The sequence below is a fragment of the Amphiura filiformis genome, chromosome 15 (genome assembly GCF_039555335.1).
Source record: "Amphiura filiformis chromosome 15, Afil_fr2py, whole genome shotgun sequence".
Classification (NCBI taxonomy): domain Eukaryota; kingdom Metazoa; phylum Echinodermata; class Ophiuroidea; order Amphilepidida; family Amphiuridae; genus Amphiura; species Amphiura filiformis.
In genome coordinates, this window is record NC_092642.1 from 29,335,574 (window position 1) to 29,550,217 (window position 214,644).

Below are 214,644 nucleotides of genomic sequence, written 5' to 3' on the forward strand. Positions count from 1 at the left end.
GCCTGGGGCCGATGACTGAGCCCTGGGGGACCATAAATGAGGTTTTTATCGTCAGAAAAAACGCCATCTATATGAACTCTCCCACCCCTACCCTCAAGGTAGGTCTTGAACCAGTTTTGCACCTTACCCTTGATACTGAAATCACCAGCGAGCCGTTCCAGAAGGATACTGTGATCCACGGTATCAAAAGCTGCTGAAAGATCAAGCATCAGAAGTAGAACGGCACGCTGGTTGTCAATAGCCCTAAGAATGTCATTCTGGACACAGGTAAGCGCAGTCTCGGTACTGTGAGAAACTTTGTAGGCTGACTGGTACGGATCCGACAACTCATAGACATTGATGTAATTGGAGACCTGAGTAGAAACCACTTTCTCAATAAGTTTGCCCACAAACGGCAAATTTGAGACCGGCGATAATTGCTTAACAGGTTCCTATCAAGAGAGGGCTTCTTCAGGACTGGTGTTATTACTGCTTTACTAAGCTCTGCAGGAAAAACACCTGAAGAGAGGGAAACATTGACAATGGCAGTCAGAATGGGAGCAAGGGTCTCAAGATGTTGTTTGACCAACCATGTGGGCATGGGATCCAGAGGACAACTCTTGGTTGGACACTTCGCAATGATTTTACACAGATCGTCTTCAGTAATAAGTTGGAAATCAAATAGGTTACATGAAACAACAGATTGGTTTTCAATACATGATACAACAGATTGATTCTCATGAGATGTGGTAGAGTTACTGCTACATGGATCATACATATCAAGTTCACACCTTATCTTATTTACCTTACCAACAAAATATTCACAAAAATTATTAGCAAGTTCAGCAGATGTGTCACTATCGGGGAGAACATTGCCACTAACATTAAGCGGTTCATTAACTGTTTTGTAAATGTCCTTATAGCTACATGTACAGTCTGCAAATTTATTTTTATAGAAATTTGATTTTTCCCTAACAATAACATCGGCAGCAGTACTCTTTGCGTCGATGTAGATTTGGTAATCGGCATCCAAGCCGGTCTTTCTCCAACGTCTTTCGTAACGTCTCCTCTCACGACGGGCTTTTATCACATTGTCGTTGTACCATTTGGGTTTGTACCGAACAGAACGAGGCTTAGACTTTACAGGAGCATGAGTATCCAAAACATTTAGACACGCATTATTATAACCCTTCACAAGATCATTAACGTTTATATGACCTTGCTCAAGAACAGAGTTTATCTTCTCTGCAAGATCAGTAGCAAAAATTTGGTGGTCAATAGCTTTGAAATTACGTGAGACTCTAAATGTTTTGGAAATCATAACTCTAGTTACATCAAGAACACAATTTATTATGAGATGGTCAGAGTAGTAGGTAGGGTTTATATCCCATTCGCTAACCAAAGTCTCATTGTCCTTAACAATAAGCAGATCTAAGGTGCGGAGAAGTCTATGCATTGGAACATCAACGAGCTGACGATACCCCATGGAAGAGAGAATGGTGCAGAACTGTTTCACTTCAGGCTTTGAGGGCAGGTCACAATGGATGTTAAAGTCCCCGAGGACCAGAGTTCTACCAGACAGAAGATCCACGTTACTAAAGAACTCTTCGAATTCACTAAGGAAAGGTGATGTATTAACTCCAGAGGGATCTGGTCGATAGACAACCACAAAATTTAAAGTGCAGGAGGAGTTGGATATAAGGGCATACTCAAAAGTCTCTTGAAATGTTCTATTTTCCAGCTTGAGGTGAGATTTGTGAAGGATACCGATTCCACCACCGCGGGTACCACGAGGAAAATTCATAAATGGATATTCAGGTGGAGTGAGTTCACCTATGATAACATCATTACTGTGGAATAACCAAGTTTCAAAATTATTACAATACAAGTTGACACTCGTTGAATTTTTTATTCGTATTTCTCCTGAAAAAAGAGAAATTGTGTTGGTAAAATGCTGCCTCGTACGGTCCTCCCCCCGTTCGAAGCGAAATTGATTTCCAATGCATAGCATACAGCAAATGAAGAGTAGTCTCCTCCGCAGCAAGTTTGGTTACGCGTAACCAAACTGGCTGTGTAGGACACTATTATGTTCACGAGCAGGAGAGTACTTTTGATATTCAGTGATGTGTGTAATGCGCGACATTGTACCACGAGAAATGAGAAGGGACAACAAAGGTTAGATCCCGTGCCGTAGAAATTGGTTATTTGCATAATAAATACAAAGATGCTTAAAATTCTAAGCTCGTACTGTGAAATTGATCTAAATTATTTTTTTATTTTTTAGTCCAGGTATTTTCATCATGTTGATATACATATGAATTGTAATATCACACTTTAATAATAAATAATATTGTGTGTAATGCGCGACCTTGTACCACGAGAAATGAGAAAGGACAACAAAGGTTAGATCCCGTGCCGTAGAAATTGGTTATTTACATAATAAATACAAAGATGCTTAAAATTCTAAGCTCGTACTGTGAAATTGATCTAAATTATTTTTTTATTTTTTAGTCCAGGTATTTTCATCATGTTGATACATATGAATTGTAATATCACACTTTACTAATAAATAATAAAGAAGCGGCCTGATTTTATCAGCATGTGTAAAAACCATTAAATCTGTAATACTTGATTCAGAGTTTTTTTCTGATAACAAACACAGTATACAGTTCTGTGCATTGAGAGTGTTACTGTTGACAGTCCATTCTCTCAAGTCATTTCATGACATCACTCTATTTTCTAGGTCAAATCTGTCTCGTTCGAAGGAACTCACAGCTTACAGTTGGTTTTGCGGAATATCAATTTTAAACGACTATGTTCTCAAAAAAGGAGTCATTTTCGTTGTCCTCATAATATTAGCTTGCCATTGATATGATGTTGTCCGAGCAAAACGTACATACCGAGGTATATGATATTTTTGTTTGTTCAATAGCCCCTCTCAAGAAGCATCGACTATTATACAACTGAATATTGTACCCGTACCCAAAAATTAAAACAAATGGAAATGGAAGGTTTTGCTACAGGCTTAAATATTGCCTAAAATGAGGTTAAATTGCGTGCTCTAATAGACTTTACATGTAGTCATTTTGTAATAAAATTTGCACACAAGACCTAAAACTACTCAAAATATGTATAATGTACAAATTGGGCCATACAAATAATTGTTTATATAGTGTATTAATTTTTGTACTGATGTATGGACCTTTCGAAAATTAAAAGGTGAGCTAGTATTCTAAACTCTAGGCATATGCCTACGTTTGTTTATGTTTATGCGGGGCAAAGTCCATTCAATACTTGCATTTGATGTTGACATGACATACTCCTGAACAATAAATGATTTTAATGACTGATTGACGAAACCCGGTGATGAACTGCACAACTCAGAGATCTTAACTTATTTATACGTAATGGATGGTCATTATATTTGCCCTTTTAGATACTGACCAAGTACGACCTTTGTATCTAAATTTTCATGTGGCAAGATCATAGATAATAGCCAATAATATATTCCAATTGGCATACGATGCGGCGAGATTTGTGTCTTTTATTCTTCCATGGTGCGACCATGCTAGAAGTGGGTTTATATTACTGGCGATGCGTATAGCAAGACGTTTATACTGATCTTGTTGTGTCTTGTAAAGCACGAATCATATGTCAAGCGGGGAACGTATTTCTCTCCCGATTTCTCTCAACGTTTATTAAACCTTCAAACTGAATAAATTTCACGTCACACATAATTTTTGCACCATTCATGGGAGTAATATAGTCCAAGATCAATTTATGCGGCGTGGATCTTTATTAAGTCCCGAATATTCATCCGTACGATGGTAAGTTATAGTCTGATGTTTTTACACAAGTGTTGGGGTGCCTCATACGAGAGGGCCCTTTTTTTGTCTTGGAATTGGATTTTGCTTCAATTTTTGTTTTGTTTTCTAATTTTTTTGTTGCATCTGGTTTGCTTAAAGTACGTGTTTAGAATAAACGCAATTGACTTGGTATCGATTTTATTACTGTTTGCTAATTAAGCACTGGATGCAAATAAAGTAGTTCTATATACAGCAGGAATTTTTGCACGGGAGCTCACGCTCCTTCGGAAAATCGGAAAATTACCTCGGCCCAAACCAAACTCCTTCGATTTCACGCAGTGACCATTGCATTGGGTCTATAAGACACCGTGTTGGTTACTCACGTTACCCTGCCTTTGTCCCAAAACCGTGGAATGGCCCGGAGGAAAATTTTAATTAATGACTCAAAAGTATGCATTCTCCGTTTAGTACTAAGCAATGAGTTCAACCCAGTCTCTCTCTACTAAAGTGCTAATTATTAAGCACTGTAGGCCTACAACATTCTTAAACTAAAGAGCTAATATTGAGCATAATATCATGTTGTTTTCAGATTATTCCGTATAGCGCCATCTGGGTTTTTTTCAGAATATTTAAGGATCCGCAAGGTATTTTAAATAAAAAAAATATGTATATTTCTTGTTATGTTATGTAAGGTTCTTCCCAGCAAACACAAAACGTTTTCGACATCATTCGCAAAAGGTTATAAAAGGTTGTCAGAAAACGTTTAAATGTCGGGTTATATAAAGGGTATATTAAGAGTATAAAACGTTTTCATAACCTTAAAAACATTTTTGATAATCTACTGCTCAGCAAACAAAAATGTTTTACAGAAAACGTTTAAATGTTGGGTTATGTAAATGGTATAAAAACGTTTTAATAACATTCCAAAAACATTCTTGAAAACTTGATACAAAACTTTCTAAACAGAATGTTATTTTTGGGTTGTTGAAAGCCTAAAATATTTTCAATAACGTTTTAAAAACGTTTTCATGACCTTTTATAACCCGACATTTAAATGTTATTAAAAGGTTTTGAATAGAACATATTAAGAACATTTCTGTGTTTGCTGGGTTCAAATATTTCAACATAATATTATTTAAGTATTGACACAATATTTGGCAAAAATGTTTGCAAAAATAGTTTACAATAATATTTTCTGAAAACATTTCAAAATATTGTTGTAGTGTGTTTTCATACAAAACGTTTTAAAACGTTATCATGACCTTTATATAACCCGACATTTTAATGTTATTAAAACGTGTTTACCTAAACCAAAAGCCAAAATATAACTTATTTAAAACGTTTTAAAAACGTCTTTGTGTTTGCTGGGTTCCAGCGTCCCCTGGGTGCTTTAACTTAACAATGTAGTTATTTATTAATTTTATTGTGTGAAAATATAGCTTCAAAACGTTTTATATACGGAATAAACTGAAATAACAGATGGCGCTATCACTGCACTAATGTGCACAATATTAACACTCTAAGAATGTTGTACAGTGCTCAATATTACCACTTTAGTAGAGAGACTGGGTTGATGGGTTGTATAACAGCTGATAAGAAGATGAAAACGATAATTTTTACATGATATTTACGAAACACGAACAAGATCTTCCGAAGCAAAAATGAAAGTTACTGACATGTAGATATCAAGAGAATACATTTTATTTTATATAATATTTATACCGTTTAAACCTAAGAAATTCCTTAAACTATGGCGAACAATTATTACTGTTGAAAATGCGGCCAAAGTGAGAAAAATTGCGACTTTTGTTCAACTTGAGTACCGTTACCGTTTTTTTAAGTTAATGGACCAAAATGACCAATGAATGATATTGAAAAGATACATTTTATGTAAAAATGTTATTTTCAGAAACCTTTTACCTCTAAACAAAATGTAATTCATGCAGCCGTGTGGTCACAATATACAGTATATTTAGTAAAAGTCTGTAGTCAATTATCCAACCACAAATTTATCACCGTAATATTAATACTGATATAATTTACTTTTCTACCACAGATATAAATTAGAAGCTAAAATTAAAAATTACAAAATGGCAAGCGTAAAGGCCGACTCACAACCAACTGAAGCGCCACCAGCCTACGAAGCACAACAAGTTGGCATTCACCCCACTACGACGCAACCGGTCGGAACCATTCAGTACGACCCAGCCTACCCTCCAGGGCCGTATACTCCATACACTCAACCGGTCGGAACCGCTCAGCACCACCCAGCCTACCCTCCAGGGCCGTATACTCCATCTCCAAACACTCAACCTGGTTACCAGCCACAACCGCCGCCGCCATCCAACCAACAGCCAATATACATTATCCAATCTTCCCAACCGCAACCGGTGAAAAGTGGAACCGACACAAGACGTCGGCAAGAAGACTCTACCGACAGTTCCGACAATTGTTTATTTCTCGTGTGTGCATTGTGTTTGTGTACATGTATGATGGAAATATGCTGTGAATGTGATTGAGTTGCTATAAGATGGCATCAAGTTGAGACAATACGAAGCTTAGTTATCAATCAACACATTATTTGTGAAGGACATTGTATAACGTGTTATATGGGTGATAGAATTAATTGCATTCATAGTAACTCTGAAACTTTGGATTGGAATCAAAATATTACATAAATAAAACGAGCTTTGTAAGGTTTTGCATAATCGTATTAATTTTAATATTTTCGAACAAAAAGGTTTTTGTTATAGATCTTTTTTATCACTGGAAACTCCAATGAATATCAAATGATATTCTTACAAAACGCCATTGCGAGCTTTTTTTTTCAAAGTCCAAGCTCTTCCTAACTCCATATGAATATAATAATATATACAAACATTTTCTCCATTTGATGTTCCAGCTAATAGAGTAATCTGACTATTACTTTTAACATAGGCCTGGACCTTAAAACAACTGGATTTGATGCAAATTTAATATTCTACCGGTTCAAAAATCACGAGGAACAGTTAGAACACGCTCGAAAACCCATCCATATCACAAGAACACCTAGTTTCCGATAACCGAGTATTTCCAACTCATTGCAGAAACGTAGCCTTGTAGCCTACTCTCTTGAATGAATTCGAGAAATACGGATTAGTACGATCCAAATTTCGGAGTTTTGTGGAGTTCGCCCGGGGAGTTCGAAGACACCAGCGGAAATCGGATACTGAATTCCTTGCTGGTTAGACTAAACTGCCTGCCTTACACTTAGGAGCTGTGCAATGATTATGGAGACCTTGGGGTAGCGAATTCTCAAAATGGTGTGCCAAAAATATTTTCTACAACCACAATGGGCCGCAATATGCTAACCCTAACCCGAAGGGTTTACAAAACATGCGCGTATTTGTGGGGCTTTGGGGCGCCAGCCCCCCGGGGTAAAAGCAGGGGACGGCGTAAAGGAAGGGGCAGCAGAAAAAGAAGGGCGGCAAAACGAGTTGTTAAAGAAAAAAGGCGGAAAAGTTGTCCAAAATTGTTTAAAAACTTTGGTTGCTAGTGCTTATTATCCCCCTTTTTTTCTCTCTTCACTTTTTGACACCATCAAAAAAAAATTGCGTCCAACTTTTCGGGATGTTGAAGGGGTGGGCAAAATTGAACCTTTTCTCCAGCCCCAGGGTAGAAACGGCCACGGAACGCCACTGGGCTAGGTGTAATTCCGGCCCATTATGGTTACAGAAAGAAGTTAAGTGTGCCAGAAAGACTTTGGAGTGATTGCCGAATACTTTGTATAAAGTTTTTGATTTAAAACAATACCGAATTACCGATTTCACTGCATTTTATTTCAAATGGTAATGTGAACGTGACCTTCAGCGATATTGTTCACGTCAAAAATCTTATCTCTTTGTTACAATATTTATATATGATTTCATTAACCGTGCCATTATGTTACAGTATACGTGATCACGCAATCATAATTATTGTAATCATGGTTACGATCATGATAGCATCTGTAAACAATGCATGTTACACCCGGGGGAGGCTCCTCAGTTCAGTCGGGATTCCGTGCTTGTACATTAAATGCAGAACGTGGGTAAAGAATGGACTATAGCACAAAAGGTATTATCTTTTCATCCACAAAAGACAAACCTCTAAAACAAAGTGACAATATGACAGAATGGCTTGTAAGAGTGTGAAAAGACATACCCGTTCGTATTTTTTTTTATCTGAATTTATCTTTCCAAGGTCTCGAAGATAATTTTTAAAAGCAAGTAAAAATAATCGACCTTTTGAATCCCATAAGCTATGTGTTATGTACGCGCTCCCCCTGTGAACTTGGTTGTTGAATTTCAACCATTTTAAATTTTGTGGTTTGCAAATGTGTCGTACGTTTCTTTCTGGTCAAGAAATACATGTTTATTGGTGACGATGGCTGTAGCAAAGATTGAAACGTTCATTTTTCTTGATATTGAGGCTAGTGGTTTTGCTGCCAACAATGAAATTGCAGAAATGGCTTTTCTGGCTGTACACAGAGAGGCTATGGACCAGGCAGCAGGCTCCATTAACCACCAACTCCCTCGAGTTGTTGATAAACTTGTCTTGTGCGTAGATCCAGGAGAAGAGGTAAAGAATACACATTATTACAAGTTGTATAACTATGCATGACGTTAGAGTTCAGTGGTTAGATTTTTCATTATTGTTATATCTTCTATATTTCGGCTCCCGGCAGACTTGTAGTACCCGTACTCGTACCCGTACCCGTACTCGAGTCCCAATTTCCGTACCCGTACCCGTGGCTCCGTACCCGTACCCGTACTCATGCCTTCTTTTGACTTCGGACCCGTACCCGTACCCGTACCCGTACCCATGGCCTGGGACCCGTACCCATACCCGTACTCATGGCTTCGGACGTACCCGTACCCGTACCCGTACTCATGGACTGGGACCCGTACCCGTACCCGTACTCATGGCCCGGGACCCGTACCCGTACCCATGGGTACGGGTACCATACAGTACATGGCTAAATGCCATGCAGGAAAGTGAGAGTCAGAGTAGATCTACTCTCATTTCCCACTCATGAGTCCCACTGCACTGTACACTGTGAGTCCTATGATCATAGTCAAAGCAAATCTAGGTTACATGGGATGGGGATGGGTGGGGAGTAACACATTGAGCCAGATAGCAAGTGCCCTAAATTTTATACTGGCCCAGCCCAGGGCCATGAAAAAATATGGCCCTGGCTACACAAAATGTGTATGCTACAGTGTAGATACCTACATTAGTTTACATTGTGACAGCCTCCAGCCTGATGTGGATACTTTATGCCACCCATACACATGTATAATACTACATGTCACATTCACACTCTGACTGATAGAGAAAATGAGCAGCAAACTGGAAAAATATCAAGAAAATTCGGACCCGTACCCGTACTCATGGCTTGGGACCCGTACCCGTACCCATGGCCTGGGACCCGTACCCGTACCCGTACCCATGGCCTGGGACCCGGACCCGTACCCGTACTCATGGCTTGGGACCCGTACCCGTACCCGTACTCATGACGGGTCCCAATACTACAAGTCTGGCTCCCGGTAACCTGCTATTCATCCATGCTGAGATTGCTCTAAATCCTATCCTTAAACCTTAAACCCTGAAACAAGTGGAACATAAGATTTTCAACAGTACCAATAACACTTAATACCACAATGCAACGTTAATGTGCACAAATAGGACGGTTAGGAATCCACCAAAATGAGCCTGTTTTCGTTTAACAGTGTTTAACGCATTTATTGTATACCCCATAATCCTCATACAAATCCTATATTTTGCAGATAGCCTACAAGGAAAACCAACTCAGCCAAGCTCTGTTGCAAGAATCTGGGAAAGCGGTATTTGACGAGAAAATCGGGAAGCTGATTGCTCAATTCTTTGAACGGCAAGCTCAACCTGCATGTCTTATCGCCCACAACGGCTCGGGATATGACTTCATATTGTTGGCAAAGAAGATTGCATCAATTGGAGTAACCATACCAGATATAAGATGCGGTGATAGTCTACAGGCTTTCCGGAACACTGAGCGTGGAAAACCAAGAGGAGGTTACAGGTTACCAAATCTGTACAGGAGCGCTTTTGGAAGATCTCAAGACAACTCTCATAACGCTGAGTCTGATGTAGTAGCGTTGATGAAACTTGTTGTAAAAGCTGGTCCGAAGATAAGGATGTGGTTTGATAAAAATTCAAATGAAAAGCTGCTGGCTTATAAATTCAAGCCTTTTCCACAGTTAGGCTAGACTTCTCCGTAGTCCACTTGCCAATTGTGCACTACTCTGGCTATTACATTTAAGCTTTTAAAACTCTGATTTAATTAATGAGTGCACAATTGATAGATTTTCACAACTGATCTTTTCAGTCACCGTACGCCCTCTGTTTGTTAGCTTCCCAATCGGATAATAAACTGGCAGATTCTAAAATTAGAATTGTTCAGTATTGAAGTGTCATTATAATTATGGCATTATGATATGTTGCATTCAATAATATAAGCCTACGTAGGGCCTATACTTTACTTTTACTATCACAAATATAATTATATAGCCTAAACTTTTTCATAACCATTTTATACTAGTATTTTGATGTACTAAATATCAGTATAATTTCGAGTTCAACTGAATGCGTTCATCATGATTAATAACATTTTTATTTATCAAAAATCGACTATGGCATAGTCTACAGTTAGGCCCACATCATTAAGCATCACTGTATTTGTTGGAATTTACTTGGAATGAACAATCCATTCCTGATGAATTATAATTTGTTGGAATTTACTTGAACATGTTCAAATTGACAATCCATGCCTGATGGGATGATATGACATTGTTTTGTATTGTAAGGTAGAACTATAAAAGATAAACAAAACTGATTATTTTGTACCTCATCAGCATGATCAGAGTGGACCTTTACATTTAGTTGGCGTCGTAATTATGTAATATCGTTTTGCACAATAATTTATATTAATAATACAACTACGAAAACAAGCAATACTGGGGTTTTTTTTACTACAGATATAGTTTACGAAATTAATTATCCGAATTGTTCAAATGATCGATTCCGTACGACAACTATAACTATTTAGGAGAGGTAAAATAATTTAGGAATCTTGTAATGGACAAGGAATATTTTCAAGGTCGAAAGGGAAGCAAACGATTTTGGCACACATTTATGGGACACATTTTCAATATTACGCTCTAAAAAGATGTACAACAGTTCCTGCCCCTGTACTCGCATGACAATAGTATACCATTTAAGTTTGAAATTTGAGCTCCCCAAAATTTGGCACTAAATGGCGCAAAATATTTTCGCACGTTAGGAGTTGCAAGGATTTTTGACAAACCAAATTCTGCTCATATTATTATAACCAACCTAGAATACAAAGTAAATTAATTATAAATTGCAACTTACAAAATTACTAAATTACTTAAAGGTATGGAAGTGTGTTTGTGATAGGGTGTGTGAATTTTGTGAGGACATCCAGAGACAGGGAAGTCTACATTGACGCCGTGCTTGCTTACCATGCTTACAGCAGAGTACAATAGGGATAAACACTATATTGATTTACTTGTCTGTATGTAGGTGTGTGATAAATGATTTGAATGAAGGAAGTGGTAATTAATATGATAATTTATTGTGTGTATGTAATTTTGAATTACAGAAAATAAAATGTCAATTCATACTATACTGAAAGACAGAGATAAAAAGACTAGTTTGCGTCTGACGTCACTGTCAATCAAATTCCCTACGATCATTGATTGGTTATATAGCGCGTAAAAGGAAGGTCGATTTATCTGGTGCTGATAGGAGGAAAGGAATAGCAGAACATGGCGAAAAATAATGTACTTTTACAAGGCAAAAAGCAACTTTTCTAGGCATTGTTGACATGGTACCTTCGCGAATGAAAGTTTCCTAAATGCCTAACTTTTAAGGCGGTTTGTATGTTTGAAGGTGCAAAATTAACAATAAGGCGCCCAGTTTTACCGCCGCGTTCAGCAACTCATATCATCACGACATTTGAAAACAAACCGTGCTCGAGTTTGACGAGATGACGTCAGACGCAAACTAGTCTTTTTGTGGCGCCCTCTACGGAGGGGCCACATATAGGCATGTACTTTGTGAAAAGCTTCTAATTTCACTCTTGCTAGATTTACTCCTTAATTGTTTTGCTAAAATTATGCCCAGCTCAGAAATAAAACCACAATATGCTAGGATTTTATTTTATTATTGTTTTCTGATATGCACGGGATAAAATGATGTGTGTATATTCTTTGTTTAAAATACAAAATTAATGGACTTATAAAAACACCAAATAACCCGTGACCTTTGTATGGTTTAAACCAGTTTACCGCCTCTTAGAATCCGATAGACGGTGACATTTGACCATTCTAATTATGTATGTTTTGAACATGTTTGCACATGAACTAGTTGTTTACAGTGTGAAGAATCTACAACATGCTCATCTATCAGGGCACAGTTCTTTAACCCCAATACATGTGTGCATTCATTGAATGACCTTTGAAAATGTGAGTACAAAAACTCATACTTTGCAACTTAAGGTCAAATTTTGCACTATGATTGTTTAATTGAGGTTATTGATAATATGCCACTGGAATGAGGCCATTCATAGTTATTGCACACAGTGCACCTAATCCTTAAACCAACACCAATTAATTATAGTTGACCAACACAACCACTGACCAAACATGAAATCACTAATTGGTTTATGTGCTTGAATACAGCTCAGTATCTTTGTGGTGACTATCTCTGATAAAAACATTAATTAACGAAAATCAATCCTGGTCAGCAGAGAAAGGAATAAATTCGGAAGACATGACTGTGTTGAAGGTCAGAAGTTTATTTGCAAAAATAATATTTATTGTAATATGCCTAACTGCTGGGAAGGGTTCCTAGCAAGGTAAAGTGAAAGAAACCCCAATGGCTATTTTGTCTGTTTAAAATAGAGTTCTATGGCCGACATAAAGTCATAATTATGACGTAATTTTGTTATTTATTAATTCATTTTTAGCAGAATTAATAACATAAAAATGGGCTGTGCCCGTTTCATGAAGAATAACGATCGATCTTACCCTTGATTTAACAGGCCTGTCAATTTCTTGGTATTGTTTGATATGAAAGGAGGGTATGATTGTTTTGTATTAGTTTAAGTATTTCCTAGCCTCTCTTAGCCACATGGTTGGCTACAAAAGACACAGAGTAGCCTATACCTTAGGATAAACTGGCATGAGTGCGCCGACCCCAAGTTTTCAACATTTCAGGATTGTTTCTGGACGGAGGTCGGGTGAAAAACAAAATTACGTTTACATGACTTTGTCGAAATTCGTCGTGTGACAAGAATGAGTGTTTAGATGACTAGGGGGAAGCTTACTTATTTGTGTCTTCTAGTTATCCATCATATACCCTAGGCCCTGCATAACGAAATTCAACAATATTCAATATCCAAAGCAATATCCTCACTACAATAGGCCCCCAAAACAGAACTCCCACCCCACATAATCGCAAATTGACACGAAAGCTTCATTCCATGAAGCATTTCTCTCGTATTTGATCATCTTCTACTCTTCCCTAAAAAATCATTATAATACCAAATCTAATCACCATGGAATTCACCATATCCCGTCCAGCTCACATTGGGCGCCACATTCCTTTTTTAAAGGAATTTTTATTTTATCTATGTCTTCCAGTATATCTGTATATGGATGATATCAAACCTGACAAAAACTGACTGCATGGGACGGAAAGCGTTTATTTCCAAAGACCACACCTGGTTGTTTACGAAATGTGATAACAGTGTAAGCAAAAAAGGCTTCGTGTTATAAGCCATAAGCCGTGTTCAGAGGTAATTTCGTGTTAAGCTAACACGAAGTTACCTCTGAGGTAGCTTAGTGTTAGCGCCCGTCTGAACAAGTCTCCATGTTATGACCTTGCGCTACCCCCGTATTACGGTAACACGGAGATAAGCTCACGTGTGATCATGCCTTTACAAAAATTGAGTAAAATGGTCACATGAACTTGAAGTACACTGTATTTTTTTATATTTCTCTCTACTTTACTATACGTAAATACAGTGAGTATTATTCTCTGATGTACCGGACTATGAAAAATCGGGTAGCTCACCTAACCAAAACTGCTCTTTTTAAGATGGAAAGTATTATTATTATTGCTGGAGTAGGGGCTGGCCTATATTAGTGTAGGTTACTTGCACAGTAAGTATTTTGGTAGTCTTGCTCAATGAAACAGTCATGGATAGATTTGTTTTCCAGTCTGGGATGTCAGATGTGTGATACCTGGGCAAACCCCATGGTTCAGCTATGGTACGAGAACTGCCATAGTTAAAGAAATAATTATAGTAATATTAAAAATACCAGGGATAATATGCGATTCCTTCTGTCAACACATAAAACACGGGCATAAAACAACATTGGAAGCGCAGTTTATGGCGTGATCCTTTTAAATGATGTTCAAATGAATATAGACATAAGGGCAATCAGTGATCGGAAGGAGACACAGATCGGGACACAGATGAAATTGTTGCATGATCATGATGATGCCAGACCAATGGTTGCGTGATACCAAACCTCGGCGACATTTTCCTTTGCAACTGATTACATGAACATGGTTAGTTTAGATTTGTATGTTTGCTAAGATAAGCAATAATCATAATATTGTGATGGTTCGTTAGGTATCAATACCTATTGGCAAATATCAATATCAAACGATTTAAAATAGCACTGGTAAAATACCCAAATAATGAAATAATGTTTATCTATAAAAACCAGCTGTCAGTTCACAACTAATGTAAAAGCAGCTTGGCAATTGTAGTTTGACATCCGGGCAATTATACTTGCAAACATTAATAATGGAGCAGATCAAAGCATTCATTTTTCTCGACATTGAAGGAACTGGAATCGATGGTGGCAATGAGATCATTGAAATTGCATTGGTGTCTATCCATCGTTCAGCTATTAGAGATGGCAATACCGACCCACGAGTTGTGGATAAACTTGTCATCTGTGTCGATCCTGGCAGGGAGGTAAGACCCCAATTACACCTTTACCTTTAATGTCTTGCTGGCTTTTAAAATAGGCTCCACCATTCTAGTTTATAATTGATTATGTCAAGATCCACGCAATTGTTCTAAACCGAGTGGGTGGGACTCGCAAGCACAACCATGTTAACATTTGGGGTCACTAAAACGTACGGACGGATAATGAATCCACTGTACCTGGAAGTAAACACAACGTTCAGTTAATTACAGGTCCTAAATCAGATCTTAGATGTGTTAGTTAATTCAGCTTGCATTTTTTTCCTTCGGGAAGTACATGCTTACATTACATACTGGTCATTCTGGGGGATTTGAATCTCATATGCTCGTGAATGTTTGGAGCAAAGATCTCTAAAGTAACACGATTTAAAGGTGGCCAAAGTAACACAATTTTGACATTGTGTCGGGAATTGTGTGACCTTGAAGAAATGCAGTCACCTTCCATAAAGAAATGTGTTGAGAACGTAAGTCTGAATCTTCGGCTGATAAATGGTGTTGTTTAAGAAATCCATTTTCATTATAATTTTTTTTATATTTTGATAGGTAGAATACAAGGAATCAGGCCTTACTCAATCGATGCTAAGTGAGCACGGAAAACGTATATTTGATAACAACGTAGGAAACCAGATCGCCCTTTTCCTGGAGCGCCAAGATCAACCTGCGTCCCTCATTGGTCATAATGGATACGAGTTTGATTTTCTGGTATTATCCAAGAAACTCAGGTCAGTTGGGGCTACCATTCCATCAGTCCGTTGTGGTGATAGCTTGGTGGCATTTCGCAAGCTTCAACCAGGCAAGCCAAAGGGTACTCCAGGTCGTCGTCTTAGTCCGTACTCCATGGATAGCCTCTACAGGGAAGCTTTCCGAAGTAACCGGACCAATTCTCACAATGCAGAAGCAGATGCCATTGCCCTTATGAAGGTTGTCATCAATGCTGGTATGAACATGTGCCAATGGTTCGATAGGAACGCTATTGAGAAGCTCCCACGCTTCGTTGGCAGATCATGCGAAAGACTTAATATCCCTTGAGAAGCCCCCAGACTTGTTGGCAGAACATAAAGACTGAATACATGTATTATAAAATGATTTCCGGATCGACCTTGCAATTACAATATGAGTCTGATTTAGCATTAATTCTTGAAACAACGTTTCTGTCTGTTTAACAGTTACCCTTCAATAGCCGAAATCAGGCCTGACCAAAATTGTGAATTGTTCACCCCGATATAGGACGCTCAAGAATTAAAAAAGTAGGTTGGTTGAGAATGTTATCGCGTAATTATTTTGTTATTTTATAATCAAGTGATCAAAGGTGATACTTTTCTTGATCTCGCTTTCGTACGTGATCGATGTTCACCCCGTCAAAGGCAGGATGATGCCAATTATAGGAATGGTCTATGGGCTATCCAAAGAAATTATGGTAGGTCCTTATATCACTCGAGTTCAAAAATTATGTCCGATGACCTAAATCGTGTAGGAAACGAGTTGGGCCATTGTTCTCTTTTTCAGGCAAATCAAGTTTGTACCGAGTAAAATTAACTTTTATGCTGTGCACTACAAATCTGTGATCACAAAAGAAAAAAAAGTGTCTTCCTGTGCTTTTAAATTTTTGTACCGGGGCCAGCAAAGCTGGCCTCGGTACTTATTAGTTGGATATAAAAAATTGTTGTTTCTAGGCTATGTATGAAACAGAAATTCATAAAGAAAGCACGTACCTGAATCAAGTTGTTTTGATGATGATTTATGCTTGTAATGTGTAAACATATAACTTGTGGTTGAACGGATATCACAAATATTGTGTTGATTTTGCATGGTAAGGTAAAATAGGTATATGTTTTAGGAAAATAATTTTTCTGAATGTAGACTAGGAAGTTTTGCTGGTTCTCTTCAGTAGAACACTTATCTTGGCAGGCTATGGGATCATGTGGGCAGACACACCGGGTACCATACATGCTTTGTGTGATTTCAGTATCTCAGTGTGTTGTATGGTGATCCAATATCTCTGGTGAGAGCTACCTGCTGAGTTATGATGACATATTTAATTTACACATCTTACTCTATTCATGTTCCTAGTGGTCTGTCTGTGGTGGTCTGTTATCTTAATAGCCTATGTGTTGGATAATTTTCAACTACATGTAACATGTTTGACCATGCAACATGCAGCTGCAGTAAACATGGTAAAAGTTGAATCCCTCACATCGAAGACCTGTAGGCCTATTAATAAATAAGCAAGATCACTGAATATTGGAAATATGTACATTTCCTGGTAACACGATGATGACCAAAAGCTATTGATGCACACATCACCTTCAAATATTTGGGTCTATTTTTATGATGACAAATATGTCACAACTAGAATGAAGCTTTAGGGCATAGGTCCTAAGTAATGATTGAATTTTTGTTACTAAGAATATTATCAGTAAACATTCAATTCTTGGCTTTCGGGTGCTATTTTTGGGTTCAGTTTTCGAAAAATAATATTTCTCGAAATTTTGCTTGTTACTTTGTATGCTTAAATTCTCAAAAAACAAAAAGAGCTATGAATGAATTAATATAAGGTGCGAACGTCGGTTGTTTTTAGGCCACAAGACCATTTAGCAATCCATGTATGTGGGGTATATGTGTAGGGGTGTTTGTACCCTAACAGTGTCTGCTTCCTACTCATGCCATCCAAACCTGGTGATAATAATATTTGAGTAGGAGGACATGTGAATTAGCGTCAACTAGGAATAATCCTTTTCACCATGATTACCACCAATCAACCAGTACTTCCCACCATCCAAAATCTCCCTATTTTGCCAGCCAACAATATCACATAATTATCAGAGATTACCCCATATGTTAAATTGCAAGCATCCAACCAAAGCCAATCAATTAGATGTACATCCTTGAATCACAATTGTCATTTTAAAACCATGTCTCGCCTGTCAAATATTACACATTACAAGCATCTTTCAGAAGGATTATTTAATCTTCACATGAAATCATTCCTGTCCCGGTACATCCCTTTTTAAAGGGTTTTTTATTATTTCTTTTCACATATTTAAAATAATGATAAATTTTAATATACTATTTCTTAGAGTTTAGAAATAAATAAATACAATCAGATTGCATGTAAACGATTGAATTCCATTCAGCCACTTTGGCATTGACCCAGCAAACACAAAACGTTTTCGACATCATTCGCAAAAGGTTATAAAATGTTGTCAGAAAACGTTTAAATGTCGGGTTATATAAAGGGTATATTAAGGGTATAAAACGTTTTCATAACATTAAAAACATTTTTGATAATCAACTGCTCAGCAAACACAAGATGTTTTACAGAAAACGTTTAAATGTCTGGTTATATAAAGAGTATAAAAATGTTTTTATAACATTCCAAAAACATTTTTGAAAACTTGATACAAAACATTCTAAACAGAATGTTATTTTGGGGTTGAAGAAATTATTTTGCTAAAAATGTTTGCCCAAAATATTTGCAATAACGTTTTAAAAACGTTTGCATGACCTTTATATAACCCGACATTTAAATGTTATTAAAACGTTTTGAAAAATACATTTTAAGAACATTTGGAAAAAACGTTTGCAAAAATAGTTTACATTAACATTTTGAAAACATTTTAAAAATATTGTTGTAGTGTGTTTTCATACCAAACGTTTTAAAACGTTTTGATGACCTTTATATAACCCGACATTTTAATGTTATTAAAACGTTTCTAAACCAAAAGCCAAAATATAACCAAAGTGGTTTTACGACTAGTTTACACAATTGACCATATTGTTGCTCGATCAATTTGTTTTATGCTATCAGAACAACAAAACACGATCGTAAGTGCCATGCATTATAAATTATCATGTATATTTTAAATATTTTTCCAAATAATTGTAAAATGATTTTGTTACAGCCTGTACAAACGTTGCCTTGTCCATTATTACAATAATTTATTTGAATAAACACTTTACTCTTCAATAGAAATACAAATAGAGTTGTTATTATAATTCAGTGCTTACAATGCCAAATGATAACTTCAAAAATAATTTTTGGCAGAAACAGTTTGGGCAGACACGTAAAAATATTCTTTTGAGAATGGTTATTCTAAAGAAATTATCGATATCTTTCTTTCTGAACCCCAACCAAGGCTCGTTTGATAACCATAATCAGGAGCATATTAAAGTAAAGTTTCTCAAATAATTAAGGAAGAATAAAAGATATTCTTTCCTACTTGCATGTTATAGTTAGAAGCGTTCGATGACACATTTGCATGAGAAAATAAAACAAAGAAAGGAACTGATATCCAAATAGTCATTTATCGTTATCATAATGCGGTGAGATAATAAAGAGTCTCTAAACCGAAACTATGCACTATTTACCGTATGTGAACTTTGGGTATTTTTGGTATTGCGCTATAACATAATCTTTGTCATACTTATTTCAATGTTTGCACATTATTGATTATACCAATTATATTATTGATAATACTTCGCAGTGATATAGTAATAAATAACTGTCAAACAGTAAACATTTACTTGAGTTAAAATGTGCACAAGTACCATACTGCAGTTACTGTCCGTTTTCCTATACACAATACACAGTGCTCTTACCATTGACGCGTGACCTCTACAAATAGTATATGTTAGAAGTATAGGCAATTGCCTAATTAACGTCACTGTGTGAAAAATAACCGGCCAATATTTAAAGTATTCTCTGAAATTCTAGAAAATATAGTTTTGTAACATGTCCTAAGTTTTTAGCTAATTTAGGTGTTTGGAAATATTCGCACTTTGGTGTTTTAGTGTATGTTATAGGTAATAGGACATTGCTTAGTTAACGTCACTGTGTGAAAAATAACCGGCCAATATGTAAAGTATTCTCTGAAATTCTAGAAAATATAGTTTTGTAACACGTCCTAAATTTTTAGCTAATTTAGGTGTTTGGAAATATTCGCACTTTTGTGTTTTAGGAAGGATATGTAAACGACAGATAACACCAAAAATGTCTGCAGCCATTAGGCCTATGCTTCTCATTTTCAAGAATGCTGGTTAACAATAAGCAGACTATTGTCTCATTTCGTAAACAAAAGCCGACACAGTATTGTTATCTTGCGTTTGCTTTATAATCGTTCACCCAACTGAAACTATAATACCAGCTCATTGCTCATTGCACAGGTAAAACAGAAACATGTGTAGTGTGGATTTAACCAGAGAAGATCTGATTTAACATAGTTGACCTGTTTTCAATGAGTGTTATCTTGGTTTAATAGCTTTTAATGGGATTTAAGTCCTGCAAAGGTCGTGGTGAATTTTACTGTAGACATGACTGCATCATGCTTGACCGAATAGAGAAATTGTGGTCCACTCTAAAAGAAAGCTTTTTTAAACTCCTTATTGCAAAATCATAACACAACTTCGAGATAGAGTCCAGAGTGCATGGTAAAGCCTAGACAAGAATAAGGAACTTCTTGTGTCATTAGTGGACGTTACCTGGGGCAAGCGTGTTTTGGAGGTGGTCATTGTGATTGACCACCAATAATACCATGCCTTCAAATAAATTGGTTTAATATCTCTACTAATGTACAAAATAACAATTAACAAATAGCCTAAATGCATTGTGTAAGTTTCATTTTCAACACATCATAAATGCTTGGGGGTGGAACAAACTTATTGCACACGGTAATAATCTATTGAGTATTATGTTTCTTGCAGCTTAAATTAACGAGTGTTTTGCATGGCAATGTAATATATTACACATGCGTATTTACGAAAACTGTGTCAAGAAAATATTGACATGTACAAGTTTACAACCAATTCCTGATGCCGAAGGTATGCTTCATTCTCTTTTCTGCCTAACATAACGTATGAGTTTATCGTCTACGTGACATGATGTGGACGTCAGCGCACGATAAACAATTATTGTCACGACAAAGCGTTTCCTCTTTGTTGCAATATTTATTATTTCATCGAATATGACTCATGTGGAAATTACCGGTGTCATACGCATGTTGCAGCATCTACTATGTCTACGTGATCACGCAATCATAATTTTCTGATAGTATCTGTAAGAAAAAAAAAAAAAAAAAAAACATTATCTGTTGATGAAGATGGCTGTAGCAAAGATTGAAACGTTCATTTTTCTTGATATTGAGGCTAGTGGTTTTGCTGCCAACAACGAAATTGCCGAAATGGCTTTTCTGGCTGTACACAGAGAGGCTATGGACCAGGCAGCAGGCTCCATTGCCCAACAACTCCCTCGAGTTGTTGATAAACTTGTGTTGTGCGTTGATCCTGGAGAAGAGGTAAAGAATTCATATTATTTCAGATTTTGTATAAATTATGCATAACGTTAGAGTACATCGGTTGGATTGTTTTTCACGATAATGAAACAGACGTAGTATTAGTTGCACTAAATTATCGGTGCTTCAAGACTTGCCAGTAACCTAATCTGCACCTTAACCTTAAATATTATCCTGAAACCCTGACAACGAGTGACGCAGAAGAAGCTGGAAGAGTTTTAGCTTACCAATAAAACCCGGGATAAAACATAACACCAAAGAACGTTCAGATTGTAATAATTAATAAGAATGTTTTAAACGAGCAAAAATCAGGCTATCCTCCAAATGGAGCCTGTTTTGGTTAATATCTTAAACATGATTATTGGACAGCCCATATTCCTCGTTTGAAACTTATTTTGCAGATAGCCTACAAAGAAAACCAACTGAGCCAAGCTCTATTGCAAGAATCTGGGAAAAGAGTATTTGACGACAAAATCGGGAAACTGATTGCTCAATTCTTTGAACGTCAGGCTCAACCTGCATGTCTTATCGCCCACAATGGATCGGTATATGACTTCGTGCTGTTGGCAAAGAAGCTTGCATCAATTGGAGTAGCCATACCAGATATAAGATGCGGTGATAGTCTACAAGCTTTCCGTAACACTGAGCGTGGAAAACCAAAAGGGGGCAACAGGTTGCCAAATCTGTACAGGAGCGCTTTTGGAAGATGTCAAGACAACTCTCATAACGCTGAGTCTGATGTAGTAGCGTTGATGAAAGTTGTTGTAAAAGCTGGTCCGAGGATAAGGATGTGGTTAGATAGGAATTCAATGGAAAAGCTACCAGCTTATAAATTCAAACCTCTGCCAAAACTAGGCCCGTATCAATAAACATCGTAACAGTATGCCCGTTTTACTGACCATTCATTCATTCATTCATTCATTCATTCATTCATTCATTCATTCATATTTATTTCCATAAAAATCATTAAATTACATAAAATATACAAACACGATACATATGGAGGAAAAGGCTGGAAGACCAAAAAGGCCTGAAAGTTAGCCTTTCCCAAAAATCAAATGAAATTAGCACAAAAAAACCACAAAAAAAACCACTTTACCATCTGACTGATATGATTGATTACTGATAAAAATAAGCAAAAACATTTCGTCTTATGTTATGCCATTTGATAAAACAATCCATGTCTGATGGATTGTCATTAAAAACAATTAATGGAATATGTTAAAATCCCGGGTTTAAATGAACATGATGAACAATCCATACCTGATGGCATGATGGCATGAACTGTATTGGCTAAAGAAACTTTTCCAGGGAAACTACCTAAGTATGTTGTACCACGTTGGAGTGAACCTTTACATTTAGTTGGTGTTGTAAATTCCGGTCGTAAATGTAAAATTGTTTTAAACAAAAAGTATAAGTAACTAATAATACTAACCCGTACACCGATACAAGATTGGGACAAGGAAAAAGTGAAGCAAGCGATATTTGGCATACACTTACACTGTAAAAAATATTTTACTCAACACTGAGTAAAAAGGTCACAGCTCAACAGTTGAGTAAAACATTGAGCTCCAATAGGTCACAACTCAACAAATGAGTAAAAATTACTCAATGTTGAGTAATTTTTTCAACAGTTGAGTTATGACCTGAATGAGCTTAATGTTGAGTAATTTGTTACTCAACTGTTCAGCTGTGACCTTTTTACTCAGTGTTGAGTATAACATTTTTTACAGTGTATGGGGCGCGTTTTCAATATTACGCTCTAAAACGATGTGATTCGAAAACGTCCAAATCTGCACAATTAAGTACCCAATTACATTGTATCATGTAAGGTTTGACATTTTGGGTAGGCCTACCCAAAATGCAGGCGCGTAGCAAGCGGGGGGACAGGGTGGACGAAGTCCATGGGCCCCGAGGGTTCAGGGGCCCCAAGCACAAAAGCGAAAATTAAATAAGGGCTGATAATGGAGAGCAGGGCCGGATTTTTATACCATTGGGCCAGATGGGCCCGGGTCCAGGCCAATTTTGGGCCCCCCAAATTACCCTATGCATCTTTCTTTTAACCCCAATAACAGCATGTTTTTGGTCAAAATAGGGCAAAATTGTACAATTTTCCGCGCTTCGCGCGCATTCAAATACCAGAATTTATGTTGATCTGGGGCCAAAGTAGTCTGAAATTGAAGTGAACAAAATAAGTTAAACCAAAACTTGGCCACTGACTTGAGTGCACATGCCTTCCTCGGCACGTGAGTTCGGGGCCTCCAAATTTTGGTAGGCTAAATCCCGCCCTGGTTAAAAGGGCCCGAACTGTTCCTTGTCCATGGGCCCCTGATGCTCTTGCTACGCCCCTGCCAAAATGTGGCATGTGATAAGGGCGTATATTGAATAAAGGGCACAAGGATTTTTGGCAAGTCAAATCCTGTTCATATATATATTAACCAACTTAGAATACAAATCAATAATTACAATTTACAAATTGCAACTTAACTGTTTGGCTACATAATAGAAAACATAAGTAAAATGAATTAAAATAAGGGAATTTTGTGGGGGTGGGTGAGTGTGTGTGTTCAAATTGATGTCTGGTTTATTTTGTGAGGACATCCAGAGACAGGAAAGTCTACCTTGCTTGTGCTTGCTTACAGTAGAATACAGGATGACTGGATGAGCACGATTTCCTTTCGGTTTGTCCTTGAATGTTGTTGCTTCGGGGTGTTCGTCTGTGGTGTGTAAAGTAGTGAGTTAGGACTTAGAAGTAGGAAGTTGTAATAAATGATGGTGTATTTTGTCTAAGTTATGTAACTTTGACAGAAAATAAAATGTCAATTCATATCTGACTGCACTGGGTAGGAAGTGTTTATTTACAAAGACGCACCTGTTGATCTAAATTAAATATAAGTGTAACTTTGCACTGTCGATAGCTTTCTCAACATTTATAACGCCCCACTTTTCAACTTTTCATACAAATAGTGCTCGATTGGCATTATGGCTATTCCACAAACACAATTTTTACTACATTGTATTAATTAAAGGAAGGAAACGCTTGTAAAACAATTCACGCCATTTCAAAAACATACTTGATAAACCATATACCAAAACCTAAAAATTAATTGGACTGATTAAAGTATAGATTTCCTACAATGTTATTATCAAAATTCAAAATTGTCAACCATAATTTACTGTGATCCAACAAAATGTTCATCTCCAACTTGGCTCTGTCCCTCTCTCTCCTCTCTCTCACTCAAATGCAAAGCACGGTAGAAATACTTTTGTAGTCAGTTCCACTTGGTTATACTGACAATCTCTATAATCTGCCATGATTGTTTTGTACATCAGCAGTAATTCACCTTTTCGGTAAATCCCATAAGCCTTTGCGAGTACATCTGAGAACTCGTCATTTGACGTCACGCCGATCTGCGCCGATGCGCACATCGTTTATCGAACATCGTTACTGCGCATTGCAAGTCGGCGTGACGTCAAATGACGAGTCCTCAGGTGTACTCGCAAAGGCTTATGGGATTTACCGAAAAGGTGAATTGTATGAAGTGATGTCATCGCCACCTGTCATTACATAAAAATGAACTGCATCGATAAAATACAAATTCTCGATTTTCTGTTTACCTTATGGGAAATCTATTCTAAACTTTCAATTAAGTTTTAGACATTAGGATAAGTTGGAATAAATGTTCTTGAAATGGCCTAAGTTCTTGATTTTCTGTTAAACTTATGGGAAATCTTAAAATAGTTTTCTTACCACTACTCCTATAATTAATATAATTAAAAATCATAAAGTGAAAGAAACGAGGTTGCAATGACTAATTTGCTAATAGTTGCATGATACCTTAAGCCAATGGTGCGTGATACCAATCATCGAAGACACAGCTGAACGAGTTTATTGTCAATGGTTGCATGAACTTAGTAGTAAGTTCCGTTTTGTGTGTGTACTCAGAACAAATGCGATGGTTCGTTGAGTATCATTTAAAAAGTGTCATATGTCAAATAATATACAATACGATTTAGAAATAGTGTTTGGAAACTACATCGGGAAAATACCCGAATAATGCAATACTGGTTGCATGTAAGTTCACAACTATTCAACAACGTCATATAACCAGCTGTCAGTTCACATCATCATAGTTTAACAGGCCTAACGAGTAGTTTGACACCCGACCATTACATGCAAACAAAATGGAGCAGATCAAATCATTTATTTTTCTCGACATTGAAGGAACTGGAATAGATGGTGGAAATGAGATCATTGAAATTGCATTGGTGTCTATCCATCGTTCAGCCATTAGAGATGGCAATACCGACCCACGAGTTGTGGATAAGCTTGTCATCTGTGTCGATCCTGACAGGGAGGTAAGACCCGTTGCACCTTTTTAAGCTAAATTTATACTCGATCGCCGAGCGATTGCGATTAAACGCTTTTGGAAAGCGATGGGCAATCGCCGACTTTTGCGATGCATCGCTCATCGCTTTTGCATTTATACTTTTCACGGCGATAGCGATTGCAGACGACAATTAAGAAAATTCTAAATGCCACGAAATACATTTTCAAAACATCAGTTGGTGTCAATAATTATTGCTTTGAATTAATTCATCACCAAAAGTTAATAATCGAGAAAGGTAAATTAATTAGCTAAATAATAGATCCAGTTGGCTGTACATGTATATGATTGGTTGACGCATTCACGTGTCAAGCAATATCGCGGGGAAGTTGAGATTTCTTCAACTTGCAAAAGCGACGTCGTTTTTGTCTCGGCGATTTGAATCGATTGATCGGCTCGACGCTCTGGAAATGTAAGTAAACAGTGAGCATGCGTGAGAATCGCTTTTCTGCAAAAGCGATCGAGTATAAATTCACCTTTACGTTTAATGTCTTGCTGACATTCAAAATAGGCTTCAGCATTCTAGTTCATAGCTGGTTGTTTGATGTGATCATATATTAATTTTTCGAACAAAAACATTATAATGTTCAATTATAGACCTGGACAATACCATCAGCTGCGTACTAATACACATATATTTTAAAGCTATTTTGAATATAAATTTTCTATATCAAATTATCTTTTTCTGCTTTTTTATGGTAATTTTTATTCTATAGACTGTACCTTTGTGTGCAAATTGAGGGCGCTATTCACATATATTTCAAATTAAATTAGCTAAATAATATGACTTATTCCTCACATTTCATGATAAAACTTGCTTAATTCGGTTCCATCACTGGGTAAATAATTAGAGCTAAAACCACTTTCTCCTTCACTCCAAATATTAATACCAACACACCACTAAAGCCCTAACTACCAGCAACAAAGTTATAGTGCTCCTGGAGCACTGTGTGTCGACGAAAACTCAATCAAACTACAGACCAACTTTATTTTTTTAATAATAACTCTCCTAATCCGAGACTGTTCCGCTTTGATAGTAAACTCTCTTCCAAATAATTATCAAGCTATGTAACGTGACTGTTGCGTCAATTATGATAGCCCCACCCCATTGTCAATTCAAATATGGTAGGCACATAACATGCATGAACCAGTTCTATTGTCATTTTGCGCGCCCGTTGGTTATGATCAATAGACTATCAATGAAAACCCATGTCAAATATCGCCTTGCTTGCTGAGATCTACATTGATTGGTCAGACTAAGTAGCCGCTTACACAAACGGCAAGACAGTGAGACCACGGACGTGATATATGGAAAACTCGTCTGACCCAGGATCGGTAAAAGTGAATTCCCACAAAATGCTGGGAACTGGAAGGCAACTTGCCTACAGATTGGAAAGGTCCATGTATCGAATTTATTTAATGTTATATAGTCTACATTACCAGTCGTTCTCCGTGGACCCGAGGGAGGGTCTAAATTTATTGTTGTTAAAGGGCAGGTCTATAGCGAAAACAACATCATATCATTGGCAAGCTAATATTATGAGGACAATGAAAATGACTCCTTTTTGAGAAAATAAGACGTTTAAAATTGATATTCCGCAAAAACCAACTTAAGCGGTGGGTTCCTTCGAACGAGACAGATTTGGCCTAGAAAACCGGTGACGTCATGAAATGAGATGTGCCCGCTGTAAGAAAAGGGACTATAAACGCTCTCAATGGACAGAACGTATACTGTTGCTGTTCACAGAAAAAAATTCCAAATTAAGTATTACAAATTTCATGGTTTTTAAACATATGTATAAAATCAGCCGCTTCTTTTGTACATATTAGACAATTGTGATATTACAATTCATATGTATATCAATATCATGAGAAATATTAGGCCTAAAAAATAAATACATAATTTGAGCTTAGAATGTTATCTGAGACTAGCATATAAACCGTGTTAGTCCACAAACTCATGTATCTGATTTCCCTGTATATTGCAATGCTATAGTTTCAGTTGGATGAAATATTACAAAGCAAACGCATAGTAACAATTACTGTGTGGGCTTTGTTCCCGAAAGAGAACAATAGCGTGCATATTGTTATGCAGCATGGTAAGTGATAATACAACTCATTGTTGCTAATGTCAAACTTGTCAAAGTGATTGTGATTGTATGATGAGAGCACGATAAAGTGTCCGCTTCATTTACCTACGTCATCAGTCAAACGGGGGAGAACACGTACGCTTCAAACGGGGGAAGAACACGTACGAGGCTGAACTTTACCCACACAATTTCTCCTTTTTCAGGAGAAATACGCAAAAAAAATTGCAACAAGTGTCAACTTGTAATGTAATAATTATTCTCTTCGAATAGAGATAAACTTGTTTTTGCTATAGACCTGCCCTTTAATGAGGTATGTACGTTTTACAAAAGTGTTGTTGTTTCAACCCTCTTTACAACATAACTCAAGAACCACAGGACCTAAAAAAGTATCATGTGATATTTGAATTTTTCTACACGCTCGCTGTGAATTGAGCAATGCAATTTTTGCAAAAGCTCACTACCATTCGCAAGATGCTGTGAACTACTTTTTTTCTGCTGCTTCGACCAACAATGCATCGTATACCCTTAAGGGGAATCGGAGGTTCATATTCCCGTGACATTTTTGGGGCAAAGGTAGCTATTACAATATACCTGGTGCTACCGGTTGATATTAAAAACGGCGTTGTTTAAGAAATTAATTTAGTTATTTTATTATTATTATTTTTATTGTTGACACTTTAATAGGTGGAATACAAGGAATCAGGTCTTACTCAACCGATGCTAAGTGAGAACGGAAAACGTATATTTGATGAAAATGTAGGAAGCCAGATCGCCCTTTTCCTGGAGCGCCAAGATCAACCCGCGTGTCTCATTGGTCACAATGGATACGAGTTTGATTTTCTGGTGTTATCCAAGAAACTGAAGTCAGTTGGGGCTACCATTCCTGAAGTCCGTTGTGGAGATAGTCTGAAGGCATTTCGCAATCTACAACCAGGCAAGCCGAAAGGTACTCCAGCTCGTCGTCTTAGTCCGTACTCCATGGATAGCCTCTACAGGGAAGCTTTCGGACGAAACCGGACCAATTCTCACAATGCAGAAGCAGATGCCATTGCCCTTATGAAGGTCGTCATCAATGCTGGTATGCAGATGTGCCAATGGTTCGATAGGAACGCTAGCATGAAACTCCCGAACTTCGTTGACAGATCATGCGGAAGACTAAATATCACATGAAAAGCTCCCATAACATAAAGACTAAATATTACATCTTGATTGCCGAATGACATTAATCCTGATACATTTATATATTCGCAAATAAAGTTCTTGTCTGTATACATAACAGCAAAAAAGAAGTGCAAGCAATGAAAATATGCACCTCGATTTCCCACAAACTGCATTTTTTTAATTGCGACTTTTTAATTTTTTTTTTGCAGAATTGCAGACTTTGGCTCTAGGTTAAGCGACTCTCCAAATCCGTGAGAAAAATCGCAATGTAACATTTTGTTCTCCATTTTTTCGGCAAAAACATATTTGAAGGTCTAACATGCGATTTGCGCAACAAATAACTCAATTACGCATTTCTGGCTCAAAATAGTGTAACACACGTACTAATGTAGTGAATTTACAGATAATAGTGTATTGCGCGATTGGACAACATAATGCATGACGACGTGTCACAATGGATTAAAAAAAGAACTTATAAAAAAAGAACACACAATTCGTGGCCCCCAGTATACTGCATTCATTTAAACCATAATGGATTAAATCGTTTAAACTATTACTGAATAAAACCTTTTGATGGTTAAAATTGCTCTGGTTTAAAGATTTATTATCCGTTTGGAGTCAACGTTTAAAGGAGATAAAGGGGTTATTTTTGCTTAATCCTTTAAACAGTGGCTAAGTTTCAATCTTTTAAACTTGTGTTAGAAGGGAGCTCTGTTTAAGTAACGCAGAGTTAAGAAAGTTTAAAATGTTTCAAGATTCTTTAATCGGCGAATTAGAGTGTAAGTATAAATGGGACAACGCATCCTGCACATGTACATATACACCACAACGGGGATCGATTGTTCGCTACAAAAGAAAACTGAATATAGTTAATAAAACAAAGAACACTTTACTTACCAAAAGTGTTACAATCAAACAAGACAACAAATAAATACGAATTCCTACCGACACTCAGCTCAACTTGAAAAACAACAACAACAATAACAACAACAACAACAACAACAAGGGAATGTGCCGGCGCGGGATGCAAATCACTACCTTCCGTTCACTAGACGGATGCCTTCACCATTCATTATACCACCAGCTCCCACTGATAAACGGTGGCTGAAACTGGATACTAATGTAGCCAGTGGAGGTATACAATACACGCAAACAAATAATACATAACGTAACTACACAAGTGCAGGAAATCAGTATTAATCGTTTTCCCAGCAACAAGTATAAAGTAGGTAATGGGGGTAGGTAAAATAGGGGTTCTTTGTGGAACCCTAAAGCTGTGAAGAACCTTATTTTTACTGCTTGAACCCCATTGAAGCCTTGAAGGTTCTTCAAGCGCACATGATTCGTGAACAAACCCTATGTCATTTTGAAGAACCCTTGAAGAACCTCTTTTTTCTAAGAGTGCACTTAGAATATGTTTGTTAGAGCAAAGATAACCCTAAGCCGGTAATGTCAAAAACAAATCGCTACAATGAGCAAAAATGTAGGATTTATTAGTCCAAGTCATTTGGGCGATTAATTGTGCATTTTATAGTACGCCAGGAAAAAATAGCGGGTGAAATGTATAAACGCTTAGTTCGCCTTTGAGCATTTAAAAAAAAATACTTAAAATAGGAATGTATTTTAGGGTGTAAGTTCAAGAAATACCCAGAAAAATATGTGCTAAAAATATGCTCCCCTCCCTCAAAAATCTTTGCATTCCCATTCATACCTTGGATACGCATAATTACGGTATTACACCACCCCTAAGACATTATGTCCCAATTGAGTTTGCAATGTGTCTTCTTGCGAGACATGTTTGTCTACATGCTACGTGTATTACCAGTTAGTGTACAAAAACCGTTGAACCAGAATCATCAGCAGTAGCACAATTATCAATTACATAAAACTTGGAATAGTATATAGTAATCAGTATGAACTCTACATTGTCGTTACATTCAGCAGGTCAAATTTTCTGGTTCATGGTGGATGACTCATTGAATTTTAACAATCCGCACAAGTTCACTTATATCTGGCTGGTAATAAAGTTGAAAAAATCTTTAACAAATTTATTTTGTTAAACATACCATTGTTACTTACTTTGGAGTTTGTATTATTGGTTTTCAATGTCGCTACTGACCCGTAGTGTGTACATGTATCTGTATAGTGATATATTCCGCTTTTAATTATTTTACATGTAAACGTATTATAAATGTGTCATTGAAATTGAAATTGAAAATGAATGCTTTTGCTCAACAAATAATAATAATAATATAATACTTTCCATGATTTAAGTCTGAAACGTAGAACTACTTATAAAACTTAGAACAGTCTATTTCTTTATAATGATCATATACACTGCAGTCCTCCACTTGCAATATTATATACAATGCTTTTGCTAAACACAGATCAAGTTTATAGTCTACATGCCTGCTGTTGCATTTTTCAGCTACCCCGCTACCCGCATCAAGCTTACCGCATCTAACGTACTCTCATGGACTTGCCAGAGATAACCCAGGATTTACTCATCATGCAGTTATTGTTAACTACATGTACATGTATGCACACAACACAGGGGCACTCACATAGGTAATTGACCCGTACTAGTAGCGCTGTGCTGTGGGTATAGGAGATGAACTAGTTATCGTCATATATCAAAAAGTATAAAAGCTCTGATTTTATTACTTGCTCTATGTTTTAATTACTTATTCGTTTCAAAATATCTGAATTTTTAACCCGGTACAAGCTTTAATAACGGGGGAGCGTGCATTTGTATGAGAAAGGAAATCTACCATCTTATCCAAACTCCCGTGTTAATCCAATGCACATTTTGCTTCACCGGGCCGCCCTGACTTGGTCGCGTTTGGAAGAGGAGTGCCACAATACCGTAATAGGTACAAATTTAGTACTTTCTGTCAATCAAGTATGGTTTATTTTCTACATGTCAATTTTTAAATTAGTAGCATAGTCCTTATAATAACGGTGGAGCGCCTTGATGAGTAAATGATAGCAAACCAGTGAAAATCCCCAAAACTCAGTCAGTGGAGCTCCACCCGTACATGTCAATAGCGTCATTATCGATTGGATTAGTCGACCGTAGCGGACAATTCGATCGCTCATTGGATTAATATTATCACGTGGTAAGAAATGTGCATTGGACAATCGATTGCTATAATGGTTTAGTACTGCATATTTCGGTTTAGTCTTCACTAAGCGGGTTTATGTCTGAAAAGGTCACGGTGAATTTGCCGTGGACAAAACTGCACTATGTCTCATAAATACGGGCCTACAGTTTACAATTACTCCGGTCTCACCATTGCGAGACTCGTTCAGCAGTTCCTTAGTTGCGGAGTAAAGTAATGGGAGGATCTAAACAGCTGAACAGAAATAAACAAACCAAAACCAAAACTTCTGTAGGTATGAGCGCTGAGTCCGGTAGAGCTGGATCCGTGGTGAGAGGTGAGATTAGATTTCAGTTCATGAACATGTCGTCGGCTGTATTCCATAGTGGCGTATAGTGATTTTTGGTCATTTTTTTTAAATTGGCACATATGTTTTTTAATGATGTTCTCTTTCATTTTTCTAAGTCTCATCAGTCATAATTAGCTAATTAATTAGTAATTAATTAATTAAATGTGGCGTATAGTTACAAAGTGACATTTTTTGTATTCCATAGTGGCGTATCGACCATACGCCACTTTTTATACACATTTTATAATTATGAAATATCGGCAAAAATGAAAAACATCGTATGTCATAGTGGCGTACACGTATCGGACCTATACGCCACTATGGAATACGAACGACGAAAAGTAACGCCATAGGGATTACACGGCGACCGAGGTGGCGTACGGTTAACGTTAGGTTAGGGTATTGCGTTTTGTTTGTTTTCCATAGTGACGTATAGTTTTATTTTCAGTTTGCCAGCAATAGTATGTATTTATTTCTTTTGAAAAATATATAACAATAAAATCTATTTAGTTTACTACAGAAATTTCACATCATTTACAAAATATAATGAATGTCTGATTTACACAACTCGATTTCTTCAGATCCTTATTTATTCGCGGCGCCCCACTATACGCCACTATGGAATACGGACGACGATGTACTTTTCATGAAATAACATAATGTCCCAGCTATTGACTGCTTTTACATCGGCTTCTAAATTTTCCGCATCGAGAACTATGAAATTGTATCACTATCGCTGTCCCATTGAACCGTCGTCACCGTAGTCTATAGTCCTGAAGGCGTCTTAATCCGGAATGTACGCTGTACTTGTATCAGGCCCATATCCGACACCTTCAAGGTCAAGCCCGGATCTTGATATCGCGGACTGGGTATTCATAGGAATTGCAGGACCTGTGATGGTCCGTGTTGTAGACTTCTTTCTTGGAGCAGGTAAATTGTTCTGAATGATACACGTAAGTCTTCTTTGCTGATGTTTCCGCCAGCAATAATAGAAGACCATCAAGATAAATACCACACCAAGTAGGATCGCCAGCAGGATTGGACCCACAACTTGCGCGAGACTCTTACCTGGTGTGGCTGGTGTAACCGTGACATTGTAAGTGCCTATACCGATACCGACTTCATTAAAAACTTCACACCGTAGGTACGCCCCACTATCTTCACTACTAAGATCAGGTATCACTAACGTAGCTCCGCTATTCTCTAATCTTACTCGAAACCGGTAGTGCTCCTCATAACCAACTTTATACTGATTATAGTACCACTCGTAGGTAAACACGTCTGGATTGCTTTCGGCAGAGCAATCATAGCGACCAGTTTTACCAGTTGATGTAGCACCTGAAGATTCGATCTTCACAATTGGTTTATATCTTACGCTCAAAGTCAAGGAACAATATGGAAGAGTTGAACCGACCGCCACACAGGTATATTCTTGCTCGTGGTCTGAAGGATGCGCAGTAACAGTTGACACAATGGCTTTGGACGCAAAATCTGACATGACATCACTACGGGTTAAATCCAAACCATCACGTCGCCATCTTAAATCCAAGCTCGGATCTTGCGATAAGCATAGCAATCTCCCTATATCACCTTCTATGAGTTCGATGCCATTTTCAGCCAAACAGCCTGGTGTGCCATCGCTTTTGATCTCGATGACATCGATGTAGGCAGGTTTGGATTCGAACTCAAGGTCAGAACCGTCCCAGATGAGAACGCAACGGTATTCGCCTTTATGTTCAATGGTGACCTACAATATAGAAACAAATAAGAATGGTGTCATTGGTGTACCCTGCTCTTTTTCTTTCCAATGGTAGTATGGTTACTTGCATGGTACAGTAGAAATTGTAACGATTCAAATACATAATGACAAACGTATTTAAGTTTCAAGTCTGCAATATATCATCTCTTGCGCCTAAATGTATGAAAGCCACAGTTATCTTACCTGCTTAATTTTAAGGTTATACTCTCTATGGAATGGTTCTCCTACTATATCAAAACTCTCTGTCTGGGACATAGGGACATCATAATCAGGTCCAATCAACATAGTTGTGGAAGGAACTCTCCAGTAGACTTTAGCACTATATGACCCAGCAAAAGAACACCTCAATATCAGCTCATCTCCCTGGATGACTTGAGCATCCGATGGTTCCTCAGCAAAATATTGTGCTGTGGTTAAAGATGGTAGCAAAGACACTAACAGAAGAAATATTTGTCGAGCAGCCATAATGGTCATGTTTACAAGCTAAACTATGCGGAATATTGTATGCCAGCGTTTTATTATTAAGTACCAGCAGCTCGAGATACTCTATCTGAAATCACAGTTTTACATTTACACTCTGACATTTCCTTAATCGTATCGTATCGAAGATATGTAACCGGTACACAGCGCTGTGGTATCGCTATATTCAGTAAATCGCACACAAATCGTCCTTGCAATCATTCCACTACATTCCGATATCCACGTTAATAGTAATTTTAGTGTCAAAATAAGCTAAAATATTTGGAACTTGTCGATAAAATGCTTCGCAGATTCATTCAGAATATGACAATAAAAAATAATAAATTACGAAGGCGGTGGTTGGTAGTATGTGTGGTAGCAGTAGTGTATTTTCAATAGGTGACGTCATCGACTTCGGGTTCATAGGCATTGGAGAGTGACCCTGACATAATTACCATAACAATATACCACACCACTTTACTGTGAATGTGGTAAAAGGCACTTCGATGAACATGAACAAGAACAACATATTGTTATCGAGTCGCAAATGACTCAAGGCCAAAAACGCCTTTTACCTAAGTTCACTTCAGAATACACAACAAAACACATGCACTGTTTGTTTGAGTTTACAAAATTAGAATCTTTAACCCCATGTGAACTACCTGTCCAGGGATGCAAATTGTGCGGGAGCGGGGAGCACCGCTCCTAGGAAATGACAGTCAAAATTGAGGAAATGATGCCTTGAGAAGAAAAAAGAAAGAGGGGAAAAGGAGGAAGGGGAAGAAAAATAAAAGAAGAGAGGAAGAAGAAAAGAGGAAAGAAGAAGAGGAGGAGGATGCAGCAGAGGAGTGAGGTATTAGATGACGAAGAGGGAACATATCTCAGCAAAAGAGGCCGTGAGGCAGTGAAGCCACTAAATGGAAGTGAGGAAATCTCAAGACACTTGTTGTGCAAAATTTTGAGGAATTCACATGATTGTTCAAGAAATAAGAGCCTTAGAAGAGGAAGGTATTGGTGTTAGAATATGGAAATTGGTAAATGCATATTTGAGGAAATTTACATTTCATTTCGGCATAACTACACAATACCCACCACACCATGGGCACAGCTCTGAGCTGCTTCAAAGGGAATAGCCCCCTCAATTTGATATTTTCTTGTATTTTGACAAATAATCCCCCTATAGTCACATCATAATTTCTTTTACATTTTGGTTCTTGGACAAATGTCTTCAACGAAGCGCCATCTATCTAGTAGTTGGACAAATATTCCCCCTACATTCACGACATGGCTTTTGGGATTTTGGTATTTGGACAAATAATTTCAGACAGAGAGGGTGTGTTGGTTGAAAACAGCCCGACGGTGTTGGTCGGCGTAGACGCAGTGTCTTCAACGAAGCGCCATCTATCTAGTAGTTGGACAAATAATCCCCCTACAGTCACGACATGGCTTTTTGGATTCTGGTATTTGGACAAATAATTTCAGACAGAGAGGGTGTGTTGGTTGAAAACAGCCCGACGGTGTTGGTCGGCGTAGACTCAGTTGAAAACTCATTATTTGAGTACGTCCAAGGTTCCACACCATGGGCCATTAACCAAGTGCGTCCATGTCCAAATAGGATATGCACGCAATTCTTGGTTTTATGTTGGCGCAGTCGGCGCAGACGTTGTTCTGAATTCGATAGAGGGCTTATAGGTCTTGGTTTTATGTTGGCGCAGTCGGCGTAGACGTAGTTCTGAATTCGATATGGGGCTTTGAAAACAGCATGCTTCTTAACAGGACATAGACACACTTGCGTGTAGGTCTTGGTTTTATGTTGGCGCAGTCGGCGCAGACGTAGTTCTCAATTCGATAGAGGGCTTATAGGTCTTGGTTTTATGTTGGCGCAGTCGGCGTAGACGTAGTTCTGAATTCGATATGGGGCTTTGAAAACAGCATGCTTCTTAACAGGACATAGACACACTTGCGTAAACACAATGCACGACTAAACATAATGTATGAGGGAATGCCTCGTTCTAACAAGAAAGCCCGACTGCGCGTTGGGACGAGAGACCTTATTTTTGTAGTATATTTAGAATCAATCGTATCAAATTTTTACTTGAGTTGTAAAAACCATAAAAAGAGTCTCAATCAGTCTCATTAATTTTTATGTATTTTGCTGTTTGTTGATATAAGAAAATATGTAATAGTAAGTGCAATGCATCGCAACAAGACCAAAGTCATATAATTTGGATTCTATTATTTTTTAGAATGTAGTTCAGCCATCAATTCGCGGGAGAATTTTCCCAATTTTAACGTGATAAAATGGACTTTACAATCCATACCCGATGACCCCCCTTTTTTTTTTTTTTTAGTTGCGGCTACCCAATGAACCCCTTTCTTTGGTTGCGGCTACCCATAACCCCTTTTTTCTATAATAGCATCATCTAAATGCAACTAAACAATGCAGAAACCTGTCCAATTTGGCTTCATTTTTTCACAATTATGCCGAAAGTTTCAAAATTTTGCTACATTTTGTCACAATTTTCTACCCGATGACCCTTTCTTTAAATCTTATACTCGATGACCCCCCTTTTTTATTTTGTTTGTACCCAATGACCCCCGTAGTTTTAAAAATAACGCTTTGTACCCGATATGCCCCTACTTCGCGACTCCCGTAGGCACATACCCGTCACTTCCAAAATTGAGTGCCCCCCCCTCCCCGAGGTTCAAGTTGGATATGGTATACAAATGTGACTCAAAGACAGAGATATACCATATACACAATTATTGTTTAATTCTTGATGGTTTATTGATAGTAATAACAAAATATACTTACAAAATTGGATGCAAATATAAGTGAGATGATTGTAGTCATACAGTTATAACAAGATTAGAATGTACACGAATTTGTTTGCCTTATTAAGAAATACAGAAAGGTGTACAATAGAGTTGATAATGGTAATCATGGCTATGTGTCATTCTTTTGAAAATATGCAAGCTTCATAAGCATGTAATTGAAGATTCCGCATGTTTTGAAGGTGATAATGATACTTTTTTGATAATTTTGGCTATGGAGCACGGGCCCAAAACGGGGAGGCTGTATATTGCACGTCCCACGGCTGGTACCAGAGGATGATTTAAGCACTTCCCAGCAAGTCTTGCGGTTAGCATAGCTGTGGGCGTGAACATGACACCACTGCCCGCCCACTGCATACACACGTACACGTGCATGGTTAAATTTGAATTTGGACAGATATATTTACAATAAAAACACCTTCAAAAAGTTGGCCGATTTCACATTTTATGTTATCTTATCTACAGAAGGTGTGATTTATCCTTCGTGCATACATCACTTTACATCTGAAATCGACCAAGTTAAATAATGACACACGGACAATTCTTAAACAACATCTTTTGCACAGAGTTCAATGTGATTTGAAAAATATAGTGGCAGTTGAAACTCAGAGGATGATTTTTAAAAGCACTTCCCAGCAAGTCTTGCGGTTAGCACAGCTGTGTGAGTGAACATGACACCACTGCCCGCCCACTGCATACACATGTGCATGGTTAAATTTGAATTTGGACAGATATATTTACAATAAAAACACCTTCAAAAGTTGGTCGATTTCACATTTTATGTTATCTACAGAAGGTGTGAATTATCCTTCATGCATACATCACTTTAGATCTGAAATCGACCAAGTAATAATGACACACGGGCAATTCTAAAACAACAACAGCAGAGTAAAATCTTTCCCTTACTCAACACCGGGTAATTTTACTCAATTCATGTGATGTTTGGTTTATAATGTGATTTTTGGTTTACATTGTGATATTTTGGTTTAAAATGTGATTTTGATCAAAAAATTAGTTTTTGGTCTAAAATGTGCTTTTTGATCAATAATTTGATTTTTTTGTTGGTCAAAAATCAAAAATGTGACTTTTGGTCAAAATTAATGTGATTTTTGGGTTGGAAGGTGTTTTTGGTCAAAAATGTGATTTTTTTTTGTATGTATGATTTGTTTTCCTTTTCTAAAACATCTTGTTTTAAAATTGGGAAACAAATGATAATGACGTAGATATTCATTTGTTTTATTCACATTATCAAAATAAAAAAAATGCGGACAGTCCTATATTGCATAATATGTATTTCGATTGAACATCTGCATTTTGTACCATTCAAAGAACAGTAGTTTTAGCTAGTAGTAACTATACAGTTAATATTGATGAGAATTTCAATAATATGATATTGGAATTAAATTCATAGTCCCTCTTTAAAAATAAAATGTTATCAATTTCAGACAATTGAGGCTCGATTTAGGGTATTACACCCCTGGCCAATTTTGTGCCTATTTTGCATTTTTCTCAAAAAATTATAGCGCATTGGTGAAAAGTAAGACATGTATATTATAGGGGCAAGGATTACAACTACTGCACTGAAAATTCAGCAACTCAAGCCAAGTAGTTATTGATTTATTGATCAAATATTGGGTTTCCCTCATTTTTGACTGTAACTCCACAACTGTTGTCTGTGCTGTAATAAAATTTCCAGTGCAGTAGTTGTAGTCCTTGCCCCTGTAATATACATATCTTACTTGTCACCAATGCGCTATAATTTGGAGAAAAATGCAAAAATAGGCACAAAATTGGCCAGGGGTGTAGTACCCTCTTAAGGAAAGTTAAAAATGAGAAAGAATCCTCACTTTGCAGTTTTTTATGTTTCTTATTATTTTGTGATGATAAAAGTAAGACTATTTTAACACTTTAGAAATTTCTCGTTTGTTATGTTTCTTATTACTTTGTGAGGAAAAGTAAGGAATTTTTGTATTACTTTGGAAATTTTTCACTTGTTATCATCATGTTTTGTGATGACAACAGTGAGAATTATTTTCATCATTTCGCCAACTTCTCATTTGTTATGTTTAACGTTTCTTATTATTTTGTGAGGAAAAAGTGAGGATTTTTTTATCACTTTGGAATGTTTTCATTTGTTATATTTCTTATTAAAAAAAAAAAAAAAAAGTTGTTCATTACGACGCCAATTTTTCATTCATTTTTAAAAATTATTTTGTGATGAGATACGTGAGGATTTCTATCACATTCGAAATATAATTAGATATGGCACGATTTGGGGGAGAAATTTTGGCACCTATTTTTGGACATCATAATAATTCATCACTTTTTTCATCACTTTGAAAACAATATTACAAAATGCAATCAAACAATATCAAGGCATGGAATAATAATATTAAATTTCTCAATCCATGGGCTTAAAGCAACATTGTACATTATACAGAAAATTTTAAAAAAATCCGAAGTAATTTCAAAATCTTTTTTTCCATACAAAATAATGTGAAACGTAACAAATGAAAAATTTGCGAAGTGATGAAAAAATCCTCACTTTTGTCATCACAAAATGATAGAAAACATTAAAAATCAAAAATATAAAAGTAGTAAAAAATCCTCACTTTTTTTCACCAGAAAAAATATAAGAAACATAATAAATGAAAAAAGTTTGCAAAGTTATGACAAAATTCTCACTTTTTTCCTCACAAAATATTAAAAGACATTAAAAAATTCAAAATGTGCAAAGTGATGAAAAACTATCACTTTTCCTCACAAACTATAAATAAGAAACATAACAAATGAAAAAATTACAAAGTGATGAAAAAATCCTCACTTTTGTCATCACAAAATAATAGAAAACATTAAAAATCAAAAATATAAAAGTAGTAAAAAAATCCTCACTTTTTTTTCACCAGAAAAAATATAACAAACATAATAAATAAAAAATTTGCAAAGTTATGACAAAATTCTCACTTTTTCCTCACAAAATATTAAAAGACATAAAAATTCAAAATGTGCAAAGTGATTAAAACTATCACTTTTCCTCACAAACTATAAATAAGAAACATAACAAATGAAAAAAATTACAAAGTGATAAAAATCCTCGCTTTTTTCCTCAAAAAATATTAATAAGAAACATACCAAATGAAAATATTTAATACAAAGTGATAAAAATTTCGGGTTGGTACAATTTGTGACCCTAACTTCTCATACCCGACTTTTCAACCTAAAAATTTCAGCCAATATGGTACATATTTTCTAATGATTTAAGCAAAATATTTTTTTTAATTCTCAAAACCCAACTTAACTAAATAACAAAAACTGATGCTAAACTTAAAATGTGTATCCATTATTTAAATTCAATCAATCCCGGAAGTTAAGCATGTTATTAAAACCCTAAGCCACGATGGGTAGATTTGTTTTTGATTACCCAGATCAGCTATAATGCGTATAATAAAGGCTACTGCATGGAGGTGAGGTTTATGACCAAGAAATGTAAATATTGACTTTCCCTCTGTGTGTGTCATCACATGAACAATTACGTAATCGTATTGACTTTTGTTGAACCATGGTTGAACTTGTTAAAAGGTCAGTGAACTCATCATCACTCCTGCCAGAGACCATTTTCTCGGGGGGTGCCCTGTGCAAGGCAACATGATTCAGCTTTGGCCCTTCAGATCTGTAACCTAACTTTTCCAAGCTGTCCCAAAAAATCTCTTTTCCCGTGAAAATTTGCTATCAATGCTAAAATGCGAAGGGGGATACCGGAGCCAGGGGCCAAAATTTCCACATCGCATCGTTCAACTAAAAAACATTAATTACCAGGACAAATGCGCGCGAAAAAATTGCAATGAACAAAATAATCATGTGCCATAAAATCGTGCCAAAGCCCACCCCTATAGCCAAAGTCATCCTTAAAGAACTAATATCACTTTCAAAACATACTGAATCTTCAATTATTAGGGGGGCTGAAAAATATGTAGGGGGGTCATAAAATTTTGGAGTTCTGAATATAGGGGGGATTCAAAAGTTTTGGGTGTATGAAGAGGGAGGTTAAAAAGTTTTGTGCACTTAGAGGGGGGGGCTGTAAAAACTTTAGCAACATTAGTCAGTCCTGAAGCAAAAAATTAAGAATAGCCTGCAATATTTTCGTAAATGTTCCAGTATTAAAAACCAAAACAAAAGTTCATTCCAGATAAGGGTATTTATTTGATACAGTTAACATAATTTAACTACGTCCACGCCTAAACGCAAAACCTGCTATTTTTGAACTACGTCTGCGCCGACTGCGCCGACATAAAAACCAAGACCTACGGTCCAAACACTGCATGTAGCAGCAAAACACTCAAACACTTCTGGTATCAAACACAAAACAACATACCATCCCAATTCAACTTCAACGGGGACAAATCCCCCTCCAACACTGCGTCCATGCCCCATTTTTAAAATCACCCATTTTAATTACGACCACACCCAAAGCCCAAACATGCTAAATTTCGACTACGTCTGCGCCGACATTAAACCAGGACCTATACTTTGTCCAATTTACATGTACCAACAACAAATTCAAACACTATCAAACACAAAACAACATCTTGTAGGCCTACTCCTTCAACGCCATTGTGGGACAAATCCCCGCAATACTGCGTCCACGCTCCATTTTAAAATCACCACTTTTAACTACGTCCACGCCCAAACGCAAAATCTGCCATTTTCAACTACGGCTGCGCCGACTGCGCCGACTTAAAAACCAAGACCTATGTCCAACATACTGGTCATGTACTGCCAGTCTGCCACCACATTCACACACAATTTAACATATTATACTAATTCAACATCATGGGCACAAATCCCCCAAACACTATGTCCCATTCATAAAATCACCAATTTTATCCACGTCCAAGCCCAAAGCCCAAACCTGTTAATTTTCAGCTACGTCTGCGCCGACTACGCCGACATAAAAACTAGACATAGAATTTGTCCTAGTAGGCCTATACATGTACCAACAACTAATTCAAATACAATCACACAAAAAAATACCACATCTTGAACTCCTTCAACGGTATAACGGGGACAAATCCCCCCGCAATACTACGTCCACGCTCCATTTTTAAAAACCTATCAATTTTCAACTACGTTTGCGCCGACTGCGCCTTGTTAAAAACCGACACCTAGGGCCTATAGGCCTACTCCCGAGTAGTACCAGCAAACATACTTCCTTTGTTTCATCTGCAACTTAAATAATGCATCTACGCTGCATTGATCAACCCGCCAATTTAAACTGCGTCCACGTCAAACGCCAACTCTGTCGGTTTTTCGACTACGTCTGCGCCAACTGCGCACACAAAAAAACCAAGACCTATACTTAGTCTCCAGAATAACACACTCACAACATTACCATACACAAATCATTAAAACAGAATACCCCACTCAAGCACAAAACACCCTATTCCAATACATACAAACATGTTACAACTTTATACAACTATACCCCCGAGAGGGGTATTCTGTAGTTACTCCTTCATTTCTAGAGGAGGTATACAGGGAAGTATAGAAGTTGGGTGAAGGCAGGTGGAAAGAGATCATGTCTAAAGAACAGAGGTGGCAATGAGGATGTTATGGAAAGAGTCACAAAGGAAATTCAGAGTATCAATTCTATGAAATCAGAAGTGCCAGTGAGAAAAGGACAACATGGACTGAAAGAGTGGTGACAAAACACAATACTACGATGAATTTGTCAACAAGTCTATCAAACTAATATCCAGGAGTGTGAGGGTTCAGATTAAAATCTTAATTCAGATTTTTTGATCTTGATTTTGATCTCTTTTTCTGCACTTCCTCTGTACAAAAGTATAGGAGCTTTCCATTTTTTCAGACTTTTTCTTTTATCTGTGGTCACTCACACCCCTAAATATCAGACAACAGATTTGGGAAGAAATTTGAAAAGGTGCTTGAGACAATGAAGCAATGCCCTGCAGGGCGTGGGCAGAGTGCCTCTAATTGGAGGGGCAAAGGAAAAGAAAGGGGAGGGGAGCCCGTGTCCCACCAAAATTCACCCCAATCATGTGGCCAAACTAGTGTAAAATACAAAATTTTGCGCACTACGCGCGAACATTTATTCCAATACAGCCCTTTGCAGAGACGGTTTTCGTTCTTTAAATGTAGAGTCTCTCTAAAAAAACATGCTATGTTACCATTCTCATCTTTCGAAGTGTAGAATAAAGCTATTTTATGCCTGGTATGATTGAGGAAATCTGGAGCCCAAAACCTTGCTCCCGAGGAAGAAATCACAATTTGCATCCCTGTACCTGTCTATTGGTCAAAAAGAAGTTTTAATTATCAATTGGTCCAATCAGCAACATTGTTTCATTCATTCATATTTTATTTTCATCAATCAAAATTAAAATCAAAGTTAAAATGATGTTGGAACAGGTTCATCAGGTTTGGTAATTAAACAATCTAAAAGTTTTTGATTTGTCAAAACCAGTTTGAAGAAACTTAATTTCTTGCTGACAGTTTCGTCTATGGCAAGCCAAAAGGCCCATTACGTATTGCGACAACGCGTTGCTTTCGCCAAAGCAACGCGTTGCTTGGGCGAAAGCAACGCGTTGCTAAGCCAGCCAATAGAAATAGAGCTTTTAGCAACGCGTTGCTTTCACAAGCAACGCGTTGCTTTCCCAAAGCAACGCGTTGCTTACATACTCAAAGGGGGCGCAACACTAAATCACTACGCATTTTATGTAAGAACGAAATTCGGCTAATATAGTCCATAGTGAATAGAAGATTGTAGCGACCATATTTACCGACATGTTCACTTTAAATCACTCAATATCAGCTCATATGAATTCGACAAGTGTCTTCAATGATAACATGCAGAAAAAACCGGACATTTTATCTCAAAAGCAATTCTCTGTGGCGGATGAAGACAACTTCCGATTTTGAAATGTGAGTGGTGAATTTAGTATATTTTTATGCCATATTTTTGCACCGCGAAATAGCGAAAAAGTCAACGGTCATCGATATATGCCGACAAAAGTTTTGGAATCTACAGAAACAGAGCTTTAATTTGATACCAAATTTATTTTGCCAAGTATTGCAGGGACGCCAGGAATGGCGCTCGAAGTAGGCCAAAATCACACGTTATCCTATATGGGACGCTTATTTAGTGTTGCGCCCCCTTGTAACGGCCGGCGTCATGAACGCGTTCTTTTTACATTCTTCGCGTAAAATAAGAAATGCGCGTCATGAAATGTGTTCTATTTCAATCATGATGATAAACAAGGATTACGAAAAGTCACCCTGATGAATTATTATTGGGAAAAATGCTTTATTGGCCGAGCAGGCGCCTGCAAAGTCTAGAAATTGTATCCAAAAATCTTCAAAAGGCTCAAAATGGGTTTTAAAGTTAATAGGCATTGTTAATCTGCATGAAGCCGTTTTGCTGCATATTCAGTAGGCCTATGCAAAAAGATCATAATTGTTACTACTGAAACGGGGGGGGGGGGTGTTTGTACTTAACACTCATTAACAAGTGCTTTCCAAAACAAAATGGCAAGACAGATAATCTAGAAAAGAAATTAAACTTGGTTCAAAGACGTGCTTAAATTGTTGTCTGTCACTACTTTTAGTGAGTTTTGTGCAAACTCTCGGATATTGGAGGAAAAGTCGAAATATGCGATTTTCCGCATTTCGGCACTGATCTTTAAAACAAGATTTCTCTTGAACGAAATGTCGCAGAGACATGAAATTTTCGCTGTTGAGCTACAAATTTTCTCTAATTTAATTAATAAGTGACAAATGTGGATTTTGAAAACTTTTAAATCCTTATAAGGGGGCGCAACACTAAATCACTACGCATTTTATGTAAGAACGAAATTCGGCTAATATAGTCCATAGTGAGTATGAGATTGTAGCGACCATATCTACCGACATGTTCACTTTAAATCACTCAATATCAGCTCATATGAATTCGACAAGTGTCGTCAATGATAACATGCAGAAAAAACCGGACATTTTATCTCAAAAGCAATTTTCTGTGGCGGATGAAGACAACTTCCGATTTTGAAATGTGAGTGGTGAATTTAGTATATTTTTAGGCCATATTTTTTGCACCGCGAAATAGCTAAAAAAGTCAACGGTCATCGATATATGCCGACAAAAGTTTTGAAATCTACAGAAACAGAGCTTTAATTTGATACCAAATTTATTTTGCCAAGTATTGCAGGGACGCCAGGAATGGCGCTCGAAGTAGGCCAAAATCACACGTTATCCTATGGGACGCTTATTTAGTGTTGCGCCCCCTCAATTCAGAGGCGCCCAAGCCGAGTTTTTGCATAGCCAATCATATCGTCGCTTTGAAGAGCTGTTGGTTATGTCCATCCTGCCTTAGAGGTACTAGCAACATTATAGTATAAGCTAATAAACTTAATAAATAACCAGCACAATGTGCAGGTCTATGTATCTAAGCAATCTGCTAAATGAAATTAGCAGTAGGATTTATTCAAAGGACACATACTTTATTAGGGAAGAAGTTAAGAATAACAAACACACAAAACACAAACTAATAAACAAACAATGAACACATGAGCTTCTATGCTAAATAATTGAGACTCAAGGAAATGAGGGGAATAATGATATCCTGTAAGAATCGTTGTGATTGGTTGTCACCACAAGACGTAAAGAATGACAACATGGGGTTGTTTGCGAAAGCAACGCGTTGCTTTCAGAAGGCAAAAGCAACGCGTTGCTTTGGGGAAAGCAACGCGTTGCTAAAAGCTCTATTTCTATTGGCTGGCTTAGCAACGCGTTGCTTTCGAAAGCAACGCGTTGTCGCAATACGTAATGGGCCTTTTAGCTTGCCATATTCGTCAGTGAACCACTGACTTTTTCGAAGCTTGAGTAAAAGTAAGTTTCTTCAAACTGGTTTTGACAAATCAAAAACTTTTAGATTGTTAAAATAATTTCACCACGCAAAACAATTAGGGTGAATTATTTGCAAAGCTCCATTCTGATTGGTGATTAAAATGACGATATCATGCAATTGACCAATCAGCAGCAATGTTAGATCTGCAGGTAGTGCTCAGGGGGTTAATGAAGATGGTGACGATGGCCCAACACATAAACATAAATGCATACAATGCATATAAATGCATACAATTAATGAATAACACTACATCATGCAGTTATTGTTGCCTACATGTATGTCCACAACACAGGGGCACTCACAATAGGCAATTGACCCCTACTGGTAGCGCTGTGTTGTAAGATATAGGAGATGAACTAGTTAGCGTCATATATCAAAAAGTATAAAAGCTATGATTTTAGTACTTGTTCTATCTTTCAATTACTTATTTTTTTCAAAATACCTGAATTTTCAACCCGGTACAAGCTATAATAACGGGGGACCATACATTTGTATGAGAAAGAAATCCTACAATCTATATCCAAACTCCCGTGTTATTCCAATGTACATTTTGCTTCAACGGGCCGTCCTGGCTTGGTCGCATTTGAAGAGGGGTGTCACGAAAACGTGATAGGTACAAATTGAGTACTTTCTGTCATTCAAGTATGGTTTATTCTCTACATGTCAATCTTTAAATCATTAGCATAGTCCTTATAATAACGGGGGACCGCCTTGATGAGTAAATAACAGCAAACCATTAAAAAATACCCCCCCCCCCCCAAACTCGCTCGTGGTAATAAATTTGCATTGGACAATCAATTGAGAAGTAATTCATTGGTAGAGCACCAGCGCAGTCACCTTCGGAGCCTTATTTCACCCTTATACAGATGAGCACTCCATTTTAATGCCTCTTTGTAGGTGTCTTGGGAAGTATTTCTTGAACTGCATATCTACTGGTCTTGGGTAGGCATCAATCAATTATCTGAGGTCTTTGGACTTAGGTGGTTTAATACTGCATATCTCGGTTTAATCTTCACTAAGCGGGTTTATGGCTGGAAAGGTCACGGTGAATTTGCCGTGGATATAACTGCACTATGAATAATTTTATTATTTACTTATCCGACACTATAATATAGTATAATAGTTTAATATGGTGCACTCAATGATCTGAACGACTGATGTATATCCTGATTCAACTTATCCTGCAACGACCACTGTTCAGCGAAGTCCACTGTAGACTTGCGTGCAAATCCTTGCACTTATGACGATTTTCAAAATGGTGCTGCTTTTAACAATCACTCACTTTCTTCAGGAAACATGCCACAAATAAAACGTTGCTCCACCTGTTTCCATTTACATTGACAGATGCGTTGCTTCATAAACCAGGCTTCTGTAAGTCGGCAGAAGAATTGGAATGAGAAGAGCACTTCGTTGCACTCGAAAGTTGTAAGTTCATGATGCAGTTATGTCTACAGTAGAATTCACCACGACCTTTGCAGGACTTAAACCCCATTAAAAGCTATTAAACCAAGATAACACTCATTGAAAACAGCTCAACTATGTTACATTAGATCTTCTCTGGTTAAATCCACACTACACATGTTTCTGTTTTACCTGTGCAATGAGCAATGAGCTGGTATTATTTTTCACACAGTGACGTTAAGTAGGAAATTGCCTATACTTCTAACATACACTATTTGTAGAGGTTACGCGTCAATGGTGAGAGCACTGTGTATTGTGTATAGGAAAACGGACGGACAGTAACTGCAGTATGTGCTGTATTAATACCACACTACTGGCTATGCAAATTAATTGGCTCACATGTACCTTTCTTTGAAGGTACACAGATTACGAACACATTAGAAAGTATGACACAGATCACCGACGTCATCCAGACTGTGAAACAAAAGAAGAGGTCTTGGGCTGGTCACCTAGCTAGAACATCAGATGGACGATGGACCATACTGGTTTACAGAATGGATACCTAGAAATGGTACTAGGCACCCAGGAAGACAGAAAGTTAGATGGAGAGATGAAATTACAAAATTTCCTGATGTAACCTGGATGAGAAAGACGTGGAATAAATCAGAGTGGCGTCACCTTGGAGAGGCCTTCACCCTGCAGTGGGTCGAAGATGGCTTAAGACAATCTCAGTCCAAAGTCCTGATGACTATAAGCTCCTCTCTCGGAGATCTCTTGAGCAAGCTTTCTGCCCCACTTGACAGATTACCGTAAGTTAGTCCAGCAAAATACCAGAGTTCGATGATGGAGATATTTCAGTTTGCCGCTTCTTTGAGTCGACAACACAATCGAGCACTATTGGCTCTACTACCGCCTTTGGCGTATTTTATTCTCTCCAATACAAGAACCGCGAACCGAAGTTGAAGACTTCAATTATGGTGACTTATACTGACTAACATAAAATGAGTTCCCTCTTAGAACTTTATACAGCTTCTCTAAATTATTTCCTATCCAGGCTCTATGTACCATTTCTTACGATTCTAGAATAATCTGAACTATTTGTATGGGATATTACAACATTTATTCATCCCATACATGGGACATTACATTATTTCTAAAAATAGCACATTAAAATGAACAGCATATCTCATCAAAACGAATAGTTCCGGGATCAAAAATGAGTAGGGATTCTATTCAAAAAAATGAATAGAACAAAATTAGAATGTATAATCTTTCCAAAAGAGGCTCAACATATTTGTTTTTCCCGAGTTGATTTTACTTTTTACAACCAGTTTGTCAAAAATTGCTTTATTGCGTTAATCGTATTATTTTAAGTTGATCTTAGCTTAATTCTAATATTATTTGGTATCAAAGCATAGTTATGGGTCTGCTCTATCCAGTAATAGTAAAAAAGTACCAACATGTTCCATATTGTAGCGCTATGGCATACCTCCAGGAACCCCGGATCTAGCATGGGTACCCAGAAAATCCTTCAGACACCCCACCCGGCCCTCCCTCCCTCTCTCCCTCCTCCTCCTCCTCTTAAATAATATATCTCTTAACTTTAAAGGTCATTAAACTCAAATATACAGCACCTATTCAGCTATTAAATACCTCCTTTAGGCCTACATTTTAAATTATCACTACAGCCTGTCTCAAAAAAAATTGTGCAAGTGAAAAGCGCCCTCTTTAGCAATTAGAAAATACTGCTGTGACATAATGCTTACATCAATGTCACAGGCGCAGTCTTAGCTCTCAAATGCCGTTTGTTCTGTTCAATTTGCGTGTTCCAATTTCGAGATATGTTTATTTAACAACGAAAGGGTAAAATCACAATTGTGCCACTTTTACTAGGGAAGAGAGCTGTACATGTAAATCAATGATAGCTGATGCTGAAGCGTCTAATGCACTCCCCCTTTCGGGGCGCACGCATTAGACGCATCAACATCAGCACGCGTGCATTAGTTTGTCTAATATCTCTCCCAACAAGTAATATGCGTTCATTAACCTATAACATGTATAAGTGCGCAATATTTGCTTGTCTTTTAACATGTCTTAAGTAACTAAGAGAACAGTATTTACCATGATAAAATCATTGACATGCACATGCAAAACAGCAGAATGTGAAATCCATTTTTACAACAGAATGTGAAATATTTATTTATCTTTTAATCTCTTTTAAGTGGAAAAAGAGAATCATCATTCCTGCATCATAATAAAACAGTAAAAACAGTCAAAAAGCTTTTGTATTGTGTATTCTTTTGATTTCATGAAGGAACTCTTGATAAACTTGATGCTATCACTGTTACATGTAAAGCCCTCTTCCATAGTAAAAGTGGCACAATTGTGATTTTACCCTTTCGTCTTTAACTAAACATATCTCGAGATTAAAACAAGCAAATTGAACAGAACAAACGGCATTTGAGAGCTAAGACTACACCATTGACGTTGATGTAAGCATTATTTCACAACGGTATTTTCTAATTGCCAGAGAGGGCGCTTTTTACTTGCACAATTTTTTTGAGACAGGCTGTACATCAGTGGTATGAATAAATTGACCAAACTTCTTGGAAATCGTTGTTCTATTGGAAGTCAAACAAAAATAGTGATGATAGAATTGATAGTAATTTAATGCACTCGAGCAAAAAGAAACAAATTAATCGCGTGTTTTTTAATGAAAAAACAACAACACAAATGTACGTAATTTGGCCGGTGAGCCACACGGTGTTATTTTTTAATAAAATTTAATTGAATTGAATTGAAAAATTGAATAAAGGTTAACATTTTACGGGTGTTTGGATTTTCATCATTTGTGGTAATTGGTTGGTTTTAAGCAAAAATCTACACACCATTGATAAACGCTGAATTGATTTTCACGCATTTACATCTCATCAAAAGTGTCTTTTATCTGCTAGCCTAGCCAATGTCGCAGATACGAAATCTGTGATTTTCATTCGTATCTCTAGGTTTTATTTCTTCAATCAATAGACTTTTCCTATTAAAACCATATAATAACATTTTCATACAAAATAGATTAATATGTCTTTGCCATAAAATGTTAGCTTTCACTGTCAGATATATCCCCTTTTAATTTTGAGCCGAACAACTAAGGCAAAGCAAAGAAAATGAGAATTTACTACCAGCGCCGATGTCGCCAATACGTATCACACATTCGGTTGTGTTACGGTACGATCCTTTGTCTGTGTAGATCACCGTCCTGCACACCATGTACGTACTCCATGTACGTACTGTGTTATGAATGATCGCGTATGCATTCGACTAATATTTCCATCGTAATAATAAAACGTCGGTTCCTGTGTTTTATTCAAAAGTTCGGATTTTGACAAAACTACAGCAGCTAGTGTCTTGATTTTTGCAGGGTATGATGGTTTAATAAAGTACAATATAATTGTGTCAAAAAATATTTTTGAAAAATATTGAGGGCGTCCTCCTCAGCCAATGTTATAATATGGCTTTAACGTATACATGTCCGATGCGTACATCTTATGCGCAGTTAATGCGCGTATTGGTACGACGCATTTAGGTTCAAAAGGTTATAATTGCGCCGAACAACTGGAAATACTTAAAGCGGATGTTGCATACTGCAGTTACTGTCCGTTTTCCTATACACAATACACAGTGCTCTCACAATTGACGCGTGACCTTACAAATAGTGTATGTTAGAAGTATAGGCAATTGCCTAGTTATCGTCACTGTGTAAAAAATAACCGGCCAATATTTAAAGTATTCTCTGAAATTCTAGAAAATATAGTTTTGTAACATGTCCTAAATTTTAGCTAATTTAGGTGTTTGGAAATATTCGCACTTTTGAGTTTTAGGAAGGATATGTAAACGACAGATAACACCAAAAAATTATTTTCAAACCGTGTTAAGTCTAGTCTGCAACCATATATGCTTCTCATTTTCAAGTATGCTGGTTAACAATAAGCAGACTATTGTCTCATTTCGTAAACAAAAGCCCACACATTATTGTATACCTTGCGTTTGCTTTATAATCGTTCACCCAACTGAAACTATAATACCAGCTCATTGCTCATTGCACAGGTAAAACAGAAACATGTGTTGTGTGGATTTAACCAGAGAAGATCTGATTTTATCAGTTGAGCTGTTTTCAATTAGTGTTATCTTGGTTTAATACCTTTTAATGGGGTTTAAGTCCTGCAAATGTCGTGGTGAATTCTACTGTAGACATGACTGCATCATGGCAGTGATATCCATTAACGAAACAGAAACTAATGACAAGAAGATAATAGCAGTTTTAACCGCTTTTAGAAGATTTACCCGGAATAAATTTCACGTACTTCAATCGTTTATCATAATTTATTATTGTCGAAAATCTCTTATTTCTTTTCCATGGTAAAATTGAGAAACACTGGTCTGACTGTAATTTAGTTAAGCGAAATAAAATGCACATCATCACAATAACTTTACTTTTAATACCGGTTTGTGATGCTAAATAAAGATCATACAAGTGTTTTGCGTTTCTGTAAAAGTGCAATAAAATGCATCACAATCGATGCGTGTAACAAAACGTCAGTTGCCATAACGACATAAAACTTAAAGCGGGATGTGATGCTAAATAAAGATTAGACAAAACTATGGTCTAAGAGCTGGTCGTATATCAATGCGATCTTGCGAATCGTTTAATTCCTAATTGACAACATAAGTGCCAGATTCTTTTTGCATTAAGAAATTGATCATGTTTTTTACATTTATTAAAAAAGGGAATGCTTTTAATAGTATACTAATATCCACTGTGTTCAATATTTGCGTACTTCGAGGGAAAAGCCAATGCAATGTTTTGTCACTTGAAATCTCTCTTTTTTTATTTAATTGCCATAAGTTGTGGAAAAGAAAGCCTTATCGTGCCGAATGAGATATCAAAATACACAGAACAAAATTCTCCATCTATCGATAACTTTATTTTGTTATATATTTCAAGTATTTCGTATCGGTGTGACGCATGGCGTTGTTCAAGCATGGTTACATCACAAAGGCTTTCGTGTTTTGGTTTTTTTTTTCGAAACGGTCAATTCAGGCAGCAAGTGGTTAAGGGGGTATAATACCCTGATTTTCATCAGTACCCCTCTTCTTAATTTATGAAGTATATAAATATGTTCATCACCTTCACAAAATGCAAAAAAATGCAATGGGTGTAGTACCCCCTTAAGGTTACTTTTAAGTAATAAAACGTTGTCGAGTTTGTAACAAGAAATTAACCCACAACGTTGACAAGTGCTTTATACTTAACATGATTAACATGTAATATCTCTTATTTACTACAATCACGCTACGACCCAGAAGTATTTAAATTTAATATAAAGACTTAATAACTATACCGTCGATATTGACAAAATTGAAGCCCCATTCAAATACATATAGCTAATTTCTCTTAACCACAAGAACATCTATGACACTAACACTAGGTGCCAGAATCTGAAATTTGATGATTTTTACAATCCGATGGATTGGCAAATCACTGAATAGGCCTTAGATATGTATTTATGGGGGGGGGGTGAAATCATATTTCAGTATCTTAAGTCCTGTAATGCTTTTCTGGGGCAAACTTTACCCAACGATAATCTTCCCGTACTTAAAAGTCCTTAGCTTATACAATATATATAGGCAATGGTTACAAAACGCTAATCTTACCGTTGCCCACTTTGATGTCGTCAACTTATACAATGTTACATGGAATACTACATGTATAGGCAAATTATAACAAAACGCTTGTCTTACCGTAGCCACTTTTAAGTCCTCAACTTATACAATGTTATATGGAATACTGTCTGGGCAAATTGTTATAAAACGCTAATCTTACTTATACAAATTATGTTATATTGAATACTATCTGTGCAAATTGTTTAAAAAAACGCTAATCTTACCGTTGCCCACTTTGAAGTCCTCAACTTATACAATGTTACATGAAATACTATCTGGGCAAATTGTTAAAAAACGCTAATCTTACCGTTGCCCACTTTGAAGTCCTCAACTTATACAATGTTACATGGAATACTAATGTATCTATGCAAATTGTTACAAAACGCTAATCTTACCGTTGCCCACTTTGAAGTCCTCAACTTATACAATGTTACATGAAATACTATCTGGGCAAATTGTTAAAAAACGCTAATCTTACCGTTGCCCACTTTAAAGTCCTCAACTTATACAATGTTACATGGAATACTAATGTATCTAGGCAAATTGTTATAAAACGCTAATCTTACTTATACAAATTATGTTATATTGAATACTATCTAGGCAAATTGTTACAAAACGCTAATCTTACCGTTGCCCACTTTAAAGTCCTCAACTTATACAATGTTATATGGAATACTAATGTATCTAGGCAAATTGTTATAAAACGCTAATCTTACCGTTGCCCACTTTAAAGTCCTCAACTTATACAATGTTACATGGAATACTAATGTATCTAGGCAAATTGTTATAAAACGCTAATCTTACTTATACAAATTATGTTATATTGAATACTATCTAGGCAAATTGTTACAAAACGCTAATCTTACCCGTTGCCCGCTTAAAGTCCTCAACTTATACAATGTTATATGGAATACTACCTGAGCAAATTGTTACAAAACGCTAATCTTACCGTAGCTAGCTTAAAATCCTCGACTTACACAATGTTATTTGGAATACTATCTGGACAGATTGTTACAGAACGATAATCTGTAAGTCCTTAACTATAGAATTACAAAACGTGAATCTCATCCTGAAATCTAGAATCATATCTGGGACAAAACTTGAGATTTGAGAAATTATTTTAAAAAAATGACTTGCTGGTAGTGGTCGTACCTCATGGACAATGCTTTTCGGTTTTTTGTTGTTTTGTTTTTTAGATTGCCCCTTAATTTCAGGCTAACACAGCGGATGTTTCCATTTCTTGTGAGCCCTGTAGTTAAAAATAAAGAGGTGTCAAATTACAATACGCTTTCAGTAGCTACGTACTCTACATTCACCTGTACAGTATAAATCTTCGACATTAACAAAACTGAGAGAAATGTTAAAATATCTGGGCAGAAGTTCAAGACTTATGTTAGCCTCATTTGGAATAATAAATGGAAATTGTCATTCAATCTTTAACAAGATCCACAAGTGTCCTGCAGGGGTGCAACGAATGAAATAGAAGCGTAAAATCGTAAAATGAGTTTAATATTATTAGCAGTTTGTATGTCCATACTCTTGTAGACACTGTAAAGTGTGCTGAGGCTTGTGGATCAACGTCTAGGCGTTGTACCTGTGCGTATAGCGCACTAAATCACTGCGCTTTTTTAGTGGTGTGTACAGTGTTATTTAACAGTTCAAGAGCCACCCGAAGTAGAAGTAGAAACCTCGTGTATCTCCTCAGCACGCCGACACAAGACATTCTTAAGAACATTCTGAAAATGTCTTTGCTTAAAAGCGTACACAAAGGTGTTAGAAAATGTATTACAGAATGCTAAGAACACAGTGAAATGATACCACCCGCCACTGAAATCAAGAGGCCCGCCAAGATTGAACTGCAAGAAGGTGAATTGATTTGGACTCCAACAGATGATGTAAACAATGAATAAAATGAAAACGGTGATTGTGATATTCTTGTGTCTTATTTGGTTGGGAATGTTTTGTGAAGCTGCTGTCACCGCGCTGCTGGATCCACTGGTGTCTGCATTTGTTGGCGATGCCCTGTTTGGATCATTTCCCAGAGGTTGGACAGAACTACTGCGAAGTTTTCTGATTATCATTACATATGCATATGTCATGACCAAACATGGAATTAAAAATTCCCAAATAAATAAAAATGTTCCAACAATCGAATTCTTTACCGATGACCAACTCGCCTTGACTTCACATTTGGCATCAATAACATTCAATTTCAGGATTGGAATAAATTGAGCCAAAGGTCCCAAAATGTAAACACTAACGATGATAAATACAGTGTTTCGTCTGGTGAAAAGTTTCTTGTAGTTTAAATGATGTATTACCGCTGTGTATCGTTCAATCGACATGGCGGTTAAGTTAAACGTTGAGATAGCGAAAGTAACAAAGAGAAATTTGTGTGATCCGGGCGACCAGAATCGACAGAGGAATTCTCCCAGCACTCCGATGTACTGTGACGTTTCTAGTGACAAAGCGAATATTATAAGAAACATCGATGATGTCAAATCCACAATGGATTGGTTAAGAATAAAAAGATTGACGCGACTTGATTTTGATACCGGAATCTTGAGTATGATCACAATTGACAGCGTATTACAAAGAATTCCTATGACACCGATGACAAGATGAAAAACATTGACAATATTTAGATTCAAAAGACCATGATTACGTGGAGTGGAAATGCTGAAATCGGATGTTGTAGTGTTATCCATTGCTGTAACGAAGGAGAAATAATGACAAGAAGATATAACAGTAAATAACCACTTTTAGAAGATTTATCCGGAATAAATTTCACGTACTTCCACCATTTATTATATTCTTGTAGGAAATCGCTGATTTATTCACTGATAAAATGGAGAAACACTGCTCTGACTGTAATTCAATTTAATGCAATAAAATGCACATCATCACAATAACCAACTCCAGAGCGTTACAAAACGTCCAGTTGTCATTCTATAGTGATCTCATCATTATATACCGACTAACACTTTGACTTGACTTTTACCGGTTTGTGAATTATTCACAAAATTTGCGATGCTAAATAAAGACAATATGAAAGTGTTTAGAGTTTCTGCAATAAAAGTGCAACACAATCAACGCGTATTACAAAATGTCAGTTGCCATAACGACTTAAACTGACTTACCGGTTTGTGATGCTAAATAAAGATTCGACAAACTAGGCTCTATATAGAGCTGGTCGCATATTGTCGTTTAATTCTCAAATGACAACATACAAGGGTATTTCGTGATCCACAGCCTCATCCCCTCTTTTTTTTTTAAAGTTGAGATTTTTATACCACTGGAAACATTTGGTTCAGTACATAATGTTTATGTACCAACAATTTCTTGCAGATTAGTTTGTTTAGCAAAGATATCGTCAAATTTGAATTTCGTTCTGGTACAATGTAGGCTATACCGGAACGAAATTACACACAGTGGCCTATGGAGAAATGTAATACAAATAATAATGCATAATTCGCAAACGCAAAATCGGAATCAACTGAAATTTTGGAAACAATCTTTTTTCGTGAATATCTACTGAAAATGTCAAAAAAGAATATCACGAAATCCTCCTTTAAAGTGTCAGTATCTTTTTTGAATTTACAAACTGATTATGCTTTACCATGTTTACTATCTGCAAATTTGATACGCGAAATGCCGGATTATTAAAAACTATCTATTTAAAAAAGTCAATGCTTTGAATAGATACTAAATATCCATAGACATCTTGCACGACCATCTTAAACCCATTAAGGTTACACGAAGAAACGTATAAAAAACGTATAAAAGACGTATAAAGTTGTTCTCTATAACAGAGTTTTCTCAGTAATCAAATATCGCAGCGAGTGAAATGTTGGTGCATTGGATGTAGCTTAACATTTTTGTGTGTGTTATATACACATTTTTAGAATAAGTTTGAAAATCCTTCGTTTAAAGCATTTTTACGCACCATGTTCACAAGATCAAAAACACGTTCCATGACGTTTTTTTTTCAAATGTGCGCCCTGTATAAATCCACGCCGAGTGATTGTTTTTTCTTTTTTCGTATTGTACTACAAATCGATCAAAGAAATAATGTTGCCATGGGGAAGAACCAAATACAGTACCGATTAAATTTTAAAAGCCCGTTTTGGGGGGAAATTTTGGAGAATTTGCTTGAGAAAAAGCTGGTTTGTGAAATTATCGATATCTTGATAACGGGACGTTAATTTAGACATCTGAATACCTACATTATTTCTCAACATTCTGCCAATTGCTATTCCATTTGATTTTCACTCCAAATTGAAGCTAGTTTTGCAAAAAACGAGGTTTTTCTCCATCTTTATTCTAAGAGCCATTATGCGGACGCAATTGTAATCACGTCATTGTGTCAAATTATAATTATATATCCCCTTCGAGGATAATCAATTGCGTAAGGTGGTGTGTGGCCGAGCGGATAGAGCGTTGGACTTTGAATCTATTATGATTTATTTTTGTGGGTTCGAGTCCCCGTGTGGCTGAAATTTCGGGTTTTTTCCTCTTTTCTCATTTTTACTTCTGTTCTTCCCTCTTTTCTTTCTCGTTTTCTTTTTTCATTTCTTTTTTTCTTTCTTTCTTTCTTTCTTTCTTTCTTTTTTTTTATTCACTATTTCTTTATTCTTTCTTGCTCCTTTCTTGTATAGTTTTTGTATATTTGATTGATTCGCTGACTACAGTGATTGATTGTTTTTCACTTAATATAATTCAGAAATTTGTAGGCCTGCTAAGTCTGTCTTGTTGAATATTCCCAAATTCAATTTACAAATAATTGCTTTGTGATGTTGTTGTTGATGTTATTTATTTATTTCATCAAGGATATCAAGGATCTATAAATTTAATATCAACACATTTTCTAGACGGTGGCGTATCTTCATGGGGCGGGCATAGGGGCCAGAGGAAGTGCCCCCAATCGATTTTATATAAAATCCTCATGAAAGTTGCCGAAAACGGCTTGTGCCCCCCGCCGCATCACGAGCTCCGGGCACGAGCTGAGCCAAGTTTCATGTCTTGACCTTGGATCGATATTCTATTATAATTATTAAAGTAGGCTTACCTCCCGTTACGCTTGTTCATTTTCTGCATGGCTGTTTCTGTTATGAACTTACGCCCCTCTGAAATCAAGCGCATGAAAAACCTTTCGACTAACCTTAATGATTGTTTGTTAACGCAAACGGGAATTGATACCATTTAACATACACTCTTACACGGCAAGGTGTCATTTTTACAGTAAAATGTTGTGCAACTAATCTGCAAACAAGTGGTGATTTACAGTATATAAATGGTAAAAAAATCCAAGTAAACTACACAATTTCTGTAATACGTCGTATATCAAAAAACAAACAAAAACACAAAAATTATTCTTCGTTTGGTTCTGTTTCGTTAATAGCTGCTGACGGTTTTAACCTTCTAATAAAAAAATTCATACAAATTTAAATTTAGATTGCTATAAAAATGTGTGCATTTTTAACTACGCTCATACATTTTTCCTTCCTCAGAGAATACCAGATATACACTGATGACCAACTCTGATAGTTTTTGACATTAAAACAATATATCTTGAAGGGCATCGCTCAGGAATCATATTAAAGTAATAAATAAATTTATAAACATTGATTTGACGCCTTTGGTTGCTATAATACCCGCGCTGAAAGGGCAAAGTCAGACCATCTTACAGTACACGCTGATTCCGAAAATAGACCAATATTACCGATTATTCTTTATATCAGGCTTTTGAGCGATACAACAAAACTAGATATTGTATCGTTTTTGCACAATACCCGGATGCAGTACAATATTGTTTTTAAAATTGTACGCGTATCGCGTACGCCATGTCGCGGGTTTCCATGGTCACGGCACCTGGCAGCACCAACATGCATCACAATACAACAACACAACAACACGGCCACCGTATCGGCATACAGGAGATTTTATAAACAAGTAAAACCACTAACTTAATTTGCGGCAATTCTGGATGATGAGTAACCTAGGAAATATAATCCATATCTACAAAGAAACCTGTATATTTTCCGAATATGTCTCTGGGGAAGGAAAGAGCAGAAAACAAGAAAGTCAAAGGCCATTCAACATTATATAAATATTGTACGAGTATCTCGAAAGCGTTGCGAGTTACCATGGTGAGAGCACCAACACGCGTCATGATACAACAGCACAACAATACAGACACCACAGTTGACACGCGTATAATATTTATTATATCCCTGCGTATAAAATCTGAGCACAGATGATAATTTCCCAAAACGGCGCTGCTTTTACCATTCACTCGCTTTCTTCATCAGGAAACAGACGTTTTCCACATTGTCCACTTACATTGACAGATGTGTTGTTTCATAAACCATACTTCAGCAAGTCGACAGAAGGAAAGCACGCTATTCGAAATCTCCGCACATTATTGGCCCTGGCAACAAACGTAATTTTTTGGTATAATCAAGAATTATGATTTGATGTACCTGGGTATCCTTGATCTTTTGGATATAATCAAGAAATAAGATTTGGGCATCCTTAATATTCTGGATATAATCAAGAAATAAGATTTCACGTATCTGTGCATCCTTGATCATTTGGATATAATCAAGAAATAAGACTTGATGTATCTGAGCATCCTTGATCATCATTGGACATATACCCCACAAGTATTAAATAATGTTTCTTCCATTACGGACATTTTTGACTACTGGATACTTGATAGATAATCAATTTATGACTACTAGTCTTTCAATAAAATATTAATTTTAAGTTAAAATAAATTGACTTTTTTTAAACATATCTGTGAATTGTCATTTAAAAACAAAACAAAAATTGCGACACTCATTTTTCAGGATTTAAGGTCGGCCGCTGAGGGCAACACAACTATTTTTTTTTTGGCCTAATCAAGAAATAAGATTTGATGTATCTGGGCATCCTTGATCTTCTAGATATAATCAAGAAATAAGATTTGACGCATCTGGACATCCTTGATCTTCCCGATATAATCAAGAAATAAGATTTGATGTATCTGGACATCCTTGATCATTTGCATATAATAAAGAAATGAGATTTCACGTATCTGTGTACCCTTGATCATCTGGATATAATCAAGGAAAAATATTTCACATATCTGTGCATTCTTAATTATTTGGATATAATCAAGAAATAAGATTTGACGTAACTGGCCATGCTTGATCTTCTGGATATAATCAAGAAATAAGATTTGACGTATCTGGTCATCCTTGATCTTCCAGATATAATCAAGAAATAAGGTTTGACGTATCTTGACATCCTTGATCTTCCAGATGTAATCAAGAACTAAGATTTGATGTATCTGGACATCCTTGATCTTCCAGATATAATCAAGAAATAAGATTTGACGTATCTGGACATCCTTCAAGATCTTTCCAGATATAACCAAGAAATCAGATTTGACGCATCTGGACATACTTGATCTTCCAGGCATAATCAAGAAATAAGATTTGATGTATCTGGACATCCTTGATCATTTGCATATAATAAAGAAATGAGATTTCACGTATCTGTGTACCCTTGATCATCTGGATATAATCAAGGACAAAGATTTCACATATCTGTGCATTCTTAATTATTTGGATATAATCAAGAAATAAGATTTGACGTAACTGGGCATCCTTGATCTTCCAGATATAACCAAGAAATAAGATTTGACGTAACTGGGCATCCTTGATCTTCCAGATATAATCAAGAAATAAGATTTGACGTATCTGGACATCCTTGATCTTCCAGATATAACCAAGAAATAAGATTTGACGTATCTGGACATACTTGATCTTCCAGGCATAATCAAGAAATAAGATTTGATGTATCTGGACATCCTTGATCATTTGCATATAATAAAGAAATGAGATTTCACGTATCTGTGTACCCTTGATTATCTGGATATAATCAAGGACAAAGATTTCACATATCTGTGCATTCTTAATTATTTGGATATATAACCAAGAAATAAGATTTGACGTAACTGGGTATCCTTGATCTTCCAGATAATTATAACCAAGAAATAAGATTTGACGTATCTGGGCATCCTTGATCTTCCAGATATAACCAAAAAATAAGATTTGATGTATCTGGACATTCTTGATCTTCCAGATATAAGCAAGAAATCAGATTTGATGTATCTGGACATCCTTGATGTTCCAGATATAATCAAGAAATAAGATTTACCGTATCTGGACATCCTTGATCTTCCAGATATAACCAAGAAATCAGATTTGATGTATCTGGACATCCTTGATCTTCCAGATATAATCAAGAAATAAGATTTGACGTATCTGGACATCCTTGATCTTCCTGATATAATCAAGAAATAAGATTTGACGTATCTGGGCATCCTTGATCTTCCAAATATAACCAAGAAGATTTGATGTATCTGGACATCCTTGATCTTCCAGATATAATCAAGAAATAAGATTTGACGTATCTGGGCGTCCTTAAATAAGATTTGACGTATCTGGGCATCTTTGATCCTCCAGATATAATGAAGAAATAAGATTTGACGTAACTGGGCATCCTTGATCTTCTGGATATAATCAAGAAACAAGATTTGATGTATCTGGACATCCTTGATCTTCCAGATATAACCAAGAAATAAGATTTGATGTATCTGGACATCCTTGATCTTTCGGATATAACCAAGAAATAAGATTTGACGTATCTGGACATCCTTGATCTTCCAGATATAATCAAGTAATATTAAATATTTGATGTATCTGGGCATCCTTGATCTTCCAGATATAACGAAGAAATAAGATTCAAGGTATCTGGACATCCTTGATCTTCCAGATATAATCAAGAAATAAGATTTGACCTAACTGGGCATCCTTGATCTTCCAGATATAACCAAGAAATAAGATTTGACGTATCTGGACATCCTTGATCTTCCAGATATAACCAAGAAATAAGATTTGACGTAACTGGGCATCCTTGATCTTCCAGATATAACCAAGAAATAAGATTTGACGTATCTGGACATCCTTGATCTTCCAGATATAACCAAGAAATAAGATTTGACATATATAATCAAGAAATAAGATTTGACGTATCTGGACATCCTTGATCTTCCAGATATAATCAAGAAATATGATTTGATGTATCTGGACATCCTTGATCATCTGGATATAATCAAGGAAAGAGATTTCACATATCTGTGCATTCTTAATTATTTGGATATAATCAAGAAATAAGATTTGACGTAACTGGGCATCCTTGATCTTCTGGATATAATAAAGAAACAAGATTTGATGTATCTGGACATCCTTAATCTTCCAGATACAATCAAGAAATAAGATTTGACGTATCTGGACATCTTTGATCTTCCAGATATAATCAAGAAATAAGATCCGCTTCCTTCTCAAAAGTGAATTTGATGGAGTCAGTGTCGTCAGCTTGATTCAGGTGGTCAGTGAGATTATTAACTTCATCCTTGCAAACAATTTCTAAGATATCATCCACATATCTCTTCCATAGGTTTACATTCCAATCGAGCAGTGGCGAGAGCAATGTCTTCCAGGTGTTCCAAAAAATATTGGCGGCCAAAGGTGAAACGGGGCTGCCCATAGCTGCGCCAAACAAAAAGCTGCCTGTAGATCTTCCCACGGAACGTAAAATAAGTGGTAGAGAGGATCAGGGGCGTAACCAGACCTGACCTTCCGGGGGGGCAAGATTGAAAAATTTCCCAATTCTTGACCAAAAGTCGCGAGCGGCTTGCCGCGAAGCGTTAAACGGGTGGGGTCCAGGGGCCCTGGTTGGGTCCAGGGGCAAAGCACCGGCGGGGGTCAAGGGGGCGGAGCCCCCTGAAGCTCCTGGTTTTTGGCATATTAAAAGCTAAAAAATCAGTGTTTCAGAGTACAAATTTCAAATTCCTCTTTCTCTCCTTTTCTCTTCTCCTTCCCTTTTCTCTTCTCCTTCCCCTTTTCCCCTCTTTTTCTTTTCTTCTTTCCCTTTCTCTTCTTCCCTCTTTTTCCCCTTTTTCTCCTCTCCTTCCCTTTTTCTTCCCTCTTTTCTCTCCTTCCCCCTTTTCCCCTTCCCAATTTTTTGCTCTTCTTCCCAGTTTTTTTGTGTCCGGGGGGGGGGGCAGCTTGCCCCCCCCCGGCCACCCCACTGGTTACGCCACTGGAGAGGATGATGTCTAACAGATTTATTATACTCGTCTGCTGTACACATATCGTCACTGCAACAATAAGCATCGATAAAGGAAACTGTGAGTTTCCGAAACGTCTGCAAATAAGTGGAAATAGTTGGACTAGCTGTATGAAATTACAAATATCAGTTTACCATGAACAGTCCTGATGAATATCTTGATCTTCCAGATATAACCAAGAAATAAGATTTGACGTATCTGGGCATCCTTGATCTTCAAGATATAACCAAGAAATATGATTTGATGTATCTGGGCATCCTTGATCTTCCAGATATAACCAAGAAATAAGATTTGACGTATCTGGACATCCTTGATCTTCCAGATATAATCAAGAAATAAGATTTGATGTATCTGGGCATCCTTGATCTTCCAGATATAATCAAGAAATAAGATTTGATGTATCTGGGCATCCTTGATCTTACAGATATAATCACGATTTGACGTATCTGGACATCCTTGATCTTTTGGATATAATCAAGAAATAGTGTACCGTAAAATGGGGTAACTTTGGGCACTTTTCATAGTTTTTAAGTTTTTAAACCACTGCTTCCAAACAAATATTTCTAATTATCTCTTTTTATGACATTAGGGTTCCCTTCTACACCTTGAAGTTGCAGCAAAAGTGGGCACACAAATAGTATGCAGTGAGGCAATAAGGCCTCAGGCTACTTTTAGCTCTTGGGTCTAGCACTAGGCCTACTAGCAGGGCTAAACCGCTTTGAAAACGAAATATTTGGCCCGTATTTACTTAGCTCCAACTAAAGGATTACTATTGAGCTCATTATGAAGTCATGTCTACAGCAGAATTCACCACGACCTTTGCGGGACTTAAACCCCATTAAACCAAGATAAAACTCATTGAAAACAGCTCAACTATGTTAAATCAGGGACGATGTGTCTCATATCCCTGGTTAAATCCACAATCACATGTTTCTGATTTACCTGTGCGATATTGCAATAGGCTGTGATGAATTTCATCTTTAGGTATTATAATTTCAGTTGGATGGACCATTACAAAGCAAACGCAGAGTAGCAATACTGTGTATGGCCTTTGTTTCCGAAATGAGAACAATAGTCTGCATGTTGTTCACCAGCCTTGTTGATGGTACAACTCATGTCAAACTTGTCAAAGTAATTGTGATTGTATCACACAAATGAGGAGCATGTGGTTTTAGACTTAACACGGTTTGGAAATAAGTTTTTAATTTTTTAGCTCCCTATCGGGCAGAATTCCATATTTGGGAGCGCTCGACAACAATCTTCCCAAAATCACATTTTAATCATATATATGTTATTAGCTTTATTTTGATACCAAATATGTTTTTCTTTCAATGGTCCCTTTAATCATATTAAGGGGGTGCTACACGCCTCAATAAATTTGTGCCTATTTTTGCATTTTTCTCAAAAACTAATAACACCCTGGTAACAAAAGTTATGTATATTATAGGGGCAAGGAATCCACTGGAATTTCAGTGACCCAAACAAGTGGTTTGATACTTGTGATAGAAAATGAGGTACCCTAGGATGTACCTCATATCCTATCATATTAATTGAACCGCTTGTCTAGATTCACTGAAATTTCAGTGTAGTAATTGGATTCCTTGCCCCAATAATATACATAACTTTTGTTACCAGTGTGTTATTAATTTTTGAGAAAAATGCAAAAATAGTCACAAATTTATCACAGGTGTGTAGTACCCCCTTAAGATGACCATAGAGGGAGGGAATTGAAGTTTATTTACAGCTTCTATTGCGAAAGATCAAACCGATCACATGATGGTGCCCCTTTGAAGTTGGAGCTATCGCGCGTCAGCTGTTGAGCACAATTTGCCATTGAAATAAATTACACGTCCGACTGTTACGAATTTTTGAAGACTCTCTTCGGAAAAACAGCTCGACAACAGCTTTCCCGTGACATTTTTCCAGCCATGGCTTAATTCCGAATTGTCACCTAATTTGGGTGTACTTTGTCTTGGGTCCAATCTCTATCATGGAAAGTTTGCTATATCTTTCTAAATATAATGATTGTTTGTTCTAGATTTGTGTTTTAGCGTTTCATATTTGAAAGAACTTATGTTTAATTGCAACATTTCGAAACTACAAACCCAAACTGGGTGCTATGATGTACAAGTTTGGGCTACGAGTATGCATTTTACCAAGTTAGCAATAGGTATTTCCTTCATGTTGCCAATGCATGACTTTCTTTATTATACCGCTCAAAAACGGATTTTATTATACATGTACTATAGAAAGTTGTTTACGTGCATATAGGCTCCTTCACAGTCGGTTTGTGTTGTGTATGTTTACAACTGAGCCACATATAGACTGGGTTGCCGGGACTACCAGACAAAGAATCTGTTTTTTGACTATAATTTGGCCTCCTATCAGTTTTACTGATAAGATGGCTAATTGATTTGACTATAATTTGGCCTCCTATCAGTTTTACTGATAAGATGGCTAATTGAAAATAAACACTTATTTTGTAAACAGATAATGCTCTGTGGTTATTTATGGATGGAAACTTAGGAAATTGCTATTAATGAAATAATTAATATATTAAACATACATTTTGCTTTGTTAACGATTAAAATCCGTTCAGAAATAAGGTTTTTAGAACATTTTGAACAATTTTGCTCTATGAAAAAGGATACAATTGCACCCCTGCTGATCTGACTACTGATAAGCTGTCAACAAGCATTGACAAGTAAAGTGTGACCACTAATTAAACAATAATAATGAGCATTATCTGACCATTCCCTGATCTGACCAGAGCTGGGTATAAATAGTGCACTACTACCAACACTAATTGATGTTGGGAGTGACACTAGTCGTCGAGGGGGTGGGGGTACCAGTAATTGGGGTAGATAGTGGCTTTGGTTTTATACATTTTTGGTACGTGTAGAGCAACCGGGAATCCCTGGGATTGAGAAATCAGTCTTTTTGATTAGGCCAATGAAAGTCGATTTTGAGTTTCCCGTCACCGCCCTCACTTCATTTTCTGACCCTCATTTGAATTCATTATTGTGACTATTTTAAATATACTTTTGAATCTCATTAGGGCTAAACATCCATCTTCAAGTGAGTGAGTGGCAAATAACAACACATTTTACATTCGTGTTAGTCATATAACGAAAGGCAGAAAAATAATGAATAATGAAAAAGTTACCTCACTTGTTTTCAGAAATTCATGTGACGGGAAACTCAAAATTGACTGTTAGTGGCCTTATGATGTGATTGTAACTACCAGTAAACTATACATTGCGAATAAATATATCTGAAATTAATTACCATGCTTCAATATCAAGGTTAACAGTTACTGATAATAGATAATTGGATTGTCATGAAATGTGGTTGATATGAAATCCCTTAATTAAGCAGCAAACATTCTTAAGGTTATCTGAATATAGATTGTTGGATTGTTGTAAAACTCAGAGGATGTGATTTCAATTGAGCCGTTTGTTACAAGTATGAATTAAATGAAGACCAATTTAGCACACATTTTCCAATTTAGCTTTCGACATGAAAATTTTGAGTATTTCCTAGTATGTCATTGGTGGTATTTACCAATAAATGCCAATATTTCGCACCCGGTTAGTTGTGCCAAACATTCAAATTTACTAGCTTTCCAAGTACTTGAATGCAAAATTATGAAACATGATCTTCATCCATGGCGTTGTCTTTTTAAAGACATTTCTTGTTTACTTTAAATTATATTGAGGATGGATATTATAATTCACATGTGAGCTTCTATGGCTAATATTCGGGTGAAGGGTTCCCGGGGAAGGGTTTTACTCCCAACTCACTAACTAGTCTATTGCCTATTAGTAGGGGAGACCGGGGCAAGTCCGCCCTCGGGGCAAGTCCGCCCACCCCATGTTTCTGATCTCGTGACTGCTGGAAAAGTACAATGATGATGTAATTAGCTGTCACACGTCATAGCTAAGTACCCAAGAAAACAAGACAGTCCGACACATCTCGCCACAGAAATTATCATCAAAAACCTTTTGAGTCAAAGAAGTTTACATTTTTAAAATTAGTAGGGCCTAATATTGTAATAATCTCAAGACCTTACAGAGACGGTTTTCGTTCTTATATTTATTTGGAAGGTGGACGTTTTGCCCAACATATTATGCAATTAAAAGATCGACATATTGTGTTTAGTAGGCATAACACGAGGTAAAGAAAAAAAGTAGCGTTGGGGCAAGTCCGCCCTGTATGTGAAGGGGCAAGTCCGGCGCGCCCTGTGTTTTCCCCAGGCGGACTCCCCCGTCGGCGTATTATGCAAAATATTTATCATAATACCTTTAAGAAGAGTAAAACTACATGCAAGCATATTTTTTAAAGTTAAGTGGTATCAGTATTACTCATACCACCGTTTATGCCCTAAAACCATAAATGCCGTATAAAAGTTGTAAATAAAGGTTTTGCTCATTTTGGACCCCTACATTTATTGGCTTACATTATACCTCTCCAATAAATTTAGTAGACTCTTTGGAAGAGAGTGAGTGCCTAATATACCCTTTACTAAACGTTTGCATTGAATTTATAATTGTTTTGCAATATTATAACCTTTTCTTTTTATCAGGGCGGACTTACCCCACCATAGGGCCTAGGGCGGACTTGCCCCAGCACGGGGAAAGTCCGCCCTGTCATCGCGATTTTTATTTTCCCTTCTCCTGCCGTTACTGAAAGCTCAATGTCCTTACAAATGTGGTAGTATTTATCAATAGTATACAGCTTAAAAATGTAACAAGGCGGTTCTCGAACCACGAGTCTCGCCTGCTTTTGCAACCGCCTGCTTTCGCGATTACTTTCAGTAGAAGTAAATGAATTTCGCAACCGCCTGCTTTCGCGATTACTTTTGATAGAAGTAAATAAACCTGCAACAACCCATGGTGAACCCGAAATGACCTTCCAAAAATTTGGCTCTAAATGTTGCCTGTACCCACAAAGTTTCATGCCAATACGACAGTTTTTACTAATTTGACCTCAGATGACCCCTGGTGACCCCGAAATGATCTCCCAAAAATGTGGCTTTAAATGTTGACTGTACCCACCAAGTTTCATGCCCATACGACAGTTTTACTAATTTGACCTCAGATGACCCCTGGTGACCCTGAAATGATCTTCCAAAATGTGGCTTGAAATGTTGACTGTACCCACCAAGTTTCATGCCCATACGACAGTTATTACTAATTTGACCTCGGATGACCCCTGGTGACCCCGAAATGATCTTCCAAAAATGTGGCTTTAAATGTTGACTGTACCCACCAAGTTTCATGCCCATATGACAGTTATTACTAATTTGACCTCAGATGACCCCGAAATGATCTTCCAAAAATTTGGCTTTAATTGTTGACTGTACACACACACCAAGTTTCATGCCCATACAACAGTTATTATTAATTTGACCTCTGGTGACCTCGAAATGACCTTCCAAAAATTTGGCTTTAAATGTTGACTGTACCCACCAAGTTTCATGCCCATACGACAGTTTTGACTAATTTAACCTCAGATGACCTCTGGCGACCTCGAAATGACCCTCCAAAAATTTGGCTTTAAATGTTGACTGTACCCACCAAGTTTCATGCCCATACGACAATTTTTACTCATTTGACCTCAGATGACCCCTGGTGACCTCAAAATGACCTTCCAAAAATTTGGCTTTAAATGTTGACTGTACCCACCAAGTTTCATGCCCATACGACAGTTTTTACTCATTTGACCTCAGATGACCTTTGGTGACCTCGAAATGACCTTCCAAAAATTTGGCTTTAAATGTTGACTGTATCCACCAGGTTTCATACCCATACGACAGTTTTTACTAATTTGACCTAAGATGACCCCTGGATGACCTCAGTGACCTTGAACCACTAACCAATACAAACTGGTTCTGTCTCGGGTCAAGGTGCACCCACCCACCAAGTTTGAGGAATGTGCGACTCCTAGTCTCCGAGAAAATAGGCGGAAGGCAAACTTTAACCAAAACTTTAACCAAATTTGTCACATACACACACACACACCCCCACCCGCCCGCACACACACCCCTACACACATACGGAAAAGTGATTATAGCCTTCTAACATGAGAATTGTCCTCTCCAGGCGAGATTGAAGAAAATAGGGCGGACACGCCCCGGTCTCCCCTACATGGATCTATACGGTGATTTTTTATAGCTTTTTATTCATAAAATTCAAAGATTCTTGAGAAAATTAAGTAGGCCTATGACTTGTGAGGCCTACTCATGAATTGCCTGCCCTATATACCTACAGTACAGTAACTCAGTAAGTGAGCTAGAGGTCAATCATCAATTGGAGCGCTGTGTGTGCACTGAATTCTGTCGGTCGGACCCGGGGGTCGGACATCCGGGCTATCTCTAGTCTCGGGCCCAAACAGCATGTGGCTCACGGTTTATTATGAACAACAGAAACCGGCTGTGATAGCGATGTTGCTGGAGTGCCCGGGGGGGGGGGGGTCACTCCCATTGTGGCCTGTACACCATCCGCGATAATGAAAACGCGTAAAAAGGGTAGTTTTTCGTGGATAGGCACGATACGCGCGTAACGCGTTTAGGGTGTCAAAAACATGAAATATTGCAAAAAAGGGTAGCAAAATTGCAATTGCTAATACGCGGAAATGAAATTTAGGGTATGAAATTTGATGCAAGGAATAAAATCCCTGTTTAGGGTATTGTTTTAGCCAAGGGTTAAATCCTTGTTTAGGGTGCTTTTCAAAAGTTGATTATCGCGGATGGTGTACAGGCCACAATGGGAGTGACCCCCCGGGCTGGAGTGACATTCAATTTCGGAAAAAACGACACTCGACCATGGAATTTAATTTTTAGTTTGTCAGTATATAAACGGTAAATCAAGTAGGGTACCTGCAGGTAATATGGGACCATTAAGGACGTTTAGCTTATTTGCATAAAAACTAAAGAAGATATGCCCACAAGAGATTGTTATGATGAACAACCTGTCCTTTAAGATAAATAAAACAGGCAATGTTACCTTGTTTTTATGTTTGTTTGGACGCTATGACGTCATCGTCAAGTGCCCCATATTACCTGCATGTGCAGGTAATATGGGACACTGTGTTATCTCTATGGTGAAAATCAAAAAGTTCAGAAAATCACTCTTTTGTTCTAAAAACATTTTTGTTACATGATTTTGAATGTTAAATGCAAATTTCTACAAGAAAATTCAATTTTCTAAATAGTTTTGCTTTTCGCATTGACAATGCACACAATTTCCTATGTGTCCCATATTACCTGCACCCATTCAGTTGAAATCAGAGAAAATAATCATTTATAAAAGGAAAGTGCCACTTGTCAGTGGAATTTTACCTGCTGATAAGCTTAACCCATCACCTAAAGATCATAAAAAATGACAAATGCCCCCTCAGTACCAGAGTTTTTGGATACACAATCATCTGAAAATGTGACGTCATTGATTTTATATCAGGCCAAAAAAACGACATAATTTTTGGGCAATTTCACTCTTTTTGGCATTGATTTCCAAGAGTTTGATACACAGACTCCAAAACTGCATTTCTAGAAGCACAATATTGATGTCTCTAAACACTTAACAAATCAACTTAAAGTGTTTACCTTCTCTAAGCTACTTTTTGTTAAAATGAAAACAGGTGTCCCATATTACCTGCTGTCCCATATTACCTGCAGCTACCCTAAGTTTCTTTCACTCTGAAGACTTAGAAACGGTTGTTTGATGACTAATCTATTTGCGATCGAAATTTACATTACACCAAATCATCAACACTCGAATCAGGGACTTGTTTTCACTCGAACATCATCAACCGGAAGTGACGTAACACGGACCGACAGAATAGGAAAAACGGACAGTAGCTGCATAATGTATGTTTTATTCAGGGTAACAGTTTTTCCAAAAAGTGCACTGGTATTTTTCTGAAATCAGGGGCAGGCACCTGTGTGTGCCGATTGATCTGCACCGGCTGGTAAATTGTAGCCTACGCTACATAACGCCACCAAAATTGAACATGCTTACAGTTCTGATGCCACGCGCTTTCGTAGTTTTAAATGATTGCATGGACTTACTTTACAACAGCTGATTGATTGATTTACCAAAACAAAACAAACGTGATTTCAGTGGGAGTGTGGGACCAAAAACTCTGTTGTGATGGCTTCATATTTTGACGAACATGACTGTGAACCAACAGGAGATTCAGGTCCTGAACTAAGCACGCTGATTCAGTGGGCAAGGTGAGATATATAATAATAGTTGTAGACAAACATAAAGGAAATGGAAAAAATTTGTCGAGTCATTTCATTTGTAAAGCTTATCATGCAAAAGCTGCAGAATTCTGCACCATCATCATGCACCGTAAGTAATAGACGTTCGTTTTTCCTGTCTCTTTCCTTGTTGAGAAAATTAACGTTGTGAAGAGGGTATCCGGGCAGTGATTAATTTTTTCGTACATCATATTTGTAACGCATACGTGTAAAATCAGTTTATTTTTCAGAAAATATTATTTTTTCAGTGAGTTTTGCTTTAATCCATGTTTGATTTTGAAAAACAGAAAAAATCTAAATTTACAAATATGATGTACGAAAAAAATAATCGCATCCGGGCCCTACTCTGCCATGTTTGGCTGAGTAACGAACGGCACATGAACATGGCCTTAATGCCCTTATGACAATATGTGCCAATGTGGCAATGACTAGATGTAAATTTGTCGTTGTGTAAAGCGGTGTTTATACAATGTAGTATGCTCATGGATGGTTACTCATCATCAGACTGAATCATTGACTGTCGTTTACAAATGTGTGTAATATTAGAGGGTGTCAAATATAAGCCTTTGTGTCGCTTTTGAAAAACAGCATGCAAATGCGACAGCGATTTAGTACGTGTGCGATTCAGTTTTCTGCAATTTTAAGTGATTGAATCTGAGAGTACTAAATGGCATCTTTAGAAAAATTACTGGCCGGCGATTGTGTGTTCTCAAGTGGGTTTTATCATGTTTATTTATAGTGAACGACACACATTTGTATTGGTTTGATTATGCATTGAAATGCTTTCGACTTTTGTACTAGATCGCTCAAGCAAGCTCAACAAGTGTTTCAATGTAAGTGCCTCTGGCCCTTGCAGCAGAAGTAAAAACGGATACTATGGCCATTGCCTGGCCAGAGTTCTAGGGCTAACCGTCATCATGTCAGCCTACACTAACTAAGTACTGGCCTGCTTGAACTTAATGCCATGGCATGGTGCGGAACAGTACTTGTACTTGAGTAGCATAAATAGTGAATTCAAACGATTTACTTAATACCTGGCTGGTTGTTGGAATGGAAATAGGGCGATATACATGATGATTGATGTAGCTTACATTACCACTAGAACCCGAGAACTTTTCTCTTAATATCTACTCTTGCTTTGAATTTGCACACGGTAGATGCATTCGAGGCTTTGACTAGTACCGGTACATATAGAGTCCAAAGCTATCATGTTTTTTTTGGTAGATCAGCGGTGACATTTTTTCCAACGCATGTAAATATTTTGTTGATCCCTTTTAATTAGGATAGGTTATTTTGATGAGCTAGGCTAGGCCTATATCTTTTAGGGCAAATGTTGCATTTGAAGTATTTCATGTAGTAATTTTGAACATGCTAAAATTTAGTTTAAGTGCAAGCAACAATTTTGATGTGATCACATTTACAGCTAGTGTTTACCTCTGAACTTCCATTGCTTTTCAAAGTGTCATGCCTCATCGATTTCGACTTGATTTCTAGCCTCGAATGCAAAGACTATATCAGTGAGCAGATTAGAAGCTGAATTTTTAGAGCAAGGTTTAGTGGGAGGCACAAAATTTGTGTATCATCATGCACTTCCGTGCTTGCTTTGAGATTCTATTTGTCGCAATCCACAAGTCTTTCAATTTGTGCAAATGTTCTTGGCCATGTTTCATTAGTCCTGAAAGGATCGGCTTAATCCCAAGCTATTGTCTGAAACTGCTACACAGAATGTATTGAATCAAATGGCGAACAGATAAATAATGGGCTTTCAATCATTGGAAGACTGAGTTCCATAATCTAAACTTACATCTTGCATAGAGTGTTAACATTATTTTTCATTTTATGTTTCAGGTTGCTAATGAATGATTACAGGTCATTTGCCATGAGATTTGAAGGGTAAGTTAATCAATAAAAAAACAGAACATGTGATACTAAAATGTTGGTCAACAAATGAGCATGAATGAATGAAATGTTGTGATTTTTAGTGTAAAGTGTTTCTTGCTTCTTTTTTCCTTCCTCATTGAGTTCCTTCCTTTCTTTCATTTTCCTCTTTGTTTGTCTTTTCCCCTCATTTGGGCGGTGCACCACATTTCCTCCCATGTGAACAGTGAATCCGCCCTCAGGTGCCCTGCAGACACCCCCTGATAAATTTTGATTCTCAAAAGATAACTACACACTGGTAACAGAAGTTATGTATATTATAGGGGCAAGGAATCCAATTACTTCACTGAAATTTCAGTGATAATGCAAGCCAAGTGGTTATATATGTTAAGAAATGAGGTACATTCTAGCGGTACCTCTTTTCTTATCATAAATAATGTACTGCTTGTCTTGAGTCACTGAAATTCCAGTGTAGTAACTGGATTCCTTGCCCCTATAATATACATAACTAATTAACTTGTTACCAGTGTCTTATTATTTTTAAGAAAAATGCAAAAATAGTCACAAATTTATCAAGTGGTGAAGTACCACTTTTAATGATTTGACTTTAATCCAGTGGTCTGTCTAGTGAGCTTCATCTGCCCTGAGCTGAATCAACATTCTGATTATATCCTTGACTTGTTTTTTTCCAGGCATCAACTACCAGAGGAACTGATGAAGGCTCCTCCTGCATCCAAGGAAGTGGTAGAAGAGCTACCAGATGTTAACATAACAACACAAAACTCAGGTAAGAAACTGTGACAGGCTGAAGGATGATGGTCAACTACCAGAGGAACTGATGAAAGCTCCTCCTGCATCCAAGGAAGTGGTAGAAGAGCTACCAGATGTTAACATAACAACACAAAACTCAGGTAAGAAACTGTGACAGGCTGATGGATGATTGGAAGGGAATGCCCTCTTGGCCAAGGTGTATTTTGTGAATTATGATAACAATTTAATGAGGCTTTTTACCATGTGTACCAGTCTTTTATACACTCCTTAAATTCTATGCTGCTTGTTATGAAGTTGCATTAATTTGAAAGTTTTTGATAGTAAAAATTCAAAAATTCAAAAAACAAGAAAAGGTCCGTTCATACTACCACTGCATTTGCGATGCGTTGCTTTGCGATGCCGATATATTGATTACTTTTTACCACAACACAACGCAACTCGTCGCATTTCCAAGTTAAAATGTATTTAACTTTATTGCGATATCGCAATGCAGTACGATGCAGTGCGGCAACGCACCGCATCACAAAACAACGCATCGAAAATGCGGTGGTAGTATGAACGGACCTAAAGTGGGAAAATAAAAATGTTTTTTTGACAATTCAGGCATGACTAAAGTGCACAATTTTTTTAATGTGTGCGAGCTTTGAGACAAACTTTTCAATTCATGTGGCAAATCTAAACATGTGTCTTGTCAATGGATGAATGCATCTGACCTGAAACTGACCTTTAGTGAAAAAAAAAGCTGAAAATGCTCAACAAAAAAGCTGAAAAACAACATGAAATTAGGGTAAAAAATTGGGCTAAAAATAAAAGAAAACACATAAATTTGAGCAATAAAAAAGCTGAAATCTGCTTGAAAGCTGCAAAAGTGTTAGGACTGATGAAAGCTTGAAATAGACAAACCTGTTACAAGTAGAAATAATCTTCGGTACAATTGCAATAAATACAGGTAGAAGACAAAGTCACTCCTATCCATAGTAAGTACCTCTCTAACTTATGTCAAAAGAGTAGATTGTACAACAAGATTAACACAATTGTGGGAGGTTGGGATTTGCATACTACTTGTGCTATATAAAAACTAGTAATCCCACTGTGTATGATTTTTTTTCTTACAGGAAACAAATGTCCAGTGTGTCTGATTCCATTTCAAATTGGTGATAAGTGTAAAGAGTTACCATGTAAACATCAGTTCCATCATAGGTGCATATTACCATGGCTTAAACAGGTAAGTTTACCAAGCTAAAACCCTGCCATTTCCTGGTATTCCACAAGGTTTCATCTTGGGACCTATCTTTCTGATGTACCATGAAAAAATGCAAGGTCAAAAATTGATCCATCAACAGAGATAGAATTTGAATTTGAAGAATGTTCTGTTGGTTCACATTTCATGTTTCAAGAACTACTAGCTAAACACTGGAGGGACCTTATTCACTTAGAGCCTTGAACTGGCATATGAAAGAAAGAATTACATAACTTAAATGCAATGTTATATGACTGGTTCAGTTCTCCTCGCACATGGTTGAACCATGCAATGGGCAAATTGGCGTACACACATTGGCACATCTATGTAAATAATTATGATGATCATGAGATGAAAACTCTGAAAATGAATAAAAATTTATAGGACTCAAAAGATTTACTGTGATATAATTTGGTTTCTTATGATTGTCTTACCATCCATAAGAACCTCCCTCTTTTACTTGAAAGAAGTTAACACTAAAAAAGTTTAATTAACATAATTTTCACCATTATGTTTATCATATTTAATTCCTGTCGATCATGTCACTGTTTTTCAGTTCAGCCATACTATAAGTTGAGCATATAAAGGTTACATTCTTTGTTTAAACCTTAGTAAGTATGTAACCTTTTGCGCATAGTAAGTATGTAACCTTTTGCGCACCAATCTATCAAATTTTAACATTAATAGCACAGAGAAATTTGACAAGTATGACCACCTGTATCATTAAATTTGGAAATAGACCCACTATTCATAGATGTAACTGTATTTTATTCTGCAGACTAATTCATGCCCAGTATGCCGACATGAATTACCAACAGATGATGAAGATTATGAAGAATATAGGAAAGAAAAGGTATGAAGATATTAATGCACTATAGTCTATATCTACCTCCAGTCACCTGCACTAGCTTTGAAGTTCAGCCTGAGTGTTCTACATTAGCCTAGCGTTACTTGGGAGTTGGTGCGTGTACATGCTTACAAGTGGCGCGCATATGTACATGCAAGAAACAACGCTAAGTCAACGCAGCACATGCTGAACTTCAAAGCTAGCGCCGGTGACTGGAGGTAGATATATAGACTATTTTAGTCTGTTTCATTTGACTAGGGGTCCATTTAGAACCTGTTTCCACAGATAGCGCTTCTATGCTTGCACGCGAAGTTTCAAATTGATCGCGCCGCTTTGTTTTGAAGCCTACTTCAGGGCGCACCCCACTAACTGATACGATATAAAAAATACGAAATTTGGATGAAAAGTGTAAAATTAAAAGTACTAAGTAACCTAAAAGTTCATTACCTACTGCCTTAATTATCCCACTGTATTAAACCATGTTTTATATTTTGTTTTCTTTCTATAGGCAAGAGCTAAACAGCGAGCATATGAGATGGAAAGCCTACACAACTCAATGTATACTTGACACAAGTGGATATTAAGATATTTTGTGTTTGTTAGTGTAAATTAAGGAAGGAACATTTTTATTTATACATATATATCCGTAATGATTTAACATGTGTGACTGAGAGTTGGTTGATCGAGTTCGCAGATTCTCACTATGTGATTTGATAATCCAGTGGCAGCACTATATGTGACCATCCACCACAACTGAGCCCGGATGTCTCCAGTGCCACTATTGAGATATGTTCCATTGAACTTAACAATAAACAATAGGAAACAAAGGATTTATTGACTGTTTTATTGATTTTTCACTACTTAAATGTCAAGTACTATAGACATGATATACATAATTTTAAAGCTAATTTCAAGCAGAATATTTTGGTTGAATGTCTCAAAATGATGATTGGCGACTTCAGGGCTCAGTTGTGCTGGATGGTCACATATGGTCCTGGTTCCTCCTCCAAACTTGAGCTTCACCCATCTCCCCCATCTTTCGGAACAAATATCCTTTTTAATATTGTGGCCCCTTCCGCCAGATAAAAATTGATGATGCTGTACACTGATTTATTCTTAACATTTTTAGTGTGAATTTGCTGGTTCTCTTATAATCTCTTGCTGGGGGCATATCACATAATAGCAAAGCATGAGAAAGAAATTGAAGTCATGAAGTGTGTGATACTTGATGCTGGAGAAGAACTTAACTGGAACATCATTTGGTCAGGTGGTTAGCTCCTAGAAATGGGCAAACTTAATTGCTGCCTTTGACATGATGCTAGTTTATTGGAAAATGGAAGTAGATACAAATTTTAATGAAGGTGGCGGGCCACAGCACCAAATATTTGAACTATGTGCTTTATTGCACAATCTAAGTAACATAACAAAGCTCACATGGTTTTCTTGAAAAGGGATTGTAGATAAAATATATTAAATACTAGTATGCTATATTTATGTTATTTATGTTAATTCACATAATCATGTGAGATTGTGATTAGTTTGATTACTAAAATTGGTAGCTTACCTGCTGTTTTCAAACTCCAACTTGGGTCCAATTTGTGTTCATTGCCGGTGAAGACCAAACAAAAGGTATACATCCACGCTGGAGCTCTGATTTAACTCTCTCCACGCGGGTGTCGACTGCAGATGACACGTTTCAAATTTTATTTGAATTTTTCAAAAATTTCAGAATTGTACATTTTCATGACAATATTTTTAATCAGCATGAAAAATACATTAAAATGAGTACAAACAAGCCTAGCATTGGTTCAGTGGTTCTTAAGATAGCTCTTGATATTTTGATAAAATTTCCCAAAACTTAGTCTTTTTATGTTGAAGCTTATGACTAGCATGCAGAGCAGGCTCCGATAAATTTTTTATTTTCAATTGCCCGATCGGGCAAGCTTATGTCAACTTTTGCTTGCCCGATTATGCCCGAATATTTCTGAAAGAAACCCATCAACAAGTTGCTGTATTGTAATAGCTAAAATTGCCTAATACAGTTTTATTATGCTTCGGGGAATAGCCTGGGATCAATAACAGTGGAAATTAAGTTGCTGGCTTGTCAGGAAATATATTTTCTACTGTTTGTTTGTCGATCTGCATTGCTATTAATGCAAGTAAAATGTGAACGCATAATAATGCCGTCATTGCACAATAATTTTGCAATTGCCCGATCGGGCAGGCTGCCGGCTAGATTTAGCTTGCCCGACAGTATTTTCAATTGCCCCGGGCAATCGGACAGGGGATTTATCGGAGCCTGATGCAGAGCATTAATGCTCGAAAGCAGAGCCATAGTTGCATACCAACTTTTTGAGATATAAAGGTCTTGAAGGTAATGCCATCACAAGGTAGTTCTTGAATCGCACTTTGTTGTCCCTGGCTTTCATGATTAGTTGAATGCTATGTAATGTTGGTCACTGCATTTAAAAGGGTATTTTGTGATCCACAGCCTCATCCCCCCACTTTTCTCAAAAAAAGTTGAGATTTTTATACCACTGGCTACATAATGTTTATGTACCAAATATTTCTTGCAGATTAATTCGTTTAGCAAAGATATCGTGAAATTTTGTTCTGGTATACCAAAACGAAATTACAACAGTGGCCTATGGAGCAGTGTAATGCACATAATCATGTATAACTTGCAAATGCAAAATCAGAATCAATTGAAATTTTGGGAATAAGCTTTTTTCATGGATATCTACTGAAAAATGTCATAAAAAGAGGATGCAAGGATCACAAAATCCTCCTTTAAAGCAGGGGCGTAGCCAGCTTTCTTGGTCAGGGGGGGGCAAAATAAAATTTTGGGGGCACAGCGAAAAAAAATTGCAGTTGCATCATACAATACATAGAGACTGTATGTCTTGAGCTTCCCGAAAAGGGCCTTATTGGGATGATGTGCACGAATAAAAAAAAAAAATGGTATTTTACACTATTTTCGCCCATTATCCGGATAAAAAAGGGCTTTATAGTTACAATGTGCGCACGTAGCGCTAAAAAATTTTGTATTTTACACTATTTTGGCCCTGAATTTTGCTAGAAAAGGGCTCCTTGCCCTTTTCTTTTCCTTCCTGAATTTCTCTTTCATTTTTTGTCAGAGGGGCACTTATTTTTTGTCAGGGGGGGGCACTCTGGAAGTTCAATGTTTTGCCAGGAGATGGTCCATACAATCATCCCCCCAGTGTTGATGCCTGTATGTGGGTTTCTGACCAAATTAACCTCATATTTGGCAATTTTAGGCCCAAAAGTGCACATTTTTCCGTGCATCACGCAAATTGATTCCCACACTTCGCGCAAATTGATTCCACTTTTGCACCACATTTCATCAGTTTAGCTTCAATATGGCATACACACATTTGTACCATTCTTTGGCTAAATGGTGCTTGATTCACTATACTTCAAGAAATTTTTTCCAACCCCAATGTCAAGAAGAAATCTACGCCACTGATTTAGCAACTCATTTAGCTTGATCGCACAACTAAGTGTCCAGTGAGTAATTACACGGTACCACTGGTAAGCTGCTCACAGGATCTACCAACAGTGAGCAACAGTATTGTTAGCTCTCCCAGTTCATAAGTACTGACTCACTGACTGTGAATCCTACTTTCTTCCTAGTTAACCTATCACTTGAAGTAGATTACCATATTCGACCTAAATAGAGTGTGTGCAATACTACATCATTCATGACCGTGTGATCGTTTAAATAAAATCCTGTCCCACAGGTACCACAAGGCAATTTGCATGATAATGCAATAAAATAGGTGATATGTATGTGTGGTTGTGGAATCGATCTAGAGACCTGTCCCTCTGTCATCTTTTAAGCTTATTAATTAGGTCGAATATGGTACTGTATTAAATTGACAATAATCACACACAATGAGAAGCAATATTTTAACTCATATCAAGTATTTATTAAATGATTTGTAATGTCAGTAACAAAATAAATGTATTATAACATACAAAATGAAATGGTCTTTAGTAGTACTTTTTACAGGTTTTGATTTTGATTGAGCCATTCTATTTGTAAACCACACCCCTGTTGAGGAAGATTTTGGAATTCCAATTAAATTGTTTCAATAATTCCAGATCCAATGCTTTTCATCCATAAAAAGTGGAAAAAGAATATGGAATTCCAAACAAAATCTACATTAAGGGCTGGGGTATGAACGTTTGGACAGTATTTATTTTGGGACATTAGAGCACATCAGACATATCGAATTGCAGTCTGAATACGAAGAATGTCATTCTGATATCAAATAATTTTGATTTTTGAAATTCGCAATTTAATACACATTTTATGGCAAATCATTAAAATTGATATTTTTGATATTTAACAGTACTTGAAGTAAACTTTATAAATCTGATGATTTATACTTAAAGTGTATGTAGGTGGGATGAAAAGCCGACGATCAATTGAAAATTTTGACCTTTCAGTATTGAAGATATGGATTTTTTCCCCAAAACAACAAAATTTGGGAAAAAAATCCATATATTCAATATGAAAGGTCAAAATTTTCAATTGACCGTCGGGTTTTTCTCCCTGCTACATACACATTAAGAATATATCATTAGATTTATATAATTCACTTCTAGGACTGTTATATATCAAAAATTTGACAAATATCAAATTTTTATAATTTGTCATAAAATTTGTATTATATTGTGATTTAAAAAAATGAAAATTATTTGATATCAGAAAGACATGCTTCGTATTCAGAATGCAATCGATAGGTCTGAGGTGCTCTCATGTCCCACAAAAATACTGTCGAAATAATAAACGCTCATTTTGGATCCCTTAACTATGTTGAGGTCAAATTGTGTAAAATTCAACTGGATTTTATACATTTTAACAATTTTCAACTTCAATTTAACATAAAACTAACAAACATTGCCAGCTGGATTGAACATAAGCAGGCCTCGAAATAAGGAGGGCCCCTCAGCCCCCGAAAATCAGTGAGGGCCCGCAAAAGATACATCTGGCGGGCCCAATGGGCCCACAAAAAATTTGACATTTTTCTCTGTTTCGTGGGGTTCATAGGTTAAAACCAATGGCTCAAATTCGGGCCCACAAAAGTTTGTGAGGACCCTCAAACATTTAAGATCGAGGGCCCAAATGACCCTCAGAAATTCTGGCTTATTTCGAGGCCTGAACATAAGGTTCAATTGGAATTAGCTACTTGCATTTTTCCGCCATTATTATGCACTATGTGCGGGGAGAGCCTCGAACTGGGATCATACATGAATGGGAATTGAACCCATCATATAACATTCTGTGTAAGTTTACGCAATTCTTCCTTTCAAGGATGCTGCCAGGTCAAGGCTCTACCCGCACATAGTGAATTGAGATGGCAGTACCATCTTGCACAGGAGTGTGTGGACTTCTTGAAAATGGAATTAGCCCTTTATGCAACGGAATGCAAGTATATCTTGGTGTAGATTATTCATCCATTAGTTCAAAACATTAGTTTGTAAATTAAATCTAATACTTTCAAAACTCTGCTTTATATATACAAGTCACTGAATGGGCTGTGTCCCCGGTATATCGATGAGTGCCTAACTGTTAAACGTCCTCATGAGGGCTCAGTCACCACACGCTCGACCACGGTCTCAATCTTCGTGTACCAAGGATTTAACAAGGGTGCCGGGACAGGGCCTTTTCAGTGGTTGCTCCTTACAAATGGAACTCAATCCCCTAAATATCCGTGAGTGCCCAAACTGTCACCGGGTTCATATCCTTCTGAAAACATACCTTTTCTCATGATGTTGCTTTTGTTTGTTTTGTTTTGTTTTCTGTGTTTCTGCGCTTTGTATCCTCTGGCATTAGGCGCATTATAAATGCCGTGTTACTTACTTACTACTTACTTACTGGAACTAATCCGATGTTTTCGGACGCAACGTAGCAAAGTGAGTTGCAAATTAGTTCCAGTATTAGATTTAATTTACAAACTAATGGAATGCAAGTATATTAATTATAGGTTAATAAATGCGTATCACTTGTTGAGAGTGAAATTGTACAAAATAATGCATGCATACTGAGATGTTGATGCGACTAATGCACGAGCCCCGCAGCTCGACCAACAAGTGATATGCCTTGTTTACCCTATTTCATACACAAGAAAAAAATCCTGTGATGTTTCCTATTTTTACAACAAAAGTTTCACTGCAGTAAAAATGTTGAAAAATACAAATATACATGCATCAACCCCCAAGAAAAAATTAATGCGTCTGAAAGCCTACGCAGAGTGCCCGCCCATGCAACTATACAACATTTATGCACTGCTCAGTAATTTACTAACATTTGCTGTGATTGGTTCTCACCATCTAGAGTGTATGAATGTTGTATATATGCATTTCTGTTTTTCCCAGTAAAATATAGTATCTGTATTTTGGTTTTACATACAATATTACTTGCGAATTGTAATTACACTCATACTGACATCATAGATTTATATAAATTACAGACAACTGCCATCTCGCATATTTTAAGTATGACATTCTAGAAAAGCAATTCTCCAGAAAGTGAGCCTATTTTTGACCTTTGAGGAAAATATACTTTTGTACGTGGGTATAAAAATATGTTTTTCATTCACTGAAATGTCTGTTTTTCTACCAAAGGCAGTAAGGCACTTATGTTAAAACAAAACTTACACAAGTTGGGGTCAAATTTGTAGTATGATGAATTAAGCAGCTTGTGGAACTTATTTGTAGAACGTCACCTTCATAACCAAAGGGCCTAAGTCATTATTACATATTTCTCATTTAGAATTTTGATTTTCTGAGTAATAAACCCATAATTAAGCAAATTTCCAGCCGCATTATTCATTAACTTGTGGAATACATCAAAAGAGATAATTATATTCCACAAGTTCATGAAGAATGCTGCTGAAAATTTGCTTAATCACGGGTTTATTACTCAGAAAATCAAAATTCCAAATGAGAAACATGTAATAATGACTTAGGCCCTTTGGTTATGAGGGTGACGATAATCATTCAAACGATTTCTGTTTTAGGCTCATTCTGTACAGTTCTACATGAAGGATAAACCAAAAAAAGGGTTATTATTGAGCCCCGTAACTTGACTTTTTCTCTTCTTATGCACTGACCAAAGTGTTTTTCAGTATCATGGGACTCTGGTACTTACTTGTTAAGTGCATGCATTACATTTCTTGAATATTACTGAATGAAATGACACTCATCTGATTTACAATGTTATAAATGCTGTTTTTGAAAAATGCTAATAAATACTATACTAGAAATTTCAATTGAATGAACATAGCTTTCAACAGCTGTACTTGATCCAATCACGATCGTATATTTCAAACTACAACGTGAACGCACGACCTTGAATACAATAATTAAATACTAACCATGCAATTAAGAGTGAGTCGGCATGGTTGAATTCACTTCCGCTTTATGCATGCAGTCGCACACGTTCGCATACATCGTGCAGTGTGCACAAAAAACCGCCACGCTATGTCAGACTGTTCATTCAATTGATATTTCTAGTATAGTCTGATCCTTGTAATTCTTATGAACATAATGAACCCATATGAAATGTAGGCTCCTGTTACATACAGTGGCAGTGCCAGGAATTTTTTTTTTTTTGGGGGGCATAGTGAATTTCGGGGCAAAATTGGCAAATTTTATGCAAAATTTGCATAAAAAGTGGAAATTTACGTGATTTGGGGGGTTGGGCAAGAAAAATATTTGGGTACCCCCCTCCCGTAGCGCCGCCACTGGTTACATACACTATAATGCAGCATGACACCAGATAGATGGGTTCTATTTTGGAAATATGTGCTTATTTAAGCATCAAGCGGCAAGTTCGCATAAAAGCTGGCAACGATCCTATATCTATACGATCCTATATTGGGGGCCTTTTTGAGGGTCATAATCTCAAAATATTGCTTGGCAGACAACAGATTTGAGTGCAGCATACCCAAATTAACAAGCATAAGCTGGGTGCCAACTTTTATGTCAACTTGCAGCTAGGAACATGTTTTTCCAAACTAGAACCAGTCTAAGAGGAGATGAGTCTCATCTTCTCTGATTATACAAACACTTTTGCACTTCATACAGAACAATATGTACTCTGTCTTGACTACATCTGACGGCTAATGTCACCGACCCCTGACAAACCAGTGCTTGTATAGGCACATATGGACTCACACTACTGCTATCACCATACGCTGTTGACCCCTGTGATCTTTGACCTTGACCTATGGCAAAACCAGACTGGAAGACAATATCGGATTCATCATCCCCGGAACTGATGACATCATCGATTTCTGTGGTGTCCCAGAAGAAGAGTTGACCATCCCATCCTGATGAGAAGAGGAAATCTGATGTGGGGTCAAACTTGACACTGCTCACAAATGAAGTGTGTCCTATATGCAGCACAAATAAGAAAAATAAAAGTAAAATATTAAATTTCATGAGAAAAATGTACGAGATACTCTGTTCAGTTCGGTAGGTTTTGTATTTATTATGACTTGGATCCGGGACTTGGATCACAAAGTGTATTTCCTGTCTAGTGTGGAGGCTACTGGAACATTACTGTGCTACAATAATTTATGTTATGACTTGTCTTGATGAACAATGTTGGATTGCCGTGTGATATAACACATCATATGTGATGCGATCAAGCAAAATCAGTCGGAACTCGGAAATATTGATTTTGAGATATAGCCAAATAAAGGAAGTATTTTCTTTTATTTCCTGTTGTTTTGAAAACTCTTTAATTGCTCATATCTTTGGAACTGGTTGTTAAATTTCAATAGGGTTGTCTGTAAAATGCAGCTTTGTAAATTCTGTTTACTATCCTATAAGAAAATGAAAATTTAATATTTCCTAGTTCCAACTGATTTTGCTTGATCGCATCACATATTTGAACTCCAATAGCTTCCACTGCAATCTACACCTGATGTAGTTATTATCCTTCACAATGTTCTCTGCTCCTGGACTAAACAAAAGTGCAGGAAACTCTATACATCTCTTGGTAGTCACCAGGGCTCAAAATAATACAATTTGGACCAAGACATACTGTTTCTCATGTTCTCTTTGATTTGCCTCTCCCCCACCCCCCAAAAAATAAACTACAAACAAAGTATCAATTATGATACTTCCATGATGATAACACATTAAAATATGAACAATATCTGTAAAACATCAACTTGGCTAGTCAACTGCTCTCAAGCCATGCATAGGCAAACTTAAAAGTGTTCACCCTTGGTGGAGTTACAAATAAGGTTGCCTGGTGTACCTTTTTAATAAACCCCTATGAACTCTTAGTGGTCTCACAAGAGCTAACAGCGCCTGTCGCCCCATCTCAATCAAGCATTGTTAGTCAACTGTCAACATGGGAGCATGTGTGGCTGAGTGGATAATGCGCCCGACTCATAATCCATAGGTTGCGAGTTCGAGCCCCGCTCGTGCCAACGTGTTGTGTCCTTGGGCAAGGCACTTTATCCTCATTGCCTACTGGGGGGATGGGGTTGGATTGGATGTTTGTATAGTTGTTTGTTTCAATGTTGCAAAATTGGCGCTGATTAAGCTGCTGCCTGCAAATTGCATTGTGTCTGTTTAGGTGTGTTTAATGTACAATTCTAGCAATTTGACCTGCAGCTCACCATTAGAGTTTGAAATAAAACCTTCCTTTTTTTTTCAGGTGTGTTATCCCTGGCTGAAATTTGATACACTTTTGATACACCACTTTTGATACGTATGAAAAATGTATGAAATAAAAAGTATTTGAATTGGAACCCTCTTTTCATACACTTTTATGTATCAAAACTGTATCAAATTAACATTGCATACACATTTTATACATATCAAAAGTGTATCAAATGCCAAGATAATGTATCAAAAAGTATCAAATGAAATGTATCCTTTCATTTCATACATATTTGATACATAATTATATAAAAAGTGTATGAAATATGTAACTGTATCAAATCAGGGTTCCAATTTAAACTGTATCAAATTAGCATTGAAATTTTTATCCTTTCATTTCATACACATTTCATACATACTTTATATCAAAAGTGTATCGAATATGTTACTATATCAAATCAGGGTTCCAATTTAAACTGTATCAAATTAGCATTGAAATTTTTATCCTTTCATTCCATACACATTTCATACATAATTATATCAAAAGTGTATCGAATATGTTACTGTATCAAATCAGCGTTCCAATTTAAACTGTATCAAATTAACATTTAAATTTTTATCCTTTCATTTCATTCACATTTCATACATAATTATATCAAAAGTGTATGAAATATGTAACTGTATCAAATCAGGGTTCCAATTTAAACTGTATCAAATTAGCACTGAAATTTTTATCCTTTCATTTCATACACATTTCATACATAATTTATATCAAAAGTGTATCGAATATGTTACTGTATCAAATCAGCGTTCCAATTTAAACTGTATCAAATTAGCATTGAAATTTTTATCCTTTCATTTCATACACATTTCATACATAATAATATCAAAAGTGTATGAAATATGTAACTGTATCAAATCAGGGTTCCAATTTAAACTGTATCAAATTAGCGTGGAAATTTTTATCCTTTCATTTCATACACATTTCATACATAATTTATATCAAAAGTGTATCGAATATGTTACTGTATCAAATCAGCGTTCCAATTTAAACTGTATCAAATTAACATTGAAATTTTATCCTTTCATTTCATACACATTTCATACATAATAATATCAAAAGTGTATGAAATATGTAACTGTATCAAATCAGGGTTCCATTTTAAACTGTATCAAATTAGCGTGGAAATTTTTATCCTTTCATTTCATAAACATTTCATACATAATTTATATCAAAAGTGTATCGAATATGTTACTGTATCAAATCAGCGTTCCAATTTAAACTGTATCAAATTAGCACTGAAATTTTTATCCTTTCATTTCATTCACATTTCATACATAATAATATCAAAAGTGTATGAAATATGTAACTGTATCAAATCAGGGTTCCAATTTAAACTGTATCAAATTAGCACTAAAATTTTTATCCTTTCATTTCATACACATTTCATACATAATTTATATCAAAAGTGTATCGAATATGTTACTGTATCAAATCAGCGTTCCAATTTAAACTGTATCAAATTAGCACTGAAATTTTTATCCTTTCATTTCATACACATTTCATACATAATTTATATCAAAAGTGTATCGAATATGTAACTGTATCAAATCAGGGTTCCAATTTAAACTGTATCAAATTAGCACTGAAATTTTTATCCTTTCATTCCATACACATTTCATACATAATTTATATCAAAAGTGTATCGAATATGTTACTGTATCAAATCAGCGTTCCAATTTAAACTGTATCAAATTAGCATTGAAATTTTTATCCTTTCATTTCATACACATTTCATACATAATAATATCAAAAGTGTATGAAATATGTAACTGTATCAAATCAGGGTTCCAATTTAAACTGTATCAAATTAGCGTGGAAATTTTTATCCTTTCATTTCATACACATTTCATACATAATTTATATCAAAAGTGTATCAAATATGTCACTGTATCAAATCAGCGTTCCAATTCTAATGCTGGCCAGCGGGACCGCCCTATTTTTGATACATGCCATACATGCTGTGAACTACCAAATCACAACAGTTTAAAATTATTAATAACCTTAAGTTAGATTTTGTGCATAAGCAAATTTTCTCATAAAATAGATCATTGATTACCTTTGAGAACACAACACTTGTAGAATTGGTTTGGTTTCTTGAAGCGTCTTGGGCTGACTGTAATAACAAAAAGTAATATCAAAAACGTTAACAATGTTATTCATATTATTTTATTTCAAATAAAGCAAATATTATGATGGTTGACTGCATGCTTTGATTCAACTAAGGCTGGACAGTGACCAAGGTGGCAGTGAGTAAAAGGGGTAGGAGTTTGTCATGTGGGGGTGGGGGTGTATTCATTTATGTGTAGTGTGCTTGTGTATGTGTTTGTCTATACCTATAATATTGTCTGATGGATCCCCTTTGGCTGTCAATTATTCTAGAGAAATGAAACATGTGGGGTGGGGGTGGGGTGTGTGGTGCATGTTTGTGTCTGTTAAATCAATGTATACTTACAATATTGTCTGATGGATCCCCTCCTTCGCCTAACAGTTCTTGTATAAAAATAAAGCACTGTCATGTGTTGGGGTATGTCTGATAAACCCCCTCCTTTGCCTATCAGTTCAATAAAGCACTTTCATGTGTGGGGGTGTGTCTGAGGGGGTGTCAGTGTGTGTTCATGTTAGTGTCTGACCGATCAGGTCCCTATCTGAATCGGCCAAAGGCCGATCAATTCCCTCTTTGATCTGCCGATTCGATCACCGATTACCAATTCCCCAATTGTAAACAATGGCTGCCATCGCCATGAGTAAATTTCACCTGTATGTTGAAAGGGTACTTGTACGCAAAGTATTACCATAATTATGTATGCTCTGAGCACAAAACTACACTCCCGTACTCATTTACAATACTTAATTTGACCATGATTATTCTAAGTTCAATTTACATTGTACCTTTCCCCCTGATATCCGAGTCCGTCGAATCATTCGATCGCCCCATTTTAATATTGTGTTTACGTTCAAGTCAGTATTGAGTTTTGCACACGGCCCGTAGCTGACACGCACGTGTGTAACCCGGAAGTGTTGAGTTTTGCACGCGGCCCGTAGCTCTCCCAATCTGACACGCACGTGTGTAACCCGGAAGTGTTGAGTTTTGCACACGGCCCGTAGGCTAGCTCTCACCAATCTGACACGCACGTGTGTAACCCGGAAGTAAGAACTACAATTGTACATATGAATGCGGGGAATTACCTGATTATCTCAGCTGCGTGCCTGAATCACGGTATGATTTTATATATGTTTATCGCCTACAAAGCTTGTTCTTTTGCTAAATTTCGCTTGATTTAAAGAAAGAAATATACCAATAAATGAATACTTGTTAAGCTTCAACAATTACTTTCATGATATTGGGTGATCGGTGCATTACATCGGCGGATGAAGGAAAAATCGGCCGATGCAGATCACTACCGATAAGCTAATAATCGGCCGGATTAGGAAGCTCCCGATCTGATCGGTCAGTCTCTAGTTTATGTTGTACATACTTACAATATTGTCTGATATTGGCTATCAGTTACAGTATGGAAATGAAACACTGTGATGTGTGTGGGGTGGGTGTGTGGAGGGGACTGTGGGTGTGTGTTTTTGTTTATGTGGTGCATACTTCTATAGCTCTATAGCTTAACGTCCTCACAGTGTTAACCGGAATCAAATTTGTTTAGTATTACCGACTTCTTGAGCACTTGACTTGACAACCCACACCGAGGATATGCACACGTTTGGACTTGCTTCATTTTTTTAGGTCCTCTGAAGTATTTGTAATGTACAGGGGTGTGTAGGGTGTCTGTGTTTGTGGGCGGATGTTTATATCTATGTTGCACATACTTAGCACAGTGATTTATATGCACGCACAGGTGTTTTACAACGCCTAGACATTGATCCACAAGCCTCAGCACACTTTACGAGTATGAAGTATTTGTAATGCACAGGGGTGTGTAGGGTGTCTGTGTTTGTGGGGGATGTTTATATTTATGTTGCACATACTTAGCACAGTGATTTATATGCACGCACAGGTGTTTTACAACGCCTAGACATTGATCCACAAGCCTCAGCACACTTTACGAGTATGAAGTATTTGTAATGCACAGGGGTGTGTAGGGTGTCTGTGTTTGTGGGGGGATGTTTATATTTATGTTGCACATACTTAGCACAGTGATTTATATGCACGCACAGGTGTTTTACAACGCCTAGACATTGATCCACAAGCCTCAGCACACTTTACGAGTATGAAGTATTTGTAATGCACAGGGGTGTGTAGGGTGTCTGTGTGTGTGGGGGGATGTTTATATTTATGTTGCACATACTTAGCACAGTGATTTATATGCACGCACAGGTGTTTTACAATGCCTAGACATTGATCCACAAGCCTCAGCACACTTTACAGGTTGTCGCTGACCACTATGGCCCCACATCATTCCACAAACCATTTGACAACAAATCAGGGACTTAGCTGCTACAAGAGAGCACACCCTAGACATTCCACAAATAACCTTTGCAACCAGGATCAGCTCCCCGAGTTTTGTACTTACAATATTGTCTGATAGATCCTCTCCTTTTGCTATCAGTTACTGTATGGAAATGAAACACTGTGATGTGTGGGTGTGGCAGGGGGTGTGGGGGTGTTTATCTTTATATGTCACACATACTTACAATATTGTCTGATAGATCCCCTCCTTTGACTATCAGTTACTGTATGGAAATGAAACACTGTCATGTGTGGGGGTGTGTGTGAGGCATGGGATGTGGCAGGGGTGTGGGTGTGTGTTCATGTCACACATACTTACAATATTGTCTTATAGACCCCCTCCTTTGGCTATCAGTTACTGTATGGAAATGGAACACTGTGATATTATCATCCTCACCCCCACATGCCACAATGCTGAAAATAAAAATTGAAAAAAGTTTATACATCATTGTATAGTAATGAACTATTCTATTTGAAATCCATACACCTTCTATGGAAAACATGACCGTAATCTTCCACACACACCCTCTTGTAGATTCTGCCAAGTGTGGAGGTGTGTGTGTTTTCCAACTGGGGAGATTCACACACCCACATTCAAACTGGGGAGATTTTTTTACACAAATCTCACAGCAACCGCCATACTGTGGAGGTTGCTCTAATCAGAAAATGACAGGTGGTATACCCCCCTCTATGGCTCAAAAACCCATTTTTGAGGTTATCTTCAACTGTGGAGCTCCACGGTTGTTAGCAGACTCCACAGTGTGAATGTGACAAAACACACACACCTCCACAGTTAGAACCATTTACAAACGCGTCGTCACCCATCCAGGTAACCCCAATTCACACTCCCTGATTAACGTCATGTCTTCAATATGGGGGTGTATGGATTTCATCTGGAATAGCCCGATGCCATACTGGCAAGCCAGAGAGTGTCATTATCAAATCTTTCACAGTGCACATCTGTTTTTTTGCTATGATGACTACATGCACTCCGTAAATTGTGTAAGGAACTTCACATCTTATATAGGGAGTAACCCTGTGTACTTGTGCATCATGTATTAAGTTTGCATTAAAACAGTGTCAGAGAAAGAAAATACATTTTCAATAGTCTTTTAAACAAAAAAAAAGTAATTTTCATGAAACAAATTTGTAAAATGATGGTAAAAAAGGGCGAAAAAACAAAAACTTAACATTATTAAAAGCAATGGCATGTTGAATGGATGCATGCAATCAGACTTTTCACAATTGCGAGAACGGCAAGGGGAGTAGTTATAATGAATGACAATAATAACTTTGCACCATCAATTACTATTGTCATTCAGAGTCATTACATATGTATAACTCCTGGCATATACAGTGGTAGCCAGGGGGAATGAGACAGCCTCCCTTTTGAGAAGTCTTCAGGGTACACAGAATCAAGTCAACTTACTTTTTCTCTGGATGCCATGTCATACAAGTCACTGCACCATATGCTATAGATGAAACCGTTGTCAGCTTTGGGACCAAGACTATATCAAAATCATCTGATTCTTCCAAGAGCAGCTCATAAAATATGACATCTCCATTCTGATAGCCAATGGCAAGAAACCTGCAGAGGACATATTGATTGATTAAATGAGCGATTGATTGATTGATTGATCACTTGCTTTAGTGATCAACATGTAATAATTGATTTATTTAATAATTATCTACTTGCATAAAAATTGAAGTACTTATCACTTGCAAAATCCTATAGGGAGCGCTTATTAGGGGATGGGCGCTACTACAGTCCGTCTACTTTGAAGTACAAGTACCGACGCAAACGCACACGTTGTGCCGACTTTGAAGACACACATACCTGCAGCAGAGACGCAGCACTACGCGCTGTTAGCACGCTGTATACGCAGGCGTTGTCACTTTGTACTTCAGAGTGGACAAACTGTAGGTTGAATATGGTCTCTCTGGTGCATGCTGGATTAATTAACAAATTCATTAATGAATTGCTTGATTGGTTGGTTGATTGAAAGGATGAATCAAAATCAATTCCTAATAATATATGTTACACTGTCAAGTCAAGTATCTTGTCAAATCTTTCTCGTAGGGGTGTGAGAGACAACAGACCAAAAAAGAGGGAAAATACTTCAAAAAACTGAAAAACAGCATAAAATCAGGGTAAAAATGCCAATTATGGGATGAACATAAAAGAAAACACATAAATTTTGGCAACAAAAAAGAGGAAACATCTGAAAAGTGGAACTCTCACACCCTTAAATTTGAATTTGCGATGTCCTACCTATCATTAGCAGCTAGTGCTGTAACGGTTTCCTTTCTCTCTCTTAGTTCTTTAGACATGGCAATTTCCCCAGTAAGCAGGGAACAATTCCACAGTGCTACTGTACCATCCACATGTCCTGAAAACAGTGTGTTGCAGTCAGGATTCCATGCTAGTCTGAAAAATAACAACAATAAAGAAAATCACTAGTAATGATCAATGTGCACTTGCCATCATCATATTTAAAAGCTTTACATCAACTTATATCAAACAAACAAAATCATGCAGTTACATGTAAATTTTAATATCTTATTTAATTTTTTTCTTCAACAGGCTCATCAGGTTTGTAGAATTCTATAAGTATACATTTCATCTTGTCAAAACCAAAAGATTATTTACTAACCAGACCATCTTGGGCGATGGCCATCATACTAAGGACAGTTTTTTAATTCAATTTCTGTTGGTTGACTGATTTTGACTACATCCCGTTGGGCATCGCACCAGGTGGTCAAATCTGTCAGGTAGCAAGTAATCTTCTAGTTTTGACAAGATGAAATTTTTTTTCTTCAAGAGGCTCATCAGGTTTGTAGAATTCTAATAAATATACATTTCATCTTGTCAAAACCAGAAGATTATTTAATAAGATGACAAATTCAGGACAGTTTTCCATCCAATTTATGTCGATTGACTGATTTTGACTACATCCCGTTGGCCATCGCACCAGGTGGTCAAATCTGTCAGGTTACCAAGTAATCTTCTAGTTTTGACAAGATGAATTTTTTTCAAGAGGCTCATTAGGTTTGTAGAATTCTATAAATATACATTTCATCTTGTCAAAACCAGAAGATTATTAACTAACCTGACCATCTTGGGCAATGACCATCACACTCAGGACAGTTTTCCGATCCAATTTCTGTTGGTTGACTGATTTTGACTACATCCCGTTGACCATCGCACCAGATGGTCAAATCTGTCAGGTTACCAAGTAATCTTCTGGTTTTGACAAGATGAAATATATATATTTATATTTTTCTTTAATATGAAAAGAAATTAAACTGACCTTTTAACAGGTGATTCATGTTCAACCTTGCCAAATGTTGCCAAGCAGTGAAAGTCTGGTACATCTCTACAGGTAAATACAACCACTGTGCCATCAACACTACCAATGGCTAGGGTCAAGATGAGGTCATCTTTGAAAGACACTGAAACAGAAAAGACAACAATAAACAGATAAATAAATGTGATTAAATCAAGCAATATTATCTTATTTGACATAGACACTAAATATCGCTTGCTGCGAATCACCAATAATTGAAACCAGTATCAATTTACATTCAAGTTTCAGCACTTTCAATATATTTGATTTATCGTAATATATTAGCCTTAATCCCGCATTATGAAAGAGACAGTGTAACAGTGCGTAATTGTTTCATATTGGTATGAATTTTCTTTCAGACCTAGAGTGATTCGACCACTACATAATTACAATATGTTCGACCACTCGCCTAGCATTATGCTAGTGAGTGATTTGCTACTCGCCTTTAAAATCTAGACGGCAAGGCCTAGTTTGACTGCTAGTCTACAAAAGCCCTTTCTGTCAAACTCATTGATTATTCATTGATTGATTTTACGGAAATTGATGAAGTCTCATGAACAAAACTAATTTTGTTAGGGAGGGTGGGGTTAAAATGTTGAGTACATTTCTCTCTTAGTTTGTTCCCTTATGTATGCAAATAACACATGTCTAATTAACAATAACACTTTTGTATTGCAGTACATTATAGCTTTCCCCATTACCTTCAGCATCATCAGCTCCTGGTGCTGTACCCCACACTAGACATGTAGGCTCACTTATGCCACAGTCAATTGGCATAGAATACTGGGGTTCATCTATCTCATTGAGACACTGCATAAGGGTGCTATTCATACTGACAGTAAGGTTTGGAGAGGAGGTTACTTGGTCCGTTTCCATGGAAGATTCACTGCAATTGGGAAGAAAATAAAAAAGGCCAGAAAGTTAGCCTTTCCCTAAAATTCTTGCTTCAGCAAGGAGGTTAATTGGTATATGGGTGATCACCTATCAGCAGCTCCAACAATATGTTAGTTTCTTAGATATGCCTTGACAGAAAAAAAAATCATATGAAGTTACAAAAAAAAGTAAATCAACCAAAATAATAATATACATTATAATAAGCAAAATACAAGACAAAGGAGTTTGTGTAGTGTCAATGCAAAGAAACATAAAGCTTCCTTGAGCATTGTCTGATATTGTCGTCTTATTATAGTATACATGTACATATTAGTCTCAACACTACATGACTTGCATTGGAAATTTCAGGAAGAAGCTAACGAACTGCACCATACATACACCTGGCCTACGACCACTTCTGAAGAAAACAGCAAGTGTGCTGGGCTTGCTGTTATGTAGGGACACTTAAACTTCATCACCTAAATTACATGGAGATTCATACTACGGTTGCCCGACTTCAGCTTTTTTATTAGTCAACAAGGTGAAAATCTTAATGAAAAAAATAAATGTAACTAACAAGTGCAGCGAGGTAAACAACAAGTGAAATTATTTTCGCCTACGTGGGCAGCTCCATTGTTGTTGCTCAAACATTTTGCTAGGCAAATCCAATGAAAAAGTAACTCACTAGTGAGTTACTTTTTTGTTGGATTTGCCCCCACAGAATTAAAGAAAGAGAATCGGGAATTGACCGCCATCTTGATACAGGGATGGAGCAAAAATTGGGGGTATTCGGTTTCCCTCAGAATGCACTCAAGGCATTCGTTGTCATGCAAGCGCAACATGGATGAAGGGCGCATTTGAGGGACGTACTTGATGCGAGCTGCATGCGAGTACCAAGACGCTTCAGGTGTGACGCAGAATTGTTTTTGTTCGTCTCCACACACCGCCAGCAAGGACCCGAATACCCCTAATTTTCTCCCCCTAGCTGACGGCGCAATTGTATGTGGAGGTATAGGGAGTCCCGGCTCTCCTTCTCTAATTCTGTGATTACCCCACAACATAATACAGACCAATTTCAACAACATTGTAATACAAATGTAATACAATTTCCACTGTAAATTTAGCTGTACTTCATGTAAATATTTCATTTATGCTTTTGAGGATGCAATTGGTAGTCAACTATCATCAGATCATACTTTGAAAGTTGCGACTACAACTATTAGTCAACTTAGTCGTTCACCCCTATGCATACCTGTCTGTTGAGCTACCATCTCCACTTGTCTTCTTCTTCTTCATCATCCTCTGTTTCACTCCATCCAAGATGGCTTCCATTTTCCTCTTTTTCTTTTTCCCATTATGGTCCCCATTCTCTGCATGCGTCTTTCCATTGGTCTGCTGTTCATCAGTATCTTGTGTTAGTGGTATGATAGTTGCAATCACTGAATAACCTGCATCAGTTTGACATTCTACTCTGGCTAGTGCTACCTGAAAGAACAAAATATAACAATTTTGATTTTGAGCATCTTTTATCTCAAAGTTTGTGCATGATCTTTCATCATAAAGTTTGTGTGTTTGATACAGTTGACCATAGGATTATGCTGCATAGGCTTCGAGATGATTTTGGTGTAACTGGTTCTGCCCATTTTTGGTACAGTTCTTATCTTGAAAATAGATCATGTCAAGTTTTGGTTTCTGGGGCATACTCATAAGACCTTTACATGGAATATGGCCTTCCACAAGGTTCAGTTACAGGACCTTTGGTTTTGTGTACTATACTCATGTTGTTGGAAGAATATTACGGTATCATGATGTTGGAAGAATATTACGGTATCATGATGTGAAATATCATATATTGCAGATATTGGACAAAATAATGCACTTTGAGAATATGATGCATCTAATGCACTCCCCAATAACAGGCTTGTGCATTAGACACATTCACATCTCAGCATGTGTGCATTATTCTAGCCAATTGCTCTCTCACTAAATAATACACAGTTATAATCTATAAATGCAGACCATATAATACCTTGACAAAGTTGTGTGCTGAGTCTTGCATGATGTGCATTGCTACAGCATCTTGGCTTGGTGATGTACATGTGGTCAATATGCTCTTGACACCAGTTAGGGTCATGTGATCTTTCTTCTTTTGTTCAACCTGTAAAGGCAGAGAAAGCGATTAAAAAATACTGACGGGTGGATGGTTTCATGGTGCTAGCACATATTCACTTTAAATCACTCATAATTCCTCATCTTTTGAAAATTCATTTTACAGGAGGATAGTCCGTGTGTGATTTCTGTTGTAGTTGATTGGCCTTGACCCCACTCTATAACTATGAAGTTCCATATACTGATATTTCAATACCTTTTGATACGAGAGCCAAAATGTGCATTAAAGGCACCTTCCAATACTGTGTGAATAATAAATGGATTTAATCCACATGGCTAGGTGGCCGAATGCTTGCATGCGACATTTATGGGGGCTCGTCCGGGAAACAGGCTATGGCAGAGGTTAAAGGGGTATGAACCACTTAGCAAATTGTTTTTGCTGTTCTATTTTGAAACATTTCACTTAAAAAAAAAAAATCTTCAAAAATGTGTTTTATATCCCTGAATAATCAAATTACAAGTTGATGGTAATAATACTTACCAACTTATTTTCTTTGTCATTTGCTTCCCTATGTTTGCTGAGTACATGGCTACACTGTTGACACACTAGGTACGGCATATAGGGTGTCACTAGCTCCTTGCTGTCAAAGGAAAGAAACACAAGTCATCATTAACTTTGAAGTTCACTATCTGTAACTTATACTGTGAATACCCAGCAAACACAAAAATATTTTTAAAACATTCTAAATGTGTTTTAAACACGTTTTCATTTTGGTCAGAATGTTTTAATAACATTTTAAATGTTTGGTTATATAAAGGACATGAAAAATATTTTTTTAACATTTTTTTTAATGAAAAACACTACAGCAATGTTTTAAAAATTGAAATGTCAAAATGTTATTGAAAAATGATTTTTGCAAAAAAAGTGTCAACAAGATGTTGTGCAAACATGTTTTGCAAAACATTCAAAAATAATGTTATTAAAATAACATTATGTTAGAATGTTTTGCATCAAGTTTTTAAAAATGTTTTCTGAATGTTATTAAAACGTTATACATGTATAATCTTTATAGAACCAGAGAGTGCCTACGCTTTCTGCAAAACATTTTGTGTTTGATGGGTAATAAGAATGTGAACCCACTATTTATATATTTTGACTTACAAAATCCAAATAAAAATCTGTCAGCTCTAAAACAAAGATAAATGGACTTTCCACTGTTACCAAAATTTAGGGGCAGGCACAATTTATAGTAATCTGTGATTTATCCCACCATGATACATGGGTAAGAGCCACAGAATTAAAACCAGAGAACCAGCCATCTTGATACATGCATGGAGCAAAAATTGGGGGTATTCAGTTTTGCTCGGAATGCGTTCCAGCCAATCGTTGTCACATGAGTGAGGCATTGCATACTAGACTCATTTGAGAGACGCACTTGATGTAACCTGCACCCGATACCTAAACACTTCAGATGACACACAGAATTGTTATCGTTCATTGTCGTGCAGTGTCGGCAAGAACCCAAATACCCCAAATTTTCCCCCTGCCCCATAGCTGACGGCGATATCGTACATGGCAGTATAGGGAGTCCGGGTTCTCTGGTTTTATGCTGTGGTAAGAGCTTACTTGAGTCCATGGTATGTCTGGAAGACTCTGGCTAAATCTCCTCCATAACTAAATCCTCTACACTTGCACTGCTTGGCCATCCACATCTGGCAAACAAACAAGAACAATAAACAAACAAGACAAATGAAATAAGTTAGGTCAGTAATTTTTATGATTATGTAATCTGCGCAGAATGATGGTTTAAACTATGAGCCTACATTAAGGAGAATTACATGCTTCTTCCTTGATATATTCTGTTGAGACATCAATTCAGACACAACTGGGCAAATATGGCCATATATAACATACGGTATACTTGCTGCATTTTGTTTCTTTGTGCCATTACTGGATTGTGATACAAGAAACTTGTTCTAATAGCAATATCTATTTACCAAGCAGGCAGGACTTTCTGTAGTTTTATGTTACGTATGTGTGTATGGTATGTACATATAGTACATGTATCAGTTCTGCCTCATTTTACGTAGCTGGGGGAGAATAGGAAAGGAGGCAGCCTCCCCCACCCCATGCGAGAAGTCTCAGCCACTGTGGGATGCTGGCTGCCCTGAAATTTAAGATTTGTCCATTTTTTCTCCCTTGAAATTTGCCCCCCTCCCTTGTCCAATTTGGTCCCATCTGAATAAGCCCTGGCTACACTACTGCAAATATTGTGATAATGTGATCTGTGAATCCAGATCCAGAGCTGATTTTATTCTCAACTTGCAAAAGTGATCATTATCTATTGATTGATTGGCCTGATACTTTGAAAGCAGAAGAATAACAAAATAGCATGTGTATGTGCAATTCGCTTTTTTGCAAAAGTGATCGAGTATAAATTCAGCTTTCATGTAAGACTTGCTACCTACCAGTTTGGCCAATTCATCGGAGTCGACATTCACAGGTTCAAAAAACGGCAACACTTGGGTATCATCTGCTTCACTGACAATCACTCTGCTTGCCTGAAAACCAGTGTTGCCACCTTGATCTTTGCCCTCTAGGACCATGTGACATTGTTGAGAATTACCAGCTGCAATCATAGATTTGATGTAGTTATCTACCTCTGTCTCTGGTCTGTGACAGTCGATGACATGCTTACAGTTCACACATTGTTTTGCTTGTGGAGTGTTGGCAGGAATACTGAAATGAAAGAATAACAATCAAATGGTTTTGATTATTGGGTTGATAGTTAATCAGCTGAAGAGGTCAAGAGTGAAATAAAAAGGGAATTTGGCTTGTACATTCTTCTAACATTGTTTTTTGCCCAACATCAGGGGTTATTAATCCACACCTGCTCACTGCTAACATACAGAGTATTTACCAGTTGGACAATCCCTATTATATCACTCATACATAAATTCTAGACAGTTCATTGGTTGATTGCCATTTATCATTTTTACCATCAGCCTCTCCGTGTGATAGTTTTTACCATCATAGTGCTCTGCCGTAGTGCGCCTGCGCCAAGTTGTGCGCTGACTCTTAGACTCACTGATTTAGTGTTTTTTTTATTTTATTTTTTTATTTATTTATAACATTCGGCCGAAGCCAGGCTAATCCCAATAGTGCTCAGAGGCTACTAAATTTAAGGGACGCCATCCGGATATGACGGGACAGGGATATGGGAAGAGGTCCGATTTTAGATGCAGGAGGAAAACCGGGGCACCCGGAGAAAAACCTGCGAGGACGAGCATGGATCGGCAACCAAACTCACATGTGGCGCCGCGGGGAATTGAACCCGGGCCACAGTGGTGAGAAGCGAGTGAGAAGACCACTACACTAACCCGCCCTCCATGGGGTTATGGGGTGGACACCAAAATGTGAAGTATGTCACAGCAAAAATGCTGTTATGTTGATGAAAAAATGTATTCCCTATGTGAAATAGTATTTTTGAACAACAGAATTTATGTTTGAGTGATATAAAATAAATATTAACTGTCTTAAATTTGTGTCCGGCGAGTGGAATGGAACAATACATCTTTCACCTTGTGATTATATTTCGACCATTACACTTAGAGGTTAATAACTGCGCATCGGTTATTTGGAGGGCATTGTGAAAAATCTAAACATTTTGCCTTTGGAACCGAGGAATATTCCGAGGGCGAGCCCCGAGGGATATTCCGAGGTCCAAAGTAAAATGTTTAGATTTTTTTTTTTTTTTACATATTAAAGATGCAAAGTTATTAACCTCATTCATATCCGTCACTTTAATCTCTTCACCTTACAAAATAACACATAATTTTGCTCAAAAGTTGATAAAAATAGATGATTTTTACATCTATACTTTCCAAAAATCGATCAGGCTAAAACAGGACGACCAATAACAAAAGTGCGTATGTATCAGAATCTGTGCAAATATGGTAGCCCGCAATCCAAATACGACAGCCAGCATGCGCGCAGTTTGTTCGACGCACAACAACACGCAAAGGCCGGTCAATTGTGTGCGACATAGGAACAATTACACATTTTGCGGTCAATTGTGAGATATTAGTGACCTCGATTTGCGTTGGCGTTTTCACAAATAACAAATGTAATTGGATTGCACTCATCGCGTTTATTAATGAGGTTATGAATTATAGACAGTTAATATTTGTATACTATCACACACATGCCCAACTCTTTCTCTCTTTCTCCAAGCTCTCAATATCTGTCTCTACCACTCTTGACTGTTCTCTCTAAGCTCCCTCACAGAAACCTCTCACCATTTCTGTAATCCTTGATACATCAAATCCAATGCACTCATACTTGTCGACAGGGGTAGCGCTAGGTTTTTAAACAAGGGGTCAAAAATTTGAAATTTTGTGAAACTATAGAACAAACAATAGAAATAAATGGTGCAAATAACACTTTAGCAACCACTTATTGGTAATTTTGTGCGCCAAAAGATAAAAGAATGCGCCTATGACCCCATGACGCAAGTTAGCGCTACCCCTGCTTGTCGACTCCTTATTTCATCTATCAAAGTGTTCATTCCACAACCCCCTCAGTAGAAACTCCTCACCTTTCATCAAGTTTATCCTTGGGGAAAACACATCATGTCAAATGCATGCATACACAGTGACTCCCACTCTCTCTCTAATATCTCGCCAACTCATCAAACTTTTTCCCTCCCTGCCTCAGCATTCAAGGTATAGAACACCTGTCAATCCTTGACACATCACATGACACACCGACATCGCCTGGCTAATAATTATTTGGTGCAGCAGAGACATTAAAATGAATACACGGGATCGATACACGTGAATTGCTATGCACGATTTTGATATCAGACGAAAATCTTCGGATACTGAGTTAGAAAATGATGAATATCTCCCGTAAATGAATTTTTCTCAAGAAACCAGATGTGGTCTCATATACTTGAAAATACGTGTTGAACAGATATTATAGTCGTTAGCGTGCGCTTTGAAAATTGGCCGTGCGCTTTGAACTCAAAATTTGACCAAAACTCTCAATTTTATATTGCGTTGGTCCTGTAGGCCTATGGACTACAGCGCGCAGCAGGCTATAGCGACACTCACTCAAGTGGAGACAGTATATTCCCCATTGACCGCAATGTCGTATACAAGCTTGCTGACACAGCGAGAAATCAATTACCCCGTCTATTGTCATAGCCTTAGTCAGGTCACTTCGCTAATAATATGCATCTCATAAGGTCCGAATAAAATAGCCATGTGTGGCTGTGGATTCAACCTACCATGGCGATTTCTACTGAAGATATCGGGGCGATGTCACTGTGCATCATACATGTATTTTCCCTTTCACCAATGACCAATAATCTCTTCCCTCTAATTTATGCTCCAACGTACACACATCCTCACCACACCTTGCCATCCTGTTTCTGGAATTTTTGAAACATCACATCACATCTGATGTGCACCCGCAGGCCTTTGAGCATTCACAAATGCATCCCTACCGCAAGCAACCCACATGATAGACCCCTCACCTTTCATCTGGTTTCAGGAATCCTTGGCACATCACATTACATCCAATGCAGTCATATTCCCCAGCCTTCTCTCTCTGAGCTTTCACCAACTTATCAAACTTTGTTGGTAGTCTGTGTTCCGTTTCTGAATGTTTACATTGGTTGCACATCGTCAGCCATGACGTCCTGGCGATACCTGGAGGTGGGTCGTAATCTTCACACATACAACGTGCATAACGACATGGTGTGCCTTCTTTGTTGGCTTTTTACGGACCTGTGAAACGGAAGATAAAGAAGGCTAAACTTGTAGTTTTCATGGTTTAGGTTTATATCTGCTATTCCCAAGGTTTGCTAGTCCCAAGTTTGAAAGTTTGCTAGTACCCTGACCCTAAACCTTTTAACCTTAGTTTTCAGACAAGCAAACCCTTCTTATTTTTTGGACTGGACTATAAGAACCGGCTTATTTTTGAACTAACAAACCTTGGGTCTAGGGCACCGTAGCCAGTCCCTGTGGTTGATACCAACGTGATTAAAAGTCAGTCACAACAGTGGCGCAACTAGGGTTTGTAGCGCCCGGGGCAACTTAAACAAAATTGGCACCCCTATACCCCCCACCCACCCGAGAATATCTTAGACGCGGCAGTGGCGTAGCTACGAGTTGTGGCAAAAAGGGCTAAGGATACATAATGCCCCCCCCCCCCCATAGTTACGCCACCGAGTCACAAGTTAGTTGTAAAGGGACCATAGATAAAGGTTTTCTTAGTGTGCATCATTAGGGCTCAGTGTGTATATTATTAAGAACTGGGCATGTTCAGTGGCGGATACATATACTGGACGAAACACCAAAAGGACTTTGCTTTACTATAAATAACTGACTTCATACTCTTGTCTTTGTTATATGTACTAGTTATTTACTGTTACTAGTATATGTGACCCAATCTGATGCACTCAGGCCAAAGTTGAACATTTTGAAAATTGAGGTCCTGCCATTACTAACTTCCTCAGTACCCTACACTTTACAGATGTTGAACCCCTTGAATATTGGTTGCAAAGTTATGAACCATGTGCATAATATGTCCCATTTTGTTATGCTTTTCATGGTTTTTTCTCCTCACAGTTTGCATACATGTACATCAGTTTCATTATTGCTGACTTTAGCCTGATTGGATCAGATCTGGTCACATACTTATGAAACACGATACTACAAATTTACAATGATAAATATATTTACCTTCTTCACTTGTGCTTCTGTTAAATTATCTGCAAAAACAGTAAAGAAATATACAAACAAAAAATAAAGTTTTTGAAATTTGCCCATTTTCATTAGAGGGCAATCCATTCTCTCTCCATAACATCCATTCCAATGTCCACCATATGTGAATTTGCTCCATACAAACGTAAAATGGTTGAGAATTTCCAATTATCATCCGACGTACACATATCAAACTATTATATGGGATGCAATCAAGCAAAATGAGTCTCATGTCGATCAAAATCAAACTTCAGTGTTCGATCTCACTACACGGGCCAATCTCTGAGCTTCATTTTGCTGAAAACAACATCATAATATTAGACCTGGTTCCAGAGTTATGGCCATTTTAGTGTTGCTCAGAACAATAAAATACAAAGGAAGTTGAATACTATTATTGGTTATATCTCAAAATCAATATTCCCGACATCCGACTCATTTTGCTTGATTGCATCACATATGGGCAAACTTATCAGACTTCAGGGCAAATCTCTAATTATGGATCCAGACTGCACCTTGTCTACAGATGGCTCTGAAAAGAGTATCATAAAAGGTTGTCCATACAGGCTACTTGTTCGACATTCTGCTTGTTCGACATGATAATCACCTCTTGAACATAACAAAGACTGAATGACTTCCAATTTAGTTATATTTCATCTCGGGTGTTTAGAGCAGTAGGGTTAGGGTTTACTCTGTGAACAAGTGAAATTTCAAACAAACAAGGCATAGTGTCATCGCCCCGATATCTTCATGGCAGAAATCGCCATGGTAGGTTGAATCCACCTCCACGCATGGCCATTTTGTATCGACCTGTTTAATAGTTTTGAGTCTCATAATGGGCCGAAGGACATCTGACTAAGGCTACTGACAACAGCCCCGATTAGGCCGGTGACTGACCTCGCTAGTGTGTGAGTGACCATGGCGCGCCATAGGTCATATGCTTTTAGACTACCTCTAAAGATTGGCCTATACACTGCGCTATATAATTCGGCACATATAAATCAGAATTATTGTCAGTTTTTGACTCAAGACGCAAGCTTCTTTCTCAAGACGCAAGCTAACGACTATCATATCTGTTCAAAATATATATTCAAGTGCAAGGAACCATATCTGGTTTCTTTATACGAAATCTTTTACGGGAGATATTCATCATTTTCTACCCCGGTATCCAAAGATTTTCATCTCATATCAAACTTGTGCATAGGACATTCACGTGTATCGATCCCGGGTATTGATTTTAGTATCTCTGCAGAGAAAGTAATTATTAGCCAGGCGATGTCGGTGTGCAAGGGGTTAACTGTTATCCATTGCCAACCTAAATCTATCAAAGTTAAAGGCACTTTATTTATCTAATATAGAAATGGCAGATGGTGGCACTGAAATGAGCTATTTGATGTAGTACTTTGGTTTATTAAAGAATTAGTGGCTTAACCCTAACACAGCTAGAGACCACACAATACCACAAGGATAAGTACTGCGCATGCATGAATCCTACATGATGCCTTGCGCCAATAAAAGGATTAGGGATTAATCTAATGTGATAATCACAACCAGGCACATGTAGCTTCCACGAGTGCAGAGACAGAGAGAGAGAGCCCCTCCAGGCTCAGTGCACCTTAAGGGCACACAACTATGAATCAACTGGCGTAATTACCTCTTTCTCTCTTTTTGTCTTTTAAAGAAAAAAAGGATCACTTTCCTCACAAGGAAGTGAGGATAACACTACTAAACAACTACTACTAACAACTGACTTGCAGAAACCAATCTAACAGCTTATGACACTGTTGGTTTAGAACACTCAAAATAGGCAATGTGCCAACAGTCAATAACATCAACAGTTCAAGAGTCTTTTTGTCTGCAATGACAAACTGACATTCAACATGAATGTAAAATGGTTCAACGTTCAAAGAAGTAAACGTCAGTTCCAGAGTTTTCTTTTAGAATTCCAAATGACATACGTAAATCAGTTCAAAGTTCAATGAAGTGACCATATAGGAGGACACCGATGATGGATTAATGTCATAGTACACAGTGACCTGTCCATTTAGTTTAACAAATAGTCTTTCAGGTGCTCAGGAAGTTTGTGAGGGCGCGCGGAACGCCTTTGTGTGAGCAATGGTGGCATGATCTCAGGGCCAACCATACTAGCTTGGGGGATACTTTCACTAACCTCACTGCTGTTACCGGTACATGGATTAGACTGTGTAACCAAACCGGAGGTATTGCTGGAGCTATGACCGCTATCGCGCAAGGGATCGCGAGGATCTGACTCAGAACTGGGGTGCGAGTGATTAGCATTCCTGGGCAGGGGGTCACAAGTAGCAGGTGTGGACAACTCGCCAGGTATGAAAGGAGGCTCTGGAGGAGTACATTCAGGGACCACTTCAACAAACTCGGAATCCTCGGTGGGTGGAGACGACTTGGGAAAGGGACGAGAATCCAGGTCAGGATAATACTGGACCTTAAAGCACTCAGATTTCTTGATACGATAAGAAGTATTCGAAGCTGAGAACCCACACATTTGCGGATGTTGCACCATGGGCCTTCGATAGTAGTGACTAAGTAGCGATCTCTAGCATGAGATTTCTTGCGATCTGAGTAGAGGTAGACAAGATCACCAACCTCCAACTCTGCTGCTGGGGAGGCAGAGGCTAATGGGGCCTTTGAATGAGCACTGTGTGGGTGGTTGGCTTTTCGCAAGGCATGCTGGGCCTGAATCATTTGACAATCAGTGAAAGGAACCTGCTCATTGGTAAACTGGTCTCGCTGAAACCACATCTCACGGGCTGAAAGACCTCGGGATCTGATGCGAGTATTAAGGGCTGCAGTAGCAATGGCAAGTGATAATGCTGTAGCCGGACCACCTGTAGAATCTTGTCTGAGCAACTCATCTTCAAGCTCACGAATGGCTTTCTCAGCAACAGGATTCTTGGTATTATTTTTAATACGACCGATCTCAACCGATAGATGGTAACGTGTGAGAAGTTTGTCATTGGCGAGTCGAACAAACCCTGGTGCTGGGTCAGTACGAATGACTGCAGGGGGGCCATCAAGTGGACGAAGTTCAATGCACAATCGAATCAGGGCATCACGCAACGTGCCATGTTGTTCATTCTCGACAATGCAAGAAGCTGTGTAGGACGTTGAGGTTTCGCGCAGCACAAGGACTAGCTGGCGGCTACGCTTCAGGATATCAGCTGCAAAAGAAATGCCAACTGCATCGGGAGGGTCACTTGAGGACTGCTCGATCAATGTCTTAGGGCATTGGACAGAGAAGCACACTGGTGACAAGTTGATGTCACTTGATCAATAGCCTTGTCCATATCAAGAGCATAAAAGTAACGCTGGGTCACCAAACTGAGCAGATGTTTGGAGGGATGGTCAAGTTGGATGTGCAGGGCAGTGAGAAGACCATTTAAGACCTGTCTGGGAACAACAATACAATCGCGAGTTGGGGACAATGGTTGATCACGACGAACAACAAGTAGGCCATCTCTAGCGATAGATGCAACCTGCAAATAGCGCTTCACATCTTTGACAGAAGTAGCTTTCTTTGAAGGGCGAGTGCCCTGAACTAGATGAGCATGTGTTCGCATGCAGATCCGGGCATTCCTGCTGAATAGCATGCCAGGCTGCTTTGCTGGCAAAGGGAGCTTAGCTTTCCGGACAGAATGTCATGTGCGGAAACACGAAGGACAGTTGCTTCCTCTTCACGCTGGATAAAGGAGCATATTTGACAAGTGGGCTCAGTGCAGTCAGGGGCATTACGACTAGCAAAGTCTGAGGGGGTGTTAGCTGATCCTGCAAGATGACGAACAGATGCTTGGAAACGACTGACAGTGGAGAGGAATGTGGACACGCGAGGACTGGCTGAAATCTCTCTCCGGTTTAGCTTTTCATATGCCTGAACACAAGGTTTGCTGTCAGTGAGGATACATGTCTTGTGTTTGGACTGAATAACATAGGGACTGAAGTGCTTGGTGGAGGCAGAAATAGACAGCGCCTCAATTTCGTGAGGGTAACCATGTTGGCTGTCGATCACGCAATTTAGCACTGAAGAACCCGGCGAGGAAGAGTTTGTCATTGCGGGAAATATACAATGTCGACCCAATGCTATGTTTCTTCACGGATCCGTCAGTAATGATCCAAAGCTGATCATTGGGATGGGGAAGTGTGACTGCCCTAGCGGAAGACAGTGCTGCTTGAGCCTTGTGAAAAGCAGTATGCAGACTATCAGACCATGTAAGCTCTTCAGTTGATTGGTGCCCTGCAATAGCATCATCAAATGGGGCTACCAGACTGGCACAATTCTGAATGACACGGGCCAGAACCTTGTATGCACCGATGAAGGACCGCATGCCACCAACTTTGCTTGGAGGCGAGCAGCTGGAAAGTGTGGCGATGCTATGGGGGCTAGCACAAAGGGTTCCATTTGACCAAATCCAACCCCGAATTACTGTCTTTTGGGGGCAAATGACTGTTTTGGAAGCAGAAAGACGTAACCCAGACTTAGACAAAGCTTGCAAAACTTGACGCCAATTCTCAACAAGTTCATCCACAGTATTACCACCACAGTACAAGTCATCAGCGAGTTTTGCTACGACACCTTTCTCTAAGAGGTCACCAAGGACAAGACACATCAGTTCCTCAAGGGCTGTTTCAGAACCTGGCATACCCATGGCACACCGTGTATACACACGAACCCCACGAAAGGGAGTTGCAACACCACAGTATTTCATGGACTCATGGGATAAAGGGATTTGGTAGAAAGCACTAGTCAAGTCAGTGGCAATCAAATACTTCCATTTGGCAATTGAACGCAATGTTGAGTCCACATTGGGCATTAGAGAGGGTTGTGGCTTGCTATATCTACCGACATCAGCAAATGCAGTAACCAGACGAAAGCCTCCATTAGGCTTCTTGACAAGAAAGGACGGGTTAAGGTATTCGACACACACACCGACATCTTCAGGTCTAGCAAAGACGCCTGCTTTTTCAAGCTGATCAAACTTTGATTGCAACTCTTGGAGTTTATCCTGTGCATACAATGGGAGACGACCTTTGCGTTGGGGGTGTTGGACCGGTCCCATATTAACCACAGATTTGAAAGGGCCGACAGCACCATTGTAACCTGGGAAACTAGGGTCAAAAACCTCATCGTACTCATCGAGAAGACTGCGGAAGTTGGATTGCTCACAAGTGCCAAGTATACCATCTGGGTCAAGGGCAACAGCAGCTGAGTAGTTAGCCGGTGAACTGGGCTTTGGGACATTGACTGATGCTGCTGCAGCAGTGTGTGATGGCTTAGAAGTTAGTGATGGTGAAAAAACAGTGTGTATCTGGCCAAGATGTTCATGCTTTCTGATGACAAGTGGCACACCAGTATTGTTGGGAATGCGAACCCTGCCTGCAATACTTGTGATTACATCAGGCTTGGGCCAGGCTTGTTTGGGCGATAGGAACCTACCGAGCGGGGTATCAACACAGGGCTCAATGGCAAAAGTAGCATCTGATTCAACGATGTCTGCAGGGAGATTTACCTCAACGTATGAGCCTGGCCATATGGTAGTGTTTTGAGAAGGTCCACGAAGTATATGGGCACGATTTAACAGTGTGCTGGGATTTGGGGCTCTTGTTGGCGCCATAAGTGATAATTGTACCATCTGTCAAGATGATTTGGTTCTTAGCAGGGCTTAATTGCGACATCATTGCATTTCATGAAGGGAATACCTGCAAGGATTTCTTTGTCAAGGTCTCTAACAACTAGACCTTTAAAGACAAAGGAGTGTCTGTCACGAGTAAAGGTGAGGGTTGTTTCCCCAACTACTTTAAGAGGGATGACCCATCAGCTTGACGGGCAGACTGCTAACTCTGATGAATGGGGCATCCTAATCGTTGGACAGTGTTTTCGCGAATGAGATTACCAGTGGATCCACTGTCAATGGTGATGCGGACCGCATGGTGCTTGTGGAATGCATCTACATAAGGAGACTGATCAACATGAATTCGCAGAAGCGCTGTCTGAACATTGGGCTGCGCACTAAGGTCAGATTGGTCAACAAAGGCGCATGCTAAATCTGAGTCGCTGGCACAATCGTCAAGGATGTTAAGGTGACGAGCGCGGGCCGGGTATTTTCTGTCCTTTTCAGGGAGGTACGAGCACTCGCTTAAGAAATGCGCATGGTCATGCCGACCAGCTTGCTCACACAGAGGGCAGGATTTACCAAATGATTTCTTAGCTTTCAATTTAGGCATCGGTCTACGCTGACTAGTGCGCATGCTGCGAGCAGCATCGTTTGAGCTCAGCTCATCCAGGAGCGAATCCAGAGCTTGAGAAATTTCGGCTTTGATAGAAGCCAAGGTGCGGGATCTTAGCTCTGTACCGTGCCGCTGCTTTACTAATCGGGGCAGCTCAGGGTTTATAAGACGCAACCACGTTAACACTACAAAGTTTTCGAGTGTAGGCGTAATCTCCTCATCTTCATCGATGACTTGGTCATGGTGACTGATGCCGCCTCCTTCACGCATGAGGTTGTCTTCGGTGAATGCTACTAGACGCTGGTACAAGTCCTCTGGCCGTTCAGAAGGGCCAAGGGTAATATTGTTGAACTCTAGGAAGTGGCCACCTGTTGTTTGGAAGCCAAAATGGAGACGGATGGCTTGCCATATCTTATTCAGGCTGGTGCAGTTTTTGAGTATTGTATTTCTTGAGATAATTGGACAATAGTTGGCTATTTGTCCAAGCATAAGCTCCAATGCAGCATTTTTCTGGACTGCTGTTTTCCTTTGGGCTTCCTGTATGTCCTCACCATCGTTAGTGAGACCTCGAAGAGGGGAAGTTTTTGACTTTTGCCCCATACCGCTCCTTCAACCAAGTAGGGAGAAAAGCTTGGGTCTAATGACAGTGTATACTGGAGGTTATGTTTCCAGCTTTCAAATGAGTTTATTGTTTCGCTCTTTGTTAGAGGCCATTGCTTCGGCGCACGATGTGTTGTGGCCATTGCTGATTGTTTTTACACTCGTGTATGTGAACCAGAATAAAAGCTAATATGCAGCCTTGCAGGCTTAAGCTTACTGTTTTAAGCTTACTGGTCGCTCACAGTCTTGTGAAAGATCACACAATTAGGGTTCAAGATGACCACCAATTTCGGCCAGGAAGGTCAGCTGAGAGACTTCAGAGATGACTGGTTTTGAATCCAAGCTGTCACCACGCCAATAAAAGGATTAGGGATTAATCTAATGTGATAATCACAACCAGGCACATGTAGCTTCCACGAGTGCAGAGACAGAGAGAGAGAGCCCCTCCAGGCTCAGTGCACCTTAAGGGCACACAACTATGAATCAACTGGCGTTGACGCAATCGCCCCAAGTGCTTTATGCTCACAAAATCGCTGGCCGGGGCAGCGATACCCCTGTGGCTACTGCAAGGGTCTAAGGTTCGAATCACTGGAGTACCAAGTGACTTCTTTGTTCATCTTCTCTCCTTTTTCGTTTCTTCTTCAACTCCCGATAGCAAAAAGCAGTGTTCAGTGTTAGGATTAAAAGGAAAGGTGTTCAAGTGGACTTACCTTGTCATCTTAGAAGTATAATAGACAAATTGGCTAGTGACATTGGGCTATTCCAGTTAAAAACCATACACCCTCTATAGAAGACATGACCTTAATCTCCCACATAGGGAGTGTGAATTTCAAATAGGGTTACCTGAATAGGTGATTTCATTTGAAATCTACATCCCCTGTGTGGGAGATTAAGGTCATGTCTACCACAGGGGGTGTATGCATTTTACTGGAATAGCCTTTAGTCAACAGGGTGTTGGACAAGATTTAAAATTGTAAATTCTCACAGCAGCTTCGGGTCCCACACCTCTTCTTTTTGTATTCACACAACAAATACTGTAAAAGTCAATATTTTCGCGAGAAGATATTTTCGCGATTTTGAACATTTTGTCAATTGCGCGAGAATTAAATTTCGCGGTTTTGATATTGATACAATAGAAACCTAATGCTTTTGGTTATTTTCATGAGTTGTTATTTTCATGAGTTTATGTCCACTGCATGAAATTGCGAAAAATAAAAACCTCATGAAAATTTCTACTTTTACAGTAGTTGCCATGGTTACTGAGAAAGTCACTTGTTTTGTTTTCATTCAATAGTATATTTATTGACATCATATGTCACATTTATTTAATATAGAAACTTACTATTACATGATTAACTTTTTTATACCTACATTTATAAATCTATATAAAGTGTTTAAATACTGTCACATTTCATAAAAATTTCAGTTACATATAATTATATTCTATTTGAATATAATTCAAATTTATACAGTTCTTACATGTCTTTAATTAAAAGAAATGTAGATACAAATGGCAGGAATGGAGTTGCAAGGAAATTAGGAGCACATGTCACTACATGAAAGCATTATGTGACCAGCCAATAAAAATGAAAAAGGAAAGAAAGAGTAAATACATAATATTTCATTGAAATAAGCACTGCTAATGTCTGGACTACCAGTAGCACTCTTTAATGCAGCAAATATTATGCTACAGGGTGTCCCAAAAAAAGAGGCCCCTCATTGCACCCTCCTTTTCTCCTATTTCTGAAAAGTTGATCAAATATATTTTGGTATGTAAAGAAACCTTAAGTCGTTAGCCTTAAGGGGGTACTACACCCCTGTGGTAAATTTGTGACTATTTTTGAATTTTTCTCAAAAATTAATAACACACTGGTAACAAAAGTTGTGTATGTTATTGGGGCAAGGAATCCAATTACTACACTGAAATATCAGTGACCCAAGACAAGCGGTTCAGTAGATATGATAGGAAATGAGGTACATCCTAGCCGTACCTCATTTTCTATCACAAGTATCGAACCGCTTGTCTTGGGTCACTGAAATTCCAGTGTAGTTGGATTCCTTGCCCCTATAATATAAAGAAATGTACCCGTTTTTCACTCTGTCCACGGAGAAGGTTTGCCTACTTCAAAGATTGAAAAGGAGTACACATACCATGCATGAATATCAAACATTCCTCAATGATAACTTTATAAAATAACCTTATCAATGGAATGGGCTTTACCGGTGGGTTTTTGGGCAATGGATTTTGTTAATAGTGTCATTAATGTGTGGGTAAAATGGATGCTTCTTTTGCTTTACTTGCAATTACTTATTTTTGCTTGGTTATTTATGCCTTGTTGTTTTATCATGTTTAATACTTTATTGTTTCTTGCTTCTTTTTTTTTTTTTACAACATAAGTCATTTCTCTTTTTAGGATAAAAGGTAGCCATAAAAGGCTGTTTGGTTTGTCTTTGGTTCTTCTGAAGTGAGTTTACTGTGCTGCTGTACCTAGTTGCCTCCTTGGTGAATACAGGTTTCAGCCCTGGTCCTCATTGCATCAATTTGCGTTGTGTACCATCCATGTGCGCCTGATACTTGCGAATGCATTCAGTAATACGTTTGCGAAGATCTTGGATTTTGCCACAAAGGAAAAAAAATCAATTGGTTTGAGGTCTGGTGATCGTGCAAGCCACTCCACAGCATGAGCCATCCCAACCACTCTGTTAGCTATCCGTGGACAGAGTGAAAAACGGGTACTTTTATTCAAAAGGGCATATCTTCAAAAGTTGTGAGTCGATTGAAATACTTTTTTTGGTTTATTAAAGCTAACGATTAACGGTTTCTTTACATACCAAAATATATTTAATCAACTTTTCAGAAATAGGAAAAAAGAGGGCGCAATGAGGGGCCTCTTTTTTTGGGACACCCTGTATTACATTTTAATTTTGACTTTGAAAAAAAAAAATGCAAATTGCAATAGTGTAATTTTTCTGTTACATTCGATACATCTTTAATAATACTGTGATGAGCTCGTAATAGGCAAGAATTATTTGTTTTTTTGTTACTTTGCACTTTAACAAAGTCCCAACTTACGCCTGCGTAAATTCTCAAAAGCACTCAACAATCATGCAATTGGCACCGCTCTGTGTACGCTATTCTATATATCAATCCATGATGTTACAAGTCCTGCCTATTGCAAGCTGATCAGAGCACAAGACATCATTAATACTGGTTGGTTTTTTCTTCTTTTTTAAATTTGAATACATTCACTTTCGAAAGTTGGTAATTATAAGCAAAGAAAATAACATGCAAAAATAATATAGATCTGGCTGGTACATAGTCTCCTTAGCTACCAGTTTGGTTCCGTTCACTTCCACACCAACCGTTTGCCAAATTTAATGTATAACAGCATTTCTGATCAGCTTTCCACATGACACTGCATGAAGTTTGATCTAGGAACTTTGACTTTGATACTAAAAATAGCATGAACAGAGGTGGGGTACGGGGTCTATGTTAAATAATCACTACATGTCACTGATGGTCTTGACTCGTGAATATTAAGTAGCCAATTAACACATTGAAAGTTTGAAGCTGTGCTTGATGACGTTGTGGAAAAAGATTTTAGCCTATCAAAAGGGGCAATCTTCACAAAGGACAGTCTTCACAAAGGGCAGTCTTCAGTGAATGGCTCCTTTCAGAGCCATCAGTAAGCAAGGGCAGCCTACATGTCCCATACTTAGGTACTTTGTTCTGAAGAAGTCAGAGCTATACTCCTGACGAAAACTTGACAGTTCTAAACTTGTTTGATGGTGGACCCACTAAAAACTTACTAATTGTTATGAACTCCCATTGTAAAAGCCTAAAATTACGGGCTCATTTGTTATCATTGGCAGAATGTTTGTGTGGAGTGAGCATAATCAAACTGGACCAGTGGAGACTAGCTGGTACACAGAGATTCATCAATACTGTTAACGATGATTGACGATATCACTTTCAATTTTTGCAACTCGGAAAAGCGACATGGTTTTGCAACACAGTAGCTATCAATCAAACAGTTCAACAATCTTGAATCAGAAGAATATAATGATTATGTGTGAGAATCACTTTCCTGCAAAAGCGACCAACTAATAAATTCAGCTCAGACTGTCTATTATTTACATACAATTACAATCAACCAACAGCTACATTTGAGAGTAAAATGTTATGTTTCTTTGTCCTTGATTTTGCAATTAAAACCTGTTCTCATCCATCCTTTTGTTAAGAGTCAAGACCAAAAGAAAAAAAATATTGTACAAGTTCTTGCTAAAAATGGTGCACTAAGACCACTAGCCTTCAGGTGGACATAACCTGCTCTGGCTCCAATCCAAGCCCGTATACGAGACTTGCAAAATTCTGAAGCGCTCCTTTGTTTGGCTTTCTCAATTATATGACATCAAAATCAAGTGATACAAGTTACAAATTATGTACTGGATAAGTTTCAACATAAAGTACAACTGTGAAATCATGCTTTGTGTTGCAAAATGCTACTAACTATATCACTACAGCACTACAGTGGTGTAGCCAGGTGTTCAGAACAGGAGGGTGGCTCAAACTTGTGAATCCACCTACAAAAAATTCACTCTCCTTTAACTTCAGCCGATTTCAGTGACGTATCATCCACCAAATTTCAGATGAGTTTACTATGCATACAGAAATGTGCAATGTTAATTAAGTTACTTTTGGACTGTAAAAACAGGCCAAAAATACATGGGAAATTTTAGCCAATTTTTTTTAATGTGGACTGTTGCACACAGCCCGAGGTCATTGTGCACTGTTGACCTGCGATGTATTGACGGACCATTACGACTGGCTACAGCCCCCTAGTCCCCCACTGGCTACGTCACAGCAGCACTATGCAAAATGTTGTAAAATGTAAGAAAACATTTCTTCTACAATGTAAATAAAAGTAAATCACCTCTGAACTTACTCTAAAATATAAAGTAATGTATGCATAAATTTGGATCAATTAGCATAAATATATAACATAAAAAGAGTTCAAATTTACATAATACGTCTACGTAATAATATTAAAAGCATTTATTGGTACACATGTATCTACTGTTAAAATTAAAGCTTTGAAGAACAATTAAATCAATTGGCAAATGTATAAATTAAAATTCCGCTTCCATACACATTACAAAATATTTGATATTTTGAGTGGATACTATGCCGTTACCAGTTCAATCTGATGATAATAGAAAATGGCCGCCCAACTTATATAAAGTTACATCAATAAAATAGATCATTGCAATTGTGATCACAGCATGGGTTGAAGGAAGACATTCAAAATTATAATCCCATGTAATTATGTATACAATTATTTGCGCAAAACGTTTAATCTCAAAATCACCAATTGTACCGACTGTTTACAAGACATCCATGAAACTTTGAAGTTGTTAAAGAAGTTTGACTATAGCCAAAATAACAAATTCTCGATCATGAGAGGATGTACCTTCTGCGCCAGCGTACTTTTCATAGAATAACACGATCGCGCGACCTGCATGACCGAACCTTGACCTTGCCTAGCAACGACCGTGTGATTGGTCAATTCTCAAAAGCTGTGTTTGCGCCGTAAGCGCCGTTATTTGCGTAGTACGCTCGACGCAATTAACTGTGCGTACCCAAGTTGACTCTCATGATCGAGAATTAATTATTTTGGCTATAGATTGGCAGCTCACACCCTGACCCCCCCCCCCTCCCCTTACCATCAAAGTGCAGATTTTGGTATCAGGTGAAAGCTCACCTTTTTCCATAACCTCATTGAAATTTTAAGCCTGGAATATGTTTTGATTTGGTGATATGCACAAAAACATGGTAGTTAATTGATTACCATCCCAAAAGTTGTATACTATTTGAACCCACAACCTTTGGCACTTGTGTCAACGGCGCTGCCCGACTGTAAGGCTGTTGTGCGATCTGTCTCGATGTACTTCCCCCCAAACCCACGTGCTATGGCTGGAAGCATATTTTTTTAATGACTCTCACTTTTTGGTTTCAATTTGTTGTCCTTTTATTGGCATCATTGAATTGCTTTGGTATGTTTATACATGTAGCTATTAAATATATCAAACTAAATTAAAATATTTCAGTAGACAAGTATACTCTACTTTTAAGTAAATGAATGGCAAAATTTGGCTGCACTAGTTAACTTAAGATTGGAATGGCAAATTAAAGAAATTCTATTCTACACACCATAAAATGAGCAGATTGCTCAAAGTTTACAGATACTATAAAAGTGATAATTTTGCATACAGTTAATTTGCGCGATTTAGAATGAGAGAGACATTTAGGAATTTATCATATTCACAATTTTGCAAGGTATAAATTTTGCCGTTAGAACTCCATTCGCGAGATATGCAAAAATAAAACCCTCATGAAAATTACCACTTATACAGTATACAACAATGTAACATGTGACCATCCACAACAATGACTGCATAGACCTTTTTAGCAGCCGATTCAAAATCTTTTGAAATTAATTCAAAAGATGCTGTCTGATGCGGTTAAATTTTGAAATGTACAATTATGTAATATATCACGTCCACAAAAAAATTATGGCATAGGCCTACACCTTTTAGAAGGCTGTTCAGGAATTTGTAGAAATTGGTTCAGAAAGATGTTGCCTGCGGTAAAATTTTGAGTCTTACAACAATGTAATATGGGACTCTCCACAACAATGACAACATACCCCTTTTTAGCACTGCTGATCAGAAATCTTTGGATATTAATTCAGAAAGATGCTGTCTGATGCAGTTAAATTTTGAGATGTACAATTATGTATTTTAATATGACCATCCACAAAAAAATTATGGCATAGGCCTAGACCTTTCAGCTGATTTGGAATTTGTGGAAATTGGTTCAGAAAGATGTTGTCTGCGGTATAATTTTGAGTTGTACAACAATGTAATATATGGTACTCTCCACAACTATGAGAACATACCCCTTTTTAGCACTGCTGATCAGAAATCTTTGGATATTAATTCAGAAAGATGCTGTCTGATGCAGTTAAATTTTGAGATGTACAATTATGTATTTTAATATGACCATCCACAAAAAAATTAGGCCTAGACCTTTCAGCTGATTTGGAATTTGTGGAAATTGGTTCAGAAAGATGTTGTCTGCGGTATAATTTTGAGTTGTACAACAATGTAATATATGGTACTCTCCACAACTATGAGAACAGACACCTTTTTAGCACTGCTGATCAGAAATCTTTTGGAAAAAAATATCGCATGTGGTAAGTTTTGAGATGTACATTGTATGACCATCCACAAAAATGACAGCATACGCCTAGTCCTTTCTAGCAGCCAATAGAAAATATTTGGAATTAGTTCAGTAGGATGCTGTTTGCAGTTAAGATGAGATGTACAACAATGTAACAATCAACGCAATGACAACATACACCTTCAGAAAGATATCCTCTGCGGGAAGTTTTTGAGATGTACAACATCATGTGACCATCCACAACAATGACAATATACAACTTTTCAGCTGATTGCCATTGAAATATTCGGAAATTGGTTATTCTTTGGTTCACCATAAGTTCGGTAGTGACGTCAATGCTTTTCTGTGGTTGTCCTGCAAGCTTGCTGACAAGCTATGACAAACTGCTTTTGTACGTGTGCTCTGCACTATTTAACTTTACGCATGCGATTTGATACTACGACCAGCGAAATATGCACTTACGTCACTACTGAACTTGAGACAAACCAATGTATAGAAAGATCTTGCCTGCGGTACACAAAAACACCACAACCAATCACACACAGTGTGTTCGATGAGCATTGCCTGTGTAGTCTAATACGGACTAGAAATTAATAGGCTGGATATATTTTGATTATCGAGCATGACCAGTGTTTTTTGTAACAGTCCTCCTGAATGAGTCTATTCAGCAAGTTTCCAAGGAGAACTACATGTAAAGACTCCACCATGGATTTGAGTCACTCATAACTTAAGACTGCTATGTTTCATGTTTGTGTGTCACAGATGGAGAGGAAAATACAGCGTTTTCTATTGGAGTAAAAAGCCGGCTTTTATCCGGTTTGTTGATTACAAATTACCGGTAGAAAATGCCGTCCTCCGGTATTTGACCGTGAATGCCGGCTAAATTTTCTCCGCTTTTTCGCCGGCATTTATCCTTCTAAAACTAGGACTTTTTCCGGAGAGGAGAGCCGGCTTTTGTCAATGGAAAACCACAGCCTCTGTATTCCGGTTTGCACAGGAAGTGATCATGCATTGCATGATGACCTACAACCGGCAAATATGCAAATGACATCAGCAGCATCGGGTATTTACCCGGTATTTAGCGCAGAAGAAAATTACGGTGATATGATGGTCTATTTGACCTCATGAGAAGTACCAATTGGCAAGGTTGCAATTTCATCCGCTTTGGTGGTTGGTGCTTACAAAAGTCTACATGTAACTATTCAAAATCACTCTCCTACATTGTGCAATTATCTCTCCTTCGATGTGATTTTAAATTGATGGCTAGCAGCACCAAGGCCTATGAATCACAACCTCTTCAGATTGTACATGTACAACCAAATTACTCTACAAGGCAAAACAACATGCAGTATACAATATTACATAATTTCCTGTCAGAATAATTTGCATCTTCATTCATGTACAAGTTGTATGCATTTGTCATGGTTATAATTTCACATATTTGTGACAAAGTCTTGTTCAAGGAAACATATAGCATTCAAACAATGCCACATGAAGTCCTTGTTAAACTCTCCATCAGCAATTTCTTTGGTTCAAACAAGACATTTTCACTATCTTTGATACCAAGTTCAACTTGGCAAACTTGTTTGGCGAATGCTATACACTTACCTGTCAACTTCTTGAAAGATCGACTTAGTACTTTGGCCTCTGAGAACTGACACAATTTGATCCCATAAAAAGTGGGGTGCTCTGATTCAAGCGGTGTTCAGAGGCTGTGATAACTCGATCTTTCTAAATGATTTGATTTCACTATACAATTGAAACACAGGTATAAAATTTATACCAATTTGGATTCTGAATATTCCAGTTCTGACAGCAACTACCAGTACCAGTATTCAACCTTTGGGTTGACCGTCGATGCTGCTTCAATGCTTATAATTGATGAACTATCAACTAATTAAACGGAATTAATGCTAAATTTATATTGGTCAATATCAATACAGGCAAAGATTCATATGTTAACAATCATAATGAACAATAGTCAATTAATTGAATGCATCAAAATATAAGGATCAACCAAGCATCGATGCTCAATCGAAAAATTGAACTAATTTGTTTCTATTCCCTTACACCCATTTCAGTGTTCTCTCTCAGTATACTGTCACAAGAAATTGGGTAAAAATAAATGAATGTGGTATCTGTGCATGGGGTTTGTAAGGCTTTTCACAATGTTATCCAATATATTATGTCCCCATACTGTAAAGATTCACCTAATGGCGCTTATGGACTCCTCTGCCATAGGGTAAATTTAACGTACAATGAGAGCTCCTTCCTCTGAAAATCCCAACAAGAATTAATTAATAATTATTTGCTGTTGGGATTTTTACAGTAGGGCACTTTCAGTTTCTACATATATAAAATTCTGGTAAATGTAAAGGTACCCATAAGAACCACTTTAGGCGAATCTTTACGGTATTTATACTAATATCCTGACTGAAAACATTGTTTTGAAATGATTTACTTACAGTAAAACTTTTATTTGAATGAACACAGCTGCCAACAACTGTACGTGATTTGACCGTGATCGTATGTCATGTATTTCAAAGTACAATGCGAACGCACAACTGTGGATACAATAATGAAAATACTAACCAATCATGTGTGAGTTGGCGTGGTTGGATTCACTTCTGCGTTACGCACATGCGGGCGTTCATCACACGAGTGTAAATGGAGAATAGTCATGCTGTTGACAGCTGTGTTCATTCAAATGAAATTTCTACTGTAGTATTTAAGATTCCTGGCAAATTAGTATATCAAATATGGTACTATGTTATAATTGAAGACCGAATTAAAAAGACTAGTTTGTATCCGACGTCAGGGCAAAGCCGCAATGTGATTGGTTGCTGACCTGCACATTACAGCATTTTTAGTCTGGTTGTCAGGACGTCATACGCAAACTAGTCTTTTTAATTCGGCTTTCAATTATAGATGCTGTTATTCTCCCTTTCTTTGGTAACATTACAGATCACCTTCATTCTAATCAAGTTTGGTTTCAGTGCAGTGGCGTATCCAGGCCTGTTGTAAGGGTACGTGACCAGGGTGTATAATCAAGAGTTAAAACACACTGCTACATGTATTCTGCCATGAAAATATTGAGCCTTTTTTGCCAGGAGACAAGTTTCAGCTTGAAAGTAGCTTTTGAAAAAGGCTAACTGTAATCTTATTTCAACTGGTAGGTAAATAGAGCCTAGACCCTGTTTATTTTTCCCCTTGTTCATATTGCCAAATAGCACCCAGCTAATGAGTGTCTGTGTCCCTAGAGACTGCGCTCTATTATCATTTTACCTTTTTACAGTGAAAAGTTATTTTCCCTACTTGTGCTCGGTAAATTGCATCAAGTACTTCACAATAATATTAGATTGGGACGGTTTGTAGTTATCCACCATTTGGCATTATGCAAAAATAATCTATGCATCTTGATAACTCCTATGCAGATTTGGGTTCTGACTATGCCTGTTCCTACTACGCACCGATGAAAACATCATCTCACAACCCGGCACGGTACACCTGTGCATTTCACGTATGTGTACATTCTTGTAATGTGTGCGTAGCGTATCTTTCGTGCTGTACGATTTCATGCATATGTCGCAAGTAAGCCCACCTTGTGCTTTTCTGGGCCCTGTCCACAGGTCAATTAAATTGAGTTTTGACGAAGCGTGGTTTGGTGGTACAAGCGTTGGGCTTTCATACGGTAAACAATGACGTGCATTAGATTCAACTTTGACTATAGCGCCCTCTGCGGGTGGTGGTGATAAGTTGTCATCCAATTGTACAGGTGATGGTGGGCTTTTGTCACAGGTAAGCCCCCTTTGCATTTTTCTAGGGCCTGCCAACACATCAATCAAATTGAGTTTTGAAGCAGCATGGTTTGGTGGTACTAGCGTTGGGCTTTCATACGGTATACGTGCACTAGATTCAACTTTGACTATAGCGCCCTCTGGAGGTGGCGGTGACAAGCTATCATGTATTTGTACAGGTGATGATGGACTTTTAATCGGAGTGACATCGCTAGATGGAAGACTGATGGATTTATTTGAGTTCTGGTCCATTTCAATTTTAATTTTCACCGGATCATGTGTATCTGAACCAGATGTATCGCTGCCTGTTAGTGGTCTCATTTCGAATTTGAATCCAACCTCTGTCTGGGGTTGCTTTCTAGTGATTCATGGTCAGAATCTGCATGATTTATATTGTTATTCATATTCACCTTACGATGTAAGTTAATATTGTTGCTATGTCGGTCACGGCTACGTCTGGACGGAAATGCCGCATGGCACCCTTCCACCGTACAGGTGTGCATCATCCGCAAATGAACATTCTGATAATGAACTCTGACCCCTTGTCGACTTTGAAATGACTTCTGACATAAGATGCAAGTTGGGAAACCATCCAAAGTAAAGAAGCAATTTTCTGCACTGAGACCCATTTGGTCCACTGCAGGGCTAAATCCCACCAACTCTGGGGGCACACTTTGATGGTGATTATCTGATGGATTGTCAGTGTTTCTAGATTTCAAATGAAAACCATTGTCATGGTTACGATCAGAGTTGTCAGCATGAGAATCAGGTTCATCAACTTGCGCAACTACACTAGCAACAAGTTCTGATTTACTTGTAGAAGTCTTGATAACACTTGATTCTGATAACTCTTTTATGTCTTGTTGGTTACAAACTGCCGAATTTGTATCTTTAATAACACCATTGTTTTCTTCCTGTCCATTTTCAAGTGAATTCTGTTCAACAATTTTGTTCTCTAACATTTTTGGCGACAAACTATTTTCAGCTGCACTTGCATCCATTTCAGTATGAGATTCATCAACATCACTGTGCTTATGAACTTTGACCTCTTCGTCATCCACAGCCAGGCATCTGACGGGTGTATTACTTTTACGTTTCTGAGTACGGGTATTTTGTGTACAAGAATCCGTTACAGTTAGTCGAGCAGCCAGCAGTGATTTGGTTGGAAGTGGGTCTTTATCATCAGTTTGGTCCATTATCAAGGGATCATCTTTGGAATGGCGTTTAGACAAATTGACAACACTAGCATCATAATCCATGTTTTCTTGTATCGGATCATCTGCATGCGTGTAACTTCTTGATATCTCACTGTCATTCAGTTGCGCTGCATTGTCATTTTCCTGTGCCGTGTCACTCTCATATGAAACATCCCTCCATTGGGTTGAAGTTTCCGGTAATTCATCACTAGAAAAAGATCTTTGCCTGTGATGCCCAGTTGGCTCTTCATCTGTTGCGTCAACCATTCGATGAATCTTTGGGTTAGGATTAGCACTATGTCGATTACGACTTCGTAATGAACTAAATACCATGTTGCAACCATCAACCTTACATTTATATGTGACTTTTAGGTGCACTGCACTATAATGAATCTTCCATGTTCCTTTATCGTAAAACCATTTACTACACACGTTGCATAGCACACGTTTTCTACTGGCGGATATGGTGAATGCCGATTTGGTACGTCTGCGCGATAATACTGATTTATGCGAGCTTTTGTGGGCTGACATGGACGAACGTTTTCGTATACGAGGAATAGAAGTCTGAATGTGATTCACATGGCTGTCGGATGGCACTAACGAGGAGAAATTTCAAGGGTGGAATTGATTGTTGGCTCAGCACCAGCCTTCAAAACTGCCCGCTCTAAATTGGCTAGGTGTATACTTGGTACAGCTACATTTTCAGTTTTGGGCAAATTGTGTTTTCTACGCTTAGCTCTAGAATTCTCTAATATTTCAGATTGATGAGTTACTGCGAGTATGTCTGTTGAGAGTTGTGATGGTGTTGAATTGGAAGGCACAGGTGGGGATAAATTTGATATGTGACTTTGGTTATACGCTCCTTCATCTCTGTTGATAGCACACTGCAGGTATTTACATCACTTGTTAGAGAGAAGGTCTCTTGACATCGAGTTCTGTTCATTCGTTCAATAAACGCTCTGATGTTAGACTCAGTTTTTGCTTGGGATGAGTTTGTATTTCTCTGGCTTTGTAAATCTTGAATCATTGTCTCTGCTAAGGAGCGAGTTTCTCCAAATCGTATAAACTGGTTGAAAATAGCGCCCTCTTCTGATTCCAAGACACAAATCCAGCGATTCAAAACCTTGCCATCTGAGCCCTGTATAAGAGAAAATATGAAAGCATACAAAACAAGTGAAGTTAGTACAGGTACTCGTATCATTGCCTATCAAATCCATGGATTTTCCCAGCTTGGTGCATTCTTGATTTCAATGAAGTCAACAAAATATAGGATAATGAGTGTTCAAATAGCCAAAACTTTCAATAGTCATAGGTCTGAAATCGATGGGGCCTCATCAATTTTACAAGAAAGTTTTTGAAAGTTTGAATGTTACACTGGTCCACAAATTTGTGACACTTTCTAAGACTACAGACTTGCAAATTAACAACAGGTAATAAATACCAAAGATCAAGTAAGGATAGATGTTGGGGTTAGCATTAATGCTCTGCATGGAAAGTGTCAAGTTCTTCTTGATTACTTTGGTATCCCGTCTGATGCTGCAATCATACTAAAAATCTAATTCAGAGAAAAATAAGTTGAGGGCCACATTCTACACATAGCAAATTGTTGTTGATAGGAAATTAAATAACTTGTCCGTTACCATACAGGCACTTATTCCAATTATTCTATTCACCAAAAACATGTAGCAAAATTAACCCCTACAAATGAAGGCAACACCCCCACATTCATTACATATTGACTTTTATAGATTTTTGTTTTTTAATGATTTACTTGATTTTTCTGATGGGTCTTAGATTTCTGTTTGAGCCCTCTATAATGTGTACTATTGTGAACTCAATTTTGCACCAATGCTTTTTTAATTTGAACCCAACAATGGAATCCTAACCATAACCAGAAATCCTTAATCTAATTGTACAATTGGGAGCCTAATAACACATTTCTAAAATAATAATTCAGAATGTAATCATATATTGGTTGTTGAGTTCCCCCTCATCAGAGATGAACACCAAACCCCACCACCATGATGGGTGTCAATCCTGGGGGACAGGGGGATGTGTTCCCCACCTTTCGGCAAAATGGCCTATTTTTTTGTTCTTTTTAGCCACTTTTTGACAATTCAGGCTGATCCTCCCCCAATATTTCAGGCCGGATTGGTGCTAATGCCCACCACATGTATAAATTGCAAGCGCTTTTAAATTATATACAGCCAAAGTTATTATGACCAAAATTCTATGAGGCCTACATGTAATGTTCATTTATACAAACACACTTCCAGCATGCACAAACTCACCCCAACATGCACATGAAAAACAAACACTATGTTAAAAAAACATCTTGTAATAATGTTCTCAACACTCACTCAGGGGTGGACCCATACCATACAAGGATGTGCACCAGACATCGGTCGCATTTTTGATCATTAAGTTTATAATGACCCTATTTTTAAGCTAATTTTGCCTCACTGTAGCTAAAGTTTTCACAAATTTGCCACAAATTTGGGGAAAATATGTAAAACCTCTGCATTTTACATTATGCAATCATTTTATTGCATATAACAAGAATTTAAGAAAAATATTAAGAACTGGGTGACACAGATTCTATAATTAAACAAAACTGATCACTAAAGCAATTGATCTTTGTAGTGATAGGTAGGCCTACAGGTACTTTAAAATGATTAACCTGATTAGGACTATAACTCATACATTAACCACTACTAACTTACTTCTAGGAAGTGTTGTTAAAATAGTCTTGTCATGATGTACATCACTATGACAGCCATGATAAACACAGACACTACAAGGAACATGACTTAAGCTTGGAGGTGACAGGCATGAATGTATGACCAGCATTTAAAGGAGCATGCAAAGATTACATGGTTTCTGAAGCTTTACTATTTTCCACATCATTTACATATTTTTTCAGTGGTTGCCCAGAGTTTCTCTCCCTTGTATTTTAATCTGGCAATCTGGTGAGAGATCATTTGATATTTGATCGAAATCAGTGACAAGGTGGTAACAGGAAAGTAGGCAAATAGGCCTCACACACACACTAAACATGGTCATTAGGTGACAGGGATATTCCCAAAAGATACTATGGGCAGGCACCAGGCCCGAACGCAGGGGGGTGAGGGGGGGCAAAAAGTATACAAAAATCACACAAAAAAATCAGGTTTTTTTAATGCTTTTTGGTCAAAAAGGTCAAAATTTTGGGAAGAAAGTCCACTTTTCACAAAATTGCCCCCGCCCCCTCTTGGAAAAAAGTCCACATCTTCAAAATCAGCAACCCCCCCCAAAAAAAAATCCTGCGTACGGGCCTGGCAGGCACTATGGTTGCAAGTCTCTTGTTTGAGTGTTCCCTTGCATCTCTAGTACTAATGTCTACATAATTAGAAAACTTTCATGAGTAAACCTACATGTACAACTAGCTCTAGTTCCTTGGTGGGTAGTGTGCGCAAAGTGGCCTTAGAGTGTACACCTTCAGACCGGGCTTCAGACATGACTGTGGTAAAACCTTTAGAGCCAGGGAGGGTTTGTCACATCAGCAAAAGAGGTTTTTATTTTCCAAATCCCACTGAAGATTATCTACTTAAAAGATTGGTATCCTCCTGTACCATCACTTTGTAATTCACTCCAACTACCTCAATGGACACCGACACCCATTTTAACAAAAGAAATACCTCCATGAAAGGGCCACCATCAAAACTTAGGGGTGGAGGGCATGTGAAACCTCATGACTGCAATTTTACTCTCAGTGTTTGATCTTGGAATGTTTGCTTCTCTTTAGCCAAATTTTAGTCTATAATTATTTATACACCTCCCTCCCAATTTTGACAATAAATACATAGATTAGCTAGTTATCTTGGCATCAATGGAAGGCGGGTCCATAACTATTCATAGATTGCTTAGCATAGTGCATTCAGTACACCAATTCCAAGGGGGATGACAAAAATACCTTGGTTCTCAGACAAGGGGCACTGTGAGCCAAGATTGGGATATCATTTATAGTACATTTACCCTTTAGCTAATGGGTGGGTTGTCTACTGCAATGCCACTTGCTAGTGATGATAGCAATCATTATCTTGATGAGCTGCAAAAAGTGCTGTCTAATTCTACCTGTCTATTGCTACGATCTCAACTATACCAATACTCTCATCTAGCATACACAAGTGAAGTAATCTGCACAGACCCTGCATCATTGAAACATCTACCTGGACATGTAGGGATGATGAGGTTAAATTCAAATTTAGGAATTGATATGAATGCATAGGTGCGAATAGGTTTATGATAAAGCTAGATTCAAGTTCAACAAATTTGAGCACCTAGTCAAATTTTAGCCTCAATTCTAACCCTAACCCTGAATCTTGAACCATGACCACTAAACCAGTATTACTATTAGACAGACTGGTTTGACACAGCTAGTGGTGGAACTGCGTCCCTAGGTTGAGGGTAGACTATATTTGAGGTAGGAAGGTTGGAATCATGCGGTAGGCCTACATTTCCATCACTTTTTCCTTTGGCCATTCACTGAACCAACACAGCAACCACATAAGATTTTAGTATTACTATTGCTTCTCTCCTGAGCATTTTGGTTCACCACATACCTCTGCATTACCCTCATAATTTGTTCTGTTTGCCAATTTCCAATAAATTCTACCTAACCATTATTCCTACAAATGACTACAGTTAACTTAAACATCTTCAATTTTTCTGATTTAAGATAAATTCAATCCTAAAGACTCCTCAATTCAAATAAATCTTGACAAAGTTGCAACAAAAGCAGTTTCTTCCATCTTTCTCTCAGTCTAATATTCACAGATTCATAGTATATACTAATTCTCAGTCCCAAAATGCTCTTTGAGTCAAAGTTTCAATCCAATTCAGATATAATCAGCTCATTGAATGATTCATCATATTTTTGTTCAAAAATATTAGGCTACAGTTCTCCATAATTGTCCTTGTTTTGCTTTAATATTGTTTAACTTATCTGTAATGGAGATGCAATATTTACAGACTCTGCGTTCTGTTGTACAGCTTCCATTGGTCTGTATATTTATATTGTTTTATCTTTTGTTATTAATTTTGAAAGAAAATAAATGCATTTGATTGATTGAATCTTGGCTTTAAGGTGTGCCCCAACATCTCTATTATATGAATCATCTGATACATCAAGTGACAAGGTCCTCTGATGACTAAAAATGGCAGCATAAGCTCTAGATATACTAAAACTAAATATCTACTGTGTCAAAATGATCAAACTGGGGTCATTTGGTGACAAAAATGGTTGGGGTCATTTAGTGACAAAAATGGCTGATTCTGGTTGATAACAATATAGTCAGAATAGCACTATGTACTATACTCATCACCATCTAATGTCACTGGCCAAAGTTCAATTTTAATACCATCATTTATGCACATCCAAAGTGACACCAAGCTACAGGGAGATTGTTTATTTTGTAAATAGACACTACAGAGATCATTGACTTGAGCATGTGAAGATGATGAGGCTGTGCTTTGTTGTCCAGGCACACACCGTAGTCGATAGGCACAACGTTGGCGGTTAAATGTCACATTTGACTCCTGTCTCTTTCCTGTCTGGTGAACAGTGCACTATTTCTGTACCGGTATCAAATTTCATGTTGTCATGGTTTAACAGTACACACTGGCAGTCCCTATGTTCACACATGACAATCCCTTGTGACACAGTTCATTATTTCCCAATATACTAGTGTGCTCATAGAGTGACTTCTGCATGCGATGGGTACAAAAACTCATACTTTACGACATGGGGTCAATACCTGATCTGTTACTGTGAATTGAGGTTATCTAACTATGCCATCAGGAATGATATTATCATAGCTGACAGTGAGTGCTAGCCCACTAAGAGCTTTATGCCCCTAGTAAAGTCACATTGACAACGGAACCAGGCAGCACAGTCTAACATGATTAAAGGGTCACTGCCTGATTCAATGAGGCTTATGTCAAGCTGAAAACAGACAATTTAGTGGCACATGAAATCTAGGACATCCAGACTCGCACTTTCATAGCCAACTTTTTCTCAATGGGTTGTGTCAATTTCATATATGTCACAAATCTGCAACCTTGATTATTAACTGCTGCATGCTGAACTGTGACTTGTCCCATTTCACCTGTACCAAACCTTGTACATGTAGGACATGATCCCAGGTGAGATGGGTTATTCTAAGATCAGGTTAATTAGGGTACTGTGTCTAAGAGTTGCCTCCCCTAAATGATGGTATAAACTGGTTTATGAGGAATCTTGGGCACTATGGTCAGTGACTTTGTGCAAAATACAAGGATCGTTATGTAATTGGATTACAGTGGTAGCAAAATTATATAAGCCTAGATCAAAACATTTTAAATGATAACAAAAACAAAACGTCATCACTATTGGGGATCAGTAAAAAAACAGTTTTATTGAAATCCCATTCACCAGTTTCTCCTATCACTTTCCAGGGATAAATGACAAAAATATCCAGGATCTTACATAGTTTCCACAAATTTCCCCATGATCGATGAGTTTATCAAGTTCTCAGAAAAGGTTTGAAGGAAGGTTAACAATCAAAGTTATTGTCAATTTTTCCTGTTATTTCCAGGCAAAGGGGACAAAATATGATCTAAGGGTAAGGCCTAAAAAATGTTTGATTGGCGTAATTCGACCGACCCTAAAAGTAGGTCAGACCCTGACCTTTTTTCTTTGAAAAAAAAAATTAATTGAATTTAAAAAAAAGAAGAAAAAAATTCCAAGGCCTTTATCAACCACAATTTATATCTTTAAAACTAAAAAAAATCCCTACCTTACTTACCCCAAGTTTTATTTATGTTACGCCAATCAAACAATTTTTTTAGGCCTAAGTACGCACCGATGGTTAGCATAAGTCATCCCATGGATGGGGGACACCACAGCTTACTACTAACTATTTGCAATTAGGTAAAGTACCAGCATCACCTGTTAATGAGGGCCAATCGATCCATGGAGTGTGACAGACGAAACTACTAGATGCACATACCAACTATTGTTACAGTCTTTCATGTAAACGCGAAGACACACAAATCTCTATCACATATTATGAAGGCATGCAATGCTGGTGTGATTGTCAGACATGTACAACCGAAAAATCGGCCCTCGTGAATATGCAAATACCGTATATTCATAGCATACAAAGTATGGGAACTTTGGCCGTATGAGAATAGTCTGCAGTAATGTGGGGACATCTCTTCCTTATCAGCAATTTTCTAAAAAAGTTTTCAAATGCTCATTGGTGTGCAGTCCACCCTAGCTTGTCCAAATATCACTATGGACCACAAAGGCCTCAACCCAATGGCATAGTTCAATAACCTCAATTAAACAATCATAGTGCAAAATTTGACCTCAAGTTGCAGAGTATGGTTTTTGTACCCAAATTTTCAAAGGTCATTCAATGAATGTACAAATGTGTTGGGGTTTAAGAAATGTGCCCTAATAGATTAGCATGATGTGAATCCTAGTGTATGAAACTCTCAGACAACATTTCTCCATCTGGTCAAGACAATTCACACTCTCTGCATCTAGGGTGTTACACCCCACATTGCACCTTTAAAGTATGAGTTGTGATAATGTTACCAGGATAAGGGGAATTATTGGGCCAACAGATGAGCGGCATTGGATATGTGTTTTCATTGGGGACTAGTCTGTCGTGTCTGTGTTTATCATGGCTGTCATAGTGATGCATACCATGCCATGGCAGAGAACATAATTATGCTATCCCACAATGCAACAGTATATGTGCTGCACATAGCAATGTATCCTCCATGCCCTCCAAATGAACTAATAAAAATAGCAGCAAGTTTAGTACAAAATATAAAGTTTTGGTCTATAGAGCTACAACACCACTTTTTATAGACAATTTTGTTCATAAAATGTAAATAATTTGCTCTGTACAGGTACTATATACTTGGAAAGCATTTTTTGTTCAAAATTTAGGTAACTTTTCCAAATTCTGGAAACTGACAACAGGCACTTCACTCAGATTTTTGAGGAAATGTTGAAAAGCACCCCTTCTCTAAACCATTTTTTCTGTGAAATTTGTGACCCATAGATGAACCTAAGAGCCTGATAATGCTGACCACATCCCTGTATCCACCTTTTCCTTTCCCCTGCCCCAGGGAGTTAAAAAAAAGACAAACATTTTGACTCAGTGCACTACTTCTAAAACCATTTAACAACTAGGGGACTTTGCAACTTTGCACACCCTAGACATTCCACAATTGACCTTCGCAGCCAGGATCAGCTTCCCGAGTTTCGTTCGGATTGCAACGAGACAAATTAGTCGAATGCCTTATAGATTGAGCTAACTTGACTGTTCCCGCATATCTCTCCCCAGGGCTCATTTATCCCCATCATCCCCCCAACATTATATCAATTGAGCTTGTAAACATGACTACTACAGCAAGTCTCTCCCTAATCTCTCCCCAAAGGCCTGATAGATTGAACTAACATAACTGCTACATCTCTCTCTGGGGCTCATTTAGATGTCAGTGTACTTATTCAAACCAATAACAGCAATGCATGATGGGATGCTGTGTATGTCTTCTTTGATGCATGTGGCTATTTTAATCATTTTCAATATACTCTTGGTTTCACCATACAAAGTCACCAAAATTTGTCATACATTGCCATTGTCATCCCCAGAATGCCTGAACAAATACTAGGCATGTTTGTACTCATTTCAATGCACTTTGCATGTAGAATTCAATTATGGTTGTGGTATTAGAAAATTATGCAATTTTTGTATAAAATATTACAAATTTTGTGTGGTGTTGAGTGCATCTGCCCCCAGCTTGGTGAAGGATAACAACACACAACATAACATCCACTTTGGTTTTCCCCTGGGGAGATTAATGTGACTTGGCTTTGAGCGGGCTAGCTAGGCAAAGAGGGAAGTCATGTTGTGGCGAGGAATCACTCCATGTTAGACTGATAACATCATACCTGCAAGCTAAGTTCATATCTAATGAGCTGTGACATATCGAGCAGCCAATTTGGAAAAAAATTGCACATAAATTTTACTTTTTTCTATGCACTAACTTTTACAGGTCTCAAGTCTGTTTTGATTTAAAATGTAATATTTGCAAAGTTTGAATTGAGCCATGTCATTTACTGAAGGAGTTCTACTTAAATATAAGTTGCCGTTTATTGCAATTATGAAATTATTAATAACATTCATGAAAGTATTATTTGCAAGTCAGGTGATAAAAATAATGTTGGAAATTATAGGCCAATTTCAGTCCTACCCATTGTGTCCAAGATTATTGAAAGGGCTGTATATAATCAATTATGAGTACTTAAATGATGCAAATATTCTCTCAAGTGCACAATCTGGTTTCCGTGCCAACCATTCAACGACTACAAACCTTCTTGATGTCCAAGATTTTGTTTTAAATAATATGGATAATGGATATGCTACAGGAATGATCTTTCTTGATTTAAAAAAGCGTTTGATGTGGTAAACCATGTAATACTTATTGATAAACTGAGCAGATATGGCATAAATGGCAATGAACTTTTTGGTTTAAATCTTACTTAAACAACAGATCTCAGGCTGTTAATGTAAATTCTACTCTTTCAAAATTTGAAGATATCAATATAGGTATTCCGCAGGGATCACTTTTAGGGCCATTGCTCTTTATAATATCTGTAAATTGTTTAGCATCCACTGTGGATTGCAAAATAGTCATGTACGCTGATGACACAACCTTGATTTGTAGAGCCAAGAATGAAGTAGATCTTCAAGCACATTTGCAATCAAACATGTGTAACGTAGCAAGGTGGTTAACAGCCAACAAACTCATTTTAAATGTAGATAAAACTAAATTAATGATCCTTGGTAACAATCATATCATAGATAAATTTAGTAATGTAAATCTTATATATAACAATTGTATTATTGAAAAGGTTGATGATTTCAAATATCTAGGTGTTAAGTTTGATTATAATATGTCATGGTCCTCTCACATTGATTATTTATCTAAAAATGTTTCAAAAAGAATTGGTATTATTAGGCGTTGTAGACATTTTCTTCCACATCACACTCTTGTTATGTTATCAAATGCTCTTGTAACTCCTAATTTTGATTATGCTAGTTCTGTGTGGTGTAGTTTTTCTCTTGAATATCAAAGAAGGCTTCAGGTTTTACAAAATAGTTTAGCTAGAACGATTCTATGTGCTGATATTAGGACGCCAGTAATAGACATGTTAAACTCACTAGGGTGGATCAAACTAAGTGACAGATGGAAAAATCATATGCTTATTCTTACATTTAAATGTTTTTAAAGAAATCTTAGTCCTTCATATTTATCATCTCAGTTTGAATTTGTTCATAATACTCATTCTCATGTACCCAGAAATCATTCATCTAATACATTGATTGTTCCAAAATACAACACTAATTCTGGATTGCGTACATTTCACGTCAGAGCTGCTCATATTTGGAACAGTTTATCACCAATGATTCGAACTGATATGGAAAATATGTCTTTGAGACAATTCAAAACAAATGTTCTCATTTCATGTTAAAATGTATATAGTCTATGAATTCCTAATTGTGATTGCATGTTTTTGTATATCTTATATTGTATCACTTTTGTGTACTATTATACTTTATATTATATTATGTTTTGTATTGACTGAGGGCCTGCTTGGAAAGCAGTGCTGGTCACTGAAGTTGTTACCCTCAATAAAGAAAGAATAAACTAAACTAACTAACTACAAGCCTACCCTGTCTCACTATGGACCACAATGACATCATACTAATGGCATAGTCAAATAACCTCAATTAAACAATCATGGTGCAAAATTTGACCTCAAGTTGCAGAGTATGAGTTTTTGTACCTTAATTTTCAAAGGTCATTCAATGAATGAACAAATGTTTTGGGGTTAAAGAACTGTGCCCTGGTAGATGAGCACATTGTGGATCCTAGTATATCAATCTCCTTTCTCTCTGTATCTCTTTCCCATTCTCTCTCTCATACACCCACCACACCCAGTGGTGTGCGCAGGTTTTCAAAAGTGAGGGTGGACAAAGGTCTCCGATCTCCCAACTGCTCAACATTTTTTGGCTCGCGTCGCTTGCTATAATTGATAGAACCATTACTTTTCCCCAACGCGACATGGTGCTTTTGCCCCAACTGACTGACAAACGTGGAGGGGCATTCCCTCCCTGCATTGCCCATGACACAGCACACACCCCCACATACCTCACACTTTGCAGTGTGTAGAAATTGCAGCATTTACAAACCAGGTGCTTCTTGGGGAGTTACATTTAAACTTAAAATGTTGTTATCATGGTTTAATATGACTGTACTTTTTAAATCTTGAAAGCCATCAATCAGGTGACATAGAAATTTAGACTAAAAATACATGCAGTAAGGTTTCAACAGTTACTAACTGAAAAACTTGCTAAGCTTTTTTGCCGATGTTGCTCCGACTTCATAATTGCGATGAAGTCAGAGCCACACCAAAACTGACAAAAGTGTAGTATTTTTTCTAGTTCAGCAACATACCTGTTGAAACTTTTCTGCATGTTTATATGGATTCAAGTAGTGGACTTTTCTTGAGGGAAAATCAACACTAAATGAACTTTTCTTGAGGAAATTATCACAAAACTTTTCATTGATGATGGTATCCACCAACTTCACAGATGTTTTGACGAACCAAATTAATTCCACTTCTAGGATTACTTGTTTGTTTGATAATGGGTCATGTCATGCATAGGAAAAACATAAATAAACTTAAGGTCCTGATTACAAAAGACTTCTTTTAAAAGTATAAACAAATTAGTCATGACCAACATAAAAAGCGAATGATGCTAAAAGGCCACTCCAGACAAGTCAAATGGATAACTCTTACTACTCCTAGCCTTTGTGTCTTGAAGAGGAAGACAATTCTTTATTCAATTTCAACTGCCATCAAGGCTACAGTTGGTCTTTTCTTCAGTTTGTCAAAACACAGATACTTAAAAACAATACAAACTTGGAGACACTCAATGGATCATTGACAAAACCATCAGCACAGTATGTAAGTTTTTTTATTTAAGAAATCTAATTTTTTTAAATCCTACTGATCTTGTTACTGCTAACACCTACCTGTACAATGTAGCCTCTTGCGTAGTCTTCCTTGCCCCATCCCAATCCACTGAGTATCTCATCAACCTCATCTTCTTGAAGCACGCTGAAGAGTCTATCCAAGACAATCTTGAGACGGATTGGTACTGCTTGTGTTCCATACAGCACCAGGCTGGCTATGTCAAAGACGAGATTCGGATGGACCACCTCCACTGATATGGATGGCAGAAGACTGGGCGTGGTCAGTTTATCCAGAGCTGTAGTTATGGAGATGAAATGCCTCAGCCAACGGAGGAAATTATACTGGGTGGTCATGCACAACTTTGCTACGCTACTGTATATACTAAAGATTTTCCATGTAATTATCATTAATTGAGGGTGCATCACAAGTGATTTCAAAGATCTAAAAGCTCCGGAACAAATTGCTCTTTTTGTGTTACATTGATTTAGAGAGCTTTATGACAAGTTGTCAGGAAATAATTATATAAGGAATGATACATTTTCTTGTTAGTAGCGATAAGAACTAAACTAGGAACTAAAATACTTTTAAGCTTATAGTGTGTGTACTCTCAAGCTGAGAGTAACACCATGTTTGATTTTGCAGTGGCAGATTCAAATCAGTGCGTCTACGCGTTTGCGTCGCCAGTATAGACCAATTGTGTATACGCCCCGCAGGATTAGGTTAGTGCACGTGTTTTGAATCTGTTACTGCAAAATTGTTACTCTCAACTTGAGACGAGACACACATCATCAAGTGATTGCTATCTCACTTCACTCACAATAATACTCACTGGATGCTGAAAGCATCTTGCGTCTAAGCATACCACTCCTGACTCGGGGTTTGAAGCGTAGCCTTATAATACAGTTTTGTAGAAGAACTATATCAATTGAGGTGTTTTAAAGTTAGGCTTCCCAGAGTTATATTTTTGAGGGTTTAAGATGTAAGGCTCTTCAAGAATATTAAGGAATGTAAGCTAAAGCAGTTAAGGCCGCATGAAATTAATTTTTTGGTCCTTGTCCGGATGATTTTTACAAAATCAAAAATTATACTTAAAATTGAAAAAGAAAAAATATAGACGAACTCCAGAAACTTATGCGGGCGCGAACGAGAACCAAAACATTAATTTTATACGGCCTAAGTGTTACATACCATGAGCTACCCATCCATGCTTGCACTTCTCACAGGTTCTGATTTGGCTCTTTCCTGGAGCGAAGCATTCACATGTACAGCTGGGTAGAGTGCAACGGATAGCCTAGAAATAAGAAGAAAAAAACAGACACAATTAAAAACTGCACTTCTTTCAATAAAATAATACTAAAACACAAAGGGGGGCAAACGTTGACAGGGATGGGCAGCCAGATTGACCGTTACTTTTCCAACTCCCTCTCACCCAATGACCCCCCTTTTGTTTTGCTGTCATGTGCTCCCAATTACCCCCTCTTCTAATTCTGAATGAATTTTTGATGAGCTCTCGTTGAATGGCCATTTTTTCTCTAAAATTACCAGAATTTTCCACCAAGAAAGGTTTTCAACTGAACATTTTACTCCATTTCGACAGGTCTCAATGAATCACCCTTATTTTTAGGGGCTTCTCAGTCAATGACCCACTTTTTGGCATGAAACCTCTTGAAACCGAAAGACCCAATAGTTTTGAACTGCCATCCACACGTACACCCCCATCCTCTAGTGAGGGGACACTAGCCACTAATCCTCCATGTGATATCACCAGTGTTGTCCGTTCGCCCGGGACGACCAAAACATGCACAGGACAACCAAAAATAATGCTCTAGTTGTCCGGCGGACAACCAAAGATCTACAGCCAAAAGTCAATTTTTCAGCATGTCAGTTTGCTCAAACCTGACACAAGTGATGAATTGTTAAATATTTAAGAGTAACTGTTCATAAATTGACTACACTCACTCCACTTCAATGGTCACATGTAGTTCTTTCAGATTGTGGCAGCTTACGGACAACTAAAAACTTTGGTGGACAACCAGAAATTACAACCTGGTTGTTCGTGGGACAACCCCTTTTATTTTCTTAATTCGGACACTGGATATCACCCATAAGAATATATTAACATGTCCCTTACAAGTGCAATGTCCAAGGGTAGCGCTAGAACAATACACTCCAGAGTCCGCAGGGACCCCTGAACTTGCAGAAAATAAAAAAGTAAGGGGTCCCTAGTAGAGTTTGGTGAGTCAGAGTTGCACAAATGCAGCATCGACATTACCCCCGGATCTTATGTACACAAAGTCCATGTGATAATGAAATATATTGACCTGTTCTTTATGTCACCATTTGAAATCATGTTTTGAAAACCCGAGATATGTTTGAAGGGCCTACCAGTCAATATTCTTGGCTACTAAATCACAATGATAATGAAAAGAATAAATCTAGAGTGATATGAATGTCACCATTTAATAAGTTAAGTACATAGTCCCCCCACAAGCCATCCAGGACCAGTCCCTTGATGTCACCAAGTGTCAAGCTATTTAATACCTTAGGAATCTCAGACTGATTCTTGATTCTCTCATCACCTGACATGTGAAGTGAGAGTGGGTGAGGGTGAAGGAGCTGTAAGGCGAGAATCCACTTTACCATAAGATACAGTGACAAAGCTATGACAAGGTGTGGTGATTCTCATGCTACCTATAGCCCAAAGTGTTCAATAATGAATTCAAGTTTGACAAGCTTGAATATTGCGATGTGACATCTCCTGCTTATATCAAAACAAAAGCAATGAATGGATATAATTTTCATGCATTTGACTTAAAATTCCAGCAATTTTAAAACACATTAATTTGCATATAATTTTCCCATAATATGGACCTTCTTCCACATTTTAACAACAGAATAATCCTTTTATATTCAGCAAGTTTTTATGCAGTTCAAATTTGCTTTAGCTTAAAGATAGACTAGACAGTTAAATGTTTGAAATTATGGCACAGAAATTGTTTCAACTATCTATGACAATATCTCTGTGACATTTCGTACCTAGCATGACTGCCTTCCCAGGTATTAGTCTCTGTCACAGGTCTTATAAGACAACAACCAATCCAATGTACATTTGTACAATTGACAGCATTCAATGGTGGATAACAGAATCAGTCTCTGTCACAAAGATGTTGTCACAGGCGCTATTATAACTATCGGGTGATAGATTATTAGCTTGACAGCAGGGCTGGGTCATGTCAGGTATTGGACACTTCAGATAACTAGTCTGGTGGCTGTCTGGAGGGAGGGTTGCCATAAAGGTTGAAAAGTAGCACAAACTTTAAAGGGGCAATCAAAGATTTTTTGTATGAAATATTTTGTCCAACTGAACCCTGGGAACTGAACAAGCGCAAAATAGGTTAATTTCATCATTTGAGCTTTTTAATATTTTATTTATTAAAACATTGCAACATTAATTACATTATTCATTCATTCAATCTATCTTTATTCTGGTAAGCTCTTTCAATACATAAGTACTGATCTCCCAAGAGGTCCAGATCAGACAATATCAATATACATTGTATAATAAATTAAACAATCAAAATACAAAGAATACTATAATACAAATGAGGATATGAAAATAATACAGTAATGTATATACACAGGCATGAAAAAGATGAAAATAATAGGAACTACATCATTACCATTATTATCATAAACCAAAAACATAATTACAAAATATATACACAGTATTGTTAAACAGCAATAGCATTTTTGAACTCATACATACTCATGGCCATAAAGTTTGAGCGAATGTTCAGTGGAAGATTATTCAGAGTACTGCAGCTCTGTAATTGAATGTTCTTTTACCAGCAAAGATATTCCATGTAGGAACAATCAGGGCATTATGAGTTTGACTTGAGTACCTTTGTCATGACTTGAATGTGTAAAACTGAAAATAGATGAGAGATAAGATGGAGCTATTTGTTTAAGACACTTGAAAGTAACAATCAGTGATTGATTATCCCATCTACAATTTAGTTTTACCCAATTCAGGTCTTCCATCATTTTGTCAATTGGAGTTCTGATGTCAGCATGGAGAAGCATTCGAGCAAGCTTGTTCTGCAAGACCTGGAGCTCATGATGATAATTAGCATTGAAATTATTCCAAACAGAACTACAATAGTCAAAATGAGGGAAGACTAGAGCTTTAGCAAGCATGTTCACAGTACTAGGTGGAAGATAATTCTTGACTCTACCAATTACACCGATACGTTTAGATACATTAGATGACATATAATTTACGTGTTCACTCCAAGATAAGTTTGGGTCAAATACTACACCTAAATATTTGTATTTATTTACAATTTCTATGCTCTCATTTCCATAGGCAAGAGATATATCCTTAAATTTACTTAATTTCTGTCTAGAGCCGAATAGCATGATCTTAGTTCTTTTAATGTTTAAAGTGAGTTTATTAGACTTGAACCATTTAGCTATCATATCTAGGTTACTCTTGAGATTAGACTGTAATATTGTTGGATCTGGTGAACTAACTAAAAGAGTTGTGTCATCTGCATACATTACGCACTTACAATTAACAGATTCTGGTAAAGAATTAACAAAAATAATAAAGAACAAAGGACCCAATATTGATCCTTGTGGTATCCCAATATTAATATCTTTAAAATCAGAGAGAGTTGAATTTATATTGACAGCTTGGGATCTACCACTCAAATATGATTTGAACCAGTCCAGTGACATGCCAGTGATACCATATGAATACAATTTATCAAATAAAAGATCATGATTTACCGTATCAAAGGCTTTTTTAAGATCTAAGAAAATTGACCCGGTTACTTTACCATCATTCACGTTATTCAGGATATAATCAGTTACATCTAGGAGAGCAGTATTAGTACTGTGATTAAGTCTAAAACCTGACTGGCATGGATTTAAAATATTGTTTAATGTAAGGTAGTTGTACAATTGATCATGAGCAGTTCGTTCTAAAATTTTAGATAATATTGGCAGAACTGATATAGGCCTATAATTGCTGACTTCATTCTTGCCACCATCCTTGTAAATAGGTGTAACCTTTGCTTTTTTCCACACAGTAGGAAAGACAGAAGTTAACATGGAAAGGTTACATATATATGCAAGGGGTGACAGATGACAGGAGCAGCTAATTTCAAGAGTTTAATACACACATTATCAATACCAGTACTTTTGTTATTTGAAAACTGACAAATTTGATCAAATACAAAACTTGGTGTTATAATATCAAATTTAAAATCTGCATTTTCAACATCATTATTGAGTTTGTGAACACTATCATTACTACACTTAAATTCATCAGCTAATGTGTTTCCAATAGAAGTAAAGAAAGTGTTAAAATGATTAGCTGTTTCTTTATCATTTGAAGTGAACCCATTCTGAGTTTGTACATTAGTAACATTAGATTTATTCTTAGGAATTATTTTCCTAATTGTACTCCATAATTTCTTAGAATCTTTTACATTTTCATTGATGGCCTTGTTACAATAGTTCCTTTTCAATGTCTTATTAAGTTTATTGACTTTGTTTCTTAATTGTCTTGCCATATTCCAATCATCAGAATTATTGGTTTTATGAGCTTTAGCAAAATAATAGTCCCTGTCCTTTGAAAGTTTAATATAATCTCCTGTAATCCAATCAGGTAATGAACCCTTGACACGCTTCTCTTTAACAGGACAATGAAAATTACAGGCATCATCAAACATAGTTTGAAAAGTATGGTGTGCATCATCTACGTTAGAACATTTTATAACATCATCCCAATTCACTTTCTTAATAGTGTCAACAAAGTCATGTTCATTCAAGTTCTTAAAAGATCTAGATTTAATAGTTTTTGGTGGAGCCTTAATTTTCTTATTTTTTCGTACAATATAAATAAGCGAATGATCAGAAAGCCTAAACTATGCACACCTGAACACGATACTTTGTTAGGTTGTGATACAAATGCTAAGTCAATAATAGTTTTAGTTGTCTCAGTTATTCTGGTATAGTCACTAATTAATTGATTAAGGTTACTGTGAGTTGAAATTTTCTTAACTTTACTTGCATTCGGCGTTTACATATATCAAGATTAAAATCTCCAACAACAATAACATCATCATATAAAGATGTAGCGTTTTGAAAAATAAAATCTAATTTGTTCAAGTAATCAACCGTTGAGTCAGGTGGTCTGTATACAGTACCCAGAAGGATAGGCTTTGAGTAGGGCAGGTTGAGCTCTATCCAGTGTGCTTCAACATTTCTTTTTTGCAAATCAGCCTTTTCATTAAAAACAATACCATCCTTAATATAACATAAAATCCCACCACCATCTTGTATATATCTATCAAGTCTACTAATATTATAACCATCTATATGAAGTTCACCATTGTCAATATTATCATTTAGCCATGCTTCAGTTAAACATAAAATATCAATGTTATTCTCATCAAGTAATATTCTGATATGATCAACTTTATAACGCAGACTTCTGATATTTACATGGGCTATATTAAAACCTTTTGAAAGAGAACATTTAAAATCAATAAAAGTTTCACCAAATGGAAGCTCATCATTGCACACTCTAAAAAAGCAATTGTTACAGATCCATGAATCAATATTATTACAACAGGAAGTATTCATATCAGTACAAGATACATGGAAGTCAAGATTACAGTTATTACACACAATATAATTACAGTTATCAATTTTACAAGAACACTCACCACAATTATTATAGTTTTTAGAAGATCTTTTCTTACTTCTATTAATATCATTGGTGTCATAAGATTCATTATTGCACATAGTATTTTCATTACCAATTGAAGGAACATGATTAACATTTGAGTTACACTTACTTTGCATATGTAGATAAATTGCAGAATCAGGATTAGAATTTTCAGTATCATCAACATAAACATTAGCATTTAAATTACTGGCAGCCCTTTTGCTGGAGGGGCTCATGTCTATTTTACTACATTTATTGACCATAGAAGGATGCATATAATTCATTATGTATGTGATAATAGCTTTCCCATGACCATGACAAACAGTATAGCACAGGAAATTTTCAGGTTTTTGATTTTCGTGGTTAATTTCAGAACTGCAAATTTAAAAATCTGCAAAAATATTGTTTACTCATTGGCTTTAATTTGTAACTGTTTGTAATCACATAAAACCTCAAAACTGCTCCAAACACTTCCAAATCATAAAAAATACAGCAAAAATATCACGTTTTATAAAAACAGTATTAAATACAATGACAGTGAAGTCCCGAGAAAGGAAGAGGGAGGAAGGGAAAGAGAGCAGATCAGAGAGGGAGGAGGGTGAAGAGATGGGAGGAGGATGAAGAAAGAAGGGGGAGAGATTAAATGGTTTTGGTACCTCGCGGAACAAACAAAAGTTGTACAAATGAATTTTTCCTTCGGGAGGTAGGGAGTTAAAAATGTTTCTCCTATGCAAACTGGTGGGGCAAAGAAACAATTGGAGGGGGGAGCAAATAAACCATTCCGTTGGCGCCGCTACTGAATAAATTCGATCGCTTGCAATTTGTCATTTTACCTGGAGGCTTTTGGGGGACAGGTAAATGGCGAAGTTAAAAATGGGCGAGTTAGATGAAAATCGAGTTAGAATGGAAAGTTACCCCCTGCAGAGATGAAATAATGACCTCTGCTGAGAATACAGCAAGTCTCACCGGCGAGTTAAAAGATCTTTACGATAAGTCCCACCGGCGAGTTACAATTTTACGGCAAGTCCCGCCAGCGAGTTAAGATTTTTATGGCAAGTCCCATCGGCGAGTTAAGATTTATGGCAAGTCCCATTTAGCAATTTACAGCAAGTCCAATCAGCGAGTTAAAATTTTTACAGCAAGACATACTGGCTACTTAAGATTAGTTTGATTTAGTCTAAATTATCGAATGCTTAGTTTTTTCTCACCATCATGAATCCCAAGTCAGGTGAAAACCATTACCCTGTCATGATTTAGACTTGTTGAAGTATAGGAGGAAGTGGATACATTCTGTTGAATTTTCAAAAAGAAATTGTCATAACTTGCTGGCGGGAGTTGACGGCATTGCTGTAAATTGCTTGCAGGACTTGATGGTGTTGTCCGTTGTTGTAACTCACTGTTGGGACTTTTAAGTCCCAACAGTGAGTTAACAGTGAGCCATTAAAATGGCTTTGTCGTAACTCGCTCATGGGACTTGATGGTGTTGCTGTAACTCGCTTGCAGGACTTGATAGTGTTGCTGTAACTCGCTCGTGGGACTTGATGGTATTGCCGTAACTCGCTCGTGGGACTTGATAGCATTATATCGTTGTAACGCGCCTTTAGCTTACTTTGTGGGGAGTAATTGACAAAAAACCTAATCTCTCTGGGGGTAACTTGCCTTTTCTTTAACTTGCCTTTTCTTTAACTCACCTAGTTACTACTCCCAACATTTGGGGTTCTTGTAGGTAAGTCATTTGCCACACTGCTTGGTGTAGCCATTTGTCACACCCAGACTGACACAGTGAGATTGCTTTGGACAACCCTGATGTCTTGTGGCAATCATCTGGCTGTCTGAATCCATCTGACAATCTAACACTTATCACACTCCCAAATCACACTTGGCATTTTACTTGCTTGAGTACGTAGGCCTATACTATAGACATGCAGGTTGGTAGGGGTATAAGAAGGTATTTAATCCTCGGAAATAACTTGCTCCACTTACTTGTTTTTTTAACAAATTTCATCATTTTTCCTGCACCTCTATAAATATTATTATTAAAGGCAACTATTAAGCATAAATTCTGAGAGGTAGGAGTAACCTTTTTGTTTTTTAAATTTTAATCATTATCAACAAGCTTGATGGTGTCCAGAAATGTATGCTGCAACCAAATGAATTGTCCTTCACATTAAGTCCGGTTCTTACTCCACATCGCAGCGCGATGCGATGCTATAAAAACTGTAATCTGAGCCAGGTTTTTACGAGCTTGGTGGTAAAAATTCTCATTGCGCGGTGAAAATTTCGGTCCGCGATGGAGTTGGATTTTGTTCAACTTTATAGCATCGCGCTGCGATATTGCAGCCGTGCACGCTTGTGATTGGCTGCTGGAAAATCAAGGTCGGCAGAATGACCATAAAAGGAGATGCAGACCCCACATGCTTTTAAAATATTGCAGCATCGCGCGATGAAATTAAAATGTACATTTTAATTTCATCGCTAATTTTAATTTCATCGCAGCGATCCTGCGAGGTTTTAAAAGCATCGCATCGCACTGTGATGTGTAGTAAGAATCGGACTTTAGATTGAAATAGACTAAATAGATACACCATATAGCTGTAACATCATTAACTTGTAAGCATCCTCTCACTCATCCTCTGTAAACTTTCTATAGAGCTATTGGAAAGACAATCAATCAAAGTTCTCTAACCCTAATGTGACCAAAAGCCACAAAAAGCTACAAGAGCAAGAAACTATAAGCGCAAGTATTGCATGTGATATAATTGCATCATCATGCGAAAGCACATATGGTGACGAAAAAGCTTGGCCGGCCAAGCCACCAGGTAGGCATGCTCATCCATTTCCTCAAATGATATATCATTGATATCCTTGCCCCTCCCCCTCACCCACATTTCTAGATCTTTTTCCCTCCTCTTGTTCCCTTTTCCTCTTTCCTCATTCCCTTCCCCCATTTCCCAATTACATTTTTCTTCTTCCTTTCTTAATTTATCCAGGTCCCCCCCCCCCCATTACTTTGTTCTGATTGGGCCACCTCAAAAAGCCCCAGGTGGATGATGGCTACACATCACACACAGGTTGTCTAACCATGAAAGTAAGAGCATGATCAGCCAAATACTGAGTTCCAGCCTTTCAGCCTGTAAATGTTAGGATTTTTTTAAATCCTAGATCTGCCAATGTGAATTTTTTGACAATCCCTCCCTCTTGATCTTTTTAAAGTTAATCCTACATGTAGCTAATGTCATGAGCAATACTCCTCAATCTGCCTGTCTTGGTGTTTGTATGTCAGGGTTTCTTTTAAAATAAAATGTCTGATGCTAACGACAGATAGAGATCACAGGTACCGTCTCCCACCTCCGCATTGTCATGTCAGTACTCAGTACCCAGACACTTGCTAATGATGACATTGCTGAAAATAATGCCAACTTAACTCTACACAGCATAACCCATTTCACACATTAACAGAAGGGGAGGGGAAGATTGGGAGAAGAAGGAATGGAGAGAGGGATAGGGGATGAGGCTGAAGAGAAGGGTCAAGTAGGATGAGGATGAAGAGAGGGAGGGGATGAAAAGAAGGCGAGTGGAGGATTCAGAGAGAAAGAGGAGTGGAGGATTCAGAGGAGAGGGGGATGAAGATCAGGAGACAGGAGGAGAATAATGAGAGTGAGAGGGAGGAAGATAAAGGGAGAGGTGAAACATAGAGAGAGAGAGCGCGGACGATGAAGAGACAAAGAAGGGAGGAGAATGCAGAGATGATGATGAAGACAGAGAGAGGGGGGCTGGGAGAAGAGAGAGAGACATTTTAACAGTTTAAAATCAAAACTCTTTTTTTTCAATTTGCTGCCCTTCAGCCAATTGCCTGCTAAAAGTTGGCTAATGCATCAAATTTATCATGACTTCTCCATGAATTCATTGTACATTGTAAACCTAGTATAAAAGTACGGACAGTTCAGTGAAAATTGTGTGTCCCCTTTTCTTTTCATAGCCCTTTTTGAATTCATACTTCACTTACTTTAATGTCAACTCATCTCACAATGATTCAGAATGAGAACGAGAACCGCTCCCATTTGAAATATGTGATACCTGTCTCTGGGCAGATGGTCACTAGCTGTCAATGGGGATGTGTTGTGTTTTATGGATTAGATGGGCATAGCTGTGATTTGTTCATCAAGAATGGACTGAAAAGACAACCCCCATGATATATATTCTGAGTGTACATATGTGTGTTTCCACTGGGCACACCGTATTTCTTACTGGGTAACATCCACCAACCACCTTGTTTCCACTGTCGCTCTACCCGGTATGGGGTGAACGATTGTGTGATATGGTGTAGGGCGGAAGTACTGGATTTTGTTTTCATGACCTTGGGTCGTCCTGTGTCACTCGCATTGCATTCGTTTACTGTCACCTTGCAAGGCTGACTTTCGGTACACCCGCATCGCAGCGTGATGCGATGCTATAAAAACTGAAATCTGAGCCAGGATTTTATGAGCTTAGCGGTGAAAATTCTCATCGCACAGTGGAAATTTGGTTCCGCAATGGAGTTGGATTTTGTTCAACTTTATAGCATCGCGCTGCGATATCGCAACCGTGCACGCTTGTGATTGGCTGCTGGGAAATCAAGGTGGGCAAAATGACCTTAAAAGGAGATGCAGACCTCACATGCTCTTAAAACATCGCAACATCGCGTGATGAAATTAGAATGTACATTTTAATTTCATCTCGCTATGATGCGATGTTTTAAAAGTATTGCAGCATCGCATCGCACTGCGTTGTGGAGTAAGAATCGGACTTTACCCGCTAACCTTTCCCCAGTAGAAAGATGCATATTGTATGCATGTATAGTACTTGATTCCAAGTCGCCCTAGGATAGGAGTGTTTGACTTAGCCCTACCACAGGGCCTTTTTTTTATATTACACATTATATACACCATGCTATATACTGAGAACTGCTAAAAACCCAGTGACAGCTCACAACCCACTAACCGCTGTCCCCGAGATAAAATTATTTCTGGGGAATTAGCAGTCACTGGCAGCAGCTCTCTAAACATAGCCAGGTTTTATGCATGCATGGTTTTGGATCACCACAGTCAAAAGGCCCTATACTAGTAGGGCTATGTTTGACTTGCCTTGCTGTACTTGTCACTAGTACTCCATCATATATCCAGCTGTCTTATGCACTGTGACATTTAATGCACAGACTGACACCTCACATGTTCATAAATGTGACATTGACCTTCAGCTCAGGATCATTTCTACATTCCTGGCCTCAAACCCAATTATTTTGTGACTTTTGAGACATTGTATGACATACATACAATCATACATAAGGGGCTGTGCAATAATTGAATACATGAATACAAAAGCCACCCAAGTCCATCGGAAGTGATTTTGAGAGAAAAACATGTGTATCATTTTTATTCCTTCAGTTAGATTTACCTGGTCAATATGGCAAGTTTTACGTGCAAATGAGTGGATTAACATGTATTAGGTATGACGATTAGCATTTCAGGGACTTCGTGGGGTTCATTTTAAATTTTGGTCTTGGGTGGTTTTTGAATCATATACAAAGACAACAATGTTAGAATGAGATTACCACTAGTAAGATAATACAAAATAAAGCACACAGGTATGTATGTTGATAAGCATTCTGCCATGTAATATAAACAACGCACTTTCCTTTATTAAACCCATTTCTTTCTCAAAAGTCACTCTCTAGCAATGAATGTGTTACAAGTGGACTTTTATACATACTGAATTTCAATCAATGTGTTACAAGACTCAAATCATGGAATTGGGTGATTCTTTCATACATGCTATTTTTCACATGCTCAATAGACACAGAGGATGAATTTGAGTTGTTCTTTCATACATATGGCAGGCCTATATCATACAACAATTTCCCATGCTTAACTCAACTTGGCCAACGTACATTGTATGGACTTGGGTGGCTTTTGTATTCATATATATAATTGCCTGTCCTCTCCCCCTCTCAGCAGTCGGCACGCTAAGCTAGCAGGCAATTATGCATAGAATGTTTCTGAACTTTCTGTACTCAGTGAATGTGTGCCAAAAATCTCTTGCCCCCCCCCCTCCCTTGACTTGCCAAAAATCTCCCTCCCCCTTTTGTCCTGCCAAAAATGGCTTCCCCCTCTTTTTGCCCATAAGGGAGGGGTTAATTATTGCATAGCTCCTAACTCAACAACGACATAAACAATAATGTATTCATACTATACAGTTTGGCAGCATTCATTAATAGTAGATACCCAGGGGGTGGCTTTGGCCTTAGGGCTCACAGATTTTCTGCAAAATCATCCTATTGTGGAATATTTTGACCACTTTTGGCCTCAGGTTGACATTTTATGGGCACACCCCTGAGTACATGGACATGAAGCTTGCTTAAAACCAGGGAATCTAAATTGCATAGATTTGCCTTCACTACGGTATCTATGTCTCCAATAACAAGAAATTCACCAAGTTCTATGTGTTATGACATTGACAAACATAATCTCCAGTAGATTGGGGGAAGGGAGGGAAAGGCAGGGCAGGGCAGGAGATAAATATAATAAACATTGAAGTGTTTATGACTGATCTGTACACATAGTCATGTCCCTTTAATATAGCCAGCCACACATATACAGTAAGCCTGTCTTAGCCAGGATGACACAGTGATGGCTCCCAGCTAGGTGGAGCTGAAATGACTGTTGCCTGCCTCAGAAGATAATTTCACGGAGTGCTTGTCAACTTAGCAAATAAAGTGACAAGCATCCCCCAGGGCCCAGCTACATGATAATGTTGCATGTTTGAAAATGTTGTGCATCTTTCAATGTCTATGCATCAAACATTTACAATGTGGCATGCTCTTCAACATGAATTTCATCTTCAAAGTGAGCATGAATTTTATCGTGCATTCACTCATGGATGTAAATCAAAAATAGGTGGGAGATTTTGCGGGATGTCGATTTACATTTGATGGTTTGTTTTTATTTTCAATTTTAAGTTTCTTCTGTATTTGTGTCAGTCTAAAAATGCACCCTCAGCAAGTATAATAATCGTCATTGGCTTTTAGAAGATTTTCAACATGGGGGGGCTGAAAATTGAAAAATCCTGGGGTGCAGGAGGGGGTTCCCCCCCCCTTGGAGTCAGAAAATTTGGCAAAATATAGTTTATAAACACCCATTTTCCCTCTATTTTATCACAATTTTTTAACTTAACCTAGAATTATTGGGGGGGCAGGGCTTAGACAGCCAGCCATGATGTAGGGAGTGTTTTACACACCCAAATTTGTAAATACACTCACAGTTTTGCCCACATGGCCCATATTTTGTACACAAAACTTAAATTTACACACCCAGGCTTTTGAATTTACACACCCAAGATCGCACTAGATAGTAATTATTGTAATTTTGGTTTGGTGTAATTTTGATGTCGGTTCGACTTTGTTTGTACATGTGTGTTTACATTCCTTGTGTATTTTCATGACAAAATTACTCTCTTTAATTGAATACTAATTCAGAAATTCCCATAAATATGTATATGCTCTTATTTAAAAAAATATTTTCCATTTATAATTTGTAATACCTTTTTATGTTCCTGATTGTGAAAAGATCCTCAAACCTAGTTTCCTTGAGTTTTCCTTTATGATCACATAAATATCTTCTTTTTTCAACAAATAATCCAGTTTATTTTCCTCTCTATTCTTTCAACAGTGATGTGTTACCATGTATGGTTACCTTGCAATGATTGATACAAATACCACAGAAAACATTATATATATTTTGAGGGACCAAGCAAGTACGCAGATTTTTTTGGGGTGCTGATTTTGAAAAAGTGGATAAAAAAAATTATACTGTGGGACTTTTCATACTTTTGTAAAGGGAAGGGGGGATGCAGCCACACCTGAGAGGGACTGACCCAGGTGACCCCTTTACTTTTTTCATTGGGGGGGAGGGAAGCAGGGGTTAAAGGTTCAAATCGGGGGGATCCCACCCCCTACCCCCGCTAGTTACGCCATTGTAAAATAACCTACAAATGTGTAAAAATTTAAAATGTTGCACCAAATGCATGGCTCCATTGGACTTTCACTTTCAACATCCCCCTCAGACACACCCCCCCTGTCATGCAAGTGTGGCAGGCCGATGTTAAACCTTTCACAATTTTTCGTTCATACTTGGATTCATGGATATATTCCCCTGCCCAGTCACTAGGTCCAGCTGAACGAGTTTTCAGTGTTGATCATACATGTAGATTAGAGTTGGGCGACTAAGTCGCCAATAGTCGTCAAATGGAACTATATTTAAATGTTACAAAATCATGTTAAAAGCGCCAGATATCTGCACTAAAACCAACCAAATACTTACATATGAACTGTGAAAATGTGATAAAAACATTAGTCATTGTCTTACCAATAGTAACACTATACAAACAATAATCATAAAGTCTATAAATCATCATTAGATTGGTCTTGTTGACTTTTTATTGTAAATTTGCACCAAACTTTCACCCGCTTTTTTGGTCCAATTCTAACCACAGATAGTCGCGACTATAGTCGTGACTATTTGCTGCCGACTAGGAAAAAAGTGATAGTCGCCCAACTCTAATGTAGATGCTTTTTAGCATAATGTTGTCACATCATGATAATTGCCTCAGTGACAGCCTTGCAAATTTGTTTTACTAGCTAGCAGACTGAGGACAGAGCATCATGGAAAATTGGTGTAATGTCCCCCTCACAAATTTATGAGGTTTTATGGTTTGCTTATAAAACACATGAGCTGAAAGAATTTTCAGTGTTGCTGATTGAATGTGTAGTATAATATGATGACGCTAACAGTTTGTCACACAGTTTATTTTGCACAGTCCCTAAGTTACCTGATCCAGTGTCATGTCACTAGCACTCAGTAGCAGCCAGTCTGCCTCTCAACTCAAAGCGGTATGTTTGACTGCATCACAAGCTATCAGCTGAGAAACCCGATCAGTGTGCCATGGGCTTTGCACTGCATTAGTGCCCATAATGAGATTGAGACATGACCTTTTGAGGCGGTAGGCTTTGAAGTACGTCATGTACTGTGCGACATGTGTGCTGTGTGTGTGACATGACAAGTAACAGACATAGCCAGACAGACACTTTGTGCCAAGTGCTCCACTCAACCACAGCTATTGGAACGTTATATTCCATCACATCATTGCCACACACAGCCCAGGGTCTTGATGATCAGGATGTGCTTGGCAATTCAAGTCCATCTTCCAGCACTGTCAATGCTATGTCACTATTGTCGAGCTAGCAGCAGCATTGCCCCGGAGCATTGCGTTACAAAAATGATAAGTTTGATAAATAAATGAAAATAATCATGGTTCAATCTTCAGTGCTAGAAGTTAGAACAAAAATAAAATGCACGACCTTTTTTGTGTCAATCATGTATTCTATCATCAAAAACTATTAAAATATGACAGCCCAAATTCAGAGTGAATTCATGAATTACTGGTCGGTGCGGTGACAAGATCGAGACGAAATCTCTCTCAAAAAAGATATTTGTAATGATGACAAATACATAAAACACAATATTTAATGGTTTCATGTATGACACAACATTGGTAACCTGATAAAAGTCATATAATGCAAAAAATTGCTTGTCACGCAAAATGTCGCCGTGTTGTTTTTGAAGTCATGTCACCATGTTGTTTACACTGTAAATTACAGACGCAATTCTCATCACTTCTACATCATCAATTCCTTTCATAATGTATAGTTCAATAAATAGACATGTTAAGTAAAAGCAGGCATCATAACACACGTTACAGATTTACATTTAGGGTGGAATTTATCAAGTGAAAATGACTTACCGTCGCCATGGCTGAGCCAAACGTGAGCGATGTGTGTCTTGGGTTGATCTCTGCACAGTCAGTCAGTAGGCCGCATGCAGCGCCAATGTGTACATGACAGACGAAAAACAGAAGGCTGACATTACTATATACTGGGCCGGGTCTTTTGGTGACACTGTACTTAAAGCCACAATGTACGATTTTATGCTTGAAAGCTATGTGCAGTACCCGGGGTGGTGAATTATAGGGGGGGGCCAAGTATTTTTTGGCAGGTCGAAAGGGGGGTCAAGCGTTTTTGGCAGACGGTCGAAAGGGGGGGGGGGGGGAATTTTTGGCACAGATATTTTGGGCACGCGGTTTCTATATTAGCCCTACACCCTAGGAAAACATTAGGAATACGTTCAAATATGCAAAATTCCCTGCTCGCTGCACTCGCATTACATGATAAGACAATTTGGGCCTAAAGTTTTAGATTCGGGTTCCCCAAAATCTACAGTGTAGGCCCGGGGAGGGTAAAGATTTTGGGCTTAAAGGGGGTCACTCAACTTGCAATACTGACCGCACGATCGTTACCAAAATCACGGAAAAAGGGGTAATTTTTAGGGCTTGCCCACGGACAAAATTGTCCGTGAAATTGGAAAAATAGGGATGTTTTATCGCACAAATGTCCACGAAATTGAAAAAAGGGGTTCTTATTATTTTCTCCCGATCCTGTGGATAGCTGGCCAGATAAATAAGGAATAATTTGGTTTCCTACTTCGTACTCATCCCATGATCAATATTGTTCTCGGTTCGTGCATAGCCTTAGCATAGATTCACAGAAATTTTGCAATAGCCAATTTATATGCAAGGGGTACTACATGTACTTGAATTCAGTGATGCCCTGTTAATTACTGAAAAAAACATTCATAAAAGCCTTGTCCTTGAAATGTTGAAATAGGGTCAAAATAGGAAATGTGTCCTCGAAATCTAAAAAATAGGGGTGTTTCAGAGTACCATTTTGTCTTTGTTTTGGAGTAAAAAAGGGGGTAAAATTTCATGATTTGTCCTTGAAATCGACTGCGAAAGGGGGTAATTTGTACTTGTGGTAACGGTCCTACGTGTCCCCCCTGCCAGGGAGTGACCCCACCGGGAGCACGTCAAGGGGTGGGGGCAAAGATTTTTGGCACGGCCAAAGGGGGTGCGATTTTGGCAGACCACTTTGAGAATTCACCACCCCGGGTACACATAATTATTGCACACCCCTAATGAAACTGGTTTTAAAATTAAAATTCTTTTTCAAACCTGAAGTTCATATTTACACATGTCCCAACTTACATCCAAATGGAATCGGCCAAATTTTGTTGTGTTAATAGGTCAACCCCGGGGGGTACTCAAGTTTGGTTTTGCTAGGGACGTGCCGCTGAGATTTTGGAAGTAGACCCATAAATATACCAATTTTTCAAGAAATTTGGACCGCATTGATATTACAAAAGTCAAAATTTTCGGCCGAATTTACCCAAAATTGTCTTAATTTTTACAAAATTTTGGCTAGATTAAGGAAAAATTGGGATGTTTTCCGAAAAAATTGAGAAAATTTTGAAAAAAGGACCCATTCATATATACCAAAATAGGTCAAGGCTGAAAATGCTACCCATGTTTGCGGCACGTCCCCGTATGGTCATTTGTACTGAGTAGGCCTATAATAATTATTATATCACTCATACATAAATTCTAGACAGTTCGACGTTCATTTGTTGATTACCATTTATCATTTTTACCATCACCCTCTCCGTGTGATAGTATACAAATATTAACTGTCTATGATCATGATGAGTGCGATTTCCGGCGAGTGGATTTGAACAATACATCTTTCACCGAGTGATTATATTTCGACCATTACACGAATTTAAGACAGTTAATATTTGTTTTATATCACTCATGCATAAATTCTATTACTAAAATACTATTTAAGGTAAGAAATACATTTTTTCATTAACATAACACCATGTTTTGCCGTGATATACTTCACATTTTGGGGTCCATCCCATAACTAAATAACGGCTTGGCGCAGGCGCACTACGGCAGAGCACTATGATGGTAAAGACTATCACACGGAGAGGGTGATGGTAAAAATGATAAATGGTAATAATAATAGTTATGGGGTGGATCCCAAAATGTGAAGTATATCACGGCAAAACATGGTGTTATGTTGATGAAAAAATGTATTTCTTACCTTGAATAGTATTTTAGTAATAGAATTTATGTATGAGTGATATAAAACAAATATTAACTGTCTTAAATTCGTGTAATGGTCGAAATATAATCACTCGGTGAAAGATGTGTTGTTCCAGTCCATGGTCCATGAACAATCCATCTTTCACCTCATGATTATATTTCGACCATCACACTCATAGACAGTTAATATTTGTATACTATCATAGTGCTCTGCCGTAGTGCGCCTGCGCCAAGCCGTGCGCTGACTCTTGGACTCGCCGATTTAATTATGGGGTGGACCCCAAAATGTGAAGTATATCACGGCAAAACATGGTGTTATGTTGATGAAAAAATGTATTTCCTACCTTAAATAGTATTTTAGTAATAGAATTTATGCATGAGTGATATGAAACAAATATTAACTGTCTTGTGTAATGGTTTCCGGCTCGTGGAATGGAACAATCTTTCACCGAGTGATTATATTTCGACCATCAGTCGTAGACAGTTAATATTTGTATACCATCTAATTTTACTGCTTTTTTTTCCTGCGTAGGAGTAATGGTGAGTGATAGTTAGTATAAGATTACTAAATACCCAAAGTGAAATATAATATGGTATACAATTTTTCTTGAAAGTTGCTACATGAATGTGCTAAAAATTGGCAGAAGATGCATTTAGGGGGAGGGTCATGTCCACGTTTTACATCAAAGCCAAATTGTACGGAAAACAGGTCTACATTTCCGAAAATCCAAATGCCTTTTGCGCCTGGATGCCATTAATTATCGCTGCCCACCCAGTAAATTATTTTCCATTATTTGAGGGCAAAAATAAATTAAATTGCCCACCCAGTAAATTATCCTTATTTACCTCCCTGTTCGAACTGCTGTACATCCCCGGGTCACATCCTGTAGTCAATTCGAGTGCACCCGGCTTTTTGTATAGGGTAGGGAGAGCGGGGAGTGTTCGCCCTAGGGGCAGGTTCGCCCACCCCTTGTTTCTCAGCACTACGGCTATCGGGGAATTTGGTGATGGCTAAATTAGGTGACATAGGTCATTATAAACTTCTCATATTAGCTACGCGACATATAGGGACGTGTTCATCGAACTGCAGCCAAAACAAAAAAATTACACCAAAACGTAATTTTTTCTTGCATTAATAATGTTGTATTATCATTGATACATAAATACATATGGTTTTAATGGAAATCTGTATTCGAAACATGTGGGATTTGTCAAAGATTTAATGCAGTTATAAACTCCTTATTCGATTTGTATTTTGCATACCCTGAAGAAAATGCAAAATGTGCACAAGGGGCACGTTCGCCCTTTTGAGGATGGGGCATGTTCGCCCTATATCTTCCCCGGGCGGACTTACCTCAAACTGGAGGGCGGACCTGCCCCATCAGCGTATTATGCAAAATATTTATAATTATACCATTAAACAAGGTAAAACCACTGAAAAGCGTGTTTTTTGAAGTTATGTGGTATCAGTATTACTCATACCACCGTTTATGTCCTAATCCATAATCTCCCCGAAGTTGTAAACATGATACGTTTAAGCTCACTTTGGACCCCTACATTTTACCCTGACCCGACCCCTGCAACAAATTTAGTGACTCCCCCGAAGATAATGAATGCCCTGTATACTGTTGCTAAATGTTTGAATTTAATATGTTATTGTTATGCAATGTTTAAACCTTTTTGTGTGATTAGGGTGAACTTACCCCACCATATGGGCGAACCTGCCCCAATATGGGGCAAGTTCGCCACTTTGCAAAACTTTTTTGTTTGCTCTATCCTGTTGCTATTGTAAGGCCTATAGTTCTGGGATTGTGGCCGTATATAGCTAAGACATAGGGCTTTCACATGGGCTAATCAGGTCATCCCTAACCTTAAAATTGACATCGCTAGGCTGGTCAGAAAAATATATAGGCCTACTATTATAGGGGCTTATAGGCCTATCCCTTTTTATACATGTTATATGAAAAAAAATGCTCGCTCTTTCTTCTGTACTGATATGGACATTATTGGACAAGATCAAAAACTATTATTGATGAAGCCGAAGAAAAAAAAGGATAAGCTTTTGGGGATGTGCCATCATGCCAGATCACTTTCGGAAGCTGAATTTCTCTATGCCAGGCCTAGCCTTTTTGCTGTTTTTGCTACCCATCAGAACCAATTTTTCACATTAATAACACCCAAAAGCACACACAGATTTACCCTAATTGGGCGCTTTTAAGGTTAGCAACTATTTTAAACTGTTGCGATTTGGTAGTTCACAGCATCTTCCGAATGGTATATAGGCCTATAGTGAGCTTTAGCAAAAATTGCATTAACCAATTCATATAGTGAGCGTGTAGAAGAATTCAAATATCATACTTTTGTAGGTCCGGGTCCTGTGGTTTAAAGTTCTGTTGTAAGGGCTGAAACAATAACACTTTTGTAAAACGTATAACTCATTAAAATTTAAAGCAAGTTTTCAAAGTATATGATGTAGACCTGGGAAGTTTTACAAAACATCAATTTTTCAATAATAGGCCTATATTGATTTACAGTATAGATTTCAATGAATGATAGGGCCTACACTGTAAATCCAAGTTTGTAGGGTTTCTGAAACACTTTTTAAACATTAAATTTTTTATTTACACATAAAGGAGCTTTTAAGTTTAAAAACTTATAGACACCTAACCTAAACACCACAGTAAACACGAAGTAAACACATAAACACAAAGAGTAAACACATGATAGTATTTAGATTTTGCAGTGTGAGTGATGGCCGCGGGTGCGCTTGAAGGAGTATTTCGTGATCCTAGCATCCTCTTTTTATGACATTTTTCAGTACATATCCACGAAAAAAGCATATTCCCAACATTTCAGTTGATTCCGATATTGCGTTTGCGAGTTATGCACGATTATGTGTATTACACTGCTCCTGTTGTAATTTCGAATTAATCTGCAAGAAATATTTTGTACATAAACATTATGTAGCCAGAGGTTTCCAGTGATATAAAAATCTCAACTTTTTTGAGAAAAGTGGGGGATGAGGCTGTGGATCACGAAATGCCCTAATTAATAAGGTAGGCCCTACTGAGCAGCAACAAAAAAAAATCAATTTTCTTTATCTAAATCAGTCCCGGAATTATAAATTCCTCTGACCCCGGGAGTCTGACTATAGTGGAAAATCCACCAATCCAGATAATGGAAAAGGTGCTTTTTTCCTCCGACCATGGAAGTAACTCTTAGGCAGGGCAGTCACTGGGCCCGGTCGGTCACTGGTATTGTTAAATGTTAATTCAATGCATTGAAATCGAATTGAATTGAAATGAATTTTGGGCGATTTTCATTTCAATGCATTGGAATTGAATTGGAATCGAAATGAGTGGGCTTGGGCATGAATTGAATTGGATTGGAATTGAAATCATCGTGAGCAATGAAGAATTGAATTGGATTGGAATTGAAATCATGTTGAGTGATGAAGAATGAAGTGGAATTGAAATGAAATTCAGCTTTGATTTCAATTCAGCATTTCAATTCACAAGCAGATGTCTGTGATTCCAGATCATTCCACCTGTAAAAAGTGCCCTTCCCCCATTCTGAATTCTGATACACTTCCAGGTCTATTCACACAAGAGACACACATTAAAAAGTTAGCATCAATAGTGTTACAAAACATATTGCAACTAAGTATTCTGGAAACCTTTCATTAAAAAATAATAGCATTAAATACACATAAATTTATATTGAAGAAAATTAAAAGTATGATACCATTTCCCATACACAGGTAAAGTTAAACTTTTTGAGACTTTTTTGGAGTTCTTCTTAATCTTTCTTTAGAAGAATATCTACCGTCTCTTTTGTCATGTGGAAAATAGCAGGTTATATGTCCATAAAGACCAATATCTTCTAATATGATGCAAAATTATTCTTAGCATTTCCAATGTTTTAAATGGCTTGATATTATCGATAATGTGAATATGAGATCCCTCCAACTTGCCAAAGATCTAAAACTTTTGGCACTAATCATAAAGCCAAGCTCCTAATTTTTATGCTCAAAGTCATTGTACATTTGAACAAATTTTGAGAAAACCATGAAAGAAAATGCTTATATCAGCTTATATCTTTGACAGCTTTTTTCACACTTTTTCAAAAGTACAGGGATTTTGGGTGTAAAATCTTAGGAGGAGCAGGAGACATGTAGGGCCTATCTATATAGTATCAAAACCTTAATTTTTGACATCTTTGAGGTCAGTGGGGACATAGTCCCATTATCGTACCACACACCTTATTAAGTTTAGAAAATAATGTGCATGGTGGACAAGAAGTTAAGACAAATATTAGGAAGTCAGTCCCCTAAGAACTAAGAAGTTCCAAAGTTTCATAAAATAGGACCCAGATGTCAAGGATCACTCACATTGTTTGAATGTGAAAAGTGAGTTAACATAACAATAAAGTATCTTCTGTTGAAATGCTTTTGTGACAAGTAGTTTAGGCCTACTGGATTTTGACTTTGTGTTGCTGACTCAAGAGTTATAAAATTGGTAGTAAAATTTGAAACATGCACTGCAAAAACAGTGTCTAGATATTAAACACCATTCTATACACCGCACCATCTTGTCCTCGATTTGTAATTATGTCTAAATGCTAAACATTTTGATATTTACAAAAATATTTGATATTACACTTGATGTTTTGAAGTTTGACATTTGTGTTTAGATGTGTTTACAAATCGAGGACAAAAAGTGTTCAATCTCTAGACACAGTTTTTGCAGTGTACCTTTGGTCAACACAAACTGCAACTGTATTGGAATTGGAATTGAATTGGAATTGAAATGAATGCTCAGAATTGAATTGAAATTGATTAGCTGTTAATTTCACTGCATTGAATTGGAATTGAAATGAAATGATTTTGAAATTGAAAAATTGAATTGGAATCGAATTGAATTAATTCTAAAGCAAGGTGGACTGAATTGGAATTGAATAGCAAGACACCAGGTGTAGAAAGAATTGATTTGAATAGAATTGAAATCAATTTTCTGGAGTGAAATAACAATAGTCACTCACTGGGATGTGCTGAGTTTTATGCATGGAATGGTATGAATATTAAATGTTTATCAAAAAGGGAATGCAAAAGCAGTCTAATTGAAACTTGATCCGGACCCATGGATCGACCGTGGCCAGTGGCCAGAGCACGAATTGTCCGCGTGAGGGTGTCAGCCTTGTGTATTCATTTTGCGACAAGCTTTTAGACGTCGTCGCAGTACATGAATATACATCACGATTTGATGTGGTGGAAAGTATGATTGTGAAAATCCTACGCCAAACCAGAATCCGACAGAAGATAGAGCGGTGCATTCAAAACATTGCGAAGGTAAACAATTAATTATTACAGAATTGTAAGCATTTCGTGAAATGATATTGTTTACAGAAGAAACCAATAATATTGTGAAAGAGTCAGTAAATTGCTCTAGCTTGCTACGGGTGTTAAATGTGCGACTTTGCATTTTCATTTGAGTTTCAGTAAGCTTAATTTTAAGCTTACTGAAACTCAACTGAAAAAGTAATAGTTCTGAGTTTTCTTGTCTTGTCTTGTAGGTATACTGTCCCACGCCCCAAAGTCGGAGCTAAGTGGACAGGATCGGTGGTGGCGCGATGAAATTCTGTGTTTACTTGAGGTAGTGCTTGGTAATTGTTGCCTTGAATAGCTTGTTGCTGGTAATATTTGTCGTTTCTTCCGGTAGTGAGTTAAGTTCCAGTTTCTAATAGTGAGTGGGATGAATGAGTTCTTGTAGCAGTCTGTCATGCTACTGTAATGACTGTAGTCGCTCATGATGAATCTAACAGATCTTCTTTGAACAGCTTCCAGTTTGTCAATGAGAATTTGTGTATAAGGATCCCATACGGCTGCACTGTACTCTAATATGGGTCTTATAAGAGTTATGTACGCAAGCAATTTGATGCGCCTACTACATGATTTTAGATTCGACGAACAAAGCCAAGTGTACTGTTTGCCTTAGCAGTAACTCTTGAAATATGCTGGTTCCATTTCAGGTCGTTGGAGATTTCAACACCTAAGTAACTGTGGCAAGATGTTTCCTGTAGTTGGGATCCATTCAATGAATAATTGTACTGAAGTGGAGATCTGGCATGGTTAATTCGCATTACAAAGCATTTTTTCTCGTTAAACCTCATTTGCCATTTATTCTGCCATTCAGTGAGCTTGTTGAGATCCTGTTGTAATTGATCTGCATCAGAAGAATCTGTGATTGTGCGATATAGAATGCGTTAAACGTACACAAGGTACATCCCAAGCATTTGGCAATGTATAAACCAAAATTTTGTGCACATAATTTTAGGCCTATATCAAAATGTATATTTTGGACAAAATTATATACAGCTGTAATAGTTTCTACCCTATGACGTTTTAAAGTTTCTTGAATTATCAAAGTTAGGTAGAGATTCACATCATTTTCATCCTTTTTATAGCATACTACATGTACTAAAATGTATTTTCATGGCATGCCATGTGATTGTGAGCAATATTTGGCAGTGTTTTACTGTGTAAACGCATGGGGGAAAAATTCAACATTCATTTTTATTTTTCATAAATCCCATGTTGTAAAATCTCTTATATCAGGGTGTATTCACAGATGCCTAAATAACCACACACAAGCAATTTGACATCATGAAAGTAAAGCGTATTTTAGCTAAAATGGTTTAAAATTTAGCACAGGTTTCAATGGGAAAATGTCGAATCATGCTATATGGCAAGCCATGGTTAGGTGAACAAACTTTTTGTGATCCAAAAAATTGCAATTGCCAATGCAAATTTTGGCAATAAAATGGCGACATACTTTTGGTCATAACTTTGTAATTATTTAACCTTCATGGTTGAACCATCATTTTTTAAAGAAAATTGTCATCTTTCATTTAATTGCATTTTTATGGAGATATTCTAAAGTTCATAATTTTATGATTCTACCTATCAAAGTGTCCATAAAAAACTGGTCTTATCGATGCATCGCTATTATCTTTGATTTTGTTTCGAGAAATATAGCCAAGAATTTGCTCACCGATAGCTTCACATTCTAGGCTAGCTAGACCATTGCATTCAAAATCTAGTCGCATTCGCTGAAGCATGACACCGTGTAAAGCAATGGAAGTTCAGAAGTAAACACATTATATTAGTGAAGGTAACAGTAAAGGTTTATATTTTATTGAATGCAACATAATAATAACACTTTAATACTGAACAATTCTGAATACTGAATCAACCAGTTTATTGAAAATCGCGAAAGCCTGAGTTAAAAATCGACTACCGTATGTACATATTGCATTTTTAACAGGACTTTGATCAGGGAGTTAGTCCCTAACACACACCAGGAACACACACACTGTCAATCATACTTGTTTATCAATCCAATTTATTAAACATGTTTAACCGCAAGCACAAAGCCTGGAAGTACAAGACGCGCTCATGCATCTAGTACATAAAGCGCCGTATAGTTGTGTACGATGTAGTTATCAATGATAGTGGTACGTGCCCGGAGGATTTAAACCATAACGAGATCTGGGCGACCAATCACAAGCCAGATCCATTTAAAGATGCATTACATCATGGCCAATTTTAGTAGGCCAGAAATCCGACAATCTCATCCATAGACAACCTTGTTAAACATGTTAAAACCGCAATGCAAAGTAAGTAGTCCACTTGGGAAGCCAACAAACAGAGGGAGTACGGTGACTAAAAAGATCAGGTCAGACGTGAAAATCTATCAATTGTGCACACATTAATTAAATCGAGAGTTTTAAGACATAAGAGTATTCACAATGGGCAAGTGGACTACGGAGAAGTCTAGAACAACTACGGTAGGCCTACCCTGAAGTCTTGAAGATCGGGATGATCTGAGCTTTCTTCCACTGGGATAGAACCTTGCATTGCCTTGATTTGATTGATGTATGCTTGAAAGAGAAGGGTCACAGGAGAGATTTCTTCTGCTGTTTACAGGGTCAGAAATTTGCAACCAAGTGCGAGAATCCTTTTGGAATTTTTTTTTTTGCAAGAATCCATGGATTCTCGCCATATCATTTTGTATGATAAATTGAAATATTTACGAGAATCAAGGCTCCCGCTGGACGCGAATTCTTTTGTCCAGACGCATTTTTGTATTGCTGAACGCAATGTTCAACAAATTTCATCAACCCGTTGCATCCAGTTGGATTCAGCCCAAAAATGAGTGATTATAAGCTTACCAACTTCATCATCATAAAAATCGCTAAAATTATGTTGACTGATTACTCCTAATTCTCCTAATAAAGCTTAATTAATATTCATAACCAATAGACCAATCACTCAGTAAACGAGTTATTGACCTTTCACATTTAACCACTCCCATTTTTCAACACTTCTGGGTCACCAGTCAATGAATGAAAATTCTGACGGCAGCGAGACGTGATAAGCTTTCAAACACGAGGGCGGGGCCCAAACTTGGGGGGCGGGGGCCCAAATAGACAATTTTGATAATAATCGTATGGTATTGCATATCGTATGGATTCCAATATCTCTCTTTCCCTCCTCTCCCTCTCTCCCCCTCTCTCTTCTCTCTTTTCCTCTCTCTCCCCTCCTTTTTTCTCTTTTTCCTTGCACTAGGGGCGGGGCCCAAATAGGCAGGGGGGCAATCACCCCCCCGCCCTCCCTCCCCCCCGACAGCTACGCCACTGACAGCTACGCCAGTGACACCCCATGCCTATGGTTATACCTATGTTCACTGGAGAGGCTGCCAGAGGCATAAAACTTGCACCAGTTGCAGCCCTGTTATTAATTTTCAAAGTGAAATTGCTAATACCTAGATACATCTAAATCTAGAAAAAATTAATGAGGTGTCATTGGAACTGGATATAGGTAATAGTAATATTTACTGAGCTCACTATCATTTGTGGTTCATATCTGTAGGCATGGATCTGTACCATCAACTGGTAGATAACAACAGGATGTGATTGAAGAAGATACAAGAGTCATGGCTACAGCTGGTAAGATTTAATGAGTTTTTAAAACTGAACAATTTCAAATATGGTAGGCCCTCAAGACATGTATTTATGCATTATGATTTTGTACAGTTTTTGAATTTGGCTATTAAAAGGGGCTTCTTAGAAATTGTATTTTTACTTCACAAAATGTCAAATTGGTTTTTTTTAATGATGGCTTGTCCTTTAATGGTGATTAAAAAAGAAAAGAAAAACTTCACCAGTTTGTAACTCGATCCATAGCAAGAAAGCCCATGCACAACATACATCAAATGAAAGCTACATAGTTTTTAAAAGAAAGCCAGGACCATGCAAAACATTAATAATTTTTTCAGCAGCCAAAAGCAAACATGTAAAAAATTACTATTCAGAGTCCTTTTTAGCCAACTTCAAAACCTGACTGATTGCATGCAACAGAAAAATCAAGATCAAATGTGCAGCAAGGGTGAAAATAAGAGAGCTTGAACCAGGGGCCACTTCGGCAGAAAAAAGTGGCCCCTGGTTCAGCAAGATTTGAAGAAACCAGGGGCCACTTCCAATTACCAAGGGACCAATAATAATAACATGTTAATAATGCTGGATGGGTTAAATAAGCACTATTTGCTTTAAAATTTGATATTTTTGGTTCACTATCCAGGGGGCAAGTTTTGTGAGAAAAGTGTCCCCTGGTCAACTACAAATGAGATGGAACCAGGGGCCATTGCAGAGTTTCTGGGGGCCAAACGGCTCTGTCTCTTGCTTAATTTCACCCTTGATGTGCAGTGATCTGTGTGACTGAATGACTAACTGAGCAAAATTTGCATCATGTAACCAGATATGATAGTAAATTGAGAACAATGTCCCAAGAATTTGGAACTTCTTTTGTTTCAAACTGCTTACTTGCACACACACATGGTTGACTGGATATTTGTGGCTCTAGATAGCTAATGACTTATTTCCAAGCCTCAAAATAAGCAGATCTGGACCTGGAGCCACACATTTGGGGAAAAACAGCTCCTGGTGTTGAGATTATCTAGTGAACCAGGAGCCATTTTAAAAAAGCTAAGAGTCATTTAAATTATAATGTTTTGCTTATTGTTGTAACATTACAGATGATCCTAGATTTACAAGACTGCAGGCTGAAAACAAAGCCCTTGCTGATGAGCTAGCTCAGTGTCAGGTAGTGTGTGAAATTTGATTAACCCTAACACCCATAAATACCACAAAATACCATGATGAAAACCACTGCGCGTGCGTGAATCCCAGGGTCTGCGATGACGCAATCACCCCAAGTGTTAAATGCTCATGGAATTGCTGCCTGGGGCAGCGTTACCTGTGTAACTACCGGTCCGTGATCGTGTGCTTGGCATGCAGGGGGTCAAAGGTTGAATCCCGGGGGTGCCAAGTGACTTCTTTGTTCATCTTCTCTCCATTTTCGTATCTTCTTTAACTTCCGATATCAAAAAGCAGGGTTCGGTGTTAGGGTTAATGTTTTTGTGATGTTGTGCTAATTTAGCTATAATGCCACTCAAGAATTCACTGTACATGTGCATGATATAAAAACAATGTAAAGGGGTTTTGTGAGTGTGACTATGTGATGTCTAAGATTGCATATGGGGGGGTTGAAAAACACTGATTTTCAGAGGAAAAAACTTTTTTTGGAACAGAATGTCTAACTTATTTAGCGTTATTTTTTCCCCAAAATATTTGTAAATTCAGTTAAAATAGACAACCCACTGCTTTTTACATGTAGGGGAAAGGTACATTGTAGCACTGAAAAAAAAGAAGATTTAAAAAAATGTAGTCCATTGGACATGTATATTACATGTATACAGACAGGTTGAGCTGGGGCAAATTGAAGAAACAAGACTGAAATGAGTGTGGCACTGCCCACCCAGAGATTATGAAATAGTTAAAGAAATTCTTTTTTTTTTTTTTTACTATACAATGTCTATCTTGTTCACTTCAGACTTGCAGGATTAGAAATGGCAGTGTATGACTGTTTTTCGATTTGATCTCCTACAAATTACCATATTTTTCTGTTAAATAGTTTTTATGATCAATGAAATATGCCGGATCAAAGGATTTACACAGCAGTTGAGAAGGTCTAGAGTATTATTGCAATGATTTTTGTTATACAGGGTGTAACAATAAAATTTATACAATTGCATTTTGACTTCTCCGAAAAAAACCAAATGAGTTATGGCACAAATGTTATATGCAATACAATCAGTAATATCTTGGCTAAAAGAAGACGTTTAGTTGGTTCCTTTACTAGCTTGGGTTCAAAAGTTATGTCCGATTAATTAAATCGTCCAGAAAGCGTGTTGGGCCACTTTTGCCATGTTTGCGCATATCAAGTTTGAACCGCGTGAGATACGCTTTTTATCGTGCATCAAACATCAAAGAACTGACACAAAAGAATTATAAGTGCTGTTTCTTCATATAATTAACATGAACTTAATAATAATATGATATTTCTTTAAAATCTATAAATGAAGTCATGAAATTTCTTTCAAATAATCTTATAAATAAAGTAATTTCTCATATCCCTGAGATATCATCGGTAAAACTGAGAACGGTTTTTGCATCCATAAGATTAAGAACAAAACAATCAAATTTTGAAATTAAGTTCAACTATTCTGGGGCGACCACTATTGCCAGCATTCTGTTAACAAATTCTAGATACTTCTCATAGTTATATGTAGTTGTATGCCTTGATGGAAGACGTGAGTTTGGAAAATGAGCTATAAACAATCGTATGGTTTCTGCTTGGCTCCATGTGATACCGAATGTCACAACCATAAAAATACGCTCTTCCAACGGAGAATTGGGGTTGAAGTTGTTGAGCTGCAGCCACGATTTCTAGCAAATGAGGTTGTTATGTCAGTGCTTAGTTGTGACTTTCATAAAATGTATCATTTCTACCACTTCGAATACCCCATTGTTTAAAACTATATACTACCATAAGAGCACCGTCCAACTGGTCCATGGTTCAACTCTATTCAGTCACTTTTGTAACACTTAGACAAAAGTGGCCCAAGCGGTTTTAAGACTAGGTTACATAATTGGCCATATCTTCACTTGTATACCATCGATTTTATTCAAACAAAGCATATCTGGTGGCTAAAGAAATTATCTTGATAGACATATAAATATTAAACCAAACAATAAGCGGCATATCTGTGTCATTCAATTTTCAAAATTGTACACATTTTATTGTTACACCCTGTATACAGCAGCCCCATTTAATATTTAAAATGTTTGCTTTATATTGCAGGCAGACAAAGAGTTTGTTTGGACTCTATGGAAGAGACTTCAAGTTGCCAATCCTGATGTGACTCAGGCTATCAGTCTTGTGGTACAGAGGTAGGTTTACTTTTATTGTACATGCCTTTTACTCTTAACAAGAGAAATTTAATGGCATTATTTTTTTTGTTGCAAGTTTTATAGCAGGTATGATATTTTACTAATTGCTATTTGCAATCTATCAGGTAGTAATGGTGTCAATCTGAAATGGATTGCTAGTTAGTTCATGCATTAATTTCATTTGGCTGTGAGCAAGTCGACTACAAAGTTTCTCCATGTACTATGATTTGAAGCCAAAGCAGCAATGGCATCTGGCAGTAAAAAAATTGTTGAAGTCCCCCAACAGTTTTTGCACATAAGACAAGTAGGATGTTCTTTGCCTTCCAGGTTTTCTTTTACCATGCAATGGGTGTAAAGAGCATAGCCTCGGCACTTCATTGTGTGACCCTTAAGGGTATCCGTAGGGAGAACACTAAGTGATACGGCCAGGTCGGACCAGGTGCATGTTTGTTCGCGGTCTACAGGTGTAACTAGGTTATTGTATATTCTATAATTTTCCTGGTGTGTTAACTGTGATTACATCTAGACACCAGTTTATTTTTTATTTGAACGGGACCCTAATTTAATGAGAAAACGCCGAAAAAGAGAGGCCCGGCAAAAGCCGATTTGCAGACAATTTTGACGCTACAGACAGCTCGTATTCCATATAACAACTACGGAAACCAATCAGTGCCAGAAGTGTTGATTTATATTTCATCCACTTAGGTTTGGCTTAACCCACTAAAAGGCAAAACTTTAAGGCTCATCATTTTAATTATAAATGTAGTGTGTGTGTAAAAGTATATTTCTCAAAATGGAGGAGAGCGCCTAGCGCCTATGACTATTGCCCGTTCTGTCTACATGGTCTATGATAATTGTTTTCTTACCGAAATATATTCACTTAACACAGACCACGGTTGCCAAACAAATGAGGGCAAACCGTTGGTTTCTATGAGATAAAAAACTACCAGAAGTCGCGTAAGCCAATGTTGAGAAGTCATGCAATATTTTTCTTAACCATCAATTGGTGTCTATAGGACAGGAAATTGTCGCGAGGAAAATCTTCAAAACTCATCCTATTGACCTAGGCCTATTACTTCGCGGGTTTGGCAACCCTGCAATATATACAGTTATATAACATCGCACCGCATTGTGAGGTGAACAAACTGAATGTTGACATTGTATTCAGGATTTAAAACAAGAACTGTCTTTAAACAGACAATGCGGTTGGTATAAAACATAGCGTGTGATATCATGATATCATCTTCAAAATCTAAAACAAAAGTAAAGAAATAATTTAGGGTAAATAAATAAACAGCGTACAGCAGGTGCTATCTTGTCAATAATGATAAGAGGAACATGAAAAAACCCAGCAGAGAGCATGCACCCCAGTAAAGAGTTAAATAAAGCAAGGAAAAATCATAATGTGCAGAAGGCCTACTTTTCGGATGATATTCACAGAAACAAAAATAAAGAACTAAAGATCTAAAAACAAAAGTAAAGAAAATGAGGGCGAAATAAATAAACAGCGTACAGCATGTGCTGACTTGTCAATAACGATAAGAGGAGCATGTACCTCAATAAAGAGTTTAAAACAAGGAAAATCATAATGTGCAGAGGCCTACTTTTGGATGATATTCACTGAAACAGAAAAAAAGAAATAAGTTTAAAGAATTATATATTTTAAGATTAGATAATGAACAATCATACATAAAAATGTGACATGTGTCTGATGATATTTATACACTTCGAGCAAAAAATAAAGAACTACTTAACACGCGACATAAATAAATCAAATAATTTTCATTTTTTGAAATTCACGATATAATGCAAATTAAATTATAAGAATTACGGGCCCTGGAAGAAACCTGCCTCCAGTCCAAAATCAAAACCATAAAGGGGTAAATTATAAAAGAAAATATCCAAAATATGTCTCACCTTGTGAAACTAATTTAAAGCGAATCTTGATACAAAACAAAAACACTACTTTCTTCAACATGTCTAAGGAAAGTATACGTGTTTCACAAAATATACCACTTATATATTCTGAATTAGAATAGTAGTATAGCTATATATGGTCATGTTGAACACTTTAGTTTGATTCCGTGAAATCGAACCGCACGAATATCCTCTCGGATCTCTCATGCCAGTGTGCATACATTATTATGCAACATAGAATCCGAACTTGGATCCATGTCTCGGTTATCCAAATTAAGAAACCGAATACTACTCATATCTCTCAAAACTTAGTAGTATTACTTCAGACATGCATATAAAATTGTCTTTATTAAAATAAAATTATAAGAATTACGGGCCCTGGAAGAAACCTGCCTCCAGTCCAAAATCAAAACCATTGTCAGTACATTGCAGTCACTCTTCATCAAGTGTTGACAAAGACAACAGTGGTTGTTGAAACGTACACAGTAAGTGCATTTTCTTGGATCAGATACTACGAACTCTGGTTTACTAGTTTACTCTACCGATCCTGATGAATTTGTTCAATCAACAACGATATCTGGGGGACCAATCACAAGCCAGATTCATTTAAAGATGCATTACATCATGACCAATTTTAGTTAGGCCAGAAATTGGCCTAACTCTCCATAGAATCCTGTGTTAAAAATGTTATCCCAATCCAAAGTCAGTAGTCCACTTGGGAAGCTAACAAACAGAGGGATACGGTGACTGAAAAGATTAGATGTGAAAATCTATCAATTGTGCACAAATAATAATCAAGAGTTTTAAGCTTAAATGCAATAGCCAGAAGCACAATTGGCAAGTGGAGTACGGAGAAGTCTAGCTACACCCTGGAAAGAAAAAAAACAGTATTTGAAACGAGGAAATGTGCAATATGACTTAATGTAATACATTAGAAAAGGCTTAAAAGGCAACTATTAGGCCCTGATTCATATTTAATCCTCATTTAGGCCTGTAAATTAGATTGTCTGTGTAAATTTAGCAGGATCCGACTTTTTATGACGACTTTCAAAATGTGTTACATTTCAGAAACACCAAGCTGTTTGTGAGGTGGCGTTAGCTGTATGGGTTATAGGTTGAACTTTTTACAATATTTCTGGAAAAAAAATCCTGAAATCCATATATATTAATTTTTACAATGGATGTCGTCATCTGACCTTCTGCTTGCAGAAAGGGAAGTTTTGAAGAACTGAGTTGTTTTCCGGCCCCTGTCTGTACAGAAAGTCAGTGGGGGTTATTTACTGGTGTGCACCCTAAAAGGCCCTTGTCATAACCAATGGTGGCGGCATGATTTTTCCCGTGCATGAGGGTTTAGGCCAAATTAAATTATATGTCTAAACTTGTGGTTGCATGTGTAAAACATGGTCTTTTTTTAACGCATTTTTGGGGTAGGCCTATTGAAATGATATTTTTTTGGCTTGCACAATCATGGTAAAGATCCATGTCATACATAAGAGATTATAGGACATACAATACTTGGTAGGCCTAATGATAATGCGTAAACTTTGTACCTGTTAGGGAACTGAAATCAGACTGAAAACACAAACGTCATGGGAGGCTCTGTCTCACCAGTTGCATTTACAAGGCCCTTGTTATAACCAGTGGTGGCGGATGATTTTTTTTCTGGGGGAAGGGTCACACAAGGTTCTGAACAGAAACGTCACATACGGACCAACCCACACTACCAAGAACCGCGAATGCCGAGAACCGCGAAAGCCGAGAACCGCTCTAGTTTCCTGTGTCCTCAGGATATGTCCCAGAAATCGTAGTTGTTGTGACTTGACAATAGTTGATAAGAGGCTCAGTGTTGGTGACTGTATAGATCCTTTCATTACTGACATGGTCAGTGCACTTGATGTTCAGCATTATTCTGTAACAACTTCAAGATGTACCAAAAGCGTTGATCATATTTTCCGTGTCAGTAGATATCACCCTGGACTCACCCAGGCTAGTTAGCAGTAGTTCAAAACTTCATCCTTTAACACAAGGTGCATGATTTCTTAAAATGGAATTATACAATATATATATAGTTTGCACTAATAACACATGTACTTAAGGAGGCACACAGGATCACTAATTATCCATTATTATTCACCTCATAACTCGAAAACTATTTATGTAAAGTATATAAAAGTATACATTTTTTGAACGGAAATGAGCTCATAAATCCATTTAAAATGTCAGTTTTGGGTCAAAAAGTACAATTTTCGAGAAAATCCCAAAAAACGGCTTTTTTGACCAAAAATTTTGGTCCGCCATAAAAAATTATTTGAAAATCAAAACTGTAAAACATGAATTTTATTAATTTAGACAAATAAGTCTAGAAAGTGTTTTTTTATTTTTTTGAAATTTTGCTTAGTTTTTAAAATATAGGCAAAAAATCAGTAAAAAGCGTGTGACCCGTGTTCAAATTTTTTGAATCATGGGTGATAAAAAAATTCTAGGCCCTAATTAAAAAAAATGAAAAAACGCTATCTAGATTTTGGCCATATCTAAACGTTGACTTAAAAACTTACCTCAGTGATGCTTCATTTAGACGCTATGGCGGACCAAAATGGTTAAAAGTGGTCAAAAGTGAACTTGCGAAAATCGCGATTTAGAAAAATACAGCGGATTTTAGGTCCATTTTTGAAGATTATTCCATAAGTATATAATCCGGTGACTTGTGACGTTTGGTCAAGTTAGAAAATGAGAAGGGGCGTCCAACTGCAGCAGATTGGCATTTTTTTGGTGATTTAGAAGGTAAAATATACAATATGACAAAATTATCCGTGCACATTCGGCAGATGTTTATCCACATGGTGTGGCCATTTTATTTACTGCAGTCTTGTTTCCATGGTGCAGCAGAGCTTCCGGCAAGGCCGCGGCGTCGCGTCGGCGTTTGAGGAGCGTCAGGGCGCGCGGACAGACAGACAGGTTACGCGCATAAGTTGCACAGTGCATGGTCGTGTTGCCGCGAACGAAACTATGATTATTTAAGCACAATTTTGTCCTGTTCCGTATAAAAAAAAGATCATGCTCTGTATTAAAATTTGCGGACATCAGAACATTAAAAGTAGCATAGAATAACTGACAAGCAATTATTTTAGCAGATAATCATGAAGTTTTATGAAATGAAGAATAAATTGAGACATAATCATGATAATTGCGATTTCTGTTTTGTACTAATTTTCATAATTTTGCTTTAAAAATGCAATGTTTTTTTATTTATCGTTTTTGGTGATTTTCTTTTTCTTTTTTTTTTTTTTTTGGTGTTGACAAATATTGCATTTTTATGTTCATTGTCCTTTTCTGAACCGCAAACATAATGTTGTCACTACTCGTTGCTTTTTCTTTTTAGTTGGTGCTTGAGAGGCACCACAGCGGCCCGTCCGCGCCAAAGATAGGCTAGGCTAGGCCTACACCACAGGAATCCCAAGTAAAATTTTTAAAATTTTCAATATTCCGTTTTTGTTATTTTAATTGTTTGTTGTTATCATATTTTATTTTTAACTTTTTACGGAATATCAAACACGTACAAAAGTCATAGGCCTATTATAGGCCTAAAGCCACAATAAAGTTGTAAAATATTTTGTACCGCATAAAAAGCGAATAAAATACAACAACAACAACAACAAAAAGTGTGTCTGTTGTTTTCAATCAAATAAACGTGTAAAAAGTGGGGTAAAAGTTGTAATATGTCTTGAATAAACTTCTTGTAAAACGGACAAAAAGTAGGCCTATATATAATGTTAAACGGGCAAAACACGGAGAGGTCACAAGAAAACTGAAAAACACGGAAATTTACATAGCCTAACAAAACCGAATTTCAAAAGTAGAAAACGGAACACTTATGGCTTTAAATTAGATTGTAGTTTATGCAGTAGGCCTACCGTATATAGGCATCATGCTATAAAGAGCGTTTTAAAACACTGCATGAAAACATTCACGAAAAATGCTTTAAAGCAGTTTACCTTTTAAAGTATGCAGAAAACATTATAAGCGTGAAAGTTGAAAGCCAGACAAACATTGCAAATAAAAAGGAATTCGCCAAAAATTCGCAAAAAGTGTTGTAAAACCAAAAGCTTTTATCGCAATCATGGTATATGGTAGACCTAATAGGCCTACTAATGGAAATGTAGTTAAAATGGGTTATGAAAAAAGCGTGAATTTGCGTTTTCGATTATATTTCTCGCTTGAAATTATTATTTAGCATTAAAACATTCATGAAAATGCTTTCATAAGCGCGTGCTTGCTATGCCGATTTCAAATGTCGACATTTTTGACATAGAGTTGTAGGCCCATGCCTAGATGGTCGATATGATGTATTGAAATGTCAGCGTTTGACATTGCGTTAATGGTCAATCAGGAGTAGAGAACGTTTGAAAGCGAATCTTAAATCCGTGTTTTAATAACACTTTGAAACATTATTCAGGGCCTTAGTACGGTATCTAATATAGGCCTACCGGTAGTAACTGCTTGCCTATTTTTTATGGTCTTCAAAATTTTTGGCGAAATTTATCGAGTAGGCCTACTGATTCTGGGACGGGGACGGTGGTGGTCTGTCGGCCCGCAGTTTAACAATGCAATGGTGCAAGCTTTACCTACCTTGGAAGAGATCAATACGATAAAATACGGTAGTGATCGCGATTGGCGACTCCAGCGCCTCAATCAGTAATCACCTCGCCCATCCAGTTTACCATGTGCATGATGTGTGCGTGTCTTTGCTAGCTGTACGCCACAGTACGCGTTACGAGAACGCGATCTATTGCGGGAAAACAATGATTTATTTGCTTTTGCATTTTGACGAATTTTTAATGAAAAAGGGTCTTTAAAATAGCTTTTCTTATGGTTCAAATTTTAAGATTTCTTTAAAATCTATTAATGACAAGATAAAATACGGTTTGAAGATGACATTAGTGATGAAAACTCAATTTTGGCCATGTAACACTTCAGTGATCCTGTGTGCATCCTTAACATACTTTTTTACATTGTATATCCAGGGAAAAGGAAAAAGCAGAACTGAAGGATAGAAAAATTCTAGAAATACTACATGTGAAAGATGGACGGATTGTTGAGTTGGAACAGGTATGCAGGCCTATAATACTGAAATTCAATGTCATGTATAAAACATATCATTATCTTCAGAAAGTTACATATATTTGCAGGATGTAGAATGATTTGGATATCCTTTGCATAACCTAAAAATGTGATCCCTGCCCTTACCAAGGTACCTGCCATTACCCATGTAACTTTATTGCAACCATAACCTTCACTCTAACTTTGACCGACCATTATTGTGACCCTAATCCTAGTTATAATGGTAGGCTAACTATAATTGTTTCAACCATGGAAGAAAGAGATAAGAAGGAACCACAACAACTTTGATCGGCCAAGTTGTAATCCGCTTATTTATTGATGCATGAAAAGAAAAGCTATCAATGGTACTTCCTTTCATGTACGGCCCATTTACCGCGATTGATGCTTGGCGAAATCATTACTGGAAAAAAACTATAACAAACCCATCCACGAACAAACAAAACGCTACCCGGAAGTAAGATTCTGGAATTTCCCTGATGCTCTGAGCATGCATAGTAGCTTTGTTTTGGGGTCTACAGTCGAACTGTTTTCTCGATTGTGTTGTGTAGAAAATGTGCTTTAAAACATTGAGTTTTGTCTTTATCAAATAAGGTAAGATTTGGTGACATCATTGCGTAAATTTTCTATGAAAAATAGATGTATGTGTATAATCGTAACTAGCTAACTTGTTTCATTGCCAGACTGCCAACTCTGAGAAAAAGTCATCAAAGTTCGGGAAAATTGGGCAAAATGGAAGAAAGAGATGTAGGTCGCCATTTTGTTGTCAAGTCAAACCTTCCCAGCATGCAACAAAAGTGTTTTTCGGAAAATTATCCTAATCGATTTGATCAAGCACGGAAATTACCGATGATGACCGATGATGACGTCACTAGAGAAAATCATGTAGTGTGCTTGCACGGAAGGTCATTAGTTCAAATCATCCTCAGACACACTCCAGGAGACATGCACATGCATGGAGTACAATACCAATCACCTATTTAACGGGTAGTATTGACCAAAGTAAATCCTACTTGAGAACTCATGAATAACAATGTCAATTAAATGTCGGTAAAGGGAGTGGACAAAGTGAAGGCGTTCGTTTTGGTTCCTTCTTATCTCTTTCTAAATTTTGAAATACTGGTAATTCAACAGACTTAGTGAGCCGCTTGCATCATGCTGCATTTGTATGATATTCTATTTCATTTCTGTCAGGTATTATCACAACATCAAGATGAAGTCAAAGCCCTTGTTGCAAGGTAAGAGAACTTGAATGGTGCTTTAGGGGGAATTGGGGAACAAAATGATTAGTGCGTAGAGACCTGGTGGGTTTGGCATATAGTCCATTAATCTAATCTTGTTTTGTTTAAATATGAGATTTTGGAAGAGAAAATCTTTGAAGTTGCAGCGAGCAGTGCAGCACAGTGGTATAAGGTCAGTCACTGTACGTAGTAAAAAAAATTCTTGGGTTAAAAGAAGACTGAGGTAAAATCAGTACTTCTCTCCACTACATGTATTGAATAATGGAGCAGATACAGTGGATGACAAAGAACTCACAGCCAGTTCCGATCAGGATATTGCATATTTGTAAACCCTGCATGGCAGAACAGTATCTGAACACTGGATAATATCAAGTTGATTTAAATTAAAATCTAGTCAACTGGACTTACTATTTATTGACTGGCGACGTTTCACATCCTATCCTGGATGCTTTCTCAAGCCGTCTGATTTTTTGGCGGCGATTGGTCAGTGACCCATGACGGGGTCACAGAACACTGGATAATTCACCCAGGTTATTAAGAAAAAGACCAATTTTGCAATGCCCATTTTTGTTAAATAAAATGTTCATTTGCAAATTGCAATATCTTTTACAGAAAACTTGAAGTTGATGATGAGAAGGCAGCGTTGCTGGAAGAAAACCAACTACTCAAACAACAAAATGATCATCTCAAACAACAAAATGATCATCTCAAAAACAAGGTGTGTATAACACTGCACAGTTGAAAATTCTGTCATGAAATTTGCTTTACATTTGATTATTGGAATCATGCACATGCACACGTGGCAATGAGCATTGTCGATAGGGGATGGTAGCAAGTACTGTTTCCTGTTGTAGGCAAATTTAGGCAGACCCATGAATTTGGGAAATGTCTCCAACATTATCCTCCCTCTGTAAGGACAAAGCCAAGTTTATAAATATATTGCTTCAAACTATTATCACTGAACATTAGTTTCTACCCGACTACTTCTACAGTGTAAAAAACGAGAGTAGTGAAACAAGTGGAATGCTGCAAAATTCAATTCAAATGGAATTCATTTACAGTTTATTCAACCCAGTCTATTTCAATTCAGTTCAATTCATTGGTAAATGACGAGTATACGAGTGCCTTTAATTATACAAGCGTTGTTCAAATAAAATTATTATCATTATTCTTGAGTTTTAGGCCTTGTTTGCAGGAACTTGGCTCAGGTAACTGGGGTGGAGACCACCCTTCCGAGACCGAGACCACTAAGTTCTAAGATGGTTATGGAATACCTTTGATACTTCCTCCTATTTACTCTGTAAACTTTTGTTAAATCTTGTTTTATTTTGATCTAGGTGGAAAGCACTGTCCTAAGATTGGGTAGTACAGAATCTGTCAACAAGCAACTTATTGACAAGTTTTCACAGGAAAAGAAAGGTATGTGTGGTTTTTAGATAGAAAGATATGCTTGGGAAAACTAACATAATACACCTAAGATTTCAGTCTTTAGCTCATCCAACTGCACCACACAAAAGTTATGGAATTGCTGGTGAATCTTTACTAGTGTCATGTTTGTTATCTTGTCCCAAAAAATATTATAAATTAAGAAGACAGCCTGTTTATGCTTAATCCTGGCAGATCATGAGATTAATAGAGGTGGATCAATTTTTCAAAATAAATTTAATATACTCTTGCCAATCATCATTTTGGTTAGCATGGAGTATGAAATTCTAATGCCAAGATTTATCTCATAACAAAATGAAATTTTTTGTTACAGCCTGACTTTAATTTGCAGATTAAAATTAGAAAAATGATAAACACAATATACTTGTACTACATACATACCAAGTAAGGCTGGCATTTTCGGTCGGGTAAGTGGTACCACCGAGATTACATTACCCGGTAGGAAATACCCTCCCGGTACCGAAATTCAAAAAAAAAAAAAAATTTAAAATTTTTTTTTTTAAGTTTTTATTTTTCGGTTTTGTAGTGTCCCTGGACCTAGACCTAAATGCTAGGATCATTCATGGTTGACCTAAAAAAAATTAAAAAAATTAAAGATATTTTGTTATTTTTAATATGAAAATTGATAATTTGTATTCATGTCATAGTATATTAATGATTTCAAAATGCATTCAAATTCAATACATTTTGAAATCATTAATAGACTATGACATGAATACAAATTATCAATTTTCATATAAAAAATAACAAAATATCTTGAATTTTTTTGTTTTTTTTGTTTTTTAGGTCAATCATGAATGATCCTGGCATTTAGGTCTTTTTTTTTTGTAATTTCGGGTACCCGGTTACCCGCCCGAAAATTGCGGCGGGTACCCGGGTACAAAATTACCCGAAAATGCCAGGCCTAATACCAAGTCTCAGCTAGATAGTCCATATAGATATGGAGCAAATTAACTTAGCATAATTTGGTGTATATAATTTACATCTTTGGTCTCGCTTTCATGCTAACTACGGCCTTATTGGAGTTAGCAGAGCCAAACGCCAAACAAAGTGTTCAATTACGAAAAAGGTGAACAAGTTTCTCTGTGTGATGATCAATTCAATATCTATATTTGCATTTTCAGACACAGAAACAAAAGCATCACAACTCACAATAGACCTGGAAAAACTACAGCAAGATCTGAAAGAATCACAAGAGATAAAAGGTGTTCTTGATATCAAGATCAAAGTAAGAATTTGTTTTTGTATTGAAACTTCGGATAATTGATAGACTCTGCCACACTATGTTTGTATCTATACCATTTTCCACCCCGATATGGCAGTGACGTCAGTGCACATTTCATTGGAAGCAGCTTGAAATCGCTGGTGTTCGCTCAAAGCACTGTCGCATTACACACACGCTTAAAGACACCACATAAATGCGCGCGCATGAAACAGGTGCCTCAACACATTGATGTCACTGCCACATCAGGGTGAAATATGGTATAATAAAATGTCCTATCTACTGATCCAGTCTGGGTCATGGGATTTCATTTCATTGCATATTGTTGTAGTAACATTTCAGCATCTGTAATTTGATTCTGTCAAGAATGCAAAATGCACTATTGGTCTACTTGATTTCTTTCTCTATGTTTATTCTAGAGTCTAGAGAAAGAGTTGAGAAAAGCACAGTCAAGCAGTGAGAAAACTGAAAAACAGGCAAGTACTTTAAGGAGAAAATATGTCGGAATGTTCTCTATGTATCTCGAAGTGCTGCGTCAGTCGTTAGGAACAGATCATTGCCTATACTAGTTACTACCAGCTGGATTTTTTATACTGCAAATGACCAAGAAATTTCAGATCTGTAGTATAGGCAATGATTGGCTAATGCATTCATGTCACAGGAGTTTAAAAAGTGATCTCGCTTTCTCAAAAGTGATGGTTATCAATCTAACGACTCAATGCTCTGAAAACGAAAGTATAAGTACAAATTCAGTGTAACTGGTTTGCTAATAAATTAACCCAAAAAAGTGCAGAACAAAGCTTTTTATTCAAACTTTTTCAGAAAAAATTCTGATATGATATTCCAGTTATTTTAAGAAACTCAATACATCCACTGCATTTTATAAATCAGCCATTAAATCTCTATTACGACTAACCCAGTATACAATTTTTAACTCCCCAGGTTAAGTTTTTAAAAATCTTTTTTAAACCTTTTTATCTATGTACATATATGTATGAATATTTAATATGTTATCCTTGTTTACTGTAAATCTATACCTTCATGTATTTATTTTCATAATTTTATATTTGTTTTGGGCTTTTTGGCCTTTTGGGTTTCCCTTTTTCACCACATGTCGGATGTTGATGCATTTTGTGCAATAAAGAAAATAAAATAAAATAAAATAGTTGATCTTACTTTTATTCACTCAATATTTCTTTGCATTTATCAGTTAACAGAGGAAGAGGATCAATTACACCAAACCCAGGAAAGTTTACTGCAAATCAAAGCTGAATTGAAAGCAAGAGAAAATGAACTGAAATCTGCAAGGTAGGCATTGCTTAACTGTCAGTTTGTTTATTTGTTTGTTGTGCTGAGTGTTTGTTTAGTTATATTTATGTTTATGTTCATAGTATCATTGTGTGTTGGCTGGTTATATTTAACAAGTAAACAAAGATATTCAGTATTAATAGCCCTTTACAGTAGCGGTCTAAAATCTTAAGGACTTAGTTTGGTAATACGGAATATGTGAGATAATTTGTCACACAGTCAGGATGACTTAAAATAATTACCTTCAAATACAATTTTAACATGACAGAAAAAATGTAACAAAAAGTCTCTCAAATGCTTATTTTTGCCTGTGCAAAATGCTACTTTAAATACTCCCTGCCCCTGGACCCCCAGGCATTATCCCTGGACCCCACCTACTGGGGCTCAAGCTGGCAGAAATGTTCAGGACAGCAACTCAATGTTTCCAGAAAAGAAACAATTTTTCTATACCCTGAATCACAGTGTGATTCAGTTTTGTTCACTTTCAAAAATATCTTGCTGAATTTCTCCTCACCATTTATTTTACTACAGGAAAGAATTGAGCGGCATACAATCCAGTCACAGCCAGACATTAGACCAAGCAGCAGGTCAAGCTGATATCATACGTCAACTACAAACATTACAGATAGACACACAGAAAGGTAAAGCTATAAATGACTGTGGTGTTCCTAGCAGCCTTACTGATGCATTTTACAAAAGGAAGGGGTTCATTGTTCTTATGACCCCAATCACATTTTGAATTTGCCATATATTGACCTTATGTGATCTGTTTCAGAATTACTAAAGCCTCTCCATTTTTCTCATTTCTCTCACTTTGGGGTATCTAAATTGTATTTTATAGTAGAAATTCAATTTGAATGAACACAGCTGCCAACATCGTGATGATTGTCCCCGTATCTTGTGTGATGAATGCCGGCAGGTGCATAACACCAGAAGTGAATACCATACCAATTCACTTGTGATTAGTATTTCATTAAGTATCCAAAGTCATGCCTTTGTGATATATTTTGAAATAATTATGAACGGGTCGCGTACAGTTGTTGGTAGTTGTGTTCATTCAATTGAAATTTATAGTATATTCCCAGACTGGTGAATTGATAAAACTCTTGATGTTTTTTAATTTTTTCGCTAGTTCTCAAAAATCAAGAAGATGCTCATAAGCTTGAAGTTTCGTCATTCCAAGCAGTAAGTATAGCTGCTTTTATCTGTTCTAAATGCTTGCTTTTAGCCTAAGGGCCAGATCGTACACATCTGAATTACGTGGCTGTGCATTTAGTCATAAAAATATTGAATACAAAAAACATGATTGTTCCACATTCATTTTCTAACACACAGTGCGCTCTCACTGTTTAAAGTTTGTTCAGGTTATATAAGGCGGAAAAAATGAGACTCATAACACCCTGTATTGATATAGAATGGCATGCACGCAGTTGGGCGCAATGCTTACGTTAGTTGTGCGCTGCACAATGAGTGACTGGCGCACGCTTATGTGAATTGATGCGAGCGTGAATTGGGACTTTATTGAAGCGTGCAGTAACAGAAGCCGAATAATTTCCGCCTTAAATAAGCCGAGCAAACTTAAGGACTAGCTCTTGATCGGTTATACATGTTATATGCCATTATGTTTTGCCTATGTATATGAACAAACAATTTTGTTAAATATGTCTGAGAAATGTTTGTTACTGAGGCTACTAGGCAATTTAAACTGTACATTCAGTGAATACACCTGCATTGATATCTCAAATACTTGATGTTGTAGATGTACAAAGAGCTACAGTCCAGACACAATGCTACTAAGACGTCTGAGGAGCAACTCAAACATCGCATGACAAAGCTTCAAAAAGATCTTGCCAAAGCAGAAAAACAACTCCAATATAGACCTGATGTGAGGAATGTATCCATACAGGTTGATATGATAAGGAGAACTGAGAGGTGAGTAACCAATTGGATAAAAAACAACCACAATAGAGGAAGGGAATAAAGATAGCAAATGTACTAACCCTACAGCACGAAGCAACTGTAAGATCATTCATCCCCCATGTTCTGCTTGCATAATCATGCCAAACTATATAGGCACGAAACCGTTGGCCGGACGATGGTCACATGTGTGACTGGTTATACATTGTACCCATTTTGCTAGTTGGCACCCGAGGGGTTGGTGGGTCAACTCTCGGGCAAGGAAAACAATGTTTCTCTTCATCTTCTTTCATTTCTTCCTTCCTTTCTTCTTTCCTTCCATTTAGGCGCGCAAAAAGCAGAGAGGGAGTTGGGGTTAATACAAATTGATGTGAACAAGAGAACTGATGTATACATGAATGAGAAACAACTCCCATATAGGCTTGATGAGAGGAACATATATTGATATCAAGAGAAATTATAAGGGAATGGATCAAAATTGGTGGTTAAAATGTGTGATTACATTTGTTAAAAGTAGGATGAAATATCGATGCAGAAACAGATGAATTTTCAGCATATTACAATTACGTTTTAGGCAGGCAGGGAGGGGTCATCCTTCTAATGAACCTATAGGATGTCATCAATCTTTTGGTTGTTCCCTAAATAAACTGAGCTCAAAAAGAAACTTATAATTTTTACAACTTGTGAATCACAAGGTCATATCTTAAAATAGTGTCAAACAAAATGAACCAAAATTACACACAGGATTACTTTAATACTCTACTCAAAACACATGTCAGTAACCAAGCAGTTGTCCAACTGACACAACAGCGAAATGCACTGTCATGGGACAGCTTCCTGGACTTCGTCCACTTTCACAGCCCAACATTTGGCACCCAGCACAAAAAATCTGTGAGAATGCACACAAGATCCTTGCACAGATGATAAAACGGTGCTGCTTTCTGCTTTTCACACACTTTTTTCATGAAACAGGGCTGGGCTGTGAATGTGGTCCAGGAAGCTGTTCCATGTCAGTGCATTTTGCTGTTGTGCCAGTTGGATTACTGCTTGGTTACTGACATGTGTTAAGAGTAGAGTATTGAAGTAAACCTGTGTGTAATTTTGGTTCAATTTGATGGACAGGATTTCAAGATATGACCTTGTGAAAAATTATAAGTTTCTTTTTGAGGCCAGTTTAGATGAAAACAACTCTATTAACCAGATATTGAAAATTGCCTTCGCTGTGAATTGACCTACCTGAGGTGCTCAATGTCTGCTAGATGCAGACAGCTTTATGAACCACTCTTTGCCTTCTCCTGTGTGGAGAGTGACCTACCTGCATTTGTTTGGATTGATTGTAGCTTTCTCTTGTTTTATTAATAGTGTTGAGAAGAGAGATACAGAAGTACTGGATATGGCTTGGGACATACAAGCTAGAGGAAGAAGGGTAAGTGTATTATCTGCAAATCTTACACCAACAAGTTGTAGAGACGGCTTTATAGCTGCTCAGCTTTGTGACCCTCAATCGGTACATTTTCTGTTATTTTTTGTTTGCTATACCCTATTTTCAACTGGTAGCATGTACTATAGTCTTGTCTCAAATTGAATGTAACGTTATGTTGGATTTCACCTTGGCTAGATTCCTAGTCCCGCAGGGCGTATGCACATGCATAGATTAGAATCTGCTACTGCAAAGTCCAACATGGCGTTACTGTCAACCTGAGACAAGATACACTATAGGTTAACCATGGTTTCTAAATTTGACAATCACATTCACACAATAATGAAGTGCAGGTACTTGCCACTAAATGCTTGTTCCACGACTATGCTTGGTTATACAAGTGCTTAACAAATGCTGTAAATAATAAAAATAAGATGGCAAACTACAGAATAGTCTGGGTCTAGTTTCTCTGAATATTACTCTTATTTCAATCTTCCAGGCTGCATCAACTCCTGTCAAAAGCAGTGCCCGTCGTGCACGCTCTCTGTCTCCTAGGATGTTGTCACACAGACCACCAAACACCAGGCCACCTGTTCAAGGATCCTCCCATACCAGGGATGACATGGATATACAGAGGAATCAAATGGATGGTGATGACATCATCAGTTCTAGTCCTGATGAGGCTCAAATGGAAAATGTGACATCACATGATTCAAGGGATAGGAAGCTTAGTGATTTGAGGAAACTGCTCAAGTTGAAAGTAAGTATTAACCACTTCTTAACCATAAAATTAATATTGGAATCTTCGGTGGAAATGTCACCTTTTCAAGCTTACAATTTGAAAACATGTTTGGCATCTTTGTCAAGATTTTGTGGGAGCAGGTCTCATTTTAAAGATAATCCAACATTTCATTTAGGACCTCACATGGAAAGTAATTTAAACTTAAAGACACTATTTGAACAGTTCTATGACGAAAATGTGCAAAACTCAACTACTCTCGGTTTTAGAGAAGAACGGCAGTCCCTCAGATTGGCGTGAGGGCCTTGTTAATGAGCACATATGCAGAGCTTTGTGTTCCCTCAAGAGTGCCGATCTGCGCTGACCAATGTTTTTGGCCAATCAGAGTATCTGTCTGTTGTTATGATTGTCAGACGATTGAATCCGCCAATCGGAACCCCACGCTGTGCATGCTCTCAAAATGTAAACAAATGCCAGTCTTCTCTGCCAGAAACTGCCATATGCTTATTTGATAGAAATTAACAAACTATATATTTTGTATATGCCTTACCACCTTACTTTCATTAATCATGTTCACAGAATCAGGAACTGGAGGAAATGAGAAGAGCTCATAACAGAAGACATGAACGTCTAAAGGTGCTACAATCAAGTCATAATTTACTACGAGAACAAATCAAGACATATGAAGCACATGAAAGGTAGGCAATATTTGCAACTGACATTCGGATTATTCTTCAAAACTCAAAAGAAAAAATCAATCAATATCACTAATCATGTGACATGGAAATATACATGGACATGGATTATTTGATCTGTTCATCTGGACTTACTTACTCACGTCTCATGAGGCCGAAATGGTGCTAAATGGTGCTGATGCTAAACTTGACCTGTGACGCAGTTGGAGAAAAGGTCATAGCAATATATTTTAGTCATTTGATGATGATCAAGTGATGCCTTTGGAAGAAGCAAGCATTTCAATAACCATAAAGTTAGATGTGTAAGGATCATACAGCCTGCATAGGATTCACCAAAGTCTTAGGTTGTGCAAGTGATTCCATGAAGAGATTACATTTGTTTGTCTTCAGTTCAAAAACCTTGTGATATGTTCTTCTTCTCTTTTCCCCTTATAGTGTTTCTGGAAAGCAAAAGAAAAAGAAAGCAAGGCGGAGCACTGATCCCAAGGCATTGCAACGTGAGAACTCAGAGGCTGTATGGAATGATTTAGCTTATTATAAACAGCAACATGCTGATTTATTGCAGGAAAGGTAAATGTGACTTAAGTAAAACACCAAATACTTTTTTTCAAATTAAGAGACTAATAACCATCCCGCTCATATTATTTTGAATAAAATCCGATGCACACGATTGATGTTGTGGACGTACCATGTGAGAACTATTGTACGTATACCTTCCTTGAGTCAGTAAAGTAGGATCAAATTTTAAGATTTTCTCAAAAATTGTTCATTTTTGCAGGAATCTGTTATGCTAGTTGGATTCCTTGCATCATTTCCTTTCGGAAAATGTATACTTTCATAGACTTTTCGTCATTACATTTAGAGATACAATAAAAAATAAAATCTAAATTGCTGACACAAGAAAGGTATACAGACTATACACCCTTTGAGCTCTTTGGCGAAGAATGAAAGAAGACAAAGAAAAATTGTTTACTTTGGTCTGGTATGAAAGACAAGATCTGCAATAGCAAGCCACTAGTGTTGATCCAGCATTTTCATGTGTATATGTGTTCCCTGATGATTGTTTAATTGCATCACATTAAAATGCTTGGACTTGCAGTTGCTTTGTGTTGTAGTATTGAGTATTGAGTTAGGGTTAATATAATTTTGCCTTTTCTGCCGATTTAAGCATTTTTTCTTTTCATTACTGTTTACCCAGGATGAATCTTGAAGAAGAATTAGATTGTTTGAAAGTCCAGACTGCCTCAGATGCAACAACAATTGAGGAGTTGAACAAATGCCTACAACAAGAAAGACAAGGTAGGTTGCTTTCTGGCTCTATTGTTACCTAAAAGTCCAGAAACAATGGAGCCTGCGCAAAACAGTAAGGACAATTTTGCTACAATAGGTCTATAAATATAATTAAATTAGAAAATATGTGCTTTGGGCCGGGACAGCTTCTGTACGTAACAGTAACAATCTTGCATGATAGCACTATGATGATGCTGAAAAGGGGCATGCTAAGAATAGCAACTTCATATGGTACCAAATATTATGCAATCATCCTGTAGCCACTTTTGTTTCTCTGATGTATTGTGTAGGCATAGGGTATGATTGAGCTATTCATTTGTAGCAGGGCAAATATGTGGAACATGAAGTTGAGATGTTTTTATTTCATTTCTCAAATATATGTTTCTGCCATAAATTATGTCATTTTGGTCCACATAGTGTGACACTTCAAATTGGTAAAATCTCTATATTTTACACAACGGTAGAAAATTCCTAAAAAGGCCATATGCCCTTAGTTCTGAAAATTATCTATGGACTGTTGTCAATTTTCACAGGCCATTGCCATAGTAAAGCTGTTCTTAAATTACCAAATACCAAGACAAAATTATCGAAGAATTGCATCATGCATCTTAGGATTGATTCAGACCAAATTCCACCTTAAGTATGAGTCAAAATAGTGTACATTATAAAGTCGGTTCACAGAGTTTTATACAGGTAGATAGATTGGGATAATTAGCAGTACCTTGTCCAGGGGAATTTCAAGTCTTCTCTATTTCCTTGAGATCAGAGTTATTAAGACACTGCTCAAACTTGTACCATATTGCACCATAGTCTAGGCTCTGATTGAGCGAACTGGACTTGATAGTTTGGACCATACTTTTTGAAATGTTTATGTTTGAGCCTTGTTTGTTTTATATAATAATTTATGTTTGCCTGTGTTTTACATTTGAAATTTCCCACATTGCATTGGCCTGGGTGTGTCAATGTTACAAAATGACACAGTGCTTGGTTGAACCCATCCCATATCACAGCAAATCTTGAATATTCATGCAGTTTTTTGTTCCTTTATGACTCAACTTCATTCGATAGTCTCGATTTACTCTCTGTAATACTACTGTCAGGTTAAAATTAATAATAATGTAAATCACGCTTCCATTTTTTTCTTTCTTTTAAAGATCTTCATGACCGTCTAAGTCAGTTGAAGAAAGTTAACAAACGTGAAGAAAGGGAAAGAGAAATCATAGAGGAGCTAAAACGAAAGGTACAGTTATGATGATTAAGACTTAATTACTATTCAGATTTCTGTGAACCATCGTGTGATGTTATGTCATGTGTAGAAACCGAAGGAAACTATTGCTCTCATTGACTAAAGCAATGGTGGCATGTGGTGCAAGCTGTCTAAGACTTCCACTCATAATCACGAAGTAGCTCAAGGTTGTGGGTTCAAATCCCCACAGCGTCAGCATGTTGTGCACTTAGGCAAGGCTTTTCAACCCTATTTCCTTACCCCACCCAGGTGTACAAATGGGTTCCGACTTTATTCAACGCCGGGAAGGTAAGAGACTTGCTGTGGCAGAGGCATAGCATATGTGGAGGAGTCTGGTCCAAGTTGATTTGAAAGAGAGATGGGCACTCTGGCCTGTGAACACAGGTGTGTCCTTTGACTTACCTGACTATTCTGTTATATTGGCATGAAGTGATCTAACACCCAAACCAACCTGACATTCTCATTCTGTGATGATGTGAAGAAGTTTAATTAATTTTAATTCAACTAGGGTACTATCAACCGAATAAATTCTCAATTCTTCACTATACCTTCCACATGAGATCTACTCACACACACAAAATGGACACAAGCACCATAAATTGCATTATCTGTCAGCATCTATCATGCTCCATGAAAGAAAAAAAAAATCAAGGAATCATACACCAAGAGATTTTGTCACTGCCAACCTGCTTTCAAGAGAATCCTTGACATGCCATCTTTGGCTTTTTGGGACTTCTACCTCCCATGCCTTTGGAACATTCAACCATAAACAATAGTATTAGCTGCCTGAACGCAGGAACACAATACATGGAAATCTCCAACAAAAGGTTTGAGAGCATCTACAATTATCTCTTGAGCACAAGTATAAGACATGGTTTGGTAATTAGTGTCTCTTAGCTTAAACCCCAAATTTATAGCCGAAAGATTTCTGAAAATAAAACTCTGAATCGGAAAATTTGAATTGAGCTAACTCTAGATTGAAGAAAGATCTGAACATTAATAACCCTACATTTTTGCCAACTTTTCTGGTGAAATGGGCTCTTTTTTCACTGTAGGAGACAATAACCTGCATTTTAATCATTCAATTGAACTTTGAACTAAAGGTGCACTACAAGGATCATCCAGACCGGCCACTCTATGAACCCCAACATTACTGCTGACTACTGTAAGGATAAAGATGATGGCGATTTAGATGAGTAACTCAAACTTATAAAATAAAGAGAAATGTGATATGGATCAGCTGGTAATTTATCTGCCCATGAACACCATTAAAGCCCACCATATTGAGCATTTGTCGACAATGCTTTAGAGTTCAACATGACAGAAGTCAGTCTTACTTCCAGTAATTTAAGTTCATGTTGATTTTCAACAGACCTGTTAGTCCAGTTTCCACTCGCATACATTACTTGGAAAAACAAACATAAAATGAGTATAAAAAACCACAAGAAATTTGTACATTCTATTCTTACCAGATTGTCCATTGAAAACCAGGAAATCTCTGATGCCCCGGGTGGATATCAACATCATGATAATACCCAGATTTATGATCAAACTTAAACATATACTCACCTTTCTTCAGGAATAACAAAGCTGTCCTCATGTCTTCAAATTTAACTGATTTCTTTTGAATAAAGATTCAAGATTCTTAGATTGAGAATTAAACACCTCTTCCCATTACAGAAACTGATGAAAGATTTGTGACATGATGTATCACTATTTGACAAAACTTCTACTGCGCCCAATGTTACTCAGTTACGACACCAGCTACAAAGGAACTATTCTGCAAAGCAGATCTGTTATTTCTTAAAATTTGTGATGGAGGCAAATCATAAAGCAGGATAACATAACCATATTTTACCATATCCAGTATGAATTAAATCCAATCTTGCACCAAAGTTCTTTATATTTTAATCTACCAGAAACTTTAATATGGCATGAACCATCTAATTCTTCATACACTGAAATAGCATAAGCTACCATGAACATTCTCTAGATCAACAACATTAATATACTTTAACTAGGTTATTTACTTTAACCCTAACCCGCCTGTATACTACAAAATACTACTTGATATATGCGCTGTCCGTGCGTGCATCCCACGTGGTGTGATGACGCAATCGCCCTAAGTGACATATAGGCACGGTTTCGCTGGCCAGCGAAGCCCAAGACCCATGGCAAGGTGTCGCCGACCGAGTGCTTAGCATGCGAGGGGTCTCGGGTTCTAATCCCACCCGCAGCAAACAACTTCTTTCCTTCTTTTCTCTCTTTATTCTTTCATTCTTTCCCTTCCCGTCATTAAAAAGCCCTTCGGGGTTAGGGTTAGAGTTACCATTATCGAAACTCAGTACATGCTTCCTTAACCCTAACCCGCCTGTATACTACAAAATACTACTTGATATATGCGCTGTTCGTGCGTGCATCCCACGTGGTGTGATGACGCAATCGCCCTAAGTGACATATAGACACGGTTTCGCTGGCCAGCGAAGCCCAAGACCTGTGGCAAGGTGTCGCCGACCGAGTGCTTGGCATGCGAGGGGTCTCGGGTTCGAATCCCACCCGCAGCAAACAACTTCTTTCCTTCTTTTCTCTCTTTATTCTTTCATTCTTTCCCTTCCCGTCACCAAAAAGCCCTTCGGGGGTTAGGGTTAATGGCTGTTTGTAGTCTGTGTTGCATTCTGGTATCCCAGAGTCTGGTATTGGCTGGAACTGTCTGCCTTGTATTAGATCCGCATATTTCCTTAACAACTGATCTGCTTCAAATCTTTTCTAAAGGCCCATCGATTAAATTGGAAATGGAATTGATTGAACTCAAACTGTCTCTTGTTTCCTTCCCTCTTCCACTTGATTTCCTTCTTACTGGATCATCCTGGGAAGGCTCTATAGAATTTAAAAGTGCTTGGAAATCTCCTTGCTGGCTCAGAAATAATATTGATGGTAGAAAAAATAAATTGTGTTGTAGACTCCAGCTACCGATGTGATATGAACTAACATGCGAACCACCTCAACAATCTCATTCTGCGATGATGTAACATGTAGTAGTTTAATTTATTCTAATTCATTGAGTGCATGCTCAATATCAACCGAATAAATAAAAATTCACTGCCAGTGACTGATAGGGCCATACATGTATTACTAAAATAGGTTGCCACCATTTTGTTTTTCAGATTAAATCTCTTAAGCATGACAAGGAAGATCTGCACACTCAGATAAGAGACACCAATATTGAAAGGACAGTAGTGGAGAAAGAAATCAGGTAAATTGTGAGATTATATGTCTGTCAAAATAGAATATAACTGTCTATGAGTGAAATGGTTGAAATAAAATTGAAAAATTCAAGTGCCCTTAAATTTTTAAGAAGGGTTTCTGTTTATCCTATCACATCTATGGTTTCACTGATCTTCAATATTTTTGATAAATTGAAAAAAAAAAATGATCACAGAAATCAGAAACAGAGGTTGTAGTCTCTATCATAGGCATTGTAATAGAGGAAACACAACAGCGGACTATTGCAGACTACAATTATTGTAGTGGTTAGGTATGGGTATCACTAATTTTGCTATAAAATCCTTTCATGTTGAACTGGATTGAATTTCAGAGTTCTCAAGAAAGAAACAAGTCAACTCAGGGCTGAAAGCAGCAAGAAAGACTCAAATATCTACACCTTAAAGAAATATATCAACACATTGAGGAAGAAATTGAGACATAGACACAGGCACACAGTGGGGAGTGTACCACTTAGTAGATCACCACAGCAGGTAATATTTATTCACTCATTCTTTATTGTTAAAAACATGGTCAAAACATGTCTTAGATAAACAGTTTATTTTATTTTATTTGATTTGATTTGATTTTACTTTGTTTTGTTTTTGTTTTTATTTGTTTTCTACTATTTAGATTTGTGTTAACAAATTATGAAACAATGATTGACCAATGACTGAACTTGATACTGTAGTGCTTTTACCTTCCTAGAGTCAGTGACCTCAGTGTGTGAAATTTAGAGGTTGCAGCATTAAATTGTGTGCGTTGAATCAAAGCTCTGTTTAAAGGCTGTGTGTAGATACTCACATGAAACAACAACCAGCCCGTGTTTACGTCACTGACACAAGGAAGGCAAATAAACTATAGGAGTGTAAGGCAAGAAACTTAATGGCTAAGCAGTTGAGTGCTAATTATTTATTCACCTGGTAACAGTTTTGGGGGGAAAAGTGCAAAAGTGATACCATGGTCGCCGGAGACTTCCCATAAACGCTCATCATCAAACACATAACTACCAAATTTGAGTGCTTCACTGATTAAGCTGATTTGACTGCTGGACAGATTATACTGCACATGTATGTGAATCTGCTATCCTGATGAACTTCTTCAGACTTACTTGTTCATTGTTTGTTTCAGCACCAAGCTTTCTTGAACAGGTCCATCCAAGATATGAGTGAAATATTCCCTGACTTTGACAAAGAAGGATGGCAAGAGATCAGCTCAACAGACAGGTAAATCATTTATCACATTCAGTATTTCACTTTGGTCATTGCGTGCCTAGCCATTAAAAAGCGATGTAAAAATATTGCTTGTAATGTTATGTTATCAGTCAACTATACACTACCTATGTTGACATGCTATTTCAAAAAGAGACACTTTTTGGGCAGGTTATCTATTGTGAGTGTTTTACATATCTTAAATATAGAGATATTTTGCTCCACAACACCGCTTTCCCCAATGTAATCGGACATTCCTAAGCGAAGATATTGAGTTCTTAAGTATGGTATTATAAAATTGGAAATTTAGATATCAGCCTTTAAAAATATTATTGACAATTGATATGTTAAAAAATGTCTAAAAAAATACAAGATGCCAGTTATATTCCGTTATGAAACTATCAGACAATATGTTAAACATTATTAACATCACAAATTTGCAACAAACCCAAATTGTGACAAAATCACCCCCGGGCAGATTTGTTGCTATTTCTCCATTTCGATATACCACGTCACAAATATGTTGCTTTAAATGACATCAGAGGGTGATGTTATCAATATTTTATGGTGCAAAACCAATTTTGCCATAGTCGCAACCCATGCTTGGTGAATTGTGCAAGGCACTTCATGGGTATAGGGACGGTTTTTTTTGTAATAAACTGTTATTTGGCATTATGCAAAATAAGAAATATATTTTTTTAACAATTTGTCTTTTCAGTTCCAGCAGTGAAGTGGATGATGTAGTTGAAGGTAGCAGCTCTAGTTTAGGACAAAAGATAGTATCAAGTAGTAGCAATACAAGTACACCCAAGAAGAAAGGCCACAAGAGAACAAGAAGAAACCCAAAGAATGTATCACCTAGGCAGGTACGCAACCAAATTCTACTTTGAATTGAAATTATTGCTAACTTTCAATTGTGAAGTTTAAACAAATTTGAACTTGAGCCGCATATAAATTTTAAGCTCTTTGATAATATAATGGTTCAATTGAAGTCAATATCTTAACCCTAACACTACCAGGTACTACAAAATACTACATAATATGCACTGCGTGTGCGTGCATCCCATGTGATGTGATGATGCAATCACCCTCAGTCATATATACTTAAGCCTGCTTTTGTTCCGGGACAATTGGTGTATCTTTTACCAATATATATATATATATTCTTACACTGCATGATTTACACTGTATCTGTTTTGTGTATTTAAAAAAAAAAATTTCTTAGCTTGCATCCATTGAAAACCACCTGATGAGAATGGCAAGAGCCTATGAGGAACAACAGACAGCTAACAAAGAAGACAATTCTACATCAGTTGCAACTCAAACTGATAGGGGTATGTATATCATGCATCGAGAGTCTGTCGTCCTGCTGGACTTGGTCCCTCTAATGTAGATTGTAATGCTGGTTTCATACTGCATGCCGCTGATCGTCGTGTCACTTAATCATGCCGCTTGCACTTTTCTGCAAGCGGAGCGGCACTCTGCTGAAAGGCAGTGGCATGACTCTGAAAGCCAATATTGCCAATCAGCTCTGTTCTGTGCTCATTGGCCAAAGAAGCACCACTCAAGTTGAATTGAATATGACTCCACATGATTTGCTGCTTTGGACAAAGCGATGAAGTGATCGATATATTGGCTTGCCGCTGATCACAGCTAGCATTTCTAGAGCGATTGTGTTGTGCAGCAAAAGTCATTGTCAAAGCGGCAAGCAGCAGAAAAGTAAGAAGATAGATAGATAGATAGATAGATTTTATTTGGCAATTAAAAAAACATTATACAATACACCAGAACAGAATAAATGCATTAAAATACATCACACAACATATTTATAAAACAGCATACAATGCCAAGGATAGCCCAAGAAAGCCATAGAAAGGGCTTATTTCCATTGGGGTCCTTTATATAATAAAACATTAATTACATAATTAATGTTCTTGCCAAAACCAAATATATTTTACTGACCTGACAGTTTCGGCCATCTTGGTCGAAGGCCATCATCGGAGAGATGGTACTTGATTCTTCCTTCTGGTTGATTGGTCACCAACAGAGGTGGGTCGTATACGTGACTGAGAAAATGGGCCCCCTCATCTCTGTTCATGGTTTTTGGAGCTCTCTCTCTCTTATCCACATAGATTCTGGGCCCATTTTCTCAGTCACATATACGATCCATTCCTGGCCCTAGAAGGAAGGATCATGTACCATCACTCCGATGATGGCCTTCGACCAAGATGGCCGAAACTGTCAGGTCAGTAAAATATATTTTGTTTTGGCAAGAAGAACATTCTGTTAATTGTATCAAACAAACCTAATGAATTTCTTCAAGAATATTAATTACATAAAAAAATTATTGCACATTTGAAAGATGGTAAGAAACCAGCATTATTAGTTATCTGCTTGTTGAAATTTGTAGAAACAACAAATAGTTGACAAACATAAAAAACAGAGCCTTTAAAGATCTAAAACCTACAAGAAGGAGGTACATGCAGACAGGGTTTTCTTTAACGCACAAAACACGCGTATTTACGCGTTCAGGCACTTTCCTGACTCCTTCAAATCCATAGTCCCAAAGTCCAATGCGTACAAAATCTTGAAAACGTACACGTTCAGATATTGCAAGATTTGAATAGAGAAACACCCGATATTGTGCATTTATTCTAGGCTTTTGGCATTTAGGACCTACTCCCGATATGTAGGGCCCGTCACATTTTGTCAGCATCAATCCATGTATGTTTTAGTGATTGCGAGTCTCTAAAATTGTATAGGGCCTAGTGTCAGTTTGAAATCTTGCAAATTGTGTTCGGGTCCTTTTTTCTGTTTATATATGCACCAAATATGTCTTCAATTGGACTTTAATTTTACAAAATTTTCCCCCTCAGACACCCCCATGCATAGTGGATAAACAAGTGACCATTTTCGCTTCTGCTTTCGATATTTGCCAATTTAGGCCCTATGTTTAACACAATTTATAGGTCTAATGGGGAAAATGTGACAACGAAAGGCTTTATGGACTGTCATTTCACAATTTTCGGCATTTCAACTGTTCAAACTTAAATTTTACACAGTAATATAGTGCTTCAATTAGGTCTTCATTTTGCAAAAGGTTTCTTACTTCTCAGGGAGCATTTTTAAATATTATTATTTTCTTCTAAAATTGCCCCCACCCCCTTCTGACTGCTCTAGATCCGCCACTGCTCCAAACAGTGGCGTAGATTTCTTTTTGACTCGGGGGGGGGGTGAAAAAATGTCTTGAAGTATAGTGAATCCAGCACCTTTTGGAGAAAGAATAAGTTTATGGTACAAAAAAATTTGTCATTTTGAAGCTAAACTGTTGAAATATGGTGCAAAAGTGGAATAAATTTGCGTGAGGCACGCACAAATTTGCACTTTGGGGGCTGAAATGGCCAAATATGAGGTTAATTGGGTCAGAAACCCACATAGCTCCACATACAGGCGTCAACATTGGGGGATGATTATATGGACCATCCCCCTGGCAAAATATTGGGGGAGATAATAATATTATAAAAATACCCCTTGGACAATTGAAAGGGTCAAAAAGATTTGAAAATACCCCTTCAGCAAAATGCTTAAAGAAAACCCTGCATGCAGAGCTGATTGATTGTTTGTATATTGTCTAAATCATGAAGCTCATGTGGCCAAGTGGTTGAAGGCACACAGGTGTCGCAAAACCTGAGGTCCTGGTTTCGATTCCTGAGCAGGATCAAATTTAAAATGCTTAATCTTTACGACTTTTTTTTTCAGTGTCCACAATAAGAGTGAAAGATGCAGGAGTAGGGGATTTACTTATAGGTGATATTGATACAGAGAGTACATCAACCAATAGTGAAACTAGTGATTCCAAAACACCTAGAAGGATCAAGATAGCAGGTATGTATATCATTCACCATTAAGTCATGTGGGGTAAGTTTATTTTCTTCCCCGGCCTGATACTTCCCCATAAAATTCAACCCCACCTGGAAAATTATCTGCTTTTTCTTTCCCTGCTCGACACCTTGTATTACATCTAAACCTGAACTTACTTGGCCCGATCTGGAAAATGAAGTGTTTTCTTTCCTGGCCCAACACTTCCATGTGACAGCTAATGATCGAATATGACCTAAACCGACCAGATCATGCTATAGAGAATGGAAAACTGCCAACATTATCAAAAAGTTGAACACTCCTTTCAGTATGCTCCAGTATGTAATCATGCATGTTCACTGCACAGGTCGCCGCTCAAACTAAAAATCCAATGATGTACTACACAGTACATACATGACGTGATGATAGTAGTCGGCATTCAAAGTAGTTTACTTTATTTACTTTAAATAGATGTGATATTTTACTTTTAACAAAGTGATTCCTACCCAAAGTTAATTGAGGACCGATCCAACCCGACCCAACCTATGTCTAAAATCCCCAGTCCTGACCGGACCATTGCAAATAGCCCAGACTCCACTCGCATACCTGTATGGTGTGGTCTAGTCGGAATAAATTATTTTTCCCTGCAGGATTTAATTCACACAGCAGTGTTCTATCTGTGAAGAATGGTCAAGGTTAGTGAAGGTGAAAGTTGAGAAGTTTTGTCTCTTTCCCATTTACTTTGCTAATGTGTGTTTCATTGTTTGCTTACTTTTCAGTGGATAGAAGAACCATAGCAACCTCACCTCATATTAGCCTAAGTAAGCTGAGTCACTCTATTAGCCGTAAAGCTTGCCAATCATCAGGGACTCATTCTGTGTCTAGTCTTAAACAGAGGTAGCTACATTGCAACATCAGGTTAGTTTGTGTATGTTTTTCAGCAGACAAGAAATAAAATACTGCCCCAATAGTATTACCAACTGGAGGATCATGGCAATAAGTGCTTATTTGGTTTCCATCATTTCTTTTCGTGATGTGTTTTATTATTTTAATAACTTAACAATGGTTATGCTTCTTTTAGCATTCAAAAATTGTGGTAATGAATTGATTTTGTAAAATAATGTAGCAAAAGTGGGTGTTTCATTATTTCTTCATGTGAGCATTAAATTGCAAAATGTGGCATCCAGTTTTTTACAATTATAACATGCTGAAATCCTATAGTGACATGTATGGTGAGAAGGGAAATAAATAATGTAACAGCAGTTAGAGTTTGGTAGTGGCGTTTGCATGTTTCAGATTGAGTAGCTTTGAAACGAGCACAGAAATTGAGGATGGAAAATGGTATTAACATTGGGTGTGTGCAAGGTTGTATCCTGTAAAAAGAAAGTGTAGTACAATGATGACATCTTGGGAATGCTGTGAATTTAACAAGGTGCTCTCTAAAGTCACATAGCATTTATCATTGTTCATAATGCACTTTTAATGCCTATTCAATCACAGGTTGCTGTACTGCGAGAAGCCAAATTAAGTTTACAGAAGACAACAACAGAACAATGTGAGCAGACTGACAAATTACAAGAAGACTTAAATCTTGCCAATCAGAGACTGAAAATGTCTAAACAAACAGTACAGGTAGGAAAAAGGTTGCTTAAAAAGTTTATTTTCAAATTACAATTAAAATTGTATTTTGAACAGAGATGATTGATTGCAGTAGCTTTTTGTGTCTCATTTACAACATCATACTTCTTTGTGAAATGTGCAGCTTCCCTTTACTAGACTATTAAGGAATGTATGAAAGGGTATAAACTTCAGGAAAGGAATGGTAAGACTGTCACCTGATGCACAGCTCTTATGAAATCTTTGAGATCATCTAATTTTAGTATCTCTTATCTCAAATATACATAGTTTTGTTGACTTATCATTTAAAAGAAAAGCTAATCAAAATTCTGGACTTGCCAAAGATATCCAGTTACATTATCACCTGTGAACCAGGTCTTCATCAGACTGTGCAGAGACTGCCACATGGCGATAATCAGCGGGATCACAAGATTGTAATCACTTGATATGCTTTGTTTCCAATATATGCAGAGACTCCAATCCGAGTTGCAGCAATGTGAACAAGAGAAGAGATCCTGTGAGATCCAGCTAGAAGCCAAGAAGACTGAAAGTGATGCAATAAGACATTCAGAGACGGCGTGGAAACAAATGGAAAACAGAATTAAGGTGAGAAGGCTTTGCACTTGATCTTGGCAAACTTATATAGTGTCTCACCATTACCACTATTAAAAAACCTCCAACTGTTGAAGGGCAGCAATATTGATTTGCAAATGCAGTTTCATCATGTGAAGTGGAATGGCTGTACATATGTTTGTTGGTTTAATTGCTTGTCCGAGTAATCCAAGTCGAGTTAGCTCAATCACCCCCAGTGTGTTTGTATACTAATGTCTGTTTGATCCACACAGATATGTTAGTTTCGTCAGATGTGATATGATCTGGTGGCCAAAGGAGGCATTACCCTATACAATCATTAGGCTATCATATACTGAAAACACCAAAGGTCTTGCATACTTGGTTCTGATGTTCTGAAGTTTTGTGAGGTCTATTTTATTATTTATTCTATTGTTTTTTACTCCATATTTTTGCCTTTATCTCAATTTCATATTTGCCGCCTTTGGCCCCATGGACCAGATCATGTCACATATGAAGAAATTTAAACCAACTTCTGTTGGACAGGGAATTACTGCTGATTGCTATGGTTTGCATATAGGAAAAGAATTGTGATGGAACAGATCCTGGCTGTGAAGGCTACTCTAGGTATAGGCTGGTTAGGGTACTGTGTCATCATTACATATATACATAAGATAAATCTCTGGAGAGATGCAAAGTTGTTTGTGTCATGGGCCATTGGTCAGGGACTTTCTGTAAATCACAATTTTCTTAAGGTATAGAAATCTTTCAGCCTTTCTTCCTCTTCACAGGCATGATCAAAGTTCTGAAATGGGATAATGATATGAGAAACTACTAGATATATGCGAGACCACTAATGTATGTTTGTTTGTTTGTTTGTTTGTTTTAGTCTCAGTCAGGTGAGGTAGGACGTCAAACGGCAGTCATCAAAGCTCTGAAATCAGATAATGATTCACAAAGGGAATCTGTCAAATCTATGCAAGACAAGTAAGTAATGAGATATATAGTATGGAGAGATATGTAGAGTATAATATCCCTTAATTGTTTCACCTTTCACCCAGTGCAGATAATGCACTGAGCGCTAGATGGCAAAGAATTGTAACATTCATACTGGTGGCACATGCGCTTTCTTGCAATTGGTCCCTGAATCTAGCTCCAGATTTCCCACAGCATTATACATGCATGTAGGGTTTTATAGAGTTCAAGTTGGGGATTGAAATATTGCAGGTCCAGATTTTGGTATGTATTTTAATAACAAACAATATTGTATGCCCTTATATAGGGGAAACACTGAAATCTTAACAAGTCAAGAACCATTCAGGTATATGCAGCAATAACTATACTTGCTGTAGTACACATTGAGTTTTGAGATGTTGGATAAATTACAATTATCCAGCAACATGTATTACACATTTCAATGTTGCTGGTTTTCTTGTAGAAACTGGGAGGGTTCATTTTGGATCAGCAGAATGTATGCTGATACAATGCCTTGCAGTTCAGATTGTATAACCCACGTTTAAACAAGTGGAAGATCAAAATGGCTATACTCATTGTCATTGAAATTATTTATTTATATTTTAAATTGGTAATGCTGACAATAAATATTATTTCAAGTACCAAAAGACAAGTATAGTGACACATTTAATGATAGCTCTTGAGATCAATTTGTGGATTAAGAAGCTTACATTATTGTCATTATTTTTACTCAGAATTAATCGCATGGAGAGAGACATCAGCCAAAAACGTTCACTCATTGAGGATCTGAAAGCAAAAGCTACAGCTGCAGAAATGAGATCTAGATCAGAGGCGCAAAACACGGTAAGGACTTTATTTTAGGTTGCATAATATTTACTAGCAAAACTGTGCTAATTAGGTCACTGCATACCTAGTGTTTTGTGCCACTTTGCATATGTTCTAAAACTGAGAACAACTTTGATTCTCTTTGTAGAGAGGAAAGATTGCCCTAAGATTTGAACCCATTTGTTGTACCACTTTGTCCCAAAAGGTTCAATGTATGATTTGTGAGGAAAACCATACTGTAATTGCAACATGATCAAACCACTGGCCAATGTCAGAAACTTTGATTTTGAAAAAATGGGCAAAAAACAGAGGATAAAAACAATAGAAAACATCAGAAAATCAACATTTCAACATATCATAACTTCACAATGCTACAGATACAAGCTCTTTCAGCATTGCAAAAGTAATATTAAAGGCTATAATATTGCAACAGCACCTCAATTTTCAATACCACCAACATTGGCCTGAGTGGATAGGATCATGTCACAATTGGGTGAACGAGTTGGCACAGTGGTTGTTCCCTCGTTCTGCACCACTGAGTCCCGGGTTCAAGCCCTGGCATGCCCAAGCACTGATGTGCACTTGGTTTTATCCCAATCCGTGCTCGCTGTCGCAGGTTTTCTCAGAGATCTCTGGTTTCCTCCTCCAAAGTTGGTGATTAGTTGTTTGGTTATCAAAAACTACTTTCACCCATTGGAATTGGGGAGCTGCTAAGTGCTGATAGGTTTGCTGCTGGGTTCGACTGCAACAGGTCTAGTTGATGCGATCTGATTCTGATGATTCACCAGTGGCAGCAAAATTACAGCAATTTAAATCCTCTGGAAAAATGAGCTATAAAATTTTATTATTCATATATTAATTGTTAACATCTTTATTTTGTAATCAATCTGAACCATACATCATATTTTATTTTGTAGGGTGAGGTTGAGGAGAAGCTTCAATATGTATCTGAGCAACTAGATCGGAAGAAAGCTGAGATAGAATCATTAAGAAAACAGTTGGGAGTCGTAACCAATGAGAAACATCAGTATGAAGAACAGTGGGTAAAAACACAAGCTGAACTCAGTAAGAAGGTAAGTTGTGTGTGTATATTTGGGTGGGTATAGCCCTGTAAATGCTGTCATGTATGAGAAATACCTGTGGAACAGTGGAATTGTCCATACTTGCTGGATGGTGTTGTTAGATTGTAAATATCATAGAATGTCGTAAAAATGCATTGTTAAATATGTGTGACCAGATCAACAGCCTCATCTCCCAATATTTCTTCATCAAAACTGAGATTTTGGTTTTTGGTATTTTCATTACCTCAGTAAAATTCATCGGCCAAGAAATTTAGTTTAAAAGATGTGAACAAAAATGTGTCAACCACCACTGGAAATATGTACTATCCTCTATATGGGGAATTGTTATACACATTTACTTCTCTTATCAAAACCACTGGAGCAATGGGCTATTCCATTTAAAATCTACACTACCCCTGTGGAAGATTTTGGAAATATCTTCCTTAACGGGAGTATGTTTTTCAAATGGAATTGGTCAGGGTTAATCATTTTGAAACCCATACTCCCCCTGTATTATGTCTTTTCCTATATCTGCCACAACTAGAGTGAGTATTTCAAATGGAAATTACCCAACTGTCTATTGTATTCAAAACTCTTACTCCCTCTGTGACAGACTTTAGCTAAAATCTTCCACAGGGGGAGTGTGGATTTTAAATGGAATAGCCCAATATAACTCTAAATTTGGAAACGGATATGGTAGGACTCAATGTAAAACAAAATATGAACAAAAAATCTGACCACCCACCTTTATGAATGTCTGTAGTTTCAGATGTAGGGTGAGTCCATGCTCAATTTCATAATATGAAACTTTCACAAAGGGCACCATTATCAAAGTAACTTTAATCTTGTCATTTGTTTTTTCAGAACCATCTTGTGCATGAAGCCAATGTTAGGTGCAATGAAGCAGAAAGTACAGCAACCGAGTTGGAATCAGCTGCTTCACATCAAATGATGGCGCTTGCTAAACAGACAGAAAGTGCACTTCAAGCTGCTAATGAAAAACTGAAGAAATCCAGAAAACAGGCTGATGAGCTGGAAATATTTGTGAAAGTGAGTTGTTCGTTGTTGTAATGTCCACAAACTGACAAATATCAGATTATCATAAACTCACCAATGAACACACAAATGTTTTTAAAATGTTATAAACACGTTTTGGATTTAGTCTAAATGTTTCAATAACATTTAAATATTGGGTCATGAAAACAATTGTTTTATATGAGAAAACACTACAATATTTTACAAATGTTGTCAAAATGTTATTGCGAAATGTACTTTGGAAAATGTTTTTGCAAAATATATTGCAAAAATGTTTTGTAATAAGTTTTTAGAAATGTTTTCTGAATGTTATTAAAACATTTTATACCTTTTATATAACCCAACATTTAAACTTTTTCTGTAAAACGTTTTGTATTTGCCGGGCTCTCAAGTTGAAATGCCTTATGCGATTCACAGAGTGTAGCGATTCAATATGAGAAAACCCAGTGATATGATTATTTTCTTTGACTGGAAGTGTCACTTAGGCAATAGAACCAAAATAGTTTGATTCATCAATGCTTGGTTGATCCTTATTATTTATAAACCAATTGACTTCCATCAGCTACGTTCTTTTGCAAGATATTTTATATGGAAAAACCCTTGTGCCACTGAATTCACTGGACTGAACTTGGAAAGTATTCAATTTGGATGCAAGATGCACTCTTAAAGATCAAGATCAGGACGTGTGGGCCTCGACGCCGTTGTGTTATCCACTTGTTGAAGTTAGCCCTGGACGAGTAGCGCTGGTAAAGTACAAGGTGCATTGAATTTTTGAAGTCAGAAGTGATGTGAGACAAAGAATTAATTTTGTTTGGCCTTCCTACATGTATACACAAAACATTTATATAGGATATGACACCTTACTGCCACAGCTCTGGTATTAGCGATGTGCCGTATTGAGAAAAGATGGCATATCCTTAGGCCTACTATATGTATATATATAGAACAAAGAAAAGAGTCGGATTAACTTGCCCAACAACTGCAAAATTGGAATAATATTCTTGAAAAAACCCAACCTCACCTCACCTCTCTTGAGACCTGGAAAATTTACTGGAAGACCAGCTAGCTTGCTTTTTTGCGAGAGCGCTCTTGTATTTTGGCACTTCTAGCGTGCTGCTCTAGACTGGTGCTGCTCTAGTGCTGTGCTGCTCTAGACTGGTGCTGCTCTAGACTGGTGCTGCTCTAGACTGAGCGGATCTAATCTTTTCTCATCTTCACTATCTATTCATATTCTTCAACTACTTTCCAGCCTCCTTCGCTTTTATCAGCCAACCGAACGAGTTTATTGCGGTGCCTTAAGTCACCTTGCACTTGTAGAATGGATTTTTTAGCTTTTTCAGCTTTCTTCTTGTTTAAAAGGTCGCTACTACTACTACGTACTAAACTGCATTTAAAATGAGGCTTTACGTAAAGAAACCACAAAGCGCTATACAACTTAATACTGCAAAAATATACCACATTACTAATCAACAAGTAAAATATAAAAAGGAAACAATATTAATATACAACAAGAAATTTTCAAAACATGCAAATAGGTACAATGACAAAAATGAAGGCCGGCATGAGCGCGTAAGAATCAGGCCAACAAAGAGAACGGATAGAATGTCATCGTACTTGCTGCATGGAGAAAAATGACATGGCATAGAATCCTATATAGAGTCCTATAAATAGATGTGTCTTCAGAGCACGCTTGAATGATCCAAGAGTTTAATGGAATGCAGTCTAGAAGGCAGCTTGTTCCATTCCTTACATTAGGTGCTGGTGCTGAGAATACCTGACTCCCATAGGTGGCAGTTCTGATGTTCTTGAAGGATGGTGTTTTTTTTCAGTAGAGGGACGACCTGAGACACCGTACTGGTTTGTAGATGGTAAATAAGTCCAGGATGTACTGTGGAGCCAACCCGTGGATGGCTTTGAACGTGAGCAAGAGTATTTTAAATAAAATCCTTTTTAGCAACCAGTCTAAGGTGAGAAAGACTCTAGTCACAAGTCTGGCTGCAGAGTTCTGCACTCTCAGAAGCTTATCGATGATGTTCTCAGGCAGCCCATACAGAAGACTATTGCATGTGTCCAATCTTGAGATCACTAAAGCATGACTAAAGTTAACGTCTTGCAAATTGCCACTGTTTCTTGTTCCCTTTAAAGTTAAAGGCAGGCTCTACAGGAGTAGCTTTTAGTTTTTCTACCTTCTCATGCGTATCAACACTCTGTTCTATAATTGCTTGTCTGAGTGAATCCAACTTCTAATCTAAATACCCTTTGAAATCGTCCAATAACGTGGAAACCGTAGCTACATCCTTCGCTGCTTCAGAAGATGAAGTACTGTCTTTTGATGTGGTCTCTTCAATGTCGGACATTCTAAACGGAGATGGTCTGATCTTGGATGAAGAATTTCAACGGGAGGGTCAGTGACGAGGAATACCCAAGCACATTACTGGTACACCATGGCTGAGCATAAGCGTGAAGGTGAAAGCATAAAAAAAAGTCCTTCAGTGTGTATCCAAAATGATACGCCTGACTAAACCGATCCGATAACACAGGTAATGGACTGGTCTATTGACATGCTTGATAGCAGTTTCCCACAAGTTTCTGAAACATGGATCTTCAACAAAACATGATGCTTGTGCATACTTCCATTCAACGACCCATGACCACTGCTGACCAACTGTTTGATAGGACGTAACATATCTTCCTGTACTTTAAATATAAAATGATGCAACTTTGTTTTTGAGAGGTTGTATTTAAAGCTTAATATAATTTTTTCTATTTCTTTGCAGGAATTAGCAGCTGAAATCCTCCGTCAAGTACAAGAATCACGCCTGTTATTGAAACAATCTGTACAGGCAGCTTGCATTAAAAGAAAAGAGACTTTGAGGGTGTCAATGAATAGCCGTGCCCAGTCTATAGCATCGGATCTACTTCATATGAGTGCCTCAGATCTGGAAGAATTCTTGACGGATGATACTGAAGATGATGAAGAAAGATTTGAACAGGTAGGGACGTTTGTAAATCCAGCATATTTTGGTGGAATGAAATTGTTGTGTGATGATGTTCCACTCACTTGAATGCATGCATCATCAATTGGTAAGGTCGCCTGAAAAAATAGGTGACCCATCATCTAAAGTCGAAGCTACATGTTCCTTCTTTCATGAGATCCAGCTCAAAATATATAAATCCACTCATAATCCCATAATGGAAAGGGGGATCATTAGCTTGATCTTGATTTAAAAGAAATTGTGCTCAGCCACATCAAACAATAAAATACCTCACCAACTGGTATTATCTATGATACTGACCCCACCTGCAGACCTGCCAATTGTCCCTCATTTTGAGGGACTGTCCCTCATTTGGGGTTTACCAAAGTGAAAATGAGGGACAGTCCTGTTTTCTGACAATTTCAGTGATGGCAAATTTAAATGTAATAACAGCAGAAAATTATGAAAATGTCACTTTAAAATTTGCTATAGCATTCTCTTAGTCTATTGTGATAAATTCAGACCTGCAAAACCTTCCCTGAATTCTGAAAGTATTGTACACCTCAAGTCTTTGAATTTGTCGATACCCAGTTTGTGTACATGTACAAGGTTAGTATTAGTATATTTTATTCACACACAAATCGTGGCCCTCAGGCCAAATTACAAGTGGTTTACAATATTAAAAACAATTAAACATTAAAAATACAGTATCAATATTAACAAGGAAAAATACAGCAACTGCTGTTGATAGAAAATAAAATATTGCACTTATTCAAGACATCATTCAAAAACATTATAAATACACGCTATTAAAAGGCTAAAATTGCCTCATTATTACCATATTTAAAAAATAAGACAAAACAGTTCAGGGCATTTAGTTATTCAATAAATTGATAAAGTATGGAATAGCGCTGTTTTTGAAACGATCGGTCCTTGCATAAAGTTGAGAGATTTGATTTGCATTGCTAAGGACCCTGCCATGACTCTCCAGTCTGGTAGGAGGGATGAGATCTTTTGTTTGAATAGAAGCAGAAAGCCCTTCGGCCAACTTACGACAATGGTCCTCACCTCCTATCAGCTAGAGAGTCTAGCTGGCACAGATTAAGAGCGTTATCATAACCATCATACAATTTGCCCAGAACTATTTTGCAAGCTCTTTTTTGCAGCTGCTCCAAATTATGATCTTGAGTTGTGGTGAGTGAGGAATGCCATACTACATCCGCGTATTCAAGTAATGGTCGTACATATCCTTTGTAAACTGAACATAATTCCTGGGTATTAAAACCAAACCTTTTAAAATCCTAAGCATATACAACCGGCGATTGGTTTTGGACACAATTTCAGCAATGTTTCTATCCCATTTGAGGTTGTCCTGCATCCAAATACCCAAAATTTTTGCCTCAGAAACAAAGTTGAGAGGAATGTCATTGATTTTGATAACATTATTGGGTGGATTCCTCTTAAAGTAGACCTGCAGGGCTTGACATTTCAAAGGGTTAAGTTTCAGATTATTATTGGCAGACCATTCACTGAATTCATCCAAAACATCTTGAATTTGGCTGGATTGGGGATGGACACAGTTCTCAACAATTGTCAAATCGTCGACATATTTCCAACATTTTGTTTTGGGCACACTACTTGATACAGCCTCATTGATTATAATCTGAAGGCCTATTGGTCCTAGTTTTGTACCTTGTGGGAAACCTCCATTTACAGTTTTGTAATCAGAAAGAACATGTTTATAACGAACATACTGTTGTCTGTTGCTGACAAAGTCAGACAACCATGGCACAATAGACTCACAGACCCCCATATGGATAAATTTCTCCATAAGCAGAGTATGGTCGATCAAGTCAAATGCTTTTGAGAAATCTGTGAGTACCACTGTGCCGACGTTGCTGGCCTTGTCAGCGCCTTGATGAAGAAAGTGAAGCATGCTAATTAAATAATGTGAGGTTGACACACCTTTGACATTACCAAACTGTTGGTGGTCAATTTTATGACATTTTGGTCTCAATGTCCCTCATTCTGACTTTGGTAGGTTGGCAGGTCTGCACCTGTTAAAACTGTCTAAGAAACAAAGTCAGATGGCAGTTTATATGTTCAAAGTTGACTGATTATTTTATTACCATGTACAGAAAAGATGTATCGCTTGTCCCCCTAATAAGAATGGGCAAACCATTCACTCAAATCTATTTCGTACTTATATTTGTTGAATTTTCAGGAAAAGAAAGATGTACAGAATGAGAAACAGGACAGAAAATGGACCAAGAGGCTCACAGCACTTCTTGAATCAAAGGTAATTTTTTTCAGCAGCTGATCAGAAATCTTAGAAAATTAGTTCAGGAAGATGGTGCATGCGGTAAACCCAGCAACCAACATGTTCACTGGCAGTGGCATCGATTTCTTTTTGACATTGGGGGATGGGGTTGGAAAAAAATTCTTGAAGTATAGTGAATCCAGCACCTTTTGGCGACAGAACAAGTTTATGGTATGAATGCGCGCAAAGCGAAAATTTGGGGCTAAAATGGGCAAATATGAGGTTAATTTGGTCAGCTCTCATATTCAGGCGTCAACATTGGAGGGGATGATTGTATGGACCATCCCCCCTGGCAAAATATTGGGGGAATTTATCCACCCCCACCCCGATCTACGCCTATGTTCACTGGTCACAACATGTTCACACCAATGCGTTGTTCTTGTTTGCATTGTTGCAGCGGTCAAAAACACATTCAAATAGCCAGAAATTGATCAGTTGAATATATTTTGATGGTCATGTTTTTTTATAAGTCCTTCTGGACTGGTCTATCGCAACAATATTAGTGAATCTAGTAATTCTAAAAGCAAAGGTTACTTTGGTAACATTTGAGATGGCTTAAAATGTTATGCTCATATCACACAGTCTCAGCGAATGACAAGGCAGTGATTAAATGCCAGTAATGATCGTATAATTTCAATCAGTTGCAGCTACATGTACAACTAGAACACTTATTGTATTATGTTAGATATCTGACTTTCATGACAAAAATATTGTTTCATTACAGGGACCATCCAGTGATGATCTACTGAGGCTATTCATAGGTAAAATAAGTGAAAAAGATAGCATATTAAAGCAACTGAGGTGACACACCATGCAGGATACAAGCAGGTTAACAGGAAATGATCACAGAAGATTTGCATAGCATCCTATAAAGGACTACATGTAACAAATCGTGATCTGCTACCATAAAATGAGCGTTAAATCGCAAGTTGGTAGTTTCAAGACATCTAGGCTGACTGAGTTAATGGCTTTGTTTGCCACGCACCTGTTTAAGCCAGAGAAGTATGTCCTTTGTGAATGGGGGCACAATGGGCCATTCATGAAGCAAACAAAGACTACCAACGCAATAGCCAGGGCATTTCAAAACTACCAACTTGTGTCTTTACACTCAACATTTTCATGGTGGCAGGTCAGATATAACAAAATGTGACCTTTATTGAGACACCAGGTTATTTTGTCGTTTGGTTAATTAACCAACAGGGAGAAATTGTAAAAATTACCTAATATCTGTGAACCTAATCTTTGTTACTTGAATTTGATATTTTGTAAATGGTGCACATGTCAAGGCTATCACAGTGTGCCAACTACCATTTGTAGGAACAGTGCTTGAAAGTATTTCTTAAAGTTGGTTTGACTTACATAAGGCAAAAATTATATGGCTTTTGTTACTGCGTGCATCAAAGTCCCAACTCACGCTCGTGTAAATTCACCTGAGCATGCACCAGTCATGCATTACGCAATGCACAACTAGCGTAAGCACTGTGCCCAATTGCGTACATACCATTCTATATGAATACACAGGGTTATGAGTCTTATTTTTTTCGCCTTATATAAGCCGAACAAACTTTAGTACAGTGAAACACCCTCTATTCCATTTTTTTCACCCTGGTGTGGCAGAGACACCAACACATTTAGGCAACTGTTTTGCACGTCCATATGTGGAGTCTTGAAACATGTGTATGTGTGTGCCAGTGCTTTGAGCGATTGCTAGCAATTTTGAAAAATGGTATGGTTGAGTTAGTGAAGAGTCAAGGTGGTGTATTGTTTGTGACATGATCTGATGCAATCAGGATAAAGGAGGCAATTAAAAAAAGTTGTTGCCATCATCATCTTGACCAGTAAATAAAAGTCTTGTTTTAAGATCCAACCATGTACCTCATCACCGTGTGTGAATGCAAAATATTGCACTGGTGTATTGTGATCACTGCTACATTTGTACTTGCGCATGATCATCATATGAAGAGCTTTGTTTCAAAACCCCTTACATCCACTTTTGACTTTTTGAGAAAAACAGCTTTTTTAAATTGTGCAAGTATTACTTGTTCGATTTAATTCAATTTGGGTTCGGATAAAGTGTTGATGAATAGAAACTAAAATAATAGTTTTGGTACAATTTTCAAGCCTTCCTATTTATTTTATTATTTCTTTAATATCGCGCCTTTTGTGGATGTAAGGGCTTTTGCAACAAAACAGTCAACCGGCCGGTCACAGATATAGGCCTTGGTTTCTTTTTTCTGAGTGCCTCTGACTTGGTCTATCCTCTGTGAAATTGTACAAATTAAGTGGAGATAAGCTTGTATTTATTTAATTTTGCAATGCTATTAATTTTCGAATGACAAATAATAAAGGTTTTCTGGTTGTAAAGGGTCCAATCTATCATTACCAGGTTTCACTTTAGCGAAAATGAGTGAAGAAATGTGATTTTTGGAACAAAACAGATTGCTCAATTTTTGGGTACAAAGTCGGGTAGTTTTTTTGACCTGCTACAACAAAACATGCATAAAGTCGCAATGGCTTTATTAGACAAAAATCCATTGTGATACTGCCCGACTTTGTCATGTTTATGAGGGTACAGATTCCATAATATTCTATGGCGTAAAAAGCCGATCTAGTCGTAATTTTATATACTTTCACTTCCATTTTTGTCCTAATGAAAACCGTTGAACACTTCTGATTTTGTTATTTACTGACAGATCAATGTTTTATGAGCAATTTACCTATGGTTATTTTCTAGGGGAAGGTTGTAAACGGTCAGGTCCACGGTTTATTTGGGCACAGTTCATGAAACCTTCAAATTTATCATATTATCTTAACGCAATTATTTTCCAGAAATATTTTATGAATACCAGTTTTTTGCATGATAAGACAAGGAAAAACCTACAAACATACTTTTGAGGCTTTTAACACAACTGATGACTACTCCATAACTATCAGAAAATGGTTTTAAGATGGGCCTTTACTTCGCAAACTTCGGAAAAATCAGTGCGGTGACTGGGTTGAGAAATTGCGAGCATAGAAACTGTGACCTCGTAATGCATAGATCGTGACCTGCCGTCTGAGCCCATTTGTTTGCACTACTTTATGTAACTTGAATAATGCTTTCAAAATCAAAAAGAAAAATTTAATTATCTCATTTACTTTTTTAAATATGAATTTTTAATTAAATCCGGGAAAATGGCGTTTTTGAGCATTTCCTAAGCTACAGCTTTCCTTAATTACAATGATTTTTTTCGAACATAGTGACCCCAAAATAGTTCCTTTTGGTTTTAATAGGTAAAGAACATTCCAGGCTACTATTATACATTAAGAAATTATTTTCCTAAAATTTAATATTCATTTTAAATTCAGATTTCGGGAAATTCCCTAAGATTTCCCAAATGGGAAATATACAATATCTCCAGAAGGGAAAGTGGTATGAAGGTCAAACAACCACCAAAATGTGCATTTTTACCCACACTATAATGTCATGTCATTAACTCAATTTCAGCCAAAAGTGGATGTAAGGGGTTTTGAAACAAAGCTCTTCATATGCAGAAATGATACATTCCACTTACATATTTTATTTTTGTCCGTCTTAATTTCTCAACTGCTTGATTGGATCAGGTGCAGTACATTTTGATCTATATACTAAATGATATTTTAAAACCAGCTTTGTTTTGTTTTACAAATGAAACATCAATCCTAATCCTTAGGTTCCCCTGACCCTTTCTGAAATATATCGGAAAAATGTTTTACGAAATATGAAAATGTATAAAGGTATATATGTATAGCCTTATTTGTTTTTCACATCTGGACCAATTTATAGCATCAAACATCATTGTGTTTGGTTGCAATGGTTCATAATGTAAAGAAGAGGCTGTTTCAAAAGTTGCATCCAAGTATATAGGAGTCAACTCTCAAACAATACAGTAGGCCAAGCCTATTCATATGGTTCTTAAGGAAACTTGACTCCTATGGAATCATCAGATGCAACTTTTAAAATGTCTCTTTTTTTACATAATTATCCATTGAAATATTTTTCCGATTTATTTCAAAAGTGTTAGATGGAATTAAGGATTAGGATCCATTGATCTGGTTTTTTTTAACATCATATAGTAGATCAAGTAAGTTGTGGATCCTATAGTTGAACTGCATTGGGAATCAAGTTGAAATGCAATGTTTATTCAATTTTAGGGAAGGTGACGAAAAGTGACAAATGTAATTAATTTGAAAGGGACCAAAGCATACATTTATGGCATTTTTCATATCAAGATATACTTCTGATTTCAACATACCTGTATTCTAATGAATTTCAATGCAGGAAAAGTGAAATGGTCATGAATATGTTTCATATTCTCTTTTGTAACCCAACAATTGAAATAAAAACAAGAGACTGAAAGTAAGAATAATATTCTTTCTTCAATCACTTGATCCATTTAAAAGATGGAAAGGTTACACTCATTTGCATTGTTTGAAAATTGAATATTTTAAGCTATGCATGGTCTGAAATTTGAATATTTATTGTTAAACTTGCATGTATAGTATCATGTACTGTGTATATATGTATTATAATTATCATATGAATGTACATAGAGATTTCATTTAATTGTAATAAACAAAAGTATAAAATCCTAAATTGCTTTCAGAAAAGTGTGTTTTATTAACTCTCTCCATCTTGCTCTGGCATGCACACACACATGCTTCCAGTAGTCCTCTTTTTACAACGAGTCCCTCAGGCAATAGAAACAAATTAGTTCGATCTTTCAATTGACCATCGATGCTTGGTCAATCCTTATTATTTATGATTACAATGATTATTATTAATTTACTATTGTTAATTGTGATAAAATAGTAATTTGTGCCTGTAGTGATATTGACCAATATAAAATTAGCGTTACTTCTGATTAATTAGATGATAGTTCATTAATAACAAGCATCGAAGCAGCATCGACGGTCGATCCAAAGATCTATTAAAGTTGTTTCTGGTGCCTTTGATCCAAAAAAAGGTTTGTTTCTCAAACAATTTTTTGGAAATAGCAATGCCCCAGATGCAATCATTTTTACCCATTGTCAAGAGAAAAATGGCATTTTTGTGGAAAAAAATAGCAAAACATTGCAATTATTTTCTCCTTTTAAAATTCATACCCTTTCACAAAGCACCACATGTCGAGCACTAGCAGAGAAGAACAGCAGTTGTTTACGTTTTGAAAGCGTAAACAAAGTTTGAAGGGAACAAAAAGCACCTCGTATGTCGCTCATGCACAGTGCGCTCACGTCAATCAGAGCAAAAGACTGCCATACTTAACACACAAATGTTCATAAAACATTTATTCAAAACATTTTAATAACATTTAAATATCAGGTTATATAAAGGTCATGAAAACATTTTTTTTAAACGTTATTGTGGGCAAATATTTTTGCAAAATATTTTTTCAAAACGTAACATTCTGTTTAGAATGTTTTGCATCAATTATTAAAACGTTTTTATACCCTTTATATAACCTGACATTTAAACGTTTTCTGTAAACCGTTTTGTGCTTGCTGGAATACTTCTCTGGAAGCTATGGCCTTCATACTTTTACATGCAGGGCTGCGATGCAAACATCTTTTTGGAAGCCTTATGTGCACAACTATGACAACCCCTCTCGTCCCCTGGATATCACACAACCATAAGCACTACAGTACAATGTAATAATACTACTAAACAACTTATATTTGTGATAAAATTTAATAAATACTCCGCCAGACAGCGTTACAAGGTGTAATGTCTATATTACAAAGCATGCATCAAATATTTATCACTACATGACCAAAGATATCTTGAATTGGGTGATGTTCTCAGATGGTTTTAATGATTGCTCGAATATCAGACTTAAACCCTTTACAGCAGGGTTGGCTGGTATTTCAAAGTGAGGGAAAAACTATAAAAGCAACATTTATCGGTAAATTATACCACCAAAGAGATGTCTAGAAGACTAAGGGAACAAACCAAAAGATTGATGACGTCCTATAAACGTAGCTAGTTTCGTTTCTCAGCCGACCCCCTCCCTCCCTGCCAGAAACGTAATAATGAAATGTTGAAAATGTTGACATAATAATTATGACACGTTCTTCAGACCGATGTTTTTGTACAAACGTAATCGAGTATTTTTACCCCCTCCCCTAAACGTTTCGTTTATAGGACGTCATCGATCTTTTGGTTTGTTCCCTAAATGAGTTAACCCACTTCTTATCCACTTACATTTAGGCCCCTATATATTTATGTTTTTGGTTTTTATGTATTGGATTTCATCATTGTTTATCTTCATGTTTTCTTTAAGTTTATAATTTTGCTTTTTTAAAATTGCTTTTGTATTCACTGCAGAAGAAGTGTTGTAACAGGATTAGTTACCATAGCGATAGGTGAAAACAAGTTTGAATGTATTGCCCTGCATTAGACGTACGCTGTAACAAATATAATGTTGGCTCTAATATCCTAAGGGATTGAAATACTGCTCTGAAACTGCACTGGTGGGGTGTGGGGATCAAAATCTAAATATATAGGATGGGATGAAATTGTACCATCCCTCTTTATCTGAAAATACCATGGTTAAACTTAAATGCATCTAAAAAGTCACTCCACTCATGACTGGGGCGATTGCTTTGCTGAAGAATTTGATAACAATTGGCAATTTTTGATAAATGTCATGCCAATACATATATTTGAAGCCCCCCCCCCCCTGTATTTTCACCTCATGCTATTACCCATGTATTGCTCATTAATTATCAACTAACATGAGAAAATAGTATTTCCAGGGAAATTGCCAAACCTGCTTTGCACAGAACATGTATTACTTACAAACTTCATATATGTGTACATCCATATCAAAACGATGCACTTGTCGGCTGCTACATGTGTCTCATTTCATGTAATAGCTAGGAATAATATCATACTCATCTCCGAAGTGGAGGTCACTTCAAATCATCCCAAGTCATATGGTTTAGGAATACATTGATCAATCCTTATATAATTTGACTTGGTGATAATTTGAAGTGACATACACTTGATGAGTCTGGTATTTATTCCTAGCTATTTTGTGAAATGAGACACATGTAGCAGCCGACAAGTGCATCGTTTTGATATGGATGTACACATATTTGTATGTGTCTTTCACATGTCTCTGAATTAACAATATCCATTTCAATGATATAATTTGTTTTACTATCATTTAGAGTAAAATATAACCCATGTTTTTGCATAGGTGTTGATACCAGGGCCTCAACTCAACACAATGCAGTATTTCCATGTGTCATAACACAATATCAATAATAAAATTTTGTTAAATTTGTTCCATTCAAAGCCTCTATGATGATTTGGAATCTACTATAATAAGTACTTAGTTGATGGTGCAGGGTTCCAATAAGTGGTTGCTTGCAAGACAATGACATGTAAAATGACAATGAAACAACCTAAAATGATTTTCTTATTTCACATGATTGGCACCCATGTCCTAATACAGGATGATCCTCTTATTTTGTACTTCAAATCTCATACGATAAGAGACACATCTAATGCAAGCTCGACCACTCACACAGCGGTACTGTGATAACCAACAGCGTACTTGTAGAAATACTATTGTTTTCTTTTTTTCCAATGCCAAACAAAGGTACAACACACCATTTAATACTGCACATTTGAATTAATATATTCAGCAGATATAATAATAACAAATATATGTGACCTGTTCTGACAAAACCAGGAACAAGTCGCATTTTTGACATTTCATGATTTGAATAAAATGGAGCATGGGACAATAAGCTTCACAATGATACCAAAATCATATACATAGTATCAATACTCTTCAAGATATGGATAATTTTGTAAATGATACCTTGATGTTTTTGCCTAACTGCTAATCTGAGTAATGGGCTAATCAGTTTCCTGCTTTACACAGGATTGAACAGGGATCATCATAGTTCAACTGTCAATTATTGATTAAATAAACCTCTTTTTAATAAGTACTTTCAAGGATTTGAAAGTCCACTCAGTCCAAAGGTCAAATACCATGAACTTAATATTCCAAAATTAGATTTTTTTTATGGGAATGTCATCTTTAAAGGTATATAACTCAAAAACATGCCTGGCGACTTGTTCCGGGTTTTGTTGGAGCTGGTCACATAATGTAGAAATATTTGCAATAGGTGATTCTAAATTAAAATGAAAAAAAAATGGTGAGGTTTTTCTGGGACACACTGAATAAAACAAAATACCAACCCTCTCTTCAATTCTAGATGTATATTTTAGTATCATAAAAATGTAAACATGTAGTTACATCATACATCCTAATTGATAAGCAGGTGAGAGCAACATGGCCATGCATAGCAAGTTTTACATTCTTTAAATTAGACAATTCCATCAATGTTCAAATGTTTAGTAACAAAGGTTCTTTGCAGGGTTCGCAGGTTTTTGCCGCAGGTGGAAAAAACCGTGGTTTTAACCGTGGTTTTAACCGCTTGGCAAAAACAGTTTTTGCCAGTTTTTGCCGGCAAAAATGGCAAAAACTGAAAAAGTGATTTGTAGTTCAGTTTTTCATCTCAAAACAAATTATTAAGTTACAAAAATAATTTCCTCAGTGTAACAAGGCCAGATTTTGTAATTATAAGTAACATTAAGTAAAATTAAAGGCATGCGTTTTCATTGCCCAAGTGCATTTAACCGAAATGTGGCATATATCAAATTCAAAACTTTTTCATTTTAAGGACTTGATGAGACACAAAATAAGTTGAATGATTCATTAAAAGTTGTGTGTTACTGTTTATGAGATTTCTGTGTTACTTTTTAATATTTGAGTGACTATAAGTGAGTTTTTGCCAGTTTTTGCCATTTTTGCCGGTTTAAACCAGGCAAAAACTGGCAAAAACAGGTTTTTGCCAGTTTTTGCCACCCTTGCCGGCAAAAACAGGTTTTTGCCGGCAAAAACCGAACCCTGGTTCTTTGTTACCTGTGTTTTCTAGATAAGATACATACCTTGTTCACCGTGATGAATATTTGAATCTTTACTCTCTTGATTAATTTGTTCAACAGTCTAGTGTTCTTCCTTATAACATCAAGAATACAAACAAACAGATTTCTCTATCTGCCTGTAAGTTTGAAGGAAGAAAGAAAAAACCCTTTTGTATTGTTTAGGAAAATTTAGTATTAAATACTAAGATTTTGTTAATTTTGGCAACTACAAGGCTATTATATACTAAAAGGCTAGAAAATGTACCTTTGTAAATCACAATATATTTGTTTCACACAAATAACCCCTAGATGCATTTTTCACAAAAATGGAACATTTTC

General features: G+C 37.3%; 11 protein-coding genes across 11 annotated transcripts; 6 read left to right on the top strand and 5 right to left on the bottom strand.

Moving 5' to 3' along the window:
* Window positions 1-208: 208 nt before the first annotated feature.
* LOC140170848 (uncharacterized) lies at window positions 209-1,783 on the bottom strand. The gene has a single exon (XM_072194061.1). The coding sequence runs from the start codon at window positions 1,781-1,783 to the stop codon at window positions 209-211; it is 1,575 nt and encodes a 524-aa protein (XP_072050162.1).
* Window positions 1,784-8,149: 6,366 nt separating this feature from the next.
* Window positions 8,150-10,051, top strand: LOC140170849 (three-prime repair exonuclease 1-like). Its single transcript, XM_072194062.1, has 2 exons — window positions 8,150-8,384; window positions 9,593-10,051. Exons 1-2 carry the CDS (start codon window positions 8,190-8,192, stop codon window positions 10,049-10,051), a joined length of 654 nt encoding a protein of 217 aa, XP_072050163.1. The 5' UTR covers window positions 8,150-8,189.
* A 4,507-nt stretch (window positions 10,052-14,558) lies between these two features.
* On the top strand, window positions 14,559-16,476 carry LOC140172181 (three prime repair exonuclease 2-like). The gene is made up of 2 exons (XM_072195506.1): window positions 14,559-14,859; window positions 15,415-16,476. The coding sequence occupies exons 1-2, from the start codon at window positions 14,686-14,688 to the stop codon at window positions 15,898-15,900; spliced, it is 660 nt and encodes a 219-aa protein (XP_072051607.1). The 5' UTR covers window positions 14,559-14,685; the 3' UTR covers window positions 15,901-16,476.
* A 4,473-nt stretch (window positions 16,477-20,949) lies between these two features.
* Window positions 20,950-23,992, top strand: LOC140171475 (three-prime repair exonuclease 1-like). The gene is made up of 2 exons (XM_072194745.1): window positions 20,950-21,161; window positions 21,560-23,992. Exons 1-2 carry the CDS (start codon window positions 20,961-20,963, stop codon window positions 22,025-22,027), a joined length of 669 nt encoding a protein of 222 aa, XP_072050846.1. The 5' UTR covers window positions 20,950-20,960; the 3' UTR covers window positions 22,028-23,992.
* A 1,161-nt stretch (window positions 23,993-25,153) lies between these two features.
* Window positions 25,154-30,628, top strand: LOC140171476 (three prime repair exonuclease 2-like). Its single transcript, XM_072194746.1, has 2 exons — window positions 25,154-25,517; window positions 28,321-30,628. The coding sequence occupies exons 1-2, from the start codon at window positions 25,344-25,346 to the stop codon at window positions 28,804-28,806; spliced, it is 660 nt and encodes a 219-aa protein (XP_072050847.1). The 5' UTR covers window positions 25,154-25,343; the 3' UTR covers window positions 28,807-30,628.
* A 1,739-nt stretch (window positions 30,629-32,367) lies between these two features.
* On the bottom strand, window positions 32,368-34,852 carry LOC140171478 (synaptogenesis protein syg-1-like). Its single transcript, XM_072194747.1, has 2 exons — window positions 34,190-34,852; window positions 32,368-33,994 (listed from the first exon to the last, which is right to left on the bottom strand). The coding sequence occupies exons 1-2, from the start codon at window positions 34,478-34,480 to the stop codon at window positions 33,032-33,034; spliced, it is 1,254 nt and encodes a 417-aa protein (XP_072050848.1). The 5' UTR covers window positions 34,481-34,852; the 3' UTR covers window positions 32,368-33,031.
* Window positions 34,853-54,994: 20,142 nt separating this feature from the next.
* Window positions 54,995-56,044, bottom strand: LOC140170850 (galanin receptor 2b-like). Its single transcript, XM_072194063.1, has one exon. The coding sequence runs from the start codon at window positions 56,042-56,044 to the stop codon at window positions 54,995-54,997; it is 1,050 nt and encodes a 349-aa protein (XP_072050164.1).
* Window positions 56,045-71,545: 15,501 nt separating this feature from the next.
* On the top strand, window positions 71,546-78,412 carry LOC140171479 (E3 ubiquitin-protein ligase RNF181-like). Its single transcript, XM_072194748.1, has 6 exons — window positions 71,546-71,752; window positions 73,631-73,675; window positions 74,353-74,447; window positions 75,547-75,656; window positions 76,450-76,524; window positions 77,027-78,412. Exons 1-6 carry the CDS (start codon window positions 71,670-71,672, stop codon window positions 77,084-77,086), a joined length of 468 nt encoding a protein of 155 aa, XP_072050849.1. The 5' UTR covers window positions 71,546-71,669; the 3' UTR covers window positions 77,087-78,412.
* Window positions 78,413-84,302: 5,890 nt separating this feature from the next.
* LOC140171486 (uncharacterized) lies at window positions 84,303-151,592 on the bottom strand. The gene is made up of 16 exons (XM_072194755.1): window positions 151,536-151,592; window positions 136,151-136,253; window positions 103,762-103,797; window positions 102,559-102,805; window positions 99,488-99,758; window positions 98,646-98,731; window positions 97,560-97,659; window positions 96,939-97,067; window positions 96,162-96,394; window positions 94,738-94,922; window positions 94,001-94,142; window positions 92,962-93,117; window positions 92,119-92,277; window positions 91,009-91,103; window positions 88,290-88,346; window positions 84,303-84,944 (listed from the first exon to the last, which is right to left on the bottom strand). Exons 1-16 carry the CDS (start codon window positions 151,542-151,544, stop codon window positions 84,595-84,597), a joined length of 2,358 nt encoding a protein of 785 aa, XP_072050856.1. The 5' UTR covers window positions 151,545-151,592; the 3' UTR covers window positions 84,303-84,594.
* Window positions 121,882-123,534, bottom strand: LOC140171485 (zinc finger protein basonuclin-2-like). The gene has a single exon (XM_072194754.1). It carries the CDS (start codon window positions 123,409-123,411, stop codon window positions 122,002-122,004), a length of 1,410 nt encoding a protein of 469 aa, XP_072050855.1. The 5' UTR covers window positions 123,412-123,534; the 3' UTR covers window positions 121,882-122,001.
* Window positions 151,593-159,012: 7,420 nt separating the features above from the next.
* LOC140171480 (centlein-like) lies at window positions 159,013-206,346 on the top strand. Its single transcript, XM_072194749.1, has 36 exons — window positions 159,013-159,078; window positions 162,661-162,737; window positions 163,823-163,890; window positions 165,991-166,079; window positions 173,018-173,102; window positions 174,306-174,349; window positions 174,965-175,070; window positions 175,690-175,771; window positions 176,923-177,026; window positions 177,440-177,496; window positions 178,231-178,328; window positions 178,860-178,969; window positions 179,461-179,513; window positions 180,088-180,260; window positions 181,608-181,671; window positions 182,165-182,425; window positions 182,984-183,102; window positions 183,535-183,669; window positions 184,298-184,398; window positions 185,544-185,629; window positions 188,800-188,888; window positions 189,231-189,390; window positions 190,028-190,122; window positions 190,826-190,973; window positions 191,333-191,441; window positions 193,867-193,992; window positions 194,745-194,863; window positions 195,445-195,597; window positions 196,054-196,188; window positions 197,042-197,139; window positions 197,862-197,970; window positions 198,870-199,025; window positions 199,878-200,063; window positions 202,826-203,041; window positions 205,248-205,322; window positions 206,068-206,346. The coding sequence occupies exons 2-36, from the start codon at window positions 162,725-162,727 to the stop codon at window positions 206,146-206,148; spliced, it is 3,903 nt and encodes a 1,300-aa protein (XP_072050850.1). The 5' UTR covers window positions 159,013-159,078; window positions 162,661-162,724; the 3' UTR covers window positions 206,149-206,346.
* Window positions 206,347-214,644: the final 8,298 nt, after the last annotated feature.

Excerpts from the sequence above, each read along its gene's own strand:
- LOC140171476 (XM_072194746.1), top strand. The coding sequence starts at position 25,344 with ATGGAGCAGATCAAATCATTTATTTTTCTCGACATTGAAGGAACTGGA. Across the intron at positions 25,518-28,320 it reads GTGTCGATCCTGACAGGGAG|GTGGAATACAAGGAATCAGG; the intron begins GTAAGACCCGTT and ends ACACTTTAATAG.
- LOC140171480 (XM_072194749.1), top strand. Across the intron at positions 173,103-174,305 it reads GGATTGTTGAGTTGGAACAG|GTATTATCACAACATCAAGA; the intron begins GTATGCAGGCCT and ends CATTTCTGTCAG. Across the intron at positions 175,772-176,922 it reads GTTTTCACAGGAAAAGAAAG|ACACAGAAACAAAAGCATCA; the intron begins GTATGTGTGGTT and ends TTGCATTTTCAG.
- LOC140170850 (XM_072194063.1), bottom strand. The coding sequence starts at position 56,044 with ATGGATAACACTACAACATCCGATTTCAGCATTTCCACTCCACGTAAT.
- LOC140171475 (XM_072194745.1), top strand. The coding sequence starts at position 20,961 with ATGAAGATGGCTGTAGCAAAGATTGAAACGTTCATTTTTCTTGATATT. Across the intron at positions 21,162-21,559 it reads GCGTTGATCCTGGAGAAGAG|ATAGCCTACAAAGAAAACCA; the intron begins GTAAAGAATTCA and ends CTTATTTTGCAG.
- LOC140171485 (XM_072194754.1), bottom strand. The coding sequence starts at position 123,411 with ATGTCAGCCCACAAAAGCTCGCATAAATCAGTATTATCGCGCAGACGT.
- LOC140170848 (XM_072194061.1), bottom strand. The coding sequence starts at position 1,783 with ATGAATTTTCCTCGTGGTACCCGCGGTGGTGGAATCGGTATCCTTCAC.
- LOC140171479 (XM_072194748.1), top strand. The coding sequence starts at position 71,670 with ATGGCTTCATATTTTGACGAACATGACTGTGAACCAACAGGAGATTCA. Across the intron at positions 71,753-73,630 it reads ACGCTGATTCAGTGGGCAAG|GTTGCTAATGAATGATTACA; the intron begins GTGAGATATATA and ends TTTATGTTTCAG. Across the intron at positions 76,525-77,026 it reads AAGAATATAGGAAAGAAAAG|GCAAGAGCTAAACAGCGAGC; the intron begins GTATGAAGATAT and ends TTCTTTCTATAG.
- LOC140171486 (XM_072194755.1), bottom strand. Across the intron at positions 103,798-136,150 it reads GCATGGATGGGTAGCTCATG|ATAATTTAACAGAAGCACAA; the intron begins GTATGTAACACT and ends CTGTTTTTGCAG. Across the intron at positions 99,759-102,558 it reads TTCCTGAAACCAGATGAAAG|TATTCCTGCCAACACTCCAC; the intron begins GTGAGGGGTCTA and ends CTTTCATTTCAG.
- LOC140172181 (XM_072195506.1), top strand. The coding sequence starts at position 14,686 with ATGGAGCAGATCAAAGCATTCATTTTTCTCGACATTGAAGGAACTGGA. Across the intron at positions 14,860-15,414 it reads GTGTCGATCCTGGCAGGGAG|GTAGAATACAAGGAATCAGG; the intron begins GTAAGACCCCAA and ends ATATTTTGATAG.
- LOC140170849 (XM_072194062.1), top strand. The coding sequence starts at position 8,190 with ATGGCTGTAGCAAAGATTGAAACGTTCATTTTTCTTGATATTGAGGCT. Across the intron at positions 8,385-9,592 it reads GCGTAGATCCAGGAGAAGAG|ATAGCCTACAAGGAAAACCA; the intron begins GTAAAGAATACA and ends TATATTTTGCAG.
- LOC140171478 (XM_072194747.1), bottom strand. The coding sequence starts at position 34,480 with ATGACCATTATGGCTGCTCGACAAATATTTCTTCTGTTAGTGTCTTTG. Across the intron at positions 33,995-34,189 it reads ATAACCTTAAAATTAAGCAG|GTCACCATTGAACATAAAGG; the intron begins GTAAGATAACTG and ends TCTATATTGTAG.